This window comes from Dromiciops gliroides, chromosome 6 (genome assembly GCF_019393635.1).
Source record: "Dromiciops gliroides isolate mDroGli1 chromosome 6, mDroGli1.pri, whole genome shotgun sequence".
NCBI classification, from domain to species: Eukaryota; Metazoa; Chordata; class Mammalia; order Microbiotheria; family Microbiotheriidae; genus Dromiciops; species Dromiciops gliroides.
In genome coordinates, this window is record NC_057866.1 from 228242612 (window position 1) to 228481719 (window position 239108).

Sequence of the window (239108 nt, forward strand, 5' to 3'; positions counted from 1 at the left end):
CCTATGTTCTGCTATGTACATGGCAACTTTTTTTTCTTTTTTCATTTTGTATTGTTTGAAATTTAAAAAAATTTACCCAAAAAGTGCTTTTCAGATCACTTCTCTACTGAATCTTCTTAAATGAGTGTGCCTGCCTGAATCCCACACAGTGCTACAGTTACAATGCCACAACTACTTCAAACATGCTCAGATTCATTGTCCCTCCACCACCAACCCCAGACTAACTTCCCCCAAATGACCTTCTAGCTCTTGTCAGGGATATCACTTGGGGCCACATTAGGCCTGTTCTCAAGAATCCACCTTCTACCATAACCATTCAAGTGTGTTTGTTTGCTAGAGGTATTTTCTTTCTCATCTCATGCATGTGACTGAGTCCAGATGACAAAATTTTCTTAGTTTCCGAAATCAATTAACACCTGAGTTCCAACTTTCTCCTACAACGTTAACAATAGCTAAAATTTATATAGCATTTTAAGGTTTGCAAAGCACTTTACAAATATCTCATTTTATCCTCACAACAACCCTGTGAAGTAGATACTATTATTGCCCCCATTTTAACAAATGAGAGAGACAGAAGTTAAATGGTTTGTCCAGAATCACACAGCTAGTGCCTGATGTCAGATTTGAACTTTGGGTGCAGGGCTCTTTGAGTCAAGGGCTCTTTCCACCTGTTTCCATGAGGCTGATTTTGTCGAAGGATTTTCTTCCTCCTCGTCCCTCATCCAGTCAGGGATGTACTGGTAAATGTTTAACAACAGGCTTTCCAAGGGGAAAAATGTACACATGACACTTTTAAGTTTAATCTGCATTGTTAACATTTTCTCAAGTCTAGACAATCAACAAAACAATAAATCAAGCCCTGGTTTGGAGTGTTTGCCCATTTCTGAGGTATAAAAGCTCATGCTGAAAATTTAAGCATTGGCTCTCCTAGCTGGTTCAACTTAGTTCCAACATGCCCTTGTCCAGGGTCACTTCCCTACCTCCCAACCCTGGTTTGTTTCTTTTTTATTTTATTGATCCTTGACTGACCTAATTACTCATGACTTTATGCTAGTTTCCCATTTAAGTGAATCTGGTTTTTGCAAAGCCTAATGATTGGGAAAACAACACATAGGAGGTGAGGAACATGTTTCCTTTGGCTCCCAATGGCTTGGATTCCAGATGACCATTTCTGTCTGCCTCTCCATGCTTTTGGCCTACAATAAAAAGAACAATGCCTCAAGTCAAAGGACCTGTGTTCAAATTCTGCCCCTGAGGCTTAATACCTCAGCAACCTTGGGTAAATCACCTCAAATTCCTGGTTCTCAGTCTCTGTGTGTAAAGAGAGGGGGTTGGACTTGGTGGCTTCAAAGGTCCTTCCAGCTCTAGATATGTGACCTTAAAACTGATTTTTTCTCTACTCTTCCAATCACTTAGATGGATCTTTCCTTGATGCCTGTCAGATTTACTTGGCTATAAATCCTTGACTGTGGTTGAGGGTTTATCCCCATGGCTACCTCAAAACTAATGGGCTAGTTTAGCAATCACCACTATTAAACCATAGCTTTACTGTTAATACAGGGGAGCCTTGGTCTTTGTAGTTCTTAGAGTAGCTGTTTAATAATGCTCAATACAATGAATGGAATGGAATTCTATTGTGCTATAAGAAACAATGAGCAGGAGGAGTTCAGAGAAACCTGGAAGGACTTGCATGAATTGATGAGTGAGATGAGCAGAACCAGAAGAACATTATACACAGTATCATCAACATTATGTGTTGATCAACTGTGAAAGACTAGATTCTTCTCACCAATACAATGGTACAAGACAGTTCCAAAGGACTCATGATGGAAAAGGCTCTCCAAATCCAAAAATAAGAACTGTGGATGCTGATTGAACCATACTATTTCTTTTGATTTTGGTGCTGTTGTTTCTCTTTTTTGAGGTTTTTCCTTTTTGCTCTGATTCTTCTCTTATAACATGACTAATGCAGAAATATGTTTAATGTGTTATATATATATATGTATATGTGTATGTGTGTGTGTATATATATATATATATATATATGTAACCTATATCAGATTACACCTGCTGTCTAGGGGAGGGGGGTGGAGGGAGGGAGAAAAATTTATAATTGGAAATCTTATATAAACAAATGTTGAAAACTATCTCTACATGTAAATGGAAAATAATAATACTTTTATTATTTTTAAAAAGAAATAGATAAGCTAAAAATAAAAATTTTAAAATAATGCTCAATCCGTATTCAGTGAGGAAATGAGTGGTATGACCAGAAACATTTAGGTGCAGGCTGAGTAGGTGAGTTCCCTTAATCAATGTGATGAGTTGTGGGGAGGGGTGAACCTTTGATTGGAACTTTTGATTGCTTTTCCCTTTTGGATGTGGCTACACCCACTGTCACCTTAGAAGGTTAGGAGATCACTCCTATTTAAGACTCAGTAAGGCTGCCCCCAAGATAAATAGAGCACCTTAGTCTCTTGAAAGGATCGACTCATCTCCCCTCTGACTGTAGGGCTGGAAGGTGGCACACTAAACTCCTCCCAACGCCTTCCTTGATAGAGGCAGAAACTGGACTTTTGCTCACTCCACTCTCCATGTGCTGCTCTGCCTGGTTTCAATTCCACTGAACAAGCTGCCCCCATGTTGGGTGCCCCCTAGTGTCCCCTTCCCCTCCTTGTTTTCCTGCTTCGTTTTGTGTATTATCTTTCTCATTTAATTGTAACTTCCTTGAGGACAGGGTATGTCTTTCTTTTTCTTCTGCCCCAAAGCTTAGCACAGTGCCTGGCATATATGAGACACTTAATAAATATTTTAAGTGTCAGAATGTCTTAGAACATAAATGACACAGGGGCAGCTAGGTGGTGCAGTGGATAAAGCACCGGCCCTGGATTCAGGAGGACCTGAGTTCAAATTTGACCTCAGACACTTGACACTTACTAGCTGTGTGACTCTGGGCAAGTCACTTAACCCTCATAGCCCTCCCCCCCCAAAAAAAAAAGTTTATTAGATTGGAAGGAGCTATCCTTTGTGCTGACCTGTAAAAATAAGCCAACAGACCTTCTCTGGCCTTATTAGTTTTTCTTCTTCTCCCTTCCACCTTTGAGAAATCACAAGAACACAGTAGGTGGCAAGATGGAGAATTTTCCCAACATGTTATTAGTGATACTGTGATGAAATAATGAGATTTAGCAGATACTCAAAGACCCACCTGGAGATTAATCTAGACTGATTGAATCAAGTGAGAGTGATTAACTGCTGATTAGCCTACTTCAAGTTAACTGGATTGTAATTACACCTTGAGAACACCTTCAGAACCAATGGATTTGGATGATGCCAACCAATCAGCTTAAAGCAGTGTGTAAGGACCGCCTCTGTTCCAGACCTATAAAAAGCTTCCACCATCAGCTTGCTGGAGAGAGTTCATGATTGAAGCAGGCTTGTGGCAGAGGACTTGAGGAAGAACCAGACCAGGCTGGAACTCTAGGATAAATAGGCTTTTTTCTTAACTTTCTGAACTCCATGGGAATATCTGTATGCTTTAATAAATATTTATTAGCACCTTGGGGTTGTAGCATGTGGTACTTGAGTTAAATCTTGAAAGAAACCAGGAAGTGGATTCCAGGTATGGGGGATACCAGGCATGGTGAGAGAAGATGACACCTCATGTGTGTAGCTCAGCAAGTAGGTCAATAGGGATGAACCACAGAGCACAGGGAAGAGAATAATGTGAACAATGATTGCAGAGGGAAAAGGGCCAGGCTGAGCTTTAAACACCAAACAAAAGAGTTTATATTGAATCTTAGAGCTGACCTTTCTAACAACAATAGCAAATATATGTGCATATAGATTTATTATATAATTTATTATATATTTATTCTATAATATATACAATATAATAATGTATATATTTATTAATAATTATTTCCCAAGCCATGGTGTAAAGGATGAACATTGAGTGTAATGTACTCTAATACTCAAGGGACAAGAAATGGCGCCAGTATAGTTTAGGTGAATATAGAGTGAAAAATAATCAACTTGGATAAATCAAATTCAGGGTTTTCAAAAAATTCCAAAAGCAATAATGTGTCTGGAAGAAAATAGTAACTAATGAATCCCTTCACACACCTAGCTTCCAATAATGTAGTCATAATGCACAGCAGCAAGCCAGGCTTTAATGGCCATGATCAATTCATCTGATTCTGTAGACACCCTTGACATGTACAGAAAGTGCCTCTGTGGCTAGCCCTAGGGACCACCAACCAAAGAGGAGCGATCCTGTCTTCAGGCTAGCTCTCCATGATGGGGAGGGATTGGGAAAGGAGGCCAGAAAGGCTACCCACATCTGCAAGGGAGAACTGAGTAGATTATTTTTTTATGTATGCATTTATTTCATTATACCTTCCAGATGGATAGATGATACACAGACTGAATAGATGACAGAGACAGTAGATGAATAGATGATAGAGAGAATAGATAGAATAAATAATTGAGTAGATTATGGGGGAGAGAGAGAGAGAGAGAGAGATGACAGAATGTTTATACACAGAAAGGAACTGGCCCTTTGATTTCAGTACACAAATACATTGGGGTGGGGGCAGCTAGGTGGCGCAGTGGATAGAGCACCGGCCCTGGAGTCAGGAAGACCTGAGTTCAAATTTGGCCTCAGACACTTAACACTTACTAGCTGTGTGACCCTGGGAAAGTCACTTAACCCCAACTGCCTCACCAAAAAAAATGTTAAAAACAAATACATTTGTGGGGTAGGAAGAGATAGGACCTGTAATTTCAGTGCTCTAGGGAACTCCCAGGGAGAAGAAACTCTGCCTAACAGTAGAGATCAACAGCTGCAATGCATCTGAGTCTTAGAGTCGTCTGGGTCATTGAGGAGTTAAGTGATTTGTCCAGGATATCACAGTCAGTCCATATCAGAAATGGGTCTTGAAAACAGGTTTCATACTCTGAGGCTGCCTCTCTATCCATTATATACCACAATGCCCTATATATCTAGATATGCATGAGTTCATAGGTATGCATGTACATAAATATTATGTGTGTGTGTATGTGTATCATACACTTTCCAATAAGGTTTTCTTCCAATGATGGTATAGGGGGGGAAATGCAGAAAAAAGGAGGAAAAAATTATATGGAATCTAGGTTCAAATCCAGTGCTTAGCACAGTGCCTAGCTTAATAACTGCTGGTTGACTAGCTGACTGACTGAAATCTTGGCTCTGCTACTTAATACTTGTGTGATAGCAAAGTCATTTAACTTCTCTGGCCCTCTGTTTCCTCATCTGTAAAATGAGGGAAGATAAGAAATAGGAAGAATTCAGAAAAACACGAGATTTGTATGAATTGATACAGAACAAGACAAATAGAACCAGAACAATGTACACAATGGTCATTACAAACATTTATTCAGCACTCACTCTGTGACAATAACCAATCAAAATGAAGATTAGGAGCCTACTCTATGCCAGGCACTGGGTTACTCCCTGGGCTACAGACTGAGGCAAAAGCCAGTCCCTGCCCTCAAGGAGCTCACGGGGTGGAGGTGGGGGGAGAACAACAACAAACAAATATGTATGAACAAGCTATATGCAAGATAAATAGGAAATGATCAAGAAGCTAGAACTAAGAGGGGTATGGTATGAAAAGTCACTGTGCTAAGTCCTGGGGATACAGAGAAAGGGAAAAACATTGTTCCTGCCCTCCAAGAGTCCCCATGCAAATGAGAAAATGTACTAACTGGATGTGTTGTTGTCCATCCTTTGTTTTTTCAGAGTGGACCAATGACATCACAAGTGATGTCTTGACTTAGACATGAGTTGGATTGAAGTGAGGCAGAGCTGTTCAAAGTCATCAGCCTCACTCTCTCTTCCAGAGAAAGTGGCAAGTCCAGCTAATGTAGAAGGTGAAAAGAGAGGGTTAACAGAAAAACCTAAATCTAATTCAGATATGACCTCTAAGAGGGATCAGGATCCCGGTTAATGGATAACTTATAAGTCAGGATGCTAGGTTCTCTTACCCATAGTAATCAGTACCCATAACGGGAATAGAGGGAGCTAGGCTGTGAAGACCTTAAATAAAATGACAGGGTTTAGAAATTCTAATGAAAAATGAAGGTGTTTTGAAACTAGCCATGGGAAACAGAAAGAGACATGCAGAAAAGGCCAAATTTGTCCCCAGATTCACCTTATGATGTGTAAACCCCCAAAACACATCTCCACTGAAAAAAGTACTGGGCTCGGGGGTTGGCTTAGGACCCCAGGAACTCCACATTAGGATAAGCCCTCCCCTGTACCTCCCAAAGGTGGAGATTATTATAATCAGACTGATAATCAATTTATCCATACTATCAATATAACTGTCTTTCCTTTCCTTATTTGAGAGATATCTTTCCACTTTTCTGGTTCTCTCCCTGTGATCACTCACAAGAAAACTTGGGAACCTGAGTCACTGAGTCTTGTAATTCTTTTGGGACAACTCACGATCAATTTGACCCTAAATTCTATCCCACATCACAGTGGCAAGACCCAAGTCAGGATGAATGGTGATGGACAGGGATGCAGTAGATGAGCTTGGCATCTTTGATGTCTGACCAAGCTCTGAGGGCTCCACAGCTGTCTCCTGGCCACTGGAACAAATTGTTCTCATTCACCAATTCTACATTCTTGGGGTAGACATTCCCCCTGCCTCACCATTGGGTTTGAAACCTGTCAGTTACTCTTGGCCTGGTTTAGCCTGTCTGTGGTGAGGGCTTACCAGGATGTGACCCCTGACTTCTTGATGCCAAGGAGAAGGTGGAGTGAAGGTGGACACCAACAGTGTCCTGTAAAGAAAGGGTCTGTAAAGGGTTTGGCGAGCCCTCATATCATGGGCACTAGTCCCCCCTGAACACCTCACACACCTCAAAGGAAAGATGTGCCGAGTAGATGGAAGGTGAGCCCCAATCATGTAAAGGAAAACAACATGGAAGTACTTCAGAACTCACTCATCTTTAGAGGACTGAGGATGAAGCTCACTTCCTGCCTCTTGTTATAGGAGGCAGTGGAATGAGAGAGACATTTTCAGGCAAGGCAGGATTTGTTTTGATCGCTGGAGTCATGTATAGGGTCATACGATCATAGATTTAGGGCTGAAAGGAACCTTAGAGGCCACTGACCTCGACCTCCTCATTCTACAGAGAAGTTAAGGAACTTATGGCTGGATCTGAACTCGGGTCAAACAATCTATGGCCTAGATGCCTGAAGGCCGTCAGAGATGATGAAATGCCTCCTATAGAAAGTGAGCTTCTGGCTGGGACTAGATGGAAGCGCGGGGAAAGCCAGTTGAGCATCCCAGGCAAAGGCACACACAAGGGGCCGGTACACAAACGCTGGGTCCGGAGATGGAATGGCTTCGGAGCGCTGGCACAGAGGGGATGGAGGTGTCAAGAGGGTTCCAAAGATAGGAAGGGACCGAGTTATGCGGTGTTTGACAACGACAAACAGTATTTTATCTAGGATTCTAGAAGTCATGGGGAGCCACTGGAGCCATTTGGGGAAGGGGGCTTGACATGCTCAGACTTAACTCCTCTTCAGAGAGTGAACAAAAGGCTTTAACATTTTTTAATGAACCATTCATTGATCCGGATGAGAAATTTCACTTTCAAAGGTGTGGAGGGGGAGGGAAATGGGGTTGTTAAGAATTTTTATTAGGTGCACTGGAACTCTCCAATTCATCTCTGAGATGACAAGAAAGTAAAACAAATAAACCACCCTGGCTTACTTTCTAGGCTCCCCTGCCAATGCTGACTAGGTCCCCACCCTTTCCCTAGGAAAACAATATAGTGTTAAACCCTCAAAGCCTCCCAGCTCAGTTGTTAAGGTAATTGTGTTTACTTTTTTCCAAACAAAGTAATTTGAATCAGAAAAGTAAATGTGTTCTGTCTTCAGGTCCTTTGATGTAATCTCCCCAGCCTTGCTCTTAAGTATGTAAGGCAGGCCCACAGCCACACGGATCTGAGGCCTGAGGCTCTGAAGTTCTATATGCATCACCATAGCTACCCGGCTCTTCTGGAGCTAATTGATAGGAGCCAAATGAAAGCTTCTACTAAAACTATGCCTTAAATAAATGCATTTTAAAAAAATAATCAAATCGTGATCCTCTCCCCCCTCCATACTGGAAGATGAAAAAAAAAAACAGAATAAAGGGGTTTGGGTTTTTGTTTTTGTTTTGGGGGGGTTTTTTGTAAAAAAAAAAAAAGATTGGGTGAATCTGTTCTTAAAATTCAGAAAATGTTTGTGGAGGCAGAGGGACACAGTGGAACCAATGGCACAGTGGAGCCAACCACCTAGGTTCAAATGCCTCTTACTCCTACTTCCTGGGTGACCTTCCCAGGCTTCAGTTTCCTTATCTTAAAAAAGAAGGGAAACGGCTGGATGGCCTGGCCTCTTGGTCCTTTCCAGTTCAACATCTATCACAGCAGAGGAGATTTATTATCTTTCCTGAAAACAAATTCTGATAAAAGAGAAGGATGCATTTTGAAGCCTCTGGAAGCAGTCCCCATTCCCTTTTAAGCAGATCAGACTATTTGCTTCTAGAAACACAGCATCTGAAGGAAAGGTGATTTTAGCATTTAGGGTTTTGAAGCTCGTTAGTTGGGCGTTCTTTTTTTCTAGGCAGACACATAACAGTCAAAAATAAGAATGATAACCTAGCAATGATTTGGCAAATTAGATGACCCATATGAACTATTTAAAGCCAACATGCTCACTCTGGGCCCCCCTACTCCAATCATACTTCCCATATCCACCTGGGCATTGCTTATCCTGAGTCTGAGTAAATGTGTCTCCTTTCTGGTATGTCCATGATGTTGGCTTTGGTCACTTTTCATACTGTGACTCCTTGAAAAAAGAAAAAGGAAAATTACAAACCATTCTTCCAGTGTGTGTGTGTGTGTGTGTGTGTGTGTGTGTGTGTGTGTGTGTGTGTGTGTGTGTATTTAGGTGCATTCGCTGTTATTATTGTTCAGTCGTGTCCAACTTTTTGTGACCCCATGCCAATACTGTCCCTGGGGTTTTCTTGGTAAAAGTAGTGGGGTGGTTTGCCATTTCCTTCTCCAGTGGATTAAGGCAGAGGTTAAATGACTTGCCCAGGGTCACACAGCTCCTAAGTGTCTGAGGTGGAATTTGAATCTGTTCTTTGTGACTTCAGGTCTAGTGTTCCACCTAGCTTCCTTTATACACCCTGATTTTTTCTTCCTGTGGGTATTTGTAGGAAGTAGGCCACTGTAGATGTTCATTAAAATGTCCTGGACTTCCTCATGAAGCCTTAGGAAGGGCAGCAAAATCACTCCTTGCTCCGTACCTAGACTCTGCGCTATGGGAAGCAGTGGGCCTGGGTGTTCCTAGACCAGATAGAGCAAATTGGAGGGGGTACTAGAGGGAAGCTAGGACTGGACAGGGTGGAGATCATTCTAGTCCCCTCTTGCCTGGTTCTATCTATATCATGGATAACCAACCAATCAGCATATTCTCCTCTCCAGCAAGAATACAGGAAGAATGAAACTACTTGAAAAAATATGAATTTCAAAAGTATTCAGTATTGTGATGGGGGGGGGGCAGGGAACTGGGAGTCACACAGCTAGCGAGTGTCAATTCAGGTCCTTCTGAATCCATGGCCAGCACCACCTAGCTGCCCCAGTATTGTGATTTTGTTGCTATATTATTCCTTCCGAAACAAACTTGAATGTGTTGGCACTGATGCTTTGTAACAATAAATGTTCTTTGTTGTCATCATCATTTATACTACCTACCTCAGAGTTGTAAGAAAATAATAAACTTTATAAACATAAAAGTACTAAATAGATGTTAATTTTTTTTAGAGTTTTACAAGTTTTCAAAGCACTTTTACCTACAATATTTCATTTGATTCTCAAAATAATCCTGGAAGAAGTGAGGTGGTAGAAGTGAGGGAGGAAACTCAGGCTACTGAAGTTAAATGACTTATCCAAGGTTTCATGAATAAGTGCCTAGTTGGGCCTTCAACTTTAAAGATTCCCCACATTCTTTCCACTGCTCCATGCTTGGGAGGAAGAGGAAAAGGAATAGTTAGCATTTGTGTAGCACTTTCAGATTTACAAAGGCTTTATAAATTATATCTCATTTGGTAATCACAACAATCCTGGGAGGTAGGTGCTGTTCATACCCCTACTTCACATTTGAGGAAACAAGTTAAATGGTTTTGCCAAGGTTGCAGAGCCAGCTGAGGTTACATTTGAACTTGGATCTTCTTGACTTCAGGTTCATCGTTGTATCCAATGCAGCATCTAGCTGCAGTAATCAGAAAAGGCTTAATTTGGTGCTTAATCTGGGTCCTGAAAACTGATCACGGGTTGTCTAGGTTAAGCAGAGAGGATATTTCATTTGGCAGAGATAGCCTAAACAAAGGCAGAGGTCAGGACTGAACATGAGCTGTATCAGAGACAGCTAGAAGACTAGCCCAAGTGTCACAGAAAGTATATGTTGGGGGAAATAACCTTGAAAATCAGGCATAGAAGTTTGGACTTCCTATGAGAGACAGGAAGTAGAAAATGGTGCTATGGAGTGATAAATCTTATAGTGATATACAGGATGAACTGACTGAAGGCAGAAAGAATAGTGAGCAGGCTGCTGCAATAAACCAAGTGTGAAGTGATGAGGGCGAGTGGAAGAATGAACGAACCTTTTCACCCAGACAAATGGAAAGCACTGATGGAAATGGAATAATTGGGAAAGAGAGCTATCCTGGAAAGGGAAATGAGAAATTCCATTTAGGACATGTTGCATTAGAGCTAAATAACAGAATATGCAAGTAGAAATGAAATTGAAAATATGTAACCAGAAAATAAGGGAGAATTCAAGGTAAGAAATGTGGATTTGGGGGCAGCTAGGTGGCGCAGTGGATAGAGCACTGGCCCTGGATTCAGGAGGACCTGGGTTCAAATATGGCCTCAGACACTTTACACACTTACTACCTGTGTGACCCTGGGCAAGTCACTTAACCCCAATTGCCTCACAAAAAAACAAACAAAGAAATGTGGATTTGGTATTCACTAGAAAATAACTGTATAAAAGTGATAGAGTGACCATGTGAGTGAAACAGAAAAAAAGCAGTAAGCTAAGGACAAAACCATTTAAGATACCCTCAGGTGAGTTGGTTGGTGGTTGTTCTTTGTTCTTGAAGAGGACCAAAATGACATCACTATGCCAAGTCAAGGTACAGTGTGTTTGACTGGCTGATCAGACCAAAACAAACTCAGAAAGCTCTACCACAGAGATATGTATATTTATACATATATGGATACATATTTACATGTATATAATATCTATATTGTATATATATGTATACATAACTGGATACTATCCTTCATACTCAAAGAGGACCAAAATGACATCATGTACAGTGTGTCCAACTTTGGTTGATCAGACCAATACAAACTTAGAAGGCACAAATAGTCTGTATGAACATTTGGAACAGAGATGTTTCTAAATGTGCACACCTCACATTTCTTTTGAGTAGTAGCAATTCTACTTTGCTCGTAGAGCACAGAGCCTTCTTTGATGTGGGCATGCCATGCTGGGCAGACTTGTGCCAGTGTCTCCCATGTCTCACAATCACTTCCAAGGCTCTTCAGAGAGACCTTGAGAGTGTCCTTGTATTACTTCTTCTGACCTTCATGTGAGCACCTGCCTCCTGTGAGTTCTCTGTAGAATAGGCTTTCACACAAACTTCCATTGGGCATTCAGACAACATGGCCAGTCCATCAGAGTTATGCTCTCTGCAGTAGAGTTTGAATGCTTGGCAGTTCAGCTTGAGAAAGGACCTCAGTGTACAGTATCTTATCTTGCCAGGTAATCTTTAGAATCTTCCTAAGACAATTCAAATGGAAATGATTCAATTTCTTGGCATGGCACTGGTAGATTGTCCAGGTTTCACAGGCATACAACAATGAGATCCACACAATGGCTCTATAGACCTTCAGTTTGGTAGTCAGTCTAATACCTCTTCCCTACTACACTTTCAGAGCCTCCCAAACACTGAGCTGGCTCTGGCAATGCTTGTATCAACCTTATCATCAATGTGTATATCCCTGGAAAGTATAGTGCCAAGATAAATGAACATGTCCGCAGCATTCAAAATTTCTCCATTGCTATAAATGACAGTTCCAGGTATGGTTGGAGTGGTGATGGCTGATGGAGCACCTGTATTCAAAGAATGTTGTGTACACACCTCTGTTCTGCTCTGGGTATTTCTCCTAGAGTTGTCAGGCAGCATTCCTTGGCCCTTTCTTTCTTTCTTTCTTTCTTTCTTTCTTTCTTTCTTTCTTTCTTTCTTTCTTCCTTTCTTTCTTTTTGCAGGGCAATGAGGGTTAAGTGACTTGCCCAGGGTCACACAGCTAGTAAGTGTCAAGTGTCTGAGGCCAAATTTGAACTGAGGTCCTCCTGAATCCAGGGCCGGTGCTTTATCTACTGCACCACCTAGCTGCCCTTCCTTGGCCCTTTCTGAAGGCACAATAGCTTTCAGGTAGATGACCATCTTTCAGTCGAAGGATCAGCCTATTAAGAAGGACTGTGGCAAGTATCTCACCAACAATGATTAAGAGAAAGACCCCCTTGTGATTGTCATAGGACAATCTATTTCCTTTGCCTTCACAGAGATGGTCAATGGAGGCCACCTTAACTACCAGGCGATAACCTTCTCTTGCCATAAAACCCAGATTTCAGTCAGCTTTTGAATGAGTAGTGGACCCCCTGACTTGTAAATCTCAGCTGGAATAGAATCAGCACCAGGTGCTCTGCTACAGGAGAAGAGCCTAATGGCATTCAAAGCCTCTTCTTCAGTTGGAAATTCATGTAGAGAGGCATGGACTTCAGCTTGAGGTATACAATCAGTGGCTTCAGCATTAATTGATGATAGTCTCTTGAGAACACTATCGAAGTGTTCAGCCCATCTCTCCAGGATCATTTCCTTATCACTAATTAATGTGGCTCCATCAGCATTGAGTAGTTGAGTTGTACCATATAAATCAATTTGGATTGTTACTATTGGTATAAAACTAAATTTCATCTGTCTTCTTACTGAGCTAAGAATCCTGCATCTTGATAAGCTTCTCTTGCACTGTATTTTTTGATGGAGTTAAGCACTGCCTTCTTAGATATGGATGGACTATTCTTCTGGAGAATCCTATGGAGTTCTCATTTTTCATTTATCAGCCTCTGAATTTCCCCATCATTTTCATCAAACCGGTCTTGAGGTTTGCGAGCGTTCTGACCCAGAAGAGCAAATGCAGTGTTGTACACCACATCTCTGAAAGATGGCCACTCCTTTTCTGCTCCACTGTTGTTAACCATGTGTTGGCTCAGCTTTCCCTCCAAGTTAGCAAACAGCTGTTCCACACTTGGAGAGGTGCTCTAATCTGTTGACATTAAGTTTTCTTCTAGTCCTCTTGCCTTGGTGCTGCTGCTTTTGTAGAATGTGAATATTTAGCTTGGTAAGGATAAGTCTATGATCAAGTCCAGCACTTTGTGCCACATTGCCTTCATCACTCTCACATCCTGTCTGTCTCTTCTCTTTACAATAACAGCCTGTTAAATGCCAATGTTTGCTGTGAGGGTGCATCCACGAAGTTTTCTTTCTTTTAGGTAAATGGAAGACAGTGTTGGTGATGAGAAGGTCATGAGAAAAAGAAGTCTTCAGTAGTAAGTGGTCATTGCTGTTGTTTCCAACTTCATTCCTCCCAAAGACTCAATGCTATGCCTGGTAGTCTCTACCTACTCTAATATTAAAGTCACCCAGAATTATAAGCTTGTTCTCTTTCAGCACATTGATGAAATTTTTCTTTGACTTTATCAGGGTTTGTCATGGGGGAGCATATACACTGGTGATGGTGGCATGGCACTTTCCTGCAAGTAGCAATCACATTGTCATGAGCCTGTTACTCACTCCTTTTGGTAGGCACACAAGCTTGTTGACTAGATCAGTTTTGATTGCAAAACTTCATGGTGCTCCCTTTCACTGCAGTCACTCCAGAAAAAATGTGTATTCTGCTCCAACTTCAGTAAGCTGGCCTTCATTTGCCAGCCTTGTTTCACTCAGTGCTGCTATTGGGATAGGATACCTGTTGAGTCCTCTCACAACACGAGCTGTTCATCTTTCAGGTCTACTGGATTTTGTGATATCCATAAATGAGCGAACAATGCATATACTGATGGTGAGTGCAAAAACTTTGCAAAATTTTTGTACATTTTTGTGTGTTTTGAGCACAGAATGGGATCCCTGCCTGTTGTGATAAGCATGCCAAGACTGGATGAAGAAGACAATTTTTAGGGCACCTTTTCTAGCCTCTTCCTCACACCAGGACCAACAGTGTGGTCCTTTAAAAAGACTAATCAGACACCACAAGGGGCTGCCAAATCCCAGTGCTACTTCAGTTCAGTGAGAAGATAACCCTATGGCCTGGGGTCATCTTTATGCAGGATTGTGACTATAACTCTTAATGTATCCACTCCTGCTGCTTCAGCACTTGCTGGCCACCACAGAACTCTGAGATAGGTAAAAATGGTAAAAAGGGTATGGGTGACGTCTTTTGATTTGTGCATAAATCAAATTTAAGTGAGGCTGAGTTGGTCTCTGTCTCTCTTCCAGAGTCATTAGCATCCAGTGGCAGGACAAAGTCAAGATGACTTGGGATGCAGTGGGTGATCTAGGGGTCTTTGATGTCTAACCAAGCTCTAAGTGCTCCACAGCTCCCACTTCAGCCACCTTTGTGGCTGTGGAACAAAGTGTTTTCATCTGCCCATTCCACCAGGAGAAGTCTTCACATGCTTAAGGTAGATACCTCCTAATTCACCAAAGGATCTGAGACCCCTCAGTTATCCTCAACTGGTTTAGCCTGTCTGCCAAAATGGTATGGCTGATGCACATGCTATAGCTTCTTGGAGCTACAGGTGAGAGCTGGTGAATCAGGTAGACACCCAAGCTGGAGCTCAGCCCTGAAAAGAGCTCAGAGACCCTCATACCAGAGGTATTAGTCTTCCCTAAATACATCCTACACCCCAAGTTAGGGGAGTAGGAAGTAGCAGGAAGGAGAGAACAAAGGCAAAAGGAAACATGGATGGCAGAGAATGTGATGGATTGATAGTGTCATGGAAGCAATGAACATGAGCTTGGATAGATTTTGGGGGATGGTAGAGGACTGGTATGCAGTGGTCCATGGGGTCACAAGAGTCAGGCATGACTGAATAACTGAACAACAACAGTTAGAGAAGCAGAAGAAGGAATGAGACTCCTAAAAGAGGACCAGCAAAGATCAGCACCATGGAAGCTGAAGGACAAGAAGTTTCAAAGAGTACTCAATGACAAGTGTGAAAGAGAAGTCAAAGAGGGTAAGGGTGAGAAATGGTCATTGGACATTCAGGTAGTTTTTAAGAAATTAGTAAAATTGTGGGAGTTAAAGCCAGCTCATAGAGTTTTGCCAATTCACAGTGTTTAATGCCTCATCATCCTTGGCAAATCAGCTCCCTTTTTCTAGACTGACAGTATGCTTAACAATCAATTCAGCCTTTGGGCAGCCAATCTACCCATGATTAATTCAAATGAGTGTGAAACAAGGAATCCTAGAAATGAAGAGGGAGAGTCAGGTGAGATTTTCTAAAATAAGACCTCTTTCCCTAAAACTAGAATATAGGAAGAATACTTAAGGCTTTCTAAAAAATTCAAGGGAGATTCCTACCAATATCTGGGGATACAGTATATCCGATGAAAGCACCATATGGTCCCCCCAATCCTATTTACACTTTTGAGTTGCTTTTTGATCAATAAATAACTTACCCAGTTCATCTTCCTTTCCATGCTTTCCCTATGTCCTTGGTAAAGCCTCCCTTTGAAATCAACAGAGCCTCCAAACAACCGAGGGAAGATATGCAGGAAACATATCTGGCACAGAGCTCCTTGATATATGCTTGTTCCCAATCTCTTTGTGCATGTCAAGAAATACACACTTGTTAAAGGAACCAGGACTGAGAGAATGATAAAAGGGACACTTTACATGAAAGCTGAGAAGACTTGTATGAACAGAGGCAGAATCAAGTGAGCAGAGTCAGGAGAACAATTTACACAGTAGCATCAGCATTGTATGGTATAGTATAGCATATCTTTGAAAGACTTTAGAACTCTGATCAATGGAATAAGGTGCTACCCACCTCATGACAGGGAGATAACAAATTCAGGATTCAGAATGAGACATATTTTTTACAGGGTCCATATTGGAGATTTGTTTTGCTTAACTCTGAATTTTTGTTCACAAGGGTTTGGGTTTGGGTTTTGTTTGTTTTGTTTTAATGATGGAAAGGCAGGGGAAGGAGGAAGGAGAGAAAAAACTTTTTTTCATTTAAAATAAATAATTTTAAATAAAGCCCTATGTTAGGGTTAATCTACAACTTTCCCTGTCTTTGTAGCTTTTAATACTTTGGTCCCTTTTGTTTTATTTGAGTCTTTCCTGATGTTAATTACTCTGGCATGATGCCAGTGTAGAAGAGAGGGACTGGGAACAGAAAAGGTAAAAGAGCTGAAAATACTATTGTGAAATGTGCCTTCCCCAAACAACCACCACCAACATAAAAATAGCCTTCAATGCACATGGCACATAATTGTTCTAAAAATGACATATTGGAACTAAATCAGGCTGGGAGTCAAAAGACCCAGATTCTAGCTTGGATTGTATCACTAATTAATTTTGTGACCTTGGGCACTCAGTCTTGCCTCCACTTCCATTTAAGGAGGAGAAGGAATTAAATAATTTCAAAAGTCCATTTCAGCTTTTATAAATGTTTTTTGGTTTTGTTTTGACAATTCTATTGTTCTAAGATCTCAGGGGGAACAACTGTCTAAATTATTCTTAAGATTACTAGAGGGGGCGGCTAGGTGGCACAGTGGATAAAGCACCGGCCCTGGATTCAGGAGTACCTGAATTCAAATCCGGCCTCAGACACTTGACACTTACTAGCTGTGTGACCCTGGGCAAGTCACTTAACCCCCATCGCCCCACAAAAAAAAAAAAAAGATTACTAGACCTACTGCTACCATTTTTAACATCTAAAGGGAAACTGACACTTTCAAATAATGAATCATTGGCTGCCAGTCCTGAGAAATGTGAGTCTTCAGGGGACTCCTCTGAAACACTTGGGAAGCTTCCACAAGGCCAGTTGAAGGCTGGATTCATTCATATTGAGTACCTGCTATGTCCACAATGCTTTGCCAAGCTAATTTTTCAGTACTTTTCTGCCTTTGGGTGCCTCCCTCCTTCAAAAGCACCCTTCTCTCTGGGCTATTGTTTACACAAAACATAGGCATTTTTTCTTCAATTGCCTGATTGGTCGGTCTCCTTGTTTCCAGACTTTCTCCCCTCTCCCATACGCATCTTTCTTAAGCACAGATCTTATCACATCATCCCCACTTAAGCTTTAAGTTCAAACCCCTGACAAGGACATTGGAGGGCCTATGTAACTTGACCCCAAGTTACCTTTCCAGTTATTTCTCAGTATTCCTCTTTCCTACCAGTCACCATTTCCCAAATGTTTCAATGTTTTATCTGTGACTTGGCTCCCAGCTCCCTCCTGCAGTCTTTTCCTATTCAAATCTGCCTTCATAGTTTCTATCAGTCCTTCCAGGCACAGCTCAAGCAGTCTCCTTCCCCGATATTTCATTGAGAAGTAGCCTCTCTTGCATAGTCTTCCTTATATTATGGTTATTGGTAAACACTTTGTACTCCCTGCCTCCCCACCACAAGCTCTTCTAAAATAGGAGCCATGCCCTGTTAATCTTGACAGCCCCCATCTAGGACTTATCTTGAGATTAAGAATCATTTGCTGAATGAATGAAAACTCCACACTCTGGATAATCAGGACCTACATTATCAAATTGACTATATTTAAAGACAGTATCAGTACAATACTTTACTGGAAGGATGTGGGAGAGACAACCTAATTCACTGGTATGTATGGTTCACTAAGTCACTCTAATTAGTGATAAATAGTGTAATGTACCTTTCCCCAAATATTTTGCTCTCATGGCTGTTTATTTTTTAATTAAATGTAGTCTCATGTTTTTTGTCAGACCCTAGATACAATCCTCAGTTCTCTGTATAAATTAGTATCATTGTTTGTAAGCATTCTTAAATGGATTGTAAATTCCTCTTTGATCTTATGGAGAGAAAAGTAAACTATGAGGCAATGGAATATTGCCCAGCCCCTGATTAACAAGAGAGGACTGTTTATACTGAAAGGGTACTAGTTTTAGGCCCAAAACATTGCCATTGTTGTTTCCTTTTTTTTTTTTAATTTTTTAAGGAAATAGAAAGAAACATTTCAGCTGAAATAGAGTTCTTTCCCTGAAATGATTCTTCCACAGTGCTGGAAACCCTAAGATAACAGTGCTGTGTTAGTATGTGAGAACCAGAAAATGTAATTGACTTGAAGCATTAAGTGAAACTGAACAGTTTTTTTTAATGATCCACAGTGAGTGAAATGCTTACAGAAAATAAATAGCATAAATGGTGAAAAGTCATTTGATTTTCAACTTTTTTTTTCAATTTCAGTAATCCAAGGCATAGGTAGCAAGTAACAATGACAGGGATTTTCTTTTCAAGATTACCTTTTGTTGAAATATATAGTAAAATAAATCATAAGAGCTTCCCACCCCTGCATGAGGAAAAGGAAAGAGGGGGAAAAAACCAACAACCCAGCATCCCCCTTATTTTGCATAGACTAGAAAAGAACGTTAGGCAACAAAGATGGTTGTTCAGTAAAATTCCATCCCACAGAATGCCACTTTTACCATTGCTCTCTTCCTACTCCCACTTCTCTTTGCCTAGAAATAAATCTCGGGTTACCTTTTTTTTTTCATTTAGATTTCACCTATTTCTTACCAATATAAATCATCCTGGCAGTTACCTCACCACATTGAGTACAAATCCTTCTCCCTGCCTTAATTCCTTTCATTTTCAAGGGTTGAGCTCTGAAATTTTCATTGCTCACCAGTGGAAACAGTTTATTAAGTGATTTCACATACCAGAGTCTGTAGTGACCATGTGCAAATGAAGATGAATCAAAGATGGCAAGGATGTTCACTCAGGAGCGCTCAGCTTTTCATTCTGAGTCTACAACCTTCATGTTGTTCTGACATCACTCTCCGTTTTCTTGGTATCACGCATACTAAGTATTTTTAGACTGTGTCCATAGTTGAGAAGACTTAATGATGAAGCTCTGATACTAAGATAAAGGGTATCCTTAAAATATACCTCGGTCTATTTCCGAATACAATTTTGTCCCATTCTGACATATTTGCAGATCAAACAGTAGATTATTTTGACATATGTCTTTGGGGGCATCTAAAGTGTTCCGTGCTAGAGCTCTAGGCCTAGAGTCAGGAAGACCTGAATTCAAATCCAGCCTCAGACACTTGCTGGCAAGTCACTTAACCCTGTTTGCCTCAGTTTCTTCATCTGTAAAATGAACCAGAGAAGGAAATGGCAAATCACTCCAGTATCTTTGCCAAGAAAACCCCAAATGGGGTTACAAAGAGTTAGACATAACTGAAAAAGAAGAAATGTCTCTGGCTCTGTGTTTAAGCTAGTTAAGATCTTCCTTCTTCTTAACTATCCCCTCCCTCCAGCCAACCTATACTCAGGGAGTCAGAGGTTTCATCTTTATTTTGTAAGAAATGTCCCAGCTTTCTCATAATAAGTGTGTGGGGCGGGGGGAAATTGTAAGAATACATCCTGTCTGAAGCTGTTTCTAACACTTCCCATAACAGAAATTCAGGAAGTGCCTTTAAAAACACACATACATACACACAGAGATACACACCTCACAATTCTGTGCCCTGGCCAAGTAACCCTCCCTTTTTCTATGCTCAGTTAGCTGTAGATAAGTATTGGACTACAGCTGACAGAGGTCAAGGAATTTTTTAAACCCAGGAGTTAGACACTAGGAGCATGCCTTCACTGCACTGCCTTCCTGTGTTTCTGAACCAGCTTAAGACTCCTACATTCCATGTCTCCAATTTACAGCTGCTGCTGGACAGCATCCCAGTCACTCCCCCAGCAGCCTCGTCCACTCCCAAACATCCATGTTGGGAGCAACTTAGACTTCTTGTTGAGTCTGCAAGAAACAGAGAAAAAAATTTCTTCTGCTGAACTAAAACAAATGTATAAATGGATCACTTCAGTGGCTATAAATAGTTGTCTATTTCCAGTCTAGTACCCAAGAGGCAACTCAACACTCTTCATTCCATTTTATTTACCTTTGGCATACATATGTCATGACAATTTAATTTGTCCTTTTTTGCAATGTACTGATATCAATGTCATACATATTTTATAGAGAAATAGAAAATAATTTACATAAAGTCACCCATAGACTCGTGATTGCAGAACAATTAAGAAGGGGATTTTAGAGATCATCTTGTCCACTATCATCTTCTATTCCTGAATCCACCGATGTCTTAGATCGACCAGTCAGTCGATTAACTAGTATTTATTAAGCACTGGTATATGCTGGGCAGTATGCTAAGCTTTGGAAATACAAAGAAAGGCAAAAATCAGACCCAGCTCTAAAGGAATTCACAGTCTAATGCAACATGCAAACATGTTGTGCAAAATGTGCAAAAATGACTTAGAGTAAGTCAGTTCATATTAATTGACTGTTCTTCATTAAAATGATGAATACTCATGAATGAATAAAGAATATATAATCTTGGAATGCTGATTAATCTTTAGTACAGCTCCTGGACCCTGTGACAACTGGTGGATAAATCCCCCTGTCTAGGAAAGGCCTCCTTCTCCTTCTTTATGCCAACTCCTCCAGTCCTCTTCATTCTAGAAGGAACAGGAGGAAGGACAGAGGGACCTAAGGGTCCCCCAGGACATCAAACAGATGTTCTAAGACTAAACTATATTATGTTAAATCCAGAGAAATGTGGCTATTGGCCATTTACCAAACCCATCTCCATCCCCAACGGAACTGTTGCAGTCCCTGGCTGATCGAGGTCAGAGTAAGTGAATTCCTTCTAAGCCATTCTCACAAGTATCTTCATTATCACCCAGCTTGCACCACTGTGGGTGGTATCAATGCCATTTTGTTGTTGGTGGTGTTACTATTGCTCAGTCATTTTCAGTCATGTCTGACTCTTCATGACCCCATTTGGGGTTTTCTTGGCAAAGATACTAGAGTTTCCTTCTCCAGCTCATTTTACAGATAGGAAACTGAGGCAAACATGGTGAAGTGACTTGCCTAGGGTCATACAGCTACTAAGTGTCTGGGGCCAGATTTGAACTCAGGAAGATGAGTGTTCCCAACTCTATCCACTGTGCCACCTAGCTCCCATAGTTTTACCATATTTATTGGCCACATAATAACAAATAAAATTATATCACAATAGCCCGTCTTCATATAGAACTTTAAGGTCTGCAAAGCACTTTGTCAATATTATTTCATTTGCTCCTAATAACTCTGGGAGAGAGGCTATTTTAATCCCCAGCTGAGGAAATTTAGGCAAACAGAGATTAAAAGACTTGCCTAAGGTCACACAACTACTAAATATTTAAGGCTTGATGTGAATGCAAGTCTTAATAACTCCAGGTCCAGCACTCTCATCTCTACAGCACCTATCTGCTTCTTACTCAGTGTAGTCACAAACATTATTGCTTTAGCCCTTTGCAGAATATTATAGGCAAAAAAAGAGAGAATATTATAGGCATTGTAAATAATTTCAAATTAAGTGTATTTGCTTGAAGCCCCCTTCATGGAAGTTCAACTTGGGCTAACATGTTCTCTTTTTTTCTCCTTATGACTCGCAATTTTTTTGATTTGTACAAAATAATAAGTAATCGTACACTGGCTAAGAAAAAAACTGTGACTCAGGGTTTAAACAAGTCTTTCTATCATAAAGCATGTTTTGAGGGTTGACAACTAAGTAGTCTTAGCCTAGACTCTTTGGTTTTGGCTGCCTTAGGGTTGATGTACTTGGCAGTCTTGGGGTTAGTGACCTTAGAAGGCTTGGAATCACTGGGCTCTGTGACCTTAGAGTCAGACTTGGTGACTTTGACTTCAGACTCCATGGCCTTCATATTGGATTTGGTGGCCATGGCATTAGTAGACTTAGTACCTTTGATTCAGTGGTTTGGGTGACCTGAATTCAATGGGTCTGGTAACTTTAGAGTCCAGCTTAGTGACCTTAGGGCACAGTTGCTTAGTGCTGACTGGGGGACCTGGTGGCAATTATTTAACTGGTGTATCTGGTATTAACTGTAAGTCCTGGGGCCTGGTAATCTTAGACCTAAGCATCTTGGACTTCAGGGCTTTGGTGCTGAGGGAACTGATGGTTTTGGCATCTACTTTAGTCCCTTATTCAGCAAAGAGATAAGCAAAAGGTTTGGGCTCAACTCCTTTCAGAGACTCCTGGATCTGACTTGGGTTACTCGATGCCATCTCTGCCCATATGGTGCTATAAAGGGACCAGAACTAGAAATACGGGCTAACCTGCTCCTGGTGTCCAAGAAATCCAGCTACAACGTGCGTGCTATCTGTTCCTAGAGGAATAAGGTGTGTAAGAGCTGTAGCCTTGGGTATGGGAGGAAGCCACGAGGATGAGGTTCTGTCCTTTTAATACTCAATGTCCATTTCTTCGTGGGTAAAGGAACCAAGTCATTGGTACCAAGTTTCAAATCCACTTGGAGCAGGCTCACTTTCCCCCTTCCTGATGGGTTATACAGAGAATGAACAGATACTCTTTGCCTGCTTTCAAATGATCCCCAGGAAGTTAGGGGTGGGAGGAGGGAGCTACTAGGCCATCCCTAGGGGCTTGGGCTGAGTGAAGATGAGTCTTTTAATTGGCTGCTGAGCCAGAAGAACTCAGCAGGGATATAAAATTAAACCACAGAGTTCCTGAAACACTTGCTCTCTTGAAACACTCTTGCTCTTTTTGGCAAACCATGAGAATGACTTGGAGCTGGCCAGGAGCTGGTGGAGGGGGTGCAGCTGGCCTACCTCTCAGGAGCTGGGGAGCACAGGCAGCCCCTGACTCTTCACAGCTCTTTTTTTCTGATCTGAGGTAGCTGAATAGCTGGACATACTTGGGACTGTCTGCAACATTGTTCTGAATGGTATGGAAGTCCGGAGGGAAGCCAGCAAGGAGGTACCTGCAGTGTCCCAGAGTGGCAGTGGCTAATGGCAGAGGAAGAAAAAAGACAGATAGTCCCTATTCTCTAGGATCTCACTTCAAAGGCCATTTTCATAAGACTCTTTGGTGAAGATTGATTATTTAATGCCTCTCACCATTATCCACAACTTGAAATTAAAAGCTGATTACATTCATAAGCTGCTAAAAATAAATAAATAAATAAATAAATAAATAAAAATAAAAATGAGCAAGCAAAGGAGAAAGAATCTGACCACAGATTTTATGCTATAGTATAAAAGAAGATCTGGGTTCAGAGTCAAAGGAAGATAGTGAGGTAAAAAAATAAAAAATAAATTAAAAAGCCACTCATATCCCAAAAGAGCAATGTCAAAGGGTCACAAGCCCCAAAAGAGCTTTTGGAATTTGGGGATTGTCTTGGATCACTGTATCACATGCTGAGAATAGTTAGGTCATTCACAGACCTTCAGATAATACTGCGGTTATAGTGTACAACATTCTCCTATTCTTCACTATGCATCGGTTCATGCAAGTCTTAGAACCATCCTTGACTCTTTCCTCCCTATAACCTCTGGATTCAATCAGCTGCCAAAGATTCTCAATCTTATCTCCATAACAAATTGAATAACAAATCATTTAAAAATACTATCATTGTTGGTGCTTAAGGGAAAATGGTTTTGATTAGGATTAGACAGAAGAATTTGAATTTTGTGGAACATCTAAAGAACAGTTTTGAGAATTTATGAGGCTAGATGTCAAACCAAATAAGCATTTATTAAGTATCTATATGCCAAGTACAGTGCTAAGTTCTGGGGATACAAAGAATGACAAAAAATAGTCCCTATTTTCTAGGATCTCACTTCAAAAGCCATTTTCATAAGACTCTTTGGTGAAGATTGATTATTTAATGCCTCTTGCTTCTGTGAAAGGTAAACTTGGTGAAGGCCTAGGTGAAGAGAGATCCTGTACTTTTAATTTCCAGCCATAAGAAAGAAGACATATAGTTCAAGACTCTCTTCAGTTCATTGAAGAAAGAGAAAGATTCTGGGAAGAATATGACACATACAGGAGAAAGTACTTCAATTATCCCTACCTTACTAGACATGTTAGGGAATTTCCCCTTAAGTGAGATAGACTCTTTCTTGTTTAAGTTATCTTGCTCCCAACAGGAGGGGTCATTCATTTTGTACTGTCTGGTATATACTTTCTCTAATTTCTGTTTTGCTACTGATTTGGATAAAATGGATTTTCACCATTCACTGTGGAACTGGCATTTGAAGGGCATACTTGGATACTCTTGGATCAAGTTTGAGATACTCCTTTCTTATTTTTTTTTAAAGTGAGGCAATTGGGGTCACACAGCTAGTAAGTGTTAAGTGTCTGAGGCCGGATTTGAACTCAGGTACTCCTGACTCCAAGGCCGGTGCTCTATCCACTGCGCCACCTAGCTGCCCCACTCCTTTCTTATTAAGGAAGCACAGATTCCTTGATCAGGAGTACAGCTTGAAGCTAAAAAAATATGTCCCTTATGCTAACAATATTTAAGGGAGCAGATAAATATCCTTCTCTCTAAGGAGAGCAAAGTAGCCAGCCCTTGATCCCAATCTCCTGCTTCCCTTCTGGGCAGGAATCAAAGTCTCCCTTGGGAAAAAAAATAGGGGGAGGGGACTCTAGAGATAGTTATTCTTGCCTCCTTGTGAACCCCATCTGGAAGTGGACACACACAACCTACATGGACAAAAAGTACATAGTACATACACACATTTACACAACCAATTGTACATAAATATGATGTATGCAAAATAAATTGGATATAGTCTCAGAGGGAAGGTACTAAGATTAAGAAAGACTGGGAAAGGCATGTTGTGGAAGGTTCACCTTTAGCTAACACTTGAAGGAAACCAGGAGGAAGAGATAAGGAGAAAGAGAGTTACAGGCATGGAGGACAGCCAGGGGAAATGCCCAGAGATGAAAAATAGAGTGCTATGTGCAAGGAATAGCAAAGATGCCAGTAGCATTTAATTTGTATTATAACTAATTTCACTTTAAAATTGTCTTTTATTATCCTTGATACAAGCTTTAAGAATAGCATTACTAATCATTTTGATTATATAAAATTAAAAAACTTTTGCACAAACAAAACTAATTTAACCAAGATTACAAAGGAAGCAGAAAACTGGGAAATAATTTTTGAAACAAATATCTCTTATAAAGGCCTCATTTCTCAAATATATAGAGAACTGAGTCAAATTTATAAAAATACAAGTCATTTCCCAATTGATAAATGGTTGAAGGATATAAACAGGCAGTTTTCAGACAAAGAAATCATGAAAAAATGCTCTAGATCACTATTGATCAGAGAAATACAAATTTAAAAACCTCACACCTATCAGAGTGGCAAATAGAACAGAAATGGAAAATATTGGATGTTGGAGGGGATGTGGGAAAGTTGGGATACTAATCCACTGTTGGTGGAGTTGTGAAAAGATCCAATCATTCTGGAAAGCAATTTGGAACTTTGCCCAAAGAGTTATAGAACTGTGCATACCCTTTGATCCAGCAATACCACTGCTAGGTTTATATCCCAAAGACATTCCCAAAAAGAGAAAAAGACCTATTTGTACAAATATATTTTTAGCAGCTCTTTTTGTGGTGACCAAGAATTGGAAATCAAAGGAATGCCCATAAATAGGGGAATGGCTAAACAAACTGGTGGTGATAGTGATGGAATATTATTGTGCTGTAAGAAATGACAAGCAGGATGACTTCAGAAAGGCCTGGAAAGGCTTTTATGAAATGATGTATAGTGAAGTGAGAAGAACCAAGAGAACACTGTGCACAGAGACAACAATATTGTTGGATGAAGAACTATGAATGACTTGGCTTTTCTTAATAATACAATGATCCAAGACAATTCCAAAGGACTAATGATGAAACATACTATCCACCTCCAAAAAAGAACTGATATTGATAGAACACAGACTGAAGCATGATATTTTTCACTTTCTTTAATTTTTTTCTTTTTATCAAGTTTTCTTGTACAAAATGACCAATATGGTAATGCTTTGCATAATCAAAAAAATAGAAAGGAGTGGGGGTAAAAGAATAGCACTATTAAATACTTAAAGCAGCTATTAAAACTATTTTTGGCTCACAAATACAAAGAGAGGTTTTCCTGAGGTAACTGGACATAATTTTAAAATAGAGAGAGGGAATGTATATCCTTGATAAACAAGGTTGTCAATATCAAAATATGTATAGCAACACTTTTTCGTGGTAGAAAAAATGGAAAGAAAATAGGTACCTATCAATTGGGGAAAGACTGAAGAAAAATGGTATAGTTATATACTGGGAAAGTACTATTAGAAATTATAGATATGGATGTAATGGGAGACTGGGACTGACCAATAAACCAGCTATTTGCTGCTGAGTCAGAACTGAGAAAGGGCTTTTATTTCTTCACCTAGTTCAGCTTTCTACAAAAACTGGCAGCTTGCTCTCCTTGCCTTTCAAAATTCACAAAATTGATCCCTAATCCCTAATCCAATATTCCACCTAAGAGAAGACCAAACAAGACACAAAAAGGACAGAAGCAATAGCAGGGTCATGTGCTTGTATGTGACATGGAGACAACCTTTGTGGGAGATGAAGGCCTAAGACCTTTCTCCCCACCCAAAGGCTTACAGTATTCCTAACTCAAACACAGTCTGGTGGGGAAAAGGGACAGTTCTAATCCAGTAATCAAAAGAAAGACTCCCCTTCTTCATAGGGTAAGCAGACCAGAAATGATAATTTCACATGCTCTGAAATGCATGTGGGGATTGTGCTGTACATACTCATAAGGAAGGGTTTATTCCCAGTCCCCCATTATTTAGAGAATTTGGTGCAGCATAGGGGTGTGTATGAACTGTTATATACCAAAGAAAGGAAAACAATGTAAACAATGACAATGTCCATGAAAACACTAACAATATACTTGGTACACAGTAAGCACTTAATGTTTTCTTATTCATTCACTAAAGGGTAAGTGAACTCATGAATATGTCCTTTTCCTAAAGCAATGACCACCGGGAAGACAATGAAACATAACTCCCTTTTCTTGATAGAATTGTGAGGTGACAAGTGGTGAATGTCTTACACACTATCAGTCATGGTTGTTTGTGTGGGTTGGTATTTTTTTGTTTGTTTTTTTGTTGTTGTTTTTTTGCGGGGCAATGGGGGTTAAGTGACTTGCCCAGGGTCACACAGCTAGTAAGTGTCAAGTGTCTGAGGCCAGATTTGAACCCAGGTACTCCTGAATCCAGGGCCAGTGCTTTATCCACTGCGCCACCTAGCCGCCCCCTATGTGGGTTGGTTTTGATAAAATGTTTAACTGTTTCTTTCTGGCAACAAAGCATTCCATTAGGTATAGGTGGGAAATGTCTGTAGTATATATAAATTAAATACACATAATATATGTGTATATATACATATATATAATATAAATATATAAATTAAAAGTATCAAAGGTATCAAAAATTTTAAAGTAAGAGAGATTGACAAGAGTGGAATTAATTGAATTGTGAAGGGTAAAAGACAAAGGAAAACATGAAAACCCATTGCAATCTCCTTGAGAGGGCAGACAAGAGATGAGAGATAAGAGTAGGAAAAGGGAAGGAAGGAGATTGGGCTGGGGTCAGGACAGTACTACTGTCAGTCCAGTTTAACTTGGTTGGAACTAGAATGAATATTAAACAGAAGAGGAGAGATAATAGACTATTCTGTGTACAAGTTGTTTGCAAGTCAGATGTTGCTTATTCTTGCTCTGTTATATTAAAAAATCTTTATTGTAGATACATATGAAGGAGTAAAGAATAAAGCTGGAAACTATCCAGTGAATCTAGTTACATAGATAATCTGGGAAAATCAAGCTTTAGTATGGATATTGGACTTCCTAAACAAATCCAAACTAGTTTTCAGAAGCCTTGCTCTGGCTCATTGTTTCTCTCTCATCTTCCTTGCTTTAGCTGTGCAAATTTAGCCTCAGGAAATTATCCAGGTCCTCTTATTCAGAAATAGGGGAATGTTTCATGAAGGCTGGCAAGAAGAAAAAGAAAAACAAATGTAGGACCAGATCAGAAGAATGAGAAGAAGCAAAGAGAAACTAGAACAAAGAACCGAATACTTACATGCCACCCTGCCACAGGAAAACTGAATAGCCAACTTACAATGCATTAACCATGTTACAATTTAGAAAATGTATATAAGGTATTTATAGCCTTTAACCTTTGCTAACTTGAGTGTGCATGATGGGGGATTTTTTCTGATGAAATAGACTGCTACATTCTACAGTGTCATCACAGGATATAATAATTTACGCTTAGGTCATCTTTTGTGCTTTGCAAAATACTTAGATATTTGTTACCTCATTTGATCCTCACAACAATCTTCAGTTTTACAGAGGGGGAAATTATAGCTCAGGGACACTTGACTAAGAAGTAATAAAAGTTAGAATTAAAACCCGTATCTTCTGATATCAAATTCAATGCTTCTACCACAGTTCACTTTGTAACAAGAATCAGCAGCTTAGAGTTGGAAAGGATCTCAAAGGTCATATAGTGAAATCCCCACCTGATGAATAAATTGAACCTATGACATCCCTGGGCAATTTCATCTGAAAACCTCCAGTGTCAGAGCTGTCTAAGATTTGGTGGAGTGTCTCTCCAGGCATTTAGTTCCCTGACAGCATTCAGTCTGCATCCCTCTTTTGCCTTTACCACACCTTGTATCATGCTTTTTTGTGTGTATACAATTAATCAATGCAAACCACCAACACACATTAGAATATAAGCACCATAAGAACAGAGATTACATTATTTTTCATCTTCACATCCTCCAGCTGGTGGATATAGGCATAGTGCCTTATATTTAAGTACTTAAATGTTGTTTGAACTAAATGTAATATTATAAACTGTCTATATCAGGAATGGGCCAAATGATATTATAAAGAAATATGACAGGGTCTTCAAGTCAGATCCAGATGGGGTAAAAAGATCAATTTTGCTACAGAAAAGAGAATGCTTGAATTATTATCCCAGTCAAGCTAGGTAAGTCACTTTGTGGCCTCAGTTACTTATACTGGCTTTTTCTACTCCTTGACATCAGCAGGTAACTGCCATTCCTATACTTGAGCCTGGCTTCAGCTGCACAGGCAAAGGGAACCTAAAGGACTAGTAATTGACTGGTGAATTAAATAAACATGTTACATCTAATCTGGATAATCCAGGTCAAGAAAAATGCTTTTTATGCAGAAGTGGTTTTTCATGAAATGCCAAAAGTTACTGTGAGGTCAGGACTACAAAATGACATGGGTTAAATGAAGTGAAGAGTTCAAACAATTACCCAGACTTAGGTTAAAGGGGAGGGAAAAGAACAAACAATTAAAATATTTTAAATGTAGACAAGAATTGTTGACCCAGAACTTCTACTATTCAGGAAAAGGGTTTGGAACTGAATTGCCCAGATTAACTTTACTTTGATGGAATTTACTACATAGTTATTACCTTTCTTCATAGTCCACATAGAGGTATTCTGGGCATTAAGAGATCTTCAGTCAGGCATTTCAGTTTTACCTGAACACTAAAATTCATGGATGACAAACATCAAAGCAAGACTACTACTACTGTGCTTGAAACTTAGAGAAAGCTGTGCTCTAAATGCCCAGGAGAACCATGAGCCTAATATGTATTTTGCATAAATCTTAAGGTGGTATCTTCTCCTTTAAATTGTAGCTTTCTCTCTCAGCCTCAAACCAGAAATTAAGTTCCCATTAGATTCTCACATTGCAGAATCTTTGCCATGGTGGAAGACTTTGGTACCCTAGAAAGTACCATCTGTTCATGTTTCATGTAATTGGGGAAAATGAAACTATGTTTAAAAATTGTCCTTCACAAGCTCACAACAAGAGAACCACATGTCCTCCAGAAAACCACTGATGAAGCATGCTACCCCACTCCTTAGAGAAAGCTGATAGATGCAGAAATATGTATGTGTATATATATATATATGCACACACAATACACATAAGTATTACATACTTATAATATATATGATGCATATACATATACATAAAAATATACAGGCCTGACCAATGTCAGAATTTGTTTTGCAAATTTGATTGAACAGAAGTCTCCCATCTCTTTATCATGAACGCTTTAAAAAAAAAAAAGTAGAGGGTAGAGCCAAGATGGCAGAGGAAAGGCAGTGATTCACCTGAGCTCTCTCCAAAACCCCTCCTAATAATGGAGCAGCAGAAGCCACAAAAGGAGAGAGTGAAATAATTATCCAGCCAAAGACAACTTAGAAGGTCAGTTATACCAGGGTAAGAGTGGAACACAGTCCAGCACACACCTAGCCCCAGCAAACTAGGAGCAGGCCATGGAAGCCACTGATTTAGTACCTGCAGCAGCTGCTTCTGTAGCTCCCAGCCCAAAGACAACTGGGGGGGAGGCGGCAAAAGGAGATTGCAGGGGTCTCTTTGCCAGCACTGGGGGAGGGAGTCTGTTGCTTTGCCCATATACAGCTCTGATCCAGGTTGTAATCCGGGGGAGGAGGAGAAGGAGAAGAAGAAAGAGGAGGAGGAAGAAGACAAGGAGGAGGAGGAGGAGCACCAGCATACCAGAGTTTGCAGTGGGCTGCAGGGGAGTGAGGACCCTCTTCACAGATTCAGGGCAGAAAAGAGGACTTGTGGTTGCTCACAGAGCAGAGCACAGGCCAGGAGAGCAGCAAACACACCTCTCCTTAGTCCATAACCACCTTGGAAGAACTGAAAACTTACAGGTCCCTAGAAGTAGTTCTGAAAACAGCTGCACAAACCCCTGAAGCTTGGGACAGTGCACCCTAAAAAAAGCAGAGCCCTACTTGCGCAAAGAGTAAAAGTCAAGAAATGGGTTTGAAAAATGAGCAAACAAAAGAAAAATTCTAACCACTTAAAGATACTATGGTGACAAGGAAGATGAAAACACACCCTCAGAAGAAGATAACAAAGTTAAAGCTCCTACACACAAAGCCTCCAAGAAAAATATGAATGGGTCTCAGGCCATGGAAGGGCTCAAAAACAACTTTGAAAATCAAGTAAGAGAGGAAGAGGGAAAATTGAGAAGAGAAATGAAAGTGATGCAAGAAAATCATAAAGAAAGAGCTTGGTAAAGGAGACACTAAAAAATGAAGAAAACACCTTAAAAAACAGACTAGGCACAAAAAGAGAATGCCTTGAAAAGCAGAATTGGCCAAATGGAAAAAGAGGCACAAAAATTTACTGAAGAAAAAAAAAAACCTTTACAAAGTAGAATTGGTCAAATGGAAAAGGAGGTTACAAAAGTTCATTGAAGAGAACTGAGCAAATGGAAGCTAATGACTCTATGAGAAACCAAGAAACAATAAAATAAAACCAAAAGAATGAAAAAAATAGAAGACTGTGAAATATCTCACTGGAAAAAACAACTGACCTGGAAAATAGAGAGAGATAATTTAAAAATTATTGTACTACCTAAAAGCCATGATAAAAAAAAGAGCCTGACACCTTCTTTCAAGAAATTGTCAAGAAAAACTGCCCTTATATTCTAGAACCAGATTCTTGAAAGAATCAATTGATCATCTCCTGAAAGAGATCCCAAAATTAAAAACTCTCAGGAATATTATAGTCAAATTCCAGAGCTGAAATTCCAGGTGAAGGAGAAAATATTGCAAGCAGCCAGAAAGAAACAATTCAAGTATCATGGAGCCATAGTCAGGATAACACAAGATTTAGCAGCTTCTATAATAAAGGATCAGAGGGCTTAGAATATGATATTCTGGAAGTCAAAGGAACTGGGATTATAACCAAGAATCACCTACCCAGCAAAACTGAGTATTAAAAAAAACTAGTGGGCAGTTAGATGGCGCAGTGGATAGAGCACCGGCCCTGGAATCAGGAGTACCTGAGTTCAAATCCGGCCTCAGACACTTAACACTTACTGGCTGTGTGACCCTGGGCAAGTCACTTAACCCCAATTGCCTCACCAAAAAAAAAAAAACAACAAAAAAAAACCCAAAATAAAATAAAAAAAAAAACTAGTATGATGACAGGGAAGCTCAAGACACAAACTTGGAAGACAATGGCTTGAAAATATCTACAAGCAAAGACTGAAAGAAAAATGCAGACTGGATACAAGCCCAACAAGAATTGTAATTCTATAATATACACACAGTAGGATCTATCCAATTATCTATATTACCCTATAAGGAAGTTTTTTTATAAGGGACAGGGATAATAGAAGGGGGAGGGGGAACTGATACAAGGGAGGGGATACTGGGGAAGGTGGTGATCCAAAGTAAAACACTTGTGAGGAGGGAAAGGGTTGGGGTTAAGAGTGGGTGGAATAAATAGGCAAAAAATAGCAGAAATGGGAATAAACAGTTATCATAATGATGAATGTGAATGGGATGTAATCACCCATTCAAAAGAAGCAGATAGCAGAATGGATTAAAATCAAAATCTTACAATATGTTGTTTACAAGAAACACATTTGAAGCAGAGAGATACAAACAGGGCAAATGTAAGGGGCTGGAACAGCTGAAGTAAAGAAAGCAGGGGTAGCAATCATGATTTAAGACAAAGCAAAAGCAAAAATAGATCTAATCGGGGGCAGCTAGGTGGCACAGTGGATAAAGCACCGGCCCTGGATTCAGGAGTACCTGAATTCAAATCCGGCCTCAGACACTTGACACTTGCTAGCTGTGTGAACCTGGGCAAGTTGCTTAACCCCCATTGCCCTGCAAAAAAAAACCAATAGATCTAATCAAAGAGATAAAGAAATTAACTATATCTTGCTGAAAGCTACCATAGACAATAAAGTCATATTAATACTTAACATATATGCACCAAATGGTATATAGCATCTAAAGTTTTGAAGGAGAAGTTGAATGAGTTACAGGAGGAAATAGATAATAAAGCTATACTAGTGGGGGATATACTAAAATAATGTCAAAATGTTTCTCAAATATATAAAGAACTGAGTCAAATTTATAAAAATACAATTGATAAGTGGTCAAAGGATATGACCAAGCAGTTTTCAGAAAAGAAATCAAAGCTATTTAGAGTCATATGAACAAATTCTCTAGATCATTATTGATCAGAGAAATGCACATTAAAAAAACTCTGAGGTATCACCTCACACCTACCAGAGTGGCAAATATAAATAAATTAATATGGATGTGTGTATATATATATGTATATGTATATATATATGATAGAGATATAGAGATATAGATATAGATATAAAAGAAAATATGTTGGAGGGGTTTTATGAAAACTGAGACACTATTGGTGGAGCTATGAATGGATCCAACCATTCTGGAGAGCAATTTGGCACTATGGCCACAGGGTTATCAAACTGTGCATACTCTTTGATCCAGTGATACCTCTGCTAGGTTTATATCCCAAAGACATCCCCCAAAAGAGAAAAAGACCTATTTGTACAAAATGTTTATAGCAGCTCTTTTTGTGATGGTTAATAATTGGAAATCAAAGAATGGCTAAACAATCTGTGATATATGATTGTTATGGAATATTATTGTCTGTAAGAAATGACAAGCAGGATGATTTCAGAAAGTCCTGGAAAGACTTGTATAAACTGATGTATGGTTAAGTGAGCAGAACCTGAAGAACATTGTGCACAGCAACAACAATACTGTTTGATGGAGAACTGTGAATGACTTATCTATTCTTAGCAATACAATGATCCAAGACAATCCCAGAGAACTAATGATGAAGCATACTATCCACCTACAAAGAAAGAACTGATAGTGACTGAACACAGACTGAAGTACATTATTTTTTACTTTCATTTTCATTCTGTTATTCTAGTTTTCTTATACAAAATGACAAATATGGTAATATTTTACATAATTGCACATATGCAATCTATAGCTGATTGCTTACCACCTCAGGGAGGGACAGGGGAGGAAGGGAAGGAGTAAGAAAATTTGGAACTCAAAACTTTAAATAAAAATGTTATTTTTAAATTCAAGGTCAATGGAGAAACAAATAATAAAAAGAATAGTAATTCTATTACTATTATTACTATACTATTATAGGAGAGCTACAGAAAGATTATTTTTAAGAGTAAAAAAATATTTAAAAATAGAAGAATAATAGAGAAAAACAGGAAATGAGAGCAATGCAAGGAAATTATAAAAGGATAATAGACAGCTTATTAAAGAGGCATGAAAAATACTAAAGAAAGTAACCCCTTAAAAATTAGAATTGATCGGGGCAGCTAGGTGGTGCAGTGGATAGAGTACAAATCCTGGAGTCAGGAGTACCTGAGTTCAAATCCGGCCTCAGACACTTAACACTTATTAGCTGTGTGATCCTGCGCAGGTCACAACTGCCTCACTAAAAAAAAAAAAAAATTAGAATTGATCAAGTGGAAGGTAATGACTTCATAAGCCATAAAGAAATAAAGCCAAAACAAAGCCAAAAAACCTGAAAAAGTAGAAGAAAATATAAAAAATATCATAGGAAAAACAACTGACATGGAAAATTGATTGAGGAGAGATAATTTAAGAATTATTGAACTACCTTAAAAGCATCATCAAAAAAAGAGCCTAGACATCATATTCTAGGAAACTCTAAAGAAAAATTTCCCAGATATGTTAGGACTAAAGGGAAAAATAGAAATTAAAGGAATACATCACTTACCTCCTAAAAGTGATCCCAAAATGAACATTCCAAGGAATGTTATAGCCAAATTACAAAGCTCCCAAGTCAAAGAGAAAATATTGAAAGCAACCAAGAAAAATACTATTTATATACCATGAAGCCACAGTCAGGATCACATGAAATTTAGCTGCTATCACTATCAAGGACCAGAAGGCTTAAAATATGATATTCCAACAGGCAAAGGAGCTAAAATTACAACTAAGAATAACCTACCCAAGCAAAACAGAGTATAATCCTACAGGGGTAAAATGGTTATTTAATGAAATAATGAACTTTTTATCAACATTTCTTATCAAAAGAACAGAGCTGAATAGAAAATTTGACATCCAAACAAAATACTCAGGAGAAGCATAAAAAGATAAATATGAATCAGAAATTATGATGGATTTAATAAGGTTAAAATGTTGACAATCCTATATGGGAAGATAATACCCCCTAAGAACTTTATCATCATTCAGGCAGTAAGAAAGTGTCTACATAGACAGAAGGCATAGATGTGAGTCTATTATGGGATGATCTCAAAAGAAGAATGAAAGAGGGATATACTGGGAGAAGGGGGAAAGGAGAGTAAGAATCAAAAAAGGTGTTTCAGATAAATGAAGTGCACAAGGGTTTTTACAATTTGGGAGGTGATGGAGGTAGAGAGCAGGCAACACTTGAACCTTACTTTCATATGAACTGGCTCAAAGAAGGAATACTGCAACATTGCATTCAATAAAGTGCCTTGGAAGTAGAGGTTAAAAATTAATTTGAAACTAAATAATATAATTCTAAAGAACAGGTGGGTCTAAGAATAAATCACAGAATCAGTAATTTCATTAAAGATATTCAATTCAACACCAAAATGAAAATCCTGAAAATCAAAGGAGAGATTAATAAAATTGAAAGTTAAAAAAATGAACTAATAAAACTAGGAGCTGGTTTTAGGGGGAGGGGAACAATAAAATAGATAAACCATTGGCTAATTTCATTTTTAAAAAAGAAAGAAGAAAATTGAATTACCAATTTCAATAATAAAAGAATGAATTCCCAACCAATGAAAATGAAGCAAAACTATAATCTAAATTAAATATATGAATATTTACAAAAATATAGATTGCCTAGATTAAAGAAGAAATAGAGCACTTAAATAACCCATCTTGGAAAAATAATTTGAACAAGTCATAAGTGAGCTCTCTAAGGGAAGGAAAACCAGGAACAGATGGATTTACAAGTAAATTTTACTTAGCATTCTAAAAACAATTAATTCCAGTATTATATAATTTTAAAACATAGGTAAAGGAGCCCTACTAAATTTCTTCTATGACACAATAATATGATTTTGATACATAAATCAGAGACAGCAGAAATGGAGAAAGAAAAGTACAGTGCAATTTTACTAAAGAATATTGATGTAAAAACAATTAAATAAAATACCAGCAAGGAGACTACAACAATATATCATGAATATCATACACTATGACCAGCCTAGATTTATATAAAAAAATTCAGGGCTTGTTTAATATTAGGAAAGATAGACCATAATTATATTAATAATATCGCCCCTAAAAAAAACCTCATGTGCTTATATAAATAGGTGCAGGAAAAGCTTTTGACAAAACAAAATGCCCATTCCTATTTTTAAAAACACTAGAAATCATAGGAATAAATGAAGCTTGTCTTAAACTGATGAGTAGTTTCTACCTAAAACCAAGAGTGACCATTATCTGTAATAAGAATAAACTAGAAGCCTTTCTAATAAGATCAGGGGTCCAGCAAGAATGTTCCTCATCACCATTATTATTCAATACTATAATAGAAATGATAGCTAGAGGGGGGCAGCTAGGTGGCGCAGTGGATAGAGCACCGGCCTCAGATGCTTAACACTTACTAGCTGTGTGACCTTGGGCAAGTCACTTAACCCCAATTACCTCACAAAAAAAAAGAAAAGAAAAAAGAAATGATAGCTAGAGCAATCAGACAAGAAAAAGAAATTGAAGAACTAAGAATAGGTAGTGAGGAAACAAATTTATCATTTTTGTTGATGATATGACAATATACTTAATGAACCCTAGAGAGTCATTTGACTAGAAAACTAGTCAAAACCATTAGCAACTTTAGTAAAGTTTCAGAACAATCATAAGCATTTCTTCATATTACCAACAAAACAAACAAAAGAGAAATTCCATTTAAAATAACGACAAACAGAAAAAATACTTGGGAGTCTATCTGCCAAGAGATCCACCCAGGACAATATAATAACACAATTATATAATACTCTTCACACAAATAAAGACATATTTCAATAATTGGAGAACTATTAATCATTCATGAATGTTTTGAGCCAATAAAAATGACAAGTCTATCTAACTTAATTTATTCAGTGCCATACCAAGGAATTATTTTAGAGATAGAAAAATAATAAAATTCACCTGGAGGAATAAAAGGTCAAGGGAATCAACAAAAAATGTGAAGGAAGAGGACCTAGCTGTACCAGATCTCAAATTATGTTTTAAAATGGTAATCATCAAAATAATTTGATACTGCATAAGAAAGAGTAGATGATTAGGTATACAATAAACAGAAGAAAAAATGTTTTGGGAAAATGGGAAAGTTATCTAACAGAAACTAGGCCAACATTTCATATCATTTGCCAAGATAAGCTCAAAATGGGTATATGACTTAAAGATGCAATATAATAAGAAAATCAGGGGAGCATAACAGAAATCAGCCATCAAATCTATGAATAAAGGAAGAGTTCATGACCAAACAAGAGAAAGAAAAGTTTATAGGGGGTAAAATGGATCATTATGTTTATATAAAATTAATTTTTTGCACCAACAAGCCCAATGCAGCCAAAATTAAAAGCAGGAAAGTGGAGGTGTGGGGGATTTGCAAGTTTTTCTGATAAAAGTCTAATTTCTCAAATTTATAAAAATAGGAGCCATTCTCCAATTGATAAATGATCAAAGGATATGAACAGGCAAGTTTCAGAAGAAAAAAATCAAGGCTATCAATGGTCAGAAAAAAAATGCCCTAAATGAGAATGAATATTAATCCAACTCTGAGGTAAGCACCTTATACTCCACAGACTGGCTTAGATGACATAAAAGAAAAATGACAAATTCTAGAGGGAATGTGGGAAAAAATAGATATATTAATGCACTATTGATGAAGCTGTGACCTTATCCAACCATTCTAGAGAACAATTTGGAACTAGGCTAAAAAGGTCTGTGAACTGCATATCCTTTGACCCAGGATACTTCCAATACTGCTGCCAGATTTATAGCCCAAAGAGATAAAGGAAAAAGGGAAATGACCTATATCTACACAAAACAATTTATAATAGCTTTTTTAGTGGTGGAAAAGAATTGGCAACTAAGGGGATGCCCATCTATTGGTGAATGGCTGAACAAACTATATGAATATGATGGAATGTTTTGTGCTGTAAGAAATGATGAAGGAGAAATTTAAAAAAATTAATTAAAAAAAAATTTAATGACCTTTATCCTAAGTTTGCCCAAAGTATCTCCAACTCCATTCCTTTGACAATATTATTCTCTTCCTCTCAGGAACAAGAAATGTGAATGTAGAGAACTCTATTCTGTTTTCTCCTCTCTTCTTTTCTTCTGCCCAACAGGCAGTGGCAGCAGCATCTCACATAAAAATAATGAGGAATTTTAGTCATATGCAAATAAACAACTATTTTACTTAATATGTTGATTCTCATCTTAACAAGCACTGAATATAATGTGTATTTCCATATACAAAGTAAGGTAGGTATTAAACATTGCATATAAAACCCGGAATCTCTATTATGTACAATTCATTTTTCCTGTTAAGGGAATAATAAAGTCAATGTTACTTTGAAAGCTAGTCTACTCAGCTGTGTCTTTCTAGAATTAGTTTTGTTAATTTCTGTGTAATTCTAATGCTTTATTGACCCACTTTTCTCTTTTCTTGGTGGGGGGGAGGGAGAGGAGAGGTAAAATTATTGCTAACCCCTTTCCCTACCAAGTACTCCCAAAACTGAAAAAAAAAAAAAGAAAAAAGAAAACTCTTATAACTAATATACACAGCCAAGCAAAATAAATTCACACATTGACATGTCTGAAAATGTATGTCTCATTCAGGACCATGAAACTATCACCTCTCTGTCAGGAGAGGGATGGCTAGCATACTTCATCATTAGTCCTTTGAAATTAGGGTTGGTCATTTATCAACTGGGGGATGACTTGTATTTTTATAAATTTGACTCAGTTCTCTATCTATCTATCTATCTATATGAGAAATGAGGCCTTTATCATTGATACTTGTTGCAAAATTTTCCTCCCAATTTTATGCTTTTGTTTGCATGGTTATATTTCTGCAAAACCTTTTTAATTTTACATGATCAAAATTATCTGCTTTACCTTTTATAATGCTCTCTATATTTTATTTGGTCCTAAAGTCTTCCCTTATCTATAGATCTCACAAATAAGTTACTCCATGCTCTCCTAATTCGCTTATGTAATGACCCTTTATGATAACCACCCTTGATGGAAATCATGTGCCTATTTTGACCTTATATATATATATTCCTATATATTTTGACCACATATGTGTATATATATACATATACATGTAATATATGTACACTATATATACTATCTATCATCTATCTTGTAAACCTTTGCTTTTTTTTTAGGCAGTCTGGGTTAAGTATCTTGTCTAGGGTCACACAGGTAGTAACTGTCTGAGGCTGAATTTGAACTAGGGTCCTCCTGACTCCAGGACTACTTATAAAAATATAAGTTCATTACATAAACAAGCAGTTTTCAGACAAAGAAATCAAAGCTATCTATAGTCATATAAAAAAATGCTTAAAATCACTATTGAAATGCAAATTAAAACACCTCTGAGGTACTACCTCCCACCTATCAGATTGGCTAATATGACAAAAATGGAAAATGATAGATGTTGGAAGGGATGTGGGAAAACTGGGACACTAGTGCATTGTTGGTGGAGCTGTCAGTTGATCCAACCATCTGGAGAGCAATTTGGAACTATGCCCATAGATCTATAAAACTGTGCATACCCATTGATCCAGCAATACTACTGCTAAGTCTATATCCCAAAGACATCGAGAAAAAAAAAAGGGGGGGAAAGACCTATTTGTACAAAATTACTTGTCTGATAATAACAGCAGCTCTTTTTGTGGTGCCTAAGAACTGGAAATCAAAGGGATGCCCGTCAATTGAAGAATAGCTAAACAAGCTGTGGTATATGATTGTGATAGAATATTATCATGCTATAACAAATGGCAAGAAGCATGATTTCAGAAAAACCTGGAAAGATTTACATGTAGAGTGCATAATGTGTGGTGAAGTGAACAGAACCAGGAGAACATTGTACATAGCAGCAATATTATTCAGTGAAGAATTGTGAATGACTTGGGTATTCTCAGCAATAGAATGATCCAAGACTAATAATAATAATCCCAAAGGACTAATGATGAAGCATACCATCTACCTCCAGAGAAAGAACGGCTATTGTTTGAATACAGACTGCAGCATGTTATTTTTCACTTTACTTCATTTAAAAAAAATTTTACTTGACTTTTCTTATATGAAATTGTTTTACATAATCCCACATGTGTAACCTATATCTGTTTACCACCTCAGAAAGGGGGGAGGGGAGAGAGGGAGGGAGGAATAGAATTTGGAACCCAAAACTTAAAATTAAAATGTTTATTAAGGAAAAAAATGTTTTCCTTATGTTAAACTATCTCTGCATTTCTGGTATAAATCCCATTTGGTCATATTGTATAATTTTTGTGATATATTATAATCTTTTAGCTAGTTTTTTATTTAGGATTTTTGCATCCATATTCATTAATGAGATTGGTCTATAATTTTCTTTCTCTGGTTTTACTCCTTCTGTTCTAGGAACTTGTTTCATAAGAGGAGTTTAATAGGAAATCTTTGACTATTAATATAAATAATTTAATATTTGAATTGGTTGATCTTTAAATATTTGATAGAATTCATTTGTAAATCTATGTGGTCCTGGTGCTCATTCGATTTCTTTTTCTAAAATAGGTCTATTTCGGTATTCTATTTCCTCTTCTGCTAATCTAGGCAGTTTGCATTTTTGTAAATGTTCTTCCAACTCCCTTAAATTGTTAAATTTATTGGCATATAATTTGGCAAAATAACTTCTTCTAATTCCTCTGATTTTATTTTCTTTAGTGGTATATACACCTTTTTCATATTTGATACTAGTAGTTTGGTTTTCTTCTCTCTTTTTCTTAATCATATTAATCAATGGTTTATCTATTTTATTATTTTTTCATAATACCAACTCCCAGTTTTACTTATTAATTCAATGGTTTTCTCACGCTCAATTTTTATTAATTTCACCTTTAATTTTTAGGATTTCCAATTTAGTTTTTAATTAGGGATTTTTAAATTTGTCCTTTTTCTTGTTTTTTAATTGTATACCCAATTTACTGGTCTGTCCCATCTCTGTTTTATTGATATAAGCACTTAGTGACATAAATTTTCTTCTGTACTTTTACTGTATTCCATAGGTTTTGATATTGTCTCTTTGTCATTTTCTTTAATGAAATTGCTGATTTTTTCTATGATTTGTTTTTTAACCCACTCATTCTTTAAGAGTAGGTTGTTTAGGGGCAGCTAGGTGGCGCAGTGGATAGAGTAATGGCCCTGGAGTCAGGAGTACTTGAGTTCAAATCTGACCTCAGACACTTAATACTTACTAGCTGTGTGACCCTGGGCAAGTCATTTAACTCCAATTGCCTCACCAAAAAAAAAAAAAATTGTTTAGTCTCCTATTGGATTTTTTTCTGTTTCCATGGTCCCTTATTAAATATAATTTTTATTGCATTGTAGTCTGTAAAGAAAGTATCTAATATTTCTGTTTTTAGCTATAAAATTTTTATGCCAATATGAACAATCTTTGTAAAAGTACTGCTAGGGAAAAGGTGTATTCCTTTCAATCTCCACTCCATTCTCTCCAGATATCTATCATATCTAGCTTATCTAAAATTTTATTCATTTCCTTAACTTCTTATTTATTTTTTATTAGATTTATCTAGTTCTGACAGGGGAAGATTAAAGGCCCCCACTATTATAATACAACTATCTATTTAAAGTTGTAATTCATTTAACTTTTCTTTTTAAAATTTAGATGCTATAGTATTTGATGCACATAGGTTTAGTATTGATATTGCTTTATTGTTTACAGTATGTTTTATCATGATGTAGTTTCCCTATTTGTCTTTTTAAACTAGATTTATTTAAGTTAACTTTCTCTAAGATCATGATTGCTACCCTTGGTTGTTTTGGGCCTTTTTTTGCATCAGCTAAGGCATAATACATTTTACTCCAACCCTTTATTTTAACTCTGTCTCTCTGTCTGTTGGATTATGATATTCCTGTAGGTTTTCATACTGGGATCTCTTTCAGGATTCTGATTTTTAATCCATTCTGCTGTTTCCATTTTATAGGTGAATTCATCCCATTTACGTTCAAAGTTATAATTACTATCTGTGCATTAACTTCCATCCCATTTTTCTTCACTTGTGCTTTTTTTTGGGGGGGGGGGCGCTGCAGGGCAATGAGGGTTAAGTGACTTGTCCTGGGTCACACAGCTAGTGTCAAGTGTCTAAGGCCAGGTTTGAACTCAGGTCCTCCTGAATCCAGGGCCAGTGCTTTATCCACTGAGCCACCTAGATGCCCCCTTATGCCTTTCTTTTTACCCTATCCCTTTTCTAGTTTACTTCTAACCACTACTTCCCTAATTCACACCCTTTTAAAGAATCACTCCCTTAGGGGAGACCCTAACCTTCCTATTCCTTATTCTATCCACTCCTCTAAGAGTCCCTCCCTTTTCCTCCCTCCCTCCAGCCTCCTAAATCTTAATCTAAACACCTGTTTAAAATCTCCCCTCTTATCCTGACCCTTCATATTTATCTCTTTATAAGTTTAGATGTTTATATAGTTGTATATATTGTTCCCTCTTTAACCCAGATCTGATGAGAGTAGATTCTAGCATTACCAGCCCTCCATCCCCATCTATTTCCTCTAAGTTCTTCCTCTAGTACCTCATTTATATGAGATAATGGCTCCTTTTTATCTTTTTCTACCCAATTTTGTTTTTTAGTCATCTCATAAATGAACTCAGCTCAGCCCTAATCTTTCTTTCAAAATACCCAAATACTGATGATAGTCTTAATAATATTGATAATTTTCACATGTAAGAAGTAAACATTTTGATGTTATTGAGTCCCCTGTAATTAGTCTTTGATGTATACCTTATATTTCTCCTATATCTTATATGTTGAACTTTCCATTAAGTTCTGGTCTTTTTGTGACAAATACCTGAAAGTCTGTCAATTCATTTAATTTCCATTTTTTTCCATTCAGGATTATATTTAACTTTGCTAAGCAAGTTATTTTTTATTGCAACCCCAGCTCTTTTGCTCTTTGAAATATAGTGTTCTAAGATGTGTAGTCTTATAGTGTAAAAGCTGCTGTGAAACCCTGACTATATCTCTGTAGTATTTAAATTGCTTATTTTTCTTGTTGCTTGTAGTGTTTTCTCCTTAATCTGGGAGTTTTGAAACTTGGCTATGATATTCCTGCAGATTTTCATCCTTGGATCTCTTTCAGGTAGTGAACGGTAGATTTTTTTCAATTTCTACTTTACCGTCTTGTTCTAGAACTTCAGGGCAATTTTCTTTAATTATTTCTTGTAATATTGTATCTAGATTCTTTTTTTATCACACCTTTCAGGTAATCCAATAATTCTTTTATTTTTTCTTTTGTTCTGTTCTCCATATCAGTTATTTTTCTAATGATGTTTCAAATTCTCTTCTAGTTTTTCATTTTTTAAATTTTGTTTTATTATTTGTCTCTTATAATGTCACTTGCTCCCCCTTCTCTTTTTCCAGTTGGTTAACTTTCTTTTTTAAAAATTTTAATTAATCAATCAATCAATTAATTTAGAATTTTCCCCCAGCTATATGTAAAAAAAAAAAACAACACAATTTTTTCACATTGTTTTTTTTTTTAACTTTGTGGTTAACTTTCTTTCAATATTTTCTTGATATACTTGGATTATTATTTTCTAATTTTTCCTCAATCTTTCTTATTTGGTTTTTCAAGTTCTTTCTTCCAAGTTCTTCCAAAAAATATTTTGGGGCTTGTAACCATTTAATGTTCCTCTTTGGGGTAGGAGTGTATTTTTTTTGCTTTGGTATCTCCCTCTAAATATGAACCCAGATCTTCTCTTATGTAGTAGCTGTCTATGGTTGGGATCATTCTACTTTTGATTACTCACTTTTTTTGTGTGTGAGGCAATTGAGGTTAAGTGACTTGCCCAGGGTCACACAGCTAATAAGTGTTAAGTGTCTGAGGCCGGATTTGAACTCAGGTCCTCCTGACTCCAAGGCTGGTGCTCTATCCACTGTGCCACCTAGCTGCCCCTTGATTACTCGTTTTTATTTTGATTTCCTTTTTTTAATTTTTAGCAGCTTCTTATTATAACTAGTTCTTGTCCCACTGTGTGAGGAATGGTGCCTTCTTACTATGATTTTCTGAGCTTTGACCTGGACCCAACCTTAGCACCCTTTTCTCCTTCCACACTGAAGTAGGCAAACATAGGCTTTATGTAAGGAAAATTTCCTAACAATTAGAAATACTTAAAAATGGAATTAGATGCCTTTGCATTTCCCCCTTACTAGAGGTCTTCAGAAAAAAACGGAATGACTACCTTCCCTTCTGCTATGATGGTTCTCTTTTCCCATTGGTGAGTTCCTTCTGAGATTGTTTAGGGCTCTAAACTGACCATCCTTCATTCCGTTCCAAGAGGTGCTCCTGACTTTGACACCTGCCCCATTCCCCTTTTCAGCTCCCTTTTGTTCATTGTTTTCTCCTAATTTAATGTAAGCTTCTTGAGGGCAGGGATTATCTTTCTGGCTGTTTGTATTTCTGTTCCCTCTCTGCTAGAACAGCTAGGACCCAGCTTGGTAGCATAGACCTATAATTCCTACTAGCCCAGAATCTGAGGCTGGTGGATCTCTTGAGTTGGGAAGTTCTGAGCTTCAGACAACTAAGCCAATGGGGTATCTACAACAAGTCCAGCATTAATATGGTAACCCCTCCCCCTACCAGGAGTCAAGGGCCATTAAGTTGCCTAAGAAGTAACAAATTGCCTCAGGCCAGAAATGGAGGAGGTCAAATCCCCCTTGTCTGTCAGTAATGGGATCAAGTCCATGAGTGTCCACTTCATTTTCATATGGGAGACTAGTCTCAAAACAAAAACAAAAACAAAAAGCTAAGGGTACTGCCAATAACTTCTCCTTTTGGTGATGAAATCAATGTTAACTACATTACAATGTATTTTTTGCTACTTGTCTCATCCATGTGGATTTCATTTAAGAATTTACTTTAAACAAGTTGAAGAAACTACGTGAATCACCCATTCCATTGTACCAACTCTTTAAATTCAGGAGCATAAAAGCAGTTGTCACAGGTGTTAGGTTGGTGACATTCATAGGGAGACATTTTAGAGTAGTGGAAAGATCAGTGGATTTGAAAGTAAGAAAACATAGATTCAGAGGTGGAAGAGACCTTAAAGCTCATTCAGAAAACCCCTTCATTTTTCATACAAGGAAAATGAGGTATAGAGAGTCAAGTAATTTGGCTCTCTCACCACCCCAAACCATCCTACAATACTGCTGCCAAAGTAATTTTCCATGAGACCATGATGCCTCTTAGAAATTCTATTCCCATGAATTCTAGTCTCATCTCTACTACTTACTAACTATGACTTTGGGCAAATTATTTAATTTATCTTAGACTCCATTTCCTTAACTTAAATGGGGATAAATATACTATCTACTTTGTAAGGCTTTTGTGAAGAATGAATGTACTTTTCCCCAAATATTTTCTTTTTTCCAATTACATACTAATTTTAACATTCATTTTTTAAGATTGTGAGTTCCAAATTCTCTTCCTCTTTCCCTCCCTTCCCTCCCCCATCATTGAGAAGGCAAGCAATTTGACATAGATTATACATGTGCAGTCATGCAAAACATACTTCCATATTAGTCATGTTGTGGAAAAAAAAACCAGATTTTAAAAGTGCTTTGATCTGCAGTCAGACTCCATCAGATCTTTCTCTGCAGGTGACTAGTATTTTTCATGAGTCCTTTGGAATTGTTTTGGATCACTGCAATGCTAGGGATAGCTAAGTCATTTATAGTTGATCATTTTACAGGATTGCTATTACTACGCAAAATGTTCTGCTTCTGCTTACTTCGCTCTGCATCAGTTCATATGTCTTTGCAGGTTTTTCTGAGAGAATTCTGCTCATCATTTCTTATAGCACAATAGCATTTGTCACAATCATATACCACAGCTTGTTCAGCCATCCCCCAGTTGATGGGCATCCCTTAAATTTTCAATTCTTTGCCACTACAAAAAAAAAGCTGCTATAAATATTTTTGTACATATAGGTCCTTTTTCTTTCTTTATTTATTTTTGAGGGGCTCCTTTTTCCTTTAAAAAAATCTCAGGGGCAGCTAGGTGGTGCAGTGGATTGAGCACTGGCCCTGGATTCAGGAGGACCTGAGTTCAAATCCAGCCTCAGACACTTGACACTTACTAGCTGTGTGCCCCTGGGCAAGTCACTTAACCCCAATTGCCTCTCTCTCTCACACACAAAAATCTCTTTGCCCCATTGCCGGGTTAAAGGGTACACAGTTTTATAGCCCTTTGAGAATAGTTTTAAATTAATATACTTTTTGTTTTGTTTTGTTTTTTTTGTTTTTGTTTTTGCAGGGCAATGGGGGTTAAGTGACTTGCCCAGGGTCACATGGCCAGTAAGTGTCAAGTGTCTGAGACTGGATTTGAACTCAGGTCTTCCTGAATCCAAGGCCAGTGCTTTATCCACTGAACCACCTAGCTGCCCCAAATTAATATACTTTTAAACACTATGTTTATATGAACCAGTATGTTAACTCTGTCTAGTTCCTGCTATTGATGGCAAGGAAAGCAGATGATTTCTGTCTATAAAAGTATCTGCATATCTCCCTTACCAGAAGATATAGATATATATGCTAATGCATGTTATCTATATAATTTCAACATTTTTAAAAGGTAATTAGTGTGTATACATCCTTCTGTACATCCTAGTTGTCCGTTTCACCTTAGGAAAGTCACATAAACTTCTCTGGAAACTGTTTTCTCATTCTCAGGAGTTGGACTAGGTGACCACTAAATTCCCTTCCAATTCTAAATCCTATAATCCTACAAATCCCTTTGTGCCTCTGGAGGTAGTCTCTAAGAGTTATTTTGGAAAGAAAAGGAGAAGAAAGGAGAAAATATAAGAAAAGAACCTGGTGTCAGTCTTCTTGTCACAAGATTCTTTGAACTTAGGTAGGGTGGTCTTCTGGAGACAGATACTACATCCACTCTGTCTATCCAACCAGAGATGAGGTCATTCTGGCAGAGCCTTAGAGAAGTAAGGATCACCTCCAAATCACAAATAGGTAACAGAATACACCTTCCTTCCTTTTCTTTCCTTCTTTTCTCTCTCCCTCCGTCACTCCTTCCTTCCCTTCTATCCTTCCCTTTCTTCTTTCCCTTTTGCCCTCCTTTCCTTCCTTCACTCTGTTTCAAGAAGAAATTCTTGTAGATTGAGTAAAACAACTTGTTGGGGGCAGCTAAGTGGCACAGTGGATAAAGCACCGGCCTTGGATTCAGGAGGACATGAGTTCAAATCCAACATCAGACACTTGACACTTACTAGCTGTGTGACTCTGGGCAAGTCACTTAACCCCAACTGCCTGACCAACAAAACCAAACCAAAAAAACCCCAAAAAACAACAACTTGTTATCAGACAGATTCAAACTTTTGTAGCTAATTACAATTGGGGAAGGATCTCTTCTAATCTATCCACTGGCAAGTTTTCAAAAGCGATATTGATTTTTCATAGAATGTTTTCAATGTTGATTTTGCAAAATCTGACTTTCTATATTTTTAAAGGTATAGAAAAAACAATAAAATTCAAAGAAGTGTGTGTGTGTGTGTGTGTGTGTGTGTGTGTGTTCGTTCTCACAAGTGTGGCCGCTAAGGAACTGGAAGACGTGCTGAAAGTAAAACAATATTTATAGCTAAAGAAATTTGGCTTCACATAACGGTAATTATGAACAAGATATTTTCCCTAATAAAATCACTGCAAAACGAAAATCTGGAAAAACTAACCTAAGTGCTTCCCTATGGCGTCTTTTTTATTTCATTACATATGCTCCAGTGTTGGGGGGGGGGGATTGGGTAAAAGAAGAAGAGAGAGAGAGAGAGAGAGAGAGAGAGAGAGAGAGAGAGAGAGAGAGAGAGAGAGAGAGAGAGAGCGAGCGAGCTAGCGAGCAGTTGTCTCTACTAAGGGGGTTGGTTTTCTTTAGAAACTGGAATGTGTCCAGGCTTGATTTTTATTTTCAATTCACATTTCAGATCCAACTCCCCAAACTCTTTGATCTTTCTCCCTGTCTCCTTACCCGGAAGAGAACCCTTTGCCTTCTCAGCTGGGAGCTGGGAGCACACGTGGAAAGCTTGGCTCGACTCCATATTCTTGCCAAATTTAGTCACACAAAGGGGCCTGAGAGGGAAAAAAGAAAGGATGAAAGAGCCAGCCGCCCAGACTTCAAAGGGAACAGCCGCCCCACCCCGGTCGTCTCCAAACACCGCCCTCTGCCTATATAAGGAACCGCTCTCAGAGGAGGGCGTTTCTCTCTTAAATCAGAGCCTGGGCCCTGGCGCATACACGCGCAGCCCACAGGGGAGAAGAAAAAAAGGAGGGGGTCGGGGGAATGAGAGTGGGAGGGGAACGCGCCCTCGCGGATCTGAGGCTTGCTGGGGCTGAGCCCCAGTCCCAGGAGAAAGCCATTCGGGAACTTTTTGGGACTGTGCGAAGAGTCAGAAAGAAGAGGGATTTAGCAACCTGGTCCACTGGGTCCCCAAATTTATCAATGTCTTGTTTCACTGCCATTATTGAAGTTTCATGTCCTGACCCGGCAACCTGGAGATGATTTTAGAAAACCCTCCTTTCGTTTTTCAAAATACCATCCACTGTCTCCCCAGGGAGCGGTTTGAAACAAGCTTTGTGGGCAGGACAGGTAGACTGCCTATCGAAAAGCAGGTTGGATTCCCTTCTTATTCTAAGATTCCTTTCCAGACTCTCCTGGCTCCCTTTTCCTTCATCCTCCTGCCCCTTTTTATTCTTGGCCAATGACTGACAACGTTTTATTTCTTGGACTCGGACGGGGCTAGCGTGATGAGCTCTCCTGGTCCAGAATGACTGCAGGGACATTCTAATTCCGCTAGCTAGATCTTGTGAACCGAGCGGTGTGATAACGCTTCACGTCCCCATCTCTGTTCGATGGGGAAATCCTTGAGGACCAGCCTACAGGGCTAACACTGATTTCTTAAGGATTGGTGAATGGGGCGCACTCCACACTCACTCACACGTCTTAAGAATGGGGATGGGGAGGAGAGAAGGTTCAGAGGCTCGATCTCGCTCCACAGTTTTCCCAGACAATAAAAGGGATCTATGGAACAGTTAAATCCAATCCGCAGCAACATTTGCATGGTTGAACGATGCAGTTTGTTGTCATTCTAATTCTGATATATCGAGTATTCATTTGGAGTTCCCGGAAGTGTTTAAGTCCCCCCGAGTGGGCTCTGTTTGTATATCTTGAGGGCTGGGGGAGGTTGCCCTCTAAACAAAAATGCCTATTCTCTTTTTCCTTCTCTTTCAAATCCTCCCTCCCTCATAAACTGAAGGTGCCGACAGCTTTGTGCCGTTTCCAGTTAAATCTGTCGTTGGAGTCAAGGTTTTCTGCGTCTGTCTTCCTGCGGTAAATTATTTCGTTTTCCTTTTGCCCTTCCATCTCCCCTCCTTAGGCCACCATCGCCTTCCTTTCTGCTCCCACCAAAATCGTAGCTGGGAAAAATTCCAGCCCACATAAACCAAAAAGGGGAAGGGGCCTGAGGTCCGTGGAGGTGGAGAACTGAATCAAGGTGGGTACCGCTTTTCTCCCTTTAAAGTTTATTTTGTGCATACATATTTAGCAGCGAAGTCACTTTTTGTATTAAGGTGATCTTGCCTTTCCCCCTTCCCGTGGTTGAAGGGTACCTCTGTAGCACGTTAGAAGCATGTGCACGCCTCGACTTCCCCTTTGAGAGTTTAGGTAATCTCATCCTCACTAAGAAAGCCAGCCCCTGCATGGGCTGGAGGAAGTGTTGTTGGCTCAGTCCCATACTAAACCCAAACAAACAAGCTAAAGGAATCAGGGAAATACCGCCTCCGCCACCACCCAACCCCTAGCAATTGTTTCACGGTCGAAATTCAAATGCATCTAAACGCCCTCTGAAACCCACATCCTGGAGAGGAGAACCTGCAGCATCCAACTTCTCGCCACCCGCTCCAGTCAACAGAAGCAAACCCACCCAGTGCTAGATACTGGCGTCCCAGTACCAACTCCTGATTTGTGATCCAAATCTCAGTGATTACATGGGACGCCTGCATGCTAATTGCAGTCCTACACACTAATCGCTAACGCAATTAGTATAGCCCTGTGACAGAAACTTCCCCGCTAGAGCCTTGCAAACAAACCATTAGGGAGAACGGAAATCATCTTCCGGGGTTTTCCTCGCTCCTCCTCTTCTTCCCTCTCTCAGCCTTGGGAAAGACAGAATGCACATTGAAATATCACCTTGTTGCCCACTTAGGTTTTTAGGCCGTTTCAAATTGCAATAGCACCAGCAGATCCACAATATCCCCAAACTCTCATTTTGCCATTTGCAGAGTAAAAATAACAAAACATTTCGTATCCCCAAGGTGTCTGATTATTTTCGTTAGAAATAATGTTTCCAAAGACTATTAACATAAAACACCAAATGGAACCTCCTTTCTCTTGACTGTTTAAATTGGTCCTCATTAGGTGGCTTCCCTTCTAATGACCGTTCTTGAAAGCCCCATCTTCTCTCAGTCCTCTCCCAACCATTTCGACCAAATGAGTAGTGGGGTCCAAACAATTAACAGGAAGGAGAAAATGGGATTCGAATGAGGTTTATCACTGAAAACAGTGAGTGATCATTCGATTTCCTCAGCTTCCAGAACACCTCCGCCCCCAATACACACACGCAGGTACACATCTTAATTTGGCTACTTAATTCTACTTGCACCCTCTCTCCTTAGCCTGTTTATTTCATAAAGGGAACATTTGGCTGCTTTGGTGGGGCTGAATTGTCTGTTTTCTTTTCCTTCTGATCATTATTAACATAATTAATTAAAGTCTCCCGTGTTTGCACACAATTCCTTTTAACTATCAGACGATATAAACGTTCATGATCGTATCTAGGGTACCGACCATACATGCTAATATTAAAGGAAGCACCTCTACACTCCCTTCCCGGAAGGAAGGAAGGAAGGAAGGAAGGAAGGAAGAAGGATTTCTTCTCAACTCTATTAGCATTAGTTTACTGATCCACTGTAGCAAGATTTTGTTTTTCCTCTAAGGCATAAAATTGTCAGCTGTTCAAAGTGGATTGAATTTCTTTCACTTCCTTCTCCCCTCACTGCCACCCCTTTTATCCTTATCCCAAACTCCCCATATATTACTAATGATGTAACTACTAAACATCCATTATTCATGGAAAGGTAAACCCTTTCAAATATTTTCATTCTTTAGAAGTTGTTTAGTAAAATCCCATGCCCAAAGAAGTAGTTACCAATGGCTGAAGTTTTTGATAACATACATAGTGCTGTCACGATCCCTGACTGATGACAGTCAACTGCACAATTAATAGTTTTGTGTTATTTTTGCCCCAGGGAAAAGATGAGGAATCTTTGTAGAGTTGTTTTTATATAATATAACCAAATCTCATTTTCAACTCAAGGAAGACAGATGGCTACTAGTTGTAATAAGTAAACTGAGATATTCCTCTAGCTAAGAGGATTTGGCAAAAGTAGCAAAATATAATGATTTTCTGAAATTAATTGTGCTTTCTAACCTCAATTTCCCCTAAACGTAACAAAAGATGATCATAATAATAGTTCTCAAAGCATAGTTCTGGTACACAGTTCCAAGAAGATGGTGGGCGATTAGGGGACATTTGAGGTTGAATTCTGATTTTTTTTTTCTTTCCTTGCAAGAGTCCCTTTTGAGTGTACAGCAGCGCTGTGGCTCTGATTCCTGTCCTCTCCTCACCTTACTCTCCGAGCCTGTTCATCTACTGATCTTGCATTCTGACATATACTACTTACAGTCAGTCTATATGTGCCTTCCTGAGACTCCTTTCCCTTTTTCCCTTGCTCTATACATTTGGTGCCCACATTCTTTCGTGCACTACTGTGTGTATTAGGGCATCCAAAGGACAGCTGCCTAAAATGCCTGTGGAACAAAAGTGATGAAAGAGTGATCATTTGAATTGTAATTAAGATGTTCAACTTCTTCAAAGCCTGGAAGTTTGTTCTGGTTTTTACAATCCCATGTACTAATTGTACATGCATATATGTATGTATGTATAGCCAAATGTGAATATATGCATGATATATATACATCTACAAATATGTGTGTATATGTATATACCTGTGGCTTTCTTCTCCTTCCCCATCTTTTCTCCCTTTAGTTAAGCAGTGATTCTTCTGTGTGGTTACATTTCCCCATTTTCTCCTTTCTGCTTATCCCCCTCCCCCCCATCCCCTTCTTTCAGAGCGTCTATCAATGTGGTGTCAATCAGAGCGGCGGCTTTGCTTTCATCTTCCCTCTCCCCCTTTTCTGAGAGAGAGAGAGAGAGAGAGAGAGAGAGAGAGAGAGAGAGAGAGAGAGAGAGAGAGAGAGGGAGAGGGAGAGGAAGGAGGAGTAGGAGGAGAACAGGAAGGGTGGGGGGCATCTGGAAGATGTGGGGGACGTGGAAGAAAAATTAGATGTTAAACCCTAAAGGCATCACTCCCCCCCCCCCCCCCCGCCATTTTCAACTTCACATAAGTATATCGATCCTTTGAAGGGCAGAAAGGGCAGCCACGAGATCCTTCTCTCCCTGTCCAAGTTGCCTAATTTTTCTCCCCCGAGACACACACACACACATACACACACACACACACACACACACACACACACACACACACACACACACCACACGCTTGAGGACTAGTCCTACAGGCTCTGAGAAAAGGAAAAAAAAAAACCCTCAATCACCACCTCCTCTGCCCCCCCACCCTTTAAGCCGCCAGCCAAGGAAAGAAAGAGGCGGGGGAGTGAAGGGGGGAGGGGGTGTCCAGGAGGGAGGAGGAGGAGGAGATCCGACGCTTGTGGATAGCTTTTCAGCGCCGGAGAGGCGAGGGAGGTGGAGAAGCGGCCGGGAGGCGCAGCCGCTCACCTGCAGAGAAGAGTGAAGAGGAGGAACCCTCAAAGCCCCGACCGCCCCTCAGCCTCCCCCTGATCTCCAGGCTCTGTGGACTCCGCCAGAGGCGCCGGGACGAGGCTCCACAGTCCTTGCTCTCAGCAGGAGTCAGTTTCCCCTCCCCCCCTCCCGCCCCAACTCCCCCCCCCCCCCGGCCCCGCTCTCCTCCGCGCGTCCCCTTGGCTCCAGTAGTAGTGGAGGGGCTTAGCTCTGACAGAGACCAAGGACCCAGCTAAAGGGTGGCGAGCAAGTGATCAAGAGTGCGAGAGAATTAAGGCTGGAGAGAAACTTGAGCTGGAAACAAAGAAGAGTTTGGCTTGTATCTGAGACTAGGATTTTCTTTTTCTTTTTGTGTGCATGTGTGTTTGTGGGTGGGTGAGTGTATGTGTGAAACAGAGGCCAATGTTTTGATTGCTTGCGCCCCCAGCTCTCCACACCTCCGGTGGCACAAACTTTATTCTTGGAAAACTTTTTTCTTTCCTCCCTCCCTCCGGTCCTCCTTCCTTCTTTTTCGTTCTCTGCCCCTTAGTTCTCTCCTCTGCTTCCATCTCCATCTACAGATTAATGGGCTTCGAAATGCAAAGGCGAAGAGAAAGAGGAAAGAAACAATAACCTGTAAGGACACGCATCTTCACCAGGTTACTGATTATTTGCTACAGAGTTAGATGCCCATATACAAATATCGCTGCGCCAGGAAGTGAAAATCACATTCTCTCCTGACTCTCCTTGCAGCTTCTCATCGTGGGAAAACGCGAACTCGGAGCCTTTTGGACAAGCTCCGTCACTCCCTTTTGAAAACAAAACGACTCTAATACCCACTTAGTGCAGAAGATCCAGAAGATTGCGCCGAGGGCCTGCCTGCTTCGCCTCCGCACTTCTGGCGAGCCCCCACCCCTTCATCACCCGCATCAACTTCCACCAGCAGACACAACAGAGGGCAGGGACTTTGGGTGGTGAAGCAGGAGCGAGCGCCTCGCTTACCAGAGGCGTAGGAGATCGGGGAAGAGAGCCGACTACGACAGCTTCCCTCGCTGTTCCTGCTATTCTTCCTCCCGGGCCTAAGCTTAGCTCTCCCTTCTGAGGAGGGAGGCACGGCTAAGCGACCACCACTGAGGGACGCGGACACCCGCACCCGCGACTGCAAAGGAGGCTCGTTGGCCCGCTGCCCCTGAGCAAGAACCGTCTCCATTCCATTCTTTGCTTGCAAGCCAGTTTCAACTCTCAATCCCTGCCTCCTCTTTCTCCCCCCACCGTTTTGTGTGCTTTTGTTGTGTCTTCGCTGCTGCGGTCGCTCCCCCGGAGGAGAGCAGCAGGAATGCCTCAGCTCTCGGGGGGAGGCGGTGGCGGCGGCGGCGGGGGGGACCCGGAGCTGTGCGCCACCGATGAGATGATCCCCTTCAAAGACGAAGGCGATCCCCAGAAAGAAAAAATCTTCGCGGAGATTAGTCACCCAGAAGAGGAAGGGGACTTGGCCGACATCAAATCTTCCTTGGTCAATGAATCCGAGATCATCCCAGCCAGCAACGGGCATGAGGTGAGCTCCCCACTCCCGGCAGCCTGGAAAGGCATGGGACGCACGCGAGGGAGGAAGAAAAGAAATGGGTGACTGGCTGTGTTTGTGGGTCTTTATGTAAGTGTGAGTGGGGACACAGATAATTGGGGTGCTGAAAGTATAAGTTCTGATTTTGGCGAAGTGCAAGGCCATTAAGTAAATGCTCTTTGTGTGCACAGGTGTGTGTGTGTGTGTGTGTGTGTGTGTGTGAGAGAGAGAGAGAGAGAGAGAGAGAGAGAGAAAGTATGTCTGTGTGTATGTCTATTCAAACTTCTGAAGTTAGTGGTTTTCTGGGACTCCTTGATATGGTCATTGAGATTGTGCACGAGAAACGGTCCCGTTCGTCTTTCCCAGGAGTTCTTAGGACCTAACCTAGAAGGACAGAGTTCAGCCCTGGATAGCTTCTCTGGGCCTCAGTTTCCTCTTTTGTAATACGAAGGAGTTGGACTAGTTGGCCTGAGGACTTTTCTTCTAACTTTACATCTTTTTTCTTTCCTCTCCGCCCCCTTTGGTTCTTTCCTTAGTGTGGGCGAGAGACGACGAGAAAGAGGATGGGGCAAAGGAAGGGGCGAAGGGGGGGTATACTAGCAGTTAGTGAAAAGTTTATTTTAATGCGTACATTTCATCTCCTTCGGTAGCTCTCTGCCCTAGTGCGTTAAACCACCAAAAAGCATGGGGGGAGGGGCGGAGAGGAAGGGCGGTGGGCTGCGGGCGTGGGGCAGGAGCTGAGGCAGGGGCTGCCAGCTGCAGAACCGGCGAACCAATCAAGAGAGGGGGCGAGGGGGGCCTGGGGAAGCAGAGAGCGCGTGTGGGGGACTACTGTGGGGGGCGGGGATGAGAAGGGGGCAGCATGCCCTGAGACAGAGCTGCCGACGTCCCACTCAGAAACGACAGCCTCGGTAGCTGAAGCCCGTCACTTGTGGCCCAGAGCAATCTGCAGCAGCCCAGATGTGGTGCCCACAAGGTCGTTGCCTCTTCACTCACAGCACGTTGGTTTTCTTCAATACCCCCCCCCCCCCGCCATTACCTACCTACCCCTCCATTTCCCACTCCCAAGCGCGTGTCTGTTGCTATTGGGTGTTGAAACCAAGATGCATAAACGCGGGCTTAAATCGAGGAAAAGCCAGGGCCGTGGCACCAAAGGAATGGGGGTGGGGGGAGGATCGACGGCTCTTTATCTGGTCTACTTGTTCTCCCCTGGGCTCGCGCTTCTTGAGATAGCGCCAGTAACCAAAGTAAAGTAAACAGAAACACGTGGGTGCCTGAAAGAAAAAAGGGAAGACAACTGAAGGGGGGAGGGCGGGGCGGGAAGAAAACCTACTAGATGTGTGTGGACGTCCGATAACTGTCCAGCTTTACGCGGGGATTGGGGAAATTATCAGGATTGAACCCCCAAACTATAATGCCAGTGCTTTTCCCCTAAAGACATCTAAGTCAGTGACCCCATTCACCAAGGCTGAGTGTATAGAACGGCTCTACGAAGATAGTGCCATAAGAAAGATGAACACATCCCACATCCCCCCACATCCCGAGGAAGCCTGAGTGTCGGAGAGGTAGCAAGTCCGAAGAGCGCTTGAGTCTTCCTTTAGGGTCCAAGGTATAACAGGACATTCCCTCCCCAAAGTGCGTGTTTGGAAGGAGGAGGAGAGTATCTTTATGCTTATCGAAGTCCTTTTTTTCAGGGCTCACTTGGCATTGGGGGAATGTTACTTTCTCTTAGGGAAAAAAATACAAAAAAACAAAACAAAACAAAAAACAACCATAAAATCCTAGATGTGGAGAGAATAGTGTAGCCTCAATTGCCTTCTCTTCCCTTTCTGGGTCAAGGGAGAGTTAAAGGGTATGAAAGGGACAAATGCTGTGGTAGGAGAGAATAGCAATATTGCACTTTGTATTTGAAGTGGATAATAAAAGGGCATGAAACTAGATGGGAGAAAACTAATAAGGGTGAGGGTGTACGTTTTGCACTTGCCTGGGTCTGAGTCACTGATATGGTTGTCACAATTGACATTACCTAGCCCCGTTCAGGAGCCTGTAGTTGTCGGAAGAATTTCCTTTATCAGCCACAGAATTAGGGTGCTATTCCAGATTCAAAGTGTACACACAAACAGAAACAGGCAGCCTATTAGTTGGGAAACTGAAGTTTATTTAGGAAAACAACAGTAGTTGAAGACTTGATATGATCCCTAGGGAAAATCTTACAGGGAACTAATCAGTAGGCTGCTACTGTGTTTTTGATTTGTTTAGGTTTAAAATTTCATTTTCAAGATGCCAAATAAAATTTAAGATTATGCCCCCCGAAATTATGTTCTAATCAGGTAAATAGGGATGTCTGAAGGAATATCAGGGTGATACTATAGAGGCTCAATGGAATTAAGTCTCCACGTGACTTCCCAACATCATCTTGATCAGAGCTAAATGCAGATTCTAACAAGGTCATTTCCATATACATATACATCTATATATACACACATCTATAGACACACATATATATATTTAACTGGTAGAGAGTTTATAAAAGTATTGGATAAACACATGGTCAAAAATATACACCATAGGATTGAAGATGTAGAGGTGAAAGGGACTTGGAAACCTCATTATTTTATAGGTGAAGAAATTAAGTCTCAGGAAGTTAAATGATTTTCTGGTGATCTCCCAAGAAGTAAACACCAGAAAGATTTGGGCCTAAAGTCTTGGGTTCAGAGTCAGTACTTAAGTTGAACTGTTTTTCTTCTTTAATTTTTATAGGTCTCCAAGTATCATCTTTCCCTTACTCTCCCCTCCCCTTACTTTTCTTATTTTATAACTTATAATTAATATGCTTCCACAGCATTTGTCCCTTTCATACCCTTTAACCCTCCCTTGACACAGAAAGGGAATATACTTAATCTGCACTTTGTTATTCCACATTATTAAACTATATTTTAAAATAATTTAAAAGTTCTCAGCCTAGAAATATTACCACTATTAAAATATGCATGTTACATATGTGTTATTACATATTGAATAATTATATAATCACATATTTATTGCCTAAAATATACATATTACATAGCTATAAAGACCTATAGCTTTATATAGCTTTAGAAGGATATCTATCTCTATAACATAGCTAGCTATAAATATAGAGATTATATAGATATATTACCACTATATAAATGTTTGTAGGAAGTTAATTGTTATATATTGTTGCTACATACTGTAACATGAGATTCTCTTTCTTTTGGTGATATGGATGCTGTGTGATTAGGTGGTTAGACAAGCACAAACTTCTCAGGAGGCATACCATGACAAAGCCAGAGATCACCCTGATGAAGGTAAGGCGGTGGCTGCTGCTGCTAAATATTCTAATCTGACACAATTTAAAAAATATATATATATATATATATATATATATATGCTCAAGTGACCCAGTCTGCCCTAACTTTGTAAGATTGTATACGTAGTTTTTATAAAATTTAACACGAATGAGAAAGTGTGACTGAATTACTTGGTTTTTAAATTTTGTCCATATTTTGATGGACATGTGACTCTCATGGTAGAGAAACAGTTTAGTGATAAAAGCACATGGAGTAATATTTTAGTGTTAAAACATTCATTTTTCTTCTCCCCTTCTGAAACCATCACTATTGGTGAATGATTTTGGATGATTTGTTTTTATTTATGTATAAAATTTATTTTATTTATTTTTGTTATATTTTTATGTTAAATGAAATTTCATTTTTCTTTTCTTCTAAAATAATAATTATATATATTCAAATAAAATTAAGAATTACAGTAAGTGGTCCATGCCATAGTTTTTTGATGGAACTATATATGTGTTAATATATTGGGGTGAGAAAAGATAGGCATTATTTCATTTAATTTCAGTTGGTCCTTGTATCCCCAATGCCTAGCACATGGTAGACTCATTAAAGATGCTTGTTGATGGATTAATTGGTAGCTTAATTTAGGAAGATGGAGAGCTAAGGTTTGTATTTTTAAAATCAGTAATAATTACAAAATACTGACCACCCATCTGTGTGATCTTGGCCAAATCACTTAACTCCTCTGGGCCTGTGGTCTCTGTTTACTCCTCCCTAAAATGAGGGGGCTGTACTATGGGATCTTTCAGTGGTCTCTTTCAGCTCTAAATCATATGATCCTTCAATCTCTATTTCTGGCATTGACTGTTGTTGTTTTTTTATTTGGAGGTGGGGGTAGGCCGCGAGGGATAGATTTAGAATACATTTTTGTTAGATTAAAGGAAGAGCTTCATACCAGCTAATAGGTCCCAACAGTGGGTAGGTTTCCCCTGTATACAAGACTGCATTTCTATTCTCTTTAATTCCTTAAAATTGGCATGACCAGGATGAATTGTTCATCCATGCAATGAATCAGCCAGCAGAGGAAGTGAAGCTGTCTGACTGTATGATGCCATGCTTTCTTCTTGGCCACAAAGTCAGTGGTCGAGAGACAAAGATCTATGTGCACAGAACAATTCCAAATACTTGCTGCTATTGACAGGATGTTGGTGTTGCAGTAAAATTAAGCCCTACTGAATAAATCTTTTATAAATTTAGATTCTTGTCCATATTGTCAGATACAACTCTTCCAGTCTGTTTTACATTTCTTTTTTTCTTTTCTTATAACTAAGATAGGATTTTTTTAAGTGCTCCTATTATTGGCAACCTAAATGAAAGCTGGAAATACAGACAGTATGTAAAGAGAGATGATCTATGCTTTTGAAACTTTGGTACCTTAGTCCACCCTGTCAAATTAAGTTGGATGGACAGATTTTATTTTTTAAAACATAAGTCTGTAGTTTAAGTAAATTGAACCACATGTTTTAAAAACATCTGTTATATAGCTAGGCTTTTTTTAGAACTCAAGTACACAGGTGCTGCTAATTTAAAGTATATCCATGTATAATATAAAATCTTAATTAATGTATTATATAAACAGGTTTTTTCTGTGGAGTTTCTTTTGAGCTTTTAGATACAAAAATAAATTGACTTAGAAATTTTTAAAAAATCATTGAATCATTTGTTGTTTGCTTGATTTTTAGCAGGAAAACATCCAGATGGAGGATTATACAACAAAGGCCCATCTTACTCCGGTTATTCTGGGTATATAATGATGCCAAATATGAATAATGACCCTTACATGTCAAATGGATCTCTCTCTCCACCTATCCCTAGAACAGTGAGTAATATATTTCTATTTAAAGCTTCCTTCCCCCTTCCCCAGATTCAAACTGTTGTGATTAACTAAGTATTTGGCTAAAAAAATACTTGAATGTTTCTATGTTACACACCAGCTCTCAAACTGAATTTATGATTGCTGTATTTGCTTGGTGGTTTTGGTGAACTTGACCTTGAAATATTGGCTTTTGAATTAATTGGAGATATCCCCACATATTACATCATTCCAATTTTGCTTTGCATCAACTCTGTTTTAATAATAGTAAAAACACCCCGCAAACTACAAGTATACTGTTCTTTTTATATGGAAAGGAAATTTTTAATAGACTCTTTCAGTTATCTAAGTACTGCATAGTTTTTGGTGTCCAGTGGTTATCAAAAAGAAGCATAATAAAGTAGAAAGAATTAGAGCCATCTAGATCAGCCCGTTTCAGCTTAAAAAAAAACCACAATGGCTTTCCATTTTTTATTTGTTAATAATAGTGTCATTTTTCAGCTCCGTTATGAATTTTTGCAAGCTAGTATATGAAGGTATTACATAGAGAACTATTTCTTTTTTAGGTAATGAATTAAATGTAACTTTGAAAAAGTTCTAGGTTGTGTTGGCATAACTCACTAGAATTTCAGCTGTATTAAGTGTTAAGTATATTCTGTGTTCCTAGGGAGAGTAAATAAAAGACTTCACTGGGTAGAAGAAAGTCTAATTGAAAAATCTGATTTATGTAGCATTTATGTAGCATACTTGTTTATAAAACAAAAATAGGTTGGTGGCTTTTTTTTTTAAACAGAAAGATGACATAACAGGTCAGTAGAGCTTGACTCTGAGTTGTTTCTCCTGTGGTGGTTATGTATTTGTGTTGATCCATCCTCTCTCTTTTACCTTATTGAATCAAAGGCACATAATAGATTAATGGTGGTTTTTTTTTTTTTAATTGTGGTCCTGGGGGTGAGGGAGAGTGAGACTAGTTAACATGGCCCAAATGCAGCACCCCAAACTAATGATCATAGTTTCATTATAGATTGTGTGGAGTGTTAAAACCAAGGATAGAAGAGGTATTTTAATAAATGTTTGCTGAGTCATGGATAGGGCAAAGTTTTTTTATTAGTAAGAACCATTCACCTTCCAGTATCCAACTGAACCCTTTACCTCCTGGAAAGAAAATTCACAGTCACCCAAGGTTGATTTAAATAGTAATCAGTTCATGATAATGATTATTTCTGATGATCTTGAATATCTTTTGTTCATGCCTTTGAAGTGATAGAATGCATATTATTAGCTAACTAGAATTAGATTTAGATTTACATAAGTACTGTGGACTAGAAATTACTATTTGTTTTAATAAAATATGAAAACCAGTGATTTTCTTTTACCTAATGACAAAATCTATCAGACTTTTAAAAGTAGTTTGGTCTTTAAGCAATTGATTTTATTCTTTTAGTTGGAAAATAGACCTTTTGGGTTTCATAGGAAATACTTAAAAGCACAGGCACTGGTCTCCCTCCTAAAAAGGTGAATTTATTAATATGACTGAATAAGATTAGGAATTCTGATTCTTTCATTCATAACATGATTCTGGCTTTTTAAAATTTGTGAATATGCAAGAGAACTTCTATTTAGTGGACTAAATAAATATTAAATATAAGATATTAACTTTAATGTTTGCATGGGAGAATTGGTTTTGATTATAGGAACAAATGAAGCCATTCCTGATTTTTTATTTTAGTTCTAGAGTCTAAATAGTCTTAATTAGGAACATGCAAATAGTATTTGGCATCAGGCTTACCAAAAAGGGGAGCTTCTGTTGAAAAATATTTAGGATAACAATTTTTTCAACGTCCTGAATTATAGCTTCCAAAATGCTGATAAATATACACATATATGGCCATTAGGAAAAAAAAAAGTCTAATGCCTCCTTATTTATGATTCCTAGAAGGTGAGACTGACTTTTACCTTTTTATAAAAATTACACCCAACCCAGTTTTTCTGGCATTGATGAACAAGATCCAAGGAAAACTCCAAACTTTTCTGTTCCCTTCGGGACCAGTACTCTTTCCTTTCTACTCCTCAACTTAGTCTAGCAGAAATTGCTTGAGGATTTTGATTACGGGGTGGCTAGGAGAAAAGTACTTGGGTAAACCTCAAATCATGTATATAAATGTGAGTTGTTGTTCTAGTGATCTAGTGGCACTGGTGATCAAGTGAAAGCCCTGTGTTTTCAGGGAATTGATTGAAACACTGAAGTCAATCTGTTGAGCTTGGGGAAGACATGTCGAAATCAATGTTGTGTTCCTGTGTGTCTGTATGTCTGTGTGTGTTAAATGGTGAAGGCTGTAGGTAGACAGAATTCCCTCTTGCTGACGTGGTTATCTTCTGTGCGCCATTTTTTTCCTGCTGCATTTTTAAACAGATTTATCTTAGGCAATGTTTTCTCGTGGTACACTGGAGTTTGCATAATTCCAGAAGCTGTTCAGGTCTAGCCACAAGGCTGTGTGTGTTTAGTTACAGAATATTTTTTAGAATCCAACTGAACTGCAGTCTTTGCTTTTTAATGCTTAACAGCTGGGTTTTGGGTTTTGTTGTTGTTTTTAATGTTGTAAGAGATCAAAAACACTTTAACCGGAAGACAACCTCTCAGCCTTCTTCCCACTCATTCACCTCGGCCTTCCTGCCCTTTCACTGTGTTCTTAGCTGCCTTGAGTTTCTAACTCTTCCTGGAGCCCTCAGTTTAGTTCCCATCAAAGGTGTCAGAGGTAGGTGACCATTTGTGTAAGCTTTTGGGTCTTGGGTGGCAGCTACCCTGTGGCATCCCTGCCATTTGGTATTTGCATAACAAAGCAACCACTTGTTTACTGCATCTGTTGCCTGGAGGTGTTAGGACTGGAAATCACCGGGTAACCCACCCCATTCAGAGCATCCTCAATGATTTGTATTTATTGGTAGATGAACCTGAAAATGCCAATGATGGCTAAGGAGTGGCAGTTACTGAGGTGTCTGTAAATGGAAGACATTTCTTTAATTCTCAATACAATTGTCTTTCTTCAGGTATACAGGCCCTCAATAACATAAAGGATCTGGTTTTGTTTGTTGTTGCTGTCCCTTTCAGGATTTATGAAGATGAATAAAAATTCAAGATGTTTATGGGAAATCTAAGGGAAGGGGAAGTGAGTACGTCTCACAGAAAGTTGAGATAATGTGGCCTAAGAAGAAACTGTTAAAAAAGACCCATCGGACATTAATGTGTTAACTCAGTGAAACTCTGAGTTTGTCTTAACAGAGACTGAAAAAGAAGATGCAAAAGGTTCTTTAGATGTTTTGAAGCAGGAACCTAGGAGAGTTTATTAGAAGCACACTGCAAAATTTTTCTGAAAACTAGTGGGTGAAATTGGTTTCGGCCTTGCTTAGCCTCACTGTGGTGAAAGTGGCCTTTAGTGGGGCTGTCTGTTCATCGATGGTGTCAAACTTCCATTTGTCCCTTCCAGCCATGAAGAGACTTAACACCTCAGAAAAGAAATAATTTGTTTTTCTTCAGGTATTTTCTTTAGAGGGGAAAAGCAGCATCGATGAGCATGTTCAGGAAGCCAGAGCAAAAACTGCTCTTCAAATTCATACCCAAACCACATCACCACCTGGGTCGTGTGTAAATGCTGTGAATTTAATCCTTCATTTTCCTTTTTTGTTGTTTCTCTAGTGATAAGAGGAAGACAGTATCTGAATCAGATCTGTTGAAGGTGGCATTTTTTCATATAGTGAGGAGGCCTTTGGTATTTTATCCTGATTCGTATCACAGTTATTGAGGATTTCAGCTTCCATTTCACTGTTACATGACTTTTATTTTAAGCAAGTCAACAGTTTAATTATGTGATGGATAGAATTATTCTAAAAATGATATTTCTTTAAGTTCCTCTCAATCTTACCCACTTGTACTTGACTTTATTGAATTCTTATTGATACGTTCCATTTTGGCTCTAAATCTTATGAATCTTTCACTACTTAAGGAAATCAGCAGTTTCAACCCTTCCCACTCTTTAAAAAAAAGTTCCATGCATTTCTGTACTTAAAAAAAAATTTACTAGCTGGGTGTGGGGGCCCTAGTCTTCAAGCCTGGCCTTCCACGACTGTGCAGTCCCAGGCTGAGCCAGGCCCTCCAAAAACATGTACTCTGCTAATAGGGACAGAGAAAGAACTTTGGGAGCAGCCTGAAAACTTTGTATTGATTGCCCTTTGAGAATTTAGGGACAGCTCCAATCTAATTGAGGCATCAAAGGATAGAGTTATTTTCTGGTCATTTGTACACTCTGGTTGGAATTGTGGCTTATTTATTCCCTCACCCCACTCCCCCAACCTGGTCTAGGAAGCATGTTTTAATTGTAGGTATAAAGTAAGTAGGCTATTCTAAGTGTAATGTTTGTTCCCAGATATTTGTATCAGTAAGAGACAGGAAAAATGAATAGGTGCAGATTTCTGTTCTGTCTCTCATCTGTTCAACTGGGTTCTACAAGGCTAGAAAAGGGCCTTTTGCAGGACTTATACCCAATAGGTAGAAGCCCAAATAGGGCTCTCCTGGAAACTCTGGAACCAATCCTGGCTCACCATAGTAACATCATCTGAGACAATATATCTTGGTAGAGAATTTGCAACTACAAAACAGATTTCGTGAGGACAAGGACTTTAAAAGTACTTTCAGGCATAGAACATTTGCTACATTAATGTGTTGGGAAGATATGAAACAATGGTATTAATTTTAAAACTCCACCTCCTTTTCCCTGAAACAACTTTATGACATTATTAGTTTTCTCTAATATTCTCTGAATGATATGTTTTGACGGGTTAAGGTGGATTGCGCTTGCAAAACCCATCAGTGTATAATAGGTTGGTAAGGGATGAGCTGCCTCCTAAGTGATTGATTGTCCAATTCTTGGGGTGTTGGTAAAAGAAGGGAGAATCACAACTGTCACAGATGTTTATAAGAATAGCTTAAAAACAGAAAAAGGCACTGTGTCTGTCCTTCAGTTAGAAACTGCTAAGCTGTACGGACTTGGAGTTAGAGTTGTAATAGTGAGCCTGGATTTGTAGGGACTTAGCCACTCTCTGCAACAGTCCCCTTTGTGGAAAGAGGCTCAGAGAAACTTGGCTGTGGCTGTGGCAACCGGCCCATCTGGAATGTAACTTGAGGCTTTATTTGCACCATGATGGAGCTAATCAGTTGGTCATTCTTTGATAGGCCCCTTTTAACTAACCTTGGGACACTTACTCCTCAAGCACTGGATTTTTTTTCCAAATAAGATCAATTCTTGATTCTGACTCTCTTTTTGTCCCATATATGTTATGTGAGGACACTTTTGGTCTCCGCAGAGACCAAAATGCATAAACAATTATATTGAAATAGTCATAAACATATTTTTAAAAACAAAATCAATGGACCACTTGAGGTGGGGGGTGGGGATCTATGAACCTCAGTTTAAGAACGTGTATGTGACCAAGCCCAAGCAGGCATCTAGGTATAGTATACAGAAAATTGTTTCTCTCTGCTTTTGGAACAAGATTTGAAACTTAAAAGAGAAAATGTGTATGGTAACAGCATAAGTTTATGAGAAAACACTAGAAAATTTATGTTTTAACAAAGAAAAGTGTATTTAACTTATCCTCAGGGAAAATCAAGATTCATCACTTCTTAGTGTCACTGAGTTGAGGGTGAGCCTTTAAAACTTCCTTTTAACTAGTGTCTTAATTAAAGTTACATTGTTTCTGTTAAAATGAACCTCCTGTCCTTCTACATGTATGCGTACCTATCCCTATGTGTACATACATATACATACACAAATACATGAGTGGGTCTCCTTATCTCAACTAGATCGGACATGCAGAGTCTACTCATGGACCTTATCCCACTACTGATCAGCAGGGAGCTTTGACCAACATGGGTTGGTTCAACTGTCCTTAGACAAACTGGTGTCCCACCCTCAACCCCTTGATCTTGCCTGGGGGACCACACCATATTAATGCCAAACTTAGTTCAGACACCCAGTCAGCATAGCCTCCTTCAGCTCTAACTCTCAAGTTGAAGAGATCTGCCTCCCCAGGTAATCGGGGTTACAGATGTGTGCCGGAAACCACTCTTGTTGGTTCTGTGGGCCCCCAGGGGGTCCATGAATTGGCTTGGTGTTTATATATATATATATATATATATATTTATATATATATATATTTATGTATATAAATGTTCAATAGGTATTAGTGCCTTTGTATTTTACTTTGTTAATTTAAAAGGATAATTCTGAGAAGGGGTGTGCAATGTTCATCAGACTGCCAGAGGGTCCAGGACACAAAATAAGATTAAGAACCACTTCAGTACTTCTCTATCAAGTCTCCCATGCATTAGCAACTTGTGTTCTGCTCTCTCCTAAGCACTGGGGAGAAGAAAAAAGTCAAAAAACATTCTTATTCCCAGAGAGCTCACAGTCTAATAAGCAGACAAAACAAAGTTAAGGGTTGTTTCATTTTTTGTATCCCCAATTCCGAGCATCTCAAAAAGCTTATGGGGACACAACACATACACATTATAAATATATGCAGAATGCATAAAAACAAATATATAAATATGAGGTAATTTTTGGAGGGGGGAAAAGGCACTAAAACCTGGAGATAGCAGGAAAGGCTCCTTGTAGGATATGCCATTTTGATTATGGGAAAAGCAGCCTTGGGACTCCATTGAAAGAGGGAGAATAAAGCTTTTTAGTTCTTATATATTCGGGCATACTCATATTTTTAAGTCCGTGACCCATTTGTTTAAATATATGCACATTTATTTACATTTTTAAAGTCACCATTCCATGAAGTAACAGGCCCTTTCTCTGACCCCATAGTCAGTTGAAGACTAAATCAGTTTCTCATTGTTCTCCAAGTTGAGCTATTGTCCAAGCAATCTGTACAAGGGTTGGAGGTGCCCCACAAGATAAACCTGAAAAGAAAAGGGGCCCCGGGAGAGAGCAAAGGACCTACAGTAATTGGATACTTGACTGCCAGGTTTTGATCATTTAACCTGGGCTATTTAGAGTGTTATCAGAGACAATTAGGGAGATTTAAGTCTCCATAAAACACATATATTTACACACTGATACCTGTAGTTGGCCAAACCTCTCGAATTAAGGGTTAGTGTGGCTCACACCTCCAGGGAGAATATAAGAGACATTATACAATGTAAGATAGAGTGCAGGAGAGTTTTTGTTGCCTGTCTCTTTCTTTCTCAACAAGTTAAACATGATTGCAAGAACTCTTGCAGGTGATGTTAGGGGTGGAATCCTGTGGGAGAGAGTTGGAGAGCTTTTTAAATTTTATACTTAACAAAGCATTTGTGAGGCCTTGAAAAATTTCATTACAGACTAAATCCTGTTCCACTGTTATTCCTAAAATGATACAGGCTGGGGCGGCTAGGTGGTGCAGTGGATAAAGCACCGGCCCTGGATTCAGGAGTACCTGAGTTCAAATCCGGCCTCAGACACTTAACACATACTAGCTGTGTGACCCTGGGCAAGTCACTTAACCCCCATTGCCCCGCAAAAAAAAAAAAAAAAGATACAGGCTGAGATTTCTCAATCAGCAAGTATAATATTAATCATCTACTATGTGTTTGACCCTGTTTTCTAGACACTGCAGAAACAAAGATGAAAAAGAAAGTCTCTGCCCTCAAAGAACTTACATTCTGTGGAGGAGACAACACATACACACACGTGTGTATGTGTATGAGTATATGTGTGTATATATTTATTTTTGGTGCCTTTTTTTTTTTTTTTTGCAGGGCAATGGGGGTTAAGTGATTTGCCCAGGGTCACACAGCTAGTAAGTGTCAAGTGTCTGAGGTCGGATTTGAACTCAGGTACTCCTGAATCCAGGGCCAGTGCTCTATAGACTGCGCCACCTAGCTGTCCCATTTATTTCTTTATTTCTTTATTTGTTTGTTTGTGCATTTTCTTGTGTGCATATCCATTGTATCTACAATGCATTGCAAATAAATAACAATTGGGAACATCAGGAAAGACCTCTTGTAGAGATGACATTTGATCTGAACTTAGAAGGAAATTGGGAATTCCAAGTGGAGGTGAGGAGGAAGAACATCTGGGACAATCTGTGTTCAGAGGCAGAGGTGAGAGATGAAGAGGATTGTGTAGGAGACTAGAAGTGTTGAAAGGGAATTAAGTACATATAATAAAGTTCAGAGGGCAGATGAGAACCAGGTTTTGAAGGGTCTAAAACGCCAAAAAAAAGTTGTATTTGCCCGAGAGGTAATAAGGAGCCAGTGCAGTTTATTGAGCACTGTTGTGACGTGGTCAGACTTACGCGTTAGGGAAATCATTTGGGCAGTTTACTGACCCAAGTTATTTGCAGAATCCAGTGGTTCACACACCCACCCCTCCTTCATATACAGTTTGTCCCTGAGAGGTCTGGGAATAGGGTAATTTGAATTTTTAAAAGCTGATTTATTTGTACTCAACACCGAACCTAGCGAAGGGACATAGAGAGAGAGAGAGAGGTAGTATAGTGGCCCGAAAGCAGGGCTGAAGTTGGAGTTAGAAGACCTGAGTTTGACTCCCAGCTCTGCCACTCACCACCTGTCACAGACCTTGGTCAAGAAGCTTAAATTGTCTTGGCCTCAGTTTCCTCATGTGTAAAATGAAAGAGTTGGATTCGATAGTCTCTGTAGTCCCTTACATTTCCAAATCTGTGACCTAAGACATCAGAATCATGAGGAGTGACCTCACTGCAGCTTTAATTTCCATTGATTTATTATCAACCTCCAAATGAAAGCATAAACTGAAACAAACTATCAGAAAAGTCTGACGTGTTATGTTTTTCTTAGCAAAAATGTATCCTCGTTTTTAAGGCAGCTGTAAGGGATTGCTCCTGAACTTAAAGGGTAATAATATTTGTCGTACTAGGTGCTCAGTGTATTCTTTACTTTCCAATGTGAATGGTGAAATAGGAGTGCTTGGTATTATTGAACCTCAGTTTCTAAATCATCCATCATCTCTAACCAGAGATGATGAGAAAAGAGCAGCTTTGAGGAGGTTTCTCAGCCAGTCCTGGTATTTTAATATGTTGTCTTTTCTCCGATTTGGAATATTGTGCGGGGGCGGGGGCAGGGGTGGGGTGGGGAGGGAAGGAAGGGAGAAGCAGCTGATTTTTTTTTTTAATATTAGATCTCCTCTGTGCAAGTTAAAGAGTATAACTATAAAATATGAAATTTTCAGGTAGAAATTAACAGTCATTATTAGGAGTAAAACAGAATGGAATTTGGATCCTGATGTAAGGAACATGTCATAATGAGTCACAGGACCTCTTGCCTTAGCAAAACCTAATTGAAGATAAAGAGCTGATAGGAGTGCTTTTTTTTCAAATGGGTGCTTGAAATGGAAATGTATTAGTAATAATGAGAAAACTGCCTCCAAGTGTGCTTTATTGTCATGTAGTTACTTCTTTTCAATTCATTTTTGTTCTCTACTAATACAGAAGCTTTTTTTTTTAAGCATTTGAGATATTTTCAGACATTAGAAAAATTTTTCTGGATGTTGCGAAATCATCATTTCTCTAGTACAGTGAATTATCAGTAGGGAATGTCCCTTGCAGGATGCAGAAGCATTTCTTGATCCTTGTGTTAGTAGAGAAGGGAGCAGAGAAGTCACATGGCTTAAAAAAAAAGAGGAGGAAAAGATAGGAACTGCTGATCTTTGCTCTCTAGTCTTCCCTTTGTCCTTTCCTTGTTGTAAGGAAAATGGTGAGTCAATGCTGAAAATACTTTTGAATATTGGGTAGAGAAATTTGTATTAAAATTTAAGAAAAAAAAACAACCTTTGGCACATTCTCATTGTACACATTCTCATTTCCCCAAGATGGTCATTCTGTGATAAAAAGTGGTGACTAGCCTATCACTCCAGACTCTACGAATTTATTATCTAATTTTGAGACTGAGGAGAATTCCTAATTTAACCCTCAAGCAATTGGATAGTAACTACTTGCAGTCCACATCTAGCAAATGCAAGTCTCTGATTCTTCCAAGAAGTGGCATGGTAGTAACAAAGGTAACTGATACCACTGACTACCAGAAAGATGGGAGAAGAGTAGGTTTCTAGTTGAATTCAACTAAAATAAAAAGCTCTTCTTCAATAAGATTTCTTTACCTCAATGCAAAAATAACATATATAGGAGATCTGTGGGTCTATGAATGCACAAGACAAGAGGATAAACTAATTTATTTCCTTAGGTTTTTTTTTTTTTTAAGTGAGGCAATTGGGGTTAAGTGACTTGCCCAGGGTCACACAGCTAGTAAGTGTGTGTTAAGTGTCTGAGGCCGGATTTGAACTCAGGTACTCCTGACTCCAGGGCCGGTGCTCCATCCACTGTGCCACCTAGCTGCCCCTTCCTTAGGATTTTTATTGAAATTACACTGATTTCCAGTGGTCCTCAACTTTTTCTGTGTCATGAACCTCTTGGACAGTCTAGAACCCTTTTTTGGAATAATGTTTTTAAATAAGTAAAATTAAAATACATACGATGGATAGTGAAGATGATGTATTTTTTTCTCATCTACACGTACAAATTTCCCCTCAAATCTCTCCATGGACCCTTTGAAGGTCAGTGGATCCCAGGTTAAGAACCCCTGCTCTATACCTAAAAGGATCCAAGGGCAAGGGTCAAGAGATGTCTTGGAAAGGCAACATAGGGAAATTTAAGGCTTCTGTGGTTGGGGAGGCCAGGTAAGAGAAGGGAGTAGAAACAGAAAAAGAACTAATCTCTCATCAGTATTGGGATTGAGATCTCTCTATAAACTGTTGTGAATAGTAGATAAATAACTGTTGTAGAGCCATTCAAGATTAAAAACAACATATATGGGGGGCAGCTAGGTGGCGCAGTGGATAGAGCACCAGCCCTGGAGTCCAGAGTACCTGAGTTCAAATCTGGCCTCAGACACTTAACACCAACTAGCTGTGTGACCCTGGGCAAGTCACTTAACCCCAATTGCCTCACTTAAAAAAACAAAACACATATGATTTTTCTCTTCTTTAAAAAAAATATAAATATTAGATGACTAGTTGAAATGAAGAAGTAGCTTACCAAAAAGGCTACTATCATCTTTTTATACATACATTCCATATTCTCTGAATCACTGAGATGGAACTAAAAATATGGTGGGAAAAATCAGCATTTGCTGCAACTGTGGTAATCAGTAAGGAAGCTGTTGCCAGGAGGAAAATAATGATCTGAGTATTCTTGGCAAACCTTGAATTCATTTATTCCATTTTTACTCATTTACTTTTTGTATTTTTAAACAAAGTTTATGTAACAGATTGAATTGAAGAATATTTTTTATTAAAAGAAATCATCTATGAATGCAAGCCTAATTTTCAAATAGTCACAAACAATATTGGTATGGCTGTTAGCTTAACTTAAAATATTGTCTAACTTTTAAATAAAGTTGTTATTTCAATATGGACTGGGATGATATTTATTGTAAGGTCCCCATTTTTGAGGCTTTTTTTTCCAAAAGTGCAAACACAAATATGTGTCTGATGGCTTCTATCTATAGGAGTATCTGTTTATTCATTGCTTAGAGGTTCCTTTTAAGTACTGATGCATAAACTTTAGGTAGCTCCTACTTCACCCAGAATACCTTAAAAAAATATCTCCATTGCCTCTCTAGATCAGAGAGATCATTTTGTAGAGCCTATATATTGGGAACCCAATCAAGAAAGTGAAAAGAAATCTGCAAATTTTGTTCTATGCTACGGAAGCACTTTTTTATTTCAATGGGGGGGGCAGTGAGGGCTAAGTGACTTGCCCAAGGTCACACGGCTAGTACATGTCAAGTGTCTGAGACTGGATTTGAACTGAGGCCCTCCTGAATCCATGGCTTTATCCACTATGCCACCTAGCTGCCCTTCTATTTAAATTTCAAAGATGATTCCAATTTATATTTTTAGAGGCTGTAGTTAGACTTCTTAGTTCCACAACCAAGTTCAATTCTATGAAATGTCAGTACTTCTTTTGGTCATCTAATTTTTAAGTCTCCCAATTCAAACAACAGTACATCACTTTTATAGGAAATTGAATTTGGGGGCAAGCTTCTGGTTTTAGGAAACTTTATTAGAAGAGGCCTGCAAAGAAGTTGCCTGGATTTCCACCAGCTGCCTAGAAAAGAAAGTAGTCATTTGGGCAAAGTAAAAACATGAACCTTTGACTCTTGTTTTCCTGTGTAAGTAAAGATAATACTTTCTTCAGAGGAGTTTGATGTGTATTGGTTAGTGCCTATTAGTTAGAGTGGATGAAAAAGGATTTCTTCTATTTGTGTATGTGTGCATGTATGTTTAAACCTAAGCTGAATTATGGGGCTGAAGTTTTGTCTGTAGGTTTTAGTGATGGCAAAATCCCCTAAGTTCTAAGAACACCGGAGGATCGCTATTGTTTAGTTCCTAGCAGCCTTTCGTTTGGTCTACACAGATCATATAAAAGTCACAGGAAATGAAGAGTTAGTTAGGGTATCAGAAACACACATTTATTAAGATGTTGGGTTTTTATGGTAATTCTTGGTGCGTTTTCTCTCTCTTACTATGCCCTCACTCTGCCATTCCCCCAAGTCTTAAGTGGACAAGATGATTAACCAGATGGCTTTGGAATGCAGAATTTCATGCTTTGGGGAGTCCTTTTGGTAAAAGGGGTTGTCTTTATCATGCCAGTGCTGACTCTTTGCAAATGGAAATACCCTGCCAGAAAAAAAAAGTGTTCTTTGTACATAAGGCAATTAAAATGTGGTTTGCGTTTCATTTCTAGAAGGAGCTGTTAGCTATAATCTTTGTGATGCTGTGATGTTAGGCTAAGTGAGAAAAATTAGTTTAGAATCATCCATAATCATGATCACTCCAGGGAAGTTGTGATCACTGTGTTCAAGTTTTTTAGAAAAGAAAAAAGAAAACTCCAAAGAATGTTTCTCTTCAAGATGTTATTAGTCAGGAACCATCTCTCCTTAGTAAAATGATGTGGTTTTCCCCTTACTTGTAGATGGGACTTACCTATGGATGCTCACTCTAAGACTAGCTCACCCTGGATATGTCCTATTCTCTTGTTATATTGGCTTGATCTTTTACCCATTTTATCACTGGAAGTATTGTGCTGATCTTAGGAGATGGATAAGGATTATCTCTGGAATTGTAAACATAAGTATGGTCGTATTTCTATGCTCCCCCTAAAATACTTCTTCACCTATTAGATGGATTAAGTTATTTTAAAAAATTTAAGATGGATAAACTTTTTAAATATGGATAGCCTTTGCATCCTCAATTCTGTGTCAGTGTTAGTGCCTTCTTTCTCATTGACAAGTATACTAGAATTGTAACCAAATGACTTGGTATTTCAGCACTGTATCTGTCTTGTGTTGATCAGGATTGTTTACATGTTGTCTCCATGATTAGAAAGTAAGCTCCTTCTATTGATTAGAGAGATGTAAATTAAAACAACTCTGAGCTACCACCTGACACCTATCAAATTGGCTAATATGACAAAAAAGGAAAATAATAAATGTTGGAGAAGCTGTGGAAAAATTGGAACACTAATGCATTGTTGGTGGAGCTGTGAACTGATCCAACCATTCTGGAGAGCAATTTGGAATTATGCCCAAAGGGCTATAAAGCTGTGCATACCCTCTGACCCACCAACACCACTATTAGGTCTTTTTCCCAAAGAGATAATAAAAAAGGGAAAAGGACCCATATGTACAAAAATATTTATAGCTGCTTTTTTTGTGGTGGCAAGGAATTGGAAATCGAGGGGATGTCCATCAATTGGGGAATGGCTGAACAAGTTGTGATATATGAATGTAATGGAATTCTATTGTGCTGTAAGAAACGATGAGCAAGTAGAGTTCAGAGAAACCTGGAAGGACTTGCATGAACTGATGATGAGTGAGATGAGTAGAACCAGAAGAACATTATACACAGTATCAACAACATTATGTGTTGATCAACTGTGATAGACTAGATTCTTCTGACCAATCCAATGGTACAAGAAAGTTCCAAAGGACTCATGATGGAAAAGGCTCTCCAAACCCAGGGGAAAAAAAGGAACTGTGGAATATGGATGCTGATCGGACCAAACTATTTCTTTTTTGGCGCTGTTGGTTTTCTGTTTGGAGGTTTTTCCTCTTTGCTCTGATTCTTCTCTTATAACATGACTAATGACTTCTCTCCCTCTCCCTCTCCCTCTCCCTCTCCCTCTCCCTCTCCCTCTCTCTCTCTCTCTCTCTCTCTCTCTCTCTCTCTCTGTCTCTGTCTCTGTCTCTCCCTATCTATGTCTCTCTCTCTCTCTCTGTCTCTCTGCCAGACTTGTGATTCTGTTGATCTAGGGAAACTCTACCAATGGAAATCAGCACCTCATCTGTAATTCATAGTCTAGAGAATTTCCTGGGCCATTTGCATGGGATCACAGAGCCACTCTGTGTCAAAGGCAGGACTTGAATCCAAGTCTTTCAGATTCTATAGCCAAACTCTGTTTTTTGTACCTGTGACTTCTAATCCTTTGACATTATTGGAGTAGACAGCAGGAGACAGAGAGGACATTTGATTTCATTATACTGACAAAGCAGATAGATGGCTAATCTGATTTCTGCAACAGTCTTTGATGCCCAGTTACAGTATTTGAAAAATCACCTGGATAATTTTTCTTGGGCAGTTTATCATTCATTCAATGGATGTTTTAATGAATGCCCATTATAAGAGATACGCTAGGAGCTATGAGGACTGTGGGAGACTTCAGGAATTTATTGATTAGTAGGAAGCATATGGCAGGTACAAAAAGGATTGCAAGTCAAGGGCTGTCTCGTACTTGATAGAATAAATACCTAATCCTAGAGCAATGGGCCTATTCCATCCAATTTATTCTCAAGTACACTATGCCTAGAGGCCTAGTCATTATTACTGTGTAGTAGAAGTCAGTGTCTTAAAAAGCACTGTTTACATTGGTTTACAAGTTTTGTTGGGTTTTTTCCCCCTAGTTTTTGCTAAGAGAGCTTTCTATTCAGTACTATGATTTTAAGGTATTATGTTTGGGATATTTGGTGGATTTGTTTCTTAGGATGTTACATAAGCTTATATTAAGCTTATGTTTTTCCTCCATTGAGAATGTAAAATGGTCTAGAAAGTAATTGAATTTAGAATGGATAATAAGTAAACTGACAAGAAAAAGGCTCATAACTATTTATGGAACAATTTCTTTTTAAAATTTAATATTTTATTTTTCCCTAATTACATGTAAAAACACTTTTCAACATTAATTTTTTAAATGAATTTTCCAAATTTACTTCCTCCTTCCCTCCCCTCCACGAGCCCTCATTGAAAAGGCAAGCAATTTGATATAGGATATTCATGTAGAGTCATACAAAACATATTTCTATGTCAGTCCTATTGTGCAATAAAACAAACAAAAAAACCCAAGAAAAATAAGTTTTAAAAAAATATACTTTGGGGGCAGCTAGATGCTGCAGTTCGGCCCTGGATTCAGGAGTACCTGAGTTCAAATTCGGCCTCAGACACTTGACACTTACTAGCTGTGTGACTCTGGGCAAGTCACTTAACCCTCATTGCCCTGCAAATACACACACACACACACACACACACACACACACACACACACACATATGCACACTTTAATCTGTACTAGACTCCATCAGTTCTTCCTCTGAATGTGGATAGCATTTTTTATTATATATCCTTCAGAATTATCTTGGGTTATTGTATTGCTGAGAATAGCTAAGTCGTTCACAGTTGATTATCATACAATATTGCTATTACTGTGCTTGCTTACTGTGTTACTATGTTCTCCTGGTTCTGCTCATTTCACTTTTCATCAGTTTGTGTAAATCTTTCCAAGTTTTTCTGAGAGCATCCCGCTTATCATTTCTTATAGCACAATAGTATTCTATCACAATCATATACAACAACTTGTTCAGCCATTCACCAGGCTATGCATAGTTTTATAGCCCTTTGGGGCTATGAAATTCCAAATTACTTTACAGAATGGTTCAAGTAGTATACCACTTCACCAACAGTGCATTAGTGTCTCATATTTTCCACGTCCCTTCCAGCAGTAGTCATTTTCCTTTTCTGTCATATGAGCCAATCTGATAGGTATGAGGTGGTACCTCAGAATTGTTTTAATTTGCATTTTTCTAATCAGTAGTGATTTGAAGCATTTTTTTTTCATATGACTATAGTTAGCTTTGATTATTTTGTCTGAAAACTGCCTGTTCATAGCCTTTGATTATTTATCACTTGGCTCTTATTTTTATAAATTTTTTCAGTTCTACATATATTTGGGAAATAAAGTCTTTATCAGAGAAACTTGCTGTAAATTTTTTTCACAGTAATGATTACTATGTATTTCCCTCCATCCTATTTCCCCCCTGTTTATCCTATTCTATCTCTCCTTTCATCCTATCCATTCTCAAAAGCATTTTGCTTCTGAGTTTTAATTCACTCTCCCTATGGTCAGTGCCCCCCCCCACTTTCTCTTATCCCCTTCCCCTCCTGCTTTACTCCGTGGTTAGATAGATTTCTCTACCTACTTCAGTGTGTGTGTGTGTGTGTGTGTGTGTGTGTGTGTGTGTGTGTGTGTGTGTGTGTGTATTATTCCCTCTTTGAGCCAGTTCTGACGAGACTCAGGTTCATTCATTTCTCCTCACTTCCCCCATTTTTCCCTCTACTATAAAAGCTCTTTCAAGCCTCTTTTATGTCTGATAATTTACCCCATTCTGCTTCTCCTTTTCCCCTTCTCCCAGTGCATTTCTCTTTCTCCTCCATTAATTTTATTTTTTTAGATAATTATCCCATCATATTCAACTCTCACCCATGCCGCCCTCCCCCTCCTCCCTCCTTCCCTTCCTCCCCCCTCTTCTTTTTAACTGCCCTAATAATGAGGCATTATTTACAAGGATCATTTTCCCATGAAGGAACGTAAACAGTTTAACCTTATTGAATCTCTTATAATTTCTCTTTTCCTATTTACCTTTTTATGCATATCTTGAGTCTTGCATTTGAAAGACTAATTTTCTATTTAGTGTTGGTCTTTTCTTCAGGAGTGCTTGATAGTCCTCTATTTTATTGAATGTCCATTTCTTCTCCTGGAGGATTTTGCTTGGTAGGTGATTTCTCCTCAGTTGTAATCCTAGCTCTTTTGCATCCCAGAACATCATATTCTAAGCCCGCCTATTCTTTAATATAGAAGCTGCTAAATCTTGTATTATCCTGACTGCTTCTCTATGATATTTGAATTATTCCTTTTTGACTGCTTGCAATATTTTCTCCTTGACCTGGGAGCTCTGGAATTTGGCCTTTTTTCCCTTGGAGTTTTCATTTTGGGATCTCTATCAGTTGATGATCTATGGATTCTTTCAATTTCTATTTTACCCTCTGATTCTAGGATATCAAGGCAGTTTTTCCTCATAATTTCTTGAAAGATGCTGTCCAGGCTCTTTATTTTGGTCATGGCTTTCAAGTAGTCCAATAATTCTTAAATTATCTCTCCTGGATCTATTTTCCAGGTTGGTTTTTTTTCCAATGAGATATTTCACAGTTTCTTTTATTTTTTCATCCTTTTGATTTTGATTGTTTCTTGATGTCTCATAAAGTCATTAGATTCCATTTGCTCAATTCTAATTTTAAGGAATTATTTTCTTCAGTGACCTTTTCTATTTTGGCCAATTCTACTTTTTAAGGAGTTCTTCTCTTTAGTGAATTTTTGTACCTCTTTTTCCATTTGGCAAAGTCTGCTTTTAAAGGCATTCTTCTCTTCATTGAAATTTGTGCCTCTTTTACCATTTGGGCCATTCTGTTTTTTAAGGTATTATTTTCTTCACTATTTTTGGCGCTTCTTTTACCAAGCTTGTTGACTCTTTTTTCATGATTTTCTTGTATCACTCTCATTTTTCCTCACAATTTTTTCCTCTACCTCTTTTTCTTGATTTTTAAAATTCTTTTTCAGCCTTTCCATGGCCTGAGACCAATTCATATTTTTTGAAGCTTTGGATATAGAAGTTTTGACCTTGTTGTCTTCTTCTGAGTTTGTATTTTGATCTCTCCTGCCCCCATAGTAAATTTCTAGTCAGGATCTTTTCCTGCTTTTTGCCCATTCTTCTAGCCTATGTCTTGACTCTAAACTCCATGTTAAAGTGAATCTTTGTTTCTAGAGTACAGGGGGCACCATCCCAACCTTCAGGGGTTTTGTGCAGCTGTTTTCAGCTGCTGGGACAGGGCCTGTAAGTTTTCAGTTCTTCCAGGGTGGGAGAGGTATGTTTACTTCTTTCCTGAACTGTGCTCTGGTTTGTGAGTGACCACAAGCACTTTTTTCCACCCTGGAACTATGACCAGGGTCCTAGGTCCTCTGTGGCCACACACTCTGGTATATTAGTGCTCCTTTTCACCCTGGGACTGAGACCCAGATCTTAGTATAGGCAATGCAGCCCCTGGTGCTAACAAAGGGACTCCAGTTTTCTGATCCCCTTACCATCTGTGGGCTGAGAGTTCTAGAAACTGCCCACTGATTCAGTGACCCCTGGACTGTGCTCTGCTCTCATTCCAGTGCAACAGACCTTTCCTACTGACATTTTAAATTGCCTTGGGCTGAAAAATTGTTTCACTTCATCATTCTGTGGGTTCTGCCACTCTAGAATTTGTTTCAAGGCATTATTCAAAGTTATTTGGAGGGATTTGGGGGAGAGCTCTTCGGTATTTTGGCCAGAACCATTTCTTAATATGGCACTTTTTATGAGTTAATATTTTAAATGAACAAGTTATTAGCATGACTACCATATTAGTAGGTTGGGTGTATGTATGTGGAAACCAGCTCTTTTTGACATTGTGTCTAGTGTTCTAGCACTCATTTATTAAAGCTGTCATCTTGAAAGATGTTTGGTCCATATTTGGACCAACTGATATGAGTGGAATAGATCCCAGCCTAGGGAGTCCATCTCTTCCTGTATGACTTGTCCGTAGCCTTCCGTAAATCCTTGCCATGGAGACCACTCAACATACTGAGGAGATTCCTCTAGCTAGGCTGGCTTTGTGTTGGTGCCTATGAGCTGTCCCTCAGCTATCCCTTGTTCTGGTGACATGACTCCCTGGACTCCTTTTTTGGGTCCTAATTTCTCTAGAGAGATTCTTTATCTCATTTCTGTGCAATGGATTAATAATGTGCTACAATTTATTAACACTCAACATTTATCCATCTATTTTTGTTTGGGTGACCATGTCAGTAGTTTGGGTGAACACTACCATCATTCTGAGGGTGGAGTTTACATATATTCGTAGAATTTGTTGCTGAGTATAAATGGATTGGAGAAGTAAGATGGGTGAATTTTTAAAAAGAATTTTAAAAGAAAGGCACAGCATCTCTTTCCTTAACCCCAGTTCCATTTCTAATAGCTTCCCTAACTGGTCCCCCTCATTTCTCCTTTCTAGTCATTATTGCATACAGCTGCACAGGTCTGCTTATGTCACTCCCATGTTTCAAAACTTTCGTTGGTTCCTCTTATATCTAGAATACAATACAGACTTTACAGGGCCTGGAATAACCTCCTTTACAACATTGTTTGTCTGAATCCTTGTTTTCCTTTCAGGCTTAGCTGAGGTGTTACTTCCTCCATGAAGCCTCCTCTGATCTGCCTGGGTTATTAATGCTCTCTCTCTCTCTCCTCAAATTCATTTATGTCTCTCTATTTAGTTATGTTCATAGAACAGCTTCCTAGTAGAATGTAAGCTCCTTGGGGAAGGAGGGTGTGCCTATAGTTCCTGGTACATGGTTGATATTCCCTTCTGACTTAGAACAGTAAACGCTCTGGATCAGGTCTTCATAGACCCCAGGCTCCCTGTGCTAGTTAATGCACTTTGATTTGGAATTCATCCTGGGATGAGCCGTCCTGAGTAGCCGATGAATGAATACAAACTCATCTAAACTGGTTTCAGAGAACAGTCCCTCATCGCCTCATGTCTTAATTACTGCAATACCTGCTGGTGGTTCTGACTTCCTCAAGCTATTTCCCCTCTCCGTTCCACTCTCCATTCAGCCACCAGTGTGATTTTCCTAAAACATAGGTCTGATCATGTCACCCTTCTACTCAGCAAACTCTGGCGGCTCCCTATTGCCCCCAGGAATAAATTCAAGATGCTCTGCTTGGTATTCAAAGTCCTTCATAACTTAGCCCCCTCCTGCCTTTCCAGTGTTCTTAGCCCTTATTACCCAACAGGTACTCTTTGATCTGGTGGCTCTGGCCTCCTGGCTGTTCCATGAAGAAGACACTCCACTCCACGATGACTACTGAGCTCCCTGGTCTCCTTCAAGTCTCAACTAAAATCCCACCTACTACAGGAAGCCTTCCCCAACCCCTCTTCATTCCAGTGCTTTCCCTCAGTTCGTAATTTCCTATCTATCTTGTATATAGCTTGCTTTCTATAGATTTGTTTATACACTGTCTCCTCCATTAGATTCTTTTTTTCCATAGAAATATTTTATTTTCCAGTAACATTTAGAGATAGTTTTCAACATTTGTTTTTATAAGATTTCTAGTTTCAAAATTTTTCCCTCCCCAAGACAGCAAGTAATCTGATATAGGTTATATATGTACAATCACATTAAACATATTTCTGCATTAGTCATGTTATGAGAGAAGAATCAGAGCAAAAAGGAAAAACCTCAAAAAAGAAAAACAACAACAACAACAAAAACCCAATAGAAATAGTATGGTTCAATCTGTATCTAGATTACACAGTTCTTTTTTTTTTTTTCTGAATTTGGAGAGCATTTTCCATCATGAGTCCTTTGGAACTATCTTGGACCATTGTATTGCTGAGAAGAATCAAGTCTATCACAGTTGACCAACACATAATGTTGTTGATACTGTGTACAGTGTTTTCCTGGTTCTGCTCATCTCACTCATCATCAGTTCATGCAAGTCCTTCCAAGTTTCTCTGAAATCTGCCTGCTCATCATTTCTTACAGCACAATAGTATTCCATTGCATTCACATACCACAACTTATATTCATCCATTCCCCAATTGATGGGCAACCCCTCAATTTCCAATTCCTTGCCACCACAAAAAGAGCAGCTATAAATATTTTTGCACATGTGGGTCCTTTTCCCTTTTTTATGATCTCTTTGGGAAAAAGACCTAATAGTGGTGTTGGTGGGTCAGAGGGTATGCACAGCCCTATAGCCCTTTCAGCATAGTTCCAAACTGCTTTCCAGAATAGTTGGATCAGTTCACAGCTCTACCAACAATGCATTAGTGTTCCAATTTTTCCACAACTTCTCCAACATTTATTACTTTCCTTTTTTGTCACATTAGCCAATCTGATAGGTGTCAGATGGTACCTCGGAGTTGTTTTAATTTGCATTTCTCTAATCAGTAGTGATTTAAAGCATTTTTTCATATGGCAATAGATAGCTTTGATTTCTTTATCAGAAAACTACCTGTTCATATCCTTTCCCCCCATTAGATTTTAAGCTGCCTGAGGGCAGGTTCTGTCTTTTGCCCCTTTTTGTATCCCCAGTGTTTAGTACAGTGTCTATTGCATTGCATAGTAGGTGCTTGATCAATGTTTACACATGAATGACTCTAGCCATCGACTCTGGTTTTCTTTCCATCTGTCCTGGTATCAGTCTGTCCTTTTCACTCCCTTGCTTAAAAAGCTTCAGTAGCTCCTTATAAAGATAAGCCCCTTGGTCTGACAAGTCAAGCCTTGCATAATTGTACCCAAACTATCTTTCCCAAATTATTTTACTTCATTTCCCTTCATGAATTCTACAGTCCCCCTAAAGTGGCCTTCTTCTTTCCCATACAGAGCACTCCATCTCCCTTGATACCTGTGCACATGTGTGTGATCTCGAACATTCTCCCTCCCCAGTCTCCACCCCAGAGAATCCTGAGCTTCCTTAAAATTTCAGCTCGGTTGCCACCTGTTACGGGCTGCCTTTCCTGATCTCATGCGGTCTTTGTGCTCCCCCCACAGTATGGATCCTTTTTGTGTACAGTTACCTTTGAATGAGTTTTTGTCACCTTTGACTCCTTGAGGTCATGGATTAATTAATTTTTGTCATTTAGCAAACTGCCTGATATGTGCTCAACAAATGCTTGTTGAATTGAGGAATATAAGGTTATGGTATGATCTTAACCATTTTCTATATTTGGGGGTACTGCTTTTGGAGGGTAGCAGTCATACTTGTGTAGTTGTATAGGACAGGAAGAAGAACGGCAGAGGAGGGTGTCATAGTGGGAGAAGAAGGTGGATTGTATCAGCCAATATTTACCATTCATTTTTCAGAATTTTGTAGGCACTAAAACTTCACCCTGTTTTCGTCAGTTTCCTCATCTGTAAAATGAACCGGAGGGCAGCTAGGTGGCGCAGTGGATAGATAAAGCATGGGCCCTGGATTCAGGAGGACCTGAGTTCAGGTCCGGCCTCAGACACTTGATACTTACTGCCTGTGTGACCCTGGGCAAGTCACTTAACCCTCATTGCCTTAAAAAAAAAGACCCCCCAAAAATGAGCCGGAGGAGGGAATGACAAACCCCTCCAGTATCTCTGCCAAGAAAACCCCCCCCAAATGGTCACAAAGAGCTGAACACAACTGAACAACTCAACATCAACCATAACAGCAACAGAACTAGTTGGGACCTGGGAGGGCAACTTTGATTTGAAAATAATATTTCATTTAGTTTCCTGTCATATTTCTTGTCCTAATAGGTGCTTAGGATTTCCATGATAGTAACAAAATCATCCATCCTTTTACTAAAGTACTGGTTTGATGATGCTGGTATTGGGGTCAGTAAAATGAAGTCAAACTAGTAACAAGTCATTATATGATTCAGGATATTCCTCATGAGATTTTATGATGGATTTCTAGTGTATCTTAATAGAGAAGTAAGCTGAAAATAAAAATTAAAAAAAAAGAATTTCTTCCAGTGATGGCCTAGGTAGCATTTAGGAAAAAAAAGAAGCCTCATTGTGGTAGTATCAAAAAGCAAATTGTAATGAAAAGATTTTATCATTATATTCCAAAGGGTCTGTTTTCAGTTATTCTTGGATCAATTGAGCTAATGCATGTGAAACACTTTGTAAATGTAAGGTATTAAGGAAACATAAATCACTCAGCCATTATTATTAATGAATATAATAATAGAGAGGGAAGACAGAGGATTTATATAGCCTACTGTGTGAAGGTCCTTGGAGATAGGTACCAGCTATACCCATTTTACATTTGACAAAACTGAGGCAGATGGAAGTTAAATGCCTTGCCCAGAGGCCAAATTTGAACTCAAGTTTTTCTCAGCGTATGAAGCTGGTCATGCAGGAGTACATTAAAAGGTCAGTCAATGTAAAGGAGGAGAAATTTCTTAATTTATTTCTAATGTTGATCGTTTCCTACTACAACTCTTATTTATTCATGCTCATAGTTTTCTAAGCTTTGTGGTTACTTAAGATTGGAAAAATATTTTTGTATCTCTAGATTTATATAATCAGTCATCTAGGGAACAGGATTGACCTTTGTACTTAGGCATGGTAGCCCTTCCTTCCTTCCTTCCTTCCTTCCTTCCTTCCTTCCTTCCTTCCTTCCTTCCTTCCTTCCTTCCTTCCTTCCTTGTCTGGGTGAAGGGGTTCACATAACCACTTGACCTAAACTGTTTTCTCCTGAGACTGGTCCAGAAGGTCCCTTTTCCTCAGGGTACAGAACTACTTACAGTCTTAGAGGTGGTTAGAGTGAGTAGTACAAGGTTAAATGATTTATTCCCCCAAACAGGAGGCATTTTTAAAGAACCTACTATGTACTAAGCCCATTGCTAGGTGCTGAAGATAATGAAGACAAAATGGACAGTTCCTTACCTTCATAGCTGGCAGGAGACAAGACTTAAAGTCGAATTTCTTTGCTTCCAACAGGGACCCTCCATTTCCCTATGCCAGGCTGCTTCTCGGAAAGGGTCCTCACAAAAGTGTGATCAAAAGGAACCAGCAGAATAACTGTTATCATGAAAATTCTGGACATCTAAGTTGAATTCATTCATGGGGTTGAATTAATTACTGTCACATTATAAGCCCGTACCTTGCCCATACTCATTTCAAGGTTTACACTACTCCTTCCCCTTAGTCCTAATACAGATATGCCTTACCTATATGCCTATTGAATGTGCTACAAGTCCATGACATGACCCCAATCACTGGTAGTTCGTTTCTTCTCTCAAGCCAGGGTTCTCTTTTCTTCTCTGGGTTTCTCATGACTGCTTCCTGTTTCTGGACAGGCAGTTGGATGGATGGGTGGATGGATATTTCTCTGAGCATCTCTGAGGCAGAGGCACAGGGGCTATCTCATCCTTGCAAGGAGAAGGAAAGGAATTGTTTTATTCTAGGGAAATAAAAGTGGAAGTCAGCAAAAGGGTCAGATTTGTAGATGGATCGCTTTGGGGGAAGAATAAGGTTTTTGTCTCTTATGAAATCATGCTCCTTGTTTCAAGAGAGTATCTTGCTGTCAGTGGCTAGGGATGGAAGAGCACTGATTGTGATCAACTGTTCTTGCAATGTTGTATAACCTTGAAGAGTCTCCTTTTTGTTAATCACTCTAAATGGTTCATAGAACCACAGATTTAGAGTCAGGAGGGACCAGTAGCTCATCTTACCCAAACTTCTCATTTAGGAAACAAAGGCTCAGGTCTTCCCCACAGTGGTTCAGGTTCTAAGTGGCAGAGGTGAACTCAGGTGTCTGATTGCCAATCAGTACTCATTCCATTGTAACCACCCTGCCTCTACAGTGCTCACACTGACTATTTGTTTCTTTGCTTTTCTATTCCATGACTGAGCTAAGGGAACCCCCTTAGCTGGTCTCTGCTTGCTGCAGACCAGGTTCAAATCAATCAACAAGTATTTATTAAATACCATTATGTGCCTAATGTGTGCTAGGTATTAAGAATACAAATACAATGAAAATAGATCTCTATCCACAAAGAGCTTGCCTTCTAATGGGGGAGACACCAAGTACATGCAGAAATATCTAAAGCATAAATATAAGATGAATCAATACAAATGTATACAAAGTAGTCAAATAAGAGGGCAGTTAGGAGGGAGGGCATTTCCCGCTTGGGTTGGGGAGATACAGATTTCATGCAGAAGAAGTTACCTAAGCTATGGCTTGAAGGAATAGAGGGACTCCATGAGGGAGAGGTATGGAAGGAGCACATCCCAGGCATGGCCAAAGCAGAGAGGTTGGAGATAGGCTGGATGGAATGGTGTAGGGGGGGGGGGCGTGGAATGCAGAGGAGGGCAAGTTGACTATATTGTAAAGTGCAGAAAGGACAGTAATGTCCAGTGAGTGAGAAAGATGGTTTGAGACTAGGTTTTGTGGGGCTCTAAAAATGAAACGGGAGTTTATATTTTCTCTTCATAGCACTGAGGAACCACTGACCGACAGTTTGGCTTAACTCAATGGCATCATTCCGTGATGTGCTCCATGAAATCCCAGTGTCAGAGTATGTTGGCATTGGAAGGGCCTCTGAGACTGGGGTACCAGAGGAGATGAGAAAACTCAGGGTGTCCTCATGGGCTTCTTACGGCCTGCCCTCTGTTTATGGCTTACCCCACTATGACATTACTCCACATAGACATTATTCTCCATTCAGTGATTCTTAAGCTTGGGTCCATGAACTTTTTATATTTTGATAACTATATTTCAATATCATTGATTTCATTTGTAATCCTAAGTACTTTATTTTATGCATTTAAACCCATGACTGTGGCAGCGGATCTGTAGGCTTCATCAGACCAATAGAAGTGTACATGATAAAAAAAAATCCCTGCACAAAGGTTGTATTCTCAGACAGGTTTGTGGGAGATGTGATCTTACTGTTTAATGTTCAGTAGGAATTGTTCTCTTTAATTAGATTACAAGCATCATGAGGACAAGACCTGTGTCGTTTTTCATTTTCGCATTCCCCAGCATCTTGCATGGTGCCCAGCAGATAGCAAATACTTATTTAATGTTAATTGAGCTGAACTGAGCTTTAAGCAGGACATTATGATGAGTCTACACTCACTGCCATTGTCCAGAGCTTGTTGCTGGCTGTTGTATTGTCAGTCGTCTTGTAACCTATAATAGGGATTGGAGAAGAAACAGGTCAAGGAGTTTTAAATGGTCTTTCAATGTGAGGCTGGGTTTTTCCTCAGTTTGATTCTCCTATAAGAGAATAATGAAAAGAAATAAACTTAAACTCCATCCAACAGGAAGGATTTAGGTGAGAATTAACCGTACATGATATCATGGGAGGTTTTGGAATGAATGAATGACCAGAGGAGAACATGTATTCCCATCTCTAAAGGAAAAGATACCTTTTTCTTAGGGGGTGATTTCAGTGTCCTTACTAAAGGGACAATGAGAAGCAGTGCTTCTAAAGTAGACACCTGGCCACTTTCTGGCTGGGTGGCCCTGGGCAAGTCACTTAACTTGCTGCAGGCAACCTACAAGAACAGGTGCTAATCTGTATTGGCAGAGGGAGTTTCCTGGCCAGGAATTTCCTATCAATTAATCAATCAGTCAACAAGCATTTATTAAGTTCTTACTATATGCCAGGAATTGTGTTAGATTTTGGGGATTACAAATAACAAAAAAAGAAGTAATCCCTATTCTTAAAGAGCTTGCATTCTATTAGGCAAGACAATACATACGAATGAAAGTATACGTATAATAAATGCAGGAGGAGGGGTTGTCAAGAAAGGTTTCATGTAGAAGATGTTGCTTAAGCTGGGTTTTGAAGAAAGAGGTGAGGAAGGAATGCATTCTGGGCATAGGAGACAGCCAATTTAAAGGCAAGGATCTATGCATGAAGAAGAGTGACAAAGGCAGTTTGGTCAGGCTGAGTTGTGAGGAATATCGAATGAGACCAGAAAGAGGTTGAGGGTTTCAAGGCACCCCTGGAGCTTACAGAGAAGGGAGCAGATACAGTCAGAGCAGAACCTCAGGGATAGCACTTTGGCAGCTCCAGGGAAGCTGAGTTGGAGTGGTAACAGTTTTGAGGCAAGGAGACTAACTAGGCCACTGAAATCCTCAGATCCAGAGATGGTGGGTGAGGCCCTGTACTAAGGTGGTAGCTGTGTGAGTAGAGAGGAGGGGTTAGATGTGATGATGATGATAATAACTAGCATTTATACAGTGCTTTAAGGTTTTCAAAAGTCTTTTCAGACACCAGGGGTACCAAAAATCTTGGTGCAGATGGAAGCACCAAGCCTGTTGGGACACCTTGCACTATCTATGTGATTATTATCTCGAATTTATAGATAAAGAACCTTAGGCTGATGGTGATGGACCTTAGCCCGGACTGTCCAGCATCACAGTTAGCATGCAAGCAATGGTGTGGAGGTAGATACAGCAAGATCTGACCCTCCACCAATGAAATCACAGATTAAAACAAAAAAAAAACCCACTACAGGGTTCAGAGTCCTAGGGCTACGTTCCCTTCTTACTATCTGGTATCCTCTGCCCAAGCCTCTTCCCTGCCTCTCAGCAGGTTTTTTATTTTTTTAAACTTTGGAGAGAAGAGCACAGATTTTGACATGGTCCCTCCCAATAGGTCTTTATTTTATTTTATTTTATTTTTTAAAGTGAGGCAATTGGGGTTAAGTGACTTGCCCAGGGTCACTCAGCTAGTAAGTGTTAAGTGTCTGAGGCCAGATTTGAACTGAGCTACTCCTGACTCCAGGGCCAGTGTTCTATCCACTGTGCCACCTAGCTGCCCCAATAGGTCTTTATTTTTAATGGAATAGGAAGTTTAGTGTAAACCTGTAGTATGAAGGAACGTGCCAGCCCTACTCAAAAGGTATCACTTCATTCTTGTCCTGTATCAGAAGGCCTCACACTCTTGAGGGGCTTTTCACCTGAAGGGGATGCATGTGTTTCACTTGACAGTGTATGTTGCTCAGGCCACCTGTGACCCTCAGTGCTTTCCTTTGTCTGGTGACCGCACAGCTTCTTCCCAAGTTAAACAAAGATGGGGAAAATATCCCCTCTTCCCCCTGCTCCTCTAATTCAAATGTGATTTTATGGCGAGTGATTCCATGTTGTCTTATAGGTTACTCCAGTAGAAAAAAAGGCTTTTTCAAGTAATCTGAGGCCCACCATGGCCCTCTGCAGAGGACTTTGAAGACTGTGCTGTGCTCATCAAGGGCTCAAGGAAAAGTGACCACTTGTCATTGCAGGCACAGAGCATTTTGACTTTTGATGAGGGAGGTTGTCATCAGAGTCCAGTAGCAAGACATAGGTCAGGATGACTGTCCATGGCCCCTGATAATAGAGATAGTGACCCACAAGAGGTGTTGGGAAGGGTGAAGAATTAAACTTGAACAGCTTTATGTGTTTCTTTGAATACAAAGAGTGAGCTCTTTATGTATTTTAGGAGTGATCCAGAAATCCTAGTTTTGAAATATGGCAGTTAAGCATAGATTGAATTTGCTTTTGTAACTCAGTTCATGTAATAACAAGACCTCCCCCTCTGTCTCCCAAAAAAGGCGACCCAGCAAACTAAATCAAGTGGGCTCTTCTCAGGCAGCACTGATACATCCCAGCACAGTTGTGGCTGTAACTTTTCCCACAATTTGCAGGCAGCCAGCTAAAAATACCAGGACTCTCTCTGTCACAATGAGTGGAGGCTGTTTTGGTTCATCCACAGTTTGGCTTGAGCACTGGACTTGGAGTCAGGGTCCTGCTTCAGAGCCGTACCTGTGTGACTGTGGGCAAGTCACTTAACCTATGTTTACCTCAGTTCCCCTAGCTGTAAAATGAGGTTTTCTAATTTCTCTTCTGGCTCTAAAACTATGGTTATGGAATCATAGTTATCTCATGAATTAAGAGCTATAGCGCAAATTGATTCTTGGACTCTGCCAGGAAAATGCTCTAGCTTTCTTCATGTCCCTTTTAATCATTTTTCTAGACATGAAAAAAAAAGAGGTTAAAATGTAGTAAGACCTATGTGGAGAGAAATATCCACAAATTTTTGGAAAATAGAATGATTTAAATTTTGTATTTTTTTAAGCCGACTTTTAATTCTCCCTCTTTCTTCTGCCTTTCTACTTTTACATCTCTCCACTTTATTAAATTAGGAATTTCTTTCCTTACGGAAGCAAGTCTATCATAGCCGGTAGTTTTCAGAGCTGTAATTCAGGAACTGTGGTGGAATATCTCACAGCCTTGTGGAACTGGAGGTGTGGTAGAATGATTAACGTTGGTCTGACCACTGACATTTTCCTTCGTGATGACTTTATATTTTAGCAACATGTCATTCACCGGACTGTTCTCAGTTTCTGAGAGTACTTTTTTACCTATTTTGCCACAAGCTTAAACCAGAAACAGCTCTGCCCCATGGCCTGCTTTGATGGGAAGGGAAAGAGCAGTTCCATTGATCATTTTTTGGTGGAAATCTGTCTGATTTTTTTGTAACTTCAGTGATTGGGGATGGAAATGTCAGGGTCCATTAGACAGGCTGTCTTGTCTGTGTGTTTCTAGAAGTGAGGTCCTTGAGGAAAGATTGTTTGGCTTTTCTTGTGCATGAGTTTGTGTGCATTTCTCTTTTCTAAAAGCAGTCCCTTAGTGGATTACAAATATCAGCCAGAATTCACAAAATCTGTGCATGGGGAAGAGGGCTGGTTTTTCAGCATCTGGGCTTCCACCTTGCATCAGGTGCGTGGAAAGTCATCAAACCAGATACAGGTTCCTCTCTCTTTCCTGATCTGAATCACTTACCCAGTCATTTTCATTTTAGCCTTTCGGCTTGAAAAAAAAAGTGTATGTTTAACCATCAATTCATTTTGTGTGGTCTGAGTTATAAAAATCCCCCCCACCCCCTGCTGCCTTTTTTCCATATGAAAAACATGTTTTTCATTTGGGGGAAACTTATATAATTTTTGTGTGCTTTCTTTTGTAGTGCTTTAAATTAAAAACAAATGTACCCTCCCTCCCCTCTGTTCCTGCCATCCCCCTCCTACCCCCACCCCCCATCTTTGCATGTTCCAATTACAGAGTTGTGAAAATAAGTCATCTTTTCGGCTTTTGTTACTTTAAAACAGCTATCGGTGATGTCAGAGTCAATACTAAAAGCATTAAGAATACTGGCAGAATGTAATACAGCTGCAATCCAACATGATGTTGGAAATGAGGTTGAGAGCATAAAGGCTTTCCATATTCCCAGGGCGCACAACTGCTTGCGGCCTTGGCTTTGATCTCTTCAAAGGCTGCTGCCTCCTCCTAGATGGGGAGACTTGGCTGCCACTCGCTTGCATTGAAAGAAGGCAGAGGTCTCTATTCAGGCAGAAATCAATCACTGTGCAGAAACAATTATGTGTAATTCAACCATCATGAAAACAGGACGAGATTATGGGTTTGTTACCTGAGTGACTGTGTGGAGACGGGCCTCGGAGAACACTGGAGTCCTGCTGACACGCCTCATCTTGATGACAATTACAGACACATGAATGATGTGTGGGGCGGGGAGGCCTGATGACAAATGTTGGTCCAGCAGAGCAGAAAATGAGGTTACAATTGGGAGATAATGTTTGCATATGTAACCATATTTCAGCAAGCGGGGCAACTTCAGAGGATAGACCATCATCCGCTCTGGGTCCCTGGATGTATGGGAGTATACAGTGGGACAAAAGTCTGAGGTGGAGGATTCCAAGGGCCTTGTATAGAGACAGACAGGGAGATAAAGAGAAAGTGAACCAGACTTTGGGTCATTAAGTTCCTCCCCTGCCTTCTCTCTGTTAGCTTAGGATTTCCTGATGTGGAGGATCTATGCTTATACCATCTCCAGAGAGGCCTTTTATGCCTCACAAGCACTTGCTATGGACTTAGGATCTTCGGGCTCAAGCCGGAGCTTATAATTTTTTTATTGGTTCATCTTAACAAGTCTTATATTGGGGTTCTCATCTTGGTTTGAGACCCATGTGGCAAATCATTTTTCATTAATGCTGCAAGAACTCCATGCTTTCTAAAATGTTTTTATATTTTCTGAAATCAGCCATTGAAAATGTCTGGTTATTTCCTTTCATTGTTAATTAAAGGCTGTTTTGTTGTTGTTTTTTCCAGGATGGGGAATTATGACTTTTTGTGTGTGTCATAGAGAAAGACAGAACTGTCAGGGCTTTTAATTTTTGTTTGAATTTGTTCCTATCACCTAACAAGGCCTTTGATAAACCTCAAGCTCTGCCTGATAGCCCTGAAAAAAAAAAGATTTAAAAATCCAGCAAAATAAAATAAAAACCCAGATGATGGGCTATAAAATGGTCTTAACTGCTGCTCAGTTTGATACATAGGACTGGGTTTACCTTTTATTATTCTGCTCCAGCTTAGACCTCAGAGATGTAAGAATTGCTTTGAGTTACAGAGCATCAGACAGTAAGTCAAAACAAATACACATATACATAAACATATACATAGTCCCCGGTATAGTTAGTATCTAAAGATAAGAGAGAAAAATAAAGTTATGCTAAAGCTGATAGAGGAAAGGATCTGATATGCTAAGGAAATGCAGAGGACAAGCAAAGAGTTGAAGTGGGCCTCGTGTGAGCCAACATCAATGAGTTTTTAATCTTATCGAAAAGTTTTAGGGTTGCCACTTCTTTTCAGACTGGATCCAGTCTGCTCCGGGGCTGCCTGAAGCATTGGCTTCAATAAAGTTGCTGCTTTTTTTTTTTCCACCCTCTTAAATATAACCACATAGGAATTAGATTGCATTTCACTCAAGGTATAAAACTTGCCGCAGACTTCAGCAGCAAATTAGGGGTTTTGATAATCCCTTGATATCTTGAATATAAATTAAGTGAGGGTTTTTTTTCCTTTTACTGTTTAGTGAAAGCTGTAGATTTACATGAAAAGCGAGGCAAATCTCTACAGTTGGTGTTCTTTCTTGTAGCCACAATTTTTGAGGAGTGCTGCAAAAACTCTATACTTTCATTTGTAGCAAACAGGGGGTTTTCCTTCATTTCTTGTGAGTACAACATCAATTGAACTAATTGAAGCATTTTGGACACCAGGGCTGTACGATCCAGGGTGTTTTTATGAATCCAAGTTCAACAAATTAACACCTCTGCTCCCAGTTTTTGTTTTCTTAAAAGAAAAATGACACTGGAGACATCACTGATTAGTTGTCTTCCCGAGTGATCTCAGTTCTAAGCTTCATCGTCTGGTTCTACCCCTCCCCCCCTCCACCTTTCCCCTCTTCCCTGCTCCCACTATGGAAAGTGGTTTTTCCTTAATATGTAATTCATGCTGGAACATTTCATGGGACAGAGCTGCTTGGGAATTCAGTTTGAGAGCTCTTCATATTATCCTGAACCAATCAATAATTTTACAAATAGTTCTGCAAATTCAAAATTATGAACTAGGATGTCCTGATAATAAGGATAGCAGCAAAAGGGAAATACTGATCGTTTTTCTTTGGCTAGGGGGAAAGGCTGCTGGGGGGCCTGGAGTCAGGAAGACTCATCTTCCTGAGTTCAAATCTGGCCTCAGGCACTAGCTGCATGACCCAGGGCAAGTCCCCTAACTTTGTTGCCCCAGTTTCCTCATCTGTAAAATGAGGTGGAGAAGGAAATGGCAAATCATCTCCAGTATCCAAAAAGGGTCATGAAGAGTTGTGCATAACTGAAGAAAATGACTGAACAGCAGCAAATATCTTGTAAAACAAGTCAGTCGTCCAAAACAATATACTGCTGGTTTTAACTTGTTTCCTACTACAAACTCACGGGACAGGGAGAAAATGGCTGTCATTTCCACCTATCTATGACTTTGTAATTAAAGTTCTTACTCTAGCATAAACATTGCAGCCCAACAAGATTTGCCCAAGGCCCTGGTTTAAACAAATGGAATGGAACTCCCTTCTAGTTTCCTATAATTGAGCTGTGTTAGTGATTCTCTGTGTGTGTGTGTATATATATACGTATACACACATTGTTGTATGTGTGTGTGTATATGTATGTATGTTTGTATGTATGTATGTATGTATTACAATTCTTTTAATTATTGTAGCCTGACTACTCTCTGCAGGCTACCACTACCTACCATTTCTAATATAAGTATCCTTCTTTCCCATGATTCCCCTGCCCTCAGTTCTTTTTTTTTTTCTTCCTATCCTTTTAAGCCTAAATCTTAGAAAATGAGCTAAATGGACTGAGTGGGTACTTGGAAGAAAAGAGGACAGAGAGAGAAAAAGGAGTGAGAAATATGGATGAGGGCCTAGATACCAAGCTTCTTTTAGGCCTTGTATGGAAATCCCTTGAAATCTTGACTTAATGTCAATATGATAGCCTGATTTTCAAGCCTTGTTAGCCAACATACAGATGTGTTACCTATTCACTTGGATCCAGCCAAACCAACAAATAGCCTTGTTTTGTGAGCAGATAAACCAAGCACTGTGTTCCTAAATTGACTGAACTTGTGTTTTTTGTCTTAAGAAATTAATTACAGGGGGCAGCTAGGTGGCACAGTGGATAAAGCACTGGCCCTGGATTCAGGAGTACCTGAGTTCAAATCCAGCCTCAGACACTTGACTCTAGCTGTGTGACCCTGGGCAAGTCACTTAACCCCCATTGCCCTGCCCCCCCAAAAGAAATTAATTCCCATTGAATTTGTCAGTTTTCTACATACAGAAATGTCTTTGTGCAGAATTAGACCAGTAAGGTTTAATGCTGTTAAGTAAACCTTATGCTGTACATATTAGACCTTGCTTTCAGAAGCAAAAATTATATAGATTATGTTCTCATTTTATAAGGGACTGGGGCAAAGAGTGGTGTTCAGCCTAGAATACCATATCTAAATTTATGTTTCTGCTGAAGGAGCAAGAAGTGTTTCCTATGGTTTCTCAGTGGTAGTTCTGGGGTCTGGTGTGATAATGGAACACAATTTATCACATTAAGAACTTATTAAATAGTAATGTATATAATATGTTCAGTAATTTGCCATAAAAAACCTGAAACCATTGTTCCTATGTTGTCTTGATGTTTTTTCCTAACTATTAAAAACAAAAAAAGAAAGAAAGAAAGAAAGAAAGAAAAAAGGTCATTAACTCATTGAAATGGAAAAGTTCTTAACTTGCATGAAAATGTAAAATCCTGGCATAGTCCCAGATATGCTAATTAGACTTTGTGGATATGCCCTATAGAAAAATATTCTGTTCAGATTACAAAGTCTTCATATGCATGAACTCCACTAGCATTTGGAATGGGAACCAGAAAGCCATGTTCAAGTCTTCTGAATATCAAATGACGCATATTGAGTAAGCATTTAAGATTTTCAGTCTCAGTAACTAAGTGTGCCTGGTGGCAAGATGAAGCCTACCTCATAAATTGTACTAGTCTAACAAGAAGGGAAGGAGACTCCAGCGAGAGGTAAGATTCTTTTAGCCTCTCTTGGGGTTGCTCTCTTTTCCTACCATCAAGCAGGGTCCTCAGCCATCAGGCCAACACACAATCAATGCTGCTTTATCTTTCTTTTCTGTTTCCCCAACCCCTACAGTCTTTGAAGTTCAACTTCTCCACATACATACAAACTACAAATTGAAAAAGTGTCACTATGAAAACAACCTTATAATTCTGTTGAAAATAATAAGCCTTCTGGACTAATAAGGAGTTTCCAGCTCTGGTGATTTTTATGGTTTCGAGTGGGGGGAAAAATTATAAAAACATGTTTTTGATCCCAAGTTATTTCAGCTGGGTTTTTTTAAAACCTTCATCATCCTTTCTTGTATTGAAATTTAATGACCTAGTAAGATCTTTCAGGGAAATGGCATCAAAACACAGCTTAATGGATCTAGTTAATTAAAATAAATATTTAAGATATTTACAGTAAAGAAAAATACTGACATTTTGACAGGGCAATGCCAAAGCAGTAGATCTCAGAGAAGATCAAACAGCAAGTCAAAATGTCAGGGGAAGATATGGAGCCCTTAGTTGTTACTATTTAATTATTGAATGATTATAGTGTTATATCTTATCTTCAAAAAGTTGTTGTAAGTTTTATCCTTTTTTGGGTATCTAGACTGTTGAACAGCTAGCATAAATAGAATTGGTTTAAGATTTGCAATGTAATTTACACATCTCATTTGATCCTCAGGACAACCTTGGGAGGGTAGGTGCTATTATTATTCCCATTTTATATATGAGCAAACTGACAGACAATGGTTAAACTGCTTTCTTAGGGACACACAACTATTACGTGTCCAAGGCAAAATTTGAACTCAAGTCTTTCTGATCCCAGGTTCATGACTCTTTCCACTGTCCCCTACTGTTTTCAGAAGTTCACAAATATACCTACAAACGAAATTTTTATATGTTGGGAAAACAAATAATAGTCTGTAATTCTGCTATTATCAATAGCTACTATTATGCATAATCCCATTTTCCATTTGTCATTCAGTTGTTTCAGTCATGACCCCATCTGGGGTTTTCTTGGCAAAGATACTGGAGTGGTTTTGGCATTGTCTTTTCCAGCTCATTTTACAAATGAGGAAACTGAGGCAAACAGAGTTAGATAACTTGCCCAGGGTATGAGGCCAGATTTGAATTGATGTCTTCCCTGACTCCAGGTCCAGTACCCTATCCATTGTGCTAAGTAACACAATTCTTTTCATTAACTTCAGTCTGACATTGATTAAAAAAACACCCTCTGCCACTATCACCTAGTATTTTATTCTACAACACTGCCTGCAGCTTTTCAGGTTTGTAGGAGTTACTCAAATATAGAATTCTTCTTCTCCAGCATAGGGATCTCAGGTTGTTACAATAAGCAAGCAAGAAATTTAAGAAAGATACTACCCCAGCCTTCTTGGTAGTCTGTTTGTGCATGCATGAGTGTGTATGTCTATAAGATTGGATTAATAAGAAAGAGGGTTTTATTTTTTATATTTATATAGTACTTTAAGATTCTCTATTGATTGATTGTGTGTGTTTATCACTTAGTCATTGAATGGTTAATTGACCATATAGTTTATGAAAGCTTAAAAGTTTTGAAAAAAATAACTCCTGGCAGGCCCCAGTCAGTGGGGTGAGGGTGGGAGACAGGAAGTGTTGATTGATGCTAAATGATTTGCTACTTGAAAAACTTAGTATTTTACATACTTGGAAATTTTGTAGGTACGTATTGAATATTTCAGCAAAAGAGTATTTCATTCTAGGGTGAGATCGTCCTTAGAAAGATTAAGGTTTTGGTCTAGTAATTATGCAATATTGTTTGATGAAGAACTATGAAAGATTTAACTATTCTGAACAATACAATGATCCAAGACAATCCCAAAGGACTATTGATGAAACATACTATCTACCTCCAAAGAAAGAACTGATATTGATTGAACACAGACTGAAGCATGCTATTTCTCACTTTCTTTCATTTTTTTCAAGTTTTTATATACAAAATGACTAATATGGTAATGTTTTACACTATTATACATATATAACCTATATCTGATTGCTTACTGCCTGAGAAAGGGAAGGAGGGATAAAAATTGGAACCCTAAGCTATAAATAAAAATGTTTATTACTTAAAAAAATTCTTTATATGCCATGTCTTTTTTTTATTTTATTTTTTGTTTGTTTTTTGTTTTGTGTGGGGCAGTGGGGGTTAAGTGACCTGACCAAGGTCACACAGCTAGTAAGTGTCAAGTGTCTGAGGCTGAATTTGAACTCAGGTCCTCTTGAATCCAGGGCCTGTGTTTTATCCACTATGCCACGTAGCTGCCCCTATATGCCATGTCTTTTAAACACTACTAGATACACAATCCAAAAACATTTTTATAAGGTGTGAAATACTTTATATTTTTTTTTGTTTTTTTTGTTTTTGTTTTTATTTATTTATTTTTTGTGGGGTAGGGCAATGAGGGTTAAGTGACTTGCCCAGGGTCACACAGTTATTAAGTGTTAAGTGACTGAGGCTGGATTTGAACTCAGGTCCTCCTGAATCCAGGGCTGGTGCTTTATCCATTGCGCCACCTAGCTGCCCCAATATTTTATGTTTTGACAAATATCCAGAATACTGAGAAAGAAAATTATTTACTTAATTCATCTTACCAAGCAAAAGTTCCTGGTAGTTATTGTTTGTTAATGTTAAGAAAAGTCTGGGGGCAGCTAGGTGGTGCAGTGGATAAAGCACCGGCCCTGGATTCAGGAGGACATGAGTTCAAATCTGGCCTCAGACACTTGACATTTACTAGCTGTGTGACCCTGGGCAGGTCATTTAACCCTCATTGCCCTGCAAAAAAAAAAAGAAAAGAAAAAGAAAGAAAGAAAAAGTCAGCCCAACCTATGCATGTTCATTGAATTCAGGGAGACAGAATTTTTTATTATGATTTTGCACTTTGTGGTGAGTTAAATCAGTCTATCAGTGCCAAGCAGCATCTATTCTTCTGGGGGAACTGAGAAATCTAGAGCTTTGCCCAAGGTTACACAGACTAGTCTGGAATCCAGGGCCTCCTAATGATGGGACCCACTCTCTGTTCATTTCCTAGTGCTACTTGTCACATAATTTTACTGCACACGCAAGTTATAGATTTTACTCCACATTCCTTGGACTTCTTCAGTCCTGCTTGAAAATGTCCTAGAAAGAACACTGGATTTGGAATGGGAGGACTCCAGTTTGAACATGGCCTTATTAGATGTGTAACTGTGAGTACAACATTCACAGCCTCTTTGGTTACCTTCTCTCTGAAATGAGATGAGAAAAAAAATTTAAAGATTAATTGATGCTCCTGGTTTAATTGTTGGGTAACTGATTCTGTCAAAATCTGTGACTGAGAATTCAATGAAGGATTCTAGCTGAAGGGAAGTTATATATCCCATGAATCTGGATGCATGAAACATCTCAGTAACAGTATCTGTCATAGAGTATGGTAATTCTTTTTCAAAAAAACTTGATCAGGGGCAGCTAGGTGGTGCAGTGTATAGAGCACCGGCCCTGGATTCAGAAGGACCTGAGTTCAAATCCGGCCTCAGACCCTTGACACTTACTAGCTGTGTGACCCTGGGCAAGTCACTTAACCCCAATTGCCTCACCAAAAAAAAAAAAAAAGAAAAAGGAAAAAAAAAACTTGATCAGTAATTTTATGGCAAAGACAAAGGGGTCAATAGTTTGTTTATACAGGCCAAGTGGGAGCCCTTGCTGTAATTAGACAGCGTCGTCTTTTTTCTAATACAGTATCTATTTTGGCCTTTAGGCAGTAGATGACCTGAGTGCACACAGACAGCTTGTTTGGGAATAATAAGGGTTAGATCGCCCTTTTTATATTAAATGTATGACTTCTGAGTTCAAATCCGTGATCTTATGAACCTTGTACCACAGAAAAACTTTCATATTGTAGGATACAGCCATTTCCTACAGTGAACCTGGCTTGATTCCTCTGGCCAATGGTACCTTACCCACAGAAATTACTTTCCATATGTTGTATTTAATTGGCTGTGCATGTTATTCTTCCTTCCCCTCATTAAAGATAAGCTACTTGAAGTCAGGCTACTTCGTTTTTGTCTTTGTATTTCCAACACCTTGCGCACATAGTAAGTATTTCATAAATATGTGTTGATCAACTATTTCGTAAATGCCTGTTGAAAAACTGATGTTGTTCACACTGAAAAAAGGAGGAGAGGGATGAGAGGGTGGGAGGCAGAGAGAAAGACAGGCAAAAACAGAGACAGATGGAGAGATAGACAAAGATTTCTCATTGATGAACTCTGGTGTTACTTTTTCTTTTAGTTTTGCTAGTGAAATGGTTAGTATCTCATCTTATATTAGTCCTTTCATTTGAATTAATGTGCACCTGCATTGCAAGAGGTTTATTTACTGACTACTTAATTTAGACTCACAGATTTCAAGCCAGAAGGAACTGTCTCATTCAAGTGCCCTCTCCCATTGCACTGATGAGGAAATTAAGATGCAGAAAACTTGAGTGACTTGCCCAGAGCTGCACAGAGAGTTCTGAGGTGGAATTTGAAGTCAGGACTTTTTAATTCTAAGTCTAGTAGGTACTAGATCCACTATGCTAGGCTGTCTCTTTTTAAATGTAAAACATTACCATATTAGTCATTTTATACAAGAAAACTTGAATAAAAGAAAACAAGGAAAGAAAGTGAAAAATATCATGCTTCATTCTGTGTTCAATATCAGTTCTTTCTTTAGAGGTAGATTGTATGCTTCATCATTAGGCCTTTGGGATTGTCTTGGATCATTGTATTGTTGGGAATAGTTAAGTCATTCACAGTTCTTCATCAAACAATATTGCTGTCTCTGTGCACAACATTCTCCTGGTTCTGCTCACTTCAATATACATCAGTTTATACAAGTCTTTCCAGGCCTCTCTGAATGGTTGTCATTCTTATAGCTTGCTTGTCATTTCTTACAGCACAATCATATTCCATTACAATCATATACTACAGCTTATTTGGCCATTCTCCAGTTGATGGGCATTCCTTTGATTTACAGTTCTTAGCCACCACAAAAAGAGCTGCTAGAAATATTTTTGTACAAATAGGTCTTGTTCTCTTTTGGGGGGATTTCTTTGGGATATAAACCTAGCAGTGGTATTGCTGGATCAAAGGGTATGCAGGATCAAAGCCCTGTAGCCATAGTGCCAAATAGCTCTCCAGAATGGTTGGATTCATTCACAACTCCATCAACAGTGGAGCTTTCCCAAACATCCAGTATTTTCTTTTTTTGTTATATTTGCCACACTGATAGGTATGAGATGATATCTGAGTTGTTTAAATTTGCATTTCTTGTATCAGTACTGATTTAGAGCATTTTCTCATATGACTATTGATAGTTCTGATTGCTAAGCTGTCTCTTAAAAACTTTGTGGATTTCACTGTCTTTTGATAGGTGTCAGGAGCCCATATATAGGAATATATATAGGAGTACAAATAAATAAAGAATAAATAAGATAGATGAATAAAATTCAAGAAATAAAGGAATTTGAAGAAAGATCTCCTGTTGTTCTATAAAGTTACATAGTACTGTGAACCAATAACCTGAGGATTACCTACATTGTAGAATAAAAAGGGGAAAGATGGATCCTGTTGGCAGGATTTGGCCCCATGTGTGCCCAGAACAGCCCTACCTAACACTACTGTGTAATTTGAAGGGTGCTGTCAAGCTCTGCCTGGCCAGAAATAGGTCTTCTTCCCAACCTGTTCAAGAACTACTCTCCTCTCCTGTCTGACCACAAATTCCTACCATTACAAGAGTCTTTGTGGGTTATACAGCAAAAGCCATAAGTGTTGTCTCCACAGGGAGATTGAAACTAGTCAGAGAGTCATTAGTTCATAGATTTAACAATGACAGCAAAAGACCCAGGTCCTTTGACTCGAAATCCCAAATCCGGTGGTCACTCCTAGTAACATGTAAGCTTTTTGGAGGCAGGCGCTTTAAAAAAAATTTTGTCTCTATGTCCTCAGTGCCTAGTACAGGGCTTTGCAAATAGGAGGCATTTAATAAATTCATGGAATTGAATTAAAACTAAATTATAAGAATATGTTATATTTGTTTAACAGATGCCTTCCAAAAACATTCTATATGTTATTTAAGAATACTAACTAGTGGGGCAGCTAGATGGCGCAGTGGATAGAGCACCGGCCCTGGAGTCAGGAGTACCTGAGTTCAAATTTAGCCTCAGACACTTAATGCTTACTAGCTGTGTGACCCTGGGCAAATCATTTAACCCCAATTGCCTCACTTAAAAAAAAAAAAAAAAGAATACTAACTAGTTAGGCAGCCCGGCAGTGAATAGAAGGCTAGGCTTGAAGAAAGAAGACCTTTTGTTTATGACCCTGGACAAGTCATTGACTAAATTCATCAAAAAACTCCATAGCACTGTACTTATAAGGCAAGTCATAGGCTAGTTGGGATCGCCAAAACTGAAGGGAGTTTCCATAATGAAAGGCCCCCATGTAGTTGACATGAAGTCACAGATATAGATATTAATCATCAGTTCAAGTGACATTGTGGCCACAAAGCTGGTCTGGGAAGACTTGGGGCTTGTCCTCCTTCTGACACATGTTCCTTGGATGACCGCGTCACCTGCTTCTGCAGTGGTCTAGGCAACTTTCTAAGACTGCATGTTGTTGATTCAATCCTGGGGGGGTTTCCACTCCCAGAATTTGTCCCAGAGATAATATCATAGGACCAAGCCAAAAAGTAAAGAAATCCAGCTTTCCTTTAAGTAGGTATACACTTTATAATTTAAGGTGTTGATCTAATTGTAAATATATTTAAATGGTTTTTCTTTTAAGATAGCTTTAGGAAAGTGACTGATAGGAAGATAAAGTTGTCTGTTATCAGACATCAGTCCCAACCCCGTGAAAATAGATAGGCAAATTAATTTGGGGCTTAAAAGTTAGAAACTATTTCCCAAAAATGAAATTTAATGCAAAAAAATTGCCATCAGAATTTCCCATGGACTCGCTTTAAGAAGATAAGTAGTTAAAAGAGAGGGGATTATAGAAATACATGAACATAGCACATAAGCTGATTCACCCCAGGCTCCCCCTCCCCCATATTCCCTATTGGTTTATTTCTTAGTGTCCATGTCTTGTTAGTGAGAAAGCAGATATTATGAGAGCAGATGTATTGTAGGTCAAAGTAGTGGATTTGGTCACATCCACCCTTCCTACCACTGCTATAGTTATATTGTACTTTAAGGTTTGCAAAGGGCTTTATATGTATTATCTTCATTTGATTCTCACACTAATCATGGGAGGTAGGTGCTATAATTTCCCCATTTTACAAACAAGGAAACTGAGACAGAAAGAGGCTATGTGACTTGCTTAGGATTACACAAGCCACTGAGAGTCTGAGGCAGGATTGGAACTCAGGTCTTTCCAAGTCAAAGTCTAGTACTCTGTTGTGCCACCTGGCTTTTGCAATCAAGGTGGAAGGCAACACTGTTGATGTGACCAAAGTTACCTTTGACTCTTTTTTTTTTTTTTGGCCAGGCAATGGGGGTTAAGTGACTTGCCCAAGATCACACAGCTAGTAAGTATCAAGTGTCTGAGGGCAGATTTGAACTCAGGTCCTCCTGAATCCAGGGCCAGTGCTTTATCCACTGTGCCACCTAGCTGCCCCCACCCTTTACTCTTATAAACTCCTCTTCAAAAATATCAAGTGGAAGAACCTGGCCTCAAATTTGCCCTTTCTGGTAGAAATTGTGGTTAAATCTGTAACTTCCTGTTTTCCTGCCATTACTACATGGTGACCAGATGGAGAAAAATGCGATAAAGATGACAGCTTGCTCCATCAGGGATGTGTTTATTGTAGAGGATAGAACATTGGACTTAGAGTCAGAATTCAAATTTTGCCTCGGATCAGGGTCACTAGCCGTGTGACCTGGGCTAGTCTTTTAACTGCTCTGTACCTCAATTTCGTCATCTATAAAGTGATGTGGTCAAACTGGATGATGCCTGAGGTCCCTTCTAGCTCTAAATCTATGTTCCTATAATCCCTCTGTTGGTTTTGGATGCAGTGACAAATAAAATTGTGTTTTGGAGCATCTAGATGCCATTAATCTTAACCACTCTTTGAAATTCACCAGCACCTCTCCAGACTTACCACAGACTAGTCTGAGTTACTTACCCATTTTCTTTCCTTTTTTTTTTTTTTTTGTGGGGCAGTGAGGCTTAAGTGACTTGCCCAAGATCACACAGCTAGTAAGTATCAAGTGTCTGAGGATGGATTTGAACTCAGGTCCTCCTGAATCCAGGGCCAGTGCTTTATCCACTGAGCCATCTAGCTGCCCGTACTTAGCCATTTTCATGGCTGGTAAAGTTGCACATCCCTAGGGGCCTCACACAATACCTGTGTCTGGTGTTCATGACTATCATTCTGGCTGGGCTACCACACACAGAAGACAGTGATGAAATGCTTGTCTTCAGAGAACATGTTGTGGCTTCCAGAGTCAGAGCCCCATTCTTAGACAATCGAGTTGGCCTTAAGAAGAGCCGGTTGTTCCTCTCTCTCAACAGTATTGTCGGCTGAGCTGGGAAGAACATGCTTGGTGTCCCATTGAGCATCCATTTGCCACGCAGCCCCAGCATGGCTAGTATAGGTGCCCAATCACTTCCCATTCACTGAGTTCCCTGAATTGACAGTGGGGCCTTGGCCACAGTGAAGGACGTATGTGGTGGTTGCACTTGATCATAGGTGCGGAGCACTGTTGGTCCTGGCTTTGTCTTGGAGGGAGGATATGTACTGAATATCACTGACCAAGTAGTGGTGTAAAGGACCAGGAGAGGCCTGAGCTATAAGCTGTCACTGAAAAATGAAGTGGAAGGGCTGTGATAGAATTGTTGGGTTTTCTACGACTTTCCAAGAAAAGGCACATTTCAGTGGAGAGTGGTGATGGTGGTATCTAAGGCCCTGGATTTGAATCCTGCCTCTGCTATGCCATGTGGTACCTTGGGGATGTCTCTTAACTACTCTGGGCTCTTGTTTTCTCATTGCAAAGGGTAAAGGTTGCACTTGATGACCTCCAGGGTCCCTTTTAGCAGTCAGGGCTATAATGATATGTTGTGAAAAAGAGCACAGAGTTTGAAATTGGAGGACCCAAGTTTGAGTCCTAGTTCTTATCCTACTCTATTTATATTTTAGGCAACTTATTTTACTTTTCTGGGCATCAATTCCTTCATTTGTAAATGGTTCAAGTTGACAATCTTATAAATTTTCCTCCATATCTGAATTCTGCAAATATCCTATCTCCAGCAAAAAATCTTATATAGCAGAAATAATATATTTGGTTGTTGTTTTTATGGGTTTTAATGCTTTGTTTTTTTTTCACATTGTCTATATGGACAGCTGTTCTGAGTATCTTAGGGATGCTCAGAAAGAATTTAATTGTGGGGGCAGCTAGGTGGCACAGTGGATAAGAGCACCGGCCCTGGAGTCAGGAGGACCTGAGTTCAAATCCAGCCTCAGACACTTGACACTTACTAGCTGTGTGACCCTGGGCAAGTCACTTAACCCCCATTGCCCTGCAAACAAACAAACAAAAAAACAAACAAACAATATTGGGCTGTGTTTCTTTGCCCCCACTTAACTCTTCCTCAACTCTACCCCATTCTTCCCTACAGCATATTCTTGAGCCTGCTTCACTGAAATTAAGGCTCCCCTTCTCTTCTGCTCATAATTTCTCACCAGTCATCGTCTTCCTTTTTTCCTCTCTCTCCCATTTCCTTGGTGATGTTAATCCCTGTTCTGCCTGGACCTGTATTCCTCCCATCTCCTTCCCTTATTCAGGTCTCCCCAATCCTAGAGAAGCGTTCTCTTAACCCCTCTCTTCCACACAGCATTCTGTTGGTTCTCCTTTCTCCTCCCCTTCATGGCCACACTTGTTGTCAGAGATGTGGACGTCCAGGGCTTTCACTTCCCCTCTATCACTTTCTCCTCCGCTCCTGGCAACCTGGCTTTGCCCTGCCCTGCCCTTTCGAACTCTGTATAGCATTTAAATAGTCAATCCCCTTCTCAGCTCCCTTTTTAAAGATACTGTCTCCCCCATAGGCTCCAAGAGACCCAGGTTCATCCCTCACCTCTCCCACTATTTGTTTGCCTTGATCCTTATTCTGTAATCCAAGTCCTTTGATGGGGGAGGGCCTCCTCAGAATTCTTCCTATTAGCTGTCACCACTATGCAGCTGACTCTCTGAATCTATATTGCCATTGCCCACTTTTCATAGGACATCTTGACATGGATGTCCTACTGCCACCTCAAGTTCATCATGTCCATAATGGCATTTCCCATCTTGCTTTCAAAACCTCCTGCTCCAGTCTTTCTGTCAGTCGTAACACTTTTCACTCAATACAGAAATTTCTAAATTTCTGTCAATGGTAACACTTCACTCGATTTAGAAATGTTGGTGTTGTGTTTGACCCGTCCCTCTTTCTCTTCATTCAGAACCATTCAGTTTCTAACCCTTGTTGATTCTACCTGCCAGCCCTCCCCACTTTTCCATTCCCATTGCCACCATCTTCCTTACTAACTACTAAGACTATTTATTGCAAGAGTATCCTCACGGGTCTTTTCACCTCTGCTCTTCTCCCCCAAATCAATTCCTACCATCTTCCAATGACTATCAAAATTCTTTCCCTCATATGTAGATTTGGTTGTGGCACATGTTTGTTCCATGCCTTCTGAATGCCTAATGAGTAACATTAAAAGGTGTGTGTGTGTGTGTGTGTGTGTGTGTGTGTGTAGGTCCCCCATAATTGAGTTTTTCCAACTTATTTCCTTAGATGTGCTTTACACTTAAGCCAAACTGGACTACTTTCTCTGGCCCTTACTTGCACGCACTTCTGCCTTTGCTCTACATGTTTAAAATATCTTTCCCTCTATTTCTTCCCATCCTTTGAAACTCATCTCAATTACTACCTCTTCCAGGAAGCCTTCCCTGATTTCCTTAGTAATCTCCACTCACACTTCACATTAGTAGGATATGATATAGACACACTAGTATAGAAGCACTTGTGTAGATATCCTGTGTCCCCTACTCTAAGCTTAAGGAGGGTAAGCACCATGTATTATTTAAGTTATAAATCTTACTAGGTTATTTTGACCTAGTAAATATGTAATGAAGGGGGCAACTAGGTGGTATAATGGATAAAGCACCGGCCCTGGATTCAGGAGGACCTCAGTTCAAATCCTGCCTCAGACACTTGACACTTAATAGTTGTGTGACCTTGGGCAAGCCACTTAACCCTCATTGCCCAATACCTCACCCCCCCCCCCAAAAAAAGAGATTAGCTAAGATTCCTGAGCTAAAACCGTAAATATATAATGTTTGTTGAATTTGAATTGAGGTTTTGCTTTCTGGTCATTAAAAATAAAAGTGTTTATTATCTTTAACAAAAGAGTAACAAAAGCATCCTCTGTTTCCTTGTCACTTTTTTAACTTTTCTGTATGTTTTTCCAAATTTTGTTGGTGCTATTTTTATTTCATTTTTATTAGTAATTAAAATTGTAAACAACTGTGGCCAATATGTATATTGTTCTGATTATATTCATCCAAATCATTCATATTTCTTGTTTTTATGGCACAACAATATTCCATTAGATTCATATACCACAGTTTCTTCAGCCATTCCTCAATTTTTGGATATGTAGTTTCTCTTCCCTTTTTTTTTCTTTTGTTACAATTAACACTATGAATATTTATGGACAGATAGATTTTTTCCTTGTCAATAACATCCTTAGGCTATAATCCTACTTTGAATTTGAATTTTAAATTCATAAAGGTATTAGAGGAACTACTATTTTAAAAGGAATTCTTTTGTAACAGGGATAAAAATTATCTCCTAATTTATGTATTTTATAAGCTAGGGAAATGTCTGCGTTTTAAACTGAATAATATTTTTCTTTTGATATATTCCAGTTGTCTTTTAGTTGTATACTGCTCATCAGAAATGCATATTTTAGCTGTGATGTGAAATCTGATACTTGACAGGCTCTTAATTAAAGACTAATGCACTTCACATTGCTAGAGCTGTTTTGTTACGTTCAATTAAAAAACAAATTCTACCTAGAGAGGCGTAAAGCATAAGAAACGTGGAGGGATTCATAGAAAGAGCATCAAGTACATGTTGAATAATCTAATTTAAGTTGTCTAATTTATTATTTGTTTGAAAATTTGCTTTATTGGGAAGTAAAAAGCAGAGATAATATAAGAATTTGGGGCTTCTGTTTTCCTTCCCATGACTGTGTGCTTCTGATCAAATCTGAAATCTACACACAAATGGACAGATCCAGAGCAGCTGTGACTATAAAGTGGAGACAGACGGGGGTTTTTCATAAGCCTTGGGAAAGAAAAGGTCTCATTCCTTTATAGGAAGTGCTTCCTTGACCTGCATGCTGCTGCCAGGACACCAGCTCCTCCCTGGGAACAGGTCTGGGAACTCTGATTGCAGCCTTAGGGCCTTGACCTTTCACTATTTTTTTTTTTTATACAATCACTAAAGCTCCAGTTAAGCACCACCTCCTGGACTTCCCTGCCCCTGTAAGCCACCTTGTTTCTTTGGGTTCAGAGATCTTCCACAGCTGATCTCTTAGCATCCCTCCTCCTCAGTGGCTGGCTGACATCATTTCCAGGTGTCCAGATTTTAGTGGCTCCCTCCCTCTTTCCCATGTATCCCCTTTCCTTCATACCATAAAGAGATGTAGTGGTGGTGGCGGCATCATTTTTTTCAGTCATGTCCTACTCTTCCTGACTTCATTTTGGGTTTTCTTAGCATAGATACTAGAGTAGTTTGTCATTTCCTTCTCCAGCTCATTCTGTGTATGAGAAAAGTGAGGCAAACAGGGTTAAGTGGCTTGCCCATGATCCCACACCTAGTGTCTGAGGTAGAATTTGAATTCAGGTCTTCCTGGCTTCAGTGCCAGCTCTCTATCCACTGTGCCACTTAGGTGTCCAATGGGACTTTCTGTAGGGTTTATTTTTTTAGGGCCAGTGGCAGCATGGAATATAAAGATAAAGAGATAAAGAGCCGGTCTCAGCTTCAGGAAAGACTGACTTCAAGTCCCCACTTTTGACAAGATACTGGTTCTATGACCCTAAGCAATCACTGGCAAGTTTCTAAGGCTCTTGAATTGCAGAGAAGTTGCTGATCTCCATTGATAGAGGCAGTTTCCTCACTGTCCTTTCCCTACACCAGTGAAATCACAGGTCCAGACTGAAAAAAAAAATGACAAGGGCAAAGAGAAAATACAAATTTGGAGATAATAAACAGTGCAAGGTATTAGAAATGTCTATAAAAATGGGGTGGTACTTAGATTTTCTAATCTATCCTTAAAGAGAATTGTCTACTGTCTAGTGCTGTCATAATTTCCCCGCAAGGTTTACAGCTCTCCACAGTAAAGCCCTGTGTGACCCCAAGGTAAATGGCATCCTCTTTCTCTTAACGCTCTACTCTCTGCTCCACCCCATACACCTCTTTTATTCTGCCGTCTGAGCTACCTGAATCAAGCTTTGCAGACTCCCAGACTCACTCTCAGTGATTGAGGGAAGGCTCCTCATTCAGCGGCATGTTGGTCGATAATCGACCCATATTATTGTTACATATTCATCTTTTAACTAACTTCTTTTCTTTCTCCCAAAGTCAGAGAGAGGATGGAAAGAGCCGTCGCATAGCGAGTAATCTGTCAATCAGTGAAGTTTTTACTGAATAATTCACTCTGAGACAAGCTGCCCTCAAAGTTCACAAGAGATACTCATTTACTCTATTATCTACATAAAATCTTTATTTGGGAAAATGTCTTTTCATTGCCTAAAAACCATTTCTCGTGCTGCGTATTTTGTACTTGTTCAGTCTCAGTTGTGTCTAACTCCATATGGGGTTTTCTTGGCAAAGATAGTGGACTGTGCCTTTTCTTTCTCCAGCTCATTTTACAGATGAAGAAATGGAAACTTTAAAATGTGGCTTGCTCAGGGTCACACAGCTAGCGAGTTTCTGAGGCTGCCTTTGAACTCTGGGCTTCCTGACTCCAGACCCAGCATACTGCCCACTGCAACACCCAGCTGCCACATATGTTTTATTAAAATCGACATAGACTCAGGGCCCTCATCAGATCTGTGGATACAACTCTTAAGTAACATGAGGGAGATTGTAGGTCCCCAGGCATAATCCCCTGTGTCACTGGGCGGGGGGTGGGGTGTCAGATCTGACCCACCTGTAAGAGACTGGTTTTGAAGATAATGTTTGAAGTTTAGCATTGTTTCCCAGCTCCCCTATTCAGTGAACCCAAGTAGCACCCTATTGTCACCCTTAGTGTCCACAGTTCCCAAACAAGACAGTCCATCTCTTGACTTTGCAGCATCTTCACTGGCTCCCCCCTGAACAGCCTGGAATCCTCTGTTCCTCATCTCCATCCAGGTCCCAGCAAAAATCTCTCCTTTAACAAGAACCCTTTCCCAGTGGCTCTTAATGGAGTTTCCCTTAAAGGAATTTTCTTGGTAAAGATACTGGAGTGATTTGCCATTTCCTTCTCCAGTGGATAGGCAAACAGAAGTTAAGTGACTTCCCCAGGGTCACACAGTTGGTAAGTGACTGAGGCTGGATTTGAATTTAGGTCTTCCTAACTCCAGGCCCAGAGCCATCTAGCTCTTACCTAATTAGAGAGATTATTTTATTTTCATTATATTATTTTTGTAGCTCTAGTTGTTAGGAAGTTCTTCATAGGGTCCTAAGTTTTGAGTTAGATGGGACCGTCAAAGGGGTCTCATTCAAGCCCCTCTTTTTTTGTGGGACAATGAGGGTTAAGTTACTTGCCCAGGGTCACACAGCTAGTAAGTGTCAAGTGTCTGAGGGTAGATTTGAACTCAGGTCCTCCTGAATCCAGGGCCAGTGTTTTATCCACTGAGCCACCCCTCATTTTTTTTAACAGTTGAGGGAACTGTGCCTTACCACTTAAAAAGTTCCTGGGTGGTAACTGATTCCAAATCCAGTGTTCTTTCCATGGTAGCCCCGCAATGAACCAAGGCCCATTCCTACCCCACACATCAGTCTTCATTCTTTTCTTCTAAAGCTATACAGCAGTGACAACAACGACAGGCACAGCCATATCCCTCTCTGCATGGTACATCTCTTCAGATCACTATTGAACTATCACTTATTAGCTACATTTATCCTCTCTTCTGAGTAGCTTTGTGAACCTTCACCATTCTGCTTTCTCTCCTTTGGAGGCATTTCAGCCTGTCAGCCCCGCCCCTCCTTCCTGCCATTGAAATGTGGCTTCCAGGGGGCAGCTAGGTGGGGCAGTGGGTAAAGCACTGGCTCTAGATTCAGGAGGACCTGAGTTCAAATCCAGCCTCTGACACTTGACACTAGCTGTGTGACCCTGGGCAAGTCACTTAACATTGCCCTGCAAAAAAGAAAGAAAGAAAGAAAAATAATAATAAAAGAAGAAAAGAAATGTGGCTTCCAGAACTAAACAGGAGACTCCACATGTGGTCTGCCCAGTTGAGAGAACAGTGCAATTAGCTTCCTTCTTTAGGACACTCTGCTTCCATTAAGACAGCCAGAAATTACATTAGCCTTCAGGGTCCACTTCATCAGACTCAATTCATTCAGCTCATAGTCAACTGAATCATTCAAGCATCTTTCTCATGGGTTAATGTCCAACTGGCAATTCCCTCCCTTCTTCAGTCCTTGAATTGTGTGACTGCAGGAATCAAAGGACCAGTGTTCAGATCCTGGTTGGCTACTCGCTCCTTGTGTTATCTTGGACAGGTGCCACTAGCAGGACCTCCTTTCTTTCTGGCCTCCCCATTTTTACATTGACTGGATGGAATGGAACTGATGAAACAGAATGGAAGATGCTGCTCCCTTCCAAGAGATGGCAAGATGGCCGACCTTACCACCGGCCCTGCTTTTGCCTCCTAAACTTCTCAGGGCCTTCCCTCCATGCTTGGCATTTTCCTGGCATTGTCATTTGCACCATCACTCCTATCCTTAAGACTTCCAAGCTTACATCCATCTAGGAGCTGAATTTTTTTTAATGTGTTATTTTCCTCAGTTCCTTGACAACAGTGACTGTCTCAGTTTTTCTATTGGTATTCCTACCATTTAGCACCTAGCTATGGCACCTATTTAATAAATTCTTTCTTATTCATTCATTCATCAATAAAATGAGGGAGTTGGGACGAGATGACCTCTGAGATTCCTTTCAACTCAAAAATCTATTACCTAAGATCTGATATTTAGTTTGAATCAATCTTATTGTGAAAAAAATGTAGATAGGTACTAAACTTATATCATGAGAACTTGATTTTGAATTCTGCCTTATATACTAGCTGTCTGACCCTGAACAAGTCACTTAACCTGTCTACCTCAATTTCTTCATCTATAAATTGAGGGTAATAATAGCATCCACCTTGCAGTGTTGTGAGGACTGCATATGAATATAAGCAAAGTTCTTTGTCAGTTTTAGCCATATAAGCATATATATTTTAAGCAAGCACCTGTGCCATGCACTCTTCTAAGCACTTTACAGATATCTCATTTGATCTTCACAACAACCCATGGAGGTAGATGCAGTTATCACCCCCATTTTATAGATGAAGAAATTGAGGTAGGCAGGTTAAGTGACTTGCCCAAGGTCAAACCACTAGGAAGAGTTTGAGACCAAATTAAAACTCAGATCTTCTGACTCCAGGTCCACTCTTGTCATCTTGATCACGTCCCTACTAAGATCTTTTGAAATACCTTCTTATATGGCTTGGAGGTGACCTTGGGAAGTCAGTCTCAGATTTTGAAATGCAAGTTTGATAGGATCTAGCCTACCAAAGGTGTGAAGGCTTCAAGATCAGGGTCACTAGCAGATTGTTGGATTTGTTGTTCAAGGCCTCATTTCCTTATATTTCAGCAGGCTCAACTCCTAAGCAGGTTAGCCACCAGAAGATGATTTTTTTAAAGGCCACAGAAACTCATGAAATTGATCATCTAAGACAGAGATAGGTTACGATCCAAACCATTGTGGGGCAGACTCACAGAGTCTTTTAAGCACTGATGTCAATTCATCTTGTTTAAATTGATCCACCTGCTCTAGTTTCTTTTGATCTTTTTTGGATACTATTTGCCAATAAAGGTTGTTGGAGATTATTTGGAAGAAAATAGAAATTAAGTCCATTTTCATAAAATGTAATTACTCTTTTGATATGTAATTAAATATTTTATATTTTAGAGAGGAAATTATTACCAGCTTCAAAAATATCATTTGAAGTCCATACTGACACCAAAGTAGAACCCAGTTTGCAAAATTCAGGTATGTGTCAATTCTCTTGACCTTCCTGTCTAGTAACTATCAAAAAAGGAAATAAAACTTTAGCATGACCTTTTCTTAGTGAATCCATGCTGATTTCTGACAATTACCACTTCCCTTACTAAATGCATTAAATTGGAAGGGAAAGTTGAGTTTATAGTGAATTCCAAGCAGTTAAGACCAGGGAAAGGAGAAAACAAAACAATTAGCAAGAAGTAGTAGTAGTAGCTAGTTTTTTTTTTTAAGAACTTTTGATATGCTGTAGGTAATTTATGTTTAAAAATCACAGAATAATAGAAACAGATTCATGGGGCTCAAAAGGCCCATGAGAGAGCATTCCCTTGCCTCCAAGCAACCTTCACTAAAACGAGTCCAAGTAGATAGCGATCAACTCTGTTCTTAAAGGTTTCAATTATGGAAAATTGCACAAACTTCACTAGTAATTGACTTTGGTGTTTATCATGACTATCAGGCATTTCTTTCTTATCCTTAACCTAAACTCTTCCTGCTGCCTTAAAGACTATCTCATATTTTTATTCTCAAATATGAGAATTAGAGGAGAGATTGGAAGGAAAACTTGAGCCCTCCCTGAAACCGAAAAATCAAAGTGACTGGAGAGGTGGAGAGAAGACATGTTTTTCCACTTTTGTAACTGGCAGAAATGAAAAGATAGATGGGGAATCAGGTCTCTATCAGCTGTTTTATTATTATTCTTCATTCTGTAAATAGCATCTCACCTAATAAAGAAGAGGAAAATTACAGAGAACCATGTTTCACTGCTGAGTGGATGCCATATAATAATGGGCAACCTTAGCTGCTCTCAGAAAACACAATAATAAAAAATTCCTAGGCTTATCTTTAAAAAAATGGTAACTATATCATGTCTCTGAGAGTGATTACCCAATTCATTTTTAATTAAATTCTTTTCAATTAACTAAAATCACCTTCTCTTTCCTATGCCATTCCTATCTCAACTGAAAAAATAAAGCTTATGTGTATAATATAGGTAAAATAAAAATATATATATTATATAAATAATATAGAAAATTTAAAATATAGAGAGAGTCAAACATAAGAAATTCCCACATCCAACTGGTTTTGAATTAAGAGAGGAGCCAAGCTCTGTTCCAGCTTTAAGTGAAGGCTATGAGTTCAAGGTTTAGCTGGAAAGAATTTTGAGTCCTTTGTGGATAAAAATACTGAGAATCCTAAGGGAAACTAAAGAACTTTCTAAATGTAGTGGTGTCTCCTCATAGAGAAAGGCTTTTCTTTTATTACATGGAAAGCTCCTGGTGTGATTTTTTTCCCTCTATGCCTTTCTTTCTTCTTTCTCAGTCACTTATTTTCTTCCTGCCTTTTGTAGAAGACTGTCAGTATTTTTAGGCCAAAGACATACATACAAGGATGTTAGCAAACAGCTGTTCTTTACTAGGCATATTATAGTGCAAATCTGAGGCAGCTAGTTGGTGCAGTGTCTAGCTAGAGTACCAGACCTGGAATCAATCAGGAAGACTTGAGTTCAGATATGGCCTCAGACACTTACTAGCTATGTGACCCTGGACCCTGTTTGTTTCAGTTTCCTCACGTGCAAAATGGGGATAATAATAGCACCTACCTTCCTGGATCAGATGGGATAATACTTGTAAAACACTTACAGTGCTTGGCATATAGTAAGTGCTATACAAATATGTACATGAATATATACATAATTCCTATGCACATATGCATATATACATACATGTATATGTGTATTTACATTTATGATTTTTCTGAATATGAGTTAAGGCTAGCTGTGATTTGAGTTTTCTTTGGACCTTAAGGTGTAGTTCTCTTTAACATGCTAGTGTTCTCAAGAGGCCAGAGGCATATCGAAATTCTTTTATTGACTGCTGATACTCAAGAAATGGATGCTTCCTTACTTCCTTCTGGTGGTTAATTTCCATTTTAGAATAGAAACAATACTATGCTCACTAGAAATATAATAGAAGAGATTTTTGATTAGCCCAAGAAAGAATTTGTACAGTTTCCCTGTATCTGTCCTTTCCTTTTTAGTTTTTGCTTTCAAAAGCAGTTCTTTTGCTAAGAGATAGAGAGGGATGGGAAGAATTTGAGGGAATGCAAGAGGAGGCTTCTGGTGTCTTTTAGTCTGAGTTATCTGTACCTCTCTGGTGTCTAACAGGCTAAGACTTTTGTTGGGAAATGCTCTCATAGTTCTTGAAATTTTCTTCTTTTCTAACTTTATCCCCAAATAAATCATTTCTGCTCAGGTCTGTGCATGCTTTCAGCAATTAAATACGCTAAACCTCGCATCTAATGGTTTATTTTCCAATTAATAATTGGATGAACCAATGATTTCCTCAGCATGAGGACTTCCTTAATTGGGTTGAACAAACTTAAGAAGTGGGAGGGGAAAAAAGACAGCCAAGTTCAATCCATCCACAACACTAAAGCAAATCAATAAATGTTTCCTTTAAAAACAACTAATGTCTTTCCAGAAGAAAACATTGACGGGCCGTATTCCCTTTCCCCTTTTCTGCCTGTTTGTATCTCCTCTAAAAGTCCTCTCCTCTTTCCTCCCAGCTTTACCCTATAATCATGTAGCCCTCTTATTTTCCCTTGCCTGTGTTTTCATTGTAGATGGTGCATGTTGGTTCTCCTGCCATTTTGCTATCCTTTTATCTTCAGGATGGTTTGTAAAGAAATACCTGAATGTGCAAAAGAAGTGTGCTTTCTGCCAGTGTGAGGAACTTCTTACTGCAAGGCATATTGCAGTCTTTGTGACTTGGAAGAGAAGTGCTAGGGAATGGCTTTAAGGCAGGCCGAGGTTTAACAACTTGCCCAGAATCATACAGTTTGAGCTGAAGCTTTCTTGACGCCAAAACTGCCATTCTGTTCTCTACACCAGTGGTATGAAACTCAAACAAAAACATCATAAGGATTCCTCCCAGTTTCACAATGGCTTTTAAAAAAACCACGTTACCTTATTTTGTTATATTTTCATTTATTTTGTTAAATATTTCCCTGTTACATTTTAATCTGGGTCAGGTAGCACAGAAGGGTGTTGCAGCCCTCCAGCTGCACACCCACACCGCAGTCACTCCATTTTTTTAAATAAGAGGAAGAACATTAGGTAGCATGGCTTAGAGTACAGGGAGCTGGCCTCAGAGCCAGGAAGACCTGGGTTCAAGTTTTTCCTCCAACACATACTGATTTTGTGACCCTGGGCAAGTCACTCTTTTTTGGGGGGTGGGCTGACATCAGCTTCATTAGCAGGAATGCCCGCATCGATACATTTCAGATCCATTGGAGTATGTCACTTACATAGAATGGGAACTTAACAAATGTTTGTTGAACTATACAGATATTGAATTTCTCTTCTATTGTTCTTGTTTGTATAAAAGAAATGTCACATTACCCTGTGATTTGTCAGTTGAGACAGATAGTAAACTTTTTAAAAGAGCAAACACTGCCTTTTTCGTTTGCTTGTTCATTGTTTGGTTTCTCATGTTTAATAAAGTGAAGGCTTCTCAGAAGTAAAATGAACATTTTACATGATGAGCAAGTCACTCTTAACCATCTTTAGGCAATTATTTAAGACAAAGGTTCTTTGAAAGGATCCGTGAACTTGTTTAAGGTTTTTAAAAATAACTTTGAATATAATCAGTTTCCTTAGTAATCCTATACATTTTATTTTATTCATTTAAAGACACTGTTCTGAAGAGGGGTCCCCAGGCTGCCATCGGAGTCCATTGCACAAAAACAAAGTTAAGAACCCCTGCTTTAAGACTACAAGTTTTAGAAAAAAGGGAAACTCCTTATCTGGGCATTCCCTTACCAATGAAATCATAGGCCTGGCCCCTGTCCTATGCTGAGAAGAAGAAATGACTGATTTACGTTGTAACCATTTATTCCTACATCTTTCCCCTTGCTATAGCCTCTCGTTCCTTTTTTTTGTTTTGTTTTGTTGCAGGGCAATGAGGGTTAAATGACTTGCCCAGGGTCACACAGCTAGTAAGTGTCAAGTGTCTGAGGTCCCATTTGAACTCGGGTCCTCCTGAATCCAGGGCCACTACTTTATCCACTGTGCCACCTAGCTGCCCCCTCGTTCCTTTTTTAAAAAAATTTGAAGGGTGGTACTTTTCTCTGAACTAATTTGCCTGAATTTCCTTGGAAGGCAGAACTAAAGATTTATTTGACGGTCCTAACTGCCACACCCTGCTCCCCAACAGTAAAATGCCATTCGACTGTGACCACCAAATGTGTAAATGTGGAAAGGAGATTAGTCTGTATTCACCATCTCAGGGGGCAAAGAGCTCACCCTTCTTTCACTTCACAGCATGTGTTTGTATGGACACAAAATAATTTTTTTAATCGGTGGGGGAAATAGTTTGAACGTTAGTTATTGCTAATCATTTCATGTGGGATCCATTTAAAAATTTTATTTTGGAGTACACAATCTCTGCTACTTTCTCATCCGTATTAAAGGTGCAAAGTTCCTTCTATCTGTCCTTACTTCATTCAGTAATTATTGAACTCCAGAACTCCAAGTATGGGGGTATGTGTAGGGGATGGGGAATGAGGATATTGGTGCAATATCTCATGATTCTAGTGATTCTGTGTAAGAGGATCAGAGGAAAGATAGCAGAGGATTCAGACAGCTGGCCTTAAGCCTGAAGAGAAGCCCCAGAACCACTTTATATGTCCTAAAGGAGGGAAGCCAACATTTTTACAGCTTATTTCACAGTAGTCTTGAGCCATCTCTGCAGTCAAGCCAAATCCCTTAGGGTACCATTCATAGTCAAGCACTCATTTTTTCAGAGACACAATGCCAGAGTTGGAAGGCACCTTGGAGATCATACATTCTCTTCCTTTACTTCACCTTCCCCAACCCCCATTAATCTTTTGATGGTTTAGTAAAGACCGCCATTTTAGCTAGTTCAGAAGATCAGCAATATTCTGAAAGATGTAACTATCCCAGTTATATTTATACCTTACTATAGAGTACCTAAAAGTGACTTACAGATATAATTGCTTCTTTTAATACCTTTGTAACAGTGACATGTCTTTCATTTTACTTTCTAAAAAAATCTGTGAAGTTTTTACATCTTAATATATAATACATTTTTCTAAAGATACTGCTAACAAATATACTCCTTTCTATTCTCATTCAGTAATTCCCAGAGAATTCCCAGAGTCTATCATACCTAATTTTTTAAATATTCAATTTAGGTCTTTAACTTCTTTGTCCATTGTTTTTTAGATTTACTAGATTTTAAAAGGGTACATCAGGGGCAGCTAGGTGGCGCAGTGGATAGAGCACCAGCCCTGGAGTCAGGAGTACCTGAGTTCAGATCCGGCCTCAGACACTTACTAGCTGTGTGACCCTGGACAAGTCACTTAACCCCAATTGCCTCACTAAAAAAAAAATTTTTTTTTAAAGGGTACATCAAAGTTCCCTACTCTATGGCTCATTCAGCTTTTTTCTTAAATACTTAGATGCTCTCCTATTCAGTATATATGTGTTAACTATTGATATTAATTCATTGGTTATGAAACCTTTCTAATATTGGTACAAATATTCTATTAGTATTGGTTTTATTGCCAATGTTATATTAATAATGATATTAATATTCTGATAATGATGGTAATTCATTGTGTATGGAAATATTATGATTTCCCTGTTGATCTCATTTAATTGAGTCTATTTTTGATCTTCCTTCATGATTGCTGGAACACACACACACACACACACACAATTTTTTTAAAGTAATAATTTTTATTTATAGTTTTGGGTTCACATTTTTATCCCTCCTTCTCTCCCTCTCTGACATGGTAAGCAATTGGATATAGGTTATACGTGTACAATTATGTAAAACATTACCATATTAGTCATTTTGTATATGAAAACTTGAATAGAAAAAAATGAAAGAAAGTGAAAAATAGCATGCTTCAGTCTGTGTTCAATCAATATCAGTTTTTCTTTGGAGTAGATAGTATGTTTCATCAGTAGTTCTTTGGGATTGTCTTGGATCATTTTATTGTTGAGAATAGTTAAGTCACAGTTCTTCATCAAACAATATTGCTGTCTCTGTGTACAATGTTCTCTTGGTTCTGCTCTCTTCACTATACGTTAGATCGTACAAATCTTTCCAGGCCTTTCTGAAATCATCCTGCTTGTCATTTCTTATAGCACAATAATATTCCATCACCATCATATACCACAGTTTGTTTAGCCTGTCCCCAAGTGATAGGCATTCCTATGATTTCCAATTCTTAGCCGGCACAAAAAGAGCTGATAAATTTTTTTTTTGTACAAATAGGTCCTTTTCTCTTTTGGGGGATACACACATATTTTTTTTAAAAATTTTATTTAGCTTTTCTTTTTTTTTTTTAATTTAGCATTTCATTTTACCTGTGTCAGTGTAAACCACAGAACAGAGATGTTAAGGGACTTGTTCAAGCAATGCAGTGATCCAACTCGCCAACCTGGGAATAAATATGTTGGACCAGCCAAAATGTTTCTCCAAGGCTCTGATCAATTCAATTATGAATTGTCCCTGCCCCTTCTTTCCCTCTCACATTCCTACAAGCCACCCTCTGACCAATTTTTATTAGCATCTTCATTGGAACTAGGATGGGAACCTAGGAAGAAGCTTACACTTAAACCAGTCATTTTACTTCTTTGTTGGCAGCCTTGATAAAAGATCTAGAAGATTGGGAGCAGATAACTTAGTTGTTTTAAATGTGTTCTTAATGTGGCACCATTGTATATGTATAGCATTATTTGAGATTCCTGGAATTTTGAGAGAAGTTGTACAGGGCATCTCTTTGGTTTTTAAGTATGTGCATAGGAGTTTCAAAATCTATCTATGTGGGATAGTGGGATACAAATATTTTGGAAAAAGATTTGAATTATTCCTAAGAACAGTACACTGAACGTAGCAAAGATATAGAAAACTCAAAACAGCGTCGTTGATCGGTAGAACTTGGTCTGATTGGATTTTTATGGTAAAAAGGTCAGTACTTTGTTATTATGTTATCATTGAGTACATTTTTGAGTGGATGGCAAATAAGTGACTACCTCCTCATTATAAATGAACTGGAACATCCTTTTCAGGTGCATAAACCATGGCCACCTTATGAAAAAAGGCTGTCTCAGCCTCAGTTCTCCTGTAAGGAGTCTTCACATCACACCTTTTTTGAACCATCTGCTGTAAGTCAGTTGTTGGCAAATTAAATTTAAATGCCAGACAAAGTGTTTTTTTTTAAAAAAACACATGCTTGCTTGTTTGGTTTTTTAAGTGAAATCTAAGGAGGAATCATGAGTGATGCAATGAATAAGCATTAGAACCTCAAAATCTTACTAACAATTTTATATTAGCCAACTCTCATATGCACACCTTCCTGCTGCAGACTCAGCACACTTACATACATGCACACACACACATTGCATGGTTTTGCCTTGCTTGGGATATTGTAAATGGTCGTGTTTTATTGTATACAGAGCACTCTGGTGAAGCATTAGTATGAAAAAGGATGGAAGTTGGATCTTTACAGGGGGAAAAAGGTGAATTGGAATCTAGTTAGGTGCCAACATCTAAATGATCTATGTTCTAAAATTCATTTTCAGTTAAGTTCAGTAAGCAATCATAAAGTGACTCCTGCATTCACAGCACAGCACTAGGTTCTTTTGGAAGAAGTATGAAGTTCCAAGAAGATAAGGTCCTTGCTCTCCAACCTGTGGCCCTTCCAGGCTTGTGTTCAGAATGTGTTTTCTCAGAGGGAAGTGAAATATCTGTAACAAAGGTGGAGGGGGTTTCTAAGTTAAATGTTGTAAACTGGAAGGGAAGGGGAATTCTGGTAGTCACCCAGCTTAGATGACTATTACCGGGTGGCCATCCTTATGTAAAGGGCAGCTATGTGACACTGTGGATAGAGTGCTTGGCCTGGAGTCAGGAAGACCTGAGTTCAAATTTGGCTTCAGATACTTCTTAGCTTTGTGACCCTGGACAAGTTACTTAACCCTGTAAAATGATCTGGAGAAGAACATGGCAAACCACTGCACTATCTTTGCCAGGGAAGCCCCAAATGGAGTCATGAAGAGTTAGATATGACCAAAAATAACTGAATGACAACATCCCTATGTAAAGGATGGCCTAAACCAGAGGTTCTCAACCTAGAAGTGTGAACTTGCAAGAAAACAATTTAATAGCTGTATTTCAATATGATTATTTTCCTTTCTAATCATATGTATTTTATTTTATTCATTTCAAAACATTCTTCTGTAAAGGGTCCACAAACTGCCAACATAACATAACATAAAAAGGGTAAGCTGCTTAAACTATGTATCATGACCACAAATGGAGTCACATAACTGAATGTGGGGTGATGAAAAATGTGGCAATAGTAAAAGGTTATGTGTACCTACTTGAAATACCTGGGGTCCCATAAAAATGTCTTGGGGAGAAAGGGGTCACAATTGGAAAAAGTTTTAAAAGTCCTGGTCTGTCGTCCTAAAGGTGGCTATAGACACATTTTGCATGGTTGAACTCAAGAATTTTCCATGCACTTTTGCCAGTAGTTCTAGTTGAGTAGGATACAAAAATACAAAAGGAAGGAGCAATGACTTATTACCAAGAGCATTTCATGCGAGGTTGTCCCATGAAAGCTATGCAGTTAGCAAACTTTAGTATTAGTCTGAGCTCTAATTTGGTCTTGAGCTTTTTGATCATTCTGTGTTTATTTCCGTTTACCAAAATCAAGGTAACAACGCGTTGCCTCCTTTATTTTCCATTAAAGAGAAAGTTTAAAATGAACTAACTACAAAGAGGGTCGAGTTCCTCCAAAGGAAGACATGAATATCTGTGCAAGGTGAGATTATTGAAAGGCCTGATTGTCTTGGAGTAGGTCCCTCTCAGTTTACTTCCAGGCTGGGTTGCTTACTGTCCATCATTACCAACAGCTTTTCTTTCTCTAGTGAGAAGCATTAGTGTCTGCCTTGGACACCAGCCTGCCAATATTCTGGACAGAAAGTGTTCACCATGAACGTGGGAGCAGCTGTGTTAGAGAAAAGGAAGAGAGAGGTGACAAATCTATGATTGCTGGGAATGCTGGCGTTTTCTGCTTCTATGCTGTGATGTGTGGCCTCTTCACTCAGAGTAAAAGTGAAACCAGACATTCTTATCAGTTGGGCAAATGACTATCAGTTTGGGTTTTGTAAATCATGATTGGGGAGGGGGGGTACCATTTTATTCAGGGTAAACATAGCCTAGGAAGAATTCCATGCTCCCAAATACAAGGAGTGTAAGAATACATAATAGGGGATCCTGGTAGCGATAGTGTTAGAACCCCAGACTTGCCAAATTCTATTGATGTTGCTATTCAGTTGTGTTTGATTCTTCCTGACCTTGTTTGGGGTTTTCTTGGCAAAGATACTGGAGTGGTTTGCCATTTCCTTCTCCAAGAAAGGATTAAGTGACTTGCCCATGGTCATACAGCTAGTAAGTGTCTGAGGTCACATTTGAACTTGTATCTTCCTGACTCAAGGCCTAACACTTTATCTACTGTGCCACCTTTTGTTGAATATTGTTTTAATCCCTTTTTTTTTTTTGCAGTGACAACTATTTTAAAGGCTTAGTGGTATTCTCACTGGAATTTTGCATATAAATATGACTTTTTCAATTTAGCAGTTAGCTCACAATAAATTTAAACTGATGGTAGTTTAAGTCTTCTTTCTTGGAAATGGTTTTACTTAGGCCCCTTCCAAAGAAGAAAATTATGCTATCATCAATTTGAATTAAACTTTGCAAATGGCTGCAAAATAGTTAAGATAAAAAAGGAGTCACGTTTAATTTCACAAAAGCTTTAGCAGCATGAATCTTTGTGTAGGAGGAAACAGGAATTTTGTGGATGAAATGAGAAATGGTGAGTGAATTTGTCATTATTTTTGTACATGAAAATGTTGTTATTTTGAACTCAGAGAGTTCCTATTCTCCCCCAGTATGTTACTGGAGGAATTTATAGTCTAGTTCTCACTTTTTTCTGTCGTGGAACATACTTGCCTAAAATTCCACAGGTAGAATTTTTAATCAGTAACCATTCCTCCTGGCCTTTAAGACCCCAAATTCCATAAAACCCCAATAACAGAGATGAGAGGAAGACCATGTATATACATAGGAAATTTCAGAAAGGGCAAAAAGAGATTCTTAATACCACAAAGATTGCCCTGAAGTAAAATTTCCATCTGAAGTCCCACAGTTAACCCTTGAGAGGAAGGCAATGTTTCTAAATGAAATCCATATCCACTGCTTATTTCTTTTGTTTGTTTGTTTGTTTCTGGGTTAGAAGGGAATACAATGTATCTAGGTTTTTATAAACTTAGTTTCAACTACTGGCAATGGAAAAATGGCACATGACTCACACCCATCGTACCCAAATGAAACCATGAAGCCCACATATGCAATTCTCAAATGATAAAAATAACAATTAAAATTTTTGTTAGACAGGAGAAAAAATGGACTTCAAGAAGAGATCAGATCAGAATTGCAAATGTAGGTAAAACAAAACTCCCCAAACAGGTTAGGTGAATGTGGTGTGTTATACTGTCTCATTAAAGAAAATGAGTCAAGATGGATCTAATTAACCCACACCGATTCAGCACATTTTACTCACTATACCAGATGTCCCAGGCAGTAGCAACTTGGTGCCACAGCTGTTTGTTTAAATTGCTCAGATGAGTCATTCTGGGATCTTTAGCAGATAAATAAACTATTTGAAATCTGTGTTTTGTATCTGATAGTAATCTAACACAAGTATTGTAATGATGTATTTGGACGAGTACCTGACCTAGAGCCTTTTCAAGTTAAAGGTTCCTTCAAATCATTGTTAGAAGAAAACCTGTCGTGTGATTTGGCTTATGTTGCATGCACAGCATCCTTTCTAACCCTTCTCCCACATGTGCATTAGAACACTATAATCTAGCTACCTATTTACCTTCAATAAAAGCCTCAGGTATTAAATGACAGTAAGGAAAATGAGACTCCTAATCGCCTTGGAGTCACTTTTATGTATAAACTTTGCAGCTGAATAGGAGAGAAATCAAGATGAATATTAAGTATTTCAGACGTCATTTATAATGATTGACAGCAAACCTAGAAATGGGATTTCACAAAACTGAGACTGGAGAGATCCAGGAGTGGCTGAGATGCTGCTGCCTGCGTTACCTTGGGCAAATCCCTTCACCAAGAACAGTTTCCCCATCTATAAGATGAGGATGTTGGATGAGATGAAGTCTGAGGTCTCTTCCAGCTCTACACCCTATGAAAGGAAAATGTGAATTTCTTACTAGTTTTTTAAACTGACAGTGAGTCCTTGTAAATCCATCCTAATAATTCTCTTCTACAGTATATGTTGGATTGAATTGTCTAGGTTGAATTTCACAACTTGGTCTCTCTGTTCCCCAGTTTCTTCATCCGTATATTGAGAGCAGCTAGATGTTGAAGTTGATAGAGCACTAGGCTTGGAATCAGGAAGACTCATTTTCATGAATTCAAATCTGGTCTCAGACATGTACTAACTGTGCGACTGTGGGCAAGTCACTTAACCCTGTTTGCCTCACTTGCCTTCTCTGTAAAATGAGATGAAGAAGGAAATGTCAAACCACTCCAGTATCTTTGCCAAGAAAACCCCAAATAGGGTCATGAAGAGGCATACATAACTGAAACAACTCAACAGCAAACACTGAAGAGACTTGGATAGACTCCATGGTCTCTAACTAAACTAGGTTCAAATAGCTGTGATTGTATGTGTGAATAAACATCTCAGAAGACTAGAAAGCCAAATTTAGGGGAGTCTGTTTCCCCTTCTCCACGCTGTTCCCCATCCTCCATACTCCTCCTTCCTCCCCATACTCTTGGCCTCCTTCCTCCCTACCACCCCGACCCCGACCCCACCGCCTTCACTGGACTGTGGAAAGGTGAGGCACCATGGCCGGGGGGGGGGGGCACACAGCTGTCTGCAAGAGTGGTGATGTACTACATCTCTTACTGCAGAAACTTCAGCACCTCAACTGAAATGTTCAGCTGCTTTTTTCTTTATTCTTAGGTTCTTAATGAAAACTTAGCATCTTATGCCTGCTTCCTTTCCCTTCCTCTTTCATCTCCTTCCCATCCCTTCTTTTCCTTTCCATTTCCTTTGCCCATTTGCTTTCCTTTCCTCTTCTTCCCTCCTCCATTTCCTTTTTTCCCCATACTTCTTTTACTTCTTTCTTGGAGGGCGGGTGGTAAGAGACTCACTGCCAAACTTTGTAAGAAAAATCCTCCATCCCTTTTAAAAAAGATATTAGAAAATGTGAGTATATCAAGTGTGTTCAGCTCTGTGATAAAACAGAAGCCCAACTGCTTTTGTTATCACTTCAGCTGCCCCTACCCAGGGACTTGGGGGTTCAAGTATAATTCATAGAACAACACATTCTCTGGTTGGTTTCCTTGATTTATCTGGTTCAATACCAAAGTAGTGTAATAATAAAATAATAACAATTCACATCTATATAAGTGCTTTTTTTCTTGATTGATAGAGTGCTCTGAGGTTCTAAGAGGTTAATTTACCAGGCAGGACTTGAACCCAGAGCATCCTGATTTCCTAAGTCCAGTGTACTCAGACAGACATACAACATTGTTATTGGTTAGGGAAAAACAAATTGCATTTTGGTTAAAAGTAAGTTTCATTTGCTTTACTTACTTTGCTAGATCTTTGGAGCCTTAATAGTTTTGGGTAGCAGTTGGAGCCAGAGGACCTGCGTTCGATCCCAGTGTGGGCCTCACTTCCTTCTTCTATAAGATGAGGAGGATGGACTCTGCCTTTTAAGGCGCTCCAGGTTCCAACCTGCATTCAGCCCATGTTAAGTCTGTGTCCTGTTTTAGCTGCCAGGGGACTTTGTTCTAAGAGTTCTGGCCTGTCTTTCTTCCAGACCCACTCTTTCCCTCTCGGTTTAGGCCTGGCCACACTTCCAGCCACCGCTTCAGACGTCTAGAGTTGCAGTCCAGCCCTAGAGAGCCTGGTGATTTCCTCTGGGATATTTCGCTTTCCTCCAGCAAAGCAATAGCACTTAGGTTATATGGCCTGCCATGTAAAAGACAATGGGGCTTAATCTGAGTGAATTTTCTGTGCAACATATTTTTTCTTAAAAGAACTTAAAAGAAAAGCTAAACCACATTTTATATGTAACACAGCTCACTCTGCTGAAGAGCTGTGAACAGTGGCAAAGTGGACAGAGAGACATCCTTGCACTCAAGGAGACCTAGGTTCAAGTCATATTCCTAACACAAATTAACTTTGTGACCTTGAAGTCACAAAGCCTCCCGGTGTCCCCTGGGAATTATCTTAGGAGTATAAATTATAGCTAATTGTAAATCTTTATTTGTGGAGGAACTGTGAACACTAGAAGTTCACTTCATAGCATTTCACCTGATTCCCTCTCAAAAAATTTAAAGAGCAGAATTTGTTTTTAATAATATTTTCCCAGTTACATGTAAAGGCAATTTTAAAATCTTAATAGTGTTTTTTAATTATATGTAAAGATAGTTTTGAACATTCATTTTTATAAGATTTTGAGTTCCAAATTTTTCTCCCGCCCTCCCTTCCTTTCCCCCTCCCCAAGATGGCAAGCAATCTGATATAGGTTATATATGTACAGTCATATTAAACATATTTACACAGTGGAAAGGGAGCTGACCCGGTGTTTCCCGAATATGGCGCGCATCTTTCTTTTCACCTTCTTGGGGCAATTGTGCTTCCTCCCCTACCTGGATGCTATCACAAGTCCTCCCAAGGTTCAGGTTTATTCCCATTACCCAAACGACAGTGGCAAAAGTAACTTCTTGAACTGCTAATGTGTCGGGATTCCACCCACCCCAGATCACTATCGTGCTGTTAAAAGATGGAAAAGCGATGGAAAAAATTGAACAGTCCGACCTGTCCTTCAGCAACGACTGGACTTTCAATCGCCTTGTCACTGCCCCTTTTGATCCAATCTCTAAAAGTGAATATATCTGTAAAGTGACCCATCAAAGACCCTAAAGTGATTAAATAGGACCCAGACAACTAACCTGCATTATGATGGGCTTCAAGAAATCTGTCCTGAAATGGAAGGCTTTTAAATATCCCAGTGTTTTACTGAAATTACATTTAAATGGGACTTAACTTTAATAATTATCTTTTGAATAGCTAAATATAAGGGCATGGATATGGAAATGCTAACAAGTATGCCTTCTTTTCCTTAAAGTTTAACTTTGTTTACTTTCTATGTATGTATTATTCAATATCTAGGCATTTCATAAGGAGTGTACAACTTTGAGAGAGGGGAGAAATGAATCCTGGGATTCTATATTTGTTCCCTTTGTCAGTTCTGAATGCTTCACTTCTTCATGCAGAATGATTAATTGGCTACATTATATTCTATAAACATCTGAAAATAGATGAGAAACTCATTGATGCTCAGAATCTCAACCTCTGGACTGCTTCTTCTATGTTTAGAATTTTATAGGATAATTTGAATATAATATCTGTATCATTGGAGGCTTTTAAACCAATAATTGATAGTACACCACCTTTACTCCTAGTGTATCTGCCATATCCCAACTCAATCAATAAGCAAACAAGCATTTAGTAAGGACCTGAGGTCTAAAATGGCCAGAACACTCAGTATATGAACATCCTTCTAGGGGTCCTGAACCCCTGCCTCTGTCAAAAAAGCAGTAAGAAAAAGCATACTGGTGGGAGTTTTGTATTAATTGTTAATAATACCTAAAAAGGAAACCCCCTTCAAAATTTGTTTACCCTAAATTTTGCTGTTGATGAGCATGTTTTACTGAATAAAGTAATGATAAAAAAAAACATTTCCACATTAGTCATGTTGTGAAAAGAATCAGAACAAAAGGGAAAAACCTCAAAAAAGAAAAAAACAACAGCACAAAAAGTAAAAAAAGTATGGTTCATTCTTCATTCATGTCCCACAGTTCTTTTTCTGGATGTGGAGAACTTTTTTCCATCATGAGTCCTTTGGAATTGTCTTGGATCATTGTATTGCTGAGGCTCAGAGCTAAGAAATACAATTTTTAACATTCATTTAAAAAAAAATAGCATCGCAAATTCTCTTTCCCTCCTCCCCAGATGGTAACAACTTGATATAGGTTATATATGTACAATCATGAAAATTTCCATGTTAGTCGTGTTGTGAAAGACATGGGCCCCTCCCCCCAAAGACACACACACACACACACACACACACACACACACACACACACACACACACACACGATCTGCATTCAAACTCCATCAGTTTAAAGAGCAAAATTTAAAGAAATAAACAGGTACAATTAAAGGTTTGCTAAAGAATCTTAAGCTGTTTGTTAATAACAAACTTGTTTTGGCTGTGATTTTGATTAGGATGATTCTTAGTAACCCTGTAGTTTTCTTTTCCTAGAATCCCAAACTGCCCAGACCATGAGCACACTTTGGGACTGGGGCTCTACTTATTATCCCTAAAACTGTTTTGCTGGTCTCCTCCTGCTGCAGGCTGAGACTTTAACTGCTTTAGCTTAAGGTACTTACTAAGTTCAGTATTGTTGGAAATGAGGAGATTTCTAGCTGATTTCTAGCTTCACTTCTTTCACTGATGTCTCCAAAACAGTTGGCAGCTCTCCAGGGCTCACTCACCCCATCTGCAAAATGAGGAGTCGCCCTGGAGGGCCTCTGAGGTTCCTTCCCCCTCAAACCTGCTATAAAAAGCTGTAGTTTGCCTTTCCAGCTTTGGTGATCATAACTCCCACCTCCTGGGCATTGTAGAAGCCAAGAACATATCTCGGCATCAACCACATACATCCTGCCCAAGTGTCGTTTCCAATCAGAATAAGGTTTCTCTTCACCTGTCACGCCCTCCATATTTGTGTTTTGTTGTTCATGTGGGTTTCTTCATCTTTTTTTCTTAAGGTCACCGTTCCAAATGCTTCCCTCTCTGCTGTGACCAGTTGCATTCTGCTGTTTATTTGAATAAATGAGCAAGCATGTATTAAATGCTTACTGTATTCCAGGAACCGTGTTAAGTCGTAGGGATACAATCAAAACAAATACCATCAAGCAAGAGAGTCTCTGCCCTCTGGGAACTTACATTCCTGTGTTACATTCTAAAAGATGAAGACAGAACATATGGAGGAGTGGTAATCAAGGAGGAGTGTCGTCCAAGTCACATTCTTTCTAGGAATAATGGTGTTTATTTGATTATTATTCTCAGAACTAGAATCAGAGGTGGAGAAGGCAACGGGGGTCAGTGAGGAAGATCATAGGGATGATTAAAAAGTGTTATGGGGGCGGCTAGGTGGCGCAGTGGATAAAGCACCGGCCCTGGATTCAGGAGTACCTGAGTTCAAATCCGGCCTCAGACACTTGACACTTACTAGCTGTGTGACCCTGGGCAAGTCACATAACCCCCACTGCCCCACCCCCAAAAAAAGGAAAGAAAAAGTGTTGTGGTGGAACTGAGTCTGGACAAGATGACATGAAAGCTTACCAATCAGAGTTAGAGTTCCAGGGCTCCCTGTCCTAGTTCCAAATAAAGGAGAAGGAGGGAAAGTGCAGGTGTGGCTTGGCAATGGTTGCCAAGTGACAGAAGAAACGCCTTCTACTAAACAGACTGTACCTGCTGTGTAACTGTGCGAGGTGTGGGGGAACCAAGAGGTAACTGGGGTTTGGTCAGTATGTGTCAGGTAGGACTGTGAACTTATTAATTCTGAGGTCACTCTCTATCCAATATGCCATGGAAAGAGACTTCCTTCCTTCCTTCCTTCCTTCCTTCCTTCCTTCCTTCCTTCCTTCCTTCCTTCCTTCCTTCCTTCCTTCCTTCCTTCCTTCCTTCTCTTCACCTCCCTTCTCTTCTATTCCCTTCTCTCTCTCTCTCTCTCTCTCTCTCTCTCTCTCTCTCTCTCATATCTCTCTCTCTCATATCTCTCATCCATCTCTCCTCCCCTTCCTCCCTTCTTTTGGTGGGAAAGCCAACATTTTTGTAATAAAATCACAGGTCTCATCCTAAAAAAAAAATTCTGAAGCATGGGTGCCTAGAGCTACAGAGGACCTCAGCCTCTTCATTTTACAAATGAGAAAATTGAGGCCCACAGAAGTTAAAGTGACTTGCCCAAGGCGAAACAGGCGGTGAATACTGGAGAAATTATTTAAAAACAGATCCTCTGATTCAATCACCAGGCAGGCCTCTTTTTTTTTTTTCAGAGAAAAATATTTTATTGACTAATATACAATATTTTCACTTGTCAAAATTCCACTTGAAAGTAAAGACACTATTAGACACTGAAAGAAGACATTTTAGAACATTCATTATGGTTTTTTTTTAAATGTATGAGGTATTTTATTTTTTCCGTTACATGTAAAGATAGTTCTCAACTTTTGTTTATACATGCTTTACAATTTCAGATTTTTCTCCCTCCCTCCCCCCTCCCCTAGACAGCAGGTAATCTGATATAGGTTATATCTATATATCTCTATACATATACATATAGATAAATATATATATACACACACACATATATATATATATACACACATAATAACATTAATCCTATTTCTGCATTAATCCTGTTACAAGAGAAAGAATCAGAGCAGTGATGCAAAACCTCAAAATAGAAAAAAAAAAACAACAGCACCCAAAACAAAAGAAATAATATGGTTCAATCAGCATCTATACTCCACAGTTCTTTCTTTCTTTTTTTTCCCTGGATTTGGAGATCCTCTTCTATCATGAGTTCCCTGGAACTCTTCTGTACCATTGCATTGGGGAGAAGAATATAGTCCATCACAGTAGGTCAACACTCAATGTTGATGATACTGTGTACAATGTTCTTCTGGTTCTGCTCATCTCACTCATCATCAGCTCACGCAAGACCCTCCAGATTTCTCTGAACTCTTCCTGCTCATCATTTCTTACAGCACAATAGTATTCCATTGTATTCATATACCACAACTTGTCCAGCCATTCCCCAATTGATGGGCACCCTCTCAACTTCCAATTCCTTGCTACCACGTAAAGAGCAGCTATAAATATTTTTGTACATGTGGGTCCCTTTCCCCCTTCCATGATTTCTTTGGGCAAAAGACCTAAAAGTGGGATTGCTGGGTCAAAGGGTATGCACAGCTTTATCGCCCTTTGGGCATAATTCCAAATTGCTCTCCAGAATGGTTGGATCAGCTCACAGCTCCACCAACAATGCATTAGTGTTCCAATTTTCCCACAGCCTCTCCAACATTTATTATCTTCCTTTTTTGTCATTTTAGCCAATCTGATAGGTGTCAGGTGGTACCTCAGAGTTGTTTTAATTTGCATCTCTCTAATCATTAGAGATTTAGAGCATTTTTTCATATGGGAATAGATAGCTTTGGTTTCTTCATCAGAAAACTGCCTGTTCATATCCTTTGACCATTTCTCAATTGGGGAATGACTTGGATTCTTATAAATTTGATTTAATTCCCTATATATTTTAGAGATGAGGCCTTTATCAGAAGCACTGGCCTCAAAAATTGTTTCCCAGCTTTCTGCCTCCCTTCCAATTTTGGATGCATTGCTTCTGTTTGTACAAAAATTTTTTAATTTAATATAATCAAAATCATCCATTTTGCATTTTATAATATACTCTATCTCTTGTTTGGTCAGGCAGGCCTCTTTTTACTGGGCTGCTAGCTCTAAGGATAAACTAAGCCTAACTTTGTAACTTTGTAGTTATTCCCTCACACAGTATATTTGTTCTAATTTTGTATAACCTCCACTATTCTGTGTGTGTGTGTGTATGTGTGTGTGTGTGTGTGTGTGTGTGTGTGTGTAGTAGTAGCTTAGTAGCTGCCCCCATCTGACTTCTAAAAGGTAAACACATAGACTTTAATTGGATATGCTTCTTACATCCCCTTTAAATCATTCTCCTAAGCTGAATTTTGGCTCATCTTTTCTGTTGCTGCAACTTGTTCCCCTCTTAAATCCCAGCTCTTTAGATCACATAGAATGACATACAACAAAGAAATTCAAACTACATTTTCCAATTAACAAGCATTCATTAAACCTGGCTCCTGCAGATGCTACATCCATAGCCATTGAAGACCCAGAAAAGAAAGTTTGCCACAGAGGTCCTCGGCACTGTCAAATGGTTCAGTAATCAGAAACCTTTCTTATTTTATTGGTCAAAATGACATTAAAGAAGAAGCTTTAACATTTGCTTTGCTGCACCTCCAATTTTGCATCTCCAACTGCCTTCCAAGATCACAACTTAGGAGTGATCCTGGACTCCAATCTGTTGCAAAGCCCTGTGGATTTCACCTTTGCAACATCTCTCAAATAGGCCCCTGTTTCTCCTCTGACAGTCAGGCCCTTGTCACCTCCTGACCTATTGGCATGGCTGCATGCCTCATATCTCCTGTCCATTCTCCAATAGGCGACTAAAGGCATTTTCCTAAAGCACAGATACAATCTTGTCACCCCGCCCCCCCCCCCACTCAACAAACTCCAGTGACTTCTAGGAGCAAATTCAAAATACTGTTTGACATTCAAAACCCTTCATTACCTACACCTTCTACATTTCTAGTTATCACATGCTCTCTGATCCAGTGACACTGGTCTCCATCTCGCCGGCCCCCATGCCTGGAATACCTTCTATCCTCCTCTTCAACTACTGACCTTCTTGGCTTCCTTTAAGTCCCCACTCAAACTCCACCTTCTGGAGGAAGCCGTCCCCAACCCCTCTGATTCTGGAGCCTTTCCTATTTATCCTCTTCTGGCTTTGTACATATTTTTTTGCTTGTTCTCTCCCCCTTTAGGACACAAGCTCCTTCAGACTGTCTTTTGCCTCTTCTTGTATCTCCAGCACTTAGCACCTGGAACATATTAGGCGGTTAATAAATGTTGATTGATTGATTACCCCTTAAAGGACCATGGGACCTGTCTGTCGAACTTGTTGCTGAAGTCTTTCATATGTTTATATGTCTCCCCTTCTTAGAATGTGAACCCCTTAAGAGTAGAGACTGCCTTACTTTTCTCCTTCTGTCTTCAGCACATAGTTTTGCACATAGCAAATGCTTCATTCACTGATTCATTCAACACTTACTATATACTAAGCGCTAGGGATAGAAATGCAATCAATGAAATAATTACTCCAAGGAGCTTACATTCAACAAGGACATAGATTTCTCATTAGTTCTAGGCCATTGTCTCACAATTACTGAGCCCTTTTCTAAACTCCAGATTTATCCCATTCATGTGTGCTATCTGTTCTTTCCTAGAATTGACCTTCCTTTCTCCCCCCCCCCCCCCATATCTGCCTCCTCAATGGCATTTTATCATCCTGGTAGTTACACTCTCTGAAAACATGTTCCTCTATCTTTTCTTCTCTTGCCCCTGATCCTCTTACTTAACTCTGAAAAGGTTTTTGAAAGTACTATGACAGATGCTTACTAAGTGAAGTCATCTTTAAAGGGGAAGGTTTATCCTTCTGACTGATGCAGTTCCTTTCACTTGAACACTTGAAAACATTTCTTTTATTGAAGAAAACTAAACTAGCTTGTTTTCAGAAATCATTAATGAAGGCCATGTCTTTGCCTGTCAAAATATTTCATCTCTCCCCTGAGCCACAGGTGCTCATTATTGGATATTTGCTTACATCTCTACCTGGATGTCCCATAGACATCTTTCTTTCTTCTTCTTTTTTTTAAATAAGAGGCAGTAGGTATTAAATGACTTGTCCAGGGTCACACAGCTAGTAAGTGTCTAAGGCCAAATTTGAACTCAGGCCCTCCTGATTCAGGGCTGTGCTCTATACATTGCACCACCTAGCTGTCCCATAGGCATCTTAAATTCAACGAGTTCAAAGCAGAGATCTTTAAACTCTCCGATTTTCTAAATTTTCCTAGTTCTGTTGGACATCACCACCCTTCTAGCCATTCAGATTCATAACGTTGGAGGACATCCTCAACTCTGCCCTCTCCTTCAAACTCCCTATCCACTTGGTTGCCAGGTCTTGTCAATTCTATCTCCACTTACTGTCTGCCTTGCATTTGCTCCCTTTGTCTCCACCCCTCCATCACCTCTTGCCTGGACTACTAAAATAGCCTCCTAAGTGGTTTCCCTGCATCCATTCTTTCCAGTTTCTAATCTGTCTTCCACCCAGCTGCCATGATAGTCATGGTTTGACCACGTCACTCCTCTGCTCAAGAATCTTAGCACCTCCCTACTACCATTAGAAAAAATGTAAACTCCTCAGCTGAGCTTCTGGAGTCACGAGTCTGGCACCAGCCTATTTTTCCCACACCCACATCCTTTCACACACTTTGCATTCCAGCAGGACTAGATTTATTGATGTTTCCTAAACTTGTCACTTCCATACTTTCGGCACAGGTCGTCCTTTATGGTTAGGATCCACTCTCTCTCTCCCAGATTTCAGACTCCCCCGTGCTATGGGAGCAGTTCCCAATCCCCTCCCCCACCTCACATAATTCTGTGTATGCTTAGGTATTGACAGGCTGCATCTCCCCAGGAGAGTGTGAGCCTGACAGCCAGGATAGGCACAAGGTTTGGCACATGGGAGGTGACTAATAATTGTCGAATTGGATTGCATTAAATGCATGCATTTTTGCTAACTTGGAAAAAATCAGTCACATAAAATATTTTCTGATAATTGAAACTTTTACCAAAGTTTCTCTGTAACAAGCCTTAAGAAAAGAAGAGGTGGGGGAGGGATGGGACGAGACAGGAAATCACCGCAGTAGAGCATTTGTTGAAAATTGAGCTCACTTTAAACTCTTCAGATGCTTTCCCTTTATTCTTTGTCTTTACATAGCTGTCTTTAATGAGTCCAGCATCCAGGTCTTAAATCTCTTACAGCTGAAAACAGAGAACACAACTTTCAGCTTGAACTGATGTTTTATTTTACTTAAAAAGAGCATTCGAAGGAAATGGTGATAATGGGTGGCCTAGTGGTCACACAGCCACATGTTTCATACCACTCCCTGCTCTCCTCCTACTCTTTCTTCTTTCCTTTCGACACATGTACCCACAGTTTATTCGTGATCCTGGACCTCCCAAACACTGGTGTGTATTGCCCCTTTTCATTAGATTTCTACCCACTTTAAAAAAAGACCAAGGAGAGATCCTATTGAAAAATTTGAAAAGGAGCTTTAAAAACATCTTGTGTTTTGATGTCTGGACACAATTACTTAACATTGTCATATGAAGAGCTAGAGTTCAGGGTGCTTTTAACCTATGGCAAAAACAGGATGTTTGCTGAGCCCAACTGTAGAGGCTAAAGCTAGCGGCAAACAGAACACCTCCTTGACTTTATTTTTTCTCCTTTGTACCTTCTCCCCCCACCTGCAGGCTCCCAACAGACTATTCTGTCTGTTGTCTACAGATGTATCTCAGCACTGTCAAATCTGGCCTCAGACACTTAGTAGCTCTGTGTCCCTGGGCGAGTCACTTAACTCTGTCTGCCTCAGTTTCCCCATCTGTAGATGAGCCGAGAAGGAAATAGCAAACTACTCTAGTATTTTTGCCAAGAAAACCCCACATAGGGTCGTGAAGATAAGACATGATTCAACAACACCACAATAAACATTTGTTAAGCACCTACTATATGTCAGGCACTGGGGGTACAAAAAGAGGCCAAAGACAGTCCATATTTCTCAAAGAGCTGTGCGTAGTTCCAGGTTGATGGTTTTATTCATATGTCACTAGTTAACGAGTCTGATAAACTAATCAGTGTTAATGGATCCTTCCCATAAGGTGCAAATAGCACTGCTTTTCATAAACCATACTTTTTTTTTTTTCATTTTAAAAGACCTTCCGAAAATGTGATGCTTTCAATTAAAGAGGCAAGTTTAAGTATCTGAATTTCAAGCGCCAGGCTATTAGAGAAGGCACTGTAAGATAAATCCAGTGTTTTTCTAAACAGTGAACATAGGCCTAGCCTGGATTCAGAAACTGCAGAATTCTGATCTTGTCTCTATCCTACTGATTTTGTGTTATCTCCCACTTTTAAATCACGTGGTTGTAGGGATTCTGCTCATAGAAAGCTAGTTGCTGAAATGGATTGTGGATTTCTTGAGATCAGGGACTATCTTTTTGCCCTTCTTTGTTATTTCCATTGTTTAGCACATAGTAGATACTTAATAAATGCTTGTTGACTTATCAAAAATTAATCTCCAGATACAATAACATCAACAGCTAATGTTGTTGAATAATGCTTTACAATGAATGCATTGTACATGATGTTTTCCTTAATCTTGGCAACATTCTTATGGGGAGGCTGCTAATGCATATATTATTACTCCCATTTTGCAGAGAAAGCAAAGGTAGTTCAGAGATGATGAGTTCTTTGCCCAGAGTAACACAGCTAGTTAAGTGATGGAGTTGTAACACAAACTTGTCTTCTGACTCCAAAGCCACTGGGCCACCTTTCATCAATAGGTTGTGTTTTCCTTAGTTTAGGCTTGAGATCGGTACTTAAAATGTATTGACAACCAAGGGCCAGTCCTTTTACTCTCAGCCTCAGTTCCTTCATCTGTCTCTGGGGTCCCTTCAGGGTTCTAGATCTAAAGGTTCTAGATTCTCTGGATTTCAGCTCCCTCATCTGTAAAATGAATGCACTAGACTATGTGGTGCTCAGAGGTCATTCTCGCACTAATATTCGGGGCCAAAGATAGCACAATGTTCTTCTCGGAGGAATGTGGGGAGAGGGTATAGGAGGTCAGAAGAGACCATGACTTCTGATTGTTGTTGTTCATCCTTCGTTCTCGAAGAGGACCGGTGAAATCTAGCTTAATTTTCCAGAGAGGGGGCAAGGACATGTTTCAGTAGTTTACAAGAGGATCGATCAAGGTGATGGGCTCATTTTCAGTGAGGTACCAAGTGTCCAGCTAAAGTAGGGAAGAGTTGAGTTCAACTCTGGTTTCCTATACTAACTAGCTGTGTTACCCTGGGCAAGTCATTTAACCTCAGCTGCAGTTTCCTCATCTGTAGAACGAGGTTAATAATACTCTTACCCCCTAGGGTTGTTGTGAGGACAAAACAAGATAATATTTGTAAAAAGTGCTTTGCAAAACTCAGTATTTGAAAAAAAAACTGCTGGGAAAACTGGAAAATAGTATGGCATAAACATCTCTTACACCATACACCAAAATAAAGTCAAAATGGGCACATGATTTAGACATAAAAGGTGATACCATATGGAGAAGGGAAGAACTGATGAGATAGAGATGAGGTAGAGAACATTATAAAATGCAAAATGGATCATTTTTATTACATTAAACCAAAAAGGTTTTGCACAAACAAAACCAATACAACCAAGATTAGAAGGAAAGTAGAAAGCTGGGAAACATTGCAGCTAGTGTTTCTGATAAAGACCTCATTTCTCAAATATATAGAGAACTGAATCAAATTTCTAAGAATGCAAATCATTCCCCAATTGAGAAATGGTCAAAGGATATGAATAGGCAGTTTTCAGATGAAGAAATTAAAGCTATCTATAGTCATATGAAAAAATATTCTCAATTACTATTGATTAGAGAAATGCAAATTAAAGCTATGCTGAGGTACCACTTCACACCTATCAGATTGTCTAATATGACAGAAAAGGAAAATGACAAATGTTGGAGATGTGGGAAAATTGAAACACTGATGCATTGTTGGTGGAGCTCTGAACTGATCCAGAATTGATTTGGGGAGACCAAGTTGGAACTATGCCCAAAGGGCTATGAAACTGCATGTCCTTTGGCCCAGCAATACCACTCCTAGTTCTTTATCCCAAAGAGATCATAAAAAGGGGGGAAGGACCCACATGTACAAAAATATTTATAGCTGTTCTTTTTGTGGTCACAAAGAATAGGAAACTGAGGGGATAAATGCTAAATCAGTTGTGCTATATGAATGTAATGGAATACTATTGTGCTGTTGTCCTGGGATCCTAATTACCAAGTCAGATCTATGAGCAGATCTCAGGGGCCCTGTCACCCTAGTAGAAGTGGAAGAGCTGATAAGGGAACTTTGAATAGTTTAGCTCTGGTCTTGGTAGGAGGTTTGGGTGGAGAGGGAAATTAGAAGTGGGGGATGTATATGTGACTGAGAACTATAGAATCAGGGAGTCAACCAGCATTTATTAAGTACCTACTATGTACAGGTATATGGAACTACAGGCCTGGAGACAGGAAGGCCTGAGTTCAAATTTGGCTTCAGACACTTCCTAGCTTTGTGACCCTGGACAAATCACTTAACCCTGTTTGCCTCGGTTTTCTCATCTGTAAAATGAGCTCCAGAAGGAAATGGCAAATCCATTATCTTTACCAAAAAAACCCCAAAAGGGGTCATGAAGAGTCAGACGAAAGTGAAAAAGGACTGAAAAACTACAACAATTACAGCGGCAGCACTATGTGCTAGACATGAGCCCTGGCACTGCTAAGAAGCTCGCCAAATGCCAATATATCACTGCTTTTCCATTGGGAGAGGGCCCCATCTGGCTTAACTGAAGGCCTGCATTTGTAGTCAGAGGATGTGGGTTTGGAAGTAGACGCTGTTAGTCAGTTACCTGTTGTGGCTTTCTAGGCCTCTACTGCTAGTTTGTTGAACTAGGGGGGTTGGAATAGGTGGCCTTGAGGGCCCCTCCTACCCCCCCCCAGCTATGATCCTATGATCTCAGCACTGTAACCTTGAGTAGTCAGGGAAATCCTAAAGGAAAATTATGCCTTGTGAGCAGCTCTTTAGGCAACACAGTAATATTGAGGTGGACTGAAACTTCACTGGGTGACAGTGAGGGGCCCTTATCAACCTGTGCAGGCAATTCCATTCAAGAGGGGAGGAGTATTCTGAAAAGGGGGGAGAATAAGGCAAAGAGGTGAGAATTTATAAAATGAAAATGTGCCCCTTCAAAAAATCATTATAATATGTATTGACCTTTAGGGCTGTGTGAAAAGCAGCAGAGGGAAAAATATTTAACAATTAAGAGCTGCTTGGGGCATGCTAATTTTCTGCCTGACAAACTGTTTAGCAAAAAGGACCACCTGGCTTCCTTCACCATCTCTGCCCCCTCCCCCTCTCAGCCTTTCCCCGGGAGGCTGGGGCTTTGCTGAATGTAAAAGCTGCAGTTTCTGATGCAGCCTTCCTCACTTTCCCTTTTCACACCCCTCCCCCTCCAGACATTTAGGAGAAGGTGATAATTGCTTGAAATACTGAGAGAAAGTAATTTGTAGTGGTAGGCAGGCTTCTGGTGAACTTCAAAAGGGTCAGTGCTTCTCTGATTTCCTATTTATTTGTCTAATCCAGTTAAATAATTTGGTAAGGGGTGCCCGTGTGTCTGTCTGTGTGTCCGTCTGTAGCCCAGTTGGTCTGACTGAGCACAGGGGTCCGTGAATGACTTTGGATTTAGTAACCAGAAAGGAATTTGCCACATAGAGTATGACCCTAATCAACCAATCAGCTTTATGAAGCATTGACCGGGCACTGTGCTAGGTTCTGGGGCTAGAAGCACAAGAGAAGAAGCTGTCCTCAAGAAGTTTGTATTCTATCTGAGAAGACAAGGAATACATAGGAAAGTGGATGCCTCATGTATACATTTATATAGAAAGGGGCAAAAGGCAGAGGGGGGAGGGGGCAGAGATGGTGAAGGAAGCCAGGTGGTCCTTTTTGCTAAACAGTTTGTCAGGCAGAAAATTAGCATGTCCCAAGCAGCTCTTAATTGTTTAATAGTGTTCCCTCTGCTGCTTCATTTTGGGCAAGAGGGCATTAGCAGCTGGTGGAGAAGGCAGATCATTAAAGGAGCTTCAGGTGTGTGTGGGGGATTCTAAGAGGCAGAAGTGAGGGAACAAATTCCAGGCACGATGGACAACCAATGCAAAGGCATGGAGCATGGAGATGGGGCGTTGTGTGACTAATGAATAAAGTTAGTAAGTGAATAGAAAATTGTATTTTTCCTCTGAATGTGTTTTTGAACTTGCATCAAAATACAGGTGTGTTTGATTGTCCTGGAATGGAAAAAAAAACCTAAAAATGAATGGGTGATAAACCATGCAAGAGGAACTGGAAGCCTTTTGGGATGGACCCTATAGTTGGGGAAGGGATTTAATGTACAATAAGACCAGAAAGGCAGGTCGGGGCCAGGCTGTTGAATTCTTTAAACAGCATGTGTGTTTATATTCCTAGAAGCATGGAGAATGGCATGGGAAGGTCATTCCTTTAGAAAAATCTCTTTGGTCAGCTATGTGGAGAATGGACTGAAGAGGACAATAACTTTGGGGATAAAATCCTTGATTGTGGGTCTTTCTTTTGTTCTTTTTTCCTTTAAATGAGACAGATGCTTCTAGAATTTCAGATATATTTTCAGTCAAGTAAAAGTGTGTGTGTGTGTGTGTGTGTGTGTGTGTGTGTACTATTTAATGTACTTAGGTCCTTAGGATTAGATGTTATGTGGCCTGCACATGCACAGAGTTGAGAGAGCATATTTCATAGAGAAAACATCAAGTAGATCAAAAGGGAAGCCATGTGTGCTGAAGCCCAAAGGCCACACAGAGGAGACCAATGGGGAGACAATGGAATTTAGGAAGATCCACTTGGCTACTGTGTGAAGCCTAGATTAAGTATATTACATCTGTTAGGGTCATGGTGGTGGGACATAACTTGGATTGACCTAGAGATGGTGTGCCAGGCGTAGCATATTTCATAGGCTTGTGTCTGTTATCAGGAGTGTAGTGACATCCCTGAATTCCGAATCGTTTACCATTGTACCTAGGGACAAAGCCCGTGAAAAATTCAACAGAAATCAACTCTCATGTTTTTTTTAGTGACTTTAATTCTCTTGGGGGAAGAGGGGAGGAAGAGCTGGAGATGATAAAAAATGAATTTACTTTTTTTGCTCTTGGCCTACAGCCTTGTTAAAAACCAAACTCTTTATTATAATTTGCCCCAACCCAGTGAAAGTGTGAACCACAAATGAAGGTTAGAGAGTAGATCCTCCTTCCAGCAAACTCAGTTTGACAGATTATGCTGTTGTCTACAGAGGTCTGGGTAGTAGGGATGGATCTCTGTTCCTCTTGAGTGGGTTATCATCACATAATCTAATTTTTTAAGGTTTTTTTCATTCTAAGACTATCAAACACCTATATTTTAAAGTAAGTTCAAAAACACATTCAGATGAAAAAATATACGTTTTTATCACGTAATAACTATTCATTAGCATAAGTAATCAAGAACTAGCTTCTGTACTATAATTAGCAATTATCCAGTGTAGAAAGAGTTCCAGAAAAATTAGGGGTTATTACTGTAGTGCAAAGTTCTTAACCTGGGATCTGTAAACTTGTTTTTAAAAATACTTTGATGACTGTTTTAAATTGTATTCCTTTCTCATCCTACATATTAAATTTTATCCATTTAAAAATATTATTCTAAGAAGGTGTCCATAGCTTCAGCAGCCTGCCAGAGCGGGGTCCATGGAACAAAAAAGGGTTAAGAAAGCCCCTGCTGTAGTGTAACAACTAGGTTAAGGTTTAAGAAAGAAAGACCTCTTGATGAATCAAATCAAGACTAAGCCAAAAGCAGAGGAAAAAAGTCATGCTCTGACATACTGACTGCTGAGAAGGTGGCAGAGAACTTGTCATAATTATTATGTAATTTATTTTGTTTTTAATTCTTCCTAAAGCAGCTGAAAGTTGACTTGGAAAGTCTGAACAATTTGGGGAGAGAAACTCAAAGTGTAAAATACATTTTCCGTTTCCTAGACTGTTCAAGGATCCAGACTTTCAAAACGTTCCAATAGATACTAAGGTAGCTTAGCTCTCGAGCTCAAAGCAAAGATCAGTTTTACTCTCTTTCTCCCCCTCATCCCTATAGCTGACTTGTTCAGCAGTATTAAAGTCCTGTCCAACTCTTTGTGACCGCAACTTGGCATTTTCTTGGCAAAGATACTATAGCAGTTTATCATTTCCTTCTCTGGCTTATTTTTACAGATGCAGAAATTGAGGCAAACAGGGTTAAGTGACTTGCCCACGAGTCCCACAACTGGTTAATAAGTTGTCTGAGGCCAGATTTGAGTTTAGGAAAAGGAGTCTTCTTAACTCCAGGCCTGGCAGTCTGTCCACTGCACCAACTAGCTGCCTAGAGGGAGAAAAAAAAATGTGGATTTTATCTCCCATGGAAGGAAGACAGTACAGTGAGTGACAGAGCTGTGGCAGACTGGGGGCCATATTCTTCTCTTCCTGAGGCTTTGTGGGTTCTTTCTTCCACCATCCCCTGACTGTACAGGAGTACAGTACTTCATTGTACTACAATTCCTACTTGTGATGTTGATTGTCTGTGTGACCTTGGGTGAGTTACTTCATCATAAGACCATAGCTCTGGAACAGAAAGGGCTCTTGGAGGCCATAGTGTCCAATTCTCTTATCTTTCAGATGAGCAGCTTGGGCCCAGGTCACACAGGTTTACTACCTGTCAAAAGTGGGATTTGAAGCAGAGTCCTGTACTCCAGTGTTCTTTCTGCTGGACCACACACAAAACCTGGACACTGACCTCCCACATCCCTTCTAGCTGTGTAGCTATGGCTCATAAATCCCTACATCTTCACCTGACCTCTTCCCTCAGAAATGGTTTAGAGTGTTGACCTTGAAAAAATACCACCTGTTCATATAGTTTTCTTTTTCTCCTTCAAAGAAGTCAAAGCATTTTGCAGAAGGAATGTTTCAAAAAACAGCCTTGAAAAGAGGGTTTCCATCAACATCTTGTGAGGCAGTACATGAAATACAAAAAGTAAAATGCAAAAGTTCCCAGGGCCTGATTGGAGGGGCTACCTGGCATATAAGTGCAAGGATTCATTTCTCGCCATTTGATTGATGGGCCTGCAGTTGATAATATGATGAAAACAAGACAAGAAGTTCCCCATACCACTGAAATGCCTTTCAACACAGAATTATGGTTTCTTATGTTGTCTTTTTTTTGTCAGAAAAAAAATCTTCCTTTTCTTATTCCCATCATTCTAATTTCTGCTTGTGACAGCCATCTCTATCAGTATACCCTCCAGGTGATGAGATTATACATTCATGGTTCATACAAGTGATGAATGCTGTAATATAGGTCTAGTCATATTTTCCATCAAGATCAATTGGCCTTTTTATCTCAAGGGCCATGCGAAGTGTGGGTTTGGGGTTTTTCTTTCCCATCAAGCTCAAATTTCCAGCCAATGGATAGACTCTGTGTGCGATACACAGTTTGTGTCTCAAAAAGGGCTTTCTGAGTCATTCTCTTCCTTCTGTCAGTCCTCTATCTTCAGACCTTCTCTTAGTCCTTCCTCCCATTTAAAAATAGTAACAAAAACTCTTCTTTTTCTAAAGTTGTCACAGAAATTGAAATGGAACATAAATATTGGCAAGCTACCCTTTCTAGGCAACTATTTTCTGGGTAAACAAGTTATGACACACATACAAACACATGCTGTTTTGATTATCTCAGGTAGAGTTTGTTTTTAAAAAAAAGAATGTACAGTTTCTATTCATATGTAGCTTCTTTTTCAGATACATTTCTGCCTACATTGTCTTAAATAGATGGGAGAGGTGTTGTTTTTTAATCATGTGTGGAGTTTATTGTATGCACAGGGACACACACAGGCCAGGACTAGTCTAGTAAGAGGCTGTATGGTTTATTTGTTTGTTGTTTGTTTGTTTGTTTGTTTTGCCAGGCAGTGAGGGTTAAGTGACTTGTCCAGGGTCACACAGCTAGTAACTGTCAAGTGTCTAAGACCGGATTTGAGCACTGGTCCTCCTGAATCCAGGGCCTGTACTTTATCTTCTGCACCACCTAACTCCCCCAATAGGTTTTAAAAAAAAAAAAAAAAAAACATTATGGGGGCAGCTAGGTGGCGCAGTGGATAAAGCACTGGCCCTGGATTCCTGAGTACCTGAGTTCAAATCCAGTCTCAGACACTTGACACTTAATAGCTGTGTGACCCTGGACAAGTCACTTAACCCCCATTGCCCCGCAAAAAAAACCCAAAAACATATTATGCCATTATAGCTTTTTCTTTCCTAACACCTTATTAAAATTGCCATTCTATTTTAGGCCCATGGGGAAATTTGCCTCTGTCCAGGGATGAGTGGCTAATGAGGGCTCTGAGATGGATTTTTTTAAAGTTCAAATAAACGATAGTATTGTTTTCATTGCTTCAAGCTATAAATGTAATATTTCAACTCTTTATTCATAAACAAGCCTAATTATTGGTCTTCAATAGAAGAATGAAAATTTATATTTAAATTCTACGTAATTCATTACAGTTAATTCTAAGACTTGGGAGAATGAAACCTCAAAATTGATTTTTTTTTCTTGAAATTCTAAGAAGTCCCTTGTTTTATTCCCAATAGTCTTCTCAGCAAGTGAATACTGCATTGAAATGGAATCCTCAGATCTAATGCAATCCTGTAAGCATTTCTTGTGTCTACTAAGTACAAGGCTCTGTCTTGGACCCTGCTGAGACAGTCTTCTGGATTAGGGTATGAAAAAATGTATATATGTACATCTAGGCACATGTATATGTTTTACCTTTGTGTGTATGCAGTATATATGCATGTAATATAGTGCTCTCTTTCTCTTTAAATGTATGTGTGTGTGTAGAGACACGTGATTACTTGAAGAGAAAGAGAACATGAACACTCAGAATGGCATATTAGAGTGCTGAACTTGAGCTTGGAGTTTAGAAGACTCTGCTTCTTAGATTTACCAGCTTCTCTCATTCTCACTTTCCTCATCTGTTTAAAAAAAAAAGAATCGAATGTATTGGATCATATGGTCTTCTAAGGTCCATTTCAGCTTTAAATCTCTTATCCTCTGAACAGGAAGACAGAGGAGGGAGTGAATGGGGAAGGATTTCCTAGAGAAAATTACTCATGAGGTGAGCCTTGAGGGAGGCCATGGGATCCTAAGAGGCAAAAGTGAGAGGCTATCCCAAGCATTACAGATAGCTGTACAAAGGTCTGGAAGTGGTCAGTAGAATTCCAAGTTTGAATCCCATCAGGGAGGATTGTTGCGCTGGAATGTATGGTATTTAAAGAAAATAGTGTGGAATAGGCCTGCAGAGGCTGGAACCAGACTGGGAAGGAGTTTAATTAATGCCTAGGTGAAGAATGTTCCTTGCTTCTTCTTAGAAGGGGGCAAATGAACAGGTTGGTTTTATTGGGTTTCCAAAGAGAACAAAAAACCATTTCATGGACTTGGTTTAATGGGACACTCATGATAAACGTGTACAGAAGGACTACTATGCAGGTATGGCCAACGTGTATTTCAGAGGATGAAGAGGTAGAGACATTTTCTGAAGGCTTTGTCCTACAAATCAAGTGACCCTGTGCTTTAAAGTATTTGATAACTTAATGCAAAGGTGAGCATGGGATGGTTGTTGTTCAGTCTGACTCTTTGTGACCCCATTTAGGGTTTTCTTGGCAGCTCATTTTGTTTGTTTGTTTTTTTGGTGACACAATTGGGGTTAAGTGACTTGCCCAGGGTCACACAGCTAGTAAGTGTTAAGTGTCTGAGGCTGGATTTGAACTCAGGTCCTCCTGAATCCAGGGCCGGTGCTTTATCCACTGCGCCACCTAGCTGCCCCCTTGGCAGCTCATTTTACAGCTGAGGAAACAGAGTTAAGTGACTTGCCCAGGGCAACAAGCTAGCAAGCATCTGAGGCCAGATGAGTCTTCCTGACTTGGGACAGGAACTGTATACACTGTGCCACCTAATTGCGCTAATTGTTGCCCCCTTGCTGTTTTGTATTCGTATTTATTTTGTTAAATAATTTCCGATTGCATTTTCATCTCTTTGAGGCAGCACTCAGGAATTTTGTGATCTCAAGTTTAAGGCAACTTCTGCTCTAGGCAAACTTCTAAGACTGTGGGTTTCAGAGAAGGGGCTGACCTGAATAGGTAGAAGCAGTTTCTTCATCTGGGAGTTTGCTCTACCAATGAAATCACAGGTCTAATTCCTACCCTTGTAATTAAGCATTAATCATCAAAATCACCTTACTGGATCTTTGCTGCTCTGTATCCATGAGGGAGTGAACTGGATCATCTTAAAATCTCCTGCAGCTCTAAAATTGTATGATTTTGTGAACTTACTGTTGCCTGGGAATTGAGTCAATTAGGGGAATTGTTAACCTTCCAAAAAATCACCATTTGCTGATAGAAGCTAAAAATCCAGGGTAAAGTGAAAGCCACCTCCTTAGTTTTGCACTTTTAAATGATGATTTTGCATTGCTCCATGTGTTCAATTCAATTCAACAACGTATGTTCCCTGGCTGCAGGAGGCTCCTGGGCACTGCTGAGATAAAGACACAAGTGAAAGCCCCTGCCCTCAACAAGCTTCCTTTCTGGTGGAGGGAGGGGATGCCACATGTGGTAGTTAAGTGTAGCATTAGGAACATGGAGGAAGGGAAGAAGACTGCCTTCTGATTTGATCTGGGGAGACGTCATGAAGGAGAGGGAATCTAAATAATGTGTCAGTCTAATGGTGAGGTGGGAAGACCCGGGCTGCAGGGAGGTGGTTTTGGTAGCTCTGGGGAGACAGTAGGAGAGAGGGGAAAGGCTGGAATCAGGAAACAATTTAGGGTGTTACTATAGTTGCCTAAGCAAGACTCACAGGCCTTGTGAATGGAAAAGAAGAGCTAGCTGGTAGAAGTACCGATTGATGGCAAGATAATTTACATACGCTATCAGCATTTCATAGAAAAGTTGTTTTTTAAACAATCCATCAGTTGTATCTGCTGCTCTTAGCACATTCATATTGTATAACCATTTAAAAAACTTAAACAGCAGATTTTAGGTTGTTTTTGTAAGGAAAACGGTAGACTACTGTAAAAATGATTCCAGGTTTATCAGTCTAGGTTAGTTTGTTGTTTTTCTTCCCCTCCTCCCCACACCTGATTTTATGTATCTATTTCTCTGCCCCCTTTACACTCCAAGAAGCTCCTGAGTCCATAATAGTATAGGATAGATGCCTGTGAATAGCTCCTGTTGACTTCACTCTTTACAAAGTCCTTTCCTCACAATAAGCCCATGGTTCTTATTATCCCCTTTTTGAAAAATGAGATAGCTGAGGCAGAGAGAAGTTAAATAATTTCCCTTTAGTCAATCGGCTAGGAAATGTCTCAGTGACTAATAACAATTAAAAATATAATTGCCTTCAGAATGAGTCCTGCTCTACCACTGTTGTCCCCATCTCAGAGCTGTGAGCCCTGGGTACCAGAGACGATTCTGGAGATGATCCAAGACTAGGTGTGTCTTTGGGCTCCCTTTTCCTTCCTTTCACCAGCATAGAACCAAATTGGCCTCAGAGAAGAAGGAAGTGCCTTTCTTGCCCTACATTTTCTTTGCCACAGCTCAGACCTTGAAAATCCTGCTCTCCAAAAGCAGAGCTAGGAATATTTTTGGACCAAAGATTGATTGTGGGGTGAGAGGAGGGAGCAAGGAGAGCTTACTTGCCCAAGGTCACACAGCAGGGCTGAGATTGGAACTCAGGTCGTCTGACTCCAAATCGTATACTCTGTCCATTACTGTACCACGTTGGTTTATTTTATAGATGGAGAAACAGAGGCTTTGGAAAGTAAAGCAACTTGCACAGGATCCCACAGCTATCTAATGGTTTGAAGGGAATATGAAGAAGGGTTATTTTTTTTTCTGCTTGGGCACAGTTGGGGCAGCTGGGTGGTGCAGGGGATAGGTCACTGGGCTAGGAATCAGGAAGACTCATCTTCAGGTTAAAATCCAGCCTGATTACACTATCTATGTGACCCTGAGCAAATCAGTTCACCCTGTTTACCTCAATGGCAAACCCCTCCAGTATCTTTGCCAAGAAACCCCAAATGGGGTCACGAAGAGTCAGGCACAACTGAAAGGACTGATGAACAACACCAGAAAGAAGATGCAGCTAGGAGATACGGTAGGTTTTTCAGAAAAACAGATTTAGATTTGAGGTAAGAAAAAAAATTTTCCATCATTAAAAATGTGGCAAAGTGAAGTGGACTGCCCCTTACTGAGGTGTTAGCCTTTACTCGAGGTCTTAAAGTCTGGGCTGTGTGAGCACAGCCATGCTGTGGAGAAGATTCTTCTTCAGATCCAGATTGGATGAGGCAGCCTCAGAAGTCCCTTCTCCCTCTGAGAGTCTGAGGCTCAACTACAGCCCTGCAAGAGGCCTCAGGTTAGGGGAGTGTGAAGCTCCTTCCTTTCTCGTTTGTGTCTCTGTCTAGAGGCAGATCAGTCCATGTCATCATGGAGGCCCATGGACTCCCCGAGGACCAGTGCCCTTAGAGTTAGTCTGGTCTTAGACCTCTGGCCTTTTAGCCCCTTGGACCAGCCTGCCTGGCAGCATGTTTTCAGCCAAAGCCTTGAAGTATGGGAATACTAAACCAAGGTATCCGGGTGTCAGGCTCCCTCTAACCCTTTTCCATTTTTATCGCACCATGACTTTGTTTTGTAAATGGGGTGATCACCAGTGCCAGGCAGAGGGAGTAGGGGGAGAAAAGGATAGGACGAAGCTTTAACCCAGCACGGCTTGTAGTTCAAGTCACTGATTTTTAACAGAAACAAGTATACGGTATATTTTCTTAATAATATAAATAATTAAATCGGAAATATTTTTAAAGCAAAAAACAAAAAGTTTTCTACACCTCGGTAAAGTCTCAAGAAAAGGGCTGTTACGGGGCAGCTAGGTGGCACAGTGGATAGAGCACCGGCCCTGGAGTCAGGAGTACCTGAGTTCAAATCCGGCATCAGACACTTGGCTGTGTGACTCTGGGCAAGTCACTTAACAGCAATTGCCTCACTAAAAAAAAAAAAAAAAGAAAAGGGCTGTTACAAAAGAAGGGGAGAAATGAGCCAGTAGTTGGACATGAAGATATAGAGGGGCAGAAGGACAGCTAAAACAGTCAGTCAAGCAAAGGACTGTCACTCTGGGACAAAGGGAAGTCTAACCCTGAGCCCTCAGGGATTCTCATGGGCATGTAGAGTGGGACAATCCCCGTCACATAATGTCACAAAACAGCAAAAGGACCACAGTATCCATCAGGCTGCAGTCACTTACATGGCTTCTTCAGAGAAGGAAGCACTATCATCCTTGTCACATCTTTGACCCCATGCTTGGTACGGCTCTGCCTCCCATTCTCTATAGACACATAGAACCTACAGATTGGCCCTGCCAGGTGGATCTGATTTGGGGTTTGTGCCCTCTGAGCACAAACTGGGAATGGGTAGGCTCGATCTCTTTTATCAGCCCCCTATCTGGGCATGATTGGGAAGGCCAATGCAAGGGTGAGTATTCATGGCAAGCTTGGGCCTGGAGGAGTGTCACTGACCCTCCTGGTCTTATACTCATAGAAAGGATGTTGTTGGTGCTGAGCTTTTGGCACTGACAACTACATCCCCATCAAAGAATTCTCCCCCACCCCTCCTACCAATTAGCACAGGCTCATGGGCCTAAGCCTGGTTATGAATTAGGTCAAACATAAAAGACATTTGTAAATGGCCCAGTAAGAATTTTAATAACAAATTAAGATATTTTCACCCTCAATATTTGTCCTATTCTGGTCCACATTTCACCCTGATATCCTTACCACTCGTCATTGTCAGTATAAGTGCAGATAAGTTTGAGGACTGATAGCAGTTTTCAGACTAGCTCACACTTTTCACATGTCCAAGCTGCTGAGCGCTACCCTTCTAAGAACCTTGTAGATTAAGTACTGCAAGTATTATTGTCCCCATTTACAAGTGAGGAAGCTGCGGCTCAGAGAGGTCCATTTATTTGCTCGTAGTCACACAACAGCCTAGATTTGAGCCCATGTCTCCCAGACTCCAAATCTGGCTTGCTTTCTACTGCATTAAGGACAGTCTTCATTTTTTTTTTCTTCCTTCCTCCTCTTTCCACGCTCTTGAAGAAAGTACCAAATTCTTGGTAATAAGAACAACCACCAGCATTTATGGTTTGCAAAGCACTATTTGCGCCTTTCAACAAACCCAGGGAGATAATCATTGTTATTATCATCCCCATTGTATGGATGAGGAAATTGAGGGTCACAGAACTAGTAAGACTCAGAGGCAGGATTTCTGACTCCAGGACTACTTACTGCATCACCTGGCTGTTTCTGAGTAGATGCTAGTATCTCCATTTTGCTGAGGCCAAGAAAGGTTAACTGATTTGCCCAGCATCACACAGCTAGTGAGTGTCTGGGACTGGCTTTGAACACAGGCCCTCTTGGCTCCAAGTCCAACATTCTATCTACTGCAAGTCCAAAGTGTTCAGAGTATTTGTCTTTGATCACACTCGCCTGTCAGATCATGGGCTCTGTGGTCATGTCACACAAAATTGTTGCACTCTGGAGTTCGTGCCTGCCTTCCTGCTTGTTCCCACTTGCCTTTACCTCTGTTTCTGGCTCGAACATTTATACTGTTGGCTTGTTTTCAGGTGGGCCTCTCTCTGCTTAGATGCATTTGCCCTCAGTCTCCAGCTCATGTAGTCTGCTTGGCCCCACATTGTACATTTTCTGTTCTCGATGATAAAGGAACCATGCAGTGGAGTCCTTTAGTTCAACAATGGGCTGACATTTGTATGCCAAGGAAGTAAATATTCCTTTGTGAAGTTACTTCTCATGGAAGATTTAGGGCCAAGAATCAGTATCAAGCAGATGATGGTTATTGGAAGATAGATTTCTGAACTAAATTTTTGCTTGCTTCTGTGGCACCATGGGTAACAGTTCAAGCAAATTTCAATGGTAACCTTTAAAGTTGCAAGAGTTACTTTTACTGCAGCTCAAGCAATAACCTTTTCCTTGCAGGAAATTAGTTTAGACTACTTTACTGACTTTTATTTTTCCAAAGCAGAGATATAGATCTATACAACAGCAAGAATCCTCCCTCCCCCAAAGGCAAAAGAACTTGAACAAATCTTTTAGTAATCCTTTCAACTCAATTCCTGTTCATCTACAGTCACCTATCATAAAGAGAAAGAAATTGCCTTCAGGGAGTAAAATGGAAAACATTCCTGAGATCTAACCTCTGCCCTCTCCTATTCAGCCTGGGTAGTAGGATATACTGAGGGATGTTCCAGGAAAAAGTGGGAACCTAGTTTTCCTATTGTGAAAATATATTTATGAATAATTAATTTTCCCAAATGATTATGGTAAGCCTTCTCTTCTGTCCCCTTTGCACCATTGGCTCTCACTTAATAAAAGGGGCAGGGGGGCAGCTAGGTGGCGCAGTGGATAAAGCACCGGCCCTGGATTCAGGAGTTCCTGAGTTCAAATCCGGCCTCAGACACTTGACACTTACTAGCTGTGTGACCCTGGGCAAGTCACTTAACCCCCATTGCCCCGCAAAAAAAAAAACCCAACCAACCAACCAAACAAAAACAACAACAACAAAAAAAAATAATAAAAGGGGCAGGAGGCAAAAAGGCCACTACTCATTTTTTAATCTCTTTTTACTATTGTACAGTGGATGGATTCTCATAAGGAGCAGCTTAAATTCAGAGCAGTGTTAAGCTTGAGGCAGGGCATTCATCAGTTAGCTTACTGGACTTGAGGTAACTGAAAGGAGGTCACAGACCAGGGCATTCTGGAGTACACCAATGAAGGGCTCTGGAACGCCCTTTTTCTGGAATTTTCCTTTTCTATTTGAGACAGTGAAGAGAAGAAAATTTAGGGGTTTCTTGCACCATGATCTTTAGAAATTGACTCAATGACACCTACCTGGAGGAGCCAAACTATGCCTAAGGAAAACAGATTCTAGTTCTTCAGAAATATAGATACTTTCCCTTCCCCTTGCCAAATCAATGATGGAGAAAATGTGGATGTTTCGAAAGGGCACTTGTTTGCTCACATTTTCACGCTGTGTTTTTGAGCCACAGGGAAACATGGTCCTCTTGAATCTTGGTGGTGGTTGTCTTGCCATAGCACATCTCCTTTTTTGTACTATGTAAATGCATTAGGCGAGCCTTTGGAAAGGTCATTGTATCTCTCTTCCTCTTTCTTTGCCTCTCACATGACCCTTGCCACTGAAACAAATATATTCATTTCAAAAGATTTCAATTTTCATTTGACTCATTAGTGACGGTAAACTGAAGGGGAAAAAATAGTGACTTTCTCTCATGAAGAATTACTGTACTCCACCCCTATTATCAAATAAGCTACCTGCTGTCTGCTCTCCTGGTCGTGTAAGTTTCAGCTAACCAATTTCAACTTTTAAATGTAGTGACAGCCCAAGCAGAATAGGAGAATGGGAGCCTGATAAATGTTTTATGGAATTGAACTCTTTCCTTGAGGTTCATAATCATGTCCTGTTTTAGAACAAGGTCTGCAGCAGCAGCAGCTGCTACTGCTGTGGCATCATTTTCTCTCAAGAAAGAAAAACAACAATCTTACTCCAAACAACCTCTAAGAATAGGTAGTGGGCAGGAATGCAGCTGCTTGGCGAGAGGGATGGATTGATCCGTGACTGAAAATGAGTGGGGGGTTTTTTGTTTTGTTTTGAAATAACCTAAACTGATAGGCATGTTGAAACAGCCTCCAGACCTTTTGTTGGACTATGTAAATAGCACTCCATTCATGTAAAAGTACATTGAGGTTATTTAAAAATGTATTTTATAATTCAGTTATGTAATCAGGAAACAATGTATATTGTCTCTATATTATATAATTGTGCATACTATATACACATATTATGTAAAATTCACATAAACACAAATGTGTACATGTGTATTTTAAAACCCAGAGGACATACTAATTTCCTTAGAGCAGATGTATATTACATTTATACATTAACAGAAAAGGGATTAAGCTTCCTGAAAATGAGAAAATTGTTCATTTCTTAACTATAGTTTCAATCCCAGTGTTGCCAGTGGTGACTGGGATCTGAAGTTTCTCTGTTATTGTTTCTTGGTTTTCAGCTCTGGGCTTCTGATGAGTACCTGTTCAATGTAGTACTAGTAGTATCTTCTCAATACTGATTTTCCAACTCATTTGGAAAAAAAAATGCTGATGCACTCACCTGTCTCCTGTCACCTGTCAGGTGTGTTAGGAGCACATAATTAGAAAATATTCTCTCTAGGACCCAAATGCCTCACACTCATTTTAGATGCTACAGATTAACTTTCCTTAGAGTCAAATGTCACACATTCTGGGGCTCTTTGTGATACAAAGATATTAAACTGAGAACAAGTGAGGTGACTTGTTTGGATTGTTGTAATTGTCCTGTGGACCAGTCCATTTTTATTCAAAAATATGTAAACGCATTCACTTCCCTACAAGTTGGGAAGGACATTGCCCAACTCCTAGCCTTCCCTTGCTACTTCTAAAGCCTCTTCCTTTTCACACCCCAGATTACTGGTTCTCTCATTCTGGGGACCTTGGAGAGTTCTTCCAGACCTGTCTCCCTCTCCCTCCCCTGAAAAAGAATGTGGTATCATAGATAAAAGCTGGCCTTGGAGTCACAAAGGCCCAAGTTCAAATTCCTCCTCAGACACTTACTAGTTATGTGACTCAAGGTAAATGACCATCTCTCTGGGTCTCAGTTTCTTCATCTGTAAAATCAAGAGGTTGAACTCGACTTCTTAAGGACCCTCACATCTAAGATCCTGTAAGTTGGTGGGTATTTGAGGGCTGCCTGCATGAAAGCACTTCTGTAAATCTTCCAGATGCCTCATTTCCCCAAGAATGTAGGTTTGACCTAGGAAAGACTCAAAACCCTTGCAAGGCCTCCTCTTTCCCATATAATGCGGCTTGTCCAATCTCTGTCCATCTTTCAAGGCCTCCTCAAATGCCACCTCTTCCAAGAACCTATTCTTAACTTTCTACCAAAAAGTCTTGGGACTGCAGGGGAGTAACATTCCCTGTCAAAAATAAATTAGGGGGGGCAGTTAGGTGGCGCAGTGGGTAGAGCACGGGCCCTGGAGTCAGGAGTACCTGAGTTCAAATCCAGCCTCAGACCTTAACACTTATCAGCTGTGTGACCCTGGGCAAGTCACTTAACCGCAATTGCCTCACTAAAAAAAAAAAAAAACTAAATAAATGGGGGGGGGGCAGCTAGGTGGTGCACTGGCCCTGGATTCAGGAGTACCTGAGTTCAAATCCGACCTCAGACCCTTGACACTTACTAGCTGTGTGACCCTGGGCAAGTCACTTAACCCCAATTGCCTCACCCCCAAAAAAAATTTGGGGGGGGGAGCAGCTAGGTGGCGCAGTGGATAAAGCATCGGCCCTGGATTCAGGAGGACCTGAATTCAAATCTGATCTCAGACACTTGACACTTACTAGCAGTGTGACCCTGGGCAAGTGACTTAACCCTCATTGCCCCACAAAAATAAATAAATAAATAAATTAGGAATTAATCTCTCTCTCTCTCTTCTGACCTCCCATAATACTTTATACCCAGTCCAGTATTTTGCACCTTTTGTTGTTCAGTCCAACTCTTCATGACCCCATTAGGGGTTTTCTTGACAAGGATACTAGAGTGGTTTGTCATTTCTCTTATCAGCTCATTTTACAGATGAGGACACTGAGACAAATGGGGTTAAGTGACTTGTCCAGGGTCACACAGCTAGTCTAAGGCTAGATTTGAATTCTGGTCTTCCTGACTCCAGGCCCAGCATTCTATCTACTGTGCCACCTAGCTTCCCTGTTTTGTAACAGTCCAAGCCAAATAAGCATTTCTTAAGTGCCTATTGTGTGAAGGATAAAGACAAAAATGAAAAGTAGTCCTTCCTATCAAGTTGCTACTCGAGTTTTGAGTTGCACATTGTAGATGCCCAGTAATTGTCAACTGAATGAATGAATGAATTCTTTAAAGTCAGTTCAGTTGCAGAGATGCTAAATACCCAAAAGAAAACTATTTTCATGGTCTTACCAGCAGTAAGGTATGAAGTATTCCAAGGGCATTCTATTTCCTTTCTCTGGGAGTCCTGGATCCTGAGAATTGGCCTAAAACCAACTATGTAGTTGGTTATAGGCCTCTAGGAATTCTCTCACTTTGGACCTCTCTAAGTAATACAGCAACACTAGAAGTAAGTTTGTGAGTAAACATTTTTCCAGAAGAATTTCCTCCCTCCCCTCCCCTCCCCCATCTGTCCCCTCCTTTTTTCTTCTTTGGTCTAATATCTAAGGAGCTTCTTTTCCCAGTAATTATCCATTGTCCCCTAAGGTCACTCAGAACTTGTTGGACTTGTGGTCAAGAAGCCCTAGGTCTCAGTCCTACCTCTGACACTTTCTACCTGTGTGACCATAGACAAGTCACTTAATTTCACTGAACTTCTCTTTTGTTCTTTTTGCCTATGATATCAACTTTACAGGGCTATTAGGAGGCTCAACTGAGATATTAGATATAAAGTATTTTGTAAACCTTGAAATGCTATTATTATAATTATCTTCTACTTTTATTGTATTTTGACCAAGTAGTCCTCCCTTTTGAAGAGTATGTTACTCCTTGCCCAGACTTCTTTTTATTTTAAAATGTTTATTTGCTTTTTGACTTAAACCTGACAACCTTATAGACCCCAATCTCTCAAAGTGATTGTTAACAATCTTGGTTTTCCATTCAATCTTGTCTCTAAAGAGTCTAATGTAATAGAATCAAACCAGAACTGAAGTCAGAAGACATGAGTTCAAATCCTGTTTCTGTCGTTTACTACCTCCATTATCTTCAGCAGTCAGACAATTTATCTAGGCTTCAGTTTCATCATCTCTAAAAAAATGAGGAGGTTGAGAAGGCAGACAGATCGACAGACATCAGGTATAATCCAGTATCATATACCAAGAAGAGATTAAAATGAATATTTGACTTTGATATAAGAAGTCCACTCATAAAGAAATTAGAGGAACAAGGAAGAAAATGTCATTAGAAACTATGGAGGCATTTCTAACCAAACTATCTATAGAAAGGATCGCAGAAGATAAAAAGGACCATTTGGATTACATAAAATGTAAAAAGGTTTTGCACCAATGAAATGAATGCAGTTAAAATTAGAAGGGAAATAATTAGCTGGGAAAGAAATCTTTACAGAAGATTTATCTCCAAAAAGTAATATCCAAGATATTCACCAAGAAATCAAAATGTCAAAGGATGTGAACAGGCATTTTTCAAAGGAAGAAATCCTAGATATAAACAACCAAATGCTCCAAAATAATTAGAGGAATTCAAATTAAAGCAACCCTGAGCTTACATCAAAAGACGTGACTTATAAGAAGGACAAATATGACAAAAAAAGGAAAAATGGCAATTGTTGGAGGGGCTGTAGAAAACAAGGCCAACTTCTATGCCTTTAGTGAGCTATGAATTGGTCTAGGCATTTGGAAAACAGTGTAGAGTTATGCCCCACCAAATGACTGAGCTGTGTCTAGCTTTGGATTTAGCGTTAATTCCAGTAGACCCATACTCCGAGGAGGCCAAAGAAAGGGGGAAAGGACCCATAGATACAAAAAAATATATTTCTAGGAGCTTTTTGTTACACCAAAGAAGTGGAAACTAAGGAAATATATTTATTAATTGGGGGATCCCCAAACAAATTACGGTATATGAATATAGTAATGAGAAACCATAAGAAATAACGAAAGGAATGGTTTTCAGAGAAATTTGTTATAGACCTGAATGCACGAATGTAGAGTGAAGTGAACAGAACCAGGAGAACAATTTATGTAGTAACAACATTGTAAAAACAAAAAATTTAGAAAAATGAAGCATCTCTGATCCATGCAGTGACCAGCCATGATTCTTGCAGACCAATGATGAAGCATCTGCGTCTTTGCTTAAGTGATGGTGTCAAGATGTTGAATGAGAGATAGATAGTTTGGCAAGGCCATTGTGGGAATGTATTTTTCTTGACTATCTATATTTGTTACAAGGGGGCTTTTTTCTTTCTGTTTTATTCAATTTGATGAGAGGTGGTGAAAGAGTGAATAGAGCTAGCAATATAGTAGCCAAACAATAAAAAGATAAATGGAAAAATAGAAAAAAAATGAAAGTCACTAAAGTAGAAAAGAAGGAAATGTAAGAATAAGACAAGTGGAACAATTTTGAAAGTTACATGCTGAAATTACATAATTTTTTAAAAACACTGTAGAATAGACTCTCAGGTTTTTTGTTCTATTTTTTCTGGCCTACTCTGTATATATAAATGTCCATTTTAATAATGTTGAAATAATGCTGGACAAGACATCCAACAAACCTCTTCTAGCTACAAATCTATGATTCTCCTCTTGAATCCTCCCTTTCTTATCTAGGTTCTCTTTAACCCTTGCAGATACTGCCTCTCTATAAATTATATATATATATAATTTTCTTGACTCTTTTTGATGAAAAGAAAAAATAACAAATAACAACAGCTAAAAGAGGTACACAGCCTACAATACTTTTTGGTTAGAGGAGGAGAGAAGGTTGTTAAGAAACCATAGGAATAACATGACGTTGTAACTTGAGACTTGTCCCCCTTCCCCTCTATCAGCAGACTATCCTTAGAAGAACCACCATCTCCATTATCTTCATTCCCCACCACTCTTACCTATCCCTTCCCTCCTTGGCTTCCTTTCTCTGCTATGCTCCCTGCCATAGTAGCATGAAGCCATCCCTTACACTCTCAGTAATTAATAAATGGCAAGATTCTAAGACTCTTGAGAGTTCCCTTTGTTAAACACACATGACCTAAAAAAGAAAACCTTGGAAGGCTGCGTATCATTTTGTGACTTAGGGATTATACTTTAAAAGTCAATCCTCCAATCCCCATCATTAAAGCTATAGTTTGCCTTTCACTGTCCATCTCAAAATTAGGGGATGCCAATTCTGTCCAGTTACACAGTCTTTTGTAAATTCTATTAGCTCTGACCTTAGAATTGACCTGGAACTCATTCTAATCATAATTCTCCCTATTTTCTTAGATGTTGGAAGGAGGGAGACAATGGAGATGTTCTAATTCATCCTCTTTATTCATTTCTCTCTGAACTGCAATTCTTGTCAACTTTGATTATATATGAATATAAGCAATCCTGAAGTCATACCCTCTGGTTAGAAAAGAAAAGGGAAAACACATACAAAACTCACCCTTAGAGTTTTCTGGTGTGAGTAGGATTAATCCCATGGATAATTACAATACTAAGTGATAACATTTTGTATATCATCTGCATCTTTTTAAACAAGTATAGTTGGCATTCACAATAACAAGAAGGAAGACACATTATTTAGCTTTCTCTTAATCTGAGGTTTTTGTCTTCATTATTATATTGTGAGTTTTTCTCCCTACTCTCAGAAGACAATGTATAACAAGCTTTCATATATATGAAACTGGCAATGATTTCCAATGTTCATTTTGGATTTTCTTCTTCTCAGATATTCAGAAGAAGGTTGTTGAGAAATGACACAACCAATTCTGTTCAGACAATCTCACCCCATTCCCAGATTGAACAGGAATTATGATGTCCTGATTACGGGACAGAATATTGCAGCTGGGTGGTGAAATAGAACACTGTCCTTGGAGTCAGAAAGAACTGAATTGAATCTTGCCTCAGAAATTTGCTAGCTGTGTGACTCTGGGAAAATCACTTAATCTGGTTTGCTTTGGTTACCTCATCTGTAATCTGCAGAGTTGTTGTGAGGATCAAATGACGTAACGTGTCATACACTTTTCAAAACTCAAAGTGTGAGTGGATAGAGCACCGGCCCTGGAGTCAGGAGTACCTGAGTTCAAATCCGGCCTCAGACACTTAACACTTACTAGCTGTGTGACCCTGGGCAAGTCACTTAACCCCAATTGCCTCACCAAAAAAAAAAAAAAAAACCCTCAAAGTGCGGAGCAGCTAGGTAGCACAGTGGATAGAGCACCAGCCCTGGAGTCAGGAGGACCTCGGTTCAAATCTGGCCTCAGAGGCTTGACACTTACTAGCTGTGTAACCCTGGGCAAGTCACTTAACCCCAATTGCCTCGCCAAAAAAACAAAACAAAACAAAACTCAAAGTGTTGTATAAATTTGAACTGCTATTGTTATCAGATATGGTTACTATATGAGATGTTTTTACTAAATTATTTTTGTTGTTGTTAAAAAGGGAGGGTTCAGTCTGGGGTGAAGGGGGAGTAATTTTTCCCCCTAGAAATAACTGTGAGGTAAAGACAGAGGGAAAACATGAACCAAAGTGCTCTTTCAGTTACATATCAGGCATTTTTAGGAACTTAAGTGAATTAGTAATTTGTTGCATAACAGTTACCAACCTGTGATGGGATTTCTTCATCAGGAGTTTCCAACCCCCATTGGTATGCTGGTAACTGTTTAACAACTGGATACCCCTCCAAAAGAAATTCATGGCACACTTTTAAGTTTAATATGCATTAAAAACATTTTCTCCATCACCATCTTAAATCTGGACTATCAACAAACAGCAAAATTACCTCTGATTTGTATGTGACATTTGTGAATTTCCAAGCTGTAAATGAAAATTTAATAATCCTAATTGCCTCTAGAAGATCCCTGATGACACCTGATCATGGATCCAGACCAAAACCAAAACTTACTTGGTCAATTCTTCTCCATAACAAAGCACAGTCAGGAAAGAACCCCCAAGCACTCTTCAATAGGGGTTTGGGCTCTTCCTTCTTGGTAATAATCAATAATAAGATTTCATTGATATAACACTTAAAGTTCACAGAACTCTCAAATCCCATCACCTCATTTGATCTTCAGAACAACTCTGTGAGGCTGGTGATAATAACAATTCTTGTTAGCTTTTATGTAGCACATTAAGGTTGGTAAAGCACTCTACAAATATGATCTCATTTGATCCTTACAACCACCATGGGAGATGGTCATATTATTATCCCCATTCTACAGATGAGGAAAATGAAGCAGACAAAAAAAGTAAGTTACTCAGGGTGTCCTTTCATATCCTATCTTTCCTGACCGTGCTTTGTTATGGAGAAGAATTGACCAAGTAGATTTCCATTTTGGTCTGGATCCATGATTGGGTGTCATCAGGGATCTGCTAGAGACGGTGGGATTATTAAATTTTCATTTATAGCTTGGAAATCCACAAATGTCACACAGCTAGGATGTGTTTGAGGCTGGATCTGAACTCGGGTCATCTTGACTGCAGACTCACCACTCTACACACTATGCCACCTTACAGTTTTATACATGGAGTAACTGGGAAGACGGTGGTATCCTTGGCAGTAGTAGGGAAGCTAGCAAGAAGTGAGGGTTTGAGGGAAAAACCGAGTTCAGTTCTGACCATTCTGAACTAAAATTATGTTAGGCATCCCTGGTAGTACATATTTGACATTCAAAATACTCAAATGGATCTGTGATCTTATTGATTCAAGTGTTTTCTCCAATGATGCAAATGGGATCTCATTCATTCCTGTGCATCGATGTGCATGTCTAGCCCATGTCATGCCCAAAGTTCACTTTCTTTGGTTTTTCTTGATATCATAACAGCACCCCTAGTAGTAGATCACTCTAGCTGTTCACCTGCCATCTCTTTATCTTGCCATATGTCTCCCCTATCTTCTCTTCCTGTTTTATGGTTCCTTGATAGCATCTTTTACTTCTATTCTTCCCATTTCCTGATTGCCTTGCATCCTGTTCTTTTCTTCTCCGTTGGGATAATAATCTTGAGTTCTTTGGAGACAAGAGTGTTCCATGTCTTGCTGCCACATAGCAACACCAATGAAATGATAGTATTAAAAAGATGACTCTTTTCTTTCATAGGAAGTTGGAGTCAATAAGGGAACTTTGCATTTTCCTGAAAGCACTTCTCCCTGTTCTCCTTTTCAGCACTGAGTTCCTTGTCCATCTGTGGCTGTTTCAGACATACATACTATTGGATGAGTTCTGCAAAGTGCTAAATGCATGTTGGAATCTGGAAATAGTGTTCTTCATCCTCTTGGTCCTTGGATGGACAGGTCCAATTCCTCTGTATGATTATAGATCTCTTCTAGGATTACCTTCAGTGTTCTCTAGCTTGACGTAATCAGCATAATGTCATCTACAAACAGGAGCATCTGAAGGACCTCACCATCCACAGAAAATCACTCCTTGACCAGAACTGGGTCTCTTCCATCACAGCGAATGAACTTTGGCAAACGTAAATTTCGTAGGTTTATACCTCAACCCAAGTTCCTTATCAGGGTGTCATTGAACAGTTATTTCTGCTGTTCCATTGGAAGATACCTAGGTGGTAAGCCAGGGTGACAGGGAGGATGGTGGTACCATAATAGGGAAATTAAATGAACATTTCTAAGGGAAAGATAACGAGTTCAGTTTTGGATGTGTCGCATTTAAAATGTCTATGGGGCATCCAATGGAAGATGTTTAATAGATGGTTTGAGATATGGGATTAGAGGTCAGCAGGGAACTGGGGGCAGGATAGGTAGATTTGAGAATCAGCAGCAGATGCTCACAAAATAGAGATGATCACTGAATCTAGGGGAGCTGAGTGTAGAGGGAGAAGAGAAGAAGGCCCAGGATGAAGCCTGGGGGAACAAGCTCCTCTTCTCATCTTCAGCCAGAGTGGAGGAACAGATGGGCTCTGTGGGAAAATATTAACTACTGAGCGGGCCTTTGTGACAGCAGAGGGAGATTGGATCGATTGTACCCTCAGAGATGCTGAGAGTGTCCGTTGACTTTGCCCACACATACCTGGCAGGGCCTAGAGCCCACCTGAGGAATCAGTGCTGGTAAGAAGAAAATGTGTTCCAGTTGTCTTTTTTTTTTTTTTTAGTGAGGCAATTGGGGTTAAGTGACTTGCCCAGGGTCACACAGTTAGTAAGTGTTAACTGTCTGAGGCCGGATTTGAACTCAGGTACTCCTGACTCCAGGGCCAGTGCTCTCTCCACTGCGCCACCTAGCTGCCCCTTCCAGTTGTCTTTTGATGGTGCTAGGCTGTAGACACTTGTACCATTGGCTAAATTATAGCACTGACCTGTTAAGCTGGTGGGCTCCCTCAAATACTGGGCATCAGTGTAGCAGAATAGAAAAAGACGAGGAAGTTTGGCATCAGGAGTCTGAAGTTCAAGTCTGATCTCTGATGTTTATTAGCTGTTTGGCCAAGAATCACAGAGTTATTTAGTCTTTCTGAGCCTCAGTTTCACCAGATGGCAAAATGGTGATCATGCTTATTCATTCAGCAAGCATTTTCAAGTGACTACCTTGTATTGGGCACTGCGTTAATGTGCTGAGCATACAAAAACTAAAAACAAGACTTCAAAGAGTTTATCATCTTGGGGATGTGGGGAAAGACAGTATGCACAAAAAGTACTTGGGGGAACATTAGTAAATGAGGGGATCAGGTTGAGCTTCTTATAGGAAGTAGGCTTAAATTGAGCTTTGAAAGAAGGTTGGGTTTCTCAGAGGTAGATGTAAGGACTAAGTCCATTCTGGGCATGGGCATGGAGGCAAGAAGTATAGTGTTCTCTAAGAGAAACAGACAATAGACTAGTAGGACTGGGGCCAGAGTAGGTGTATATTAAGAAGAGGGATCTAGGGGGCAGCTAGGTGGCGCAGTGCATAAAGCACTGGCCCTGGATTCAGGAAGACCTGAATTCAAATCCGGCCTCAGACACTTGACACTAGCTATGTGACTCTGGGCAAGTCACTTGATCCTCATTGCCTCCCCCCCTCCCCCCCCAAAAAAAACCACAAAAGAAGAGGGATTTACTAAGAAGCAGCACAATTTTGGGGTACCTTCAGCAAGATTTCTAGCACTAAATATTCTTTGAAATTCTGTTTGATGGAAGAATTCAACAGGTCCTCTTGGTACTAGAAATTAAATCTGCGCTTCATTGTTAGATTGCTTGTGAAGCTCAAATTCAGGGAAGTGAGGGGAACACGGTATTAAATTACATGCTTTCTATTTCACGAGTACTAGACTTTTAAAGAGTTTAATAAAAAGTTAAATGCTACCATAACGATTGAGGCCAGATGGAATTTCCCAATTCAATAAGTTGGTGGAGTGTTAAAATTCCCCCGGATTCAGTTATTAACAGGATAACTATTGGTAAAATGCACAACCAATTGAAAAAGGATTTGAAACCTTTATGCACAGCCAGAGTCTACACTTTGGGTTTTAATGGAAATCTGTAGATGTGCAGAATGGGCAATAGTGACCCTTGCCAGCAGGTATCCCCACACCAACCCCCAATTACCCTATTTAACCGGCAGGTAGTCTCAGCCAGTAGGGGGCCTAAGCTTTTTTTGGCCTTTGCCAGAATTACATCCATTTTCTTAAAACTTGTACCACGATTAGTGCTATGTAAATTCTTGGAATGATGCTTTAGGAGGGTGGGGTGACTTTTAGAAGGGATGGCACCCAAGACATTGGCATCCGTTGAAGTTTGAATAATAGCCATGTAGTCCTCACAGAAACTATTTGTTTGACATGATGATTTCATCTATGATCGAGGTGATAGAGTGGATAGAACATGGGGCCTGGAGTCAGAGAAGACCCGAATTCAAATCCAGCCTCAGATACTTCCTAGCTCTGTGACCTTGGACAAGTCACCTAACCTGTTTGCCCCCATTTCCACAATGGCAAAACGAAAATAACAATAGTACCAAATTGCAGAGTTATTGTGAAGATCAAATGAGATATTTGTAAAAAGCACTTAGCATAGGGGCAGCTAGGTGGCACAGTGGATAAAGTACCGGCTCTGGATTCAGGAGGATCTGAGTTCAAATCCAGCCTTAGACACTTGACACTTACTAGCTGTGTGACCTTGGGCAAGTCACTTAATCCTCATTGCCCTACCAAAAAAGAAAAAACACCACTTAGCATGTTGCCTGGAACATAATAGATGCTGTATAAATGTTTAGTCCCTTCCCGCATCTATGATAGAACAACCCAGATGGGAGCCACCCATGTTTCTGGGAATGTTCTTCAGGAACCTTGAAAGCCCAATTAGGGTTGAGTCATAGAAGCTTAAAGTGAACATTTAGGATCATTGAGATGGAAGGACCTCAAGTCCATCTAATACAACCCTCTTGTTTTACAAAACAGAAAGCTGACACCCAGAGTAACCCCGGGACTTGTTAGAGGTCACCCAGGTTGTAAATAGAGCCAGAATGTGGACCCACATCTTAACTCCAAGTCCAGTGGACATTCAAACCGAATATTTACCTTTTTGGTCTCCTCAGTGTTTATTGCTCACTCTTTTGCAGTGTTTACTTTTTCAGGGACTTGAACCACCAGTTCCCAGGATCCATAGATAGACCACTGGGCCTAGAGATGGGAAGACCTGAATGCACATATCACCTCTGATACTTACTAGCCATGTGACCCTGGGCAAGTCACTTTACTCTGCCTGCCTCATTTTTCTCATCTGTAAAATTAAGGTCTTGATAGCCCTTAACTCCCAGGGTGGTTGTGAGGACCAAATGAGGTAATATTTGTCAAGTGCTTAGAAAACCTAAAGGCACTGTGTAAATGCCAGCTGCTGTCATCCTCCTTACCACTAGAATTGAGTGGCTCATAAAAGGTTTCTTGCCTGGAGAGCACACACCATCCAAAGTTGTGATTGCAGGAGCTGACTGTCTGAACCTGTCTTAGATGGAAAGGTGTTGCTGCGAGGGCATCTCTCCAAGCCCTTCGCTCAGTGTTTCAGGCCTCAAGGGGAGGATGCTGGTTCCTGCAGGCTCAGAACCGGTAAATGAGGAACATGGCAAGAATGGAAAGAAAAAAGGAAGGGAGGAAGGGAGGAAAGAAAGAAGGAAGCAAAGGAGCCTGAGAGGCAGGTGGGGAGAGGGGTCTGGGATGCCTGAGGACTCTTCAGTCAAGTAATAAAGAACACTTCTATATCTTCAAAGATTGTTCTAGGATTGCTACCTGAAAAATCAGGGGCATTAAATTACCTTCACAGGAAACTAAAGCTCCTTGGACTCTTCCATTTTATGAATGAGGGGGAATTAAAATAATTTCAGCCTTTCTCCCTTCTTTAGAGTCGTGAGGGGCTTTTTTCCTTCAGTAATCACTTGAAAAGTGAAGTCAAATATGAATGGGTAGAGTCAAATACTTTCTAGTAGTCTTGCCAGTGTCTTGTTCACTGTATGCATGTATATTTGTCAAATGACATTACAGCAATCTTTTTGCTAAAATAACTGCTGATCTCGGGATAAGTCCACAAATGTAGGAGCTGATTGGACTTAACTGGATGTGTTAAACATCTAAAATGTAGGCTAGAATCCACTTTATTCAGTTTATAAAAATGGCAAAGATGGATGCCAGGAGGTGAGCTAGAACCCTTAGAATTCCACTCCCACATATTATTAAGATTTCATATTGCTTTTATTATTTGGCCACAGAAATGGACATAATCCTTGTTGGCTTCAACACACCTACTAGTGCTGCTTTCTCTCTTCATCTTGCAAAATATAAGACAAGGCCAGAGCTTAAATTAAAATCCTCGGGTTCTTATCTCTTTCCCACAGGAAAGCAAATCTGTGTTGAAAACCGTAAAATTAAGAGCAGAGCAAGGATAGCATAATTTAGCGAAAATTCATGGCACTAGATTCTGAGCTATATGACTGGAGGGAGAGGTCAGACATTAAGAAGATACTGCCTGCTAATGCAAGTTCCTTAAAGGTAGTGCTCTGAAAACAAGAAAAGCATCTCTCTCTCTCTCTCTCTCTCTCTCTCTCTCTCTCTCTCTCTCTCTTTCTCTCTCTCTCTCACACACACACACACACACACACACATATGCATATACATATATAATTTTATTGCTTTTTCTTCTCTGTCTAGGTTTCATGGCTACCCAATGACATTATCATGGCCCATTGTATTACAATAACATGTGTTTTTTTTTTCCTGAATTTGAACTCTGGGCAGACTTTATTATTCTCTGAAATTCATTTGGAACATAATCCATTTTGCATCAGCATTTGGGTACCAAGATCAGTGTCGGTTTCCATTTTAATAAGGTTTTTCTCATATGAATGCCCCATTTCCACAGTCCTTATTTCCTGGTGTTTAATAGCTCATTCTGTGTATTTGGTGAACTGTATCATTAGCAATTGAAAAACACTGAAACATTTTTTTAACCTCTTCTGCATATAAATAGCTATGCTGAGGTGTATGGAGAATTATGGGGTGGCTTTGATAATGGTGCTCTCTTTCATAGATGCCAAGGGCATAACTATTGGAGTCCTGCTATTAGAGAAGAGCTGATAATTATAAAATAGGAGGGAAGAGGTACTATGCAAATTGTATTATTGTCTCAAAAATACACACACATTCTCTCTGTGTGTATCTCGAGCACGCGTGAGTGTGCGCACACACACACACACACACACACGTGGGATTTTTCCCCCCTCCCCCTCTTCATCCCCCTTGGGTAGAGGTTGTAATGATAGGTTGTAAAAGAGAATTAAGTATTACTCGGATAATTGCCCCTCTTTTTCCTCGGGGTAGTCATGCATGTTTCATCCACAGTACCTCTTAACATCACACCTAATTTGTAGAAGGCATCCAATGCAAAATTAGCGTGTGTTATGGGTACAGCTACTGTGGTACAGCCATAAACATGCTTCAGATGCATGACTCCTAAGTGTGCATCCCTATGCACAAACAGTACCTCTGACATGTATTTTAGTGATCATTTGTCTGGGAAGAAAGAGACTTCACACATAATTTACTTTGCATTACAGTGAGGCCTAAGCTACTCCAGACTAATTGTAGGGAAGGCCAGTCTGAACTAGTAAAACGTCTGAATTAAGGAATATTTTCAATAAATGAAGTTTTGTGACTTTCAACTTCACACATTTACTCAGTAATTACTCAAGAAGGATTACTAACCAGAGATCGCATCTTAGCTGTTTTAATGAATAAGACTCACTTTTAATCAGCAACCTTATTTGCATATAATATTTTAAGTGCTAAACTTCTTTAAAATAGTTTATTCCCTTAAGTAAGTCAAACATGCCCATGCAATAATGTTTACATGACTAATTCACTTTAGCAAATCTTTTCTTTGTGGTTACTCTGTAACCAAAAGAGAGCGCCTCCCAGGCAGAATTATCAGAGCCCCATTCATTGGAGCCTAAATGTTAACAGATTTCTAAAAACATGCTGCTGCCTCATTTGAACCTTCCAAATTAGGGTGGTATTTTATCAAATGATTTTCTAAAAGTAGAGAGTTCTTGGAATTCTGACAAATGAGAATGTGTTGGTGTGTAGGGTTCAAACATAGTTTGATTTAGGAGTGGACATCCATGTCCACCCTTGTCTGTGTGTTATACTGAAGAGCAAGACAAGAGACGATTGAGTTTTGTTTTGTTTTGTTTTGTTTTGTTTTGGGTTTTTTTTTGTGGGGCAATGGGGGTTAAGTGACTTGCCCAGGGTCACAGGTGGTGTTATTTTTAAGGATGGCGTTAAGGTAATTTTTAAACATTCCAAAGCACTGAAAGTGCAGTGAAAGACCATAAATAAACTCCATCACATACCTTAATTACTCTGTTAATATTGGTTATCATTTTATTATGTAATCAACAATTAAAATGTTACACATTATATAAATTTTAAATCTATTTTTATCATATATTGAACGACTGCAGTTTTCACCCTCAATTTAAGTATTTCAAGGTGCAAATGTAAGAACTCGAGCATTACTTTAGAATATTGTGAAACAATAGCAATGAACAAAATAGCGGACTTGACAGAGAGGCTGTCTTAAAAATGATTCTGATCTTTGAAAAGATGTGTCTCATGCTGTACCTCACAGGCCTTAGCAGCTCTGTTAAACAAAGGTGGGCAACACATTGTCAGACCCAAGCAGGTCATCTGATGACCTCCGCTGCTAAGGCAGTAGGTGGGGTGTGGTGATTAGTGTGAGAGGGGGAGGAAAGGATGGCAGGAATATTAACGTTTGTTTCTGTGATTACTTTGCAGTCCAACAAAGTGCCCGTGGTGCAGCCCTCCCACGCAGTCCACCCTCTCACTCCACTCATCACTTACAGCGACGAGCACTTTTCACCAGGATCCCATCCTTCCCACATCCCATCAGACGTCAACTCCAAACAAGGTGAGAGTGACCTCCTTCTGAATCTCATTCCCCACAAACCGGAGCATGGAGCAGAGCAGTCTGTGTGTCTGGCAAGCTCCCCATGGTGTCCTAGTCACATTGCCACAGCACCCTGGGTACCTTCGTCTGGATTATCTTGCAGATGATTTTGCTGCATCCCAAAGTGATGCATAAATGAAGGATGTTTGCGATAGGGCCAGAGCTATTTAGTCAATGAGAGAGAAACAAACTAAAAGACAGACAGGGAGAGAAACCACAACAACTTTGGGTTGTTTAATGCTTTATTTTTCAGGTGGAGAAACGTAAGGAAAGCAGAGGCTGAACACTTTCAGCATCACTTATTTCCTTAAACATAAACCACAATTTATGAAATGACTCCCCCAGATTTCATGCTTAGCGCCCTCTATTGTATCTGCATATCTCAGCACATACAGAGTATGGCTAAAGTAAAACAAGGAGAATCAGAAGAGAATTTTTAACACTGATTTGATTTTTCTCGACATAAATGTCTTTCTTTTATTTTATAAATGTGTGCATTAACATCTAAGAGAGTTTGCATGGTTTAAAACCCTTTCTCATCCCACCTCGCTGTTATTTTGTTGTTGTTGTTCAGTCGCTTCAGTTGTGTCTGACTTTTCATGACCCCTTTTGGGGTTTTCTTGGCAAAGATGAAGTGGTTTTCCATTTCCTGGAGAAGCCCATTTTACAGTTGAGGAAGTAAGGGAAGTGACTTGCCCAAGGTCACACGACTAATAAGCATCTGATGCCAGATTTTAACTCTGAAAGATGAGTCTTTCTGACTCCATTTCTCTATCCACTGCACCATCTAACCGTGGGAGCCGCCCACCCCGACCTGTTAGTTACTAGAACTGAACTGAAACACTCACAGAATGTATCGTATGGTTGCAGAGCTCAGAGGACCAGCTTCTTTACTTAACTCAGTGGCCTTTGGGCAAGTCACTTAGCCTCTCTGGGCTTCAGTTTCCTCATATATGAAACAAGGGTGTTGGACTAGCTGGCCTCTGAGGTCGCTGCCAAGTCTAGATTGTTAATCCAGACTGGATTTGTCTGAGGCCACAAAGGATAGTTAAATTCTGTCCTAACCAAGTCATGGATGGATGCCTGACTGCGTCTCTACTATTTTACACCAAAGTAGATAGTATAAGATAAATGAAGCCCATATTTGACTCTTTGAGTAGAGCACATTAATGGGTATCACTAAGAGAGTTGTCTGGGACACTGACAATGCTTTGCCCAGGGTCACACGGTCTGTTTGAGGTGTGCACCACCGAGAACTGGTCTGGTTTTTGAATGAACTTTCCCGAAAGCTTAGAGAACTTCTTTCTCTCCAGGCCCTCCTGCACTGGAATGTACCTAAGTGAAGGTTCTTACAGAATCATGCTCACCCTTCCCTTGACCATCTTAGACCCACTCTTCCAGGAGTGGAGGGAAACCTGATTGAATGGATGCGCGCCATTCTAAAAATGGAAATTCAAGAGTGCGGATGTGACACTCTCTTTCGTTAGTAACTCTAGGCTAGTTTCCATCAGACTTTCTTATCCTTAAAAAAAAGTTTTTAATTAAAATGGAAACCCCAGAAAATTTGCCATGGCTACTCAGTGATAGTGCGGGATAGTGGGAAGAGCTCTGTGCCACCAGGAGGTTCCAATATTGGGTCTACCTCTGATTATTTGTGTGATCTCACCCAAGTCATTCTACATGTCTAAGCCTCTGTTTCCTCGTCTATAAAATGGGGGGAAGAGGGATGGGAAGAAATCTAAGGTTCCTTTCCATTTAAAAATTTTATTATTAAGGATATTTGACCTCCTCTTTTCAGTGTCTGTTTGTGATGGATGGGCTATAGTAGCTTCCTTGGTTTGATTACTTCCCCATGGTTTTGTTTGTTTTTCTGTTGGTGGTAATGGGCTCTGAGATTATATGGCAATCATAAACATCTTCAGAACAATGAGTTTGTGTCTAATAGCCACCTATGTTATTCACATTTGTTCTTTTCCCATCTACTTTACTATTCCAGGGCTATATAAATATGAGTTATTGTTAGAAGCAGCTAGGTAGTGGAATCAGGAAGTTCTGAATCCAATCCTGCCTCAGCTATGTGACCCTGGGCAAGTCACTTAGTCTCTGCCTCAGTTTCCTCATTTGTAAAATGGTGATAATAATAGTACCTATCTCCCAGGTTTGTTGTGAGGAACAAATGAGATAATATTTGTAATATTTGCAAAATATTTATAAAACAAAGTGCTATATAAATTCTAGCCATCGTGATCATCATTATTATTATCACTTATTTATTAGATCCTGGATCTAAGAGGAAGTTGGCATAGTGGGCAGAAAGCAGACTTTATAGTCAAGAAAGAAGACCTCTGGCTCATACAGATGGTATGACTCTGGGCAAACCATTGTCTCAGTGTCCCAAGCAACTCTTTTAAGAGCAAGGATCTTAACCTTTTTTTGTGTCATGACCCCTTTAGAAAGTCTGGAAACCTAGGGACCCTTTCTCAGAATAATGTTTTTAAATGCATAAAATAAAATATGTAGGATTTCAAAGAAAGATGATTATATTGAAATTCAGTTATCAAAATATTTACATTTTTTAAAAAAAAAAACACATGCACAAGATCTTGGGTTAAGAATCCCTGCCTTAAGACTCTAGGTTATAGATTTGCATTGGTAGAAGGAGTGCCCTCAATGGGAGCACCCTATATGCAAAGAATCATCTATCTAGACCAAGAAAAGAAAATATTTTCACTCAGCCTATTATATTCCCACCTTGTCTTCTTTTAGGATGATTATTTAAAGCTGGTAACAATCATTTAAAGCCCTTTCTAAATTTCTCTTTCAAAAGTAATATTAACATTATTGGTAACTATCACTACTATATTGAGGATAATGTTAGTAATAACAATAGCTACAACAACATGATGCTGGGTTTGTGAATTCCCTTTTAGTGCACTGATCCCCACCCACATGAAATGTAGCTTCCAGTGTGGTGGCAAGGACTGCACAGACAATACTGAATTATTCAAGGACTTATTATTTAGGTCTTTTGCTTCTGTTCTTCTTTTCTCCAGCTGCCTGCCTTTTGGGTATTTCTTTGCTAATTAGCATGTTGGTTAGCTCAGTTGGCTAGAGCATGGTGCTAATGAGGCCAGTGTTGCTGGTCTCATCTTCCCTATAGACCAGTTAATTGTGTAGAGAGAAAATGTCTCCTCCATGGGCACACTACACCCGTCACTCCCCTGACCCTTGATCCTCGGTAGCGTTCTGGCAAATAGATAACTTTTCTCAGTATAAACCCATTGCAACTACTAGTTTGTGAATGCCTTTCAGTTGTGAACAGACAGGGCTGTAGTGACATCTCCAGCCAAGACTGTCTTCATCTTGCATAGAATCCTGGAGTCACCACAGCCCCAAGCTGAAAAGGATCTCAGAGTTCATTGCTTCAGTCTCTAACTGAACCAGGTGTTCCCCTACAACATACATAACAAATAGTTAAAACAATATCCAGATTCTTCATGACACTTTGTTTGGACGGCTGTTTGTGGTCACTTACCCTCCCTTGTATAGTCAACATTCCTATCAAAACAAGGTTAATGGAACAGGAAAGGAAGGGAAATTTGGACCAATGGATTTGGCAGCTTACTACCAACTCTTACTTTAAAATACTTAATTCAGTACTTCAAGGATCTGTGGTTTTATCAAATGTGGTTACCCCTTCCACTAACACAGATTAACCCACTACAACTTGATCAGTAATCTTTGAAAGTTTCTGTGGCCAGGAAAAACCCCACCACTAATCCCCACCGCCCCTCTCAAAACCAAACTGGTGAGGAAACTTTCTGAATTTCACTAGACTTGTCCTCTTAAAGCAATTAATCAACTAATCAATGAGCATTTGTTAAGCATCTTCTATGTGCCAGGCACCCACATAGAAAAACAAATGAAATAACTCCTGCCCTTAGGAAGCTTACATTCTCTCTAGCAACATTTACATGGATGATCAAATAGCCATAACTTCCACTCATTGCTAGTTCTATCCTCAGAGTCTTTCCAGGTTGGGAGAATCTACCAGAACGTGTTCTCTTCTGGCATACCCTCCAAGCACCAGTGGGGTGTTAGAGAGGAAAGAATCTTCAGTGGAGGCTGTGATATAAGGATCATATCCTTTCTAAAGCTCAGTAGAAAATAAGGAAGATTGAGCATAACTGCTCAAATTAAGTTGTTGGGTTTTATTTCTGTCAAGTTATCCAGGTTTTCATTATCCTCCTATCAAAATCAGTCATCACAAACTGACTGAATGGTTTCGACTTCTCCTCTCACTTTGACCAAAATGAGACCTGCTGGAAAGCAATAAATAATGCCCCAGAAAAAAAAAAAAACCCTGTGTAATCTCAGATAAGACAGAAAGTAAAGCACTTAGTTACCTTATGTAAATCACTTTCTTAGACTAAGAAGGCCAATCACCTTAGCCCAACTTAAAAAGATGCTTCCATCAGCTTTTGGTTTTTGTGTAAGGTGGAAATAGTAGACAGGTCAAGAAGACCTCAGAGTCAAGAAGAACCAAGGAAGAGTTAGTTATTGCTCCAGTAACTCAGGCAACTCTCTAAGAATATAAATTTTCAAATTGATTTGCATTGGTAGAGGAAGTTTCCATACTTAGGAGTTCCCTACACCAATGAAATCACAAGTCTGATTCAAATCTTTTTATTTTAAATAATGTTTAATTAATTTTTGATGAAACACTTAAATAGTTGTGGCAGTATCAAAGGAAGCATTCAACCTCACTGGATAAAAACTCACTTTTGATAATGGCTGTTCATTCCTAAAATGGGGATAATAACAGCACCTACTTTCCAAGGTTGTCCTGAGGTTCATGAAACCTGAAATACTTCGCTAGCAATTATTTTCATCATCACTATGTTCCTTAAATTCTGACTGATAACTTATTCTTGCTTCATCATTGATTGTCAAATTATTTAGATTTGGTGCACAATTTGAGCTTTTGTTTTAGTTCTGTGTTTGTGCAATGCCTTTTTTAATGAATTCATCAGCACTGACCTGAGAATGTGGAAACTCATTCCTTTTTATATCCTTTGGTAAATATTTCATTAACACACAACTGACTTTATTGTGGAGACATAATTAAGGATTCTGAAAAGTGGACCTTAGACTGTCCCCCTTCCAAATCTTTGAATCCAACCTGTATCTTTGAATTTGATGAATTTTATTACTGTGGTCAATTTCAGAAAGATATTTTTTGATTCCTCTCTTTTACACCTATCATCTGCCTTGAACTGTTTTCTAAAACTGTAGTCTAAAGTTCTTGAAATCCCTTTGTGCTCTTAAAAATTATTGAAGACCACTACTCCAAAGCTCTTTTGCTTATATGGGATCAATTAAAAAATATTAATTAAGTGCCTACTATGTGCCAGAGACTTTGCTAAGCACCTGACATTAAAAAAGAGGCAAAATATAGCCCTGTTCTCAAGGAACTCTCAATCTAATTAAAACTATACATATTTTCCATATTTGAAATTAAAACATCTTAGTATTATTATAAAAATAATATTGACCTGCAAACCCCCTGCAAGGTTCTCAGGACTCATTAAGTATCTCTGGACCACATTTGGAGAAATTCTGCCCTAGGACAATGATTACCAGCCTCCTGAGTATGTGGACACTCTATCTATCTATCTATCTATCTATCTATCTATCTATCTATCTATCTATCTATCTATCTGTATGTATATGTTACATTATCTTATGTGTTATATATACACACACACACACACATATATATATATATATATATATATATATATAATTTTATGACATTCTACTTGCTCCTCCTCGTGATAGTAGTTGAAATGAAAGATCAAAGTGAATAGTGCATAGTGTATATATGAATTCAAAGATGCCTCGTAATAATTCTGCTGCCCATAGTTGGAGAAAATTAATCTGGAAATTGGAACCCAAAAGAAAAAGAACAATCTAGATTTTAGTTTGGATTAGTTAACAACACACTTTTATTTTTACCAACAAATAATTTAAATTTTCTAGGGCTGTGTTCCCCTTTAAAAAATGGAGGTATGTTTGTTAGATGGATTTCAGGTTTCATGATTGAATAAATACTAGAACCCTGGTCTAGGGCAGTGATTCCCAATCTTTTGAGTACAAGGAAATTTTTTTAACATTAAAAAGAATGTGAGGGCAGCTAGGTGGCGCAATGGATAAAGCACTGGCCCTGGAATCAGGAGGACCTGAGTTCAAATCCAGCCTCAGACACTTGACACTTACTAGCTGTGTGACCCTGGGCAAGTCACTTAACCCTCATTGCCTCGAAAAACAAACAAACAAAACCAAAAACCCTTAAGAGGGAAAAATATATATTTAAAAAGAATGCTATTTAGAGACAAAATTTCCTATACTGAAGCTTCCCTTTGAATTATTTTTGATGAAAGCATTAGCTATGCAAATTAACTGATCAAAGAACCATTTTTTAGAATGTAAGCTTCTTCCAAGAAGGAATTTTTTTCATTCCTTGTACTTGTGTCCCTAACACATAGTAGGGCCTTAATGAATGCATGTAGATTAAATTCCTGCCCTAGAAGTTTATGTTCTCCCAGGAAATGTTCGTAATTTTATATGTACAGACATACACAAAGCAGATTCTAGGTAACCTTGGAGGTAAAAGCACTAGCAGTTAGGGGAAAATAGGAAAGGCATCCTTCAGAAAAGTGATGCTTAAGCTAAGAGGTAAAATTTCAAGAGGTGAAAGTGAGGAGAAATATCATCCCAGGCATCGTGGATAGGTATGGAGACAGAATATGGGATATGGTATGTCTGTTGTAAAGATCCAGCCATGAGTGGAAAGATGACATGGGACCAGAATATAGAGAGCTTTAAATGTCCAAGAAGACTCAACAAGCAAAACAAATTGAAAGCATGAATAGTATTTTGTGGAACTAGAGAATAGTGAACACATAAGATTTTAGCATGAAGAAATAGAGAGGTGGATCTATGGAATAGAATAAGTACAAATTACACTACAGTAAATAAGTATAGTAATTGAGGATATGATAAACCCAAAGATCCAAGTTCTTGGAACAAAAACTGCTAGGAAAACTGGGAAAAAGTATGACAGAAACTAGGCATAGACCAACATCTTACACCTTATACTAAAATAAAGTCAAAATGGGTGATACCATAAGCAGATTAAGAGAGTGTGGAATAGTTTATGTGTCAGATTTATAAACAGAGGAGGAATTTTGGACCAAAGATCTAGAAAGCAATATAAAATTAAAAAGTTTTTGCACAAACAAAACTAATGTAACCAAGATGATAAGGGAAGCAGAAAACTGGGAAAGAATTTTTGAAATAAGTATCTCTGATAAAAGCCTCATTTCCTCAAATATATAGAGAACCGAGTCAAATTCGTAAAAATATAAGTCATTCCCCAGTTGATAAATGGTCAAAGGGTATAAACAGGCAGTTTTCAGACAAAGAAATCAAAGCTATCTATAATATGAAAAAATGTTCTAGATCACTATTGATCAGAGAAATGAAAATTAAAACAATTCTGGGGTATCACCTGATATCTATCAGAGTGGCAAATATAACAAAAAAGGAAAATATTGGATGTTGGAGGGGACGTGGGAAAACTGAGACACATCCACTGTTGCTGGAGTTGTGAACGAATCCAATCATTCTGGAGAGCAATTTGGAACTATGCCCAAAGGGCTATAAAACTGCATCCCCTTTGATGCAGTAATGCCACTACTAGGTTTATATCCCAAAGACATCCCCCAAAAGAGAAAAAGACCTATTTGTACAAAAATATTTATAGCAGCTTTTTTTGTGGTGGCTAAGAATTGGAAATCAAAGGAATGTCCATTAATTGGGGAATGGCTAAACAAGCTGTGGTATATGATGGTGATGGAATATTATTGTGCTATAAGAAATGACAAGCAGGATGATTTCAGAAAGGCCTGGAAAGACTTACATGAATTGATGTATAGTGAAGTGAGTGAACCAAGAGAACATTGTGCACAGAGACAGCAATATTGTTTGATGAAGAATTAAGATGACAACTATTCTCATCAATATAATGATCCAAGACAGTCCCAATGGACTAATGATGAAATGTACTATCCACCTCCAAAGGAAGAACTAATATTGATGGAACAGACTGAAGCATGCTATTTTTCACTTTCTTTCATTTTTCTTTTATTTAAGTTTTCTTATACAAAATGACTATAAGGTAATGTTTTACATAATTGCCCCTGTATAACCTATGTCTGATTGCTTACCTCCTCAGGGAAGGGGTTGTGGAGGGAGGGGAAAAAAGATAGAATTTGGAACTCAAAACTTTAAATAAAAAAATGTTTATTAGTTTTTTCAAAAGATTTTAGCATGTAACTGTTGATACTAACCTGACATCCATTTATTACTTTAAGGCATACAAAGCACTTTACATACATTGTACAGGTATCTTCACAACAACTCTGTGAGATAAGAAACTATAGACATCCCAAATCCCATTCTGCAAATGAGAGTTAGAAGCTCAAAGCTGGAATTGTTGGTTGGCATAAGATTATAAGCTGAGACTGTTTTATTTTATAGGCAGCAGGAAACTACTAAGGGTTTCTGAGGAAGGCATATTCAGAACTGGGTTCTAGTATCATTAAAAGTAGTATAGAATTCTCGATTTTAGCTAATTTAGTCAGTCCTCCCCTATACTCCCCATCTGAATTAGTGAAGGTTTTAATATGAAAAAATAATTGTAAGTCTTTTGAAGGAAACATACTTTTTATAAATACAAACTGACATAAATGTTTGTGTTATTAACTGTAATGATCATATATCTTCCTATATATTGCATTGCTTTTTTTTTTTAACCAGACCTGTGACTTTATTGCCAAAAGCAGATCACCCTCTGCTCTACAACTTTGGTCTAAGAGACTTGTAGATAAGGCAAAAAAAAAAAAAAAAAAAAAAAGATATCAAGAGGCAAGATTTGAACCTAAATCTTGCTAACCCAGACATTAGTTCTCTATGGTGCCTTTCATTCTATTACTAATAATGTTACTTTCTTATGCTAAGAATTCAACCTGGGCTTCACAGTCTGGGATTCAGTAGAATTGTGTATAAATTTCTATATATGGACAGATTGAGATTCGCTCCAGTGAACCATCCAGTGAGCAGGGTGTTGGTACCTATCTGATGTAGCCTTATGGTGATGCTGACCACCACATTAGTGAAGCTGTCAGTCAACAAGCATTTATGAAGTGTTTGTGAAGCACTGGGGTTATAAAGAATGGCAAAAACTTTCCTAACTTTAAAGGATCTCACCTTTTTTTTTTTTTTTAAAGTGAGGCGATTGGGGTTAAGTGACTTGCCCAGGGTCACACAGCTAGTAAGTGTTAAGTGTCTGAGGTCGGATTTGAACTCAGGTCCTCCTAACTCCAGGGCCAGTGCTCTATCCACTGCTCCATCTAGCTGCCCCCAGGATCTCACCTCCTAATAGGAGATGACAATTAGGGAGACCAGAAAAGGCTTCTGGGGGAATTGTGGAGTTTGAGCCAGTCTTTAAGGAATCCAAGAAAGAGGCAGAAAGTGAAGCAGAAGAACGCTCCTGGTACCGGGATGTGACAATGCGCTGACATTAGAGCACAGAAAGGCCCTTACCTAAGGCGGGCTTTGAGGTGAGATTTGAGGGAAGCCTGGAGGCAGAGGTGAGAAGGGGAGGCCTTCTGGGCATGTGGGAGAGCCAGGGAAAAGGCCCCAGTCGATATAGATATAGAGCAAGGCAGGCCTTCAGATCATTGCATACATGGGATGAAATATGTGAAGACAGGAAATAATCAGGAGGTCATCGATGGTTTCGGAGAGGACAGTTGCATTTGGATGATGAGGCTGGAAGCCGCATTGCAGAGTGTAGGAGAGGAGGCGGCCGTGCCCAGAGTAGATGGCTTTTTCCAGGCGTTTAGCTGAGAAGGAAAGATACTGCATGATAGCCAGTGGAGCTGGTCTGTGCGCAAGGTTCTGTGGGATTCCAAAAGTGAAAATGACACACTCCTTGTCTTTATGTAGCCTATAAGACATAGGATGCTGTTTGTGCACAGATGGGAGAGGACACTTCACAGAGGGAGAATCAGGAAGGACTTTATGGAATAAGTGGCTGGGCCTTGAAGAAAGAGAAGATCTCCTACAGAAGAGAGTGCTCCCCATGTGTGATGGGAAACCCATACAATTTCATAGAGATGGGAAGGTTCAGAACAAGGTTGTGGAATTCCAATTTGGCTGGATTGGAGTGTATATGAAGAAAAAGAATGTGGGGAAAAACCTGTAAAGATAGGTTAGTGCCAAATTTTGGGAGATTCTGGATGCTGGGTTAAGGAGGTTATATTTTAATTTTTTTTTTTTGTGGGGCAATGGGGGTTAAGTGACTTGCCCAAGGTCACACAGCTAGTAAATGTCAAGTGTCTGAGGCCGGATTTGAACTCAGGTACTTCTGAATCCAGGGCTGGTTCTTTATCCAGTGTGCCACCTAGCTGCCCCAAGGTGGTTATATTTTAACCTACGGAACAGGAAACCATTAAGGGTAAGGGGAAACAGTGGCAACTTGAAGGATCAGAAAAGACTTCTATGAGAAATCATACTGAAACTGAGTTTTGAAAGAAGCTAAGGATTCTGCTAAGGTAAATGGGAGGACATGGAACAGACAGGCTGTAGAACAGTATGGTGAGAGGAGATGGAACAGTGTGGATGAGCAGTGGTGAGCCAGCAGTCAGTTTGGCACAATCCAAAGTGTATTTAGGGAAACAATGGACAGTAAACTTGGAAGCAAAGGTGTCTAGGAGCAGAAGTGGGGACACATTGAAGGCCACTTTAAACGCACACAAAAAGCAGTCACTTTCATGGACTTTAAACCCAACAGGTTCAATGTTGCCAGTGTGCATCTCTGTAGAGACAGATGATCCTGCCTTGTCCTCAGTGCATGGGTACTGGAGTGGATTTACTTTCCTATCTAGATTGGACAGCCTTGCAACAAATTGGATTCAGAGAAATACCACCCTACTCCCATTTCCAGTTTGTTTGTGTTCATTGTTTTTAAGCCCAAAGATCCTGCCCTTCACCTCGGCTTTGAGGGGGCCCCAAAGGTAGAGCAGTGAAGCGTCAGCTGTCGTCTGGGACCCAGTCTAGCAACATTTAGAGAGGCAGATTTCTGGCAGCTGATGCTTTTTTTTTCTTTTTGGCCCCAGAAACTTGTTAAGATGCTCTGTTAAAGCATGAAGGGCTTCTAATCAGTTTCAGTGGAGGAAGTTGCCACGTTGACTGAGCCATGCATCTCCAAGTATATTGAAATTGGACACTTTTTACTCCTGATTTTGTAGAGTCAAACACTGGCCACTGTTGAAAGGACCCTGGCTGTTCAAAGGCGGGAGCTGCAACATCACACATGCTTGAGTCCGAACCCAGAACCACGTGTCTCATCCTGAATAAGATTTTCAATTGTCAATCTACACTTCCCATTTCCTCTGGAAGTTGATTTGAGGCCCACTCCTACAGCCTCTCTGACCCTCTTTGTCTCCAACAGCCATAACTTTGGATAGCCCATGATTTCGTAATTGTTTTCAGCTCCCTATTCCAGGCCAGTTTGTCCAAAGGAAGAAAACAAGCATTTATTAAGCACCTACTATGTGCCAGGCATTCTGAAGCTCTTTAAAAACATGATTTCATTTGCTCTTCACAATAGCTATTCAGTGGAAGCAGACAGATTATGTGATTTATCCAGGGTCACACAGGAAGTGGCCGAGGCAGGATTTGAATTTAGATCGTCCTGACCCCTGGCCCTACATTCTATCCATCTCATCACCTAGCTGCCTCTGACAACAGAGTCTCACTTTAGGGTTGTGATCTCAATCAAATGTGTCAAATGTGAGGTGGCTTCAACACTTCCAAATGCAATCTGAATCAAATGTAATTGGGAAGTAGTTAACAAAATAAATTAAAATATAATGGACCATTGTGGTTTTTCTGGTCCATGTGTAGGCTGCAAGGATCCTTAGATATGGTTTAGTGGCCCCCATCTCTCTCTACTTGGGTTTGGTACCATTGTTCTAGATCAGTGGCAGGACTAGCCATAGTGATAAGACCACAGATCTGTCAGTGTATGTTCTTCAGTAGACTCTCAGCATCAAAGGGGCTTTTGTGGTGCTCTAGAACAGGAACCTCCTCCACAAAAGGGAATTCTTAGCCTGGGCTAAGGGTTCCTGATCGTGGATGAGAGAAAAAATACATCTTGGTTTCAATATAACTGGTTTCCTTTGTAACCCTATTGTATTCTATGCTTTTAAAACCATTATTCTGAGAAGGGATTAAAAAATGGGTCCAAAAAAAGACTCTCTAGTCTACAATATCCTTGAGAAGGGGGTGCTACTCTTATCCCATTTTGCAGTTGAGAAAATGGAGGCAGCCAGGTTGTGTGACTTGGCCAGAGTCACACAACCATTAAGGGTTGAAGGCAAAGGTTTCAGTTCTTCCTGAGTGGTCTCTCTATCCACCTAATCAGGAACACTTGGTGTATTCTGGTACCACATTTTGAGAAGGATATTAGTGAACCAGACTTGATCCCAAGGAGGGTGGCTGTGCCAGTCAGAAGAGGACTTGAAGGGCCTGTACATGTGTATGTAGCACGGCAAAGAGTAGACTGAAGGGGAAACTTGATAGTTGTCTGCAAATATTTGAAAAGGCTATCAAGTGAAAGGAAGATTAGGCTTGTCCTGGTTGACCCAAGAGGGAAAAGATAAGAACAAGGGGTAAGTAGAGAGCTAGATTTTATCTTGATGCATGGAAAGTCTGCCTGAAGATAAGAGCTGCCCTAAAGGAAATGGCAGCCCACTCCATATCTTTGCCAAGAAAACCCCAAATGTAGTCATGGAATTGAAAATGACTGGACCACCACCAACTTGCTTACCTGGGTACTAAGTAAGACACACCTGGCGTGTGGTGGTGGTGGTGGTGGTGGTGTTCAGTCACATCTGACTCTTTGTGATCCCCATTTGGAGTTTTCTTGGCAAAGGTACTAGAGTGGTTTGCCATTTCCTTCTCCGGCTCATTTTACAGATAAGGAAACTGAGGCAAACAGGGTTAAGTGGCTTGCACAGGGACACATAGCTAGTATCTGAGGCCAGATTAGAACTCAGGTCTTCTTGACTCCAGGCCTGACACTCTACTCACTGTGCCATCTAGCTGCCCCTGCCTAGCATGTGGTAAATGCTTATATCATATCAACAACTCAGTCTTGGATGTTTCTTGTTCCCATTAGCCTTTTCCCCCTTTTTATACATCCTACTGTTTCAGGTAGCTAGCAATTCAGGACTTGGAATCAGGAACACCTGCTTTGGATACTGACTAGCTATGTAACCCTAGACAAGTTCCTCATCTGTAAAATGATGCTAATAATAACACTTATTTCATGGAGTTGTTGTGAGGAACAGGTGAGATTATATATATAAAGTTTCAAAACATACGGAGGTGTATAAATGCTGGCCATTAGCTCTTTATCTGTCAAATCTGAATAAGCAACACTGGTGTTCCCTTTTTGGAAAATTCCATTTTAAATGACAAGATTTTTCATATCTCCTAAAATCCAGGTGCCATCAATGGAATTTTGCATGGAAAGTAAATGTCATATATATCCATGATGTATACTCAGTCTACCGGTACCACACACATACCAGCTATCTATTCTCTTAGTACCATTTCAGCCTCCCCTGTGTATGTCTCTTTAGTTTTCACACCTCCAGAATGTGAGCATAAATATTGAAATAACCCTTTAAAGGAGCTGATGTAATGTGTTAAGAAGCCTTAATGGCTTTTCCCATCCTAAGCTCTACTTCCCCAAACATATTAAATGACAGCTTTTTATAGGCTTGCTCGTGGGGCTCTCTCCCTTATTCCTTTTACTCTCATAGACCGTCTTAGGTAAAACACGAGCAAAGAACAGTCATCTGGGACTAGGATTAGGTCTAATCTTGAGGTGCTTTTTACAGTGAAAGGGCACTCTGTGGCTGGGAAGATGAACATTTCTAGTGGGACATTGCCTTTTGATGAAATGTAACTGACATGGGACAGAGTGACCTTGACGCCCAGAGGTCTCAACTTGCTATGCAGAGCTTAGCTGAAGATGAAGTGAGTCAGAAACCCAATGAATCATATCAAGTGTGACCATTATAAGACTGAAGATGATTCCTAATTAAGTACTGATCCTCTGGTAGCAAATTTTCCAAATCTTATCCATGAGGGAGCCCGTTAAAATGGGTAAAAGTAGGTGCCTATCTAATCCCACAGCCTCTGTCATCAGTTCTCTCTTGGTTTTATGTTACACATCAGGAGAGTTGTATAGCCTTTTCTTAGCTAAAAGGAAATAAAATGGAAGAAATAGCATCTTCCTAAAATCAGATTTGATCCATTTGAGTTAATGATACATTTGTGCTTTCACCGATTCCTCAAAAAAAAGTAAATTCTGTAACTGAATAACTAAAATATATTGTGTTAGTGAAAAAGTTTTTTTCCCTAGAATTCAAATCCCTTTGAAGTAAGGATAATAATATTCATAATAGCAGTAACAGTAATAGTAGTTCATGTTTATACAGTCATTTACAAAGTGCTTTCCTTACAACTTCTTCCAAATTTACACAATAAAAACAATTTGATTCCATCTCTTGATTAAAGCATAAGGCATTTTATTTCTTTTTGTATTCATCTCTTCACCCAGTGGCCTGTTGGATCTAAAAATTTACCTCTCCTCTGTTCTTCTTAACAGGCATGTCCAGACATCCTCCAGCTCCTGATATCCCTACCTTTTATCCCCTGTCTCCAAGTGGTGTAGGACAGATTACCCCACCTCTTGGCTGGTAAGAACCCTTTGACAACTTGGAAGTAGAATATCTGTACTTTCATACCTTTCCTTTTTCATTTATTCATGTTAACTTTATGAACGGTACCATGGAGTAAAGAAAATTTCACTTCGTGAGGAAGGTGGTCAATTCATTTCATTTCAATTTAAAAGATTAAAAAAAATGTAGACTTTGAAACAGGTTGAATCTGTTTTCTAATATGTGTAGAAAATGAACATATAGCATTTTTGCTTTGAAGCTCATAGCTCGATGGAGCTAGTGTGTTGCTTTGGGCATTTGGCATGACTGCAAATAGACGGCTCGGGGAAAACATTTTTTAAAGTTTTTTATGAATAAACTTGTAATTTCTAGTACCAAAGGTGAACATATAGAATGTTTTTTTCCTTTGCTAAAGTAATTGTGTCAAACTGGGAAGAAAGAGCTATCAGTAGAACAGACCTTATATAGGAGTTCAAAATATGAAAGAAAACATTTCTCGACTTTTGAGAAAGATGGTGTATACCCTGAACTTCAACATCAATCAAAAGCAGTTGTTTAGGACTTTCTTTTCTTGAAAATTTACATTGGGTTTTATTTCATTTTTAAAGGTTTTTTAAATTATTGCTGTTGTTTAACCAAAATTTTAAAGGCAAAGGAAATGTAATTTGAAAGAGCGAAGAAGACACGTGGTGTTGCCTTTTTGGTATCTTTGGTATCCTCATCTTTTTTTTTTTTTCTCCTCTCGGAGTATATCCTTCTTTGGGGATCTGTGATAAAACTTCAGCTTCTGCTTCTTTCCCTTTTTCTTCCCTACCCCTACCTCTATGCAGTGTGCTGAGAATTCCCATCTCCCTTCTTTTTTCACAATGGATTGTCATCCTGGTTGCTATTAAGGCCAGCAGCTTTGGAAATGCTAGTTGTCTTTTTTTTTTTTTAATTAAAGCATTAAATCTCTCGGTCAATAACTCTGTTTGAATTTAATTGATTGTGCTTACACTTTCAAACCTGAATCAATTATTCCTTCTGAACTTAGCTACTTAGGGGGCATTAATCCTGTGCCGAGTCCCATCAGGGGCAGCTAGAAGAGGGGCTGTAAACTAAGCATGCAAGACTGTGTAATGTTAGGCATGGGAAAGACAGAAGGAGGGAGGGAAGGAGAGATGGGATCTGAAGGGAGGATGAAAAGGCAAACAAACAGATCTTTTGTTTCTTGAAGGAATATGTGAATGAGAAAGAAGTGTGGTGGGTGGGTGTGGGTGTGTGTGGGTGTGTGTATGTGTGTGTGTAAATGTTTGGTCATTGGGATTGACTGGTATAATTTTTGTTCATTTTTTAAATTTGCATTTCCTAACAGTCTACAAATTTTTCAGATGAAATTCACTGACTGGCTACTTTTTTTTTTTAGCCCAGAAGACCTGACTCACAAGCCTTTGTGTTAACTGACTAATGTGATTTTAAACTGGGGTGTGTGGGAGAGGAGGATTTTCTTTAAGGAAAATGGCTCTTTGGGGGCAGGAATGCGATGGGGAACCAGTTATCTCTAACTGAAGAAATTGAGGTGGGGAGGGGGAAGTACTGAAACCCCAGACAACATTATTTTAATCGTGCCCTCCTCTCCTTGTTGTTGCTAGTTGGTAACTCTTGTTTTATTATTGATGGGCTCCTTTCTTCTGTGACCTCAGGCAAGGTCAGCCTGTATATCCCATCACGGGTGGATTCAGGCAGCCCTACCCATCCTCACTCTCAGTCGACACTTCCATGTCCAGGTAGGTGGAGGAGGCGGAGAACTGGGGCATCTGAATACAAGCTGCTGCTTTTCTGCTTGCATCTTGTATGCCTCTGCTTGCCTTTCAGACAGCTAGGAGCGGTGCCTCGATTTCAACAACATGTCTGTCTGTAGATACAGGCTGCCTGGCTCCCACACTAGAAGTGCTAATTAGGATTTCCCAGGTAGGAGCCATATACTGTAGACAGGAGGGAGAAACCAGATATACCAATGGTCAGTGACCCCACACACTTGGAAATATTTACTCCCAAAGTGAAAGGGCTCCTCACTGCATGTATATGTTGGGGGTGGAATATTCTGATAGGGGAAATTGCAGTTAGAGTTGGCTCGATTTAATAAAATATATTGGGGAGGAGGGGGAAGATTGGTTTGCTCTCTGATTTGCTTCCTGCAAGTGAGTCTCAAGTTCAGCATAGCGTGACTAGTTGGTAAAAATACACCAATTCTACAGGGTCCACTCCTTGCCCCTGGGTAAGGGTTGTGTGTACAAGCTGCCAGTACCTATGGGATGTCTGTACTAGTGTGTGAATCAGGCCATGTGTTGACTTAGTGCAAGCAATGCTCACACTTCGATAATGCTCTGTGTAAATGCTTTTGCACCTGGGAAAAGATGGCTTCCAAATCCTGTGCTGGATAGATTCACACAAGATGGCAGCGTATCATCTGTGCATTCGGTGGGACTTTCTCTGGGGAAATACTGTCACTGTATGGGACATCACACTGTTGGATTCGTAAATGGTCATGAGCATTTATTTATTTTTATTTTTAAAAATTTTTAACCTGGGCTTCTAAAATTCATTATAATTTCTCTACCCTCTTCTAGGTGAAGCATAGACATTTCAGTTAGGAAGTTCAAAACAAAATTGACTTTTTCCCCCCATAGGAAAAAAAAATTACACCCACTTCAAGTCACATTGTTAGAACTGTCTGGTGACAGGTCTTTTTCACTGACCAATAACCAGTACGTAAGTTGTTTTTTTTAAAGTCTAAATTTAGCAAATTCATTCTCTGATGAAAGTCTTGCAATCTTGATTTCTTTTTTTGTTTCCCAGATAGTACATATTCAAAGAGAGTCCATTCTTTTCTTCCCAGATGAAAGAGCTTGCATATTTTTCTCCCAAAGGCCTGATTTGGGGATTGAAAAAGTTGAAGAGAGCTGCCAACCTTGGATGTGTGGGAAGGGCCATGTAGGAAGAGGAGGGCTCTTCTTAAACCCTTAAAAACACTTTGAAAAGCAAAAGTTTCTTAAATGAAGCCAAACACGGCTAAAGAACTTGTTGAAAGGAGCTGACCTCCAAGGTCTCTTTCAGCTCTAAGTCTGTGATCCTCTGACTTATTTGTTTAGGTTTCTTTGCATGGTGGTTTCCCTCCTTTGTGCTCATTGGTGGTGGATATTTTAAGACCATTATGATGCAGTGCAAGCCTTTGGAAATGTAGTCACTTTTAATACATGTACACATACATGGCTTTCTCTTGGTAGCAAGTACAACACTGTACTTATTAAAAAATGTCTTCTTGAATTCTTTCTCAGTTTTCCCTAAGTCAGGATTTCTTAAACAATCCTCAGGGACATTCCGTACAGTGAGTACAGAAAAGTATCCAGGACTATTTCAGTTGTTTATTATTTGAAGGAAATCTTCCTTTTTCTTATTTCCTCCCACTTCTCCTGATCTTTGGACAGCAGGGAGAAAAAGTTGAATAGATGTCAGGGGTGGAGGTTCTTATCCTTTGATACTTTTCTGCAAGTGGAAAGATAACCTTTTTATTTTATTTCTTTGGTCTCTTGTTAAAATTACAAAAAGAATTACCATAATTGAATGGTATACTCCAAATAAATGGTTCTTTTGACATTATTATTGAAAAACTTTAAAAAAAAAAAAAAGAAAATTGCACATTTCTCTTGGACCCAGTGGCCTCTATGGGTTCTTCTAACTGCAAATCTTTGATTTATTTTTTTTTTAATCCTTGACCTCATGACTGTAGGCAAGGGATTTAATCAGTCTCTCTGGGCCTCAGTTTCTTCTTCAAAAGAGAGGGTTGGGTTAAAGGATCTTGAAGGTCCCTTCCAGCTCCAGAAGTACAATACTATGGTCCTTTGAGTCTTTTCTCAGTCCTTTAAACTGGTTGGGAAATTTTGTCAGCCACTAAATTTTAATCAACTGACTTAAGCAAAGAAATACAGTTAAAATATGCAATACTCAAATTTTCTTGTATTCAATGAGCAATGTTTGTACCGTCAGCCCAATGGAATTTAGTGGCTAGTCATTCCCACATTTCTTTGGAGTGTCCTGTTTAACCATCCTCTCCCTGGGTTTTGCTCTGATAGCTCATCGGCAGGCATTTATTTTTATCTTTTTTATCTATTTCTTTTTTCTCTTAGGTTTTCACATCATATGATCCCTGGCCCACCAGGTCCCCACACAACTGGAATCCCTCATCCAGCTATTGTAACGCCTCAGGTCAAACAGGAACACCCTCATACTGACAATGAGCTAATGCACGTGTAAGTTTGCTTCTGGTTTCCTGGCATCCTCACCACCTCATGTCCCACACTACTTTTATCAGGAAAATTTGCTTCACATGTGCCTTCCTGGCTGTATCTCTGTAGCCCCTCAGAAGTACCGAGATCACCTTCCTTTATTTTATGATTCAGACAGCAAGGAACAGAATTTGAGATCATCAATATAACTTACTCCCTCTAAGGAGCTCTCTGGAGCTTGACTCTTGGGTGGTGGACTTGTTTGCCAGGAGGGGGCCAACTCCAAATCAGCTCAAGTGAAGAAGCTGAGGCTACCTGAAGTCCTAGGAAGCCCATATACCATAAATAGCATATCTGGCACCCTTCCTTATGAAAGACATCACCCACATTCTGGTTTGAAGCTTCAGCAGTGCAGAGGTTAGGGGCCAAAAGAGCCCTGTGCCTCAGGCTATTCCCTCCTAGTGCCAAAGCCATCCACCCCCCTGATTTCACAATAGATTGAAGCCCAGGAGGCTCCAGGATATCACAATTATAAAAGGGCCCCAATAATCTGGAGAGGGATAGGCTTGGGTCTATGTCATCATTGATCCATGGAAGGAACTGGGCATGTAGGGTCTGGAGAAGAAGTGACTCAGGGGGATCAGTGTCAAAGAGTGATTAACCTTCTCCTGTTTAGCTGTAAAGGACAGAACCAGGAGCTGTGTGTGGGAGGTGCAAAGATTTCGATTTAGGCTTGATTTTAGGAAAAATTTCCTAACAGTTAGATCTGTCCAAGATGGAAGGGGCTGCCTTGTAAAATAGGAATTTCCCCCTCCTTTTTTTTTTTCTTTTTTTTTTTGCAGGGCAATGGGGGTTAAGTGACTTTCCCAGGGTCACACAGCTAGTAAATGTTAAGTGTCTGAGGCCGGATTTGAACTCAGGTACTCCTGAATCCAGGGCTGGTGCTTTATCCACTGCGCCACCTAGCTGCCCCTCCCCCTCCTTTTAAGACAGAAATTGGAGGAACACTTACGTATCAGAGAATTATTGGGATTCCTTTCCGGGATGAGTTGGACTCATTGGCTATTGAGTGCACTTCCAATTCTTAAATTCCAAGATTCTAAGCCTCTTGAGGACAGGACATTTTCATTTTAGTTTTTGTATCCCCAGCGCTTAGTACAATGCCTGTCACAGAGTAGGTGTTTAGTAAATATTTGTCGACTAATTTGAGTGATTTTTTTTTTAAGTGAGGCAGTTGGGGTTAAGTGACTTCCCCAGGGTCACACAGCTAGTAAGTGTTAAGTGTCTGAGGCCGGATTTGAACTCAGGTACTCCTGACTCCAGGGCCGGTGCTCTATCCACTGCACCACCTAGCTGCCCCTAATTTGAGTGATTTTAAAGAAGTGTGCACTGACATTGCATACTCTGCTTCATGTCAAGGAAACCAAAGAATTCGGGCTTTAAGTAGACTGAAGATAGGGCCTCCTTCCATCTCTAAATCCATTTCCAGTTTATGTCAAAGAATGTTACAGTCCTTTTCTTTTTCATGGGAAATGCTTTATGAAACCCATATCATTTAGTGAAGGCCTTTATCTACAAAGAGTCAGTGGCTTGCTGGGTTCTGTTTTTGTCATAATTAGGTTTAATCTATCTAGCTGGGTCTCATCTCTTCAAATGCAAGGGCACATGGGTATATAGTGACCCCACCAGCTTTATTCCTAGGAGCAAGTTTGGCTATTGATGGTAAACAGATACTCTCTTTTCCTCCCCTTGTGATCCTCCTCTCCCTCCCCCTACCCCCACCTTTTAGGAAGCCTCAGCATGAACAGAGAAAGGAGCAGGAGCCGAAAAGACCTCACATTAAGAAACCTCTGAATGCTTTTATGTTATACATGAAAGAGATGAGAGCGAATGTTGTAGCTGAGTGTACTCTGAAAGAAAGTGCAGCCATCAACCAGATTCTAGGCAGAAGGGTAAGTAGTATGTGGGTATTTATAGTCACCATGGAAACATTTCATTAAATCCCACCAAAATTCAGTGACCCTCTAGCATCAGTATGCTGGTAAATGTTTAACAATCAGCTCCCCCTTGAAAAAAAATGTACCCACAATACCTTGAAATCTGCATTGTTAACATTTTTACATCACTTTCTTAAGCCTAGATAATCAATGAAACAATAAGCCAAGCTCTGATTTGTATTGCTGATTTCCAGTGTGTGAATGCTCCAGCTGAAAATAATTAAATTTTAAATTAAATTAAAATTTAGTCACTTCTCATGAATTGATAGTCTCTCATGGAAGCTTGGTATCTAGCATGTGCACCTGGACCTTGGGAAAACTTCAGGTAGCCTTCAAGGAGCTTATCATTTAATGAATGAGACAGGACAGTGTTGAAGAAGCACCTACAAGAATGGAGATGCAGACACAGACGCAGACAGACTGATTACAGCTGAACAGAGATACATGCAGAGCTGAAGATATGCTATCTTCACAGTCCTACAATCCATCTCTTATTCATGTCAAAGAATTTTACAACCTGGCTTATTGCTTTTTAGGTGGGAAAAGTTTTATGAAACCAGAATCATTTATAAGATGCTTGGGCCCAATGGACATTTTTTTCAAGTCAATTCTACACTATTTAAATTTTCTTATTTCCCTTCAGACTGTGGGGACCCCCAAGTTCCATACTTCCCTTGCTATGTATAAGTCTGTTCCCTAAGGTCTGCAAGAGGAGAATGGCTCTGATGGTCTCAGGAAGGGGAAAAGGGACCTGAAGCTAGTCAAGCAAGCCTAGCCCTAGGCCTGTGACCCCAGGGCCCTCAGTGGCTCATGGTGCACCCTGGGGTGCCCCCTTGGACACCAGGACACCTGAGGCAACTCACTAAAAGATTCCTCTTAGAGAGTCCCCCCAGCTTTCTCCTCTAGGGCTTTCCACACAGCAGAGACAGCCCGATGTCCACTATGTTGGAAGACTGTGGGGGAGGCCCAGACAAGTCTCACAAGAGAGAACATTGGCACCATTGGAGGCAGTACCTACATCCCTAAGATGACAAATCCATCCAGGTGTTGAAGTTATCCCCAGAGAGTCTGTGGCTCATTGGACTTTGTTGAGGGGCCTGTTTGAATGATTTAAGTAAATAAAGCTGGTGGCTGAATCTGAAAAGGTCTCGTGGAAAAGATGAGTCTGGTGAGCAGGTGTGAAAACGATAAGACTGTGGCGTGGTGGCAGGGGAGCGGACAGGGGAGAAGGATGGTACAATGTACTAGGGGAAAACAGCTACTGTGAAGAAGGTTCAGAGTTGAGAGCAAGTTGGTTCAATGAATAACACTGAAAGGGAGAAGTTAGGTAGTGTTGAAGCATTGGGCAAGGACCTAGAATTATAGCATCATATTATTATTATTATAGCATATAGTGAGGGTTGGAAAGGATGAGGTTCAGTGATTTGTCCAAGATGACACAAGTATACAGATTGTTCAGTGACAGAGCCAAGAACTGAACCCAAGTCCTCTGACTCCCACCCCTACTTTGTCCCCTTTCTTACCTAAAGGGGGGAAGCAGTGTCTGTTCCCCAAAACTATAAGGCAAAATCTGAGGAATCTTTTCCTAGGATCATAGATTTAGATCTGAAAGGTTATCAAGTGAAACCCCTTCATTTTACATATGAGGAAATCAAGGCAAAGAGAGATGAAATGACTTGGCCTAAGTCACAAGCAGTAAGTGGTAGGGCTGAGATCCAAATCCAGGTCTTTGGTCTCTGTGTTCTATGCCTTTTCCACCTCACCATGCTTTGCTATAAAGAGAAGTCCCTAGGTTTGATACAATCAACTCCGACCCCAGGAAGAAGCCCTAGAGATTGTGCATCATCATCCTCAGTCTGGAAGATCAGGTAGCACAGTGGCTGAATTTGGGAGTTAGGAAGACCCGAGTTCAATTCCAGCCTCAGACACTTAACAGCATGACCCTGGGCATGTCACTTAAGCCCTGTCTGCCTCGGTTTTCTTTTCTTTTTTTTTTTTTTTTAGTGAGGCAATTGGGGTTAAGTGACTTGCCCAGGGTCACACAGCTAGTAAGTGTTAAGTGTCTGGGGCCGGATTTGAACTCAGGTCCTCCTGACTCCAGGGCCGGTTCTCTATCCACTGCGCCACCTAGCTGCCCCAGCCTCAGTTTTCTTAACTGTAAAGTGGGACTAGTAATAGCACCTGCCTCTCAGAGTTGTTGTGAGGATCAAAGGAAATCATTTTTAAGTGCTTGGCGCAGTGCCTGGCACACTTGTCATTGTTTTCAGCATTTTCAGTCGTGTCGTGATGCCATCTAGAGTTTTCCTGAAAGAGTTACAGGAGTGGTTTTGCCACTTCCTTCTCCAGCTCCTCTGACAAATAGGAGTTGAAGCAAAGGGAATTAAGTGACTTGCTTAAGGTCCAGCAGCCAGTAAGTGTCCGAGGTCTTCCTGACCCCAGGCCTAATGCTCTGTGCACTAATGAATGGGTGCCACTTAGCTGCCCACCTGGCACATAGTAGGAGCTTGGGTATAGATTAAGGTGCCTCCTTAGTGGGCCACCTTAATTTCCACTCGTCTTGGAGGGCACAAGCAGTTCTTCTGAGTGGTCTGCAGCAGCGATGGTGGTTTCTACCAGGGAAGCAGCCCGGCTGCTCTGGGCCGCAGTAACCACCAAGCGTGCTGAACCTCTGGGCAGGAGGGCATATCCAGGGAGGGCACCCGGAAGGATTCGTGTTCCAGCCTTCTTCAGGACAGCACCTTTCTGCCCTCCGTCATATCTTTGGGCCCGAGGAAATATAGCCTAGTTCCAAGGATTCCTGGGGTTATCGAACTCATGCAATCTTAGAGGTAGGAGGGAGTTGTGAGATCATCCAGTCCAACTTCATCCAACACCAACCCCCCCTCCCCCCCACCGTTATTTTACAGGTGAGGCAAATTCATAGAGATTAAGTGCCAACCACAGTCTCACAACAGGGTCAGGTGGGTGTCAAAGTGCTGGCCCTAGAGTCAGGAAGACTCTTCTTGGTGAGTTCAAATCTGGCCTCAGACACTGACAGGCTATGTGACCCTGAGCAAGTCACTTCACCCTGTTTGCCTCAGTTTCCTCATATGTAAAATGGGCTGCAGAAGGAAATGGCAAACCACTCCAAGTAGCTTTGCCAAGAAAACCCCAGATGGGGTCACAGACAGTTAGACATGACTGCACAACAATAAATACAACTGGAACCCATACCATTGAACTGGAACACAGCTCCCTCCTCTTTCCACAACACTGTGAGGCCTTATAAAATTTTCATATCCACCCACTGCCTACCATGTGGCCCAGGCCTGCAGACACAGGAGAAACATCGTAGATCTAAAATGCAAAATGTCTGCTGAAGTTTTCTCAGTTAATTTGGGGGGGGGGGAAGGGGGTTGTACACTTACATCTATAATTCTGGACACACTTAATCTCAGTATTTAAATGATATTTCATTTGGAATAGCTTTGGTGTTTATGGTCTCAGGCCTGCCAGTTAAGAAGTTGAGGACCTATAAATAGACTTATTTTCAGATCGATGATTTCATTCTCATTGGGAACTTCCAGGGAGGAACCACCCTTATCAGTGCAATGAGCACCTGCTCTACAGTCTATAAAATTAGAGAATTGTCTAGAGCCTCTGCAGGGTTCAGAGGTCGTGGGACTTGAGCCCAGGGCCTGCCTGGTTTCAAATCATCTTTTTACCCTTGTTGCCCTTTGGTAAAGCAAATATTATTGTAATACACATACTTTTTTCTCCTCCTCTTCCTTTTTGTCTTTCTCCTCCTCCTTTTCCTCCTCTTCTTTGTTCTCCACCTCTACTTCTTCCTCCTCCACCACTCCTTGGCCTGATCCCACTATTGATCAGCTCAAGAGCTTTGATCTGGGCTGGTTCGATCCTCCCTAGGCACCCTGGTGGGCCCCCTGCCCTTAGGAGTTCACTGTATTGATGCTAGCCTTGGTGCAGACGCCCAGTGTGGCTTAGAATTCCTAAGCTCAAATGATTCACCAACCTCAGACTCGCTGGTCTCCAGGATTACAGGCAGGCACCACCACATAAACACATCTGAAGTATCTGGCTTGCAAGTTTATGGGACCTAACTATTTTCTGGCATCTGGCATGTAAGTTATCAGGTTTGGTTTAGCTTTGTTTTGTTTTTTGTTTTAAAGCAGAACTTGTTTAAGTTTGGTACACATGATGGTGTGTTGTAAGACATAAGACTGTATTTTGTCTGCTTGATGGTGATTCAAATAGAAATAACTAATAAAATCAAGTAGAAACAATCAAAAGTATTTGAGACAAGCCATCTTTATAAACAGGAGAGGGTGTCTCTGAAGCCCTCTCTCAGTACAGTTTCACAGTCTTAGAAATCCTTCTCTTATCTGCCGTAGACCACGGTTGGGAAGAGAATGAGTGAGGGCAAATTACAGCTTTTCTGCGATCCAACCTAGGGAGCCTAGGACCCAGTAGGTTCTTAAACATTTAATCACAATAATTATGATCATTCCCTTTACCAAATCATCACAGATGGGTGGTTTCCATCACCCTTGGAGGACTCTAAACTCTCTAAGCTTAAAGGCTGATTGTCATTTTCCCTGACCCTGTAAAAGAAGGAATCAGTGCAGAATCAGAGCTGACATTTTTATTGAGGCCATGTAATGCTCTTAAACAATTTTTTCTTAGTTGAAGGATCCCCAACCCTCCAGCAGGAATTATTTTTCCTGATCAAGAGAGCAAGCCAGGAAAAGATACACGGAGGCAGCTTCCTCCTCCTTCAGGCACGTTTCCAGCAGTTGCTACTTTCTCAGCTCCCTTAACGACTCCCAGATCAGGGCATGTGCCATGAATGATGCTTCTTATTCGGGGTCTCTCTGTCTTTGATTTGGACACCTGTTTCTGTTTACAGATCTCTGAGCTCTGATTAAGATCAGGTTTTCTATCCTGGCTGAGCAGGGTCTGCTAGCCCTCAAAAGTTCCCAGGTTTGATTTTTTTTTTTTTAAGTTTAGCATTGGGGCAATAGTATCTCTCTTCACAAATGAATGAAGTGAAGGTCTCTTTTTGAATGAATTGACCGTTCTGCCCAAGCTCCTCCAAGCATATTTAATCTTGTACCAGCTGTTCTTTCTTACTGTTTCTCTAAAATGAGAAAACTATCAATTCGGTTAAATGAGCCAAAATTGAATAGTTTCCGGTCTGTCCTTTGAAATCCTATTATGAACAAAAGAGTTTACAAGATTTCTTTTTTTCAAAATAACCAGTCAAAGGAAGACATTTGAGAGAGATGGATTTCCCTGATAGGCAAGTTTGGTTTTACTCATCTGTTTTTCAATGTGACCAAACTGTGAATCCTAACATTAAGCAACATACAGCGACACACTTGATTTTTCATGAAGTAATGAAGATAGAAAATGGGAAGCATTTCCTAGAAAAATAGACCCACATACTAAGCCATGCCAATTTTAGTGCAGCTATTTTGTACAACATTAACACTACCACTGTAATTTTGTTTTAATCTGGTACAGTTCCTTTTGTTGCTGTGTGGGTCCTGTGATGGGTTAATGTTGTAACAAAAATCCATGGCCAAAAAGAATACAAAGAGAATCCAATTAAGTGTAAATACAAACCAAGAATTTGTTCTGGGGGAGCTGGGTGGCGCAATGGATAAAGCACCTGCCCTATATTTAGGGGGACCTGGGTTCAAATCTAGCCTCAGACACTTGACACATAATAGCTGTGTCACACACACACACACACACACAATTATTTTGTTCTGTGTCATTGTACCTGTCCCTTTTGCTCAGTTTTGTGTGAATTGGTGGAAAAGAGAACCATACTTGAACTCAGTTGGTCTTGTGTTCAAGGCCTGGCTCCACTGTTTCCTAGCTGGGCCATCTTTAACAAACTGCTTTTGTCTCTCCATCTGTAAGACGGAGGTAATAATATAATTCCTACTTTGCAAGGTTGTTTGGAAAGAGGTCTATAAAAGCCTTTTGGAAAGGTAAAACATTTTGTAAATATAGGTTGTGATTATGATGTCAGATTTATTTGAAGTTTGGAGGGACATGGCTAGTGAAGTCAAGAAGTCCTGTCTCTGACATCTGTTGGCTGTGTGACTCTAAGTCATTTAACTTCTCAGGAGTCTGGGATGCAGATCTTCATCAATGGGGAGACAGTTTACATCAGTAATTCCCTGTAGTAGTGAAATCATAGGGCTGGGATCCCCTTTCCCATCCTCCCACCACCACTACCCTTCAAAAAAAAAGTTTTGAAATTAGAAATGAAGGCTTGTATTGTTTAGGGCATAAACCTGCATTCTTATTTATGGATCCCTAAGTGTGCTTACAATGTGATTTTATCTCTGGTCTATAACATTGCTATAGATTATCAAACCCTATCAGCTGCTGGTCCTCTATACCCTGTAGAATCCCCTTCTGATTTCTTGGTATCTCCAGTACTCAGCTCAGTGCCTGGCATATAATAGGGACTCAATTAATGCCTATTTACTGAATGGTGGCAAGCACAGATATGCTGGGCTGAGAAGGGGTGGACACGATTGCATAGATCTCTTCTCCATACTCCTGTTGAATGAGTGGATAAAGGATGGAATGTGTGTTGGAGTGCCTATCTTTTTTACCATTTCCTATGCTCTAGAATTACTTCTCCATCCATTGAGTAAAGTCAATTCCTAAGAATAGGGGATAATTGGATAATTGTTCTCACTCAAAATATATGTGGGTAGGTGTATGCATGTGAGAGCAAGCACTGATATTTCTTTTTGCACAGTATGCATGTTTTAAAAAAAAATACCTCTGCTATTGCACCAGTTCTACAGAAATAGCTCATCTATGAGTAAATAGGAGTGGTGAAGTTGTAAATTAATGGTAAAATTGTGACCTTTGTTATTTCTACTCTCCACTGTTGCCTCTTGCCAGCACTTATTTAATTGTATGTATTAGACTGGTTGAAAAAGAAATCTGTATGTTTCTAGTCACTTTATTTAGGAGTGCAGTGTTTGGTGCTCCCCTGCCCCAGCCCCTCTTTTTTTTTTTTGGTGAGGCAATTGGAGTTAAGTGACTTGCCCAGGGTCACACAGCTAGTAAGTGTCAAGTGTCTGAGAACGGATTTGAACTCAGGTCTTCCTGATTCCAGGGCCGTTGCTCTATCTACTGTGCCAACTAGCTGCCCCCCCTCTTTTTTTTTTTACATTAGTCTTGCCTTATTTATTTGTCTTGAGTCATGAGTTTTAAAGTCTTTCTCTTAAACTTACTCTCCTAATGTAGCAGTTTTTAAAAAATAAACTTGTTTCCCATTAGGAATCAAAAGCTTTTAAGGGACCTTCAAAAGGTGTCTCTTGCCTTCAGGCATTGCTACTCCTCCTTGAAAGTTCAGTCTGTTAATAAACTGAATTAAGCTAGGATACAAAAAAGTAAAAGGCGTCACTGCCCTCTGGGAGCTCAGAGTTGAATGGGAGAGACAATAGGAAAACAATTGTGTACAGACAAGCCGGAGGCAGGACAAAGTGCAAATGATCAGCAGAGGAAAGGCCCTAGAATTTAGAGGGACAGGGAGTGACTTCTTTTAGAAGGAAGAGTTTGGGCTGGGACGTGAAGGAAGCTAGACGGCAGAGATGAAGAGGGGGAGGGTGTTGTGTATGGGGAGACCGCCAGAGAAATGATCAGTCAGGAGATGGAGCATCTTAACTGAGGAACAGTGAAGGGGCCAGGATCAGCAGGCCACAGAGTAGATTGCGTGTGGGCAGGCGTGGGGGTTAAGATATGAGAAGACTAGGAAGGGGGTTTGGAAAGGCTTTGAATGCCAGACAGGATTTTATATTTGATCCTGAAGGTGATAAGAACTTGTTTGAGTAGGGAGAGAGAACACGGTCAGAGCTGAACTTTTAGAAAATCACTGACACCTGTCGGAAGGATGAATTGGAGTAGGGATAGACTTAGAGAAGGGATACCAACAGGCAGGCTATTTCAGTAGTCCAGGCATATGACGATGGACAGCTTAGGTGATACAGTGGACAGAGCACTGGGCTTGGAATCAGAAAGACTCCTCTTTATGAGTTCAAATCTGGCCTCAGATACTTACTAGCTGTATGACCCTGGGCAAGTCACTTAATCCTGTTTGCCTCAGTTTCCTCACCTGTAAAACGAGCTGGACAAGGAAATGGCAAACCCCTCCATTATCTTTGCCAAGATAACCCCAAATGGGATCACAGAGAGTCAAAGGTGACTGAAACATCTGAAGAACAGCAAAGGTCATGGGGCCTTCACCAGAGTGGTGGCAATGTCAAAAGAGATAAGAGAAATATGTACATGAAATGTTCCAAACATAAATTTGACAGTCCTTGGCAACAGATGGGATTCAATGAGTAAGAATGATGAGTAAGGAGTCAAGGAAGATGCATTGGTTATAGGTGGCTGCAAGGGTGGTGGCACCCTGCACAGTGATAGGAAGGTTAGAAAGAGGGGAAAGTTTGGAAGGAAAAATAATGAGTTCAGTTTTAGATGTGTTACATTGTCAGATGCCTACATCCCGTTCAGGATGTCTGATAGGCAGTTGGAAATTTGAGTCTGGAAGTTAAGGCTGAATAAGTAGGTTTGAGAATCATCGGCATAAAGGTGATACTTGAATCCACAGGAGCTGAAGAGGTCACCAATTGAAATACTATGAGAGAGCAGTGTCAGGAAAACCAAGAGAGAATAGGGGAATCATTGCAGAGTGGACAGGATGTAGAAGGATGATTTCCCGGCAGATGTTCTTAATGGTGGAGAATGCCCTACCTCATTATAGCAAAATAAGGTGAATTACAAAATTTCTGAAAGGGAACTTAGCATTTCTTTTAAAGTTTTTATGGATATCTTGTTTTTATGTTGCCTACATTTCCCCCTGTATCCCTCCCTTCCCCATTGCATAGAGCCATCTCTTATAACAGATTTTTTTTTAAGAAAAAGAGGAAGAAAAAAATCAGCAAAACTGATCAATACACTGAAACTGTATGAAAATGTATTCAATGTCCCACACCATGGACCTTAGTGCTTAAAATGTGCCAGGCACTGTGTTGAGCAACTGGGGATACAAAGAACAGCAAAAATGACCCCTGACTTCAAGGAGCTCACATAGGTGAGGCAACATGCAAACAAATATGTACATGCAAGATATGTCCAGCATAGATGGAAGGCAATCCCAGAAGAAAGGCACTAGCATTGAGGGGATGGAAGTGGCTTCTTGCAGAATCTGAGACCAGAAGGAAAGCCAGGAAAGAAAGGGGAGGAGGGAGAAAGTTCCAGCCCTGGGGGGCAGCCAATAAAAATAAAGAATTAGTAGAGTAAAGATTCTAGGAACAGCAAGGAGGCCATAGAATACATTGAGGGAAGTGAAATATAAGATGAATGGTAAAGTAGAAAGACACCAAGTTACAACGGGCTTTGAATGCCAAATTTTGTATTTGATCCTAGAGGTAATAAGAAGCCACTAGAATGTAATAAATGGGCAGGCTGTTACATCCGTACTTTAGGAAGATCAATCTGGCAGCTTGAGTGGAGGATGAACTGGAGTGATAAGATGGGCAGACCCCCCTCCCCAGCAGGCTCTTGAAATGGTCCAGGTATAAGCAGGATAGTAGCAGTTTTAGAGAGAAAGGGACATTTACAAGAGATGTGACAAAGCTAAAATCAACAGGACTTGGCAAAATATTGGATATGGTGGGTAAGAGAGATCAAGGTGTCACCAGTGACACCCAGATTCTGAGCTTGGGTGACTGGGGGGTGATGGTGCCCTTCGTGATGATAGCGAAGTTTAAAAGAGAGGAGAGTTTTAAGGATATGTGTGTGCACACAACTATATATCGAAAGTACACATCCATGTAAATCTACACACACATACACATATATAAAGCTGTTCTACTGCCTAGACGTTCCATTTAACATAATGCACATTATCTACAAATATATCAAAGCAGTGATACAAAGCAGAATATAAAGGATGTTTGCTATCTAGATTTGCCAGATTAGATCATTGAAATCAAGTAGCTGGCAGAGCACAATTAATATGATTCCTTAATTTCCATGTGAGGGAAGATAAAATGATGGCTAGAAAGTATGCTGGCATGAATGTACATTGTTTATGGTGGCCTCTCCAAGGGCAGTTAGAGTGTGTGTTTATGACCTTTGATGTGTTGCTATGTGAAAGGAAGGATCACATGAGAAAAGCTCATTTCCTTTCCTTAGACCTCTTCATGTGACATTATGAGAAAGTGTCCATGCAAGAGAGAGCATCAGTGCAAAAAAAATCTGGAAATTTTTTTCATTTTGCATGAATAAAAGGGACTTTAGACTTAGATGTGGCAAAAATAACAATAATAATAAAATAATAAAGAAAATATCTAAAAGCAAAAACAGATATGGTGCTGAAGGACACCAAGGAAATCTCTTTTTTATTTATATTGGAAAATACTGAGAGAAAATCATAGAAATAATTTTTCTTAGCAAAATTTTATTGACTTTGATGTGCCTCGTGACATAACTGAGCAGAAAAGAAAGGCTTACGTTTGACTTCTCTGTAGCCACCAATTCCCTGGGGACCTTGCTTCACTTACCCCTTTGGTCTTTGGTTATTTAAGGGTAAATCAGAGTTAATAAGTTTAATATTCTAAACGACTCCCAAAAGTTTGAAACTGTTTTTGTCTATTGCCATGATCGTGTATTATATTCACTTATATTTGTTTTCTTCTCTCTCTCCACCTGCCATTTTTGCTTACAGTGGCATGCCCTCTCCCGTGAAGAACAGGCTAAATATTATGAATTAGCTCGGAAGGAAAGGCAGTTACACATGCAGCTCTACCCAGGCTGGTCTGCGAGAGACAATTATGTAAGCATATGCCATCTGTGGTTGCCCATTTCCTTTTGTTTTTTTCTTCCTGCTGTCCAGAGGGAAAGCTGTTTTAAAGCATGTATATTTCAGGCATTAACTTATTCAAAACTAAGCAACTTAGGATGAATATATACGTATGGCAGGAGGTAGGAGGCTACACTGGAAGGACAAGGTGACCAGGAAGGTCTCTTGCCACTCTAAACTTCTGTGAAAAGGTCCTTATGAGGCTGTTGCATTTGATGCCTGTGAAATTCTTATTGCAGTCATCATTGTGCATTGGTCTGGGTTACTGCATTAGCAAAGTTAAAGACTCATGAGAGCATATTGTTGTTAATCATATATTTAGAAGTGTTTAACAATTATAACTAAGAATTTGAACTATGAATCTAATTTGAAAATAATTCTCATGTTCAATGTGTGACCAACATTGGTGGTACCAGTCAAGAAAACTTTGAAATATTCCAGATTATCCCTGTAATAAGGGCAAAAGTTGAACTGCTATAAAGTTGAACTGTTCCTACTGGTCTTGAGATTCTTGCAGAAATTTATGTTTATGGGCAGCTAGGTGGTACAGTGGATAGAGCACCATCCCTGAAGTCAGGAGGACTTGAGTTCAAATCCGGCCTCAGCCACTTCACACTTACTGGTTGTGTGACCCTGGGCAAGTCACTTAACCCCAATTGCCTCACCAAAAAAAAAAAAAGAAAGAAAAAAAGAAATTTATGTTTATGACCCAAATTTTACATGCTATTTAATTTTCTACCAAAAGTTTGCATGCCTCCCTTAAAATACTTATAAATCTTATCCTAAGAATTCATCTTGGTCTTTTTGACTATAAAATTGACTTTACACCTCCTTTACCATGCTTCCTTTCAAGTTATTGTTGTCATTTATTATTATTAATGTAATTATTAATATTATTGCTGTTGAAACCTTCATCAATGGAGGGAAATCATGAATAGTGAAGTCTTTGAAATACTGCATTGAGTCATCCAGCCAAATACTTTAGTGCCATCTGAACAAACTCACCAAGTAGAAGAGAATCACTTGTTTCATACCTTGACTAGAACATGTTAGTTAAGGCTATCACTAGTACTGTCTGCCCACCCAATGTAATAGTTTCAATTTGGAATAAAAAAAATAGATAAGTAAAAAATCTCATCTCAGAATGAGAATTAAACTCTCAAGAGTTTAAGACTTCATAGGTTTTAGAAGTTGGAAGGAGGCCTTTGAATTCCCCCAGTCTTCTCCATTCATTTACTGAGACACAGAGAAGGTGCATCTTGTCCAAGACTACTGACTATAACTTAGTGAATGATGGTGCTGAGAAGAATCAGGTCTCTTGACTTCCATTCTGTATTTTCCCCAACTTTTTGTTGTGAGATATGTCCATGTAATTCTTACAGCATTCTTTGGACAAAAAATCCTGTTAGCATTCTGGGAATTGAATTTATGCATTAGATAAAGCTGTATAGTTAATTTTTTAAAAAAAGAATCTTAACTTCTAAACACTTTCATATTTCTTTTTATGAAATAAATTTCTCTCAGACTTTTGAGTCACCTCCTTTTGACTTAAGAGCTTGACTCAAAGGGTTATGGCCCCCGTTTTCTGTGTCCTATTATTTGTAGAATCCTAGTAATGTCCTTTTAGTGGAATAACTGATAAAAGTACATAAGTGGAATTTGTGATAAAATGCTTAAATTCTTGTTTTGAAAATTCCCTCTTGGGATCTTGGATCTCACTTTGTAATAGTTTATTTAAAATATTTTTCCACTGGCCATGCTCAGAGAAGCACCTCTGTTTTTGTCAGTGTTCTTTATTTATTTATATGTGTGTTCTTGGTGTCACTAGGTCTTATGTAAGCCCTCATTGTCAGGCCAGTCTTTTTTTTTTTTTTTTGATGGTTAAATAAAAAAATGAGAATTTTTTAAGTGGTTACATTTTGTAGAGACACAACTACAATGGAAACCATTGTAGTTAGATTCTTCTGTGAATTTTTTCCTCTGTAAAATACTTTAAATATAATAATTTTGTTCAGTTTAAGGGTCCACCACAATCAAGAGAAAACCCAAATGTGTCACATACTCTTTAATCTGTCATTACTTTAGCCATGAATGAGGCCATTTAAAGTTGGTTTTAGTCAACTAAAACCAGAGTAAAACTGAAGGATGTTTATCACCAGAGCATAATTAAAAGAAAAAAAATGTTATGCTGACATCACTGGAAGCACATTGGTGGTAGGTAGCATCCCATGATTTCATGACAAAATTTCCCATACTACAGATGTTTAAAATTTCACTTGTGTTTTGGTAACTTGGCTAATATTGGACAATTTTGTAAAACAACCTTCTTAGTTAAGAGCAATCAAAACCTTTTTTTCTAATAAAATTGTCTGGGGTACCGTATTATATACAAACCATGCTTTAATGGAAATGAGATTGATATTTTTTGTGTGTTCACACACTTAAGTACAGCTAATAGAGAGTTGTACTTCTGTTCAGGACTGATAGGCATTTGAACAACCAACTTACATCTAGATTATGGTGCAGTATTTTTTCACAAAACTACAGTATAGTATTTGATAATATACTCCCTTCTTTGGTAGAAAACTCAAATGTCAGAAGCACATTGGAGGACAGTTGAGCAATTTAAAAAAACGTATTTACAGTCTTCTTTATGTAGCTTAGCTTTCTATGGAATTTTCTCTCCAATTTAGTCAACAGGACATTGGATGGTTAATTATTTTTGGTTATTATATTGGTTAGGAAAATTATCAAATGTTGCCTTTTTAAGGAGATAGTAAAATCTCTATTTCAATGGTTCCTCTGATAAATATTACATAGAAGTATCAGGCTTCAAAGAAGTCCTCTTCCTCTTCTCATCTCTGCCTCTTTTGTCTCTTTTCCTCTATATCCATGCATATTTTATGTTTACCTATACACACATGTACTTTTTTACACATTTTACATAGCAATACATTTTTGCCATATCAGTAGAGATCTGTTTTCTACACATACTCTTTCTCAGGGTTCCTGAGATTTCATGATAATTTTGTTAAGCTTAAAAGGGAGTGATTAGGGGGGCAGCTGGGTGGCGCAGTGGATAAAGCACCGGCCTTGGATTCAGGAGGACCTGAGTTCAAATGTGGCCCCAGACACTTGACACTTAACTAGCTGTGTGACCTTGGGCAAGTCACTTAACCCTCACTGCCCTGCAAAAAAAAAAAAAAAAGAAAGAAAGAAAGAAAGAAAGAAAAGAAAAAGCATTAACATTTTAGGGGTAGGGGCAGCTAGGTGGCGCAGTGGATAGAGCACCAGCCCTGGAGTCAGGAGGACCTGAGTTCAAATCCAGCCTCAAACACTTAACACTTACTAGCTGTGTGACCCTCGGCAAGTCGCTTAACCCCAATTGCCTCCCCCCCCCCAAAAAATAAAGTGATTAGTAGTGCATGGTAGAAGAGACCATGCTTTTTCTCATTCTATTATCCCAAACTCTTCTAATTAATTTGAAGAACAGTGTGGCCTAATGAATAGCATTCTGGATTTCAAGTCAGGAAGACCTGAGTTCAAAAGCTACCTCACACACTTAATTTGTGATCTAACACAAGGAAGTTGTTTCCTCATCAGTAAAATGGGGGTAATAATAGCACCTGCCTCACTAAAAATGCTTTTCACACTCCACAGCCTAGATAAATTTCAACTATTCACTCCTAAGAGCCAGCTATTGGAATTAGACCTACCATGTTACAGCATTATTCTGGATATCCAAAGAATGCATAGGGATAAATGGAACACATTTTCCAGAGACACAGAAGTCCTGGTGATTTCCATTTGCTTTCACAGTTAACTTTATTCAATGTCACTAAGTTTCAATCTCCCATTTTCCCTAGTGATCAGCTGGTTCCACAGCGGATCAGGTGATAATATGGGAGGAAGAAAAATGTATTTGTGACTGAATAAGCATAAAAAAGGGAGTGATTGGGAGTACATGATACACACACAAAAAAAACAAAAAACAAACATGTGTACAATTCCATTAGAGCTCTTAGATTAACTGCTGCTTTTTCTATCATGTCTAGGGTGTATGGAGGTACAGTATACATTATTAAGTCATAATTATTTGAAAATGAACATCCTAAATCAAATTTGACCATTTTTTCTATATAAATAATAGCCTACTATACTATAATATAGTATACTATATATAGACTGTAAGTGGTACAGTAGATAGTGTGCTGGGCCTAGAGTCAGGAAGACTCATCTTCCTGAATTCAAATCCTGCTTCAGACACTTACTAGATGGGGGACCCTGAGCAAGCCACTTAACCAATTCTGTTTGCCTCAGTTTCCTCATCTATAAAAGGAGCTGGAGAAGGAAATGGCAGACCATGCCCGTATCTTTGCCAAGAAAACCCCAAATGGAATCACAAGGAGTTGAGCATGACTGAAATGATTAAACAAGGAGTTCTACTAATAAAATTACTTTAATGACCACTTATTCCTTGGGGAAAACTAGTAAGGATGGAAAATGAAAAGTTATAGAATTATAGATAGGACTTACAAATGAGACCTAAAATTTTCAGCACATTATTGAAATAAACAGGAACTTTTAAAGCATTTAAAGTAAACAAATGTCTTTGCTATCCCATCCTTAAGAGGTGGATAAAATTAACTTCTCTTTCCCTTGCTCTCATTCTCCCACCATCATTCCCACCTAACCCCTCTCTTTCAATCTATCTCTCTATCCCTTGCTTTGTCTATGTCTCTCTCTCTCTTTGTATCTCTTTGTGTGTCTATTTCTGTGCCTGTCTCTCTCTTTCCATGAATAATATGATAGGAAAGAGAGGTATATTCTTATGTCAGGTCTTTCTTCTTCTGTTGACTTAATATCAAACATGTCACAGGTAAATGACATGATGAATTCCCTGTTTTTCAGGGTAAGAAAAAGAAGAGGAAGAGAGAGAAACTACAGGAATCCACATCAGGTATGCCCAAAGTGACTTTTTGTGTCCAGTTCACATGCTTCTAAAACCCTGTGCTCAAAGTGACTCTCTAAATGCTGCCATATTCTAGAGTTCCAAGTTGGTTTTCTTCTCTTTTCCTTCCTTATATGCTTTTTTAAAAATTGAAGAGATTTCTTTTTAATGCGATCTTGTGAAAATGCATTAAAAACCCCTTTACCTTGGAATCCTCGGTGCTAACTGTGTTTGAATGCTGAATTCTCTGCTTCTATTGCTTGGCTGTGTTCTCTTTGCCTTTATCCATTCTGTCCTTTTCCATTTGCATAAGCCCTGAAAGATGTTTTATTACATGATTATCATAGGCTACATCCCCTTGAAGTATTTTTCATAGTTTCCTATGTTATTTAATGTAAAACACAAAGAGAAGCTCATCTTTCTAGTAGATAGGCTCAAGGCATCAGTGAGGTCTTATTTTTCCCTTCATTAAGAAACATTCCCACTAACCTATATGACACAAATAAAACTGGCTGGTAAAAGAACCACAAAAAGCAAAGCAAATACTTCCACATGATGTTATAGCGTGCTACATGTTTGGAATGTACAAAAAACCCATCTTCAATGAATCTTTGTTAAAGGACACAATTTTCTCCAGGTACAGGTCCAAGAATGACAGCTGCCTACATCTGAAGCATGGTAAGAATGTCTCTCTAGCCTTCCCGCCGAAATGAGTTATAAAATAGGCCTTTGCTCATGACCCTCCTTGCCAACTCTGATTCCATTCCGTATTATAATTTTTTTAAACAAGGAAAAACAGGAACCAGTTCATAGCATCAGTTTTCAGATCTGATCATTTCTATACCACTATGTATTCGAAAATGGCTTTTCTTTTGCTTCTTAGTTTTCCCCGTCTGCTGTCCTCAATCCCACCTCCCTCCCTTCAGCCCACCAACCATGCCTTACTTCCACTAGCATCTTGCCATCCCAAGGGGGGTATGCACGGCTTCTGCGTTCAGAACCCTTTTAGCCAGCATTGGGGAAGGGGATCTATTCTTGATTAGAATAAAGCACCAAGGCCAAGGCATTCCAGTTCATGCTGCGTTTCAGACTTTTCTCTGTTAAGTGAATGTTAACACTTAAAAATCAATTTGTTTCTCAAGGAAAAGATAGTATTCCCTTTTACTATCCCAAGTCATAAAGTTTTGAATGGATAAATTTTCCTTTCCTAGTAATAATTGCTTGTTCTCATTTGCATATTTTAGAAATACCATATATTAATTTAATTTCTTTTTTATAAGAAATGCTTCTTTTTTCTTCTGTGGTCACATCACTAAAGTTCATTGAGTGTTTTCCAGTGATACTAACCATATTCTCATCATGAGCCAGGTTTCATCTTTGCTGATTGATGGCAATTCCCACTGTGTCTTACTGTTTCAATCTTGTGACCTCTCCTCAAGAACCCAAACCCCTCAAAACTAAGCATTTATGGCTTGTTCAGGGCAGCTAGGTGGCACAGTGGCTCCACTGGCCCTGGAGTCAAGAGGACCTGAGTTCAAATCTCACCTCAGATACTCGCTATGTGACCCTGGGCAAGTCTCTTAACCCCAATTGCCATCTCCAGTCATCCTGATGTATATCTTGCCACTGGATCCAGATGGTTCTGGAGGAGAGAGAGTGAGGTTGGTGACCTTGAACACCCATCCCTCACTTAAATCCAATCAGCTACAAATCATGACATCACCCCAATGTCATGGTCCTCTTCCAGAACAAAGAAACAACAATACAACTTGTTCTCTTTGGGTTCATTTTTTTTTTCACTCCTAAAAAGTTCATTGACTTTAGTGGAAACTCCATACCCAAGAAAGATAATAAAATGTCCTCTAAGGGGGGATTAGCTTTTTACTGAGATTCACACACATATTGGCAAAGTAAATTCTTAAACAGTATAATGTTTATGTTTTTTTAAAGAAATCTTTAATCATATATTCATGTTTTTATATTCTCGCTTTTCTTGAAAGAATAGGGTTTGAGGGGCTTGGGCCCTAATTAAGAGACACTGATGGCCACAAGTGAAATTTTCCCAGGTATTTCTAATTCCATTGAAAGTGCAGTTAGGTTCTCATTAGTATGAATAATGAATCCCCTATAGAATGGTCACATTATTCAAATTTACATTGCACATTTCCATTGGGCTATAATCAGTTGCCATATTTTATATAATTATAACTTCTAATAGCGCAGATTCAAATAAATTCAGGGGATTCGTTATTTGCACAAATCAGGACCTAGCTATAGGAACTGGAAAGCAATTTCTGCTTTTATAAGAAGGAATTAAAAGCTCATAGACTGTCAGCCAGAAGTGCTATTTTGAGCTTTATTCACAAGTCAGAATTGTCCCTTCTTCCTACCAAAAGCATGGCTGTTTCTCTTCCTTACTAGATTCAGCCTGAGTGTCCTTTCTTTACTTGGAATCACCAAGTCAAAATGGCAAGCCTTGGTTAAGCAGAGCCCCATGAAATCATGGTATCTGCTTACCTAGGCTTTAGACTGCTGGTATTTTAGAAGAATGTGACTAAGCAAAGTGGACACAGCCTAAAGCACCAGACACTTCAGCCTCAGGTCCAGGTGTTCTTTCGCTGAATAAAATGTGATGCCACATGTAACCTCCATAGCTCCTGTTCTCCTCGTGTGAGGACGACTGTTCAGATTGTCGTACTGTGTGAAGAAGCTCACAGGTGGAGAACAGAGAGAAAGTCACTTTAACTAGATTGTAAAGCATGGGAGAGGAATGATGTCCATTGAAATGGGGAAGGTAGGTTTGGACCACCAGGTGAGAGTTCAAGAAGCTCAACAGAAGCATTTGTATTTGGCCCTTGAGGCAAGAGGAACTCAATGGGATTGGTTGAGTGGGGGAGTCATGCGGTCAGACTTTCGATGAAGGAGCACTGGCTGCCGTGTGCAGGAGGGACTGAAATGGGGGACGTGAGAGGATCCCTCTGTTGAACAGGAATTGTAAATACAAGAGACAAGGTGACCTCTTCTTCCTCTCTCATCCCAGTGTCCTCATTGCCCTTCTATGGCCCTGCCGTGGTTCTGTTATAGCTTCTCTGAGGTACATGGACCAAAATTTATCATGTTTGACAGACTGCTGGAAGCAGAAAGCTCTCTGACTTTCACTAGTTGTATCATCTGCTATACCCTCCACCCCATATGGGTGCCAGGACTCAATGGGTTATTTTAGGCCTTCATCATAGCACACCTGCAGTGCTGAACCCCATGTAATAACTACCCGGTTTTGCAGTAGAGAGGTATTTAAATTAGAACATGAGCATGTCTATAGGGAGATTTTTTGCTCAATAAACACATCAGTCTTTCAGAGCTAACTCCTCTATAATGAAAATAGAACCTTAATAATAATCCTCATTGCATGCATATTACTAATAGATCAATACCTCCGGCAGGGCTTTCCTGAACAGAAAGTCACATGTACTTTCCACCTCCTAGGAGAAAAAGAGCCAGGCAAACAAAAGAAGAAAGAGAAGAAACAATTCTGAAACAATTCACCAAAGAGCAGCCTTCTTATCCCCATTCCCTCTGTTCCTTCTTTGGCTAAAATAGCACGTTAAAGCCATGACTAGTGCTTCTGGTCACGGACAAGGACCTCATCTCCACCTACTTGACCAGATCAACCTCATGTTGTCAGCTCTGCCAGGAGGGAATTCTTTGTGAATCCAAGAGTTTTGAAATACCCCCTGAATCCTGCCCCTTAGAAGACCCTTCCCATACTGGCTGGAGTGAGGTGGGGGACAGAGGGTGTTTTGTTCCTGCTCCCTCTCACAATTAGAGGATGGCGGGGAAGACACTCCAGAATACATATCCAAGACTGAGAAATCACACCATGTAAAGGCAGGATAGTGTAGGCTCTGTACCCTTCTTGGGCCTTGGGAGCAAAATGAGAAGAGGATTACTAAGTCTGTACTGAGGTTTATTTACTACATGGCAAAGAGTTAAAGTCCTTAGTTGTCACAGGAATTACTCTTTCTGCTTTCCTGCTCTTTTTTTTGGATCTGTTGCTTCTTCTGGGTCTCCTGGGAAGCCAACGAAAGCTACTCAAAAAGGTTAGACTTGACGCTGCTATGTCAGGGGGATCTTCAGTCTCTGAACCTCCTTCAAGGGCGTATAGTCCACTCTCCTGTGGCCCTCTCCCCATCATCTTTTATGGACCTGGGCCTTGTTACACCACCAGTCTGCCACGATTCTGGCTCTCTTAGGCCTTGCATTGATACCTGTGCCCTGGCTGAAGAAGGCACTTCCTTAGGTGAGCCCCAAAGATTCTTCTTCCCCTGAGCTTCAGGAGGCTCTGTCCTGGCCTTTGTACCTTCCTCTCTCCCTTTTTTAAAGATCTCTGTCAACCTGGTCCTCTGAAAGGTGTATTTTTACCTAATTCTGGCCTGTTTCTGATATGAAATACATTTGGTAACCTCTTTGTGAGGCAAAGTCAAATCTGGCCTGATCTCCCTTTGCATCCTGTGGTCTAAACAGAGGACTCCATCTTTCTCTGGAGACTATAAATCACATCAGCTGCCTCAGATTTTCCCTTGTTACCAGTTCTTTCGACTTCTTCAAGCCCTTTTTTTGTGACCCTCACTGTGGTGCCAGCTACAAAGGGGAGTGTTTGTCCAGAATAATAACTAATATTTCTATAGTGCTTTTCGAGCTTGCAAGATTCACCTTTGACAGACAAGGCAACTGATTGAATGCCATCTCCAGTCTCACAGTTTGTATCAGCACTAATAAGCTCATTAGAACCTAGAGCCAGAAGGAATCTTAGAGATCATTTAATCTAGCCTCACTTTGCATCTGAGGAAACTGAGGTCCCATTGCCAGGATTCAAATCAAGTCTTCTGATTTTGAGGCCAGAATTTTCTCTACTATGCTGCCCTATTTTTAAAATGTAATTATATTTTTTCAATGAATATTCTTTCTGATCCCCCATTGGAAGACAAATAAAACCATCATAACAAGTACTATACCTCATAACAAGATATAAAATTACTTTGGTTTTTTTTGCCCATCCTATTTTTTTTTTGGTGGGGCAATGAGGATTAAGTGACTTGCCCAGAGTCACACAGCTAGTAAGTGTGAAGTGTCCGAAGACGGATTTGAACTCGGGTCCTCCTGAATCCAGGGCCAGTGCTTTATCCACTGAGCCACCTAGCTGCCCCCTGCCTGCCCAGTTTTTAAAAAATCATTTCATACCATTTTTTTTAAAGCCTTTAAATACACACTGAGTTACAGGAATGATTCCCAACAAATGAAAGAGGGGAGCTTTCCTTCACATAGATAACCAAAATTGACATATGGGAAAGTATCATAAAGTATAAATAATGTTATAATGCTTCATAATAAGAGCACTATTTTGTATTTGAAGAAATTACTTCCATTTGGTCTGCTTAGGGTCACTAAAAATGTACTTTAAATTAGCAGTAGGGTTTCCATCACCTGCACACACATAAAAGTCTAGATTATTTAGTTGTCAGAGAATGGGAAGTTGAGGTCATGTGACTTCTTGCTTCAATGTGTTTTTTGTTTTTACTTTCAAAATCTTTCTAAAATATATTAATACATTTTCTCGTATGATTCACTGAACATATGGGATTCTTTGATGATTGAGGATATTGCGGAGCCATGATTCTGCTAAGTGCATATTATACAGTACTTTAGGTGTAGTAAATGAAAAGAAATCTGAATAAACACAGATGCTGGAATAGTTTCTGAAAGTTGAAGCCGCTTTCCCTCCCCCCAATAATTAGAAGAATTGAGTCTTTCAATTAGTTGAAGCCCTATCCATTCTCCTTTAGTTGCAATGCCTATGAAGTGACTACACTCCAAAATATCCCTTTTAGAGACTATATTCTATATTTCCAGTTATATGATGTGAAGTGTAAAGTAGTTAGGGGCTCATACTTCCCCTTACCAGAACTATCTGGTAATTGTAAGTGTTACTATTTGCATTCTGCCCTTTTGAAAGGAAAGGGATCCAGAAAGCTAGTGACATTTGGTGCATTTTCGGCACCTCTCATTCCATGGGTCAGGAAATTAAAGAAAAGGGAGATGATGCTTTAGAACACTGCTGCTACTTTCAATTCATTAGCCTATGCTGCCTCCCAGTGTTGCTTATTATTTATGATTAAGACAACTACATGGACCGACATGAAGGGGGTTCTGTTTACTGACTTGTAAGTGCACCAAGTGCCTTAACATTCACCACAGAAGTTATATTGCCCACATCACCACATCTAATTGCTATTTTTCTTTGCCTTGCAAAATGCTTTGGCTCAGCTATGAGAGAAAGGCAGTGGGAAGTAGAGGGTTGGTTTTGAACTCCCTGGATGACTGCAAGTGCTTAGCTTCTGGGCCTTGAATTTTCTACTCTGAAATGTGGGGAAGGGAATCAGAGCTCCTCCAAGGTTCCTTCCAGTCCTCAGTCTATGGGCTTACGATCTTTGAAAGACTTTGGAGGAAATTGGATTCTTGGGTCGTCTGCAATATAGACAGTGTCTTATAGGGGCAAATTCTCTCAGGATATTTGCATAATGTTTTGAGTTCTTGGGAAATACATCATGTGATTTTGTTATTTGCTTCTCAAAGAACAGTAACCACATTAGAGTTGCCCAGGATACCCAAAAAACTCTGGGCTCTCAGTAGCTGGAGAAGATGAACTATATTTTATTAGCACTGGTTTCAGTGGTAAGAACTGATAAAGTTGCTTTCCAATACTTTCCCTTTAAAGTCAGCTTCAGAATATTAGTCAGATCTTCCCTATTGTCATAAAGACAACATACACAGGATCTTAAAGAACAGTGTGTTGTCAGGCTTATCTTAATGGTCTGATAATTTTAAGATCAAAGGACACCTCCAAAAGAAGGATTTTTTTTTCTCCTGTGCACCTATGGCTTAACGTAGTACTTGGCATGCCGCAGATGCTTGAAAAGTGTTTATTAATTGATATGTTCACTTCCTACCACTCTTCTTATATGTTTATATTTTTCTAAGACCTATGATTTCACCAATGTGAAACTGAAGTGTTCCCTTCACTCATTCTTACTGCATCCCCGGGGCAGCTGGGTGGAGTGATGAATAGAGCACTGACCCTAGAGTCAGGAGGGCCTGAATTCAAATTGGGCCTCAGACACTTCACACTTACTAGTTGTATGACCTTGGGTGAGTCACTTAACCCCAATTTCCTTAAACATCCAGGCCATCCCCAATCGTCCTGATGTATATCTTGCTCCTGGACCCAGATGGCTCTGGAGGAGAGTGAGGTTGGTGACCTTGCACCGCCCTCCCTCACTGGAATCCCATTTGGTGCATTATGATGTCACCTCCTGGCATCATGGTCCTCTTCGAGAATAAAGGACAAACAGCAGCAACAACATTGCCTCCCCACCCCCTCATGCCTTAGTATTGCATGAATTGCAGTGGCTGAAAATTTTTCTCGCCTGGTGTCAAGAACTCCTAATTTGGGGTGGGGGAGGTGGGGACAATTTGTATTCATTCTTATAACAAGTGCGACCCCAAACATAGAACATTCCCGTCACTCTGAATTGGATTATGGAATGATGGTCAATTATGAGGGAACTCGCCTTCTGAAGTCACTGAAGTCACACCAGGGAGCCCATATATGCCATAAAGAGTTCATAAAATCATAGATTTTAAACCTACAAGAGACCTTAGAGGATTTCTGGTTCATCCCTCTCATTTTACACATGAGGGAAGGGAGGTCCAGGACAGGGACTTAACTTTTCAGGATTGCCCAGATACTAACTGTCAGAAGCAAGATATGAACTCAGTGCAGGAGGGTTCTGGGACACCAAATACAGGGTCTTACCCAAGGTTTTACCCTACCTCTCTAAAGTAGAAATAGGTCTTGAGTTATGTAGAGGCAAAAAAAAAATTGAGACAAAGAGTGGGGAGACTTGAATTTGGGTCCTATCTCTGCCATTCACTTTTTTTTTAATTAATGTTTTTGGTTCCATGAAGAAAAATCTTTCTTTTCTTATTCCCCTCTGTTCTCCACTAAAAAATAAAGAAAAACACATCCCTTGTAACAAATATGTGTAGTCAAGCAACACAAACCCCTCCATTTTCTGACACTGAGTTATTATTTCACCAAAATCCCTTTCACCTCAAGGGCCTTCTGTAAAATGAAGGCTGGATTATACCAGTAGTTCTTAACCTGGGGTTTGTAAACCTTCTTAACATTTATTTTGACAACTAAATTAAGTAGAACTGGTTTCCTTTGTCATCCTGTGTGTTTTATTTTGTGCTTTTGAAAACATGATTTCAAGAAGGGTTACACAGGCTTCACCAGAAAGCCAAAAGGATCCAGGACACAAAGACAGTCCCTGCATCTCTAAGGTCCCTTCCAGCTCTAAAATTCTTTTATGTTCTTTTATTTGAGACATGTGCCTTTCTGTCTGATGCAGTTTACTGTAAGAATTGGAGTAGAAACTAGGTGGTGCAGTGGATAGAGTATCGGCCCTGGAGTCAGGAGGACCTGAGTTCAAATCCAGCCTCAGACACTTAACACTTACTAGCTGTGTGACCCTGGGCAAGTCTCTTAACCCTCATTGCCCCACCAAAAAAAAAAATAATAATTGCAGTAGAAGTTGTTTCTTTGTAGGACACAACTGTGTTCAGGGTATTGAGTGCCCACTTTGGTGAATTTAAATATGAGTAGCATTATGTTATATCAGCTCAGCCCCACACTGAACTTTTATTTATTTTAAAATACATTTTATTGATGTTTTTGTCTTTTTAAAAAATTAGTAGTATTTTATTTTTTCCAATTATATATAAAGACAATTTTTAGCATTCATTCTTACAAAATTTTGAGTTCCAAAATTTTTTCCCTCCCTACAGCCTCCCTTCTTCCTAAAATAGTAAACAATTTGATGTAGGTTATATAAGTGAAATAATATAAAACATATTTCCATATTAGTCACAGTTGGAAAGAAAAACAGAACAAAAGGGGAAAAAATTGAAAATACTAAGATCTGCATTTAGAGTCTTATCAGTTTTCTTTCTCTGGATGTAGAATAGCATTTTCTATCATAAGTTCTCTTGATCTTTGTATTGCTGAGAAAAGCTAAGTCATTCACAGTTGATCATCATATAATGCTACGTACAGTGCTTTCCTGGTTCTGCTCATTTTACTTTGCATCAGTTCTTTCCAGGTTTTTCTGAAATCTTCCCGTTCATCATTTCTTATTGCACATTTATATACCACAACTTGTTCAGCCATTCCCCAATTGATGGGCATCCCCATAATTTCCAATTTTTTTCCACCACAGAAAGCTGCTATAAATATTTTTGTACATGTCAGGCCTTTTCCCTTTCTTATGATCTCTCTGGGATACAAGATGTTATTTCTCACTGTCCTCCATTTTGAGCCATCCTTCATGACAAAGTATCAAACACTCCACAGTCATTTATTAAACACCTTGTTGGCTCCATAGATAAAGTGCTGGACATGGAGTCAGGAAGACTTGAGTGCAAATCCAACCTCAGACATTACTAGCTCTTGGCAAGTTACTTAACTTCTGCCTACCTCATTTTCCTCAACTACAAAATGGAGATAAAAATAATAACTACCTCCCAGGGTTGTCATGAGGATCAAATGATATCATATTTAGGGGCAGCTAGGTGGTGCAGTGAATAGAGCACTGGCCCTGGAGTCAGGAGTACCTGAGTTCAAATCCGGCCTCAGCCACTTAACACTTACTAGCTGTGTGACCCTGGGCAAGTCACTTAATCCCAATTGCCTCACTAAAAAAAAAAAAAAAATTATATATTTGTTTAGTGCATTGTTGACCTATTGCTTGACATAGCAAATACTTAATAAATGTTTCCTTCCTTAAGCACCTACTATGTGCCAGCCATTGTGCTACATGCTGGGAATACAAAAAAATTTTTTTAAATAAAACAATCCCCATTTTCTGTTAATAAGATTTTCTGATATGATAAAACAGCAACATTCCAGTGTTTTAATAAATGTTTATTTAAGAATATTTAGAATTCAGCATCTGCCAGGTACATCATAACACAAATATTTGGTTTGTTGTTGCTTTACCTCAGCAACCTAAAAAATGAGTGGCGAGATGAAATAATTTTTAATTGGAAAGATTCAATAAGCTTCACTAGTTTAAAAATGTGTAACTATATAAACTGAGTTATTAACTTTGTGTTTACCAAAACAAATCACCCAGCTAGCCTTTTTTTTAAGTATGAAAAAGCATTTCAGTTTAATGGTTTCAATCATCTGATACTTAAAAAACAGGACTAAGAGTAAAAAAACAAGCTGTCAATTACCTCGTGGCTATTAAAAAGACATGCAAGAAAGAAAAAATATTTTTGCCTTCCTAGGTCTTATCTTGGAGATTTGCTAGAGTAAATAAAGAATTTTCAAGGTTTTCTCTGCTTTTCCTCCCCTTTTCTAAATAAAAACCTTTGCTTTTGTTTCATTATGGCCCAGAGTTGTAAGTGAGGTGTGCCAACAGAGCAGAGAATGTTCATTGTGTAATGCCCTAGGTATGGCCCGTAAGTAGTTTCCTGCTTGTGGGTGAAAAATAGAAGTGAGAACTTTTAGGACGCTTTTCTACATTTATAATGTCTAGTGGCCTTTAGGGTTTTCCTAAAATATAAATCTGGTCTTCAGTGCTTATAGTACTGCTGGCCCCAACTCAGCTAATAGAGTCAGGGACCATTGTGAAAGTACTTTCTATTGATAAAGGTTGTTTGATGTAGGGTACAGAATGCTAGAGTTGGGATCAGAGAACTCGGGTTAGCAGCCCAGCCATGCTGCTACTCGTGTGACTTTGTTTACCTCTATTTAATTTAAGAAGAATTCCTAAGAGGACTTCTAATTGACCTTGCTCTGCTTGCTGGTTCAGTTCCCCAGACCCCAGGAAGCATGGTCAGTAATGATGAGCCACATACAATGAAGCATTATAGCAACTTCCCTATTGGCAATAGCCTCCATGATACTAGAAACAAAAGTTAAGATATTTTTGAAGAAATAGGAAAGAAGCAGTCATAAACTTTATTTATGCTTTAGTTATCTCATCCAAAGTCTCTGAAGTATGATTGACATCAAAACAGCAGCCAGGAGATTTAAAAATTACGACTCATTTTCTGTTCTTTAATTAGTATAGCATAATCAGTCTTTCAAGTCACTGGGTATAGATTCAAAGAAAGACAAAAACCCAGCATTAGTAAGACCTGGGTTCAGGCACCACCCCTGCCACATACTATTTATGTAACACTGGACAAGCCATTGAACCTCTCAGTGATCTAGACATATCTCTACATCAGGGATTCTTAACATTTTTGGGTTCTGGACCCTGTCTGGTGAAGCCTATGGACTCCTCAAGATAATGTTTTTAAATGTGTAAAATGCATATGATTACAAAGGAAACCAATAATATTTAAGTATAATTATCACAAAATTAAAATAAGTTCAGGGATCCCCAATTAGGAACCCCTGCTTTGGTAGAGCCAGCTTCCTCACCTCAGCGTTCCTTATATCAATGAAATCACCATTCCGGTCCTTGTCTCCACACTCATTTCTGTTCTTCAAGGCAATAAAAACACCTGGCTCAAGCCATAGCCTCACCAACAAAGCCACCAGGAGGCCTACACAGTTTGAGTAGGCAGTGGAAGAAATGTCATTCTGGAGGAGGGCATCTGAGCCTAGTGTTTGGGAAGACCTATAAAGAGACACAAGGGTTAATGGTCTGCTTTGGGTCCTGATCCCATGGCTGCAGATCCAGCCACGTGGGTTTTTTTTTCCGTATTTCACAATGATGGGAGCTCTATGGGGTGCCCTCCTGAAATGAGCCTTATAAATGATGTTTTCCAGGACATTTTGCTTACACTGTCAACTAGAGGGTGGGAGTCTTGACAATCTAAAGAGAAATACATAGTCTTCCTTTAAAATTTAAAATCTAGCATAAGAAATTACCTCCCTGCCCATTCCCCTTCCCAGTCTCTTGGGAAGCACCCCATTTTCCAAACCAAAAATTGGTATTTGTACTCTAGAAAGGAATATTGGTTTTGGGGGTTTGTTGTTGTTGTTGTTTTTGGGCAGGGCGATGAGGGTTAAGTGACTTGCCCAGGGTCACACACAGCTAGTAAGTGTCAGGTGTCTAAGGTCGCATTTGAACTCAGGTACTCCTGAATCCAAGGCCCGTGCTTTATCCACTGCGCCACCTAGCTGCCCCCAGGAACATTGCTTTGGCAGAAACCTCCTCAACATTGTACTTTTGTGATGACTTTGTTATAGGGAATCTTTACTAATGCAGTGTGGCAACTGCTCTGCAAATCATTGTCTTAAAGCATTTTACAGACTACTTGAAAGGGTTAATGGATTTGCCCAGTCACACAACCAGTAAGTGTCAAAGGCAAGACTTGAATCTACGTCTTCTTGACCCAGCTCTCTGTTCACTGTACTGCAAAACCATGATGATGACAGTACATGGAAAACCTCACCCAACTTAGAAACAGAAGCAACAAACAAGAATAACAAATGACATTTTTATTTTCTTAAAAATAAAGATCATCCCAGAAAATTCTGGATGTTTGGTCACCTTGGGTGATGAGGACATAAAAGGGTGGCGATGGGGCCCCTTAATCCACATCTTTCTCCATCCATTCCCAATCATAGCCCTTACTTTTCCTCTTCTTCCTTCACCCAAACTGTTACAATTCAGTAGTGAAAGACGTGGCCTGTGGCGGATCCACAAATCCCAGATGTTTCTATATGCAGAACATTTATCTTAGAGTTCCCCTCATCACATGGTTCATCACATTGACCTGAATAAAAGAGGCTGGACAATCAAAACAGTATAGCTAGTCTAATGAAGACATAATATTGCCCAAGTTTTCAAAACCAGTCTTCTCCTTGGCTACCTTTTGTTTGCTCACCAGCTGGTGCCTGGGGGTAGTCATGTGTGTGAGCCTGTCTTGATTAGTTTGGAAGTTCCCTAATGCAAAGATTAAAAGCAATTCATGTAAGAATATGGCCTGGTTCTATATGGTTCTATGGCCTGGTTGATGCAGACCTAGAGTCAGGAGGGGTACACTAAGATGCTGCCTTGAACAACTCCCTTCAGCTCTCTGTCTTAGTTCCCTCATCTGTGAAATGAGGCCGTTGGACTGGACACCCACTAAAGTCCCTTTGAGCTGAAGAGCTGATCCTATAAGAATCTCAGAACAGATCACCATGATGGTCATCAGTACCTCAACATTCCTGGGTAATAGAACTGGATGGAGTAAGAGAAGCCCTGTAGTTAGTACTCAAAGGCTTGTCTTTAGAGCAAAGAAAAATGATCCTAGTTGATTTGTGCTTAGCAAAGCATTCTTCTCCCTGTTAAGTAACTATTCCTAAGTTCAAACAGACGTCTTGGTGCCTTCTGAGAGAGACAGGGAGAATGAGAAGCATTCAGCTGAATGCCGCCTGCCTCATTTTTATCTGCTGTTGAGCTTTAAATCTACACTTAAGCTTCATTTCTTGTGCAGATATTCTTTAGTATTGCTTGAAAAGCCCCATTTCCCTCTTGGGGGCCTCTCTCTGGCTCTTATCTTATTTGAGGTTTTCAGGATTTATTCTGTCTTAGAGAACATTTTTAAGTTATTGATCAGCACTGGTGTATACGTTTTCCATTTATTATTAGAAGTTCTATGTCATACATATTTCCTGCATTCTACCGATTAAAATCACGACTTCTTAACCAAAGGCAGGGTGGTACAAAGCAAAGATCACTGATCTTAGAGATACAAGACCTCAGTCCAAATCCTAGCTCTGTCACTCACCACCTTGCATGACTTAGACAAGTCAGTTTCTTTGCTTCCGTTTCCTTTGTAAAATGACACTGTTGGACTGGATGACCTCAAAGGCTCTTGAAAGTTCTCTCTGATCCTATGCAAGGACCCCCACAGTCCCTTCCAACTCTGTGATCTTAGGTGCAGATATACAGAGATAGAAAAAATGGGGCCACTTGCTTTAAAAAGGGCAATAAGATCTGGATTCGTCCTAAGCCAGTTTCAAAGGAGTTTCTTTTCAGTATTAGAAGAGTCATAGTGGTGAGAGATTTGAGAATTCACAGTGTTCTATATTAGATTCACTTTGTTATTTGTAATCATCGAACACTTTGATTTACTTGAAGAGTTTTGGAAAAATCTGTTTTTCCATAAATTGTCCTATGGGAGTGGTTTCTTGACCAGCCTGGCCTTTGAGAAGGTCTTGTGAATCCCTGCAGGGACATTAATTCAGCATGCTTGTTCTGCATGGGTATTATGTGTACACTCATAAAGGGGACAACAAAGGAACACCAACAGAAAAGAGAAACCCATAACAAAGGACGTAGGACAAAAAATACAAGCACCTGGGATTTTGTTTATTAATAGCTACAGGGTAAGCCCAAGGAGAAACAGCCCTGATTCGTTGAAAGTCTTTCTGATACTGCCAAAGTCTAGTTTGCAGATGAGCTAGTTTTCATTTGTTGTGCATTCTGTGATGCTAGCTATGCAGATGTTCCTGACCAAAGGTGGAAGGCAATTTCTTGGCTCAGCCTCAGTAAAGACAAAAGTTTAGGATGAGGCAAAGAACCACTGGTAGCTCGGGACCTCCCTCTTCCCTTTGCTCTGGGTCTCCCCCCCCCCCAACATCCCCCATGCTGGGAATCTTCACTTTACCTTAGGGCTTTGTGGTTGGTGTGCCGGACCATGGGTATTGGGAGTGGAGGTTAACACAGCTGTATAAACAAGCCTGGGTTATGGCCATCCATAACCACACATTATCATTTTAACTTTTTTTTTCCACAAATACTGGGTAATGCCTCATTCCAAGGCACAGGGACTAGATTTCTGAAGTTATATTTTTTTTTAATCTGAGAAAAGAATAACTTTTCAATCCAGGTTTTTGTCCCCCTCACCCTCTGTATTTCATATCCTTCCTTCCCAATGAGTTAATAAGTCATTGTTTCCCATGGTCTAATGCTGCTTCATTAGAGAAGTGACAAAGGGATTTATGTTCAGTAGAGTGACCCAGTATAAGAGAAGAACAGTTTGCGCCTTATAGGAGAAATGTGTGACTTACCTTCAGAGTAAACCCTTAAAGACAGGAGCTCTGTATAGGCATGGCATTCTGCACTGGAGTGGTTCACACCCCAAAATGAAATCACGGGTTTGGGAGTGTTTTTGTCCGTTTTCCCCAGGGCAGTGAAATTTCAAGCATTGGCACAAGGTGTGTGGTGTGGTGTAAAGCAATTTCTGCAATTAAAATCTGTGTCTCTTTTCACCTCTCATAAATCCTGCTCTAATCTTTCTCTCCTCCCCTCCAATTTTCATGTCAGAACTGAAACTGGTTTTTTTCTCTTTTTTTGGTTGTTGTTGTTTCTGGAGTGGCATTGTGGGAAGGGGGGGGAGCACCTCCCTTCTCTTTCCTAGCATCAGATCTTAACCAAGGTCTCCTCTTAGCAGGGAATAACTTGGCCATCTTGTACCTGGGTCTTGAAAAATTGATTGGACCAGGCAGAGTGCTGCAGGGGCTGGACACAGGGAAATGGCTATATGCACTTCCCTTCCTAGACACAACCCCTCCTCCACTGCCCAACCATCCTATGTATTTTGTTTATTTTGTCCTTCCTGCTCGGGGTCTGCCTGGGTGAAGGCAGTGAAACTCTAAGGAAACATGCCAACACTTTGCCTTTAATACAGTTTATGTTTGGACTATAAAGCAAGCGTCTCTCTGCTCTTTCCCTTCCCATTGTCTGTCTGTCTCTCTCTGTCTCTCTGTCTCTGTCTGTCTCTCTGTGTCTCACACACACACACACCCTTTCTCTTTTGCACATCCTTTGAGTCAGGGGGTAAGAGAACCTCGGAGTACAAATAGCTCACTTAACAAAAGTAGATTTTTTTTTTAAATGTGTTTATTTTAAAGCCTTTATTATCTCTTCCTCCCACTGTCCCATCTGCATTGAACAATTAAAAAAAATAAAGCCCTCATAACAAATATACGCAGTTCAGCAAAGCACATTCCCTCAGTGGCATTTTAAAGCCTTGTTTCTCTAGTTATGATAAAGTGTCATCCTGGTGCTCCTACCTCCCCTGGGTATTGGTTCCTAGAGATCTAACATTGAAATCTTTCAGTTAGACAGGAGGCCTTCCCTCGGCTCCCTCCTGCCTTCTCTCTTTTCTCCCGCCTCTTCCCCACCTTGTGAATCACCTCTTCACAGTAGGTGATTTGGCTAGCCTATGATGCAGATCACACTTGACTTGTTGGGATAGTTTGAGAAGTTCAGCGTTTGGTCCATGAGTTCTTCATGTGGATCATTTACATTTTCTCTCAGTAGCAACTGTTTAGAGGGCCCCCTCCCCACTCAGATATCCAGTAACGAATGGCACAGACAGTGGCTCTCACTGTGGATCGAGCCCAAGACTTAACATATGTAAAATGTGGCTCGCAGCACTTTCTTTGAAGCCTAACCACAGCCATGGAGCTGTAATTGCAGCCTTTGATTGCGCCGACTTCACTTGTGGATTGGGCTTTGCTAGGGCATGCCTGGCTTGGCGAGGCTTCAGCTGCAGCCCCCCAGTGAAGTCTTAGATGTGGGGAGAGTTCCATCTCCTTAGCGCATGCCTGTGGTTTCTTGAAAAGAATCCTGATTTGACCTGTTTTATGTCTCTAAAACACACCACAAGGCCCCCCTTCCCTGCTTCCCTATGCTTTAAGGTACAGGCTGGGTCTGTCCTCAGAGGGCAAAGAACGACTTCACTTGCTCCTGGGGCCTTTTTTAAAAAAAAGGAAAAAAAGACTTGTCCTGGTGGTGTTACTTAAAGGTGTGCACAGTTGTCCAGTGGGGTCACACAGCAAACTTAAGCCAGGATTAGTAAGAAAAGGAAGCATGTTTTGCCCAAGTATATTTAGTCCTGTTCAGATGCTGAGACACTTACCGAGTCTGTTAGGACAGGGGACGGGGCGTGGAAGAATGCCAGCTAACTTTGGTTTGTTTGGGGGTTTTTGTGGGACTTGCCCAGGGTCACACAGCTAGTAAGTGTCAAGTGTCTGAGGCCGGATTTGAACTCAGGTACTCCTGAATCCAGGGCCCGGTGCTTTATCCACTGCGCCACCTAGCTGCCCCTAACTTTGGTTTTTTAGCTTTATCATGGTCAAGTAAGTACAAGTGGCCCAATAATCATTTTATATTTATGTCAGGGTGATAGAATTTTAACCATTCCATCAACAAGGCTAAAAAATAAGCCTATTGAGCACCAGAAAGACAAAAGCTATATAATAAGAATGTCCTTGGCTAAAGGGATGGAGGGAGAAAGGAAGCCTTTAGTCGGGAGGCAGGCCAAGGAGCAGTGCCATCAGGAGTTAGGCCTCTGCGCTGCATTTTGACTCTGGCTCGGGAGAAGAAAAGGCCTTGTTTAAGAATGGAAGCCTAGAGCAAGGCCATGGAAATTATCTTAACCTTGTAGCTTCAAAGGGGCGCTTACTAGTAAGAAAAGGGAGTGAGGAAAAGCCGCAACAGACGAACACTTCATTTCCTCCAGAAAATAGACGTTTCTGGCTTTTAATGGACAGGCCACTCTGAATCACCGCATTTGTATCAGGTTCTGTGAGCCACTGGCTTGGAGCCTCAAGGCTATTCCTCAACAGGAAGCTGAATGTTTTTATGTAAGACTGAGAGGAAAACCTTCCCAGGAAGAGTGACCTGGACCAAACCTTTGAAAATCTGGGATGAAAAGGCACAAAGTAAATGGAAATCTACGGGGTGCATTCAGCACTGATTCTGTGCTGTTTGCTTGGACTCTTCCTTTCTCCTTGGAAAGGTAGAGACCTTCATAACTCTTTGATCCCCATGTACTACTGGGTAGGGTACCACTGCAGGAAACTGGGTGGGACGGGATGGGGGTTGGGGCTGTGAGATCCCCCGTTAGGTCAGAAAAAGTATAATTACATAAGAAAATAGAAATTCAACATGTCAGTAAAAGGCCTCCTTAGTTGAAACCATTACTTTTGTATGTAAACATTGGGCCTCACCTTCACAAAGCATTAGGTGCCTATTTCAGCCACCATTCTATATATGACAAGGAACCCTTCTATCTAACTTGAGTGCTCTAGTTTTATCACAGTTAAGTCAGTTCAAGTGGCCCAGCAGTCATTTTATATTTATGTTAGGAAAGTTGAATTTTAATCATTCCATCAAGTCTTGATTAAGCACCAAAAAATCTTGCTTAGGGACAACATTCAAGCTTGCCATTTGCCATCCTGTTTCAGAAACAATCAGATTAGTGTTCAGTGTTTTACTTTTATTTCTCTTCTTTCAATCTTAGTCTTCGCAAACATTCCCAAATAAAAAGCAGATAGAAATCCAAGTCATCTAAGTTTGTTAAGAAATTGTGTCACTATATAGAAGTGGTCTTATCAGGTTGAGCCAGTTGGGTGCAAGAGTTCTAAGATACTCAGACCTTCTCTTCTTCAAGGTTGTGTTTGGAATAAATCTATCCTAAGTGTGTGTTCAGTCATTTCAGTCATGTCCAACTCTTCATGACCCCATTTGGGGTTTTCTTGGCAAAGATACTGCAGTATCTTTTCCTTCTACAGTTCATTTGACAGGTGAGGAAACAGAGGCAAACAGGCTTAAGTGAATTGCCCATAGTCACACAGGTAGTATGTGTCTGAGGCCAAATTTGAACTCAGGAAGAAGAGCCTGGAGCTCTATCCACTGTACCACTTAGCTGCCCCATTGCCAGCCTAGAGCAGCTGCCAATTTCTAAAGTCATATGGGAAAAACTCCAGAGAAAAGTGCTTTCTTTAGCAAAGATCTTGAGGTGTGATTTGTCCTATTACAAATAACATTGTCAATGAAAATAAGTCCATTTCTTCTCCCTAACTTACTGAAACTGTGATTTTTGAGGTCTGTTGACTTCTTAGCGTTTCTGATGTTCACCATGACCGTCATAAGCACTGTCTACCTCACATGTCCATTAAACACTTGCCATGTACCTGGCATGGTTCTAGGCACTTGTGTTGGTTGTCCAGAAGACAAAGTTGGGTTGTTGTTGTTGTTTGAGTGGGAGAGGGGGGCGAAGGTGTGTTCCTTGAGAATATTAGGATTAAAATAGAGAGACTAAATGGTCTCTGGGGTTCCTTTCAGCTTTAGGTCTTTGAATCCTAATGTGATGACAGACTTAGGGATAATAACAAAGGACCCGTGTGTGTGTGTGTGTGTGTGTGTGTGTGTGTGTGTGTGTGTGTGTGTGTGTTTTAGATAATATACGTGCTTTCTCTGGTAAATTGTAACACACACGATACCAGTATGGCCTCCCCAGCTTTTTTTTTTTTTTTTTGGTTTTCCATTATACACAACCTATAGGCAAGTTTGTCAGAGTTTAGTTATTAATGGGTCTGAAGGGGAGGACTTTTAAGGCAATTCTTATTACAGAATAGTTACTGCTGAGTTGTCCAGAGTGTTGTACAATACTGAGATCATAAGATTTAGGGACCTTTTAAGGCTATATCTAGTACAATCTCCTCATTTCATGGGTGAGTTATGCCACTGTATAGTGGTCCCATCAGGTTGAACTACTGGGGGAAAGATTTCTAAAACACTCAGATCCTTTTCTCTCCTTCAACGTTGTGACTTGCTCAGAGTTACAAAAGGTATTAGCGATAGACCCGGGGCTCTTCTGGCTAAATCTAGTGTTCTTTCTACTGCCTGATCTAGGAGTTTTACCTCCTAAGGCAGAAAGTACTGAGAGTCCCATTGTATATGGGGAAATCACATCGTTGATTCAGTGCTCAATTATGGAAGGAAATGTAGGCTTCATTCAAAAGGAATTACTGTTAAGTCATTTTTATTTTTCAAGGTGTTTGTTTTGGATTTGTTTGTTTTTAGCCAATCTAGCTAAGTGGCACAACAGATGCTGCTAACTCATTAAAAAGCAAAAATATGCCTAATTAATCAAGTATGTGGTGGAAGGTGCATGAATCTCAACATTTGAGAACCCTGATGTTGAAACATTCTAATTGTGTTGCCTGAAGCCAGAGTTCCTCTTGGGACTAAGCACAATCCACCTTTGGGAGAAGCGAGTTTCACTAATGGACAAAAGAAATACGGAGGGTTTGTGAAGGTCTTATACTAGAGACATTAAAAAAAGTGAAGGTTCTATTTGGGGGTGGGGGGCAGGGACTTTCATCTATGGATGGTTCATATTAATAGCATTTCATTTGTTCCTTCTTGAGGTGGAAAAAGGAACTCATTCCCGACGTGCAAAGCCAAGGCAGCAACCCCAGGGCCTCTTCTGGAGATGGAAGCCTGTTGAAACCCCAAACATCTCCTCGGTCTGAGCAGTTGACCCCAAAAGAGTCTTGATGTCCACTTGACCCTGTGGTTACTGCTAGAGACATTGAACCATAAGGACAATCACTGCCAAACCCCTCTTTGCTTCTACTGCAAGAACCCAGTCCTGAAAGAAAAGCATAAGAAGATTTTAAAACATCAAGCCCCACAAAATTGAAATGCACATGAGAATGCTTGTAGGCTTTGGGTCAGTTGAGAAGCTTTTCTCCCTTCATCTCTGCCTTGTACTTCCCAGAGTATTTCGCATCCATGTCTGTACCTTTTGGCAAGCAAGGTAACCTGGCCATGTCCGCCCGCCTGCTGCAACCACCTGGAGCCAACAGCCAGCCAGCACTCAATCACCTGCCCATCGCCCCATGAGGAATTTGTGGAAGACCTCTCTGTCTTTGTTTTTGTCTCCATTGTTTTCTCTCTTCCTTCCTCCCAAACTTTTTATTTAATAACAGTGCAAAAGGATCAATTTTATGTTTGCTTCTTTTTTTTAAACTTGAATGCTTTTATATTTTTAACTTTTTAGTTTTAATTTCCTTGGTGTATATTTTCCTAGCTATATGGTCTTTTAAATAAAATTCAAAGATCTGGAAAAGTAAGATTTAAAAAAAAAAACAAACTGAAAGAAGTCCAAGAGAAATCTTGTCTGAAAATGTGGCTTCTCTGTGACCGATTTGTAACAAATAGTGGCCTCCGTCTTTGTAAGGTGTCACATAGAACTAATTAAGTGTAACCACCAAGTCAACTTGTCAGTAGGCATGTTGATCCTGCTTCACTTTAGTCCTCTTTGTAAACCTAAGCAATACATCCCACAGATTGGTTTGCAGTGAGTTTTCCCTTTCTTCTTTATCTCTTACCCCTTCTTCTTGTAAAAAGCCCAGCACTTGAATTGTTATTACTTTAAATGTTCTGTATTTGTATCTGTTTTTATTAGCTGATTAGTGGGATTTTATGCCAGTTGTTGAAATGAGCATTGCTGTACCCATTTGAAAACAAAAATCTGCAAGGTGTAGCCTTTGCCAAAAACTGTTAACTAAAGTTTTGTCATTCCAGTTTGAGTTAATGTGCTGAGCATTTTTTTAAAGAAGCTTTGTAATAAAACAACAAAAAAAAGTGTCACTTCATTAAGAGTGAATTGTCTGATAAAGTTGGATTAGAATAGATTTATTAGGGACATTTAGGCAAGTCTGTCTGTCAGACATCCTGAACAGAATTGTCCATTTTTTTTAAACCTCTGCAGCTATACTGTACTTAGAAGTACAAATAGAGGGTTGCCTCTGGGTGGAGTGGAAAGCGTTCCTTGTCTCCACTCCCCCTTCCCTACTTAGGCAAATAATCAAATAAAATGTATGCAGCTTTGCCTTGTCCTGTTTCAGGTGGAGGTGGAGATACACATCCCAATTCCTTGAAACTGACATCACCTGTCCTTTAATCATTTTCATTGCTCTCCTCTGTACCTTCTCCAATTTCTTCTTATTCGACCTAAACTATAATCAAGAGTGGGGAAAACACCTGACAATTTAGTGCTGGTCTGATGATGGGGCAGTCCCTTTTTTTAATTTGTCATTGAACCCACTTGACTTAAACCGTTCCAAACTGATTGTCTCTGGAATGTTAATTCATCTTTAGCTTGTTGACTGTGCATCCCTGCAAAAATAATGCAAAAGGGGCTTAGGAATAGGAGACACTTAAATGCAAGGGGAAACAAAGCCCTCCTGGATGCTGGAGGGAAACCTCCACATGGTAGCAGGGTTAGAGCAGGTTAGGATCTGCAACAGCAACACCCAGTTCAAAGTGAAAGAGACAGACAGACTTGGGATGACATGGATTTCAGCTTGGGCTCTTTGCATCAGTCCCCTTCTCCCTCAGCCTCATTCCTCATTTTGCGGGTTATACTCTCAGGAAAAACTTCCCTTAATAAGCTCATTCGTAACAAATCCCCATAAGTCCCGACTTCTTTAGGTGTTACATGGGAAGTAGAGTAAGGAGTCCCTCAGAAGGTGTGCACTGATGGGGTCTGGAGCCATCTGTGGGGGAAATGCCCTGACTTCTGCCTCCTCTTCTTCCTGGTTTGACCTTGATCTGTTTTTGACTCTCCTTTGCTGCTCTTCAGTGAAGTGCCTAAGAGAGGATGGCTCTGCCTCCTGGGAGATCTGGACTAGCAGAGGTTACAATTGGCAACCTGCTCATTACCAAGGTTATTCTTTCTGGTTACCCTGGTTTACTTGGTTGCTAGGGGAGATGTGAGCTGCCTTCTGACCTGTCATGTCCTTTTTCTTTTCCTGTAGATTTTGGTCTGAACCTGGAAATAACCTTAAGGGCCTGTGAATAATAACTAGACATCTAGGTTGTTTTCGTCTTAAGTGAGGATAACCACAGATGGGCAGAAAACAGCTTTAACAAAAATGAGAAGCTCAGTTACTGGAGGACATCATATTGTTGGTCAATGTTACTTATTGTTCCTGGGCCAAAGGACAAAAGGCCCACTGGGATGTTGGGAGAGAGCTTAGCAAGATTTGTGCAGTTTAAGCTCACTTCTGAGAATTCCAAGGTGAATTCTAGACTTACCCTAGTAAAAGGGTGTTATTTCATCCTCACAACAAACCCGGGAGGTAGGTGTGATTACCATCTCCACTTTACAGATGTGGAAACTGAGACTGAGAAGTTAAGTGACTTGCCCAGGATCACACAGCTAGTTAAGTGTGAGGCAGGATCTGAACTCTGGTCTTCCTGGTCCCAATACTCCCAGCTGTGTCACATAACTCAGTTAAAAACTATTTGATTAGACAGCATAGTACAGTAGAAAGCTCTCTGGCTGTGGATCAGAATACCTGGGTTCAAATCCCTGACCTACCTTGTGTGAACTTGGACAATTCTTTTAAATTCCTCTCAACTCAAACCAGATATGCTTTAAGGTTCCTTCCCAATGGGTATAGAATACTCAGGGACTGGAGAACCCATCTGCCAATGCAGGTTGGCACCTTGTCTGCAACTTCTTGAATTTCAGAAGTTGCCTTAAGCATTTACTTGCCCAAGATATGTGCTAGAGGTGGCAGTGAACCCAGGGTCTTCTGTCTGACACAGCTCTCACCCTGTCTGTCAATGTTAGTTTTCTTAATGTTAGCACTTTACACCCTCTATGTAAACAGCTGGAGAGAAGTACTCGAGCTATTATTTAGACCAGAGCTTCTTAAACTTTTTCCACTCATGACCCCTTTTCGACTGAGAAATTTTTACAGGACCCCAGGGATGTAGGTATATAAAATAGGTAGGTACACATAACCTTTTACTGTTGTCAAATTTTTCATTCAGTTACAAGACCCCATATGCGGTGCTACCCACGGTTTAAGAAGCTTTGATAGGCAGCCCAACACCTCCTTCCGACTCTAGCCCCATGCTGCCTCCCCCTGCTTTGACAGGGCATTTCAATAAGGACTGATGTGATACAGCCCAGTGTTTAACTGAACACACATCAGGAGAGCATCTAGGTTTAAAAGGGACATTTTATAGCGCATCTCAAAGAAATTTAGCAAAAACTTGCTGTTTACCCATTTGTACTTAATGTGCAAAGATTTTTTGCCAGGCAAGTATCCAAGAATGCGTGTAATTTTTATTTTACCCTAAGCATATATTCAGGGGGGGGGGAGAGAAGAAGGGACGGAGGAAACTGACTGAAATAAAACTGAACCTCTAGTCATTGGGAACTAGGAAAAGCATTTATGATTGTTTCCAAGGTGGTTGATGATTCTGCTTTGTCATATTGTATAGGGAATTTGTTCCAGAAAGCGGAACCGGACGGTACAAAATGTTTATTTGTGATGCTGTACAAATGAGTAACCGCCCACTGGAAGATATAAGCCAGCCTAGTGGCTAGAGGGCTAATGGTGGAGTCAGAAAGCCCTGAACATTGCATCTTGCCTCTGGCACAGGCGCTGTGCACATGAACAAGGATTGCCTTTAGTGGAGCAGGTATCCATACTGAGTGCCCTTGATGAAATCGCAAGTGTGAGCCTATGTGGCTCTCTTGCTCTCATATACCCAGATGGTTGGTTCAGTATTTTTCAGTTGGAGCCGACTCTTCATGACCCCATTTTGGGTTTTCTTGGCAAAGGTCATGGAGTGGTTTGCCATTTCCTCCTCAAGCTCATTTGACAGATGAGGAAACTGAGGTAAACTGGGTCGAGTGACTTGCCCAGGGTCACATAGCTAATAAGTGTCTGAGTCCAGATTTGAACTCAGGAAAGAAGAGTCTTCCTGACTCCAGGCCCAGCACTCTGTGCCACCTCCTGTCCCGGTATGTCTATATACCCACATATAATTATTAATTATAGCTGTGATTTCATTGGTATGGAAACTGTCAGTGAGAAAACTCCTTTTGCCAATTAGATGGGAGACTAGGAAATAAAAGTCTTAGAGAATTTTCTGGGGCACTCAAAAGTGAAGGGACTTGCCCAAGGTCACAGCCAGGATAAATAGGTCAGAGGTAGTTATATCCCTTATTCCCAGGACACCTCTTTACCCCCTCAGCTGCACTGTATGTCAGGGTGCATGTACTATAACAAAATTACATTTAGTGGGTAAAAAAAAAGGTTTTTAAATGCATATGTAAAACTATTAGGAAGTGGTGAAATGATGCAGGACATTTTCTTTTCCTGAAGAAGCAGTTGGTAACCATGGTAATCACTAGTAAGCAGCATGGTGTGGAAATTTATTTTGATTTGGGGACCCTACCTTTAGGCTGAGATTAGAAAGCCTTAGGCCCTTAGGGTCTCTCCCCCTCCTCCTCAGCTTCAGCTGAGCAAAAAAGCCCCGTGGGTTGTGCAAGACCCCAGGTCAGACAGCTGGGGGGTGGGGGGGGAAGCCCCCAGCTCCCTCCAACCTGAGCAAAGCTATCTGAAAGATAGCCTGTGCTGAGGCACGTGAAGTGGGCGTTCACCCCCACCCCCACCACCAGCTGCAGCTCTGGCTGGTGGATTAGCTTGGTCTGTAGGGGCGAAGGAAGCCCCAAAATTTGAGTGGAGAGAAGAAAAGGTATATATAGACCTGGGAGTGAGACAGGAACGGACTAGTGGACTAGAGAAAGAAGGAGCGGGGACGGACTAGATAGAGAGACAAGATTAAGGGGGGGGAGCCGGGCTGAGGACGGACTAGGCGGACTAGAGAAGGATGGATGAGGAGAGAAGTCGACTAGAGGGGAAATGGACTAAAGGATCGAGGATGGACTAGATAGACAAGATTAAGGCTGACTAGAGAAGGACGGACTAGGAGAGAGGCTGACTAAAGGAGTGAGGAGGGGCTGACTAGAGGACGGACTAGATAGGGGTGACTAGAGGGGAGCGGGACAAGGACGGAGGAGAGTTCGGTTCGGAAAAGGAGAGACGGGGCTGACAAGGTTACAGGCCTTAATACAAACCAGGGAAAGTGTAACGTGCCCTGAGGCCGGAGGCGGCCAAGGCCCTTATTGTATTCAAGAAGTTCTTTGAGGCGCAGCAAGTGGGAAAGAGAAGCAGTGGAAAGAGACTGCAGGAAAGCAGTCAGGTTGTACTTTATTTCTCTGTATTCCTAATTTGAAATAGTATCTCATAAATAAACTCTGCTTTGATTATTTAGTTAAGAGGCTTCTTAATCTTTAGATTATCAATAGCGGAGCAGTGTGGTGGAACTTTATAAACGGCCCACATTAAATTAACAAAGTCAGATAGCCAGTTAGTCAAAAGTCCCCAGATTAGTGCTCCAGTCAGCTTCAGCCCCCAAATTAGCCCTAGTTATCAAAAATATTTTACATTTGAATGGCGACCACGAAAGACTTATGGCCCAATTATAATTTTTCTAAATTCATCATTTTTCATATAATCATCATTTTTCATAAATCCAATTATATATAATTTTTCAAGGTTAGTTATAGTTATTAATAATTAATTTTTTACAATGGTCACAGGTGAGTTTCAAGTGTAAGATCCAAGAAGTACATACTCCACCAGCCTGGTTCGGTGACATTGCTTCAATGACATTGCAAGATGTGAGCAATCATTTTTAATGATTAAGCTACCTAAATATATTAGAGGGGAGTGGTAAGGTGAGGAAAAAGTAGAGAAAATCTGATGGTAAATTTAAAAATACTGAAAATGTAGAAAAAATCTGATGTTAGATTAAAAGAATATTGGAAACAAGTGATTCTGTGTAGGGTGGAAAAGAGTGGAGGTAGGTGTGATTGTTCAGTGCTCAAATAGTGTGATTTAGAGCCCTGTTGATAGAATGTCATATGATTTGGTGCTGAACAGTCAGTAAATAGTCATTCCATAAACATTTATTAAGTGCCTACTATGTGCTGGGTACTGCACTAATTACTGGGGATACAAAAAGAGGCAAAATGCAATCTCTTTCCTCAAGGAGCTTACAGTCTAATGGGGGAGACAACCAGCAGACAAATATTTTCAGATAAATAGGAAATAATTAAGAGAGAAAAGGTTCTAGAATGAAGAAGGGTTGAAAAAGGTTCCCTGTGGTAGATGGGGTTTAATTGGGGACTTGATGGAAGTCAGAGAAGCCAACAGGTGGAGATGAGAAGGGAGGCGTTCCAGGCATGGGGGACAGCTTGAAAAAATGTATGGAATATCCTGAATGGAACAGCAAGGAGGTCAGTGTCATTGGGTCAAAGAGTGCTCAGCAAAGAATAAGGTGGAAGAGGACTTGAGAAGGTGAGGAGAGTACAGGTATGCTCTGAATGGGCTTTTAATGCCAGAGGGTTTGGGATGTGATCCCGGAGGTGACAGGGAGCCACTGGAAGGGATGACAGGGTCGGGCCTGCACTTTAAGACAATCATTTTGGTGGCTGGAGGATGGATTGGAGGGAGGAGAGACGAGGCAGGCAACAGTTCTTCATTGAACAATATTGATGTTAACTGTATATAACATCCTTCTACTTCTGCTCACTTGACTATACATCAGTTCATAAAAGTCTTTCCAGGCCTTTCTGAAATCATCCTGCTTGTTATTTCTTATAGCACAATGGTATTCCATTACAATCATATACCACAGCTTGTTTAGCCATTCCCCATTTGATGGGCATTCCTTCAATTTCCCGTTCTTTGTCACCACAAAAAGAGCTGCTATAAATGTTTTTTGTACATAGAGGTCCTTTTATTTTGATCTCTTTGGGATACACACCTAGTAGTGGTATTATTGCTGGATTCAAGGTTATGCACAGTTTTATAGCCCTCTGGGCACAATTCTAAATTACTCTCCAGAATGGTTAGAGCAGTTCACAACTCCACCAGCATTAGTGTCCCAATTTTCCCACATGCCCTAACTGGAGGGGATTTTTAAAGTAGGGAGGTGGGTAATCTCAGAAATTAAAACTTGAGAGAGGGACACAGCAGAGAGGCCACAATACCCCCATTTAACAGATGAGGAAACACAGGGAGAGGTTAAGTGACTTGCCCAAGATCACACAGCTAGGAAGTGTCTGAGGCCAGATGCAAACTCAGGTGTTCCTGATTAATTCTATCTACTATACTATCTCACTGCCTAAGAAAGTGGTGGGTTAGTCATATACAATGAATAGCTGGTGCACTGTGCTGGTACCCACAGAACATATTAAAAACACGACCTTTCCAGTGGGGTTGGATGGAACATTTATTGAAAGACGCCCTTCCCCAAAAAAATAATCATACAGAATGAGAAGTGTGAATGGGGCCTGCACCTCCTGCACTGGTGAAGGAAATAACCACAGCAGAGGTCACTGATGGGAAGACTGGAGAATTGGGGAATGGGGGGAAAATTGAGGAACTACCTCAGACCTACATTCCTTTGATTACCTAGCTTCCTTCAAGGCTAAGCTCCTGCTGCTTCCAACAAGACACCTAGCCTGATCCCTTTAGTTACTAAGGTGCTTCCACCAGCACTAGAAATTACTTTGTATTTTCTTATCTTGTTCCTCATTTCCCTCTCTACCTTCCTCCTTTTGATCCTCTTCTTGAGGGCAGGAACTGGTTCCTTTCTGGCTTTGTATCCCTAGTATTTAACTCAATTCCTGGCAACTAGTAGGCACTGAAAAGCTTGTTGAATCGATGAATATATTTCCAAGTGGAAAGGAAGAGATGTTAGCTGTTGGCATAGCTCTTTTCCAGTGCTAGAGTTTCACCAATTACTATTTGCCTATCTGTAGAAAGTTTACTGGCAAGAAGGTTGCCACATATCTGCCTTCTGCTTAATGTGAAGACTTTGAGGTGGTAGGTTTTGTAACCACCTCTATAATTTTTCACTTTGGTTTTTTTTTTTTTTTTTTGCAGTCAGTATATATTGAGGTGAATTAGAACTCAGAATCTCTGGTTCCAGAGCCCAAGTTATTTCTACTACCTCACATTAGCAACTGAATTTCAAAGAGTCCAATTACACCATGATGGGTTAGGGATTTCTATCAAACTGGTCTGTATATAAGAGATAGCCTATCACAGTCTTTTCAGATCACTAGAATTTTTTAGTATGTGTAGGGTCCATGGATCCACCCTGGAGGGCATCTAGTGGCACAGGATAGAGTTCAAGTCCTGCCTCAGATACTTAATAGCTATGTAAATCCTGGGCAAGTCACCTAACAGAAAAAAATGAAAAAAAAAAGTATGTGTGTGTGAGGGCCAGGAGAGTGCTAAGTGATCCAGTGGGACCACTGCAACTTAGCAGACATTGTGCACCTTCTAAATCCCAAGAACATGAAAAATCCCTGCCCTTAAGGAGCTTATGTTCTGCTGAGAAGAGGAGATATGACATGTCTACAGAGACAAGATTATGCAAAGTAACTACAAAAGATGATAGTTTTAATTCTGAGGCAAAGTGAGAAGGACGAGCAGTTCAGACATAGGGCAAAGACATAGAGGTGAGAGGTGAACATTGTGTTCCACAAACAGCTAAGGAAGTCAGTCAGACTAGAACAGAGTGCATGAACCTTTACCTGAGAAACCGATTCCAGAGCAAGAGCACACATATAGACAGTGATTTTCCAGTTAGAGCATACAGTAAACATTTTTAAAATGCTTAATTGATTCCATACCTTTCCCGGTGAAGGAAAACAAAAACTTGTGTGGACATGGCCAGTGGGGAGATTTGTTTTGTCTCACTATATGTGTTTGTAGCAGAAGTTTGCTGTTGTTTTCTCAAAGGGAAGGAGAGAAAGTGGATTTTAATTTCTTTAAAAAAATAAAAATCCAAATTAAAAAAGGAAAACATATGAGAAGTTCTTAGTATTATTTAATTATATTCAATATATAGTATTATTCAATTATGGCAGGTTAGAACTACATTTTTCTTCCATTCCACATATTTCCCTTCCGTATTTGGGGGAACCTCAGGAAAGTCTCTTCTATATTCTCGGTTATATTTTTCCTATCATCTTAAATCATTCACAACCCCATTGCTGATAGGTAATGATACCTGTAATTGACCCATGCACTCTGTTCTAGTCTGACTGACTTCCTTAGCTGTTTGTGGAACACAATGTTTTATCTCTATGTCTTTGCCCTATGTCTGAACTGCTCCTCCTTCTCACTTTGCCTCGGAATTAGAGCTAATTGACCCATATGATGGAAGACTGAGCTCATTAGACCCTTCCACATGGTCAGTATTCTCTCCTGATTAATTTTGACCAGACTCATCCTTGGAAGTTTAAAGAAACTCTAACAGAATGAACAACCCTTGGGGCTGGTTTGCTTGGGAGGTCCAACAGCTTAACTTCCAAGCCGTGCTCTGCTGTGGACTGCAACCACAGTTGTGGTAACATTTGGGCCTCTTTCCCAACAGCCTCCCCAGCCAATCAATCAGTCCTCATCACATTTCTCCCTGGTGCTGAATCCAACTTAATAAGCATTTATGAGGAATCTACCGACTACGGGCCTGTCCTGTGCTAGGCATGGATGATTCTTGCAAAGACAAACCCCTTACATTCTCTGTGGGGATAGGGGTAAAAAAAACGACTTGAACACAGATAAGTAAATACAAGATACATGAGAGAAAACTGTCCAGGGGTCAGGAAAACCTAGGTCAAATCCCAACACTGATACAAGTTCATACCCACTAGTGGACTGGACAAGTCATTTAAGTTCTCAGGGTCCCCGAAGCAACTCTCTAAGACTATAACTTGCAGAAGTTAATTATCTTAATTGATAAGGGAAGTGGTTCCACAAATTGATGAAATCATGGGTCTAGACCAAAACAAGAAATAGAGAAAGTAATTTCTGGGGATGGGAGAGAAGCAGGAATCAGAAAAGGCCTTGTGTGGGAGGGAGCACTTGAATTGAGCTTTGAAAGAGTCTCGGGATTCTGGGACATAGAGGGGGAAACAGATGTGTGTTCCAGGTATAGGGAACAGCCTTTGAAAAGGCATGGAGATTGGGCAGCTAGGTGGCGTAGTGGATAAAGCACTGGCCTTGGATTCAGGAGAACCTGAGTTCAAATCCAGCCTCAGACACTTGACACTTAACTAGCTGTGTGGCCCTGGGCAAGTCACTTAACCCTCATTGCCCAGCTCCCCCCCCCAAAAAAAAAAACACCAAGAAAAGGCATGGAGATAGAAAATGGAATGCTGTATATGTGAACCATATAGACCAGTTTGGCTGCAACGAAGAATCTTTGGAAAAGATGAATAAGCCTGGAAAGGTAGACTGAGGCCAGGTTGAAAAAAAAATCACTTAGAGCAGTTTTGGTCCTGGTTTCCAAACCAGTTGATGTGATTGAGGGTGGAGAACGTGGATGAAGCAATTTTAGTATTCACTTAGGAATGGTCTACAGTTATCAGGGCAAGCAAAAAAAGTGACGGGAAGTAAGCCCATAACCTTTAGAGATGGGGAGAACCTTCATCCCCACTTTTTTAAACAGGAAAAAATTTCCAGGTTTTTCTGTAAGATATGCACTGGAAACCAAGGTTTCCAGAGGGTTGCATAGTGGAGCCAAGAAGACCTGGGTTCCGGCCCTGCTTAGCCTTTAGCAAGTCACATAATCTCTCAGTGTTCTAGGTCACTCTCTAGACCAGACTGTTAAAGTTCTCTATATCAATAAAATCACAGGTCTAGACCCTATCCCTATTTCAGTGAAGCTTTAACCAGAATTACTAAGATAGAGATATTTTGTGTTTATTTTAATCCTAGTTCTTCAAAATTTTATAAGAAGAAAAAAAGGTTTCACTAATATTGTCTCATTTTGTCCTCATAACTGCCATTTTTTTCTGTTTTGTCACAATAAAAAAGAAGAGTAAATGGAGGGAATAAAGTACTTTCCTAAAGTACCAAAGGTTTTCCATAGCACAGAGGGGAGAGCACTTGGCCTGGAATCAGGAACACTATCATTCAAATTTGGCCTCAGACACTATCTGTGTGATCCTGGACAAAGTCATTTAACTTCTGTTTGCCTCAGTTTCCTTATCTGTAAAATGGGGATAATAATAGCACCCACCCCCCAAGACTGTTGTATCAAATGAGATAATAACTGTAAAGTGTTTAGCACAGTGCTATATAGAAATGTTATTATTGTTATTTTGCCCTTTTCAGGAGGGCAAATCACATGGAGGCAGAAATATTGACACCTATGCCCTTAGAAGGTCCCTGTGCCTTCCCCCACTTCATAAGCCAGCACTTTGGTACCCAAAGGGGACCCCATTAAGGTTAAGATTTCCACTAGATTTATGAAACAAACACCACCTCTGTGTGAAGACTGCCTGTGAATGGCAGCTGGATGACTCAGGTGATGAGTTCCAGAACCTCTGTAGGGCTGGGGTGGGCAGAGCAGAATCTGACACGAGGCAACAAACCCCTCTAAAGCTGTAGGAGTCTGAAGTGCTTCTAGGGGCTGGGGAATAAGGAACGGTATTCTAGAGCTGAGATGGACAAAAGAAAAGGCCTAAAGGATTTTGAGAAAGACAGACCAGTGACTGGAAAACAATCCAGCTGGTTTCTCACGAGCCCTAGCCTCCCAAAGTGAGTCAATCAACAAGCATTTCTTAAGCTCCTACTGAGCAATGGGGATCCAAAGAAAAAGCAGGGCGCTAGGATCTCTACAAATTATCAAGGACCCCCAAGATGCTTCCGTGTAAATGGAAGGTTACCTCAGAAAGAAGGCACTGACACTGGCAGAGGCTGCACACAGAAGGTGGGGTTTGAGCAAAGTCTTGAAGGCATTGGAGGCATTGGGGGACTGCCAAGTTCAAGGTGACAACTGGAGCATAGCTGGATTGGAGAGTATTGCAAAGAAGGTGAATCGAAAAGGGCTGGGAGGGCAGGAAGGGGGCAAGTTTTGAAGAGTTTTAAATGCTAGAATTATTTCTTTTCATGTAATGATTAACAAACTTCTCCCTGGTCACATCCTCTCCATCTCAGTGACTCTAAAACCTTAGCTGTCATCATTCATCCCTCTGCCCCAGCCCTGCCAGTGTCACCAAAACCACACACACACACACACACACACACACACACACACACACGTCCACCCACTCCTTCCTCTGTGTTCTTAGGAACGCCTGCTCCATAAGCACCAAACTTTCTTTCATCTCAAGCCATTTCCTTTCCCACTCCTTTTATCTTTTGACTCGTCAACATGAGCTCCAGTTCCTGATGCTGAAGCCTGACCAGACCCCCCTCTCCAGCACTGACTCCTTGCACACACTGATTGAGGGGGGAAGCTCATGACTATTTCTAGGTTTTCCCTCCATCACCATCACTCAGGAATCTTGTCCCCTTTGCTGTTCACTCAATCCATGTCCATTCCCTAATAAAATCCCTGAGAGCTGCTGTCTACCAACCTTCAGGACACTCAGCTTCTTTCCTCAATGTTTTTGTAAGTGACTCACAATCTTTCTCTCCTCCTGAACTCCTGCCCTCCTACTTGACTTGAAAATGTATACTAATGATCCTCCCTCAAACACCCTAACTTCACAGTGCCTCCAATTACTCATTCTGTGATATACTCCTTCATTTCACCTCAGCCACACACAATGGTCACGCTCTTGCTCTTGCCATCACCCACCAATGTACTAGTTCCATGTTCATGAACTCTAAAGTTCCTTTATCTCATCATAATATGTTGGCTTTCTACGTCTCCCTGTACCTTACAGCCCTCAAACCCTATTTGTCGTCCTCACCTTGACCACCAGTCCTTTGACTTACCAATTCTTTCCCAGACCATCACCCCTGCATCATCTGTATCCCCATCCCTTCCCCTTGGTGAAACAGGATACTATAACCTCTTGAGTCCTTTGCCCCCTTATTGCCAATCATGCTCTGCCAAGTCTCCGCCTTGGATACTCCTGCCATACATCGCCTTTGCTCCTAGACGTGTGCTGATGAACATAACTGGAGAAAGTCATGCAACCCGTCTGACTGGATCCATGATAAATTCATGTCACACAAGCTTAACTTGGCCTGCACTACAGCAAGGCAAATCTTTTTCTACCTCCCTAATGAACTCTACTCCGCTCACCGCAGCTCTTCCAAACCTTTCCATCCCTCCTCAATCTCTGGTGATTCTCCCTCCTCCTCATTGTCTCAGCTGAGAACCTAGACTCACACTTCACTGACAAAGATGAGGGCATTCAGTCAAGAGCTCCCTCTTCTCTTCCCTTCATTTCACATTATGCAGGAAACTTCTTCCTCTGTCTCCTTTCACCTGTTTCACATGAAGAGGTGACTCTTCTCCTTATTAAGATAAATCCAGGGGCAGCAAGGTGTCGCAGTGGATAAAGCAAAGGCCCTGGATTCAGGAGGACCTGAGTTCAAATCTGGCCTCAGACACTTGACACTAGCTGTGTGACCCTGGGCAAGTCACTTAACCCCCATTGCCCCACAAAAAAACAAAACAAAACAAAACAAAGTACATATAATTCCAGCAAAGTGGTGAAGTGGATAAAGCACTGGACCTGGATTCAGGAGGACCTGAGTTCAAATCCAGCCTCAGACACTTGACACTTAACTAGTTGCGTGACCCTGGACAAGTCACTTAACCCCCATTGGAGAGAGAGAGAGAGAGAGAGAGAGAGAAATCCACCTGCAGACACAAATGATCTCATTCCATCCTGTTTTCTCTAGCAGATTGCTCCCTCTACCATCCCCACCCTCTCACTTTTCTTCAATCTCTCCTTGTCTGCTGGCTGCTTCCCTACTACCTACCAAAGTACCCTTGTCTTCCCCATTCTCAAAAAAACTCACTTGATCATCCATTACCCACTAGCTATTATCCCATATTTCTCTTCCTTTTGGGGGCTAAAGTCCTGGAGAAGGCCATCTACAATAGGTACTTCTACTTCTTTTTCTCCCACTTCTGATTTCATTCAACTGAAACTGTTGTTTCCAGTTACCAACAATCTCTTAATTACCAAATCTAATGGCTTTTCCACAATACTCGTTTTTTAAATTTCTCTTTCATCCGCTTTGATGATGCCAACTGCCTCCTCATTGATTCTCTTCTCTCTTGGTTTTCATTACTTTCTCTTGGTTCTTGGGACTTGTCTGACCACTCCTCAGTGTGATGTGTCTTCATGCAGGTCATGGCCGTTGATTATGGGTTTCCCCCCAGGGTTTTGTCCCAGGTCTTCTCTTTTTCTTCTGTTCCATTTCACTTAGGGATTTCAG

General features: G+C 40.0%; 1 protein-coding gene and 1 pseudogene across 7 annotated transcripts; both read left to right on the forward strand.

Annotated features, from left to right (window-relative positions):
• The first annotated feature begins 54719 nt into the window (after positions 1-54719).
• On the forward strand, positions 54720-225598 carry LEF1 (lymphoid enhancer binding factor 1). Of its 7 annotated transcripts, none has more exons than XM_043973276.1 (12): positions 54720-54949; positions 58218-58284; positions 60015-60151; positions 166925-167057; positions 181909-181999; positions 183664-183747; positions 186148-186270; positions 188036-188198; positions 199012-199119; positions 204058-204106; positions 204735-204775; positions 224394-225598. In XM_043973276.1, the coding sequence occupies exons 1-11, from the start codon at positions 54731-54733 to the stop codon at positions 204767-204769; spliced, it is 1209 nt and encodes a 402-aa protein (XP_043829211.1). In that variant the 5' UTR covers positions 54720-54730; the 3' UTR covers positions 204770-204775; positions 224394-225598. The 7 variants fall into 7 exon arrangements, with proteins under 7 accessions (XP_043829211.1, XP_043829213.1, XP_043829212.1 ...); XM_043973278.1 differs by having other exon boundaries at positions 204741-204775; XM_043973277.1 differs by having other exon boundaries at positions 60018-60151.
• On the forward strand, positions 125706-126233 carry LOC122732868 (annotated as a pseudogene).
• Positions 225599-239108: the final 13510 nt, after the last annotated feature.

Bases quoted from the DNA above. Each gene is read 5' to 3' on its own strand.
- LEF1 (XM_043973274.1), top strand. From the start codon at position 54,731: ATGCCTCAGCTCTCGGGGGGAGGCGGTGGCGGCGGCGGCGGGGGGGAC. The intron at 60,152-166,924 runs GTGAGTAATATA...ATTACTTTGCAG, and splicing joins CTCCACCTATCCCTAGAACA to TCCAACAAAGTGCCCGTGGT. The intron at 204,107-224,393 runs GTATGCCCAAAG...TTCCTTCTTGAG, and splicing joins ACTACAGGAATCCACATCAG to GTGGAAAAAGGAACTCATTC.